Source organism: Myxocyprinus asiaticus, chromosome 37, assembly GCF_019703515.2.
Source record: "Myxocyprinus asiaticus isolate MX2 ecotype Aquarium Trade chromosome 37, UBuf_Myxa_2, whole genome shotgun sequence".
NCBI lineage: Eukaryota > Metazoa > Chordata > Actinopteri > Cypriniformes > Catostomidae > Myxocyprinus > Myxocyprinus asiaticus.
In genome coordinates, this window is record NC_059380.1 from 8,368,742 (window position 1) to 8,657,099 (window position 288,358).

General features: G+C 38.1%; 8 protein-coding genes across 14 annotated transcripts; 3 read left to right on the plus strand and 5 right to left on the minus strand.

The window, feature by feature from the left end:
* Positions 1-560: 560 nt before the first annotated feature.
* On the minus strand, positions 561-8,965 carry LOC127428221 (NADH-cytochrome b5 reductase 3-like). Its single transcript, XM_051676419.1, has 9 exons — positions 8,832-8,965; positions 8,234-8,380; positions 8,058-8,130; positions 2,073-2,179; positions 1,844-1,973; positions 1,665-1,748; positions 1,489-1,574; positions 1,022-1,121; positions 561-929 (listed from the first exon to the last, which is right to left on the minus strand). The coding sequence occupies exons 1-9, from the start codon at positions 8,844-8,846 to the stop codon at positions 757-759; spliced, it is 915 nt and encodes a 304-aa protein (XP_051532379.1). The 5' UTR covers positions 8,847-8,965; the 3' UTR covers positions 561-756.
* Positions 8,966-9,950: 985 nt separating this feature from the next.
* On the minus strand, positions 9,951-21,653 carry LOC127428214 (aminopeptidase B-like). Its single transcript, XM_051676409.1, has 11 exons — positions 21,210-21,653; positions 19,859-19,999; positions 18,476-18,627; positions 18,242-18,358; positions 17,606-17,841; positions 14,280-14,393; positions 11,680-11,792; positions 11,425-11,533; positions 11,084-11,308; positions 10,541-10,683; positions 9,951-10,430 (listed from the first exon to the last, which is right to left on the minus strand). The coding sequence occupies exons 1-11, from the start codon at positions 21,585-21,587 to the stop codon at positions 10,284-10,286; spliced, it is 1,875 nt and encodes a 624-aa protein (XP_051532369.1). The 5' UTR covers positions 21,588-21,653; the 3' UTR covers positions 9,951-10,283.
* Positions 21,654-23,777: 2,124 nt separating this feature from the next.
* On the minus strand, positions 23,778-52,652 carry LOC127428212 (innate immunity activator protein-like). Of its 4 annotated transcripts, none has more exons than XM_051676407.1 (10): positions 52,552-52,652; positions 36,987-37,101; positions 35,379-35,512; positions 33,898-34,020; positions 32,504-32,732; positions 32,339-32,386; positions 30,805-31,111; positions 30,340-30,498; positions 27,549-28,302; positions 23,778-24,201 (listed from the first exon to the last, which is right to left on the minus strand). In XM_051676407.1, the coding sequence occupies exons 2-10, from the start codon at positions 37,039-37,041 to the stop codon at positions 24,124-24,126; spliced, it is 1,887 nt and encodes a 628-aa protein (XP_051532367.1). In that variant the 5' UTR covers positions 37,042-37,101; positions 52,552-52,652; the 3' UTR covers positions 23,778-24,123. The 4 variants fall into 4 exon arrangements, with proteins under 4 accessions (XP_051532367.1, XP_051532366.1, XP_051532368.1 ...); XM_051676406.1 differs by lacking the exon at positions 52,552-52,652 and adding an exon at positions 41,388-41,515; XM_051676408.1 differs by lacking the exon at positions 52,552-52,652 and adding an exon at positions 37,184-38,321 and having other exon boundaries at positions 30,340-30,495.
* A 5,478-nt stretch (positions 52,653-58,130) lies between these two features.
* On the minus strand, positions 58,131-59,990 carry LOC127428218 (probable G-protein coupled receptor 25). Its single transcript, XM_051676416.1, has one exon. It carries the CDS (start codon positions 59,973-59,975, stop codon positions 58,824-58,826), a length of 1,152 nt encoding a protein of 383 aa, XP_051532376.1. The 5' UTR covers positions 59,976-59,990; the 3' UTR covers positions 58,131-58,823.
* An 18,979-nt stretch (positions 59,991-78,969) lies between these two features.
* Positions 78,970-86,762, plus strand: LOC127428217 (olfactomedin-like protein 3A). Of its 2 annotated transcripts, XM_051676415.1 has the most exons (5): positions 78,970-78,994; positions 79,134-79,258; positions 79,542-79,842; positions 82,040-82,325; positions 85,669-86,762. In XM_051676415.1, exons 3-5 carry the CDS (start codon positions 79,741-79,743, stop codon positions 86,445-86,447), a joined length of 1,167 nt encoding a protein of 388 aa, XP_051532375.1. In that variant the 5' UTR covers positions 78,970-78,994; positions 79,134-79,258; positions 79,542-79,740; the 3' UTR covers positions 86,448-86,762. The 2 variants fall into 2 exon arrangements, with proteins under 2 accessions (XP_051532375.1, XP_051532374.1); XM_051676414.1 differs by having other exon boundaries at positions 79,134-79,842.
* A 194-nt stretch (positions 86,763-86,956) lies between these two features.
* LOC127428224 (synaptotagmin-6-like) lies at positions 86,957-133,736 on the minus strand. The gene is made up of 7 exons (XM_051676423.1): positions 133,492-133,736; positions 95,867-96,242; positions 94,586-95,162; positions 89,145-89,265; positions 88,772-88,943; positions 88,493-88,643; positions 86,957-88,319 (listed from the first exon to the last, which is right to left on the minus strand). The coding sequence occupies exons 1-7, from the start codon at positions 133,688-133,690 to the stop codon at positions 88,248-88,250; spliced, it is 1,668 nt and encodes a 555-aa protein (XP_051532383.1). The 5' UTR covers positions 133,691-133,736; the 3' UTR covers positions 86,957-88,247.
* Positions 133,737-158,388: 24,652 nt separating this feature from the next.
* On the plus strand, positions 158,389-216,872 carry LOC127428206 (pleckstrin homology domain-containing family G member 5-like). 2 transcript variants are annotated; one of them, XM_051676393.1, is made up of 20 exons: positions 158,389-158,524; positions 169,922-170,001; positions 181,624-181,765; positions 182,025-182,124; positions 182,563-182,623; positions 183,193-183,284; positions 183,430-183,566; positions 184,853-185,013; positions 201,941-202,132; positions 204,577-204,738; positions 205,790-205,885; positions 206,221-206,421; positions 207,593-207,703; positions 208,115-208,264; positions 208,775-208,912; positions 209,113-209,232; positions 209,805-210,053; positions 210,642-210,772; positions 211,603-212,604; positions 215,446-216,872. In XM_051676393.1, the coding sequence occupies exons 1-20, from the start codon at positions 158,470-158,472 to the stop codon at positions 215,453-215,455; spliced, it is 3,390 nt and encodes a 1,129-aa protein (XP_051532353.1). In that variant the 5' UTR covers positions 158,389-158,469; the 3' UTR covers positions 215,456-216,872. The 2 variants fall into 2 exon arrangements, with proteins under 2 accessions (XP_051532353.1, XP_051532352.1); XM_051676392.1 differs by lacking the exons at positions 158,389-158,524; positions 215,446-216,872 and adding an exon at positions 162,836-162,956 and having other exon boundaries at positions 211,603-212,856.
* A 6,645-nt stretch (positions 216,873-223,517) lies between these two features.
* LOC127428215 (matrix remodeling-associated protein 8-like) lies at positions 223,518-244,471 on the plus strand. 2 transcript variants are annotated; one of them, XM_051676413.1, is made up of 10 exons: positions 223,518-223,748; positions 228,790-228,816; positions 229,117-229,419; positions 229,607-229,708; positions 231,316-231,774; positions 242,162-242,323; positions 242,578-242,629; positions 243,140-243,222; positions 243,308-243,382; positions 243,493-244,471. In XM_051676413.1, exons 1-10 carry the CDS (start codon positions 223,712-223,714, stop codon positions 243,516-243,518), a joined length of 1,326 nt encoding a protein of 441 aa, XP_051532373.1. In that variant the 5' UTR covers positions 223,518-223,711; the 3' UTR covers positions 243,519-244,471. The 2 variants fall into 2 exon arrangements, with proteins under 2 accessions (XP_051532373.1, XP_051532372.1); XM_051676412.1 differs by having other exon boundaries at positions 223,521-223,748; positions 242,578-242,635; positions 243,493-244,466.
* Positions 244,472-288,358: the final 43,887 nt, after the last annotated feature.

Genomic DNA, 288,358 nt, shown 5'->3' on the forward strand with positions numbered 1-288,358 from the left:
TAAATGGGTGCCAGCACTTTGAAGGTCCAAAAGTCACATTTAGGCAGCATAAAAGTAATCCACACAACTCCAGTCGATCAATTAATGTCTTCTGAAGCAAATCGATATGTTTGTGTAAAAAATAAATTGATAATTAAAACATTAACTTTTAAAAAGCGCTTCCTGCCAGCAGTTGATGCATCACGTAGGTGTCGCGTGATGCAAGCACGTCGGCGAGTTCATGCAAGAATTCAGAAACTGAGTTTATTTACAACAGAAGAACGAATGTCACGCGAGAGTTCGGCTATTTCAAAAAGCATCAAAGCCCTGGACCGAAGTGCCGATTTAAAGTTAAAAACATTTTACTGATCAACTTGTTTCTTACATAAACCTATCGATTTGCTTCAGAAGACATTAACTGATCGTCTGGAGTCGTGTGGATTACATTTATGCTGCCTAAATGTGAATTTTGGGCCTTCAAAGTGCTGGCACCCATTTACTTGGATTATAAGGACCTGACAGAGCTCTATCTTCTGCTAAAAATCTTTATTTGTGTTCTGCTGAAGAAAGACAGACATGCACATCTGGAATGGCATCAGGGTGAGTGAATAATGAGAGAATTTTCATTCTTGGGTGAACTATCCCTTTAAGCATTCAATAAAGATTATATAGCCTCCATAAAAAGGTTATGTTCTACACAAGACCACATTTGTAATACCATATTTGCTTAAACATGAATGTGTGGCCTGGGCCTGGGCCCTGAACATCAAGAAATTTCTAATAGGCAAAGCGTTGGCTCTGCTGGTAATCCAGTTCGTCCAGGTTGGGATTACAGGCAAACTGGATCATGGGAGGTGGGCCGCACATGAGGATCATACAGTCATCACTGGGTGGTGGCAGATGCTCCTGAATCATCTCAGCATTGATGAAGCCCTGGCTGTATTCCCAGTCTGCAGAAAAGCAAATACAGGTCATATGAACACAGAGTAAATAGACCAGTGGAGAAGTCTTGTAAGCTAGATACTTATAGGAGGGCTCGTACCTGCAGGTGCTCTGTCCACGGTGAACCAGAGTTTGAAGCGATCCGGATGCCTTGCCTGAATCTCCTCCAGATCATCCTTCAGCAGAATGTCCTTCTCAGTCTGGAAGACCAGAAAGAGAGCAACAGATACATTCCATACTTGCTAAACAGTTCAATTTGGCTGAATATAGTTTTCATGGAATGATTTGTGTATAATCAAACCATTTCATCACTGGAACATCAGCTTAGTGACTCCTCTGGGAAAACTTTCCACTAGATATTGAAACATGGCTGCAGGGATTTGCTCCCATACAATACCGAGTTGCTGCCTACAGTATGATGAGCGTTCCAATTTGGTCTCTTATGAGTCTCCATTTCCGTTAGAATGCTGCCATAGAAGACAGCTGTCTATGTAGGCAGGAGAGAGTAAGGCAGCTCACTAAGTTTTGGAACGTACCCATTGTGTATCTTTCTAATGGGACACCAACCTGGTTGGCAAATAACAGGTTGCAAGTAGTTGCATCACTTGGGTTCTTCATTATATCCCGGATCAGTTGCAACATAGGAGTGATGCCTACACAGGGAGGAGGACGAATGATTGAAGTGATCAGACTGTTACATAAAGCTTTATTATGAATAGGAATTAAGGGGGAAGCCACAGTACCTGTTCCTCCAGCTATAAGACCTAATGTTCTGGCAGTCTTGATCTCAGCAGGGGCCTTTTTATCAGCCTGTATGGCAAACTGACCTGTTGGGTGGAGGTGTAGGTGTAAGGTGTAACCAATGTGCAAATACATACACTCACATTTGAATGCGCACCAATTATTCAGATAAGAGTCAGACCTTGTCCCTTGTACTCCAGCAAACCTCCTGGTCCTCTGAAGTCGATCACGTCTCCAATCTTCAAACTCTCCAGGTACTGGGACATCTTTCCTCCTTCAGGAAACTTTGGGTGCACATTCTTGAAATAAATCTGCAGAGTAACATATATCGAAATACAGAGAGTTGTATACTAAGACCTACAACCCCCAAAAGCTTTAAGAAAAAATGTAGGCATAGAGGGAAAGAGGACCTTAACAACTAGGTCAACATATCCTTTGTCATCGTCGCTGGAAACTGGTGTGTAGGGACGCACAATCAAATTGTCATCAATCCTGGCGGAGAGATAAACATGCTTGCCTTCAGAGAGAAAGAGATGAAGAGAAATGAGTACTTAACCTGAGGTTGTGCTACAAATAATTATTATCTGTCACTTTGATGGACTAGGTTGTAAATTTCCTGCCACACATTTTTATCCATCACTGCTTTCATTTTCATAGTGTGAGTTTGGTGAAAACATCACAAAAATAAAAGTTTAAATCATTACATAACACATTCCAAGTGTCCATGTCATCATTCAGTGAATTACTGTAACAACTGGTAATTTTAAAGGAATATTCCAGGTTCAAAACAAGGTATAGTTCACCCAGAAATGGAAGTTCTTTTACTCACCCTCATGCCATCCCAGATGTTTATGACTTTCTTCTGCAGAACACAAATTAAGATTTTCAGAAGAATATCTCAACTGTCCACACAATGTAAGTGAATGGTGACCAAAACTCTGAAGCACCAAAAAGCACTTAAAGGCAGCATAAAAGTAATCCATATGTTCCATTGGTTTAATCCATGTCTTCTAAAGTGATACAGTCGGTTTTGGGTGAGAACAGACCAAAATATAATTCCTTTTTCACAGTGGTCTCCTTGGTGATCACGATTTCAAATTCAATAACTCCTATTTTTCTGTACATCTTGCCATTGCAGTCTCTAGGCACGGTCATGATTTCAAGCTCGATTACACTTCCTAATGCTTGACGCATGCACAGAGCGCAATATGGCACTAGGAAGTGTAATCGAGCTTGAAATCATGATGTGCCTAGAGACTGCAATGGCAAGATGTACAGAGAAAAATTAGTTATATTTTGGTCTGTTCTCACCCAAAACCGATTGGATTGCTTCTGAAGACATGGATTACACCACTGGAGTCTTTATGTGCTTTTTGGAGCTCCAAAGTTTCGGTAACCTTTCCCATGCATTGTATGGACCTACAGAACTGAGATATTCTTCTAAAAATCTTTATTTGTAGTTCTGCAGAAGAAAAAGTCCTAAACATCTAGGATGGCATGAGGGTGAGTAGATGAGAGAATTTGCATTTTTGGGTGAACTATCCCTTTAAGCTCAATTAACAGAATTTGTGGCTTACTGTTTACCAAAAAAAAAAAAAAAAAAAAAAAAATATATATATATATATATATATATATATATATATATATATAGAGAGAGAGAGAGAGAGAGAGAGAGAGAGAGAGAGAGAGAGAGAGAGAGAGAGAGAGAGAGAGAGAGAGAGAGAGAGGTTACAGTGAAGCACTTGAAAGACAATGAAAGTGAATGGAGCCAATTGCTGGATTGTTTAAAAAGGCAGAAATGTGAAGCTTATAATTTTATAAAAGCACTTGTATTAATTCTTCTTTTAAAACTTGTGTATTATTTGAGCTGTAAAGTTGTTTAAATAGTCTTTTTAGGGTTTACAGCATTATGTCATCATGGCAACAAAGTTGTAAAATTGGATATATATAGTTACAAAGAAAGATTAGTAAGTGACTTTATCTAATATAATGTTAATATGTATAATGATTATATCTTGTGGCTATACTTTTGAAACAGTGAGTATTTTAACGTTTCCAAATTGGCCCACTTCCATTGTAAGTGCCTCACTGTAACCCAGATTTATATTATACATATACACACACATATACATATACATACATACACACACACACATATATATTATATATATATATATATATACACACAGGTGCATCTCAAATTAGAATGTCATGGAAAAGTTCATTTATTTCAGTAATTCAACTCAAATTGTTAAACTCGTGTATTAAATAAATTCAATGCACACAGACTGAAGTAGTTTAAGTCTTTGGTTCTTTTAATTGTGATGGTTTTGGCTCACATTTAACAAAAACCCACCAATTCACTATCTCAAAAAATTAGAATATGGTGACATGCCAATCAGCTAATCAACTCAAAACACCTGCAAAGGTTTCCTGAGCCTTCAAAATGGTCTCTTAGTTTGGTTCACTAGGCTACACAATCATGGGGAAGACTGCTGATCTGACAGTTGTCCAGAACACAATCATTGACACCCTTCACAAGGAGGGAAAGCCACAAACATTCATTGCCAAAGAAGCTGGCTGTTCACAGAGTGCTGTATCCAAGCATGTTAACAGAAAGTTGAGTGGAAGGAAAAAGTGTGGAAGAAAAAGATGCACAACCAACCGAGAGAACCGCAGCCTTATGATTGTCAAGCAAAATCGATTCAAGAATTTGGGTGAACTTCACAAGGAATGGACTGAGGCTGGGGTCAAGGCATCAAGAGCCACCACACACAGACGTGTCAAGGAATTTGGCTACAGTTGTCGTATTCCTCTTGTTAAGCCACTCCTGAACCACAGACAACGTCAGAGGCGTCTTACCTGGGCTAAGGAGAAGAAGAACTGGACTGTTGCCCAGTGGTCCAAAGTCCTCTTTTCAGATGAGAGCAAGTTTTGTATTTCATTTGGAAACCAAGGTCCTAGAGTCTGGAGGAAGGGTGGAGAAGCTCATAGCCCAAGTTGCTTGAAGTCCAGTGTTAAGTTTCCACAGTCTGTGATGATTTGGGGTGCAATGTCATCTGCTGGTGTTGGTCCATTGTGTTTTTTGAAAAGCAAAGTCACTGCACCCGTTTACCAAGACATTTTGGAGCACTTCATGCTTCCTTCTGCTGACCAGCTTTTTAAAGATGCTGATTTCATTTTCCAGCAGGATTTGGCACCTGCCCACACTGCCAAAAGCACCAAAAGTTGGTTAAATGACCATGGTGTTGGTGTGCTTGACTGGCCAGCAAACTCACCAGACCTGAACCCCATAGAGAATCTGTGGGGTATTGTCAAGAGGAAAATGAGAAACAAGAGACCAAAAAATGCAGATGAGCTGAAGGCCACTGTCAAAGAAACCTGGGCTTCCATACCACCTCAGCAGTGCCACAAACTGATCACCTCCATGCCACGCCGAATTGAGGCAGTAATTAAAGCAAAAGGAGCCCCTACCAAGTATTGAGTACATATGCAGTAAATGAACATACTTTCCAGAAGGCCAACAATTCACTAAAAATGTTTTTTTTATTGGTCTTATGATGTATTCTAATTTTTTGAGATAGTGAATTGGTGGGTTTTTGTTAAATATGAGCCAAAATCATCACAATTAAAAGAACCAAAGACTTAAACTACTTCAGTCTGTGTGCATTGAATGTATTTAATACACGAGTTTCACAATTTGAGTTGAATTACTGAAATAAATGAACTTTTCCACGATATTCTAATTTATTGAGATGCACCTGTATATATGACCCGATTAATATACAAACATTATACCATTAATTATTCCATTGGACTACACTTGGAATCTCGTGTTTCTCTCCCCAAATCTTTACTCTTGTCTCTCTCCTAATTAATACTTGTTAGGAGGCACTTTAAAGCATTATTTTTCTCCCCTTCACTTCACTTCTAGCATCCTTTACCATGGGAGTATCTCTAAAATAGGGAAAAGTAAATGACCAGATTTTCATATAGGACAACATTTTTAATTATCCATCAATGTTTTTAAAATTCAGTAAATACTGGAAAATGTTTGCTCAACAGAAATTCTGTACTTCACTAAAAAATAGCCCACTAATACACATCCCAGTCTATCCATCAAGACACAAAATGTCTGTAAATAATCTCAGGCAAATGTGCAAATTTAAACAAGCTTCTTTTTAAAATAATAAGATCATTTATTCATTAGCAAACTTCAAACTTCTGAAGCATACCAAACCCTGCAACCTTTAACATCACGTCACCATCCTTCACTCACTAGTCAATACCAGGGAACTTGTAAAGATACATCAGTACAGGAGCAAGATTGAAGGACAGTTTAACACCACCAACTCTAGAAGCATGTGGCAGGGAATTAACATCATCACGGACTTTAAAGGGAATAAAAACTCCACCATGAACACCGCTGCCTCTCTCCCGGATGAGCTAAATATTTTAATGCTTGTTTTGAGGAAAAATAACACCACCTCGCGGAGAGAGCTCTCGCGGCTGAAGCTACAGAGGTTAGTTCACTCTCCGTCTCTGTAGTGGATGTAACCCGATCCTTCTGATGGGTGAATATCCATAAAGCCGCAGGTCCAGACGGCATTCCGGGCCGCGTCATCAGAGCGTGCGCGAACCAGCTGGCTGGTGTTTTTACGGACATTTTAAACCTTTCCCTCTCTTTGTCTGTAGTCCCCACATGCTTTAAAACATCCACCATTGTGCCTGTTCCAAAGCAATCCAAAATAATTTGCTTAAATGACTGGCATCCTGTTGCTCTGACCCCCATCATCAGCAAATGCTTTGAGAGACTAATCAGAGATTACATCTGCTCTGTGCTGCCTCTCTCTCTTGACCCATTGCAGTTTGCTTACCGCAACAACCGCTCCACTGATGATGCCATTGCATCTACAATACACACTGCTCTCTCCCACCTAGAAAAAAGGAACACTTATGTGAGAATGCTGTTTGTAGACTACAGCTCAGCATTCAACACCATAGTGCCCTCCAAGCTAGATGAGAAACTCCGGGCTCTGGGCTTAAACAGCTCGCTGTGCAGCTGGATCCTGGACTTCCTGTCAAGCAGACGCCAGGTGGTTAGAATAGGCAGCAACATCTCCTCATCACTGACCCTCAACACTGGAGCCCCGCAGGGCTGTGTTCTCAGCCCACTCCTGTATTCCCTGTACACACATGACTGTGTGGCAACACACAGCTCCAATGCCATCATTAAGTTTGCTGATGACACGACGGTGGTAGGTCTGATCACTGACAATGATGAAACAGCCTACAGAGAGGAGGTGCACACTCTGACACACTGGTGTCAGGAGCACGACCTCTCCCTCAACGTCAGTAAGACAAAGGAGCTTGTGGTGGATTTCAGAAGAAAAGACAGAGAACACAGTCCCATCACCATCAATGGAGCACCAGTGGACAGAATCAGCAGCTTCAAGTTCCTGGGTGTCCACATCACTGAGGAACTCACATGGTCCATCCACACTGAAGTCGTTGTGAAGAAGGCTCATCAGCACCTCTTCTTCCTGAGACGGCTGAGGAAGTTTGGAATGAACCGCCACATCCTCACACGGTTCTACACCAGCACTGTAGAGAGCATCCTGACTGGCTGTATCTCCGCCTGGTACGGCAATAGCACCGCCCTCAACCGCAAAGCACTGCAAAGGGTGGTGCGATCTGCCAGACACATCATCGGAGGTGAGCTTCCCTCCCTCCAGGACATATATAACAGGCGGTGTGTGAAAAAAGCTCGGAGGATCATCAGAGACTCCAGCCACCCGAGCCATGGGCTGTTCTCACTGTTACCATCAGGTAGGCGGTATCGCAGCATCAGGACCCGCACCAGCCGACTCCATGATAGCTTCTTCCCCCAAGCAATCAGACTTCTGAACTCTTGATCTCCCACGATCAAATACATCAGCACTGCACTTTATTACCCTTACTCTTATATCTCACACCGGACTGTCATAAATTATATTATTATTATATTATATTCTCTCATAACAACTGATTATCAACCGACAGCCTGAATGTCAATACAGTACAATACTGTACATTCTATATTTACTACTATATATACACTTTTTTATATATTTTTATTTTGTATTTTTATTGAATAATGTGTATCTATATAGTGCGCATTGTATACTGTACAGTGTATGTTATTATTTGTATATTGTTGAGTGTAATTATGTGTATATCAGATGTTTAAATTGTGCTGTGTTAATTTGATGTTATTGTAAACTGGTATATGTCTCATCACTGTCACGACTGCTATGTTGATTGGAACTGCACCCAAGAATTTCATACACCATTGTACTTGTGTATATGGCTGTGTGACAATAAAGTGATTTGATTTGATTTTGAAGATTGCTTACCAACTGGTAACCCCAAGACATGCTCGGGGCTTGGCAGGGCAAACCGAAATCTCCGGGTATCATGGTTTATAATCTATAGCAAAATATGAATGCATTTTGAATTTTGGCATAAAACATCATTTCAATTTCACAAATATAAATTGTAGCATGCGGAAAGAAAGTGATATGGCAAATACCTCTTTGTCTACAAGTCTCAATTTGTATTTTTCAGAGGGATTGATCAGGGTAATCTGTGGTTTCCTTTTCCTGCTAAAGAAAAGATAACCCAGCACACCTGCTGTTGAGACCAGCACCACTCCAGCTGTCACAGCTACTGTAGTGGACTAGAATACACAGGTTAATGCACATTAACCATTATAGGAGAAATAGTGACAAATAGGGTAAAAGTTAAATAAACATTCACCAGTTGTGATTTACATTAGAAATGTCATTCAAAATGAGAGAAAGTTTGTCTGCAGTTTTAAATGCACAAATACATTTCTATTCCCTAGAATTAACTCTGACGTTTCTACTTTGGTATCCTCTTTCCAAAAAAAGAGTCTGGTGACTGCTGATTAAATTTCCTTCTGGACATTGGACTTTAATGTGATTGCATATGGCTGTATAGCATTTCGTCAAGCTTGTAAGTGACTGTCAATATGCATTATGATGATAAACTAACAATGTTTTATGAAGCAAACTTGGTAGCATGCCAAAACAGTACGTTGAGAAGAATATATCTAAATTATAGCAATTCAACTTTAGTGTACTTCTCCTACACCTTTAGTGACTTACCATAGCGTAACTCATGACTGCTGATGTGCTCCAACAAGGATTTTCACTCCAGACGAACCTTCGTGTCAACCAACAGACTAACAGACGCCGACACACCCATAAACATGCAGGCGGGGAGGTTTGTGTTTAAGGGCAACATCGCTGCACAATCTATGCGCATTTTTTTGACAGCGCTTCAAACAAACTACATTCAGCGTCAACCCATCCATATTTTTACACTATCTAATGTCTCAACAGCCGGAAGTCCGTAATAAGAGTAAGAAATAACAGTCCTACAGATTTCTTTTTGTTCAGAAAGTCAATATATCTTTTTATTCGGTAATTTCATGATTTATATTTTTATTTGAAAAAAAAAAAAAAATACAAATAAAAATAAACAAAAATTCTACAAAAAAAGTGTATCAATATGTGTATCAATTAATATGAATTTTATTCACAATAAAAAAATAAAAAAAAGGAAAGAAAAGTGTATTAATATGTCTATCAATCAATATGAATTTTATATTTATGTTCAATTTCCCTGCTGGGGAAAAAACAAAAACAAAACAATGCTGGTTGGCTGGTCTTAAAGGGATAGTTCACCCAAAAATTAAAATTCTCTCATCATTTAATCACCCTCATGCCATCACAGATGTGTATGATATTCTTTCTTCTGCAGAACACAAATTATGATTTTTAGAATAATATTTCAGCTCTGTAGGTCCATACAATGCAAGTGAATGGGTGCCAAAATTTTGACGCTCAAAAAAGCATAGAAAGGCATCAAAAAAGTAATCCATACGACTCCAGTGTTTTATGCGATATCTTCAGAAGTGATATGATAGGTGTGGGTGAGAAACAGATCAATATTTAAGTCTTTTTTTGCAAGAAATTCTTCTCCCTGCCAAGTAGGGGGCGATATGCATAATGAATGTGAATCACCAAAAACACAAGAAGAAGAATTTGAAAGTGATCTGTCTCAAACCACCATATTGTTTCTGAAGACACCGATTTAACCACTGGAATCTTATGGATTACTTTTATGCTGACTTGTGTGATTTTTGGAGCTTCAAGATTTTGACACCCATTCACTTGCATTGTATGGACCTACAGAGCTGAGATATTCTTCTAAAAATCTTCACTTGAGTTCAGTAGATGAAAGTCATACACATCTGGGATGGCATAAGGGGGGAGTAAATGATGAGAGAATTTTCATTTTTTTGGGTGAACTATCTCTTTAACTGATTAAGCCAGTTTTAGTCAATTAAAGGTTGTGTAGCTGGTCTTCCAGCACAACTAGCTAAAAAGTGCTCAAAACCCCCATAAAAACAGCCAAATGACCAGCCTGACCGACCAGCTAAGATTTGTTTTAGGTAGGGTTTTTTTTTTTGTTATAAGAGCAACATAATTTTAAGATACCAGTTCTTTTAAAGCCATTGCATGCTCATATTTTCCCTGAATTGTCCAAATTCATTAAGCCATAATTTTTTTTACGTAATTGCGGACATTGATGTGAAGCTGATTAGAGGTGGCGGAAAATATGTCCATAGCCAGAGCCTTGGTCTCCTCTGATCCACTCCAAAGGGCCCGATAAACAGGTAATGTGTACTTCTGTTTCCCCTGTAAGCAACACATGAATAACCAACTTGATTCCATCCCAGTACATCCAAGCAATCTATTTATTATTAGTCAGAAGAGCTGAATTAGTATAAATTAAAATACAGTCTGACCTGACTGCTGAGGAAATTGCGAATATGTTGGTATCCTGGTTTATGCTGGTTCTTTGCAACAATTTGGGCCCAGCGTAATCTCACCTCAGCGTTACTGGACTCAGTAATGTGTGAGTAGGTCTGCTCCAGCTTCTTTATGTTACCTGTTAATATGCATGCTTAGTTAGATGTATTATTTACAATTAAAGAGACAGTTCACCTAAAAATAAAAGTTCTGTCATCAGTTAATTAACCTCAAGATGTTCCAAACCCCTTTGCCTTTCTCTTCTTCCATGGAACACAGAGATGTTAGGCAGAATGTTACTCTTAGTCACCATTCACTTTGGTTGAATGGAAAGAAGATGGAATGAGAGTGAATGGTGACTGGGGCTAACATTTAGCCTAACATTTCTTTCTGTGTTCCACTGAAGAAAGCAAGTCATAGGAGTTTGGAACAACATGAGAGAAAGTAAATAATAGAATGACAGAATATTTATTTTTGAGTAACCCATCCCTTTAAATAATTTAAGATTAATATAAACACAAACAAGGAGTTTGTTGTACCATCAGGAAGGGGTGACTTCTCAAGGATCTTGTCCAAGAAATACACAGTTTGATAGGTCTTCCATGGTTTGATATCAGTCTGTCCAATAGATTCTATGTCCAGGTTATCGTTAACCCATAGTTCAGCTAACTGCTCAGCTGGTTTCATCAGCTTCTGACCAGCAGAGAGGTCAGGGGAATATGGAGGCCAACCGGGCACATTGAGCCAGCTGTCAAAATCCAGACCTAAGAGTACAACAACAAGGACAAACAAAAGCTATGTACAAAAGCCAGTCTGAGCAAACAGTTTCCTTTGTGATCTTATGACAAAGAAATGGTGTTTATGGTCTACTTTTTCACACCCTCAATTTTGTGGACATTCTTCTCTTTCAGGTCTGGGAAGTACTCCAGGTAGAGCTCCAAAGCATCCTCGGCCATCACACTGCGGAACTTGAACTTGTTCACATAAGCCTTGAAGAAACAGTAGCATTTTTATTGCAAATGAAAAGTATCAGATGGAAGTTCTATATTGAAATGCATGCATAAGTGATGCAAAATCTATACTGAGCAGCACGTAAGAGATAATATTTGATTCTATAAGCTTTTTTTTAAGTAACCTTTAGGAATGCATCAAACTGGGCTTGATCTCCTGTGAGGTGTGCCAGGTAGGACACAAAGCAGTAGCCTTTCTCATAGGGCGTTTCATTATAGGTATCATCCGGATCAACACCTGCGTAAGAGACGGAGACAGTTGGCACTAATTCTCTACATTGCAATAAGTAATAAACAAGAAGTGTGCTTGTCCAATAATTTCCATTACTTTTCTAGTTGTTTGTAATAAAATTCTTTTTCAAAAGTCCTTATCCAATTTTCTGGAGTGCACTCACAAAGAGCAATTTCTAGCCAGTGAACCATGTTACATTCAACCGTACACTGGTGGCCAAAAGTTTGGAATAATGTACTGATTTTGCTGTTTTGGAAGGAAATTGGTACTTTAATTCACCAAAGTGGCATTCAACTGATCACAAAGTATAGTCAGGACATTACTGATGTAAAAAACAGCACTATCAAAAAACAAAAAGTCATTTTTGATCAAATCTAGACAGGACTCATTTCCAGCAGCCATCACTCCAACACCTTATCCTTGAGTAATCATGCTAAATTGCTCATTTGGTACTAGAAAATCACTTGCCATTATATCACACTGCTGAAAGCTATTTGGTTCGTTCAGTGAAGCTTAACATTGTCTTTGTGTTTGTTTTTGAGTTGCCAAAGTATGCAATAGACTGGCATGTCTTAAGGTCAATATTAGGTCAAAAATGGCAAAAAAAGAAACAGCTTTCTCTAGACACTCATCAGTCAATCATCGTTTTGAGGAATGAAGGCTATACAATGCTTGAAATTGCCAAAAAACTGAAGATTTCATACAAAGGTGTACACTACAGTCTTCAATGACAAAGGACAACTGGCTCTAACAAGGACAGAAAGAGATGTGGAAGGCCAGATGTACAACTAAACAAGAGGATAAGTACATCAGAGTCTCTAGTTTGAGAAATAGACGCCTCACATGTCCTCAGCTGACAGCTTCATTGAATTCTACCTGCTCAACACCAGTTTCATGTACAACAGTAAAGAGAAGACTCAAGGGGTGCAGGCCTTATGGGAAGAATTGCAAAGAAAAAGCCACTTTTGAAACAGAAAAACAAAAAGAAAAGGTTAGAGTGGGCAAAGAAACACAGATAATTGGAAAAGAGTGTTATGGATCTTAACCCCATTGAGCTTTTGTGGGATCAGCTAGACTGTAGGGTGTGTGAGAAGTGCCCGACAAGACAGGAAGCGTGGGGTGAAATGTCACCTGAGTATCTGGACAATCTGACAGCTAGAATGCCAAGGATCTGCAAAGCTGTCATTGCTGCACGTGAAGGAACTCTTTGAAGTAGTTCTCATAAATTTTTTCAAATTGTTATAGTAATTTTTCACGTTATTAATGTCCTGACTATACATTGTAATCAGTTGAATGCCACTTTGGTGAATAAAAGTACCAATTTTTTTCCATAAGAGCAAAATCTGTACATTATTCCAAACTATTGGCCGCCAGTGTATGTATGTAAAGTTTATATTAAATGAAGGGATAGTTCACCCAAAAATGATAATTCTCTCATAATTTAATCACCCTTATGCTACCTTAAACTTTTATGACTCTCTTTCTTCTGCGGAACACAAACAAAGACATTTTGAAGGATGTGTGATTGTCCAGGCAAAGTCAATGGGGCCCAAAAAGCACCTAAAGGCAGCATAAAAGTAATCCATATGACTCGAGTGGTTTAATCCATGTCTTCTGAAAAGGTACAATCCCTTTGGGTGAGAAAGTCTTTATTCACTAAAAATCTTGACATCTGCTGTTCCCTTGATGCAATTTTGAAAGAAGCTCATTAACACACTTCCACATGATTGACACGTGCAGAGCGAGTTGGGCTATTTTGAAAATGCTGACACGATTTAAAATGATAGAGCCGCGGGTTGAGATTTTTTGGGACGTTTTTAAAATATACCGTGGCCGCTAAAAGGTTGACGATTAACACTAGAAAATCAAAATGCAATGTCTTATTGATGTGTAATGATACCGAGATTAAGTACCTGGCAACCGCGTGCAGCATCAGAGAACAACCGTCTTGAAGTCTGCACTGTGCTCCAATCTGGCTGTGTGTCAAGATTAATAGTGAATAAGAACTTAAATTCTGGTCTGTTTCTCACCCAAAGCGATCATATCGCTTCAAAAGACATGGATTAAACCACTCAAGTCGTATGGATTAATTTTATGCTGCCTTTACGTACTTTTTGGAGCTTGAAAGTTTTGGAGCCCATTGATTTACATTGTAGAGACAATCATTCATTATGCATCCTTAAAAATATATTTGTTTGTGTTAGGTAAAGTCATACGAGTTTGAAATGGCATGAGGGTGAATAAATGATGAGAGAATTATTTTCGGGTGAACTATCCCTTTAAATACATTTCCAGGACTTTCCAGGTCTGAAAATTATGATTTTAAGAATCCATGATATTTCAAGGTTTTCAATGACCATGGGAATCCAGTACTTGGAAACCTAGCATCTTCATTATCTATAAACAGAGATTATCAACATAAACTTATACATTATACAATACATTGAATATTGTATGTAAAATTAAATAGATAAAAAAAATAGTGGTGTCTACCTGGTTCAATCTTAACACGTAGTTTGTTGAGAGGATGGTCCTCTCCAGTGTTGTCCATGTGCTGACGCAAAAGGGCTTTACCAGTCGCTGCCTCCAGACATGTGTAAGCATCCCCTGAGGATAACATGAGGTGACACTAATTAAAACTGATATGTGTCATTTTTTTTCAATTTTAAAATTCTTGTGTCCCAGACTGACACAGCAACATTGGCTCATCCAATGGTGTGAGTTTTGAGTGGTACTCTCTGTTTGTACTACCAATGGTAGATACATCATGATGGCGCCACGGATGGCCGCCTCAGTGTGGAGCGCTTCTATTGTTTTGTTGTTTTTGTTTGTTTGTCCTGTGTTTAGTAATCTTTTTCCAGTCAGTTTTACCAGAGATGAACTGCTGAACATACGACAGCATATACCAGTTAATCTTTTCCGGGTTTTTGAATATTTCGACGTTTTGTTGGACATTTTAGTCGGATGCGTGGCTGTGTTGTTTAAACGCGCTACGAGACGCAGACGAGGGAGACGAGCAGGCGCGCTGGTCAAGCTCCGTCGGCGGGGCTTTCGAACAGCGCTGCCGAACATTCATCTTGCAAATCTCCGCTCTCTCCCTAACAAACCGGACGAATTACATCTCCTCACCAGTACAAACAATGACTTTTCAAACTCTGCTGCCTTGTGCTTCACAGAAACCTGGCTGAGTGAAGCCATTCCGGACAGCGCGTTACATCTGCCGGGCTTTCAGCTGTTCAGGGCAGATCGCATCGTAGAGTTAACGGGGAAAACGAGAGGCGGTGGAACATGCTTTTACATCAGTGAAAGTTGGTGTACAGATGTAACAACATTAAAGAGGATGTGCTGTCCTAATTTGGAAGCGCTCTTTATTAACAGTAAGCCTTTCTACTCGCCGCAGGACTTTTCCTTGTTTATTCTGGAGAGTGTGTATATCGCGCCAAACACGCGTGTGAACACAGCGCTGCAACAGCTGGCTGATGAGATCACAGACACAGAACAACAATACCCGGACTCAGTTATTATTATTCTTGGGGATTTTAACAAAGCAAATCTCACACGTGAACTGCCCAATTACAAACAGCACATCACATGCCCAACCAGAGACAGAAATATACTGGATCACTGCTACACAACAATAAAGGATGCATATCGCTCTGTTCCTAGAGCAGCTTTGGGACTATCTGATCACTGTCTGGTTCATCTTCTTCCAACCTACAGACAGAAATTAAAATCTGCTAAGCCTGTAGTAAGGACTGTTAAGGGCTGGAACTACAAGTCTGCTTTGACTGCACTGATTGGAGTGTTTTTGAGGCTGCAGACACCAATCTGGACGAGCTCACAGATACTGTAACATCATATATCAGTTTCTGTGAGGATATGTGCATTCCTACTAGGACTTATTTAACATTTAACAACGACAAACCATTATTTACAGCAGAACTCAGGCAGCTTGGTCAGGCCAAAGAGGATGCTTACAGGGTTGGGGATAAAGTTTGTACAATCAGGCCAGGAACACACTGAATAAGGAAATCAGAGTGGCTAAAAGAAGATACTCTGAGAAGCTGAAAAACAAGTTTTCAGCTAACGACCCTGCATCAGTGTGGAGTGGCATGAAACAAATTACGAATTACAGGACTCCTACCCCCAACCCTGTGGTGGACCAACAACTGGCTGACGACCTGAATGTGTTCTACTGTAGATTTGAAAGGCCCAATATCACACCCCACACCCACTCTGACCTTCACTTCACACAAACACCAACACCTCCTGCAACCCCCCTCCTGCTACTCAACCTGCACTTAAGATCTGTGAAGATGATGTGTGCCGTGTCTTTCGAAAACAAAGGATAAGGAAAGCACAGGTCCCAGATGGCGTTTCACCTGCATGTCTAAAATCCTGTGCTAACCAGCTGGCCCCCATCTTCACACAGATCTTCAATAGATCACTGGAGCAGTGTGAAGTCCCATGCTGCTTCAAATGTTCCACTATCATCCCTATCCCAAAGAAACCAAAAATCATAGGACTTAATGACTACAGACTTGTCACCCTGACGTCTGTGGTCATGAAGTCATTTGAGAGACTGGTGTTGGCCCACCTGAAGGACATCACTGGACCCTTTCTAGATCCCCTTCAATTTGCTTATCAAGCAAACAGGTCTGTGGATGATGCAGTCAACATGGGATTGCATCATACCCTGCAACATCTGGACAGACCAGGGACATATGCAAGGATCCTTTTTGTGGACTTCAGTTCGGCTTTCAACACCATCATCCCAGCTAATCTCCGGACTAAATTACACCAATTCTCTGTTCCCACGTCGATCTGTAAGCTTTCTGACAGACAGGCAGCAGCTTGTGAGACAGGGGAAATTCACTTCCAGCACCTGTACAATCAGCACTGGTGCCCCCCATGGATGTGTGCTCTCCCCACTACTCTTCTCCCTCTACACCAACGACTGCATTGCCAAGGACCCCTCTGTCAAGCTCCTGAAGTTTGCAGATGACAACACTGTCATCGGCCTCATCCGAGATGACGATGAGTCTGCATACAGAAGGGAGGTTAAACAGCTGACTGTTTGGTGCAGTCAAAACAACCTTGAGCTGAACACGCTCAAAATGGTGGAGATGACTGTGACTTTAGGAGGAACCCCCCAACACTGTCCCCCCTCACCATTCTAAACAGCACTGTGGCAGCAGTGGAGTCATTCAGGTTCCTGGGCACTACCATCTCATTGGACCTGAAGTGGGAGACCAACATTGACTCCATTGCGAAAAAGGCCCAGCAGAGGTTGTACTTCCTTCACCAGTTGAGGAAGTTCAACCTGCCACAGGCGCTGCTGATACATTTCTACTCAGCAGTCATTGAGTCTCTCCTCTGCACATCAATAACTGTCTAGTTTGGTTCAGCTACGAAATCGGATATCAGAAGACTACAAAGGACAGTTCAGACTGCAGAGAAGATTATTGGTTGCCCCCTGCCCCCCTTCAAGATCTATACACTTCCAGAGTGAGGAAAAAGGCTGGAAAAATCACTCCGGACCCCACTCACCCTGCCCACTACCTTTTTGAACTGTTGCCTTCTGGCCGATGCTTCAGAGCTCTGAGCACTAGAACCGTCAGGCACAGGAACAGTTTTTTACCCCAGGCTATCCATCTCATGAACAGTTAAAACTGCCCCATTGAGCAATAATTCATGTGCAATACACAGCTTAGTCTTTTTATAGTATCCAACATCATACGAGTTTCAACACTGTCCAACAACCATCAACTTTTATCGATTAATTACTTCAATTCAGGGTCAAATAATGAATAGCATACCATACAGCTCTTTGCAAACTCTGCGTTGAGCGTACATTGTGAAGCCCTCGTTGAGCCAGAAATCACCCCAGGTGGCGTTGGTAACAAGGTTTCCAAACCAGCTGTGGCAGATCTCGTGTACAATAACGTCAGCAAGAGAGCGATCCCCAGCCAGCAGACAGGGTGTGACAAAAGTCAGACAGGGGTTCTCCATCCCACCAAAAGGGAACGATGGAGGCATGAAGAGCACATCATACCTACACAATTAAACCAGCAATCAAGGCACACGTCTAATGTACTCATAAAAGAGTTTCCTTAAAGGAATATTTCACCTAAAATGAAAATTCACCTGCATCATTTATGCACCCTCATGTCGATTTAAACACATATAACTTTATTCTTCTGTGGAACACAAGAGTAGACATTTTTAAGAATGTTGATGTGGCTTTATTCCATAAAATGAAAATGAATGGTGACTAACATTCTGCAAAACATTTCCTTTTGTGTTCCTCGGAAGACAGTCACGTGAGTTTGGAACAACATGAGTGTGAGTAAATGATAACACAATTTTTATTTTTGGGTGAAGTATACCTTTAAGTCGCTTCATTAAAATTCAGATCCTAATATCAGAATGAAATTCAAACAGGGCTGTCGTACCGTCCCCAAACATATGGTCCAAACAGTTTCTCTCCCACAGACAGGAACTCCTCAATCACATTATCAAACTCCTGCTTGGCTGCCTGCAGTAAACAGGGCTCAGTCCAAACACGTGTTCTGAAAATCCAAGTCAACCACAAACTTATTAGAAGTGCTGTAAGCATTTTTTGTTTTTGTTTTGAAATAGCATGCAGAAAATCTGTGACTATGTCTGATAAGATTATATATTCTCACCTTGGCCCCACCTCAGCAGACTGCAAGTCCCCTACTGCCAGTGCTACCAGGTACGCCGGAATGGGATGCTCCATAGTGAACAGGAAAGTGTTGTCTGCCTTTCTGTGCTCCCATTTACTAGCGCTCATAACTGCTGTGAAGCCGTCAGACACCTGATAAGAAGAGTGAGAGCCACTAAAATAATATGCTACCTTGTCAATGAGATAGCTCAAAGTTCAATGATATGATTGAAATAGACCCCAAGTCTTATCTTTAAGGCAGGGGTAAACACCAAATTTGATCACTCTTGTGCTTTTGAAAACCTGATGAGTGTGTACAGTGTCAACCTTTTTCTGAAGCTAGATTTTATGATACCATTGTTGTCAGATTTTTAAAGACTTTGAAATGCAATCTTGAAGAACATTGTTAAGATTTCGGTATTTCCCTATTCAAGAAGAAGGGAGCTCTACTTTGCATATGGCTTCCTTATAAAATAGCTACACGGGGGGTGGGGGGTGAGAGTCGTTCATTATTACAAGTAAAGCGCTACTTGATTTATCAGGGTTAGGTTAAGGGATAGGGTTGGGTTATAGTTTCTCCGACCAATCAGATAGCACTTACCTGATGAATATTACTGAATCGTCCAATCGCTTTACTAATTAATATAAGTAACTCTTCCCCTACCATCCTACATTTCGTAAATTCGCGCCTGGGGCCATTACTAAGATGGCCGCAGAGGAACCTGACTTGCCTTAAAGGGAATTTCCAAATATCCTATTTCACTCGGAAATACGTTAGATTTCACAAGTAAAATGGGCTGCGAATACCATTTCATGTTGACTTTAAATTAAAGTGTTGAAGGAATATCGACTCAACCCCTCTTTTCTTTAAAAAAAAGAAAGGTTACTAGGTTACAGTGAGGCACTTACAATGGAAGTGAATGGGCCAGTTTTTGGAGGGTTTAAAGGCAGAAAAGTGAAGCTCATAATTTTATAAAACAACTTCTGTTAAAATGTTTTATTTGAGCTGTAAAGTTGTTTAAATTGTAATTTTTTATGGTCATTTTAGGGTTTATGGTGTTACCTCTTCATGGCAACGAAGTAGTAAAATTGGATATAACTTTACACAGAAAAGATCAGTAAGCGATTTTAACACACTAAAATCACGTTAACGCTCATATTGTTTGCGTCTTGTGGCTATACTTTTGAAAATGTATTTTGCTTTTTTAAAAGAAAAGGAAGGAAGAGTCGAAATACATTTTTGTGGCAATTAACATTATGCCACAGATGCTGTCGGTTGAGCTAAACTTATGTTAATGCCAGAATTTTCCTTTAAGAAAAGGCAGTCTGTATACTCATATTCCCTTTATATCCAAAATATATTTCACTGGCCCAATGGCCTCACCTTAACTGTAGCAGAGTAGCTACTCTTGACTGCTGGGGAATCAAAGCAAGGGAAGAAGGAACGATTCAGCACAGCCTGGCCTTGTGTATAAACATAAGGCTTCATCTTTCCTGCAGTCTGCTCTGGTTCCAGCCAACACACCTATGAAAGGATACACGCATTTGGTGAGACAGGCAAATGTTACCTGCACAACTGCCGAGTAAGTGCTCTTTGTCATGGGCGTATGGAAGCCAGCAAACAGGCTGCGGTTCAGCACAGGTAACCCAGATGTATACAAAAATGGCAGTCTCTTCTCAGCTGTCTGTATTGGGTCCAGCCATGACATCTACAGAGATGCCCTGACATAAGTGATGTGCATGTATATATGCATGCATGCTTGTGGATGTTTGAACAATAAATTAAATACATTGTCATTATTTGTATTGATCTGAAGACTTCACTGCAAGGAGAATAGCATTAAGAAAGAGAAACAAGGGGCCTGGGTAGCTCAGCGAGTATTGACGCTGACTACCACCCCTGGAGTCACGAGTTCGAATCCAGGGCATGCTGAGAGACTCCAGCCAGGTCTCCCACGCAACCAAATTGGCCCGGTTGCTAGGGAGGGTAGAGTCACATGGGTGACCTCCTCGTGGTCGCGATTAGGGGCTCTCGCTCTCAATGGGGCGCGTGGTAAGTTGCGCATGGATCGCGGAGAGTAGCATGAGCCTCCACATGCTGTGAGTCTCCGCGGTGTCATGCACAACGAGCCACGGGATAAGATGCATGGATTGACTGTCTCAGAAGTGGAGGCAGCTGAGACTTGTTCTCCACCACGCACCACCACGAGGACCGTAGTGAAATTGGGCATGCCAAATTGGGGCGAAAAGAGGATAAAAGAAAAAAAAAAAGAAAAAAGAAAGAGAAACAAAAGCATTCTTCCATGTAGGTCTCATGACAAGGGTGAATATTTTAGTTTCAGTTCTGCATGCGGGATGGGTAGTTGACTATAACTATAACTATATGTCCATAAGCTTTTCTCTTATAAAAATATATTTTAGGTTCAAATACATATATGGATGTTTATGTATTTTTTTTAATCACCTCTTCACTAATTCATTTTAAAAGGATCTTCAGTGTGACAATTATATTTTGAACTAAATTTTCAAACATTCCATGTAATCTCTGAATTAATAGAAGTCAGAACTAAAAGCTGCATGCATAATAATTTCTAAAGAATTTGCAAAATTCTGTTTAAACTAGATTTAGATGGAGTATAGCATGACAAACTTATTTCATAACAACTACTCTCCTATTGAAAGTGCCAGAAAATACATATATGGAAATATGAACACAAACTTAAATGATTGTTTACCCCTGGTCCATCAGAAGCTGTATATTTGATTGCAAGTTGAAATTTGTCATCCGAGTTGACAGGTGTAGGAAGCTTCACTACCAATGTGGTACCATAACTGGTGAAAACCCGAATGAGAAATTCTGCTCTGGTCCAGTCTTGTGCATTACGGCTGAACGACACTTCTTGCAGCGACAGAGTTGGATGAATATCTAGCTGCAGTTCACTTCGACTATCCTGAATGCATTGCAACTGTATCGTCTCAGTGCCTGATATGATTTTCTGCCCAAAGTCCACTTTAAGATCCAGATGAAAATGCTCTATTTTAAACTGACGGAAACTAGAAGAGGTAGCAACGTCTTCGGCTTTGTCTGAATACAGCACAAATGATTTGTCCATTGTTATATTGGAAAACAATATATATTACAAAAGATCTGACGAGTTTGCAGCAACACCAGCACTCAGTCGGGAATGACAAGTGAACGGGATTATAAACGCTGGAAGTTTGATCGTTACGGTATGTGGAAAGGACTCATTCCACACATTAACTGCGTAATTTCAGCGCAGTGTTGTTGGTCGCGATAAGAAGAAACTAAGCGAAACTAAATTAAACAACCTTTCAGAAAAAATTTCTTTTGTGTTTTTTTTTTTTTTTTTTTTTCTGGTTTAATTATTGTTTACGTTACGTTATTTAATACAAAAAAAGCACATTAAATCAAACGAAACAGGTGTGTATTTTGGGTGGCGGCGAATGTGACTAGCTAGCCAAAGCATATTGTTTCTTTTGATTAAACCCCCATATATATATATATATATATATATATATATATATATATATATATATATATATATATACATTCTTATTGGAGACATTTCTAAAATACTCTAAAATATACGCTCCTCTTTTAATAGGTACCCAAAGACAGTGAAATCTTTAAATATAATTATTATTCATATACATACTTCCTGACGAATAGAGTACAATGTCTGGGCGGCAAAGTCAATTTTGGGATCTGACTCACAGTTCAAATTACCCTTTAATATTTTATACATTTTTTTTTTTTTTTTTTGGGACACTGTTTCTGTAAAACAGGCAACTTTACTCAATTATGTTCGCCTCCCATAATATCTAATTGTTAATTGGATTAAAAAAAAAATAATAATAATTAAAAAAATAAAACATTCACACTGGCGTCCAAAAGTTTGGAATAATGTACAGATTTTGCTTTTATGGAAAGAAATTTGTACTTTTATTCACCAAAGTGGCATTCAACTGATCACAATGTATAGTCAGGACATTCATAACATGAAAAATGACTATTACAATTAAAAAAAATGTTCAGAACTTCTTAAACTACTTCAGAGAGTTCTCATCAAAAAATCCTCCACGTACAGCAATGACAGCTTTGCAGATCCTTGGTATTCCAGCTGTCAGTTTGTCCAGGTGACATTTCACCCCACGCTTCCTGTAGCACTTGCCATAGATGTGGCTGTCTTGTCGGTCACTTCTCACGCACCTTACAGTCTAGCTGATCCCACAAAAGCTCAATGGGGTTAAGATCCATAACACTCTTTTCCAGTTATCTGTGTTTCTTTGCCCACTCTAACCTTTTCTTTTTGTTTTTCTGTTTCAAAAGTGTCTTTTTCTTTGCAATTCTTCCCATAAGGCCTGCACCCCTGAGTCTTCTCTTTACTGTTGTACATGAAACTGGTGTTCAGCGGGTAGAATTCAATGAAGCTGTCAACTGAGGACATGTGAGGCGTCTATTTCTCAAACTAGAGACTCTGATGTACTTATCCTCTTGTTTATTTGAACATCTGGCCTTCCACATCTTTTTCTGTCCTTGTTAGAGCCAGTTGTCCTTTGTCATTGAAGACTGTAGTGTACACCTTTGTATAAAATCTTCAGTTTTGTGGCAATTTCAAGCATTGTATAACCTTCAATCCTCAAAACAATGATTGACTGATGAGTTTCTAGAGAAAGCTGTTTCTGTTTTGCCATTTTTGACCTAATAATGACCTTAAGACATGCCAGTCTATTGCATACTGTGGCAACTCAAAAACAAACACAAAGACGATGTTAAGCTTCATTTAATGAACCAAATAGCTTTCAGCAGTGTGATATAATGGCAAGTGTTTTTCTAGTACCAAATTAGCAATTTAGCATGATTACTCAAGGATAAGGTGTTGGAGTGATGGATGCTGGAAATGGGGCCTGTCTAGATTTGATAAAAATGACTTTTTTCAAATAGTGATGGTGCTGTTTTTTTACATCAGTAATGTCCTGACTATACTTTGTGATCAGTTGAATGCCACTTTGGTGAATTAAAGTACCAGTTTCCTTCTGAAACAGCAAAATCTGTACATTATTCCAAACTTTTGGCTGCCATATAACACATTTTAAGAGGGACACTGTGATCATGCCACCAAAATCATTGTGAGGTGGTTTATATTACATGTAAAAAATCCTGATGTTTTATTACACTAATGATTATTTCCCATTTAAAGATTTCTTTATAAATCAAAACTATCAAAATAGTTAATCCACTGTAGTACAATTAATAAATCAGAATGAAGAATAATTGCATATGTATAACTTTATTTATTTAGCTCAGTATCCACATACACTAAAGGAACATACAAAATTAGTAACAAATTAGATTTATTTCATCATACAATTTGTTTGTCCATAAGTTTATCTATAAAACCTATAAACTTAAAAAACAAAACAAAAAACATTGTCTTTCACAGTAAAACTCTTTGTTATTTTATATTTTTGGACAAGGCATTTAAAATGGTGTCAAAAAAAGCTTGAAATCTCTCTAAATGTTGTTCGATGTTAAAAATCTCAAGTCGCTTTAGTCCATCAGCTCAATAAATTATTGAATAAATAGGACTCTTTTCAGAAGCGTGTCCATGGTTTAAGGACAGCCGTTTACACCTGGCTGATAATCTCAGAGTCATCCTCGTACATCCTGTCTGGAGTCCTCTGAATGACCTGTTTCTGAGATACCTGGAGGAGCAAAGCAAAAAGAAAAGAGGTCACTGCACCTTAATGGGGAAATCTGTTTGCATTAGTTTCACACTTGAGCTCTCCTTATTCTTGACTGTGTTTAGTCTTAATAGTAAACACAAGCAGGGAGTGACTGTGCAATCAGCAGCTCTGTAGTGTTGACTGAAGTTTTTTCTTAAATCTAACCAGGGTTACACAACAGCTGGGTCTTAAATCATGGAGCTAACATCGTATTCTTCCAGCCAAACAGGGCACTGATTGAATGTTTCAGATTGCATGTACAGAATTTGCTCCATTCTGTTCCCATATTTCCACATGTAGAGATTACATTCCACTGTGTTAGAGCATTGATTCACAGGAGAAAATGGCTCAAACAATCATTCGTAAAGCTCAAAGTTAAAATATTAAAGTCTTTGAGTTGTAGTCTTCAAAACCGCCCCAGCTGCCTCTGTGTTTGAAACACATGACTCTGTACATCAATACAGAGAACTGAAACACAATATCGGAATGAAGCAAATGTGTGTCTCAGGCAGTGCCGATGTTCCCACCTACAATCTAAATAAACAGCAAAGGGACAAATCAAGACCACTGACAGTGCTCATCTTAGAAATGACTAAATTAACCAACAACTATACTGTAAAGTCTGTACACTGTAAAAAATGAAATAGCATTTTATCCAGCTTACGTTTGTTTTCTTTGTGAGCCACAGATACTATGAAATTGGAATTACATTAATGGGAATTATTTTGCCATTTGAGTTCCTCATTTTACCTGTGTCATTAAGGCATTTGCACACTCAAATTAATTCAACAGAATTTGTTTTTTTTCAACCATTTGTTATGTGGACTTGTCGGTGCACGTGCACTGCATTCTCCAGGTGTCCGATTGAACATTTTTGACTGTAAATTATATGACTCTCGTGTGAAAAATAACATTTGCACCCACCTTCTGGTTTTGGGTTAGGGTTTTGTTTCAACAACAAACTCAAATGCAGTCTTCAGAATTCAGTATTATGTGTTTGTAACTTACACATTTTATGGTAACTTTAAGTAGTTCATAGTTACTTCTCTACTTTGGAGTAATACTCCAATTAGGAATGGATTAAAGTGAACGTCATTTTGGTCTTTAGGAATTACCCCTCTGCCATATTAACATTGGACTGTTCTGTGGTTTGATGAGTGACACTATAATATACAGTATGCTCAGGTGTGCTGGTGCATTCCTGCCACCTGATACACTATTAAATCTAATTCCAAAAATAAAATAAAAAATAAACATGACACTTATCGGTTTCACTTGGGAACATGCCAGCTATTAAAACGTTGCTAGAGGAGATTTTTAAAGTTCCAAAGCAAAAGTGAATTGGCCAAACAACTTATCAGGTGTTCACAGTGGAAATAAAGAAGCTAATAGGCTAGGCCACTATCGCAGTTTTCCTTCCTCCCAATCAGGCTTTTGTCCCTGAGGAATGAAATGCTCACCTAGATATCAAGTTCACACGCTTTTATAGCAACCTTAAGCTTGAATGAAAAGAGACAAAACAGCAGATCAACCTTGACAGTGTATTTTCCCACTAGAGTGTTGTGTTAATGGGAAACTTCATGGCTATGTGTGCAATGGGAAAAGCCTTTGAATGAAAACCTGTGTGTGTACATAACAGGGATGGGCATGATTGAATACCTGTAAATTTGTAGTTGAGTGCTGTAACCCAAAAAAACTAGTAATTGATTACTTGTAAATAAAAATGTATGCTTTGTTAAAAATAAAATAATTGTATTAATATCAATACAAATATTACAACAAAAAAACATTTGCACCCAGAACTTACACAGAAACCAATACTGATGGCATTAGGGTAACGCACATAAATAAACTGAGTCTACATAAAGGTTGTCACATTTTTATAGTTTCAAATGTTTTTATTCAGAAAAAAAGCAGGCTTTTTGGAAAACGCACCCTGCTGGTGATCAGAGATTTGGTGAGAGATTCAGAGATAAAGTTCCATATAATTCAGCATTGCCTGCGGCAGACAAATACACAAAGGAAAACCAATTTTCGATATTCGAGTAGCATATTAAATAGTCGACTAGTTGGTGCAGAATGAGTACTCGATTAATCGATTACTTGTGCACATCCATAGTCAATAATAGTAAACATAAAGTATGCATATGATCCATCTGATCAAGTTTTTGTTGCATTTACTGCATAGTGCCCTAATGTCTCCAGGCAGCTGTAAAAGTACGCAAAAAATGACAATAAACTATAGCGGGTTAAACGGTGTCATCTTGTGTAGAGGTACATGGGAGACCACGTCAAGAATTATTTTTACATTCCCATTTGCTCCAAAAGCAAAAGAGAATCCACTATTGTTTTTCAATTAGGAAACAAATAGAAAGAGATGGATTTAGTCAGTCAGAAGAGAGAAAGATGGCAAATGCACTGTCACTCCCTCAGCAGCTGTATTCAAAACCCCATTACAGCTTTGGTGACTAGCTTTTTTTTTTTTAAATAAATGCCATAGTAATAACACAAGCTGTAATGATTAAAAAGTACATTAATTTAAAGTTGCACTCAGTAACATTTTTGTGTGTGTGTGTGTGTGTGTGACACCTAGTGGTGTGGATGCAGTATCATTCAAAATCAATATTTTTCAGGCACCGATGCCATTGTAGAAATTCACTATTCACAATCAGCCATGATTATTTTAATCACTGAATGAAAGTGTCCAATAACAGGGTTGTTACTGAGATTAAGCGAGTAGTATTCAGCTGGTCATGTGATTCTAATATGGCAGCTTCCATGAGGGGACCCTCTCCATGTAGATTTAAACAGCTTTAATGTGAGTCGTCATGATTTTATACGTATGTTTCTAAATTACAGTTCATTTCTTTAGGAGTAAAACTTTTTTAATGGGGAAAAAATTACTGAGTGCTCCTTTAAAAAATTCTTATAATAAAAAAATGCTAGATTTACTGTACCCAGCTAAATCAAAAGGGTCCATTATGATCTGTATATGGTTTGCTAAAATGCCATTCCCTAATCTAATTCCAATCAAAAGCTCTTTCACAACTAAAAACCACACCTAGGTCTAGTAGTTTTCTCACTCTAACACAGCCGAGCATCAAGGAAACTTGCATGATTCCTCAGACAGGCCTGGGCAGTGCGTATCTGCTGTTACTGGAAATTCCTCACCAACAGATTGATACATGACAGTGAGGCCATACAGTGGTATTCTATTTCATAAAGCGCCACGGTAGTTGCATATTTGAAGTATTTTTTCCTCTCTTTGCAGGTCAATACATTTCCCACCCATTTATAATGAGTGACAGCAAGGAACAACTGTTTACCTGCTGTTCCTGGAATTTGTGGTGCTGGGAAAGGGTAAGCGGCGACTCTCGTCCTGATGCATTTCGGATGCAGAGCGCACCCTGCCTGTTTCGGTCCAGCGATTGTGGTCGGGGCGGTCGGAGTTGGCTGCGCTGGTGCCATGATTTGAGCTCCTCGGACACAACCTGGCGAGGTAGGCCTCTGCTCGGGTGGTGAGGAGGATAGTCCCTTAGTGAAGGGGCTCGTGAGAGTCTTACATGGGCGGGTAAAATCCTGCAACTTCGCTGCTGGTGAGGCAAAGCCTCATTATAGCACTTCTCATGGTGGCCATTGGAATAGGCGGAGGAAGGGGCCAGGTGGCTCATATACAACCTTCCAGTGTCCATATCTAAAGGATGGCCCCATCCATTCTCTACGTACCCCCTGGAAAAACTAGGTGAGGACTGGTGCTGGGTGTTTTTGTAAAAGTTGGTAGGGGAATATCGCTGTGGTACGTGGTTGTCAGCGAGGCTGGTGTATTGGTATCCGTATTGGTGTTGGTAGGGCCATGGCAGTTCCCCAGGGTGCTCCTGGCAGGGTGAGTTGGTGTATGATTGGACTGAGTGCTCAGAGTTGCTGTCCTCAGAGCTGGAGTAGTATATCGGGTTTCCTACAGTTAATCTCATAGGCGAGTATTCTAGTGACGACAGCGCAAGGTCTGTTAACCGTCTCCTGGGACGCCTGGAGCGGCCATGCTCCCGATCTGGATCATAAGGGGGCTCAGTGTTGGGAACTCTGTCAAAGTTAAAAATTATAGGTTTGTTAATGGATTTGTCAAGATGTGAGACAAGCACATTATCCACAATTTGCAAATATTGGTAATCTAAAGCAGTGTTTTCCAACCCTGGTAACGCTATACATTTTGAGTGTCCTTCTAATCAACTGATCAGCTAATGGACCCTTTTCACAGACTGCAATGACATGTTTCTGCCTTATTTAGCTGTGTAAATCTAGCAAGCTCTCTTATGTTTTAATTTTTTTTTTTTTTCACCCAAATTGGAATGCCTAATTCCCAGTGTGCTTTTAAGTCCTCGTGGTTGCATAGTGATTTGCCCCAATCCGGGTGGCGGAGGATGAATCCCAGTTGCCTCCGTGTCTGAGACCATCAACCCATGCATCTTATCACGTGGCTTGTTGAGCGCGTCGCCACGGAGACATAGCGTGTGTGGAGGCTTCACGCCATCCACCGTGGCATCCGTGCTCAACTCACCACGTGCCCCACCGAGAACGAACCACATTATAGCGACCACGAGGAGGTTACCCCATGTGACTCTACCCTCCCTAGCAACCGGGCCAATTTGGTTGCTTAGGAGACCTGGCTGGAGTCACTCAGCACGCCCGGGGATTCAAACTAGCGAACTCCAGGGGTGGTAGCCAGCCTCTTTTACCACTGAGCTAGCCAGGCCCCCATGTTTTAAAATTTCTTAATTATTTAGTGTATTTAGAACATTATTCTTTTTCTTATAATCCTCTGGCATTCATTTGAAAAATGACTAGTCAGCACTGCTGTGATGGGGTTTCAAATCAAGCTGCTGAGGGAGTGATGGTAAATTTAAGGACTCTCTCTTCTCGCTGCTTTTTTTTTACCTCTTCCGGAACATCGTGGAAACGTACTAGTGGATTTATTTATTTTTTTGTCGTTGGAGCAAATGGAATTGCACAAACACTGTGAATCTCCAAAATTACGAACAAAATTACTGACAAAAATGTTAGTTGACGAGTATTTTTTGTTATTCTTTCAACAATAATAAAGACAACACTAAAAAGATGCATCATGTAGATAATCAAATTGTTTTACTTAAAAATATTGTTGATGAAAATATGAAGAGAATAAATAATACTGCAACATAACACTGCGCTAATCCTGTTTTTTTATTTTTTATTTATTTACTTATTTTTCATAAAGAAAGAAAAATCTAGAAAGATTCAAATAATTCAGTCATAGCATGTTGGAGATTTCACCTCATGAGCTGCGTGAGCTGAACACATGCACAATGAGCTTTACTAAAGGGCTAATGACCCCACTCAAACACATCATATACTGTATGTGAGGCTAATCAGCTATACATAAAACATAAACCTAATATTACAACTCACATCTGCACAGACAATGAAGCGAATCAACAGGCAAACTTAGACTAAGTTATGCCGTAGTCAGAGTGCCTAACTTGCATTGTGAACACGCAGTTTCCTTAAAAACACGCTACACGTCACGCGATATCATAAACCGTGTAAACGTGAGGAATTCACAACACAGTAACTTCTAAAAAGTAGCTAATACTTCAGTATATTCATTATTTGCTATTATATCAAGAGCTCAGGTTTTCAGGACACTTCTGTCATATTGTTTAATTTTACATATTCAACAAATTAATCTTTCATTTTTAAATCTTTGAATATTTAGTTATTTTGTTATTTTGTACATAATCGTCAACTAAAATATGTTATTTCTGTCGACTAAAATTATAAGCCATTATAGTCTAAAGACTAAACTAATTAAAAACATTGTGCATAACTAATATTTGCTGTGATCTCCCATTCAAGCCCAGTTAAGCCCAGTATAGTTTACTGATTCAAACCCGGAATGTGAAAAGCGTCCATTAGTAGATTCCGAGACCTGAAATGGGTGTCTCCAGGAACAGGGGTGGGAAACACTGATCTAAAGCATGTAATAAAAGTGATTTGATTTGATTTGATTTGATGTAACTACTGAAGATCAATAATGCTGTGGATTCTATCCATAACAGGTGTGTGAGTGAATTGCATGCAGACCTGAGGGATTGTCCTTTGCGCAGGTGCATCTCTGGAGTGGAAGGTGCACTGCAGGATTGCATGTGTCTCAGGGCTGTATGGGTGGGCATCTGCAGTGGTATCCCTGCCTCCGCAAGACAAACTTCCAGAGGAGGTAAGGTGAGAGTAACAGCAGGACTACTTTTTTTTAGGAAAAACAAAAAGAGTGACTTTGACAATTACGATGACACAATAACAGAAACTGCACAGCTGTATCGTTTCCTCATGGCGTAATCTACAGACAATAATACTTGCTCTATCAATCAACTTGACATTTGCCTCAAAGGCCATTACAGAAGAGGGGGTGTGGTTTTACCCACCCAAAAAATGACTAAGTGCTGTCTTAATGACCAAGTGCTGTCTTAAGGTTATGCCTTACATGCTTTTGATGTGATATATGTGCTTTGCACTGTAAAATATTCAAAGAACAAAAAAAGATAAACATACCTGGATTTGGTGCAACTAGAGTGAGATCTTTTCTGTTTCTGATAAGGCTGGTCCAGACTCGACTCCTTCCATGGAGAGTTTTGAATGGGGGCAGGGTCATGCTCTGGGATTGGACTGTGGCAGGGGTTTAAGCTCTCTAGGGATTGTGTGGGGGTTTGGTGGGGAATGGACTCAGGGGGCCTGTAAGAGGGGCCTGTGGGTGTATGTGGAGGGGGATGAGATGAGATGCCCAGGGGTGGAGGGTGAGGGTCTACGGCATGAGCAGGAGGCTCTGAAGAAAGTCGGGAAGACTGACTCGTTAGCTCCTCTGAAACATGGATGAGAAAGAGACTGTAATTCATTTAATAGTACATATAGTTGTCAATAGTTGACAAATAACATTGGACAAAATCTTTTTTGTCACCATCGAGATTTTAGGTTGAGATTTATAAATATGTTGGAGTCCATTAATTTAATTTATTTTTCAATGCAAATTCAACTATCAGCATAATAATTTGAATGAAAAGTTGAATTTAAATATTAACATTCATTTCTTAAAATTTGTTATGTACCCCTTTTTCCTTTAATGACAGCATGAACTCAAGCTGACATGAGCTCCACAAGTTTTTTGCAAAACCTAATGATCCATGTTATCCACCATGTTTTGAGAATGTTCCAAATAGAATCTTTTGTACAAAGGAGTTAATATTTGACTAATGACAAAGAAATAGTACAGAATCTTTCTTATTTCTTATTCATTTTATGTCATAATGCGTCTTTGTTTAAAAAAAACCTCAATATCCTAAAACTTTGTTTATTCCTGGGTTTAAATCCCAGATTTTTCTTCTTCTTTTTTTGAACCCAAATTTATGTATAAGGGAAAAAGTTGATATTTTTAGATGCTGTGACTGGTCATCGGTTTTTCACCATTTATTTTTTGCCTTTACAAGTTTATTTAAATAGTCCTGCAGTGCGACAAATGCATTTTTTGAAGTACAAATATTTCATATAGCCTTTTACTTAGTATGCGATCAGAAAAATGTCAAGCAAAATAATAAGAAACAAATTAGAAAATGCTGTTTAATATAGTGGTAACACTTTACGATAAGGTTCCATTCGTTAACATTAGTAAATGCACTAGGCATCATGAACAAACAATGAACAATATATTTTTACAGCATTTATTTATCTTTGTTAATGTTAGTTAATAAAAATACAATTGTTCATTGTTAGTTCATGTTAGTTCATAGTGTATTAACTAATGTTAATTAATACAACTTTTGATTTTAACAATTTGAAATGTAAATGTTGAAATTAACATTAACCAAGATTAATAAATGCTGTAAAAGTATTGCTCATAGTTAGTTTGTGGTAACTAGTTTCGTTAACTTGTGTTAACAAATAGAACCTTACTTTAAAGTGTTACCAAAATAGTTTTAGATGACAATGCAGGGCGTTGCTTTCACTGCTCAACTTGTCTTGTAAACTACCCACATTCATGTCAGACACTGCAATCATTAAAATAAAAGTCAGCACAAATATGGTTTTCACTTACCCTCATCGAGCACTGGCGAGTCGGACAATGAGCTATCGTCTGAAGTACCTTGATCCAAAAACACAGATAAACACAAGAACATGATAATCAAGCTTATATATAAAAAAAACATTGCTACAATATACACAAAGATCTACAAAACAAGTGCTCACATAATGTACTCACCTCTCTGTGCAATCATACCAGGGTGCGGTGAGGCTCGGCCGTGTTCCAGTTGCAACCTGAACACAGCGTCCTGCAAATCTTTGAGTTTCCTCTCCTCACGCTGGTACTGCTGTAGACGACTCTTCTTCACCGCCTTGCTGAGATGTTCCTCCTGGCACAGCCTCTGGGCCGCAACATATATCTGCTGCTGCAGAGCCAGCTCAGTCTCCACAGAGCTCAGCTTAGAGTCCTGGGTGTCATATGTTTTGATGAGATTTTAACTTATTTATTAGAACACGATACGTCCTGTAGGTTACGTCTAGTGGCTTTAAAACAGCTAATTGTTTTCCAGATCTTTATTAGTTCTGTGGATGCAGATTAAAGTCAACGTGTAGTCAGAATTGTCTTACTGTAAATGATTCATCTGTGTGCATTTCTCCAAATTAAAAAAATAGTCTTAGTTTGAAATGACTTTCATTTCTGGTGATGCCACTTTGGCCACGTAGGCTATAGAGCGCAACAGTCGGGTTCCGGAAGTAAAAATCCTATTCATTTTTTCCATAGGTGAAATGTTTTTTAACGTTAACTTATAAACCTTTAAAGCTCCAAGGTTGTTCATTGACGGTATATGCTTCTGTTGAAGCCACCAGTCTGCATTATTTCAACTTCTGAACAACTACACTACCCATGATCCAGCAGTGAAAGATCGACCAATCACAAAACTGCAACCAACAAAGCTCGCCAAACGAGCCCAGCAGTGACCGCCCACTTCCATGATGCACTGTGAATGGCACAATTGAGTCGGTCTCCTTCACCCTCAAACAACTTAAATATTTGTATATATGGGAATATTGTACATAAAACTAAATTATATTGTTTCTATGTTTATAATCAACAACCTAATATCTGTAGTTTTATATATTTCCATCGTTTTTCATTCTATTATATCATTTGCACCTTTCTCTTTTTGTTTTATATTCAAATAATCTTTTGTTTCAAAACAAATTTTGTAATGTTGTGATTCACCTTAGAGCTGCTTGGTTTGGTTCACGGCCTAGAATGGTTTTATGATTGATTTTATGAAAAGCCAATGGAAAATATGAATGGGAAAAATACTTCTGGAACCCAGACGTGGGCAGGCACTGCTCTATTGAATAATGTTAATCAACAGCCAGACAGCTATTGAGGCACTGATTTAGTCAACTCGCACTCAGGTATATTCTGGTATGGAACTCCTACTTCTCACAAACCAATTAATTCCTGATGGATAAAATGAAGTCCCATCCAACATTTTTTCTTGTTGAATATCCTGTTTCACTCAGAAATGTTTCACATTACAGAATCAAAATGGTTTGTGAACAACGTTTCATGTTGACTTCAAGTGAATATATTGTCTTGTCAGTTCAGGTCTTTACCTCAGCTCGCTGTAGGATGCTCGGTCCATCAAGTTTAAAAGCAGCTCCAATGCGCCTGCGAATTTGAGGGGGCTTCTCACCAGGTAACAGGGGATAGTCTGAGGACAAATGTCCTGTGAGCTCCTGGAAGAGAAGAGGGAATTTAGATCTTTATGATGGGCATTTCAAACAGATCACGGAAAGCAGATTTGTAATTTATCACAATAATTAGTCTAATTACATTTAATCAATTCAGTAAAAAAAGAACAATGTCCATGTCCCAAACAAGTTATCACTAGCACGCCTTTATCCAGAATTCCTGTTTCTCCAGTGTGAAACTCCTCAGCGAGTCGGAACAAGTTGAGGCTTTCAACCGCTTCATTATGCAAGCCTGTTGTTAATACATTCTGTTCTGTATCAAGAGCCCTACCTGCCTATTTAAACCTGCTATCCATCTTCTCTAAATCCAAGCCAGCATATATTTCGATATAATTCTCTTTGAGACAAAAACCACACGGCCACAGCTCTTTAATGAGTCACAATAGGGGTAAATCCTTTCAAAAACATATGATATACACACACCATTCTCTGCCGTGACTTTAGACCTATTGTGACAAAGAGTAAAGGTGCCATCAGAGAGACTGTGGAACCTGGACAAGTCCCAGCAGGTGATTCCAACAGGAAACAATAATGCATTTCTGTGACTTAACATCTTAACTGGGGGACTTGGTCACTCTTTCAAGACCAGAGTTAAAGGGATAGGTCACCCAACATTTTTTGAATTCTGTTGTTTCAAATCTATATGACCTATTTCTTTTTCTGATTAACTATTTTATTGATTCATATATTGAACACAGAAAAACAAAACAGATATACACAGAATCAACAATTAACCCCCAATATCACCCCTCCCAATCCCCAACCCCACCCTGGCCCCCAACAACATCCCAGTGTATATGACCTATTTCTTTATTCTGTGCAACACATAATAGGCAAAATGTTAGCCTCAGTAACCATTCACTTCCACTGTATCTTTTTCCACAGAGTGAAAGTGAATGGCAACTGAGACTAAAATTCTGTCTAGGATCTCCTTTTGTGGTCAACAGAAGAAAGCCATATGGGTTTAGAAAAACATGGGGATGAGTAAGTGATGATTTTTTTGTTGTTTTTGTTTTTTGAGTGAACTATCCGTAAGTAGTGGAAAATAAGAAAATACAATGAACTAGAGTGCTACCTGTTTTTCTTTTAAAGTTGGGGGGTGTTCTGTATATTTCTCAAAATCTTTTTAGCGAGAAAATAAACTTTGAGTATCCAATGTTTTACAGCAGCATTCAACACACTTTCATAAGTTATTTTAGGCTGCAGTTTTGCTTCAAAAACAATTAAGCTATCAGCCTACAGTGGAAGTCCCCTCTAATTTCCTAATTCAAGTATAAAAACGCCTTATCTATCTGTATGAGTGTTTTGGTGGATCGGTGTCATGAGTGTAAACAGAGACTCACAGCCTCTCTGATACAGAGTTTCTTGAGTTCCAGTAAACACAGCTTCAGCCTGTCCTCCAGAGCTTGCTGCTTCAGTTTCATGGCCCGAGTGTGAGTATTCACATCCTTCATCACTGTGGTGGGGCTGTCAGGCCCTACAATACATTTAAACACATGTAGATGAGGAGCAGTTTTAAAATAATAATAGAAAATCCACACTTGTGAAGAATCATTCCTTGTTTCACAATAATATAAGGAGTATAAATGATATGCAGTGGCCCCATAAAGTATTTGGACACATTTATACACTTAAGTCACACTATAAAATGTATGAATGTCACTGCATTAGATAACAAAATATCAAACTGTTCCGATAACTTTTGACAAGTCCAAATCCATTTTGTTTTATAGGAATAGCCTATTTCGCCCAAAAATGATAATTCTCTTATCATTTACTCACCATTATGCCGTCTCAAACTCGTATGACTTCCTTTCTTCTGCGCAACACAATCGAAGATATTTTAATGGAGATATGAGGTGAATACCTCTGTACAATACAAGTCAATGGGGTCCAACTCTTCTAAGCTCCAAAAAGGAAATAAATGCAACATAAATGATAATCCATATGATTTGAGTGGTTTAATCCATGTCTTCTGATGTGATACAGATGGTTTTAGGTAAGAACAGACCACAATGTAACTCCTTTTTCCCTATAAACCTTGACATTGCAGTCTCTAGATGCGATCATGATTTGAAGCTTGATTACTCTTCCTCGCGCTTGATGTACCGATCATGTCGCTTTGGAAGACATGGATTAAACCACTCAAATTGTATGGATTACCTTTATGCTGCCTTTAGGTCCTTTTAAGAGCTTGGACCCCATTGACTTGCAGTGTATGGATATCTTTACATCATATCTCCATCAAAATATCTTTGTTTGTGTTTTACAGAAGAAAGAAAGTCATACAAGTTTGAGATGACATAAGGGTAAGTAAATGATGAGAGAATTATCATTTTTGGGTGAACTATTCCTTTAATTTATATATTATAATTAAAAAAGCCAGTTGCTTTGATATTTTGTTACATAATACAATGACATTCATTTGTATTAAATGTGACTTAGGTGTCAAAATAATGTTTGTATTAAACACTGTTGTAGAAACAGCAAATAAAGCATCTGATCTTTCACAACTAGGATTCAATGTCCAGGAGTCCAAGGATTCTATTTTATAAACAGTGTTCAAACTGATTCATTTCATTCAAAGATACACACACTATTTAATTTATCTTTGAACAATTGCATATTTCAGAAGCTGATAGACTTTCAGGAAACAAATACTCATAAATACCATGATATGATCAAAAGTGAAACTGAAGGTGACGACTGGTGTTTTTCCTTCACAGAAAACGGCTAAGTGAGTAACAACAAAGGATTTATTTCTAATGAATCCGGTGACTTAAGGCAAACATCTCTGGCATGTCTGGAGAGATTATCTAAAGAATTCTTATTATATATTCAATCAATCTTGTGACAGCACACAAAGAGATTACTGAACAATGACAAAACGAATAAAGTTCGGTCTGAAAAAATGCATAACCATCTTGTAATTGAATTGAGGCTGAACATACCAGAATGTAGAATAACCCCACTGTCTGTATCACTGATTTCCTCTTTCCCTTCCATGTCAGCCAGTCAAGTGGTCTTCGAAGTGAAAGCCGTGGTTTTCTCTGAGTTTACGATTTCCTAAAAAGTTAACACAAATTCTATTACACTCATGTACACTCACCAGAGACTAATTTAGCTTTTCAAGCCAAAGTGGACAGACCATTCTCATGGAACCACTTAGCCCCTCAGCTGTGACCAGTCTCCTGACCCAAAGCCACAGGGGTCAAAGCAGATTCCAGAAGACTAAATCTGGCAAACAATAGTTTTCACAGGGCCACTAAAAATCGTTGTCTGACTGCGCCTCTAAGCTATGCGCCGTCAGTAAGAGCTCAGGGTGAGTTTTAACTAAGAGAGCATTCAGGTTTGTACTCTTCCCTTAAATGTACATCTGTATCTGAAAAATTTCAGCTTTTCCAGGAGGAACACGGGCATGCTGTGCTTAGATTTCAACACTGCTCCCAAGAGAGGAGGTTAATGAAGAGGCTTGCCACACCCCATTGCATTCACTTGTAATTAATCAATCTGGCTACAGTTTTAAAACAGTTTTTCATGACTACTTACAGGGAGTTAAAAAGTATTGCGAAAAGCTACAGATTGGTGTGCATGTTCCTTGATTTAGTCATAAGACAATTGCAAATTAACTTGTGCATGCACGACTATGACTAATTAGCATGTGCAAACATATGACTATGACTATGTCTCCTCTGGTCAGTCTTAAGCCTGTTTCACACTGCACGCCAAAGCAATGCATGCGCGAAATAGGGCTGGGAGATATGTAAAAAAAAAAAATTGCGATAATTGCCATATAAATATCGCGATATCCGATTACATCGTCAACCCCCCTGCCGAGGGTCGTGAATTTTTTTGCTTTACAGATTTTGCTTTAAAAATGTAATTCATTTATTGAAACATGAAAAACATAAACAAAAGACATTTCTAAATTCAAATTGCACTTTAAACTAAACGAAAAAAGCAATAAAATAACGAAGTGATCAAAAAATCTTATTTAACCACCTCCCCCAAATCCAAACGTTTACCATCTCCAATGGCTCCATTTGCCATCATGCAAGCATCCATCAGCAGAGATGGAAAATTACTAATAGCCTACAGATTAAGATCTAAAGACAATTATAAATGTAAAGACAATAATAATCAAAATAACTAAGCCTAATAAACTCCCTTGTGTTCCCAAAATAATACTGCCAAATGTGTGTTCTTATCGAATTTGTGTTTGTATTGCATTTTGGTAATACAGTTAATGCTGCCTAAAGAAAAGAAAATAAAACTCAATTTTAGGTTCAAGGTGAACGTGTCTTTCAAAACTTTATGATTTAATCACTTTCGTCAGTTTCTTTAATACAAAGATATATATTACTGGACCTGCAGAGTTCCGTTCACAATGCATGCCAACCGAGTGGAAATAAAACCAACAGCACCTCCTGAGATGATCGGAGATAATTTGCAGCATTCTCACAGACAACATTATTCTTGCAAACAGTTTTCAGACGAATGAAACAGAGATAAAAGAGTGAAAACTCTTTACATGCGCTTGTTCCACATGACAGGCTCGTGCTGCACACCTCTGAACAAACAGCAAATCAGGTGATTTTTTTTTTTTTGCTTTATTGATTTTGCTTAAAAAATTTAATTAATTTATTGAAACACAAAAAACATAGACAAAAGACATTCTAAATTCAAACTGCACTTTAAACTAAATAAATACATTAAAAAAAGGCAATAAAACAACAAAGTGATAAAAAAAATCTTATTTAACCACCTCCCCAAATCCAAACATTACAATCTGCAATGGCTCCATTTGCATCACGGAATCCACAATGCATGCCAACCGCAAGGAAATAAAGTGAATTAAACCGTACCTCCCGAGATTATCGGAGATAATTTTCAGCATTCTCATAGACGACATTATTCTTGCAAAAAGTTTTCAGATGAATGAAACAGAGAAAAAAGAGTGAAAACTCTTTACCTGCGCTTGTTCCACGAAACAGGGTCCCGCTGCACGCCTCTGAACAAACAGCGAATCAGACACAAGCATTGATGGCTTTTCTTTTGTCTGTTCTTAAAAATATAATAAAGTGTGTTTCTTCAATCGCATGTCTTTGTGACTAACAGCATTTCTTGTCATGTGTCACTCCGAGACAGGTCACCCGCCTGTTGCGGGTAGATGAGCAAAATTACCCACGCATGAAATACATTTGGACGAGGAACTTGCAAACTGGATTCAACCTCGTTGCATTTGGCGGGTGCTAGTTTCACATCCTGGCCACTGTTTAATATATTTGGCGACTTCCCAGATCCATGGTTTTGCAATTTCCCGATATTGTCGATCATCATCTGTTTGCAATCGGCATCGGGATCTTTGTAAGACATTGTTGATATCCGATTACATCGTCCTATTGCCCAGCCCTAGCGCGAAACTGCAGCTTAACAACAGCAGCTTACACACTAGCCACGCTAGTGACAATACAATAAATTGATTTCTGGGTTCTATATTAAATATTTATTTTAATAACAGCCATAAATTATTAAATGATTATCGAGAGTTGGCCATTGAGAATTAGAATGAACTTGATCTTTGTGAAATCTAATTTACACGAGGACAGAGATTACAATACAGATGGAGACAAATCTAAACAAAAGGGAACACAAACCCCGAAGTGCAGCTATATACTGCTTAAATCATCTGGATTCATTCAGGTTTAATGAATAGAAAGTGAGTTTATGTACTGTAGAGTACTTTCACTGCGTGTGGAACTTGCATCAAGCCAAACTGATGTCTGATTTCTAATAATGGATAAGTAGTTTGCTCTAGTATATTACATGACTTCATAAATGTCTATATTGACAAAGATGGTGGTTAACTAGGTTTGCAGTGCATTTTCATTGAATTGCCTGCTGAGTTCAGCAAGCTGCGCATAGCAAAAATAAGCTCAGCGCTGAAACTCTCGTCTCACTGTCACTTGTAGGATGCAGCACCACAATGCAGCACCGCGTGGCTCAAATACCCAGTGTGAATACATGCTGCTTATACACTACTTCTGCTTGCTGTGTGAAACAGGCACTAACCTGTTAATATGGGTGCTGAAAAAATATGCTCTGCTTACACGCTGCTTTCACTTGCGGTGTGAAACAGACTTCCAAGCAACTCTGCCCTATTAAAACTGCACCATTCAAGACCCAGCCTGCCATGCTTTAATAAAAAAATAAAAAAAAACATTATCTCCCAGAAACACAACAATAATATAAAGTTTGTTTGTGGTATTTTTTTAAACTGTGTTATTATCACAATATGTGACACCATAGGAATGCCAAAGTCCAGACTACTACTAGCTTGTGACACATTTGTTCTGTGGTGTACAACAAATCTCACCAGCTTCCTGTCTGTCAGAATGATGTGTAATTTTGTGTCATGAAGACAACATCTTGAGTAAGCTGTGAATATCTACAGGTGGGACAATGATTAACAGATGTTATATTAGAGCTATAATTTATCAGCTGTCAGATTACTGAATGTGTATTACAGCAGCATATTTATTACTTTGAAACTGGATGACTCTGTCACATTCTTTAAAAGCAACAGGTTCAGTTTTTATTTAAATTGCAATTTTAAATGTAAATGGAATAAAACAATGAACTAATCTGAGTCATTTCAATAAGGTAATAAATAGTTAATATTAATAAATCTGAATTACTCCACCTGTACTCAATGAAATATTTAATCCTGACCAATACTGCTCCAGTAAACAACTTATTTACACATTCAATAATACGCTATAGGTAAAAACATTCACTGAATAAATTAACCTAAACAAGTTAACCAAAAAAAATAAATACTTCATGTGGAAATATCTAAATCACCTGGTATTATTTAAGACAAAAATATTACTTAACATCACTGAATCAAACAGAATACATTTGGTTACACCAACAAAACTAATTTTAAGGCTTTAAGTAGAAATAGATCCTTGAGGTAACAATTGCAGGTCATCACTTTTTAAAGTGTACTCATGTTTAGAAAACTCAATAGAATTATAAGATGTAATGCAACAGGAAAACATTACTTTGACTGCTTGCCCTAATTAGAATTAACTGGTTCTCAAACAAGATCAAAACTTAAGCTTTCCTCTACTAAACATAAGCTCGGTGTAGCCCAGGCTTCTAATTACTAGAGAAACTTATGATCAACATTATATCATTATATCTAATCATAATTGAAAACATTCTATAAACAATTATAACCAGTGAAACAGAAAATAAGACAACTGAGCTTGAATGATCTGAGCATTGACCTGAGCTTATCCTATATAATACCTAATGAACAGTGATTTTCAAATAGAAATACTCACATATTGAAAAACAGTGGTTCTATTAAAAACATGAGTATCCTTTAAAGTGAATCAGTTGATATCCATGTGATGTCTTGCTCCCTCCACACAGCACTCTAATGCTGGAAATGTGCCGGTGGGAGTTCTTAGTGTGAAATGAACCTAGGCACAGCTTCTGTATACCTGCTAGCGTGTGTGTGTGTGTGCGTGTGCGTGTGCGCGTGATACTGCTCACCGATTGAAGCAGCGCGCTTCCTCCTCTCACATACACTTGTAGCCACTTGACAGAGGCAATAGCTGTAATAATAACACTCCCTGTTGTCTTTCTTATCAGCATGTCCACATACAGCAAGTAATAAATTCATGCCATAAAAGGTGTAAACAAGGTATGAAGTTGCATAAACTAAAGCACAATAAAATTGATGATTCAAGTGGTGTAGCACCAGATTAGCCTACCATAAACATCACTATAGTAATACTAATAAAGTGCAATGGCAAATGTCTCTCTATATGATATAAAATGGCAAAAGGCTTGTGGTTTAAAATAAAAAATGTAATATATAGGTACACTGGCAGCCAAAAGTTTGGAATAATGTACAGAATTTGCTCTTATGGAAAGAAATCGGTACTTTTATTCACCAAAGTGGCATTCAACTGATCACAATGTATAGGCAGGACATTAATAACATGAAAAATTACTATTACAATTTGATTTTTAAACTACTTCAAACAGTTCTTATCAAAAAATCCTCCACATGCAGCAATAACAGCTTTGCAAATCCTTGGCAGTTTAGCTGTTAGCTTGTCCAGAGACTCAGGTGACATTTCACCCCACGCTTCCTGTAGCACTTGCCACAGATGTGGCTGTCTTGTCGGGCACTTCACACGCACCTTACAATCTAGCTGATCCCACAAAAGCTCAATGGGGTTAAGATCCATAACACTCTTTTCCAATTATCTGTTTTCCAATGTCTGTTTCTTTGCCCACTCTAAACTTTTCTTTTTGTTTTTCTGTTTCAAAAGTGGCTTTTTCTTTGCAATTCTTCCCATAAGGCCTGCACCCTTGAGTCTTCTCTTTACTGTTGTACATGAAACTGGTGTTGAGCGGGTAGAATTCAATGAAGCTGTCAGCTGAGGACATGTGAGGCGTCTATTTCTCAAACTAGAGACTCTGATGTACTTATCCTCTTGTTTAGTTGTACATCTGGGCCTTCCACATCTCTTTCTGCCCTTGTTAGAGCCAGTTGTCCTTTGTCTTTGATGACTGTAGTGTACACTTTTGTAGGAAATCTTTTTGGGCAATTTCAAGCATTGTATTACCTTCATTCCTCAAAACAATGATTGACTGATGACTTTCTAGAGAAAGCTGTTTCTTTTTTGTCATTTTTGACCTAATATTGTCCTTAAGACATGCCAGTCTATTGCATACTGTGGCAACTCAAAAACAAACACAAAGACAATGTTAATCTTCACTGAACGAACCAAATAGCTTTCAGCAGTGTGATATAATGGCAAGTGATTTTCTAGTACCAGATTAGCAATTTAGCATGATTACTCAAGGATAAGGTGTTGGAGTGATGGCTGCTGGAAATGGGGCCTGTCTAGATTGAATCAAAAATGACTTTTTTCAAATAGTGATGGTGCTGTTTTTTACATCAGTAATGACCTGACTATACTTTGTGATAAGGTGAATGCCACTTTGGTGAATTAAAGTTCCAATTTCCTTCCGAAACAGCTAAATCTGTACATTATTCCAAACCACCAGTGTATATAGGTATGATTTAATATGAAATCCTGCTGCCCTCTTCTGGAGATACAGGTGCATCTCAATAAATTAGAATGTCGTGGAAAAGTTCATTTATTTCAGTAATTCAACTCAAATTGTGAAACTCGTGTATTAAATAAATTCAATGCACACAGGCTGAAGTAGTTTAAGTCTTTGGTTCTTTTAATTGTGATGATTTTGGCTCACATTTAACAAAAACCCACCAATTCACTATCTCAACAAATTAGAATATGGTGACATGCCAATCAGCTAATCAACTCAAAACACCTGCAAAGGTTTCCTGAGCCTTCAAAATGGTCTCTCAGTTTGGTTCACTAGGCTACACAATCATGGGGAAGACTGCTGATCTGACAGTTGTCCAGAAGACAATCATTGACACCCTTCACAAGGAGGGTAAGCCACAAACATTCATTGCCAAAGAAGCTGGCTGTTCACAGAGTGCTGTATCCAAGCATGTTAACAGAAAGTTGAGTGGAAGGGAAAAAGTGTGGAAGAAAAAGATGCACAACCAACCAAGAGAACCGCAGCCTTATGATTGTCAAGCAAAATCGATTCAAGAATTTGGGTGAACTTCACAAGGAATGGACTGAGGCTGGGGTCAAGGCATCAAGAGCCACCACACACAGACATGTCAAGGAATTTGGCTACAGTTGTCGTATTCCTCTTGTTAAGCCACTCCTGAACCACAGACAACGTCAGAGGCGTCTTACCTGGGCTAAGGAGAAGAAGAACTGGACTGTTGCCCAGTGGTCCAAAGTCCTCTTTTCAGATGAGAGCAAGTTTTATATTTCATTTGGAAACCAAGGTCCTAGAGTCTGGAGGAAGGGTGGAGAAGCTCATAGCCCAAGCTGCTTGAAGTCCAGTGTTAAGTTTCCACAGTCTGTGATGATTTGGGGTGCAATGTCATCTGCTGGTGTTGGTCCATTGTGTTTTTTGAAAACCAAAGTCACTGCACCCGTTTACCAAGACATTTTGGAGCACTTCATGCTTCCTTCTGCTGACCAGCTTTTTAAAGATGCTGATTTCATTTTCCAGCAGGATTTGGCACCTGCCCACACTGCCAAAAGCACCAAAAGTTGGTTAAATGACCATGGTGTTGGTGTGCTTGACTGGCCAGCAAACTCACCAGACCTGAACCCCATAGAGAATCTATGGGGTATTGTCCAGAGGAAAATGAGAAACAAGAGACCAAAAAATGCAGATGAGCTGAAGGCCACTGTCAAAGAAACCTGGGCTTCCATACCACCTCAGCAGTGCCACAAACTGATCACCTCCATGCCACGCTGAATTGAGGCAGTAATTAAAGCAAAAGGAGCCCCTACCAAGTATTGAGTACATATACAGTAAATGAACATACTTTCCAGAAGGCCAACAATTCACTAAAAATGTTTTTTTGATTGGTCTTATGATGTATTCTAATTTTTTGAGATAGTGAATTGGTGGGTTTTTGTTAAATGTGAGCCAAAATCATCACAATTAAAAGAACCAAAGACTTAAACTACTTCAGTCTGTGTGCACTGAATTTATTTAATACACGAGTTTCACAATTTGAGTTGAATTACTGAAATAAATGAACTTTTCCACGACATTCTAATTTATTGAGATGCACCTGTAGTAAGGCAACCCCCATCATCAAACATACAGAAAAATAGTGTGATATCTGAATCTTTAAATCCAGCAGCCTAGCTACAAAAACTTGGATAGATTGCATTTAAATTAAATATATAGCTTATAAAGTAAACCAATGGAAAGATAAGAAAAATAAATTGTTACCCTGCAGTAATGTAAATGCTTTTGTCCTGTATACAGTAGTCATAGTGAAGCATTGTATAAATGGCCATTCCACTCTGACACTGACCCTAAAGGAAACCAACCCACACACAGATGTCAGAGAAATAGTCCTGAAGAATACTGTGGGAGACGCTGCACCTGCTGCTCTCACACATCGCACACATACATTCAGGATACTTGTCCTCACCCTGGCTCCCAGACAGGATAGAATGCCAGTTAAACGCCTACAGGAGCCACCACGTCTCCCAGACAGGATAGTATCCTTACAGCTAACAAATGACCTAGGAAACACAACTGCTGGAGCATACCAGTATTTGATTTCACAACTAGTCTCCACCATTAGCCATTCCCTAGAAATGTTGCTACCCCAAGAATGTACACAAGTCTACTTAGTGATCAAAGAAAGATCACGTATTTCCTTCAGAAATTTTTATATCTTGATATCAAGCAAATATACAGATAATAGGCTAAAACCGGGATAACATAAATTTTTTAATCTCCTACATCGACAACAGTGATATGTGCTAATATACCATTATAAGGGGGGGCCTGGGTAGCTCAGTGGTAAAGACACTGGCTACCACCCCTGGAGTTCGCTAGTTCAAATCCCAGGGCGTGCTGAGTGACTCCAGCCAGGTCTCCTAAGCAACCAAATTGGCCCGGTTGCTAAGGAGGGTAGAGTCATATGGGGTAACCTTCTCGTGGTCACTATAATGTGGTTTGTTCTCGGTGGGGCGCGTGGTGAGTTGAGCGTGGTTGCCACGGTGGATGGTGTGAAGCCTCCACATGCGCTGGCAATGCGCTCAACAAGCCACATAAGATGTGCAGATTGACATGTCTCAGACATGGAGGCAACTGGGATTCATCCTCCACCACCCGGACTGAGGTAAATCACTACGCGACCACAAGGACTTAAAAAAACCACATTGGGAATTGGGCATTCCAAATTGGGAGAAAAAGGGGAAAAATAATAATAAAAAAAAAAATATATATATATATATATATATATATCATTATAAAATAGTTCCAACTTTTAATTCTGATTGAATGAGGCATGTTCGAATGACTTTAAACACACATGTGGGAACTTATGTGCCAAATTGCTTGGCAACTGCAAGCAGCCTAGGATAAAAAAAAAACTTGGTGGAAGAACTGTTTATTCTAATTATTATTAATCTTAATTAATAAATTGAACTATTTATTGAACATTGGTGTCTTTTTGAAATGGTGTTGCCAATAAGCCACTTGAGTCCATGTATTAAAGAGATGTACCATGTGTACACACAGCCTCTTGTGTTTTTTTTTTCACCCAATTTGGAATGCCCAAAGTGCACTTTTTAAGTCCTTGTGATCACATAGTGATTCGCCTCAATCTGGGTGGTGGAGGACAAATCCCAGTTGCCTCCGTGTCTGGGACTATCATATATCAATGCGTATCTTATCATGTGGCTTGTTGAGCACATTGCCACAAAGACATAGCACGTGTGGAGGCTTCATACCAGGAGGTTACCCCATGTGATTCTACCCTCCCTAGCAACCAGGCCAATTTGGTTGCTTAGGAGACCTGGCTGGAGTCACTCAGCATGACCTGGGATTTGAACTAGTGAACTAGTGAACTCCAGGGGTGGTAGCCAGTGTCTTTTACCACTGAGCTACCCAGGCCCCCTCAGCCTCTTGTGGTTTGTTGATTTATTTGGATTCAGGGTACGAATCACTCCTCCATTTAAAGGAATTCATTCACACTCTGAATTCCAGTAGGCTTTCAGTCATTTTATACATAATCACTGAAATCATTGCTTGCCTTGCTGATAACACATTCATGGCTGGGCTCCACAAATACTGAACTAAGCATTGAAACCAGATTTAGCCACAGGAAACTTATGCAGGAAGTAATCAAGTTTTCTGGATCACGTTATTTTTGTCAAATCAAACACCCAAGGGACTTCTCAAAAATGTGAAGAACCACAGCTCATATTTAGTAGGGAAATCTCCTAGAACTACATTCAGTGACAAAGGCTAATTAAGAAAAGAATGAGTGTTAATTAGTAATTGTTTGTGTGCTAACTACTGGCATGTAATTAATTAATTCTCTTTTTTGGGGGGTCATGGGTCATGTGAACTCCAAAAACAAAGTTACTGTATGCTTGAGTGATTGTGTCCAACACTGAAAACAAGGGTTGAGGCAGGTCACAAATCTAAACCAACAAACTGATCAAGAGATATATGGGTAAAGATCTATATGTTGTTTATTTAATGCTACATCCACTGGATATTACATAGGATTAGCAATGTGAATCTAAGGGATGCCTGTCTACAAATTTATGCTGATATTCTATGGAAGCTTTAAGATTCATATCTCTCCTCTTCCTGGGGATGTGGGATTTGTTGGATTAGTGAGTATGGGCGCCGGAGAGAGTTTTATTATTGTGGGGATCTCCCCCATCCTGCTCATTCAGACAGGGAGCTGAAGAACACTGGGAACACCAGTGAACTGTGACAGTCGCATATTAGCCTTCACTTAGGACCTGTCCACACCACATGCAACAATTAATGTTAGAAAAATGTCTAAAAGCTCAATTTGACTTGTTATAGATTTAAGATCCGAAAAAGTAGGCCTATTCCATTTAATTTCTTGGCATGATAGACAAGGGAATATACAACGTCAAAACATTCGTAAACATTAGTTATACTGATGAGTTATATTGAATATCAAGTTATCACCACGTGGAAACTGTGCCTGCAAATCTCAGTAGAAAGTTGCGCTTATTTCCACAGAATTGTATCGCTTAGTAGGGCTGTACGATTATGACAAAAATCATAATTGTCGATTATTTCCCTTGAAATTGTATTGTGATTAATTTCGATTAATATCAACTCATGCATGCAGTATTTTTTTTCTTGTCTCCCTTTTCTCTACAATTTGGAATGCCCAATTCCCAATGCGCTCTAATTCCTCGTGTTGGCGTAGTGACTCACCTCAATCCGGGTGGCGGAGGACGAATTTAGCAATATGAATTTGAATTCATAGCTGTTTTTTCTGTAAATTAAGACATTGGGCCTCTTAGAAGCATGAAAAAACCTGTTATTTAAATTTTGAATAAATTATACACAGCAGCAAGCAATGGACTTTTCTGTGATTGTTTACAATGCTCAAACGCTGCACACTGTAAATAGAAAATTAAAATGTTTGACATAACACAACATAAGAAGTCCAACATGGACTTTCAGCTGCAATGATAGTACTCTCAACTTTGTTAACGCAATGTTACCATATCAAAATCCATTCTGCATAATTTTCTCCCAAAATTAGCACAAAAAAAAATTTGGGCATAGTTTTTACCATGTACATCATCGTGTTTATGTAAACATGATATGGAATGTATAGTATCAGCCAAAAAGTCTATGAATATTACATTTAAACTGCCTAACAATTATATGGTACATAAAATTACACTGAAAGAACACCCAATAATTTAAGTATAGCAGAGCAATCTGAAATATAAGATGCTAAATTACAAATTACATAAAAAAACAATTCCAGTTCCCAGTGAACCCTTCTACATTTTTTACATAGAAGGGAAAGATTACAAAAGATAGTAAGAAAAAAAATGGCTTATTTTTATGGCCAGGGGGTAACCATAGCTACAATTCTGTCAAAATAACATTCCCCAAAACATCTTGTGACATGTGAACATTGCAATCTGGCTTCAACCCTGAGGAAATGTTATCATTAGCCTGAGGAATAGGAAGTTCCTCGAACTTGGTCTTACGCTTCCTGATGGTACTTCGGTTGCTGTCAGTGTCTTAGTAATTACTCCAAACTAGTATCCATTGTTAGACACTGCATAATTACAGCTTCGGTGGGTGAGACTTAGAGGAAACAAGGATCTCTGGGGCCTGTGAGTGAACACCGCATCCTGGCATTTAGTACTTGTGTGGCCATGAGGCTCCTTCTGAAGGAAAGAGGATGTAAAGTGGAAATTGATTTCAAATGAGCCAAAGTACAGATGGAGAGTCTCTGATGTGGACTGAAGTGTCTCCTCTGGCTTCCACTCTACCATCAGCACTCCAGTACAGCACGAATCTTTCAGGCTGCTAAACCCCCGGAGGACTTTCCCTCTGTATATTCATTTCTTATGTGGCAAGGTTCAGAAGATGAAACAGACTTCACAGATGCTGGCTTAACCCACTCTGCTACACTGGGGCGGTATTTGTGCTTGTGGAAAATGTTAGTGGCTATTTTACCAGGGGCATACCACAATAGATATTATAATAGCTGAGTATTAGAGTAATAATAATAAAGGTAAAAGTACAAAAGACTGAGGTTATTACAAACTCATTAAATAATATTTAATGCAACACATTGTGTCTGAAAAGATACATGTAAAAAGGCTTTTTGTGTCCGTCGGAAGAGAGCAAACGTTCCAGGTTCAAAATGTGTGTTTGTGATATACTTCGTAATTTGTAACCCCTAACCCAAACCCCATACCTAAACCTAACCATAATTTTGAATGTGTGACCATGATTGTTATTAATGCAAATTTAATAAAATAACTATGTTTTGTGTATGACAGAACAAAGGAAATATGAGAGTTTTAAAGGAGAAGAGAGAAGCGTATGTGATTGGTGTATAAGTCGAATTAATATCTTAAGAATTCTCCATCTTGTACTATTCTTACGAATTCTCATGAGTTAATATATTGACAATTTTTATGCAAATGTAAAATTTGTGCTTAAGAAATCCTGAATAGAAATGCTTGATATGTACATAAACTCTGGAAATCAGTTTCACATTACTCAAAATGTGCATTAAAGTGATGGAAACAGTTTATTCGCAAACGATATGGAGGCTGGAGGCATATGTGCATGGCAGCCATTTCAAACCAATCGGTTTTGGGTGAGAACAAACCAAAATATAACTAATTTTTCATGCGCCATTGCAGTCTCTAGGCACGGTCAAGATTTCAATCTTGATTACACTTCCTAGTGCTTGACACATGAGCAGTGAGTGCTAGATGGCACTATAGGAAGCGTAATCGAGCTTGAAATCACGATCGCATAGGAAACTGCGGTCAAGATTTATAGCAAAAGGGAATTACATTTTGGTCTGTTCTCACCCAAAAAGTCTCATTGCTTCAGAATACATTGATTAAACCATTGGATGGACCTACAGAGTTTAAATATTCTGAGTTCTGCAGAAGAAAGAAAGTCATACACATCTTGGATGGCATGAGGGTGTGTAAATGAGAGAATTTTCATTTTGGGGTGAACTATCCCTTTAATAAAACAACATACAATTGCTCCAATACCACAAATACAACTATCCCCAAAGCAAGGAGATCACTCAGCTGCTAAATCATGACAAGGCGGGCTCCCTCAAGATGATTTGCATGACATAGTGGATGGAAACATGCAATGATTTGCATTTTCTTTAGTCAAATAAGAAATGCACTTAAAAATGCTAAACATTTAGATAGAAACCCAGCTTTAGTGGCATGGATGTAGCATCATGCAAAAGCAATAGTATAGTAACAGTAGACAGAGTTGCCATTGTAGATTTGTGCTATTTGCAGAAAATGTTACATATTTTTCGAAAGTACTAGTTTCTTTAAGCGTTAAACTTTAATGAAGAAAAAAATTACTGAGCACACCTTCAAGATACTCTTTTATTAACTTTTATTCATGAAAACAATGCCATGTTTTAATCTTCCCCTCTTTATCCAAGAGGAAGTACAATGTTCCTTTGAGATCAGTGTGTTATGGTTACATTATGGCTTTAGTCTGTTCCTGTTTAGTCTCTGTGTCACCACACAGTACAGTTGATATTTTACAAAAGTGACTGTGTAACAGTTATGCCATTTCATATTAAAATACGTTTTCCTTCAGGCTTACAAGAGTTGAGTTAAGGGATGGGAATGATGCATGAGGCTCCTGGAAGTCACCAAACATTTCTATTCTTTTTTTGTTTGGAACACATGTTTTTACCAGTATTTTGTATGGGATACAAAAGTACCTGGAATCATACTGTGCTGACATTTGAGCCAGGAAGTTAAGAATATCACAGATTCCATGGAACAAAAAAATAAACAAATGCAATATCTTACTGTTGCTGTGTCCCAGCAAACAGTGAGATCTAATAGAAACATGCTGCCGCACATGTGGAGGAAATTGAAACATCACCACAGTGCGTGTCATTGTGCTCTCCAGATATGTTCAGAGGTACTAATGTGAGCCCTAAAACTGAGCTGTCTGCAGCACACAATACACACACGCCGCATGGCTCCGCTTTGGCCAACCCTGGCTATGTACCAACAAAGCCACAGATTCCAGAGCTATTCACGTTCACTGGTCTACACACCTCCCTCTGATGCCTGCCCACTCAAATCATTCTGCTGCAAAACACTGACACTTTGAGTCAAACTCACCACCGGATTCCACAGCATTACATCAGGAATGTTGTTCCTTGTGTGCAAGAAAGAGATGTGTGAACAATGGAATGAATGAGATTTTAGTGCATTGACTCTAATAGATAAAAAGCTGAATTTGTAGTGGTCAGTAAGATTAAAGGGCTAGTTTACCCAAAACTGACATTTCTATCATCAGTCAGTCACTTCCCCTCATTTGACTTTCTTTCAGTATGTTAGGGACTGACATCCTCAGTCACCATTCACTTTTATGACAATTTTTTTCTAAACAATGTTTGGTACAACATGAGGGTGAGTAAATAATGGCAGAATTTCTTTAAATTGTGTCTTTAAATCATATTATCTGTTTTAAGACCAGTGACTAACTGATCTTTGTAGCCATCACAAATAACCACAATTGAAGGAATGAGTGCATTTAGACAATGAAAAAATATGATTCTCATGCTGCAGCAAAATACCTGTGCAAGTCTCTTTCCTCCTTGGGTTCTAAACAAAGCTTTGCAACTTCTCTACACAGTAAATATAAAACACTGTACTTCCACATACACAACAATCACAAATGCTGACTATTTCGGCATTTGGTGGTACATGAACAGCACAATCAAGAAACCATAGACACAAACTGACACAAAATATTTCACAGAAGAATAAATATAGCTGGTAAACAATCATTAAAATCATTAGTTGATGCAGATTCATATAAGCATGGAAGATATTAATACACTTATTTAAGAGATGCAAAATTATTGAAGTGAATCCTGGTCAAAAGAGAATAAGGATCCAATATTCAAGCTTAATATATCTCTGTAAAAAAAAAAAAAAAAAAACAATAACAAAAAAAAAAAAAAAAAAAACGAATCTGTGTATTTTACAGGAATCTGTTAAACATGTCGATTGTTTACTGCTTCTTCTAGAATAATTTAAAAAGGCGAATGTCGAGGTAATGTTACTTTGTACTACCATGCACTGTTATGCTATTCAAAGTGCTTTAAAACGTAAAAGCAACTATATCATTCATCACTGTCCTTTCAATGTGTCTAACACTGAATAGTTTGAAGATTTAGAATAGTTGCAAAACTTAGGTTGAATTGGCAGTGCTGAATAAGCTCACTTTTCATCTTGTGCTGTGTGTTTGTTTAGGCAAAGAAAGTGTATTGTCGATTAAGGAAAAATATGACTATACCTTTAGTCGTCATAACAACAGGAGAATCTACGGAGAGTCGTCAAAGCATTGCGCAACGCATTACTATGGGATACTACTTTTCCACGCTTTCTTCACCGCCGCATTCCAATATGATGTAAGCGAGACGCTGAAGAATGGACGATACCAAACTACACTGCTTGGCGCGTATATTCTCACTCACGACACCGACATTAGGGATATAATTACAAAACAAATTCTCATCGCAAAACGGTCTGAAAAAGTATGAGACGTGTATATCGTGTGTTTTACGAAAGCACTATTATGGTATCTTACAACCATGCACCCCCGTGAAAAAATGGTACTTCCCTCACCTTTCAGAAACTTTACACAGCGCTGACTGAACACATGCAGGGCAGCGAATACGGTCATTGATTCAGGGATGTTTTGTTTTGGGTTCAGTGCAGGTTAAGCTCAGTAGACACCATTTGTAGCATTATGTTGATTGCCACAAAAAATAAAATAACAAATAAAATAAACTCGTCCCTCGTTTATGTATAACTAAAAGCAAACATCGCAGTTACAATAAATCACTTATAGTGGAAATGAATGGAGCCAATTCATAAACATTCAAATACACTCTGTTTCAAAAGTATAGCTGCAAGACGTGAACATTATGTTAACATGATTTTAGTGTGATAATGGCTTACAGGGCTTATGCGTCATTGTCATGGCAATTGCAATGGCAATGATGCTGTGATATTGGATCTAACTTTTCACAAATAAGGTTAGCAAGCTGTTTTATCACACTGAAATCGTGTTTACACATATAATGTTTACGTCTTGTGGTTATGCTTTAGAAATAATGTGTATTTTAAGGAATATGGAATTGCCCAACTTACTTCCATTGTAAGTGCCTTACTAACCAAGATGTTTGCTTCGATTATTATTATTATTTTTATAAACGAGGGATTAGACAAATTATTTTTGTCTTTGTCCAACACAAATATGCTGTTGTCTGTATTCACTGTATTAAACAGGAAACGTTTTACAAATTGGCACTGTATTAAACAGGAAATGTTGTCTTTTGTCATTTCTGTAAAAAGAGTCGATTAGTTGCATGCAAAGTGGTATCTTTTTAAAGTTAAAGTGTTATGTGCCATTATGGGGCTGCATGGTCCTGTTGCCTTTTATTAACATATGAAAGGTTTCACCTTTGAAAAGGAGACTGTCTAAAAGTAAAAGGCTCATGTATCAGTCGTAGAAACAGAGACATGGATCCACTAAAGTTGATTTGATGCAACGGGAAAGTAGGCTTGAGTGTGGAATAGGGTAATTTATCATGATTATATATATATATATATATATACACACATTTTATATGATTATTTTCTTATTTCACAAGTAAAGAGTCGTAAAAACAAGAATGTATAAATATGAAGCCATTAGAATTACACTTAACCACTTGAATAACAACTGGATCCATTTTTGATTGAATAACATGTCATTTGTAGTTTGTCAAAACGCACAACATGCTTTTAAACGCGTAACGCTAGAGGTCAGTATTGAGTTTTCTACAAGTAGTTCGAACCCCAAATGGAAGAAGTCTGAGTCAAATGACTTAAAAAAAAACAAGCACAAGACCAAGATTGCAGATAATCTGTAATAACATTGTAACATTGTAAAGTGGCACATCTGTGTGGGTATTTTGTGTACTCTAGTCTAGAAAACCATCTGCAGGATTCTGCACTGAATACATAAATTTACACTTAAAATTGGTGACCTCATTAGATCTTTTTGAGACCGCTCTTTTGTGTGTGTGTTCCTATTTAGAACATATCTGTGTTTGGCATGTACAATGTTCTGATCCATGTTTTCCATGAAGAACATATCTTTAATGAGTGGTTTCAATCAGGGGGTATTTTATGGGACGGGTGGCAAACCTAGGCCTGACAGGGAAGTCTTCAAAACAGGCCCACTCTTCTAAAAATGAAAGATTTACTTTGCGGTTCATCAAGCTTAGTCATTAACCTAATATTTAATTCAAAGGATGATATCTAGTCCATGCAAACAGTAAACATGGGTTAAATTATACCATGATGATTCATAGATTACCCACACAGATTCTGGCACACCAAAGCATGTGAAAAAAAGAAACATTAGTGCAGTAGAATGGCATCTTTAAATATCTTGCCCAAGTGTAATAACACTGTATATCTAAACGTGTATGCTACCAAATGGGTCCCACAACTGGTCTGCATTAACCACCATATAGCCTTTACAACAACATATATTTGCCCTGCAGATTTTAAATTATAAATGAAATGTTTTTTGTTTTTTTTTCTGTCTGTTATGTACAAGCTTATATGTGTTGACGTTTTTCTTCAGCACATATACCACTGTGAGTATGTCAAAGGTGTGATGAGTCAAAACTTGTGAAAATATGTTTCCTGTGTGGATGAACTCTGGGGATATACATAGTTTCTGTGGTTAAAATGAAGGGATATATATATATTTTTTTTAGACCAGTGCTTCTCAAACCTGTCCTGGAGTACCAGATAATGGTAACATACAAAATGTGTGGCCTAATATTTCGGGGCCTCAGGAGAGGTTTGGGAACAACTAGACAAAAGCCACAAAGTATCAGGTGATCAAACTAAGAGAGTGGCTCTGCAATTTAACAGCCTTTTTTTTTTCCCTCCTATGATCTTATCTACGTGACTCTTTTTTAGTAGTTTTCCACATATTATATTCAAAGCTCAGCAAACAAATTGCACAAATGAGAGTGAAAAGTGATGTAGGCCCCAGGCAACACAGAAACGATTTAAAGGAATAGTTCACCAGTAAATGAAAATTCTGTAATAATTTACTCACCCTCATGGCGTTCCAAACTTGTATGACTTTATTTTGTGGAATATAAAATACACAAATATAATTAATTATGTGGTTGCACTAAATACATGAAAAAGATTAAGGCATTTTACCATATTCATTATTCTAACTGCAGTGCACAGAGACATCTATCTATCTATCTATCTATCTATCTATCTATCTATCTATCTATGTACACATACACACACACACACACATATATATTGCTTATACACAGGGTTGGGGAGTAATGGAATACATGTAACGGTAATACGTATTTAAAATACAAAATATAAGCAACTGTATTCCACTACAGTTACAATTTAAATAATTGGTAATTAGAATACAGTTACATTCAAAAAGTATTTTGATTACTGAAGAGATTACTTTGCATTTTATTGTGATTTGTTTCATTTAATATTTAGTCCTTTCAGATGGAAAACATTTCTACGTATAAATGATGCGATCCAAAGTGCATTTGAACAGCGGTGAAACACTTTCTTATGATGTGTTACATTCATACGAGCAGACAGAGAAGTAAGTTTGGAGCAGAAGAAATAGAAATAAACCTTGTGTAAATTGTCAGCTTTACACTAAGCTAAAATGCTATTTCTAGCCATTTTACATGGACGTTACCAGGCACGATCATATTTTCTTATCAAGAAAATTCACGTTGGATCATAATTTCTTTTTTTCTAGTAAGACCTTTGATATTAGGGCAAAAATCGTATTCTTGATAATAATTTTTATATTGTTTTCCTGTAAAAATATCTAAAAATCCTTAAAACAAGGTCAGTTTGATTAATCTTGTTTTAGAAACAACACTGCATAAGATATTTAGGATTTTCAGAGAATGTATTTTTAACATGTGTATTTTGTCTTACTGTACTGGCAGAGTTTTTATAGTCAAAACAAGTGAAAAAATCTACCAGTGCTGAAGAAGTAATCCAAAGTATTTAGAATACGTTACTGATCTTGAGTAATCTAACGAAATACGTTACAAATGACATTTTACAGCATGTATTCTGTAATCTGTAGTCGAAAACATTTCAAAAGTAACCCTCCCAACCCTGTGTATATTTCTATAACCATCATGTACATGTTTTACCTGTTGGAAGCACACCATTTTCAGTAACAGGAAACATTGAGCCTATTGTTTGTTTCTTCTTTTCTTTCCTTCCGTTTGTTTTTTTCTTTTTGAAATGCCTAAGTTAAAAAAAAAAAAAAAACAGATTGCAATCTCATATTGCTTGCCACCCTTTCAGTTTTACTAATACTAAAACATTTCCCCTGTTGCATCCTCAGATTTATGGATAGTGAAACACAGAATGAAAGAGAATTCACAATCAAACTGAGAGTAGCTGGTCGCAGCGCTGACTGTAACGCAGGGAAATAAGAGCATGAGAATGTTTCTGAAATAACATTCTCACCAGGGCTCTGATGTCAGCTTAAACTGTGGGTGAGAAGGGCAGTTGTAAAACTTGAGCAAGGAGGTGAAAGAGGATCATAGGTCATACCCATTTGATCTAAGAACACAATCTTAGGGATGACACGTTGATGTGTTAATTTTGCCCACACATAATAGAAGAAGCCATTAAGGCCAGATTGATTAATTCATTTTTTTTATTAAAATTGTGGCTGGACAATTTTAATAAAAACAAAAGTGTTTACTTGAGTATCTGTTCTAATGGGTTGTATAGTATTTGGAATTAAACAAAGCAAAAAAAAAAAAAAAAAAAAAAAATGCAAATCTAAAGAATACATAAATAGACTGCTGCTTGATTGTATTATAAGTTGCAGAATGTGCAGTTTTTTGATAATGGATACCTTTCAGGCACCGATGATTTATTTGCATACTGATGTGCCATGCCTAAGTACGCACTGAACCATTTAACTTTCAGAAACATCCCACTCGATGCTGAAATGAATCACAGAAGATGGTACTTGTTTTTGACTTGTTAACTCCTTGTCAATTCATTAATATGAATTATTTATTCATTAATTTAGTTTCTTTCTTTTGTTTCTTTTTTTATATTTAAGTATAATTTTTATACTGCAAATTCAAGGTCAGGGTTTGTTAATGTAGCTCCAACAAAATACAATGCCTCAAAATTCTTAATCATCTAAATTTAAATGGTCACATACTGTATATTTGTATGTGTGGAAATATATTATATATATATATATATATATATATATATATATATATATATATATATATATATATATATATATATATATATATATATAAAACTATGTAACTATTGATTTGCCATCGATGCAACATAAGGACCTTTGCATAGCTGGCAGGTTTTCTTAAGCGCTTTTTTTTTGCCGTGTTGTATTTTTCCGTTACTCTTTCCCACACTCTTGTCAAGTTCACAGCATTAACGGCATTTTCTAATTTTTCTATGCTGGACAGACTAGAGATGAAAGTTGTGGCCTAAGTTTGCCTTCTTAGTGGTACATACTTGAACCATTTTCTCTCAAAACTTGCTATGTGATTCATTTAGAGGGGGAACTACGATGCCATGCAACCAAGTGTGAACCATTGAACTCTCGAGTTTTAGCAGCCCACACAGTTTCTCATGAGAAAATGTTTATAGAATAAAATGAAAGACTGGTACAATATCATTGCCATACTCATTTGTTCAGAGATAGTTATAGTGACCGTGACTGATCAGTGCTTTGCTGCCATGGTTTTGAAGCAGTAAGAAGGATGCTAAATGATAAAAGGCTGTTTTCTTGACAGAAGAACGGTAGGCATTTTTACTAAATAATAGCAACAGCATGACATTGTTTCTCAACACCTGAAAATTAAATGTAAATTTGTAAATTAAATAGAGTAAAAATGTAAATTAAATAGTTTCATTTATGGTATAATGACCTTAAAAAAAAATCAAAAGAGACTTGAAAATTAGAATTCATACACAAGTAAATACAACAAAGTCTGCAGTCTGTCTAGGTATAAACTTAATAAATATTGCATATTCGTAATCAGCACTAAATTGCTAGATATAATGGCCATGTAGATTACTGGTGCTTTCTTTATTATTAAAAATTATTGGATTGCTTAATTAAAATGTCAAATCTTTGCATACATACTTACATTTCTTGCAAATAATTTCAAACAATTTATTTAAAATGATCTTGTTCGCTAAATTAAAGTTACAACATTATAATCTATACATACAATACAGTCTAACAATGCAGTCTAAGAAATTAAGTAAAGAAATGTATGGAGCATTGCTCAAAAGTATATATAAAATTCATGCAAAAATAATAATAATAAATGCAATGCTATGATTAATTAATGCATATTACTGTCTTTTTATTACTAAAAGTGAAATAAAATCATGAATACTGTATGTGTTAGTTTCATTTGATAGTTTCATTTATAGAGAGAGCGAGCTTTCTTGAAATTACTGACTAAAAAGCAGAATTCACTTCTTCTGAGTGAGTGAAAAAAGGCGTCCACGGCTAGAAGAATTTCCAGGGTAGGTTTCAGAGGTGCCGTTAGAGAAAGAATTAGAGGAGATATAGCTCTGGTGCGCATCTCTTTGACCCAGGCAGGTCAGACACAGAACGTAGGCTCTGTGTCTGAAATGCTGATCCAGGAACAAGTAGATGGCTGGATTTACACAACTGTTGAGAAATGCCAGGCAGCAGGATAGTGTGAGTCCACTATTTATGAGCATCCTTTTATCCGCATTTAGCTCTCCTGCACTTAGAAGTAAGATTACTTGGATACTCTTAAACACATTGAAAGGAAGCCAGGAGACTAGAAAGACTGAAATTATGGTGAATACGATCTTCAGAGAGTGCCGTCGTCTGGCTCCTGCACGGACATTTGCTGCAGCGTGACTATGCCGGCGCAGGTTTACCAAAACTGACCCATAACAGAGGCCTAGAATCAGTACGGGTAGCAGGAATGTTAGAAATATCGTCAGAAGATTCATTCCTTGGACAAACAAGGATTTCGAATCCTCGGAACACAATGTGCCGTCTGTCAACCCACGGTACACCAATGATGGAATTCCCAGGAGAAAAGAAACAATCCACACAATGCCGCAGGTGATCTGGGCACACTTGGTGCTCCGGAGGAACTGAGAGTCCATTAGGCGCACTACAGCCAGGTAGCGGTCCACGCTCATGCAAGTGAGAAAGATGATGTTGGAAAAGCGGTTGACAGCAATGATGAAGCTGCTAATCTTGCACAGTAGCTCACCAAAGGGCCACTCACGGTAACCAGCCGCGATAGCCCACAGCGGCAATGTGAGGACAAACACAAGATCAGCAAGTGCCAGGTTCAGTACAAAGGTGTCCACAAGTCGGCCATTTCTCTTACGCCGATTGCCTACAACCACAATGACAAACAGGTTTCCCGAGAAGCCAGCAAAGAACATGATGAAGTACAGCACAGGAATGTAGACATGGGACATGGGCAGCAGTTCGTCTTCGACAGGGCTATAGTAGTCATATTCACCCGTTGAGTTCAGTATGATAAAATGATCATGGTCGTCGCTGTCAAAGCCATGATCACCTGCTGAGCTCATTGTAACATCAAAGAGTGCCATCTCTGTGCTGCTTGCCATCTGTGCACAAGTGATGGGCAAAGTTTAGAAAACCTAGCCTGTCACATGCTTAGAAACCACAAACTGCAACAACAGGTTTCTCTCTTTCTTTCTTTCTTTCTTTCTTTCTTTCTTTCTCTCTATTTCCTATTCCAAATGTATCACAGAGTTCATGTAAATTAAATCAAATTTAAACTTTAGAATGAAAAAAGATCTGACAGAATTTTCAGGGCTGGCTGATAGTATGTCAGACATAATTGAGGGCTAATAATTTGATGGAAAAATTTAGCACAGGCTTCAGCACATGCATCATCATTCATAGTTCATATTTCAACACTTTTAATTTAGCATTTTCAGCAACTTTAAACAAGTGACAATTCTGTAAAAACAATTTTTTTAATAGATGCTGCTGATTACTTTACCATTGTTTCCATGGGTAATAATTTTTTGTTTTGTTTGAAATTTTTTTTTTTTATTATTTTTTTTTTTACAAAGGCTTAAGCATTATTAGAATATGGCCTTTTTGTATATAAATGATGTGAGCACCTCACCGCAAAACTATTCAATAAAATTTAAGGAGGCAAGGCAAGTTTATTTATATTATTTACATTTCATACCCAATGGTGATAATAAAATAAAAAAGCACTTAAAAGTCAATTTTAAAATCACATAGGAACAAGAAATAATAATAAAAAAAAATAAAATAAACATTGATAAAAAAAAAAAAAAAAAAGGAAAGAAAAAAATACAGAAATAAAACGGTACAGAGCAAGTGCTGCACAGTGCTCAGTCAGTGAATGCACAGCTAATCAGATGTGTTTTCTCCTAAGTGAAAGTAAATACAGTTACTTCCTGTACACATTAAACTGAGAGAAATAGCACCACTCAAGCAGTTAAAAAAGAAGTGAGAATTATTTTTTGGCACTGACAGTGGTTGGTTGGTCAGATTTATTTTACTGTTGAATCAAACAGAAAGCTGAAAAATAAAAACAGTTAGAAATGCACAGAGCTTGTCTGAGATCTTTTGCGATCAGCTGTGGTTTCCTGGTCGTGTTGCTTTACAGTAGCACCACACATTTTCAGCACACTTGTAAAACTTGTGAAACTATGAAGATAGCATAAAATGATTAACATAGCACTAGATATACTTTTATAGGTTTCTGTCACGCAAAAAGTGAAAAGTAAAAATGACCATATAAGGCAGATAAATGAACAGAAATAAAAACATTTACATACATTTATGCATTTTGCAGACGTTTTTATCCAAAGCGACTTACAGGGCTCTTATTACAGGGACAATCCCCCCGGAGCAACCTGGAGTAAAGTGCCTTGCTCAAGGACACAATGGTGGTGGCTGCGGGGATTGAATCGGCAACCTTCTGATTACCAGTTATGTGCTTTAGTCCACTACGCCAACACCACTCCAAAAAGACAAGTAAGTAAAACTGCCTCTTTACATGCAATGTTGGCATACTGTTGTTGATATAGGATTTGTTTATAAAATTGTTTATGCAGGGACTAGCTATTGATGTGGTTCAAGGTGTACTGGCAGTATTTATAACACAGTGGGTTTAGAGGCAGTTACTTGGTGGTTAGAGACGTTGGCTATAAGCTGAAGGGTTAGAGAAAAGATTTCCTGTGCTGATTTGCAACTCAGCAGATAGACAGTCCACTCTACTAACATCCTGCCTGCACAAGTCACTTTAAAGTGGCACTTTGATAAACCTCTTGTGTTATTAAGCCTTTTGAAGAACATTTACATTTATGCATTTGGCTGACGCTTTTATCCAAAGCAATTTACATTGGCCCTGACTACAGGGACAATCCCCCTGGAGCAACCTGGAATTAAGTGCCTTGTTCAAGGACACAATGGTGGTGGCTGTGGGGACTGAACCAACAACCTTCCACTTACCAGTTCAGTGCTTTAGTCCACTACACCACCACCACTCGTTTATCATTTTAGTGATTTTTTTTAATTGAGTAGTTGGCTAGATTCTTTTCTCTCTCTAATTCGGTCACAGATATTAAGCTGTTTTGGAGTAGAGCATTTTTTTCATGATAGGATCTCAAACACCATTGTGCCATAGGAACTGCTTTCATATTTGTAAAATGAGCTTTCAAACTTTCATGAAAATAATTTCACTTTTCCTTTTTTACGGTTGTTATCTATAACATATTTAATATCATCAAAAGCAAGAAATAATGGGTATTTCACACTGATACTACATTTCTATTTAATTTAATCTATTTAGTTTTGGACTCAAGAAGAAGTGTTCTATATTGGACACAAGCTTTAAAAAAAATATAATATGAAACATGCATCAAGTGAATTCATGTAAATTAAATCAAATTTAAACCTTAGAAAGAAAAAAAAGATCTGACAGAATTTTTAATTTAATTTTAATTAAATACATTTAATTTAGCATTTTCAGCAACTTTAAACAAGTGACAATTCTGTAAAAAACGTTTTTTTTAATAGATGCTGTTGATTACCATTGTTTCCATGGGTAATCAAATTATTTTTTATTATAATGTTTTTTTTTTATTTATTTTTTTTTTTTACAAAGGCTTAAGCTGTTATTAGAATATGGCCTTTATGATTGACCTTTGCATACAGATATTTTAAATTATTTTAAGTCAGTTGAGCAGGGTGATTAGATTGTCAAATTTGACATTTTTACATCCAGCATTTTGAAATTTCATTACCTATTTATAATTCACAGATGCATAATTGCTTATTTAGTATATACATTAAACTGTCCTATATTATGCACAGCACCGAAGCCGGGTATTGTGAAACATAAAAACAAACTTTTAAGTATTTTTAACTGTATGAAATGTATGAATATGCAATATACAATAAATATACAGCAGGATGATTTGAATTGTTTCTGTGTTGTTAAATAGTAACTAGTTGGATAGCTATATAGATAGCATCTGGAAGCTCATGCATGCCAGTATATTTGACATGTGTACATGTGACCGTGACGGGTGATTGACTGAAACACACCAAGTTCGGGAGTGGGAAATTTCAACTGGAGTATTCCTACCTCTAACTTTGTCTGTAGGGCTGGATGTCATGTGTATTTTGTTGATTCTTGTATTTCATGTCTTTTATTTGAAAATTCTAGTTCCTGGTTCGTGTCATGTGGTTCCGTAGTCATGTGATTCCTGTTTTCCCTCCATGTTCATGTGTCTTGTTTTCATTGGTTATCTTTGTCATGTGTTCTCCCATGTCCATGTATTTAAGCCCTCACGTTTTCCCATTGTGCTTTGTCAGGTATTGTTGAATGTAACTTTGGTTGTGTTTGGTAACGTTGTCATGCCATGTCAAGTCAAGTCTAGTTAAGTTCATGTTTCACATTTATAGTTAGGGTTTTTTTGGATTTCACATTTGTAAATAAATTGCACTTGGGTTCTTCATTCCATCGTCATCATCTTCATCATTGCCAGTGCCAGCAGCTACGTTACATCGGAACAAAACTCCATAAAAGGTTATTCTGTGTGCACGACCGGATGTGCAGAAATTACCCGTCTGACCAAAGATACAGCCGTTCTCTGATTCATCTCTGTGTGTCATGATCCTGCTATTTTGATCTTGTATTATTCTTGTTTTGGTGGGGTCATGACAGTTTCCTCCATCCAGCTCTCAGGTTGTCCCATGTGCTTGTTTTTTTTCTCTCCCTTGTGTTTCCGCAGGTGCTGCTCAGCAGCACAGTCAGCCTTGTATTTATGGGTAGCACCTGGTTTCAATCCTTCCTTTCCCTATATTCTCTCCTTTGTCTTGTCTTCCTTGTCAGATAATTTTTTTTTGTTCAGTCTAGTCATGTTGGCTTTGTCTAGTTTGCCCAGTCAGTTTGTTTTTCACTTCCTGTTATTTTGGTTTCTCCCTTGTGAGAGTTTTGTTTTGATAAAACTCCTTTCATTGCCGTCCTGCATCTTGGGTACTTCCTCCAAACATCTGACACTATGATGAGTTGGTTTCATGTGAACTCATGCCAGTTCCTCTGCCTCAGCACTCTGTTTCAGTAGAGTTATTCCCTGAAAATCTCAATGACAGAGCTACCTTTGGGGTTAAGAGGAGATAATCTGTGCACTGATAGCCATTTGAACACTCAGAAATGCAGCTAATGGGAAGTACTGAACTACAGAAAACATATAGGCCTAAGTGTAACAAACTGGCCATGGAAACAGTGTTAGGATCCATGTGCAGGAAGTTTATTAAAGTCCACAAGCAAACAATCCAAATCGGCAGGCAAATAGAGGTAGTTGTTAAACAGGCGGTATAATCCAATAAACCAAAAAGACAGTCCAACAAAGGGATATCCAAAAGGCAGTAAATCCAGGAAAACAGGCAATGGTCATAACAAGAGAACAATCAGCAATGGAAAAATGCTAGGTAAGGCAGGGTTAACTGGCAATACTTCGCAGAGTCAAAATGGAACAGCATGGTATTAATATAGTTCAAACAGGAAATCACCAAAGAAGAAAGGGTACAGAGTTAGTATTCGGGAGAGGGCTACCTCTGGTGGCTGGTAGGAGAGGTAACAACCTCGGATGTTACAGAACCCCCCCACAAACAACTCCTGGTGTTCTTCTACTGGGATGTACCCCTTGGTCATGGTGCTGGACGATTAGGATGGGCATGATGAAATTCTTGGATCAGGGAGGGTCCAATATGTCCTTGGCGGCTACCCATGATCTCTCCTCTGGTCCGTAGCCCTCCCAGTCCACCAAGTATTGCATCTGGCTCCCTTGTCGTCTTGAGTCCATGATCTCGCTGACCATATACGCTGGGGCTCCATCTACCTCCAATGGTGGAGGCTCAGAATCCGTGGTTCCAGAGCCAGACGCCGGGTGGACGGGTTTCAGCAAGGACACATGGAAGGAAGGAGAAATGCGGTAATTAGCAGGAAGCTCTAAACGGTAAGTAACTGGGTTTATTTGACAGATAATTCTGAAAGGACCCACATACCTTGGACTGAGCTTCCTGCAGGGTAGCCGCAACTTGAGATCCCTTGTGGACAACCAGACCCTCTGTCCTGGCTGATAGTTGGGATGGGGGCGCCTCCGTCGGTCAGCCTGGAAGCGTTGTGCTCGGACCACTCGCTGTAGCCGGACATGTGTGCTGTCCCACTCCCTCTCGCTTTGCCTAATCCAATCGTCCACCGCTGGCACAATAGAAGGTTCTCCTGACCAAGGGAACATCGGGGGTTGGTAGCCCAGCACGCATTGGAAGGGGGTTAAACCCGTAGAGGTATGAGTGAGGGAATTCTGTGCATATTTGGCCCAGGGCAGGAAAATCGCTCCACTTCTCCGGTTCACAGCTACATTAGGTCTGAAGATATCTGCCAATCTCTTGGTTTAAATGTTCCACCTGTCCATTGGCCCGAGGATGATAACCAGAGGTGAGACTCACATTAATGTCCAGTTGTTTGCAGAACGCCTGCCAAACTTGGGACGTGAACTGTGGACCTCGATCGGACACGATGTCCTCTGGTAATCCATAGATCCTAAACACTTGGTGGAACAAAGCATTAGTGGTTTCCATGGCAGTGGGTAAACCCTTGAGAGGGACAAGTCTACATGATTTAGAAAATCTATCAGTTATTAACAGAATGGTAGTATATCCATGGGAGTTTGGCAGGTCTGTGACGAAGTCGATGGACAGTTGAGACCATGGTCTTTGTGGTATGGGCAGTGGTTGAAGCAACCCCATGGGCAGCTCTCTGGGGGTCTTGGATTGGGCACACCCCTGACAAGACTTCACATAGTTAGTCACATCATGAATCAACGATGGCCACCAGAAAGAATTACGTACCAGGGTGTCCTGTGCTCAGGGAAGTGTGGACCCATTGGATAGCCCTCTGACATAGAGCTTGGGGTACGTAGTGCTTGGTAGGGGGGCAGTTAGGTGGTGACGGTTCATGCTGTTGTACTCGTTGTATCTCCTCCATGATGTCTCAGCTAATCGGTGCTATGATGACAGATGGTGGCAGGATGGACCCAGGGTGAGGTTGGAGGTGAGGTGGATCATGTCTGCATGATAGTGCATCAGCCTTGCTGTTCTTGCTGCCAGGATGGTAAGTGACTGTAAAATTTAACCTGGTGAAAAACAATGACCATCGTGCTTGACGTGGGTTCAATCTCTTGGCTGCCTTGATATATTCAAGATTCTTGTGATAACTTGGAATGGGTGGACTGCCCCCACTAACCAGTGACCCCATTCCTCGTGTGCCACTTTCATGGAAAGTAATTCTTTATTCCCCACATCATAGTTACGTTCAGCGGAGTTCAACTTCCTGGAGAAAAAGGCACAAGGGTAAAGCAATCCCATAATCTGAAGTGTCTACCTCAACGACGAAGGGAAGATTGGGGTCAGGATGTTTCAGTATAGGAGCGGTCGTGAAGCTTGACTTGAGGGAGATGAAGGCTTGGTATGCAGCATCGTTCCATGGCAACTTGCTTGGCTTTCCCTTGAGCAATGACGTGAGTGGTGCTGCAATGGTACTCTAATTCCTAATGAAATGGCGATAGAAGTTGGAAAAGCCCAGGAACCGCTGTAGTTCCTTGATTTTAGAAGGTCAAGGCCATTCGGTGACTGCTGTTACCTTTGAGACATCCATCTCCACACCTTGGTGTCTGATATTGTAACCCAGGAAAGTGGTATGAGAGGTATGGAACTCACTTTTCTGCCTTGACAAATAGTTGGTGTTCCTGGAGACGTGATAAGACTGTCTTGACCTGCTGGATATGTTGTTCCATGTTTTGTGAGTAGATGAAGATGTCATCAATGTAGGCCAGCACAAAATGATTCAGTAAGTCTCTGAATATTTCATTGATAAAGGACTGGATAACTGAGGGGGCGTTAGCAAGTCCATACGGCATGACCAAATATTCATAGTGCCCCCTGGTGGTGATGAAAGCAGTCTTCCACTCATCCCCTTCTGGAATCCTGACGAGGTTATTAGCACTCCTTAGATCAAGTTTGATATAGATTTTGGCTTCACAGAGTTGTTCAAGGGCTGAGGGGATAAGTGGTAATGGGTAACAATATTTTATGGTGACAGTTCAGGCCTCGATAGTCGATACAGGGATGTAGACCTATATCCCTCTTCTCTATAAAAAGAAACCTGCAGCAGCTGGGGAGGTGGAGGGACATATGTAACCAGAGGCAAGAGCTTCCTCAATGTAATTCTCCGTGGCAAGGGTTTGCGTGACAATGCATAGGCCTTGCTTCTCGGTGGAGCTGTATTGGACAGAAGTTCAATAGCACAGTCCCATGGACGATGAGGAGGAAGTTGTGTAGCTTTAATCTTACTAAACACTTCACTGAACTCTGCATACTCCTTGGGAACCTTGGTCAATTTCTGTGATTCAGGACTCTCAATACTGGTGATAAGGCAAAGCCTGGAAACAGCAACATGGAGACAATGTTTATGACAGAAACTTGACCAATGTGTGAGCTCACCTTGGTTTCAGGATATCGATGGGTCGTGGATGGCCAGCCAGGGATGACCCAGGATAAGAGCATGCTTGGGTGAGTTGATGACATATAGTGAGATTCTCTACATGAAAAAGTCCAATCTTGATGGTTATAGGAACAATCTGTTGTGTTATGCCAGTACCAATAGGTGCGTTGTTAACAGTGGGCATGTAAAACTTAGGAAAGCATTCAATGGTGGGTATGTTGAGTTCTTGAACAATCTCCTGATTGAGATTAACAGCAGCCCCAGAATCCACTAATGCTGTAACACATCTTACATGATCACCAATGGAGATCTCTACAGGCAACAGAAAATTATGTGAGATGCGTTATATAATGTTCATGGTACTCACGTGCTGCCTTGACTCAGGGGAACTTGATTTCTTGTGTGGATACGCAACATTGAAATGACTTGGTGAACCACAGTAAAAGCAAATGTTTTCGTTGCAGACGTTGGCGTTCCTCCATAGAAACAGGATTGTATGCAACTTGCATGGGTTCGGGTGATACAGTGCATGCCTGGGCCAGTACAGGGACTGTAGAATTCGAGGTGAAGCGAAACTGAGGCCATGAAGCATTCTGAAGCAGGTTATCAATCTTGATGGCCATAGTTATGTATTCAGAAAGATTCGTACCCTCAGCCTTGCAGGTCAGTTCCATCCTGAGTTTCAGGTTAAGCCCTTCACGGAAAACAGTCTTCAGAGCGACATCATTCCACCCACTCTGAGCCGCTAGTGTCCTGAACAGAACTGCATAATCCACTGCTGATCGATGACCCTGGTGTAGATGAAGTAGCTGAACAGAGATATCTTGGCCGCCTGTTGGATACACGAAGACTTTGTGGATTTGTTGAACGAAGTAATCAAATGAAATCTGGATTTGAGTATCTTTATCCCAAACAGTGGTGGCCCAATTGAGAGCTTAGCTGGTAAGCAGTGACATCAAAAAAAAGAACATTTCCTGGCGTCTTGATCAAATGATTCAGGCTGATTTGAGAAAAATACCTTGCATTGTCCTAAAAACCCCCGGCATTTTTCAGCAGAACCATCAAACTTATCAGGTAGAGCAAAGCTTACCGGTTTAGCATGGGGAGCTGGCAGTGAGTGAATGTATTGTGTCAAACATTCGTTGGCAGCTCGTAGGTTGTTCAGCTGGTCTTGGTAACCCCTTAATACCTCACACTGGTGTGTGAATGTGGCCTGGAGCTGTGAAACTTCTGCTGGATCCATGTTAGGCGAAGTATTCTGTAACGAACTGGCCATGGAGACGGTGTTAGGATCCATGTGTAGGAAGTTTATTAAAGTACACAAGCAAACAATCCAAATCGGCAGGCAAATAGAGGTAGTTGTTAAGCAGGCGGTATAATCCAATAAACCAAAAAGACAGTCCAACAAGGCAAACAAAACAAAGGGGTATCCAAAGGCAGTAAATCCAGGAAAACAGACAATGGTCATAACAAGAGAACAATCAGCAATGGAAATGGAAAAACACTTGGTAAACTGGCAATACTTCACAAAGTCAAAATGGAACAGCATGGTATTTATATAGTTCAAACAGGAAATCACCAAAGAAGAAAGGGTACAGAGTTAGTATTCGGGAGAGGGCTCCCTCTGGTGGTTGGTAGGAGGGTATTGTAACAACCTCAGATGTTACACTAAGTATATTTTAAAAGCAAGGGGTCGAGAAAATTAATCATAGCTTTTATTAACTTGTTTTGCAGGACCTTGATTTTACATTGGACATCAAGTGGAATCCCAATACATTGCCAAAACTGTTTATCAAACAGAAATGTCCTTAAAATCAAACACTGACCTTTATTACCTTTACCATGAACTACATAGACAGCCCCAATAACTGCTCAAAACACACTGTGGTTGGCACAAACCAGGTTTATCCTCATTGCAAGTGGTGGACCCATATTTAAAGGTGCACTCAGTAATCTTTTCCTCATTAAAAAGTTTTACACGTTAAGAAATAAACAGCACTTTTGAAAAATATGTTCAAAATCACGCACACTCACACAAGATAAAGACTCCAGTCAAATCAGTAGCCTAAAGGCCAGATTATACTTCGATTGACCATGTTCCGGATTGCTCCACACACAGTAATTTCATCTTCAGCACAGTTTGTGCAGCATGTGCATTCGCTGAGAATGCACACAGACGAGGACTATCTGTGTCGAGAAAATCTGGGCCATGATGAAATTTGCGTTACGCGTACTATGCACGGAGCGATCAGCAACGTGGACAACCAAAGTAGACTTTGGCCTTGCTAAAAGCATAAAAGTTTTATTTTATCAAATAAACTAATATGAACAAACAAATACGGTTTATCAACTAATATGATCCTATGAACAGATGAATACAACTCATTTTATAGAGCACAAAATTCATGTTCCGGAAGTAAAAATACCATAACATTTTTCCAAAGGCAAATTGTCTTTTTCTTATTAATATTTCTTATTGATTCATATAGTTGACAAAGAAAAACAAAACAAATATACATTGAATCAACATTTAACATTTTTTATGTGTTTATCCCCATTTTGAAGACCGCCCCATTGCCTAAAATACAGAGTCTGGGGCAAAATGAAACCCGAGAATGAATGAGGTGAATGAGGCATACTGTATGGTCTGACCCCTAAGAACTGCCTTAAGTGCCTCCCAAGCCATGCCCACAGAGGATACTGAGGATCAGTTGGTCTCCATATAAACATTGATTCCAGCCTTTAACATTTGTTGGAATTCAGGATTTTGCAAAAGAAATACATTAAAGCACAAACAATATGATTTATTTTTCTCCGTAGGTGGCAACAACTCTAAATTCACCAGGGCATGATCTGAGAACAGATGAAATGAGGGACTTAGATATAAAAAACTATATATTCTAGAATAAATCTTATGGACCGATGAAAAAAATGTATATTCCCTACCAGATGGGTTCAAAAGTCTCCAAATATCTGTAAGACCAAGATTTTTACTCATCCTGTGAAGCGTCAATGTTGCTCTAGGGGGCTTACACACTTTTGCCTCACTATGATCAAGGATTGAGTCCATCAATAGACTAAAGTCTCCTCCCAATATTATATCATGAGGGGTGCCAGCGGCTTGTAACATCCCTTCAAGATCTATAAAAAAGCCCTGATCATCAGTGTTAGGTGCGTAAATATCAGCCAAAATCAGACTTTGCCCCTGAATTTCTGCTAAAACAATAATGACTGCTAATCCAGCACTAAAGAAAACATGTCCATCCCATATCTTCTCAAATTTTGAAGATGTAGATTCATCCACATAAGTGTGTTCCTCCACAAAACAAGCTCCAGCCGCTAGCGGATCCAGCACAAAACGGGCAGTCAAACGAATGTTCAGTGGGCCGGCCCATTCGACTGCTACATGAGTGCAAAAAATTACCCAATCACTCCAATGTCCTGCAAGAAATACTCCACAAAACAAATTCCAACCAATAGGAGGCATAAGCACAAAAAACGTGCAGATTCATCCACAACACTGTCCCGAAGGAGTGTTTTTCCACAAAACAAACTCCTGCCGCTAGGCGGAACCAGCACAAAAAGAAACAAAAAAGGCACTCAGTTTCCACGGACGGTCAAGTGAATGTTCAGTGAGTCAGGCTCACTTGGCTGCAACGTGAGAACCACAAAATAACTTACTCAGTCCATTGACTTTATGAAGGACATGGCTTGTTGGGGACATGTAAATATTTTGCGGCCATCCTTAGTATTTATTCTTAATTTGGCCGGGAACATCAGTGCAAAAGCGACCTTCCACTGATGTAAGAGTTTCTTGCATTCCTTGAATCGATCACGTTTCTCTCTTGTTGAATTCGCAAAGTCTGGGAAGAAGAAAATGCTGTGGTTCTTCCAAGAAAGCCTTCCTTTACTCCTCGCCTCGCGTAACACGAGATCTTTATTGGATGATCTCAGAAATTTGGCCAGAATTGATTTGGGCCTATCTCCCTCAGCGGATCGCCGAGCCGGAACTCTGTGAGCTCGTTCGATTTCCAGCTTATGGCCTGTTCTGTCAAGCAGACTCAGAAAGAGCCCGTCCAGGAATTCTACCATATTCTGACCCTCTGCTCCCTCAGGAATTCCAACAATTCGGATGTTATTCAGCCGGTTACAGTTCTCCAAATCTTCCAGCTTCTCTCAGACACGCTCCAAATCCGCCTTGGTCGCTAATGGATTAGCAGCTAATTCCCTCTCCGATGACTCCAGATAATCGTTCCGTTTTTCAACATCCCCCACTCTTATAACCATCTCAGTGAATTTTGTCTCCATGGCAGTGATTGATTGACGTATTACAGCAAGCTCCTCCAAGTCAGCAATGACCTTCGTCAGCATTGCCGACACGTTCATCAATTGTTGACGAATTTCCTTCTCCTTACCAGCCAAATCGGCTCCCAGACATGCGGCCTGCTGCTCGGGGGCTTCAGCTTGAGCACATAAGTGTCTTTTAATGTCTCCAGAGCCCGAAGATTTTGAATTCTTTGACGTATTGTCTTCCTAGAACAGTTAAGAATCAGGGTGTATCGAATCTCACCGGTTTATAACACAAAAAGTATTATAACTAGCAAAGTGCACAGAGTTTGCCGTTCACACGTCTGAAACTTTGATGGCGTGACGCGACTCCTCAAATTGTCTTTTTAATGATAACTTATAAACCTTTAAAGACAGACCTACCGTGAGTTTCTAAATTGTTCATCAATTGTACAGTATATGTTTCTTCTGAAGACATCAGTCGACAGTATTGCAACTTTATTGCAACATTATTTAAAAAGCGTGTTTAACAACGCAATTCCTGGTTAACAACTACACTGGTCCAACAGAGAAAGATCAACTAATCAGAGAAACGTGGCCAACAAAGCCCGCCAAACGATCCCAGCAGCAACTGCCTATTTCCAGGACACACTGCGAATGACGAAATTTAGTCTCCCTTTACCTTCAAACTATTTATGAATGTGTTTATTTCTGAATATTTAAACAGAAAATATATTATTTCTATACTTATAATCAACAACTTTAATGGTATTTCCGCCATTTTTTTATTTAACCACGTCATCCTCATGTTTCATGGGATTTATAGTTTGTGTCTTTGTGAAAGACGGTGAGTAAACAGACTTTGTCTTTTTTTGTTGTTGTTGATTTTTAAAAAATATTTTTTGCTTAAAATCAAAGTTTGTAATGATGTGATTCACCTCAGAGCTGGTTGATTTAGTTTATGGATTAGAAAAATTTTATGAAGGATTTTATGAAAAGCCTGTCATAACCCAGGCGGCTGAAAAAGTGGGCAGGCACTGATGCGCTCTATTTCGGTATCCCTCCTGTCCTGTTATTTGACACTTTGGCTGAAGGAAAAATAATAATACAAAAAACTTAGTGCACCTTCAATGTAGTCTTTTACCTTGCATAGTTTTGTTTCATGGTTTTTGAGGATGAGGGTGTCACACAACCCGTCCATGTTAGCATCTGCTTAATTTGACAGAAGTAACATATGAATTTGTACCACAATACCGCACAACATTTGATGTCAACAATAAAAGAAGTAGGGTGTGTTTTCTCTCTCATTCCCTCTCTTTTCAACATTGATAAGCCTATTATTTTGCTATCTTTATTATGCATAATTTTATGGTTTGCTGCATTTTATTATTTATTTGCATCGTTTTTCTCTGCTGTCTGCAAGCCTATTTAGAACAGACCTGTGAACTATCATTTGAGAACCACTGTCAGTGTCAGTATTCAAGTAATATTGATCTCTGGTGTTGAGACGAGGACGTTATATTTGTGAAAATATTTTTAATAAGAAAATAATCTTTTCAGTTACTAGAGGTTTACAGATGGTACATGAATGGATTTAGTGAGTAGGCCACCACTTAACTTCTCTAAACAGCATTACAAGAAAGCAAGGCTTCTGACTTCTAACATTGTTGCCACAGGTGGCAAACATGAACAGATAAGATCATGTACTGTAAGGGTGTTTTTTAAAGTCAGGCTTTTAATCATAAGAGTCTGCTGCTTTGATTGAACTGTCTACAGTGCACAGAGCTAGTCACTGTGTTTTTTTATTTGACAATATACATTAAACATGGCTGATGAGATGGTGCACCATGGGTACCTCTGGAATGTTTATTCCCATCTTTTATTATAATAGACAGATGTGTAACTCTCTCAAAATAGATAATTTCTTTGGTGGAAAAAGCTCTCTTATCAAACAGGTTTTATATGTATGCCTAAATTGAAAATGTTTTGTTTGCGTATGCATAAAAAACTGTCAGATTAACAACTTTTAAATATATCTTATTCTCAGGTCTTCCCGATTCTTTGCAGAATGCGAAGATGACAAACTTGAATCTTTATCTGATTATCCGGGTCTTGTCTGATTTCATCCAAGCTTCCTCTTGGATGAACTCATCAAAAGCAAATGTTTACGTGTTACTTTAGAACAAGACCACCAAATTATTATTACCTGGCACTGACAGATACTGTACTCCCTCACCTCGAGGGTCTAATGAAGATGCCTTTCACAGCAAAACAAAAAGGGAAATGACATCAAACAATAAATCTTTGAAAGAACTGCACAGCTTTCAGAAAGTTTCCACAGTTACAGAAAACATGGAAGTATCATAGAATTTTACAGCTGTGATTTCCATGCCTGGAAAAGCCCATTACATTTTTAGATTGGATTTACTGTACATTTTTGTTCTTATGCTCAAGGTCTTAAATATTAAATCAGCTTGAAATTTTGTGATTGCAATCTTTGTAACATGATTAAAAAAGAAATCCTGATCTAGAAATCACAAACGATTGGTAAATCAAGGAAATTCACTGGTAAAAAAGTATGTGAATCTTGAATGAAGACATCACATTCCTCAGTTTTTCACAATTTCCGTGTACACTCTAATCCCCTTATAGTTTAAAATTGTATATAAATAAAAGCCTGTGTCACCACTGATCCCACCGTCTCTGCCTTTACAGAAGATAAAACAGATTAATGCAGTTTATGTCAGAAAGATTATACTCTAAGTGGTGCCTACAGGGATTTGTTTTCTGTTTGTCAGTACTTGGGTGAGAAAGTGGTTGATAGATCACTGTGCTAAGTCATGGCCAAAATCTAATGCAAAGAGGTCTTTATATACACAGACCCCTCAAAGGCACAAATGCTTAATTCTACATACAGCCAATCTGAGCTCAACAAACCACCATTGATCAGAGGTAATCTAAAAAAAAAAAATAAGTAGCTATGCTTAATAGGAAAGATACCTGGCTATAACTTTGTAAATAAGGTAGGCAATATAAAACAGTGCATTGACTGGATAGAGTACATGTGCCAAGGTTTGACTATATGTGTTGAGTTCAGAAAATAATAAATCTTGTCAGGTAAACACACTGAAAAATTGAAAAAGCTTTTTCAATCATTTTGTCTGCTCCAACAGCTCACACAAAAGATTTTTTTCCTGTGAGAGGCTGAGATTAATGTTTCTCACTGAACCAGTTAGCGCCATTTATTGGTTCACAGTCAATGAATCATTCTCTGGGAAGTTATAATTTTCTACTGTATTTCTAATTTTGTCATAGTTCCTTTGTTTATTCTTCCATTTCAGTATTGTCCTTTAAAAAAAATTCACCACAAATATTTGTAACAAATAATACTGCATTTCACAAATGAAAGATTTTGGAAAATGTATTTTTGTTTATTATATGTTTGTTTCTACTCTCAAATGAATAAAATGTAAATTTTCTTCTTAATACGATCTTAAGAAAATTTCACATCAGTTTCTCAAGTCGGTTTACGTGACTAATAGTGTCAACCACAGCTAAAACCAAATCTGACCAAATTTACAGCTAAAGTCTTTTTTTTAAAGGAGAAAGTGGTCATGAACACTGCCCTACAAAGGCAAAACACAGTAACTATGCTTATACTGAAGTGAAAAAATTGGTTTTACACATTTTAGATTTTCCAGCCAAATATGGATTATCAAGTAGTTGAGCTAAACCAGTCCATCACAGCACAGATCGTAATCCCAATTTTGACTAAATGTGTAGTTGCTGTGTTTTGCATATTGCATCCAGAATAGCTCTATACAACCCAACAGGACCCATCCACTTTTTCAGCCATCTTGGTTCTGGAAAGTATTTCTCCAATGAATTTTCTCCTTAGAGATGTTCTAAGAGATGAACCAAACCAACCAGCTCCGAGGTGAACCACAACATTACAAACTTTGATTTGAAGCAAAATAGTATTCGAAAATTGTCTGGGGCGGATCTACCGGGGTGGCATGGTGTGGTATCTGCCACCCTATCATTTGGTATCCCAATGTATAAAATATAAATGTATACTATAGTTGATGCTGACATAATGAAAGAGTTTATTTATGTCGAACTGTCTAAAGTCTAACAAAAAGCAAAAATGAAAACACTGTTATTTGACTATCACGGCTGATCGCGTCATTGATTTTAGCAGCAGCCAATCGCGTGCTTGGCTACTGGAAAGCGTGCAGTGATTCTGCATCTGACAGGCATAATTGCCAAGTCTGCTTGTTTTTTTTTTTTTTACATGGAGTTGCTTAAAATATGGGCAATGTTGCTAATTTTGGGCTTATTTTCAGAACACAGTTACATTTTTTGGGCTTCCAACACACTTGCCCTGTGCAGCTTTTGACACTTGTGGTCTTGCGCATACCTGAATTTTTCATCGGAAACTGGACGTGAGTGACAGATTGCTACAAGGGATCCCGGTTTATTTTTCCCTAACCACGATATTCAGGTCAACATGAATATACTCTACATATACATGTACTGTTTATACATATACGTATACATATATGTACATTTCCAATACATGGAAAAATAGAGGTAAAATGTAAATTTCTCAGTTGTTTCCAAGTCTTAACAGAATGATTGTTAGATATGATGCATTAATAAAGATACAAGTTGACCAGTAATTACGATGATCTGTGCAGTATATTTTTATTTTAGGCCTTACTTTGTGCTATGTTCACTTTCAAATAGCTTTTTACAAAGGTGATACAGAAGCAACAAAGATACAGGGCTTTGTTAGCTCAAATAAAATGTCTACGCATCCACTCTCCATAGGCTACATCAAGGTTTAACAAATCAAAACATTTTGGCCTGCATAAAGTTACTTTCAGTCCAATTCGCCCTCAATTTAAAATTAGTTTTAAATTCATTAATTTTAGATTGCCAGTTCTATATGTGAAATATTTGAATTAAATATCAATTTAAAAAAAAGAATTTTTTTTTTTTTAGCCAAGACTTCAATGTATGTGGCTATACAGATATTTGACTTTAAAAAATAAACCTACCACCTACTGGAGTGAAAAGTGTGACAACTAGCACAAATCAAGAGAAGGATCATTTAGAATCTGTTGATGTGTTTAATAGACAATATCTTGGTGCTCTGAAGATTTACATTTTAATACTTATTTTGTAAGAATAATAATAATAATAATAATAATAATAATAACAATTCATTTTAATGTTAGAAAAACAGTAGCACAAGGATAACTATGTGACCTCTCTGTGTAAATGCAATTGTATTGCAAATTCATGGGCATTTTTAGTAATGCAATGAAGCTTGGTATCTTACAATTTTTCTCATTCACTTTGGCTAATTTTTTTAAACAGTCTTAACATTCTCTAAACTGTAAGTGCAATTGTCACAACTGTTTTATGGGACATCACAACTCTATTGCATGTCTGCTAAATGTAGTAACTCACCCAAAACATTTCATTCATGCTTCAAAACCTAGTTATTGTGTCAGTAAATTGGCCAATGCCACCAAAACGAAAAGTGTTTTTGTCATCGTGTGAGCCGAACTGGTCAAATAGTTTAGATGTTTTTTCACCATGGCAGTCATGTCATATTACATACAAATTACATTTTTGTTCTACTTTTTTGTTGACACTGACTGCTTACTGTACTATACAAGAATGTCAGTTTTGTCTAGCTGAATGCTATTGTGTTTCACTCTGAGCTTTTTAGAAACCGATTTCAACAGTAGATAAAAGTTTACTGGGAAACATCAATATTGTACAATACTGTACACAGAAATAGGATATGCACAGTAAATTGTATACAGTAAATTTATTTTTGTAGCAATGTATTACATGTAAACAGAAAATTCACATTTGCATGTCCATTTTTACACATTTCTTACATGGAAAGTCATATATAGTGAACAGAACATTGCCATAACATGACATCCATGCAAAAAAAAAAAAAAAAAAAAAAATGGCAACAATGAAAAAACATGTGGTAGTTCTGTAAAAAACAATAAATTGTACCTCCTCACAGTATGTATCACTACAAGTTCCCATCTTCTTGGTGGAAATCCTGTCGATCTTGTTGGTCTGGCCAGAGATTTAGCAGACATCACAAACATTCCATGTCATAGATATTTATGCAATATACATGTACTGTGTGTCTGACAGATTTTGATAATTTAATGGATCATTTTGCATGTGATGGCTCACACGATGAAAGAATGTTTAGAAGTTGTGAAGAGTATGACAATTTCACTGAGAATCAACTCATCATTTTGATCAGCAAGCCATGTGCATTTAGTTATTGTGCAAATCGTAGACAATTGTACTTACTCTTTTGCACACATGTGCCAAAATACGTGCAATTAGCTTAAATGAATTAGAAATTCAAATCTGGTGTGAACAAGGAACTAATTGTTCAGAGATTTGAACTTATTGTTTTGAAAAAAATAATAAAAAATTCTCATCCGAGAACTGAGCCAAAGCGATTGAGGAAAAACTGTAATCCAGAAGAACTATGCGTGAGTGCTTAATTTGTCCTTACCACCCCATAAATTATTTTCTAAATTCGTCCTTGAAAATCTGACAAAAAACAAAGCAAAAATGAAAGACTGTGTACATAACGTCTTTTATGAGGGAGTGAACTACAGTCACACGAAGCATTCAGCATTTATGTTACATTGCTCATTGGTAAAGGAAATCAATAAATCAGTCAATCATTAAATTGATAACTACTTGCAATTTGAATGCCAAGAAACTAGTTTTTATAGTAATGTGGCCTAATTGATACCTAAAAAAGCAATGAAGAGTTTAAGTGCACTTTAACAACACATAGGTGTTTTACTTAGGGCAGAAAATAACAGGTAATATCTAATAGCCAATCATTTTCTTTTCTGTCCTAAAACAGGAAGATACAAGTAAACTCTCACTCTAAGTGCACAATTCTGAATGCTTTTGCAGTGGTATTACACTGTAGTGCCTCCTAGTGGATACAATATTCCAGTTCTTTACACAAGAGCACATATGAACAATCTCAAACTCATGCCAACCTCTCAGTCAGGTGAGATAATTGTTTTGGATATAGCAACATTCCAATTTAAACTAATGAATATTGCATAATCATTGTATTTTAAAGTCTTTAAGGTCTTTAAGGTCTAATGATAATAGGTTAACACCTTCTATACTTTCTCATCTTCATTTCAGAGCTAGTGAGCATTTCCTCTCACATTTAAAGGCATTATTTACCAAATCCATGAGGTTAGCATTTACCACAGTTTCACTACATAGAGTTACATAAAGTAGCATACTTCAGCCATAACAGAGCATATCTATTGTAGAATTCCCACACATTGACTGATCATTGTGAATGGTAATATGAATTTCATTCACCCCACAGCCAAAGCACTCCATTTGTTTCTTCACTAGACTGAAAAATTACTAAGTGTTGGGAATCTGCCTAAAGTTATGCAACAGAATGAATGTGAGCCATGCTGTACTCCAAAGAAAATAAAGATGGAAAGGGTAAGGACGTCAGTAAATTCTGTCTTTACTGTCTGAGTAGTCTGTTAAGTCATTTCTATGCCTTTCAAACAAGATTTATTCTGCATTTGACCTATTACCTATTTAACTTCAGTGAATACATTATTATTACCACTGTTTATTGTAAAAAGTTAAGTAAACTGAACTGTGTGTTGGCTGTTATAAACTTTAAGCATGTTTGAGGTAAATTAGACATGTGTGAGGTAGCTTGATAACTAAATATCAATAATGAATACTCTCTTGTGTTTAACTATTGGTCACTGAGTTAACCTAGAAAAGAAGATGTAGGTAATCCGGCTCTCTGGTGACAAGAAAGCAAAGAGCCGCTCCAGATGTGTTAGGCTCCTCCTCTCGCTCCTCTCTTTCTCAAAACATTCCAGCCAAGTTCTGTACGAGGACTTTTCAACACTGTCTGTCACACATTCACTTTCACTGTTTCCAAGCAAACTCCTCTGGTCTTTAAGATGAGAGCCCTCCAGCTCCTTGTCCTTGTTTTCTCTGGCCTTGTAGGGGCACAGCAGCAGGCACTTATGGACTACTTGGAGAGAAGACTTCTTGCCATCGAGGTAAGAATAACCATGCTCTCCCAGCCAGACCCTGGCCTCCAGACACAGGCTTGCAGGAATCTGGAGACATTTGAAAAGAGTAGAGCTAAAAAAAAAAAGTGTTTCTAAAAACATTTAAAGACCTTCTGAAATGGGAAGGTAATGCATTTTTACAATAGCTATTGGTGACTTAAAGGGACAGTTTGGCGAAAAATTTAAATTCTGTCATCGCTTACATTCTTCTGTGGAACAAAAAGGAGATGTTAAGCAGAATATTAGGGTCTGAGAGCCTCAACATTCTTAAATATTTCTCTTTGTAGGCATATGGGTTTGGAACGATATGAGAGTGAGTAAATAATGATTTTCCTTTTTGGATGAACTAGCCTTTTAATACATAGCAGTCAAAAGCATTCATTAGATATATATTAACCTCTTTGGGATGTTCAATATGGGTCTGCAAGTACATAGCAAAGCTGGTAGTTCGTGTTCATGACAAAATATTAACAAAATACGGACACACACAAACACACACACACACACACACACACGGACACATGGTCTCCCTTCTGTTCTCCATTGCCCTTACACTCCACTCCCACTGCCAGGATTCCTTCTCCCAGGGTTTGAGTCAGTCTCATCTATGTCTTGGATTCGGCCAGATGAAAAACCTTTTCTGTTTCTAATTTTTTTGTGCTGACTCGGCACTTACAGTTTTTCATAGGCAAGTCATTTCATGTAATCATGCTAAAACACACTTTTCTTATTCTACTTTCCTTCCACTGGAAAGTGAGTCACAACTTAGAAAACAGACACTTGCTGCCAAAGGTTTATCCATCTGCAGCGAAATGATGCTGTTTCAATGCCAAAGTGCTGATGAATTCTTGCAGCTGTTAAGGGAGGGTTTATCTTTGAATAATTTAGACTCTTGAGGCTGCCTGACTCAGTATTTAGTGTGCACAAGTTTATGGTTAAATATGTATGACTGTCTGTCTATATAACATGCATGTAAAGAAAAAACAAGCTGAACTGATGTCTATATGATCTAACGTGTCAGCAGTTAAAGGGATAGTTCACCCAAAATGAGATAAGATGAGTGGGTTGATGATCTCAGATGCCGAGGCAACTGGGATTTGTCCTCTGCCACCCAGACTGAGGCAAATCACTACGTGACCACGAGGACTTAAAAGCACATTGGGAATTGGGCATTCCAAATTGGGAGAAAAAGGGGAAAATAAATAATAATAAATAAATAAATATTTCAGCTCTGTTGGTCCTCACAATGCAAGTGAATGGTGACCAGAACTCAGAAGGTCCAAAAATGGCCTCAAGTGGTTAAATCCATATCTTCAGAAGCAATATGATAGGTGTGGGTGAGAAACAGATCAATATTATAGTCCTTTTTTTTTTTTTACTGAAAAGCTACACTTTCAAAAATCATTCACTTCAACATTCTGGTGTGGAAGTGATTTTCATATTCAGTCACCTACTGGTTGGGTCTGGTCAAAGATGGAGATTTATAGTAAAAAGGACTTTAATATTGATCTGTTTCTCACCCACACCTATCATATCACTTTTGAAGATATGAAATTAACCACTGGAGGGATATGGATTACATTTTATGCTGCCTTTATGTCCTTTTTTGAACTTCTGAGTTCTGGTCACCATTCACTTGCATTGTGTGGAGCAACAGAGCTGAGATATTCTTAAAAAAAAAATTTTATTCTACAGAAGAAAGAAAGTCATACACATCAGGGATTGCATTTATTTTTGGGCAACTCTATTCCTTTAAAGGAATAGTAAAATGAATGGAAATTCTGCCATTATTTACTCACAATCATGTCGTTCCAAACCCGTATGAGTTTCTTTCTTCTGTGGAACACAAAAGCAAATGTAATGAATGACCTGTTGGCTAAATTTAAGACAATGGCATTACATAGATACTCACTTTAATGCTTAATAAAGCAATAAAAGAAGTCCATGTGACTTGTGCATAATATAAAATCAGTTTGTATGACTAACAGACTGTAATTTAAGTCATAATTTACTCAATACAAATCAAATCAAATCATTAATATAGTCAGTAAACAAAAAGAAAGAAAGTCATACGGGTTTGGAACAACATGATGGCGAGTAAATAATGACAAAATCTTTGCATGCCTAATCATATCACTTTACTGAGTCTCTTGAGATTTGTTTTTGTTTATTTCTCCACTGGCAGGACCGCATCTCCTTGTGGCATGAGCAGACAAGCCGCTACGCCTCTGAGCTGCGCGAGTTCAAGCAGCAGATGGTGGCACAGCTAGAGGGCCTGGGCAAGAGCAGGGAGGCGCTGCAGAGCGAGCTGGACACAGTGGGCACGCGTGTAGATCGCGTGGAGAGAGAGATGGACTACCTCGAAACACAGAATGGTGCACAACCTTGCGTGGACGTGGATGACAAGCTGGTGGAGCAGCAGGTGATGGTTGTCAAAGAGAGGAACAAAGCCAAGTACGCCAAGCTCACAGGTAAAGAGCTGCTTTAAGCAAAATTCCACATGGTTGGATACTAATGTTTGTCTTTAATGCAGCATTATGGCACGAGCAATTGCTACACTATATAGATTCAGGTTTAAAATGCTCTTAAATGTATAATTCAGCCAAAAATAAAAATTCTATCATCATTTACTCAACCTCATGTTGCTCCAAACCCATTTGACTTTCTTTCTTCTGTGGAACACAAAATGAATTAGGCAGAATGACAGACTCACTCACCATTCACTATTATTGTATGGAAAAATATGCTTTGTAAGTGAATGGTGACTGACATTAACATATTGCCTAACATCTTTTTTTGTGTTCCACATCATCCACACCAAGGCAGACATTTTTTCAGCAAATTCACTCCCAAACAATAGGTGGCGCTTAACGAAAATCACAAGACTACTTAAAATAAATAACATTGAATAAAAAGTCACCATTAGTTATGGCAATTCCTTGCTACATTAACTAATTCCTCTCTGCATTTTTGTAGCTACTGTGATGTTTACCAAATAATTCCATACAGTACCAAAGACAAGAGCAGTTCTATATCCTTAGGTGTTAAGTTAGGTGTTAAATATCGGTTTCCTAAGTAACTTTTGCTGCATTGGCGCCACCAACACATTAGATCATGCAGCTGCAGCGACTCAGGACAAGTAACTAAAAGCACTTACCACACTGATCGGTCAGTTTTCTTCGCAATCCAAAGAAAACAAATCTGATTGCTCCCTGTAAAAAAAACTTTGGAATGTTGGCAGACCCAGTTTGAATAATGTCATTGGAATCCATTGTTCCACTTCAAACAACAAACATTCGCTTTAAGGGTGCACTCAGTAACTGTTCTTGGACTAACAGTGACACCTAGCAGCATGGATGCAGGTCATTTTCAGATGCCTTTGTAGAAATTCACTATTCACAGCCAGCCATAATTAATTTAATCTAAGAGTGAAAGTGTCCAAGAACAGGGCAGTTATTGAGATTAAGCGAGTAGTATTTGGCTGGTCATGCGATCCTAAAATGGCAGCCCCCATGAGGGGACCCTCTCTATGCAGAATAAAACAGGTTAATACTTTCTATGAAGCCCAGATTTATAATGCATTGTAAAGGCATTATACATGCATTATACTGCATTCATAATGTCTCATAATGCACCTTGTAATAAGTTATAACTTCTCATAGATAATTATAACTACTGTTATTATAATACATTATATGACTTCCCCTATTCATAGTTATACTTAAGAGTATAATCCACTTTTTCAACATCCAATTTTAACGCAGCAGAAGCTAATAAAGTTTATCGTATAAATGCTGTCATGCAAAAGCAGCATTGTGTAAACAGTCAAAAGGCTTTATGACATGATCATATTAGAAGTGGTCTTTGCCTGCTTTAAGGAATGTTACAAAAGCAATATGTTCTTATAAACAGACACAACATAAACTTGTAACATGTGTTACATAAACTTTTTAACAACACATGACAAGTCAAACTTATACAGTGGAAGTTATTCAGAAAATAAGTTTCTAAATAAGATGCACAAACATTAAAGTTTATTGAATAGAGTCCAGTATAGAATCAGTTTAATTAATTTTATTTTATTGGGTTTGTTTACACCCTAGAAGATTGGCTACATGTGTGATCAACATACATATTTTTTATACCTTTATTTTAACCTTGTTTTTTTCGTAATATCTCAAAATTTACATTGAATGTGTGTTATTTTGTATTTTGTGCATGTGTAATGTATATAATTTCCAGCATGAGTTGTATTGTCTTATAACCACTTAAAAATATCTTATGGATGTTTATAAGAAGACAATGCTTTTGTCACTTCACCTAAACACACCTATTATATATATTACAATTATATATAATACATCATAACTTCTGCAAATTAAATTGGATGTTGCTGGTGTTATAATGCACTATACTCTAAGGTATAACTATGAATAGGAAAGCATTATAATGTATTATAATTGTGGTTACAATTCTTTATAAGAAGTTATAACATATTATAAGGTGTAATTTGAGACATTACTAATGCATTATAATGCCTTTACAATGCAGTATAAATATGGGTTTCATAGAAATTGTTACCTAAAACAGCTTTTTTAAGGTTACTATGAGTGGAGTCTTCATCTCATGTGAGTGCTCATGATTTTATACATAGCCTATGTTTCAAAATTGCAATTAATTTCTTTAGGAGTAAAACTTTTTAACGAGGAAAAAAATGAATGAATACACCTTTAAAATGTGTAGAAAGTTGTCCAGACCTTGTGCTGTTTCTGGCTATGTGCGGCACCTGCCACTCTGCATATCCTTATGAATAGTCCCAGCATTAAAATGAACGTCCTATTATAATGAAGGGTTTGCAAAGAAGCTGTAATTGAAGGATGGGGGCAGTTAAAACCAAATTGGAACCGACAGCAAACGTACAGCTTGCAGAAAAATTTTGTTGCTCAATTCACATGCAAAGAGGATATTTACATAGAAGTCTTAAAGGCACAAAAAAAAATAAATAAAAAAACAGCCAGTTCTGTGTATGGAGGGGCTGGAAAATAAAAGGTGAAAAACAGACAAAAAAAAAAAAAAAAAAAAAAAGGTGGTAAGAGGCATATAACAATATTTGAAAGACGAGGAAGACAAGGAAGCAAATTCAATCACTCAAGCTCCGAGCTATTAGAACCTGACAGAGTATTACACATAATGCATTAAATAGAGGTCTAATCTTTCTGAAGTTCTCGTTTAGAAAAGCACTTAGAGGTACTAAATAAAATGTATTATTATTTCATCTTTTAGAGAGACGGTAATTATACTGCTGGAGGACAAATCCGGATGCTTTCCGCATAATGCCTCTACACTTCAGCAGGCTTTTCATAGTACATAGCCACCCGTCTGATTAACTTAGACTGTCATTAGTGTGCTGTGCATTCCCATTAGGGTTTATTGTTAAATCGGGCTTTAGTAGCAGGCATATAGTAAGTAATAATACGATGAAATGCTTGATAAACTTAGTAACTGAACAGAAAAAAACATGCAATAATGTTCTAATTACAAACAAGAGACAGACTGTCAAGGCAGTGAGATTAAATATTCAATGATTAATATAATAACATGGTATATGTAATTGAAGGGAAAAGCTATGTGCCACTAGTGTGTTTTGGTGACGTGTGGAATGTTTTTTGATGTTAAAATATTTTCTCCTATCTCAGCTTGAAACGCAGAGACAGATTCAGAATATTGCTTTTTTCCCCCAACCAACTAGATACACTTTAATTGACTATTGACACTTTTCTCTCATATTTTTGTTTTGCACTCTGCTGTGTTTAGACTGTAGTGACATGATCTCCAGCATCAAAGCCATGAAGATCCTCAAACGAGTTGGGGGCACGAAGGGGATGTGGACCAAAGACATGGGAAGTGCCAATGGGAAGGTCTACATCTTAAATGGGACAGATGATAATACCCTTTATGAGTTTGGTACAGTCCGTGAATTTACTTCCTCACAGGGTACATCAGGGGCCACTACCATCCAGCTTCCCTCCTCCTGGCGTGGTATGGGCCACGCTGTCTACAAAAACCATTTGTACTATGTGAAGAAGGGTGAGGGACTAATGAAGTTTGATCTTCAGAAGAGCATAGTCGTGGACAGTGCTGTGTTTCCAGCTAAAAACCACCTCCCCGTTTATAGCCTGAATCCAGAGACTGTCATTGATCTAGCAGTGGATGAAGAAGGTCTTTGGGCCATCTATGCCACTCAGGAGAATGAAAGGCACATCTCTCTTGCAAAGATAGACCCCAAAACGCTTGACATCGAACAGATGTGGGACACCCCTTGTGTGAGGGAGGACGCAGAGGCGGCGTTTGTGATCTGCGGTACCGTCTATGTGGTCTACAACTCTAAACTACCCAGCCGCTCCCGAATTCAGTGCGTCTTTGATGTCAGTGATATGGTCACAAATGACGACGCTCCACATGTGTACTTTCCCAAGAGATACGGCACTCATTCCAGCCTGAAATATAGCCCCGTGGAGCAGCTGCTTTACGCCTGGGATGATGGCTATCAAATCCTCTACAAACTCCAAATGAAAAAGAAGCTGGAGGTGTAGAACATGTACTAAAGACTGAAGAGAGCTACAGAGGATATGCCTGTGTATTGGCTTGCTTTATATTATACAACCTGGCCTAAACATACTGAGTCACACGTCAATACGTTTTAAGCTTTGTAGTTACAGAGAGTAAAAACAAAGCACAACATAAGATTGATTGGACACACATGTATGGTAGGTTGTTTAGTAGAAATCAATGTACAGGGCTCTAAAAAGACCTTATGTTCGTAACTTAGTTTGCCTGGTGCAGAGCTATTAAAATGATTTGATATCTTATGCGACATGAAATGTGCAGTTATTAAATAAAATGTTCAACATTAATTTAAAAAACACTTGTTATTTCTCATTTGTGAACAAAACTGTATTGATCTGTGGTTATTGTTGTTTTAAGTGCTTTTTCTGTTTACAAAATCGGTTAGATAAGCAGGCTAGTTTTTTCATACAATAAGCTTACATATTACCATAGCAACCAATTAACATGGAATCATCATGAACAACAAAACAGCAGATAGAGGCAAGAACTTTAATCGCACCTTTCAAGTACAAGGGGATGTTATGAAATAATAACTGTACATTACAAATACAAATTGTCGATATAAAAGTGGAAAGACGCTCTTCAGCACTGATTCAGACCTTTCATACAAAAACAACAATCCCAGTGATTATTGTTACAATGGGTTCCAGCCAGGCCAAACCAACAAAAAACTTCAAGTTATTTGAAGAGAGAACACCTTAAAGGTTACAGGAAAAATACAGAACAATGAACATTTGTCACAGTTGAGGTAAAATAAAAAATTGGTCTTTGTAAAACGGTAAAGGATAACATATTAATTTATCATATTAATGATATTTCAAGTCTTGTTGGCACACTAAGAGGTTTCTGACTCCTTTAGTTCTGTCATGCTCTCAACACAAACCTTAGTTTTCATAATGGTTTTACTTTGAAGGCTACAATTACTGCATGGTGAAATTATAACAATTTTACCTAGTTGCACATTATGGATCATGGAGGATAAAGCTGTGCATGACTGAATTTTATTGAGCCTAACTTGATCGGAGAAAATTATATAAAATTTAAAAATATTCATATAACAATCAGCAACTTTATTGTTTATACCAAAATTTGAAATCCAAACAAAAGAAAAGCCTCTACAATCTATACAGTTATGATGAGATATTTGAAGATGGGATATAAATGGCTCTTGGCATTTTTGGTGGTAGAACACATTCACTACTTCACAAACAAAAGGAAGATCAATGGAATTTCTTTGCTCTGTAAACAATATATAACAGTTCTGCTAATATACGTCAATAATGAGGACTTCACATATCTTTGTTAAAACTCTCTTTTCTAATTTTGCCTTAAAAATCTCTTAAAACATGTAAAGACAAAAAGAACTAGAAGTTTATAATAAACTTTATCTTCATTCTATAATAACGGCAATGAAAATATATTATACATCTACCAATGATACAATATTCAGTAACAAATACATTGTTACTTATACTGGTGTCCTTACTTAAAGTGTTAAAACCTCTGTGGGTTGTGGGTTTACCCAACGCATGAGAGCAACACTTCAATCTAAACACAAAAAAGCTAAAACGTGGCTAGGTTCAGTTGCATTCTATGAATGAACGGTTTGTACTTCATCCTCTTTCTCTTTCTGTTCCTTGATACAGTACATGTCCACACAGACATAAGTTGTGTCACACGTTGTCTAAGGACGTAACTGAATATCACCGTCACTTCCTGGGAAATCCTTGGCTTTTGTAAAGATGTAGGGAGGGACTCTCCCTCCCTTATGGACTGGAGGGGAGTCTGGGAGATGGACAAGACCCCTGACTGTCAAAGCTTGCAGTGCGAGTCTTCCACTAAAAAAGGACAGAAAAAAGACAGAAATATTTTATGCACGAGAACTGAAAATTAATTTTTGTGTTCCACGGAAGAAAGTAAGTCATAAAGGTCTGTAACAACTTAAGAGTGAGTGGATGATGACAGAATTTTCCTTTTTGGGAAAACTATGCTTGTAATACTAGAAATTCACCTCCTCTTCAGACTTCTTGGGCTCTACGAGTGGATGCCAATGAGCGATGGGTTTACGAGGGTAAGCGAGCATCTCATTCCAGTGGTCTCTGCCCAGACCTTCAGCATGGCACCCTACCCGACAGACTCCAATGATCTCATTATGTCCCACTCTACCCACCAGGAGAATGACATTTAAGAAGGCAAAAAAGATGCAACAGAAATATATTGAAGTAAATATATATCTATAAAAAATAGTTGAAATCACAGAAAAAAATAACAAAAATTGAATATTACGCACAGATCATAGTCCATGACTGATATGTGCAAGTTCACTTGATCCATATTCTCTGGAGGTATGTCAAAGATGATTGCCTCATTATATGCTGGGTTCAAAGTGTTCTTTTTTATGGACGTTTTCTTCTTTTTCAAGCGTCTTCCGTCACAAACCAGTGACACCTTTACGTACGGATCTGCAACAGAGCAGGGAGGTGTAACACCAATTTGTCAAGCTATGTTTTTTTCCTTGTTATGTCTGCACTGAATATGTTGAAAAAAATTACTTGTTATTCTTTTGTTAACAGTAAAAAATGTGACCTTCAAAATGGATAAACTGAGATGAAGCCAAGCAGACTAACGCAAGTAAGTAAAGACACTCAGAAAGGAAAGCATACCTGAATAACCAGTAATATCCATGGCTTTGAGGTTCCGGCATTTAATGACAGTAAGTGTGAGTCTCCCTGCAGTTGGCAAGTAGCAGAGAGAGAACATTACCTCGCCCAAATCCACACTCTCCTGTAAAGTCAAATAGATATACATATGTACATACCATTAACATGGTGCCAAATCACAATATTTACTAACAAAAATTTGTTTATCATTCAGTTTTTGTATTAACGGACATTCTGATGGTTCAGATTCTAACCACATAGGCCATGTACACACTACATCTACAGTTGTCACTCCTCTTCTAAGTACTAAATCCCATTCTGTATACACAGACTTTAGTTATTTAACAACCGTAAATTAAACACAGCACCTCTGTTGACAGCATTTTACTAAAAATTGCAGGATGATTATATGTCTCCGGTTACCATGTATTATCAATAATATTCTAATGGTCAAAAGTTTTCAAAGTTTCATGTTTACAGCTGCAAGATGCCAAAACGTAACTACTGTTATCACTATGTCAACCACTGAGAGTTCAGATGTGACTCCTGTATTCCATTCCCACATGGATCGATAATTTAGTGCAGGGGTTTTCAAACAGGGATTCAAGGACCCCAGGAGGCCACAAGGGGGTGCTATGTGGCCTTTGGAAAATTTAAAAGAAAGTGTAAAAAAAAGAAGAAAGATTCCTGAATTTGACATTATTAAAGTTTTATTCAGCTTTCTAAATACTGAAATTATGAGATTCATCACAATTTTTTTTTTTTTTGACAGCCATAGTTTTTAACAATAAGAAATAAAAACAAATCTACATATATTTTTGTGATTATAAAATATTTCTTGAAACTTCAGATTGCTCACTGGAGTTAGCAAGACCATATTCTCTAAAAAGCTTCTTTGGAACATTATTGTGAAAAGCACTATAGAAAAACATTAGAATTGAATCGAAAATGTTTCTCTTCAGGTTTATACATACTGTATAACATTAATAGTGAAAATTAAATGAAAAGAAAAAACTACACTGTAAAAAATATATTAATAATTTATTTTGGCTTTAGTACAATGACAAAATAAAAAATAAAAAACTAATTAATTTGGCTAACATGTTTCCTTTATAATATCACACCAACTATTTTTCTTACATAGTAAAAATGGCTCTTCTTACATGAAAATATAAAGCTACCTTATAAGGGGGGTACTTTGCCAAGGTTCTTCATATTTAGGGAATTCACTTCTGAATTTAAAGAAATGGTTAGCCAAAAAATTATTAGCAATAAAAATATCATTAGTCCTTGAGCCCCCTGTGAACAAGCTTCTCTATTAGCGCTCATGAACGCACAATGGACATCAAAAATTACTTAAATTCGGGTTGTTTCTCACCAAAACCTTTTGTATGCCTTCCGAAGACTTGGAATATGACACACGACTTGCATAGACTACTTTTTTGATACTTTTGGGTCCTTGTTTAAGCAAGTGAGGCATTATCCACCAGTCGTGTAGCCAGAAACAAAACTTTGGGTGTGCCAAGAAAAAACTGGGTGTGCAAGAACTACCATTAACAACCATTGAATCAATTTCTTCTTGGCTGTAATTTTTTTAAAGCTCTGTGTTATGTTTAAATGACTTAAAAATAAATTAAATGGAGTAGGTAGGCCTGTTAATATATCAAAATATGAGGCTTAATAATTCATCATTAAAAAATATGTTTTGGAATGATTCATCATTATTTTCCAAAATATGCTAAAGACACAACTATACTGTAAATAGTGGTGCAAATTGCACAGCACAGAAAATTTTACAAAAATAAAACAGGTTTTAATTATAGTTATTGGTTTAAAAACTTATTTGTGAATAAGAAATAAATCAGTAATGCATTGTGTTGAACAGAAGAATGCACAACTGTAAGACGATTCAAAACCTGTTTTGAACATTCTTTGTATTTATGGAGTACAGAGAGGTTTGGTTCATAATAAAAAAAGAACAATAATATGGTTACGTTAATTATTAAGCTAATATACATAAAGGATAATACCATGTCTGACATGATGCAAACAGACAGTAAGTAGACCGCTGATTATGCGCAACAGGTTTGCATATCATCAGGGGAATATTTATTGAACCAATAAAACGCGGTTAAAACGCAGGGTAGTATAGCCTAACTTTTCAAGCGTATTCTCCATATATTTCACAATATGCATAATATATCATAATTTGGGAAGAAAAGGACAACAATTAAATTATTTTGCTTGTATACACATGCAATTATGAATAATGAGGCATAAGTTAGAACTCAGTAGCATAAACTTTCTTAATTTAAGGTGTGCGCTTGTTTCCTCAGCGAGAGTGCGCATGTAATCTGAGACAGTCTCTGTAACTGGGTATTATTATAGTGATTATAATTGATTATTACATTTCATAATTGATGCATTGACATTTCAGCATAATAATAATGCATTTAACACCCCTACATACTATAATTAAGCATAAAAAAACCTGTCATTTCATTTAGGTGTGCAAGCTTATGTTTTGGGTGGCAGTTGCATGCTCTGGCACACCCGTGGCTACGCCACTGTTATCCACTGTTGTATCGTGAAGACATACGGGTTTGGAACAACATGAGAGTGAGTAAATTACGACAGAATTTGTATTTTTGGGTGAACCAAGTTCTATTTCTACTTGATCTAACTAGATCTAAAACAAATGTATTGGTATAACCTAATGTTATCAGTTTGATTCAGTCATATTAAATTATATTTTTGACTTGAATTAAAAAAGTGAATTTAGATTTTACCACATGAAACACATGTTTAGGGTGCCTGATAAAACTTTTTTTCAGTGTAAGACATTGCTTTGTTACTCCACTACACAGACAGCATAAAACAGAAGGCCTAGATGGCCTGCAATATTCATTAAAATATCTTCTTTTGTGTTCCGCATATTTGAACGACAGGTTTGGAACAACATCAGGGTGAGTAAATTATGACAAAATAATTTTTTTTTGCAGTTGTCACTCCCAAAATTTAGCAGTGTATAAATGCCCATATTGCTACTTGGTCGTTGCCTTTTAAGGAAAAAAGCCTTAGATCTGGAGATCAATTGATTGTGTCCTGAGCCAACTTCCAGAAACCTACAGAGAAGAGGGATCAATTAATTGACATGTTGGGACACTCATTTGCATATAAAACTTTTATGCATTCAGGAGAAATGTATTCAGTGCATCATACAACTTTTTATTTATTTCTCCCACATTTAACTCATTAAATCTTGAGATCTTTACATTGTTGACAGCTCAACTACTGTGTTCGGTGATCTCCAGCATCTAGTATAATTAATCATCTGTGCTCATATGCCTTATCTCAGCACTGTTTAGGTCATGGCTGAACACCTCTAAGACAACTGGGCAATTTCACGAGTCATTGAGTTAGACAGATTCATTGAATGGCAGTTGGCACGGCTGATGTGTCACTGATGTCATTAGCAGTAGACATCTATTGTTTTATTCACAGGTTATCTATGCAGTCCGGCTAATTTTACCATTATGTTATTGAGTCAAATCTACTAGCTGGATTACAAACCATTTCATTCCAATAACAGGAATTTGATTATGGACTTACTTCAGGGGCAAGTCCACCCAAAAATGGAAAATCATTTACTTACCCTAATGTTGTTCCAAACCGGTATGACTTTCTTGATGCCGTGGAACACCATTCTTAGTCACCATTCACTTTCATTGTATGGAAGAAAGATGCAGTGAAGGTGAATGGTGACTGAGGCTAACATTCTACCTAACATTTCTAACTTTTTTTTAGAACAACATGAGAATGAGTAATTTATGAAAGAATTTTATTTTTTGGGTGAATTATGCCTTCAATGCTACAGTGACCATAATGAGATCACTCTTTTTGAACTTTAAAAAGAATATGAATTGCAGAAGCTGTAAAGTCAGAGTAGTGATCTCACATGGTGCTATAGGCGAGACCAGACATGAGTCGCTCGGAAGCCTCAGAAAGCGGCGGGTGGAACAGAGAGCATGCACAACCCCATTAAACTACTGTGAATGAGCGATAGAGAATTGGAGTGCACATCTTAAGAGTTGTGCCCTGGAGAACATTGCCGCCTTAAAGTGACTTATGTGACTGCCTATATCGCCTATGCCAGGATCCTCCAATGACTAGAAGAGATGTAAAATGGAACTGAAAATACAAACTCACCAACATGTAGTAACTTGAACTCTAAGTCCTAATGCTACTTCATAAGAGGATGAGCAAAACATTGATATGATGTATAAGCTCCTTGGAAAAGCCTGATGATAAAGAGTCTAGCCTTATTGTGGAATTTCAAGGGGCACTGAGCAAATTCTTTCTATAAATATATTACTTAGATTACAGGAATATTCTGGGTTCAATACAAGTTAAGCTCAATCGACAGCATTTGTGGCATAATATTGATTACCACAAAAATTAATTTTGACATGTCCCTTCTTTTCTTTAAAAAAAGCACAAATCTGGGTTACAGTGAGGCACTTACAATAGAAGTAAATGGGGCCAATCCATAAACATTAAAATACTCACTGTTTTAAAAGTATAGCCACAAGAAATAAACAATATATGTGTTAACATGATGTTAGTGTTATAAAATCACTTATGAAGTTACAGCCAATTATATCAAACCATGACGATGTAATGTCAACAACCCCTAAAACCCTAAAATGACTGTAAAAATTAGGATTTAAACAACTTCACAACTGAAATAATACGCAGGTTTTAACAGAAGAATTAATAAGTGCTTGTATAAAATTATAAGCTTCAAATTTCTGCTTTTAAAACGTAAAAAAATCGGCCCCATTCACTTCCATTGTAAGTGCCTCACAGTGACCTCGACGAGTCGAAATACATTTTTGTGGTAATCAACAATATGCCACAATTGCTGTAGATTGAGCTTAACTTGTAATGAACCCTGAATATTCCTTTAACTACCCTGTCTTAAACAGAAACCAACAAAATTCTGCTTTGCACAAAAAGTATCTTTGAAAGGCTGCAAACCAAGGAAGATCTACACTCAAAAAGAATTTGGAATACATGCATCTTTTTTGTTGTTCTTTTTATATGTAGTAACTTTTGTAGATTTACAGTTAAGATTTAATATTGTCTTCTTCTTACCAAGGCAATAAATGAAGTTTATTGGCCTCTAATATGTTATAGATGTTACTATACTGTGCACATTTTCTCTTGTTTGGTAATTACAGCTTAGACAAATTACCGTATCTCACCCCACAGGACAAATAGACTATGGATCATCTAATTGTTCATTGTTTGTGTTTGCAGAGAAATACTCAATGGAAGTGGACTCCTAAATTAAAATACCAAATCATTAGGATCACATTAATGTGACAAATCACCAGTGGGGTCTTGACTCACTAAGTAATAAAAAGGATGAATTGTCTTACACTGGTGGCATATTGAATGTCTTTCCAGATGGATGTTTCTTGCGAGAGATCCGAAACTTCAAAAAGGTTATCTAGTATGACCTCTCCGATCATATCATGCCGTGAGAAGCGGTCAAAGTCAAACACACTCAAGTGAAGCTTTCTAGACCCCAGCTCCTCGTATGGGACCGGGAACTGGAAGGTCTCGTCAAATGTGGGGTTAAGTGTCTTGCGGTGCACACGCGTCTGGAATTTACGCTTACGGTCAGGCAGCAGATAGATCTTGACATAGGGATCTGAGCTGCCGCACAAATCTTTTGCAGGTAGGTCGAAAGCCTTGAGGATGGTAACAAGGAGAAGCTCTCCCTCATAATCATACTTAAGGGAGAAGTTGATCTTGCCACATGTTTTTGCTGTGCCATTCTTGGACGACTCATCTGCCTCCATTGTGCTCTGTTTGTAGAGTTCCGGTTGGATGCGTCCAAGAGAGGCAGCGGTGCAAGTGGGCTGGTCCTCCATATCCAAAAATTCACTTCCGCGGTCCAGACTGGTGACATGATGCATCTGTCTGGGAAGGTGTTTCTTGAAGGAACTATGCCTGGCAACATTGAGACACAATTTGGCAGCTGAATTATCCTGATATCATGCATTGGTTCTACCACAAAAGGTACACCAGGTGCTAATCTACATTTGAATAACAACCCGTGATCTAATGCAAATTGGTGGTGTATTTCAAAGGCTTGACAAAATAGAGTTCTAGTTATGCTGTAGGGTTCATAGAAAAATTAGAAACACTGGCACACTGCTAACCGTTCCAATTTATTGATGTTTCGACCCAAAAAGATGATAAGTCTGTTTGACCTGATGAAGACCCAATTTGGGTCAATAAAGTGTAACGGTTAGCAGTGTGCCAGCGTTTCTCATTTTCCTATGAACATTAACTTAACTGTGCACCTGCATTTTTTCTAGATGTGCATCTACTACTAAACTACTGTATACTGTAGGGTTCCAATACAATTCTCAACAAATACAGTATGCTTTTACTCAGCTTAACAATGCTTAACAAGTTTAAATGTAGCTCTACAGCATTAGGTTCCTACATCCTGACCTTCCTTGCAGCCTTTCAAAGCCAGAGACCTTCTTCAGGTCTAATTCTGTCTGACATTTACAAGATTTAAAGCATTCACATGATTACGAATGACTGGAACTAACCTCAGACTGCTCGGTATATATAGAGTAAACCGTGATGGCCTAAATGTCTTCAGACAAAAAAACATTTCATCATTCTTCCAGAACACTGACCTGTTAGAGGAGGCCGGTTCAGTTGTCTGCCGTGAGATACGTGTGCGTCTCAGCAGATGATCCTTCATGGACAGCTGCACGTCTGCAGGGATATCTGGCGACGTATGACTAATCTTCACTGCCGCCTCCAGAAAGTTCCCAGGATCTTTCAGCTTGTCTGCTGCCATGATGTCTCTGAGGGACGGATAGTAGTCACCGTGACCTTCTCTGAGTTGGTCTCTCTCTTGGCGGGTTGGAGCAAGGGCGGTGGCACTGGAGGAAAGAGCTTTGCTGTGCCTGGGCACCCAGCACAGCTTCCAGGTGGCGACACTGATGACACCCAGCAGGACCAAGCCACACACCACAAATACAAGCAGCAGGAGACTGAAAGAAATGTCTGGACAGAAGATGCAACATGGACAGAAGTGGACATGGTAAAAACGCTTTCAACAGACTAATAGGCAATTTATAGCACACCATTTGACAGTATGTCTCATTATTTCAATTAAACAGTTACAAAATGTTTTAAAATAGGTTCAAATTTCTGTATGTTGATCTTATTAGTGGTTATGAATAAAAAATATATATATAAAAAAAACAATACTGAAAGAAAGTAGAATATACAGTGGGGTCCGAAGGTGGGAGACCACATTGAAAATCTGGGATTTCTGACTGATTAATTCTTATGATTTTTCCATAACTTTCCCATAATTTTTCCAGTCGTTTAGATTACAGGATGAAAAATTAATAGCGATTACACAATTTCCAGCCAATTAAATATTTTAGAGCAGAGAATAACAAGAACATTTTACATTCACTATAGAAATTTCCATTACTTTTGGAGATTTAACCAATTTCCATGACTTTTTCAGGCACGGAAATCCTTTTTTTAATGTATATTTCCTGATATTTCCAAGTTGTCCATGAGCGTGGGAACCCTGTTTTAAAAGTTGAAATAAGCAGAAAGTATGTAGTATTTTAGTGTGATAATATGCTGCAGTATTTTAGCATGATTTTAGTGTCATAAATTGCTTGTTAACCTTACCTTACAAAGGAGTTAACATAGTAACCACCAAATAGAGCAGAATCTTAAAAGAATGTTCCGGGTTCAGCTTCTAGAAGCACACAAGATGCTCTTTGGAACATTCTCAAATCATGCTGGGATAACATGAACCATCAGATTTTGTACAAATCTCTGGTGTCTTTAAAGCAAAAGGGGACATACCAAATGACAATAAATTCTTGTACATTGTAATTTTTCAAATCAACATTTTACTTATATTTAATTACAAAAACGCAGACTAGAAGAATTAATTTTCACTAGTGGACTCAGACTTTTGGACCCCACTGTATATGATACCAAAGTACTATTTACTTTTCTTTGTAGGTATTACTTCATTGCAGTGCTTTTACACTATGCGACCATGTCTATTAGGAAGTACACAGGTCATCTTCAATCTTTACCACAACACTGCACTGCAGAGAAAATCAGCAAAAGCAAGCAGCTCTTTATAAAGCTGCCTTAAAAAGAGCAGCTTAAACTTCAAAGAGAGCCTGTAGAGGCACTGTTGATGGCTTAGCGTCCCTTGCATCATTACAAAAATGGATATGAGAAATCATCGGTTTGCCTTAACAGCATTTTGGGTCCAAATATAAAAGAGGTGCCTGTCTTTTGAGGAATGCTGTCTCTAGCTTTCAACTTATCTTTTGCTTTTGCCTGTGGTGTTGGTAATGTACTCATATACAACAAATGTCCTGATATTGCAATGGTTGCCACCCACTTCTTATAGAGATTCTGGTCAAGCACTATAGAGCACTATACCACAATTTGTTGCATAAATATTAATCATTGCACACTGAGAAGACAACCCACAACACAGTTGTAGAAATTATGATTAAGTGTGATGCACAGTCTTCCATGGCTATTTGCTTCTTAGTGACTGGGATTGGCTCTTATGCCTTCTAAATGGGCCTCTTAAACCCATCACTGGTGTGAATATCACTAAATCCTTAGGCCACCTAAACTTCTCAGCACCCTTAAACAGACTGTATTAGCTCTGAGGTGCACCTTACCTCCAGATGGAATAGCAAATGTGCTAAATGTAATTACAGTCCACTTCATACAAGCAGAGCAGGTCATTGGTCAACTTTCTGCAAGAGGAGACCCACAGAGGCTATATCAAAGAAACAGCCAGTGCTGCTCAGCAGCAACAATTATATATTTGAATAGATGAAAAAAACGAATGGAACATTTGGTTAGTAACCAAGAAAACAAACAGGGCCAGCAGCAATGTAAATTCAGATTTCACTCACACTCTCACAATAATTCGTTTCGCCTACTGGGGAGACTGTGGGAACACATAAACAACTTGACAAAATAATTAATGTGGCAATAAATGTGCAAAACTGGCCACTTGGGAGGCTTTGTGGAGAAAATGTGCTCATTTGTATTTATAAACATACAACATACACTAGCAGATTTAAATGTAATAATTCTTCACTTCTGCAGATGTGTCATTGTCATTTCTGATTTCTGTACACTCTTGTACAGTAAAACGAATGCAACAGAGACAATTATTTGAGTTTTGGGTTAGCTTATGGGCTCTCCTTTGTAATCTAGGTATTGGTACTTCTTACCATTAATTAGAAAAAACAGTAACAGAACCAAACACAGCCTTTCACTATCAGGCCTTAATTTAGGGTACCACATTTATTGTTTTGTATTTAAATGCACAAGTTCCATCAACACCAATTGAGGTAGTTCCGTAGTTGGTCTAAAGCAATATCTATTGTCTGTACCGTGCTCTGTCCAATTTAGCCCTTCATTTTGTCTGTGCTGTGTGAATGATGAGGTTGTTCAGAATTCTTTAGTGACTTTAGAAGGGTTTAACACTTTTTCTATTGGCAAAAAACATTTGTGGCATTAAATGTATAAATTTGAATACATTATCAGTGATCTTAAGTTCATAGGTGACCCGAGTTGGAACCTCAGCAGATCAGCAGACAAAAGCTGCATTAGACTCTCAGACAGCCAGACTCTGTTCTGCCGTAAATGAAATATTAATGGGTGTGATGCAAGGTTACACAACCATTACACTGTTTACGCTTTGACAACTTCACCTCTCACAAGCTGGAGTGCAATAACAAGAACAAGCGCATTGAATCTGACATGATCAAATCCGATCTGGGCCACTTTCATATGTGTAAATAAATCAGATATGTACAGTCTCTGATGTATTTTTCCAATGTATCTTTAGTGTGAACAGCCAGGTTGGATTTAATGTGACTTTTTTACATCAATCTAACTCGACATTCGCCATTTGGATGCTTGATTTACTGTGTATACAGGCCTGTTGAAACATTTAATTACAAGTAGTATCATTTTGAGTTAACAAATCCCCAAAAATAAAAGGCTTCAAGAATTGTGTTCACGTATTCATTTGGGTTACACTTAAATAGTAAAATATGTGCATAAAAATGTACTGGACAGAGGTAGGTATATGTAACATTACACACAAAACACTTTTTTAAATGTATTTTTTCAAACTGCATTAAAATGAATGTGCAAGCAAGTCAATGCAATAATTATAATTAACTCTTCTTATTTTATATGTAATGCCTTTTTTCCTGCTGCCCTCTGATTTTATGGTGTGTTTTGTTTGTAAGTAATATACTGTAGCAACATTAAGTAATTTACAACAACATAAGTGATAAACTACATTTAAATTGTCATTTATTTGTCAAAAAAAATGGATTTAAGTGGAAAATCTGATTTGGGCCACATCCACCTGCGGTGTGAACATATTCTTAGTGCAACATGCAAAAGGTAGGCACGCTTACATGAATGCAAATATTGGGTATTTTTCTACATTTCATTAGAAACAAATTTATCAATAAATATAGAGCAATTTAGCTTATAATTATGTTTAGATATGGAGATTTCAGTGTGTGTTTGTTGCTTTCCCAGATGAAGTTGAAACAAACCCAGTCTGGTGGAGCATTTCCTTTGACCAATAAATCTAATTAAGGCTTGTTTGGTGCCAGTGGCAGAGAGCAACCGATTTTTATATATTTTATATATTTTTTTCCTTCTCTTCAAGTGTCTTCAAATCTAACCTGGTATCCATAGAAACCTGTCCATTAGACATTTCCCACCCCCTATTTTAAGTTCACTACTTCAGAAAATAGGGGGTTTAGCACCACTGTTTATGGTGTTGCTGTCACAGCTACAAAATTGCAACCAAAGCTATAATTTTCATTAATCTGCCATGGTTTGTTGAGGTTATTCTCTCATGAACCTTTATATAATCATAAAAATAGTGCTGAACATGTTTATCCAATTAGTTCCAGTTCCAATGGCTTTGTGATATAATAGCAGTGGTGTTGCCGTCAAATACAGTTCTGTTATAGTTCTGAGACTGTGTCTGGATGTAAACATGAAATTATGCCAGGTACACTACTTGCTGTGTTGATCTCTGAAGTAGGGCTGAAACGATTAGTCGACGTAATCAACAACTTTGACAATAAAATATTGTTGACAAAAATTTTTGTTGTTGAAAAGTCGTTTGATCTCATTTAAAGATTTAAAGCTATGTAACTTTTTTTTTGTAAAAAAATAACAAAATGTTATTAATGAGAGAGTGCAACAAAAATCCATCTTCCAAACCATGTCTTTACCCAAATACACTTTGATAAACCTATAATAACGATATTATATTATAAATATTTTAGAGCTGTCGGGACTGATACATACATCATTCGCCCATCATATCCATACACAGAGAAAATAAGATCCGGCTTCTGTAGCGTGTGTCTGGGAGTAGCAGAAGATGAAAGTTTGTTGCCGCAACGAATGAGAAAAATTGACCATGGATCATTCAAAACGGCAAATCTCCAGAGAGCACTGCAGCTCGCGCCTAACTGAGGAGAAGGAGATGCACTCCAAACTTTCCAAACAGCTTCAAGTGATGTAGATCGCAAAGTATGAGGAAATAATACAAAAATACAAAATAACTAAATACAGAAGCACTCTCATAGTGAAATACAGCGGAGCCGGAGCTGCCGTTCCACTGAAGCAAAACTTGTATGTCAGAGCATCTTTAAAAGAAACACCTCGCCATTATATCTTTAATGCATCCTTTCAGTGGCAGATTTAGGCATGGGCGACATGCCCCCCCCACACGGTCAACAACTTTGGGGGCGTGTTGAAGCATGTTTCGCCCAGGGCACTGCTACTGCATCCTTTATTAAAGGTCAAATAATAAGGAAGCAGGTAATGTAAATAAGTATAAACTCCGAAACAGGCATTTCTCTGTGTGGTCAGCGCCGCTTCTATGAGTCGCGTGAAGTGACCTGATCTAAAGGGGAGAGATTGAAACTGCACCCTACTGATGTACACTATGGCACGGAGAAGCTCGTCCCTCGCACACGCTTGCTCCAGTTAGATTATAACGTGAGGACTCGCCACGAAGTGAATCATAATACATATGTGTTGCGGTGTATATCTAATTGTGAAGAAAATTGGCGATATGCAGCTCTATTAAGAAGAGTGAGTTTGTTTTTTGAGAGTTAAAAATGGATTGATGTGAACAAAAAGGTGAGAGGGTGGTCTTCGCCATTATCTACACTGCAACTAAATACTTTTTTGATTTGTTGTTGTTTTGGCTTGTTTTTCAATATAAATATCTAAAACTCCTTTAAAACAATGTACATTTACTTTAGCAGCTATACTGCAGAATAATTTTTTTTTTATCTGAGAATGTTGAATATAATATTAAATATTTAAATATTTTAAAATATCTAAAAATCCTTAAAACAAGATACATTTACCTGAAACAACATATAATATATTTAGACTTGCTTTCAGAGAATAGATCTTGAATATAAGTATACTTTGACTTTACTGAACTGGCAGACTGTCACAGTCTCCCTCCCTCATGTTTTCCCTAGGACTCTTATTTTGAAGTTTTCTCCCAGACTACATCTCCCATAGTGCACTGCCCTCATCACTTCCAGCTGTTCCTCGTCATTCTCACCTGTCACTTCTCACCATCCCCTCATTAGTTCCTTTGTGTATATATACCCTCCAATTTTGTTCATTGATTTTCAGTCCTTGAAGTGTTATGTTGAGATGTTATGCTTTATAGTTTGTTCCACTCCAGCGTTTGTTCCACTCCAGCGATTCCTATTAAAAGATTGAAAAGTATCTACTCCTGCGTCTCTCCTGCACTCCAAGTACCCAATGCTACAGAAGGACTGATGGAGATACACGCTGGCGTCAGGCTCCTCCTCGAGCAAGCGGACCGTCCAGTTGGGGATCACGTCCGTGAGTTTTTATAACTGGTGAATTTAGTGCACTTTAATGACCACTCTCTGGTGGTTTTCTTCAGGACTGGTCTCTTTAGTGCACTAAAGGAGCTAATGCCTCCGGCGGATCCTCACTGGACGCCACTCGAGTTCGTGGAGGTGGCTCTACAAATTAGCGGCTCCCCTTTCACAGTGGGTGTGGTAGATGAGGACCTTGAATCTCCTCCCACAGTGAACGCTCCGAAGCCTGCCACGGCTCCTTGCTCGAAGCCTGCCACGGCTCCTTGCTCGAAGCCTGCCATGGCTCCTCGCTCAAACCCACAGCCGGTGCCTGTAGCCTCGACCATCCCAGAGCCAGCTCTTGCGGAGCTAATAGACCTGGACTTGATTCCCGCCCTGACTACCCTTCTTCCTCCGCTGGTTCCAGCCAGCATAATGGACACCCTGGTTCCGTCCAATGCCCTGGCCCTTCCTCCGCTGGCTCCACTTAGGACATTTCCTTCTCCTCCTGGTCAGCCGGCTCCTCCCACGTCACCGGCTCGACCTTCGCCCCCTGCAAAACCATGGTCAAGGGGAACCTCAAACCCTCTGACTCCGCCTGGACTCCACCTTGGTCCCTTGTTCCCTTAGTCTCACCTCTGCTCTATGTCCCTTCAGCTCCACCGTGGTCCTTCAGCCAATTGGCTTCTCTGGGGTCCCTCGTCCCTCCAGCTCCGCCTTGGTCAGTCAGTCACCTGGTTCTACCTCGGCTCTCCGATCCTCCAGCTATGCTTCATCACTCCAAGCCTCCGGCTTCACCGGGGACCTCCTTCCCTATGGCTCCACCTCTGTCCTCAGTCCCCCCAGCTCTGCCTCTGTCCTCAGATCCCCCAGCTCTGCCTCTGTCCTCAGATCCCCCAGCTCTGCCTCGGTCCTCAGATCCCCCAGCTCTGCCTCGGTCCTCCGAGACTTTGGCGCTACCTCGGTCCTCCGAACCTTCGGCTCCACCCTGGCCCTTCGAGGCGTCGGCTACTCTCCGGGTACCAAGTTCCCTGACTTTGTCCTTCGAGCCCTCATGGCTCCACCATCCATGGCTTCGCCCCTCGAGCTTCTCACGGCTCCACTTTCCATGACTCCACCTCCCTTGGCTCCACCTTCCTTGGCTCCGTCCCTCGAGCATTCCACGGCTCAGCCTCTCAGGCCTCCTGACCCTGTCCCTGCTCTGTGGCCACCCCCAGGCCTCCAGATCCTATCCCAGCCCTGAGGTCGTCCCCCCAGGCCTCCAGATCCCATCCTAGCCTTGAGGCCGCACCCCAGGCCTCGGGATCCATTCCCAGACCTGAAGCCGCCCCCGGATTTCCATCCCCCAGGCCTCCTGATTGTCCTCCTTGGATCCTCCTTCACCTTCTGCGTCACCCTACCCTCCTAATCCATCTTTGGGCACCAGGAGTCGCCCTTTGAAGGGGGGTAAATGTCACAGTCTGTCTCCCTCATGTTTTCCCTAGGACTCTTATTTTGAAGTTTTCTCCCTCATCACTTCCAGCTGTTCCTCATCCTCACCTGTCTTCCATCCCCTCATTAGTGCCTGTGTGTGTGTGTGTGTGTGTGTGTGTGTGTGTGTGTGTGTGTGTGTGTGTGCGTCCGTCCTCCAGTTTTGTTCATTGATTGCCAGTCCTTGAAGTGTTGCGTTGAGATGTTATGCTTTATAGTTTGTTCCAATCCTGCGATTCCTATTAAAAGATTGAAAAGTATCTACTCCTGCATCTCCTCTCTTCCACTCCAAGTACCCAACGTTACACAGATGAATAAACAAGTGAAAAAATACACTTATATACAAAATACACTTATATTCAAGATACATTCTCTGAAAGCAAGTCTAAATATCTTATATGCTGCTTCAGGTAAATGTATCTTGTTTTAAGAATTTTTAGACATTTCAAAATGGAAAACAAGACAAAAACAAAAACACTTGATTAAGATTTTTGCAGTGTTTTTTTTTTTTTTTTTTTTTTTTACTGAACAAAGTCATTTTTTCCCTTTCATTCAATTAATGTCATTTAGAGGTATTTTTAAAAGATGATTTTGTCCTCTATTATTGGTAAGCACATTTATTACATAATGCTTGTGTAATCGCTCGAATAGTTGATTATCAAAATAATCATTAGTTGCAGCCCTCTGAAGTAATTCCACAGTGCTCTCAGTTTAAGCAGAGCTACATAATTGTTGGAATACAAAATGAATGATGTTATACTTGATGAAGTGAATGTTTTGCAGTAGATGATTAAACAAGGGTGCTTATTTATTTTTATTCTAAAACCTCAAAGATAGAACATCCTCTGTGATTTTAAATACAACTGCATCCGAGAAAATAAATGATTTTTTTTTTCAATGATCAAGCTTATTGTTTTGCCATAGAAAATGAATAAAATGCAACGAGAAATTTCTTAGCTTCAGACAGGCCTAACACTTCCTCTTGACCTCTAAGAAAGCCTGTAAGATTCAGTGTAAGCTCTATCAAATACTACTGAGCCCCATCAAAGCTCTGGGAGCTCAGAGGAGAAGTGAAATCCAGTTATATGTGCTTCTGCTATTAGCTTGCAGCCATTCACATGTCCCTCTGGTATACGGTTGTGACAGCTGTGGTCAGGGCCGGCAAAAAGAACATTGATTAGACTAGCCCACATAATGAATAGAATGGCAATATGCTTGTCATCAGAACTCGAAACACACACCTAATGCAGATATACACGCTCTAATAAAGCATCTCAAAACTGCTTCATTAAAATCATTTACTATTTGCAGTAAAGTTGTGCTTGTATGTTACAATGATTTGCTCTTTTTAATCATTTGTTTCATTCACTTCAAGACTAAGTATTCCCTGCATGAACAGACTGCAGGGTGAATTGATGCCAGTAATAAGATCCTACGTCCTGCAGATACGTTGATAATCTTAATACAGTTTGAAATAACACTGAATGCTACCATTAATCGTGAAAAAAACTAAGAAAGATGTCTTCATTCTTTGCAGGATCTCATAAAGCAGAGTTTATTGAATAAAAATCACTGCTGAGAATATTTCCCTCTGCTCCTGGCCTCGTGACCATGTTGACAACATTGGAAAGTCTTCTTCTCTCCTGCCCTACTCTAGCAGCAATTTGCAGACAAGCATTACTCTGATTGCAGAGCGATAATGGCCATAGGCTAACCTACGATTACCTCTCTTACAGCAAAAGCCCTTTGTAAATCCAGTGCCCCTAGTGCATAAAACCCCATTTCAACACTAAAGCTATTGCTCTGGTGTTATGTCTCTGTTGAGCTCTTGAAGTCAACCACAGCCCACTATATTTATCAACCACACTAATCAGTGATAATGTTATAGATACAAAAAAACTGCAGATACTTAAAGTATGAGAATAGGTAAAGAATAGGCTAAATCTACAGTATCAGCTATATTTTTTATATTATTTATTTGAATACTTCATTATATGCACTTAAAACATGCATCAGGGCTGCACATTTATGAAAAAAAAAACAAAAAAACAAAACATAATAGTATATTCAGATTTCCCTTGTAAAATACACAAATTACAAATAAACTAAGTTGACTTGACTAATTTATTGCTGTTTCACATGATTAAATCAAGACTTTGCCCACACTTCACACTGGACCTTTTAGCCGCATTAAAAATTAAAATGTTATTCAAATTTTGAATAAATTATACACAAAAAGTGAGTAACGTGACAATACTAGAATGGTCTTATTCCATTCTATCTCTGTGCATCAGACAGCTTAAAGGAATATTCTGGATTTAATACAAGTTAAGTTCAATTAACAGCATTTGTGACATAATGTTGATTACCTTAAAAAAGTCATTCGAATCGGCATTTTGTTATCATTTATTTAAAAAAGCAGTTACAGCTTGGCACTTACAATGTAAGTGAATTACAGTAGGCCAGTCTATAAATACTCAAATACACATTGTTTCAAAAGTACAGCCAAAATATGTAAACAATATGCATGTTAACATGATTTTAGTGTGATAAAAGCACTTACTAGCCTTATCAGTGTAGAGTTATATTCAATAATGTGATTACAGTGTTTCATTGTCATGACATCATAGTTATTATATCGGACACAGAACTTTACACAGAAAAGGTTGCTAAGCTATTTTATCACACTAAATTCATTTTAACATGTATAATGTTTATGTATTGTGGCTTTACTTTTGAAATGATGTGTATTTTATGTAAGTGTAAGTGCCTTACAATGACCATGATCTTTGCTTTAAAAAGTTCAGTTCAATGTAAAATATTACTGTTTAGCTAAGTTATAGGCAGTGCTAGATTAAAAAAAATAAAAAAAAATCCTCCCAGTAATTAGGCAAAGCAAAAAAATCTCACTGCAGTGTTAACAAGTTATTAGCATGTTCCTCGCCTTCACTGCACCACAGGCTGATCTGTGTTCAGCACAGAAAAGAGAAGAAGGAAGTGAGAATTGAGACTGCTTAAAAATACAGCTCATTACAAGCTAAACTCAAAAGCATTGTTTTCACCCTAAAGGCCACATACATACAATTCAGGATGGTGTCCTTCACTGATAAGCAAAAGAAATCACATCATGTGCCACTTTGGAAGTGGCACATGATTCCTTTGGGTTGAAACTGGGCTAGATTAGCATTTGCTGTGCAGGCGAAAAGGGAGTGTGAGCCAGAGATAAGGCGAGAGAAGAGCTAGCTAACTGCTCTTGATGGACACAGCCAGTCATTCACAGAAAAAGCTAAAGTGAGTGGCCGATGCCTGTATTTGGCTACACAAATACCCCTATATCTTCCTGTCAAGCCATTCTGAAAAGCAGCAGCAAGGGTCCCATGAAAGGTGAAATTGAGACATTTAAGATAAGCATTTGAGGATGACGATATGGAGCAGCAGTACCTGGGGTAGTAACCATAGCTACAGTTGGCCACAGTTTAAGCCTAAAGGTAAAAACTGTCCACAACTGTTTCTATCACAAGGTAGTGTGCATCATACTATACAAAAAGATACATGAACAAACAAGGTAGTGGCTCATAAGATGTTAGGTAAAATGACAGTGTGAGTCACTATTCATTTTGATTGAATGGAAAAAAGATGCAATGAAAGTGAATGGTGACCACCAGTGTTCATACTTACACAGGTTTTTGTTTCAGTCATATTTTTAGTCTTTTGATGAAAATGTCATTTAAATTTAGTCAATATGTCATGTTCATTCATTTTAGTTAGTTTTACTCAGACTAAAATGGCATTTAATTTAAGTCAACGACAATAACATATTTTAGTTGATGATAATGTGCAAAATGAAAAAAACGCATGTCAAACTGTAACAAACCAAACTCTGTTCACACAGCTCAGGCGAAGATATATCCAGCATTCTGGATTTGACCTATTGGCTTAGATTAATCAATTGTTTCCAGGTATTTTTTCTTCTAAAAACAGATGTTTCTCAATATATTTCTCCTCTTTGTTAATATTTGTTAACTGTTAATATATTCTTATGTATGTTTTCTTATGTATGTTTAATTGACTTTTGTCAATTAACATTAATTTCATTAACAACATCAACACTGATAGTCACCAGGGTATGAAAACATTTTTGCCCTCCGGCCATAGTGGTGGGTGAACACCCAATTTTACCAGCCACTTTGATTTTTTTACCTGCCACTTTGTTTTTCACATATACTGTATATACAGTGCTGTTAAATAGGATTTATATAAAAATTCAAACAAAATCTAGCATTAAACAAAAGCAATCTGAGTAAACACAAATTTCAGTTTTTAAACAATAATATTATTTATTGAAGCAAAAAAGTTATCCAATACTAACTGGACCTGTGTGAAAAAGTAGTTACTAAATCCTCAAATCTATGAAACTGAATTCATAATGGGGTTCAGCTTGACTAGACACACCCAGGCCTGATTACTGCCAGCCCTGTTCAATCAAATCAACACCTAAATAGAACTTTCTCAGCGGCATGAAGCTGGCTAAAAGGTCTCACCCAGTTGCACACTATGCCAAGGTTGAAAGAAATTCCAGAAATGACGATGATGATGATGATGGTGATGATGATGAGAAAAAAGATGATTGAAATACATCAGTCTGGGAAGGGTTACAAAGCTATTTCAAAAGCTCTGGGACTCCAAAGAACCACAGTATCTCCAAATGGAGAAAACTTGGCACAATAGTGAACCTTCCCAGAAGTGCCGATCTTCCAAAATTCCTCCAAGAGCACAGCAACGACTCATCCAGGAAGTCACAAAAAAAGCCAAGGACAGCATCCAAGGAACTGCAGAACTCTCTCACATCAATAAAGGTCACTGTTCATGACTCCACTATCAGAAAGACACACCAAAAATGCCATCCATGGAAGAGTGGCGAGGCGAAAACCACTCCTAACCCAGAAGAACAATAAGGCTCGTCGGAATTTTGCCAAAACACACCTTGATGATCCTCAAACCTTTTGGGAGAATGTTCTGTGAACTGTTTGGAAGACAGGGGTCCCGTTACATCTGGCGTAAATCAAACACAGAGTTCCACAAAAAGAACATCATACCTACGGTTAAGCATGGTGGTGGTAGTGTGATGGTGTGGGGATGCTTTGCTGCTTCAGGGTCAGGGAGACTTGCAATAATTGAGGGAAACATGAATTCTGCTCTCTACCAGAAAATCCTGAAGGAGAATGTCCGGTCATCAGTCTGTGAGTTGAAGCTCAAGCGCAACTGAATTATGCAGCAAGACAATGATCCAAAGCATAGGAGTAAGTCCACCTCTGAATGGCTCAAAAGAAGCTAAATTAAAGTTTTGGAGTGGCCTAGTCAAAGTTCTGTCTTGAACCCAATTAAGATGCTGTGGCAGGACCTTAAACAGGCAGTTCATGCTCGAAAACCCTCCAATGTAGCTGAACTAAAGCAGTTCTGCAAAGAAGAGTGGGCCAAAATTCCAACACAGAGTTGCGAAAGACTGATCTCCAGTTATCGGAAGCGTTTGGTTGCTAAAGGTGGCACAACCAGCAATTAAGTTTAAGGGGGCAGTTAGTTGTTTTGCATGGGTGATATAAGTGTTGGATATCTTATTTGCTTCAATAAAAAAAAATGTATATATATTTGAAAACTGTATTTTGTGTTTACTCAGTTTACCTTTGTTTTATGTAATATCTTGTTTGAAGATCTAAAACAATTTAGTATGAAAAATGCACAGAAATAAAATAAATCAGGAAATACTGTTTTACAGCACTGTATATATATATATATATATATATATATATATATATATATATATATATATATATATATATATTATATATACTTCAACAATGTTATTTTATAATAAAATATAACAAATAATACCAGGCTATTATTATTATCATAATGCTAATTTTGCAACATGCAAATGGAGGCTAAATAGTAGACAAGCACAGAAGAGAAATATCTACATAGTTGAAGAACCATTTCTGAGGCTGTACTGAATTATGACACATGACAATTCACCTGTGGTCCCAATGTCGTTGCATCCTGAGATGTTCTGAGATCATATGCAGCGCTCTCATAAACAACACTATTGTTGAAAATTGTTCCCAGATGACTGACAGAGAACAAATAGTGAGAACTCATACTATGCACGTGTCAAATATGCTTCTTTAAACGCAAGTCTTTGTATCTAACGGCATTTATTGTAATTTGTCACTCAGAGACGTCTTACAGATTGCACGCCACAGTGACGGGTAAACGAGCAGAACTGCCCACCACTGCACACGAAACACCCTCATTTAGCGGGTGGCGGGTGCTAATTTCTTAACCTGTTGGTGACTGAGACTTAAGCCCAAAGTAGTATACACTTCGGTTTTGAAACGAACGCGTCTGCGTACAGCTGAATGCTCAACTTTCCTACTTCATTTGACTCTGCGCATACACAGGCGGTTGGTGCATGCGTGCTATGGCTGCTATGAGATATTGGACTATTTCTCTGCAGGAGTTTAGACCCATAAATATGTCTTTATAGTCCTTCAGACTCAAGTGATACAAATGCAGGTGTCCTCACACATGCGCTTTTGATGTGCACATCCACTGTTGTTGTTTTTACCTTTGTCTCCTGATGTTTAAGCACTCTTGAGCACTCTGCTAATGACGAAATTTGCATCACGCATCCTGTATGCATACGCCTCACATCTGACCGAAGCATACTTTGGGCTTAAGATACAGCCTAACCTTTCCTTTTGTGTCCCATGGGATAAAGAAGGCCATATGGGTTTGGAACAACATGAAGGTGAATACATGATGACACAATCTACATTTTTTGGGTAAACTGTTCTCTTAACCAAACGCATTGTATCCTTTTTCCACCATCTATTTGAATACTCTGTGAGGTTGCCTCTATAGTTCGACCTGATCATTAGTGCTGTACTGATGACAGTGCCATTGGTACTACAAAAATACAATGCTGTCAACAAAAAGTCAACCAATATTATGCATTCATTATCTGTAAGGCTGATAATAAAATCCTCCAACATATTTTAAGATATACAATTAAATGTTTAATTAATATGAAAGTGATTTGATTTGGATTTTTGAAATACAGTTGCCCTACAATGGCACTTTAGAAACTATCCCCTAATCTTTAGCGTACCCAATTCAATTTGTGTGGTTAAACATATTTTTTTGACAACTTCAGTAGGCAGTTCCAATATCAAGAAGAGAGGTCTCATTAAATCATAATTACATTTCATGTAGGCCACTGGGAAACAAATCATTTATTAATTTAATGACAGTAGATCTGTAGCGGAGTATGTGGTTGAGATCTGCAGTCAATGCAAACAATTTAAACATGTTGTGATTGTGGCAATATAACACTAGCCAGACATGTGTCTCTCACTTCAAAGCTTTAAATGCATTCACACTCTTCTCTGACAGTTGTTGATGAGCTGCCTCTTTCTTTTTGAGCGATTCTGTCCTAAAGACACATACATTTTGCATACATTTCCCCCTGGCAGCACGAGGTGCACCATCATTATCACCTAAAGGTTGACACTGAGTCAGTTGACACTGAGTCAGTGTGATACTAAGGGATGATTGCAATGCACCACAGCCTGTTGTAGCAACATCTTTTATTTTCTTACATTGCAGCTTTTGGGAGATGCAGATGACAACAATGGTTTAACACAGTGTAGAAAACTGCCAATGCATTAAGCTCTGGAGCACCAAGCGCGTTTGCCAAGCCTGGGCAGACTAACCATGCTGAGAGAGGACCAGTGATGGACTAGACTGTCACTGCACCAGAGAAGCAGGTCACAACACTTGATGTACGCTCATTCGCTCACATGCATAAACACATACCTGCAAATATAAGTGCAACATGCATACACAAAGCTTGCACATGCTCACTTGTTTGGATGTACAGTACACACACATACACAAACACACTTGCATGTCCCTGTTCCTCTGCTTGTGTGATGCTAACTGCAGTTTAAGTTAATAATAATGTATGTGCTGTGTTTACACAGCATATTCATCCTTCTTTCAGCACTCCACTCACAAGAGGCTGGACCTGCACACACACACACACACACACACACACACACACACACACACACACACTGTTGGTGCGGCTATCCTTATGAGGACTCTCTATAGACATAATGATTTTAATACTGTACGAACTATAGATTCTATCCCCAAACCCTACCCCTAAACCTAACCCACACAAAAAACGTACTGCATTTTTACATAAAAAAAAAAAAACTAGTATGTTTTTTAAGCTATCTGAAATATGGGGACACTAGAAATGTCCTCATAAACCACATTTATAGCATAATACCCTTGTAATTACCAGTTTGTAACCTTAAAATGTCCTCGTAACCCCCCCCACCCCCCACACACACACATACACACTGTGCTTAAATGACCATACAGTTCATATGAAATGTAAGTTGCAACCCCAACAGCCCTAGGGCACCACTGATCCCTTCCTTCCACTGTCATATGTTTAATATGCTCAAAAAGCTAAAGGACTGGCACACTATTGTGGAATCATTACAACACTGCACAAAAGAAATCAACCTATGTGGGCATAAACACTTTCACTAAGTAGCCACAGATGGTGCCTATTAAGAGATACTAAAAACTAGATTAGAAGAAAAAGACATAAAAGTCTTCCACCCCCTCTCTCAAAGTAATGTGCAATGCAAATTTATTTCTTAATTAACCTATTATGAAGCAGGACAGCTTGAAATCTCTTCAATAGTCGAGGGAGGTTCAAAAGGTGTTGACGCAAATCAGCTGAACACCTGCATGAAAATCCTATCAATGCTGCAGGAACTTTGGATTTTATTATTAAATTTACCGTAAATAATAATAAAAAGTATAGTAAGAAAAATGATTGGAAGTAAATAAATGTTCCTCAAATAAAACAAAATAATGCGCCTTTTAAGTATAATGCGGTGATGCATTCTGTCAAGTCTGGAAAAATACCCTGCCAACTTTAACCAAAACAAAAATATATACGATTTCTTACCACTGAGAGTTTCTCCTTCTTACTCACTTCTGGTATCCCCACTTTAAACTCGCTTTCTTGCAGTTCTTTAGCGACCCCCTGCCTCAAGAATGCTCTTGTCGTTCCGCAAGCTCTCCTCAGAATGAGCTCTCAACAGTGGCGCGCGCGCGACCGCGTTTCTATGGCACCGCGAGGAAGCCAGCAATTGGCACGCGCGCACGCGCAAACACACACACACACACACACACACACACACACACACACACACACACACACACACACACACACACACACACACTTTTTGCGAAGACAAAGGGCGGTCTTGAACTGCTTCAAACAAATAACCATGCGGTTTATCTGTGAAGATGCAACAATTGCTCTTATTGTTGATACTTGTGTCATTTATCGACAGAAATCGAAAAAGTATTTTTTAATTTAAAACAGAGAACGCACGATCTGAATAGAATGCGTATTAATATACCTCATGAACATCACAAAGAAAGGCTTAGTTGTTATTTTAAGAACGATTAAATGGCAGTAAGGCTAATTATGAAAGACGGGTCAACTTTGAAATGCAATGAATCATACAGAAGACTTCAAGGGTGACTTAAAGGAATAGTTCACCCAAAAATGATAATTCTCTCATTACTCTCTCATGCCGTCCCAGACGTGTATGACTTTCTCTTTTCTGCAGAACACAAACGAACATTTTTAGAAGAATATCTCAGCTCTGTAGGTCAAGTCAATGGTGACCCAAATATTGAAGATCCAAAAAGCACATTAAAGCAGCATTAAAGTATTCCATAAGATTGCAGTGGTTCAATCCATGTTTTCTGAAGCGATCTAATCGGTTTTGGGTGAGAACAGATCAAAATGTAATGTCATTTTTCACTATAAATCTTGACATCAGCAGCCTCCTTGGTGATCATGATTTCAAGCTCGATTACACTTCTTAGTGCCATCTAGCGCGCTGCACATGTGTCAAGCACTAGAAAGTGTAATCAAGCTTGAAATCATGATTGTGCCAAGATACTGCAATGGCAAGATGTACAGTGAAAAATAAATTACATTTTGGTCTGTTCTCACACAAAACCAAATAAATCGCTTCTGAAGACATGGATTAAACCACTGGAGTTGTATGGATTACTTTTAAGATGCCTTTATGTGCTTTTTGGAGCTTCAAAGTATTTGGTCACCATTCACTAATTGCATGGACCAAGAGAGCTGAAATATTCTTCTAAAAATCTTTGTTTGTGTTCTGCAGAAGAAAGAAAGTCATACACATCTGGGATGGCATGGGGGTGAGTAAATGATGAGAGAATTTTTGTTTTTGGGTGAACTATTCTTTTAATTTTAAGCATGGGTCCAAGCAGAAGCAGCCAGGTCTGTCTGTTATTAAGACCTTGTGTGCTCTGTGATGCATGCATGGCTGCATTAATAAGCTTTGCAGTCTTACAAGCCCTATGTGTCTTGTTCATATATGTGTGTGATTAGCTGCTACATCTCCAGCTGAGATGTCACAGTTTCCCCTAGACAAAAAAATCAGTGATCTAGTAGCTGCAATGGGAGGGGGATCTGCTCTTGAATGTGGAGTAAATTCGAATCTCCGCTTTTCTCAACGGCAGCATCATGAGAACTTCATAGTTTGATTGTCTTCATAGACAACAATTGCATAAATCATTGCATAAATCGTTAATATATCTTTTCTGTAATTTTTTCCCATTAAACTGTGCAATGTGCAATTTACAGTATATGCAATTCTTTACATGCTGCAAATTTTCCCTCATCTTCCAATGGTGCAGTGCCATTTTCCACATCATATTTCAGTATGCTAAAAAAACATTAAATGAACAATTTTTTTTTTGTGGTAATTGTGGGGTTTGTTACCTTAAAACAAGAAAAAGGATCTTGGAATTCAGTGCATGGATGGACCAACTGTAAGGATGCTAATGACAGCTGAGATAAGGCTGCTGTGAGAATGCAGAGGCTCTAGAGGATTTGGTCAAAAGAGCCAGCCCTGTTTTAATTTCCATCTCCTGCCTACAATGAGATACTGTATAACAAGGCTTATTCTAATGGAAATCATGCTGTAATTATGTGTGCTCTCAATCACATTTGTTAGATTTTGCCATGCAGGCTGATTTGACAAACTAACTGAATGAAGCTTGTAGGTTTTAATTGGTAATTTGCTCTGTGGAGTGGGCACTGTAAGCTAGTGCTAGAATGGGAATGAGCAAGGACAGTAAACAAATAAATAATTGGGAAAACACACAGCTTCTATAATGTGTCACACAATGAAACTGCTCAATAATGGGATATGAGAAATTTTACTCTAAATCGAATCAAATAATTTTGGATGGGGTGCACAGTGTTGCATTTTTGTATTATAAGGAGCACTTCAAATGATTATTATGCGATGTCTGTGCCAATGAACCACTGCTTTGATACTAATGATGCTGTTGTGTTCTGTATGAGGTATTAAATATAACTGAGCGCAACAGAGCAATGTAAAAGATTAAAAGTGTGGGAAAATCTTTTCCCATGGAATCAGAACTGATAGACACATACAGGGCTGTGCCTTTAAAACGGATTTATACTTTGTTGTGTTCCAAGACTCCAGTTATAATTTTGATGACAATGACTTTTCCACATACAGTGGTTAAACCTTAAGAATTGTGGGAAAACACCCACAATTCTTGATCATTCTTGTATATGGGTCATTAATTATACATAAGGTATATGGTGTATTATCACATGTTACTTGAGTGTGTCTGTTCCTTTGTTTAGTCCTGATAACTCTACCAATGTTTCAAATCAATATTCACAAGCTTTGGATAATGATTCTGCCAGGCAGGATTAATTTGTCTTTTGTCCTGTATTGCAATACCCATACACTGTGCATGAATCTCTATGTGCTAGTAATACATGTTGACACACATGAAAATAAAAGAAACGCTTACATCTCAAACTTGTATACTTTAGTTTAAACTACAAAATCTTCACATGCAAATGTGACCACTGTGAAGAGCAGCTCATCTGGATCTGCTAAATAAATAAATTACATTATATTAATTAAACTTGGTGGATAAGCAGGTGAGAAAAAGGTCTGCAAGATAAATTAATAAATCTAGAGATAAACCTAACGGCCTGTCTGCAAAGAATAACGAATGTGTGGGAAATACAGTGAAATGTGAAAAAGTGCATTCATAAAGAAAGTACTGTTACTGAAAAATTTGGAAAAAAGTTTTTTTTAAATGAAACATATGAGTACACAAACCTTCAACATTGATCATAAAATCAAGACTAGGCAAAAGGATGCTGGACTGCACTATTGTTATGTATTCACAAGCTAATTACTAACAAGAGGCAGGCAAGCACAATTAACTAGACAAGACACAGGAAGTCAAAACAGCACAAAACACAGATAAAAGAACATAGCGACCTCAGGTGAGCATAATATGCATTTTCTCTGGATGACCTACTACATTTGCCAAAGTGTGCAGAATACAATCAGAGCACACTACGCAAGATACTGTACAATGCAATGTGCTTAACTTGATCGTCAATTTACAGGTTGATGAATACATTTTTAACTAACTGAGTAATTCTTTTTTTTTTTTTTTTTTTTTTTTACTTTTGCAACAACAAAAGTGATAAAACTGCATCAGTTAACCTAATGTGCACACCTCAGATACATATAATGTAAAAAAATATGTATTTTTTTTAATACACTGTAGCCCAGGCAAGTCACTATCAAACTTTGGATATAAATGCCAGGGAATTGACAGCATAAATGCTCTTCTCATTAATAAACTGACCAAAATGTATGTTGTGTAAGTGCACTCAAAATATATCTGAGCATATTTTTAAGATTTACAAATTTTTATTTCATGACAAATGTGGAATGAGGAAAGGGGAAAAAAGAAGAAAAGGAAGCCAAAAAAAAAAAAAAAAAAAAAAACCCCACCAACTGACTCACGTTTCTATTTAAACTAGGTAACACACTCAACACCCTAAGCTAATTGATTACTGATTGAGTAAACTTGTTCCCTTAAGTGAAATGAGTAATGGCCAGGGCTCCAGTTGAGGGGGGATGCGAAGGGATGTCATCCCCCTTGTTGCGAGAAATACCAAAAACCATCCCCCCTGTAAGACTACCATCCCCCCTTACCATCCCCTTGAGATCAGTTGTGTCATGTATTACTTAGAACTAATCATGCAAGTAAAATATTTAATTCTCTACATTTGATAAATAACAGAGTTGAAATACTGGTGATTAGCCGATCAGAATTAGATTTCAACATGTTTGGGGTTGCCAGATTTCAAGAGGTGAAATTTCCCAATCAGATCTGTACACTTGCACAGTTTAAAAATATTCTGCCAGTGTGACGCTTTAGTTGTGCAGTCTGGCAACCCTGTGCATGGGAACTCTCTCACTGCGAAAAGGCGCCGGTTTTCTGAAAACCCAGGCAAAAAATATGTCGGAGTTTAGCGACGATGGGTTGACTTGTCCTTCCTATTGTACACATGAAACTTATGCCACTGAAGGTAATGCAAGTTTTCAAAAGCTTCACGGACTGCAAAAATGGCCGAGAGAACAGTTAGAGGAAATCTTTTGTTTCCCTTTCGATTCAGTTCACTCAACATTGCTGTAACTATGGGGAGTCCTTCTTAGACTACCTTGTTGAAACCCTTATTCAATCACAGCAATCCTGTGATTGGCCTTCGGGCACGCAATTGGCCTATATAAGTGGGCACTCAGTCATCATTTCTTCAGAATTTTCTTCCTTCAAGACTACAAACTTCATCTTCATCTTGAAACCCTTCTGCTTCGAATATACACTTACAGCAGATGGAACTTCTCAGCAAGACACGAACAGGATGACTCGTCGCCTGTGCTTTGCACCTGCACCAAGAGGCTTTTCGCTCCCCTGTGCGTTCCGGTGAAGAGTTCTCCACATCGCCGTCGAAGACGCTCTCGGTGAGCGGGTTCTTCGCTTCAGACACTCATCATTGATTAACGTGGCACTTCAGCAAAACTTCTACCTGCTTCCCACAGCGCTCTGGCTGGAGTTACTGTATCCTTTTATATATACAATATTAACTAAAGAGTCACTTGCGTGATACGTGTCTTTTTAAAGATGTTGTTCTGCAAGTGTTTCCTATGCGAATGGCACATCCCGCCGTCTGATGAGCACAAGAGCTGTGTTCACTGCCTGAGCTGCGCCCATGCACAAGCAGCTCTCATGGAGACAGACTGCCCTCACTGCCAGGGCATGAATCTCCAGACGTTGCACTCTAGGATTTACCTCGTTTTGAGGGAAGATCCAGCCTCTCGTGCCCTCCCACCCACCTCTTCTGTGTTAAGTCCTGAGGGACCACATGAGGAGGCACAGCGGGGCAGTGAGGTTGAGCTGGAATAATTAGATGAGGATCACATGTTCTGTACACAGGCGAAAAATGCACAGACAGAAAAACCCAGGTCGGGCAGTAGACTCGTTCTTGACATGCCCAGCCCCGTGAAGAGGAGCCCAGAGCTCGCCGTTATTCACGCCCCAGAGCCGAAGAAGGCTCGATTCAAGGTTCTTCATCTCCTATAGCGAGCGAATCAATAGGCCAGCTGTCCTGCTGCATGAACGTATGGTGAGCCCTCACGAGCGTGTCAGACTGGGTGTTAAAAATGATCGAGCACGGTTATACCCCGCTTCAGAGATTCACAGTCTGCCCGTAAAAAGGTGATAGAGACTGTACCAGACAGTGACACACACAGTGGGGTTTACAGCCTTTTTTTTCTCGTTCCGAAGATGGCGGGCTTTGGCCCATTCTAGATCTGAAATGCTTGAATCGCGCGCTCATGAAGCACCCTTTCAAAATGTTAACTCAGAAACAGATGTTATCACACATCCATCCTCAGGACTGTTTTGTGTCAATAGATCTGATGGATGCGTACTTTAATGTACGAATTGCACCGTGTCACAGGCGGGTTTTGAGATTCGCGTTTGAGGAAACAGCATATCATTTCAAAGTCCTTCCTTGCGGTCTGTCTCCCCTGCTCCCCGCATGTTCACAAAATGTATCGATGCGGCGTTCACCCCATTGAAAATGAATGGTGTGCGTATTTTGAATTAACTTGATGATTGGTTATTATTAGCCCAATCAGAGGCACTACTGAGCGAACACAGAGACTTGCTGCTTTGTCATCTGAAAAATCTGGGTCTGAATGTCAACTGGGTGAAAAACACACTTTTCCCCAGCCAACAAATCTCCTTTTTAGGGGTTCGTTGCGACTACGTGAGCATGCGCGTGCACCTCACGAAAGAGCCTGTACAGACAATATTTCGGTGTCTCCCTCAGTTCAAACTGGGGAAAACATTGCCACTGAAGTCATTTCAGAGAATACTGGGTTTTATGGCAGCAGCATCCTGTGCCATACCGTTAGGTCTGTTACATATGAGACCTCTCCAGCACTGGCTCAAGTGACATGTTCCACATCGCACCCGAAGCCTCGGGTGCATGTGCATAATTTCGACTCGCTGCTGTCTGGCTGCTCTAGCACTATGGACAGCACAGGCCTTCTACCAGCAGGGTGTTATGCAGGGTCAAATTTTCAGAAGAAAAGTTGTGACCACAGATGCATCCAACACAGGGGCAAGGTGTGTGATGGACGCCCAACTTTCGGCACCTGGACAGGTGCGAAACAGGCGTGGCACATCAACCGCCTAGAACTACTGGCTGTCTTTCTAACTCTGAGAGCTTTTCATTCCGACATTGTGAATCACCACGTTCTGATTCGTTTGGACAACACAACAGTAGTGGCGTACATAAATCGCCAGGGCGGACTCCAATCGCCACAATTAATGAGCATGACACATCACCTCCTCCAATGGAGCGGGAATCATCTCCTCTCATTGCGTGTGACACGTCCCAGGCCAACTGAATTTCGGAGCAGATCTGTTGTCACACCAGGGAGTGTTACCAGGGGAATGGAGACTTCATCCTCAGACAGTGATGAGGATTTGGGAAATATTCGGCAAAGAGGAAGTCGACCTATTCACCTCCAGGAAAAACGCCCACTGGGCATCCAACTTGACCACAGATCACCCTAATGGTGACATCACATGAATCAACTATTTACAATAAAACAACATAAATTATACAACAAAAAAGCCAAAACCTCTATGAATTCTTAATAACAACTATTTAAATACCCCTATACATTACATTTGACCAAGAAAAAATAATTAAATAATTCAAGTGCAAAGAATTGTGGGTATTCCCACAACCTTAATTTTGTACTCAATAGTTTGAATTATTAACACTATATAGTTGAGTAAGTGTATTGATTTTTAAGAAAAATGCGTTCAAGGAAGTTAGATATTTGAGTTATGAACCCAAAACTTGACATTTTAGGTAATGTTTAATTAAGACAACTTGATTTTTCCAGTAATAACAACAGGGTTTACAGTGCATATTAAAGGAATAGTTGTGAAAAATTCTAAAAAAATTAAAATGATCTCATTATTCACTTACCCTGATGCCATCCCAGATGTGCATGTCTGTCTTTCTTCAGCAGAACACTAATAAAGATTTTTAGAAGAAGATAGAGCTCTGTCAGGTCCTTATAATGCAATTAAATGGGTGCCAGCACTTTGACGGTCCAAAAGTCACATTTAGGCATCATAAAAGTAATCCACATGACTCCAGACAATCAGTTAATGTCTTCTGAAGTAAATTGATATGTTTGTGTAAAAATTAAATCAATAATTAAAACGTTATCTTTTAAAAAGCGCTTCCTGCCAGCAGTTGACGCATCACGTAGTTGTCGTGTGACGTAAGCACGTCGGCGAGTTCACGCGAGAATTCGGAAGCAGAGTTTATTTACAACAGAAGAACGAATGTCACGCAAGAGTTCGGCCATTTCAAAAAGCATCAGAGCCCTGGATCGAAGCACCGATTTAAAGTTAAAACCTATCGATTTGCTTCAGAAGACATTAATTGATTGGCTGGAGTCGCACAGATTACTTTTATGCTGCCTAAATGTGACTTTTGGACCATCAAAGTGCTGGCACCCGTTTACTTGCATTATAAGGACCTGACAGAGCTATATCTTCTACTAAAAATCTTTATTTGTGTTCTGCTGAAGAAAGACTTCATTTTTAAAAAGAATTTTAATTTTTGGGTGAACTATTCCTTTAACATAACATAACTTTTCAGGTTATGTTGAGCAGAGACTTTCAACTTTGACAAAATATTGATGAATGAAATCCAAATTATTGAAGGATCTCAAAACAAGAGAAAGACTGAACGACAGGTTAATATATGAGACTCAATAAAGGAGCGGAGCATGGATCTCTCCTATGGTAAGTAGATGTTTGATTAAATGCAGCCAGGGCTGTTTCATAGGCGAACTAGGCGGTCACATGCCACGTTTTTTTTTTTTTTTATGGTTGTATATACTGTACAGTGTGGTTCAAAAGTCTGAGACCACATTACAAATTTGGGATTCAAATGTTGTGACATTAAAGGAGAAATTTTTAAGATTCTGCGCTATTTCAAGGTCACTAATCAAATGTAATCAAATTTGTGACATTGACCATGTTAACTCCTATGGACAAATTCAGAGCCACTAAAGCACACAAGATGCTCTTTTGAACATTTTGATGCTCTTTTTGACCATCAGGTTTCACTACAGCAAATGGAAGACCACATACTGTACTGTAAAATGTTACACTCAAAACTTCTCACTCAAATTGTTATGCTGGTAGTATAAATTGTAATGAGAATTTTTTTTATTAAATTAGAAACTTGAAAAGCACAGAAGCATTTTTACTTTTTTGACAAAATGACAAAATGTTTAATATTTTGTCATTTTACAGTGATCTCAGACTTTTAAAACCCACTGTCTATGTAAATGCATTCTACTGTAAGTGTTATTAAATTTTTTTTTTTTAGAACACACCACCTTCTGAACATTTTCACCAGATTTTTTGCAACACGTAGCAAGAGATATATTTACATAGCTGCACTAGTGATGGATGTCTTATTATTCATCATCAAATTTTATAGCATTCAATTCCATAAATCACTCACTTTAAATAGTAGATGCCATTATACGTTACCTGACAGCTGTGCAAGCCTAATAAACATTGCACTAAATACTGAAAATACTGTGGGAAATATTTGTCTGCATGTTGAGAGGCAAAATAACTGTCAGAATCCACTTCTCGCAGGGCTTGTCAGTGCCTGTATGCATGGCTTGTTAACCTCGGCCCATGCCACTGAGCAGAGAACACATTTAACACAATCAGGGATGAAATGTCACAGTCACCCGTAACAGGCAGACCCTGGAAATTAGATTTTAGAAATGAATCCATTTGGATGTTGCTCTCTGCCTAAACCCCTTGAATAACCTCCATGTCCTGTGAACATGGTGGCTTGTGATTCAATTTTCTTTGTTATTGTCAGGCTCATTTTCAGGCTCCTCCTTTTAGCTGGTTCTCATTTTTTTTAGATTGCCACTGTGGAAATGTCCTTCGAAAGTCTTGATTCCAAGAAGTGATGCAGATTATGCTGGACATCAGATCTCAATGTCCTTTGCAATGACTACATGGAAAACGAAAGGGCCTCTATTATTGTATTCTCAATGGTCTCAGTCTGGAGGTTTACGAAGTGAGTGAGAGAGAAAGTAAGATTATGTAATCACAATGGTGCACTTTGGTAAATTTGCGAGAACTACTGAGATCTTTTCTGAGCCTCAACATAAGGTCTGATGTCAGTGTGAAATTGTGAAGATGAGAGACAGCAAGCTTGAAATGCAAAATTTAGTTCCTACGTTTACTTTGTTAGAACACCGGCTGTCTGCATGTATAAATTCCCATTTTGTGAGTTCACCTGTTCATCTTATCCTTGAGAGTGTTAAAGATAAACAAATTTAGCTTGCTGTATGTGATGTGGAGGATTGTGCAAAGTTCTTTCTTAGTTCCCCCCTGGACTTAATTAGTGAATGTTAGTTAAAATATAGTTGAGATATTTGAAATAAAGGTGGAGCTGGGGTGGTGGTGGAGCGATACTGGAATTGTCAAGGGAGTGAGTTATGCAGCCACTTATTTCCTTGTGTTGTGATTGACAGGATTTTCATTTAAAACTCCATTATTCATACAAGTTGATTATACTGCCTGTCTCTTATGGGATCAAAATCCTGTTAAAAGTATTACAGTGACGGATCCAAAAATAATAAGTGTGAATCAAAATAATAAGCATGAATTAAAATAATAAATTAGAATCAAAAAAGAATAAGTGCAGATAAAAAAAATAATGGCACAAAAATAAATAAAAAGCGCAGATCAAAATAATAAATGCAGATCAAAATAATTAGCGCAGATCAAAAACAACAAAATAACAAGCAAGAATCCAAAATATATAAATACATTTAAAATATGCTCCAAAAAAAAAAAAAATAAATAAAAAAACAAACAACAACAGAAAAATGTAAGCAAAGTCATCAGAACTCTGCTCTCTGACAATTTTGCTCATATTTTCATTTTTTGTATGCTTACAAATGTTTCCAAGTTCTTGATCGAAAACTCCTCCTCTAACCAGTCATTAGAAGAGGGGAGGTGACGTCACTCCAATGCGACTCAATATTATATTATTTGTGGTTGATAGATACGCTGCTTGTGCTCTAGGAAACAATGTGTTGTCCGAGTAGGACATTATCATAGTCTGTTAACATGTATCAAGTCAGCTGAATTTAGTTAGCAGAGTCTTTAGTTTAGGCATTATTTAAGACTTCCTTGTTTGTAGTTTATTGGCTGCATATCTAAAAAAAAAACAAAAAAAAAAAAACAAGGCTGGGTTGTGTGGATGTTTGATGTTTTTACTAACTGTACCAATGTTGTCGCGAGTTCAGAACCCAACTTGATCCATTGACTTCTATTGTTTTTATACTGAGCTAAAGATATTTTCTATCCCCTAACACTCACACAAAACTTTCTGCATTTTTAAATGTAGCCAAGTGGAGAAATTTCATGTAATTTAACTCTAGTCATAAACTGGACGTGGCCCCTTTAAGAACTGGAGTTTTGCGACACCAGAGTTTTGCGACACCTGCTTTCCAATACTCTCTCATGTTAGAGACATCAGAACACGCGTTGTGCAAGAGAGCTCCCAGTTTTTTTCATCGGTTTATAATTCTTTGGGTAAATATAAAAGGCAGATGCTATTTGCACACTAGTGCAAATAATGGTATATGCTATTTACATCCCATTGAAAATAGTGGCAGATATTTTGTGCACCCCAACCCTGGTGCAAATAATGGTAGATATTAATTGCATAATTTTTATCTATTATTTTAAGTAGTATTAAAGAAAATAGCAAGAGTGGGAACAGGAAATCGGATGGGATTAAGAGTGGGACAATAGAGCTAGGACAACAATACTGTACACATTCACACACAATCTTTACACCCCATGCCACTGCAACGATATCTGTTGGTTAGTTTGTCATATATTTCTGTGGTTCCACCAGACTATTGGGGTGCAAACAGCTGCCCTGTGTGGCAGCTGCTATTTACTCCGGGGTGCAACACTCCTGACACTCCGAATATAAAATTCTGCACAAAATGTTGTTAAATTGCATTAGATATGTGTTCAGAAGAGTTGTATGTTAAAACTGAGTGTTTGTTATGGATAATTTTTTAAGGTTGCATATGGAATGCATGTGTGGAGTTTGACCACATTTGCTGCACATGCAAGGACTGGGTATGTACATTTTGAATTAATAATATCTTATTTAATGATTTATAGCCCAGAGTGTTTTCCAGTTTAATGAATAAGTGTAATACATGTTATTTGTGAAAACATGTGTAATGAGAACTTGAAAATTATATTGTTTCAAATTGCAATATATGTCTTAAAGCCTAGTTAAAAATAAACAAAATACTGTGAGTTAATACTGTGAGATTATTACGTTTGTTTAATAAGCTTCATGTTTCCTGTTCGCTGGTCCCCACGATGGCTAAATACTGTATAACATGACCCACACACTTAGCCACACAAAACTGTACATATTTCTTGCTTCGGAGGGGAGGAGTACATAATATAGAGTATGCTATTTTCCCTGCTGGTTTTGTGTCTACTCACTGTTTTATTTATTCATGAACACATAATGCGGTAAATGCTGTAGTAGTTTTATGGCTCGCTGCAGTGGAGCTCGGTGTGCAAAAACTGCTAAAACTACTCAACAGTGGCTAATAGTAATGTTCTGCTCAGTGTGATACAGAAACAGGAGGAGGAGAGGTGGCACTCTGAAATGTGACCAGCATTCTTCATCTTTTCAGTGATCGGAACACTACTGGAAAGAAATTAGGTCCCCCCCACCACATGCTCTCTTTTGCTCAACCATTACATTCAGTCATATCTCTGTTCTCATGTTTGAAAGGAAATGTAATTGATTTAACCTTAAGGGCTTCTATACAATATAGATGGGGTGAGAAAGATGGTCATCCCTAACATAATGCCACCGTCTTGTACATGAGTGGCATTATATTGGCTTTTACTGTCTTAGGGCATTTTCACATTTGCTTTGATTGCTTTGTTTGAACCAGAGTTCATTCCACCCTCCTTCCCCTGGTCTCTTTTCACATTGTACTTTTGGGTCTGAACCGCAGAATGATTGTGTCATCCATGCGGGTACCACCGTGAGCAGCAGCTTTTACCACTATAACTAGGAACAGTAACGACATTGGAGGAGACAATACCAGTTTCACTGTGTTATTTGTCCCTTTGGATTTACCACCCAAACTTTACATGCACAGAAAGACACTTGCGTTTGTCTGCCACTGACACATTGCAAGAGATTCGAAGAACACTAGCTGTCTGATGACAGTTTATTTGGAGATAAGCAGCTATGAGAATTGTATTATACTATACAGACTGATCACACTGTGAAATCTGCAACAGTAGGTTGAAAGTCTGTGCTTACCGAAATTTGAAACACTGCCCCAAATGGCCAAATCTGGAAGTGTTGTTGTACGTATTGGCATGTGTGAGCTTCAGCTTCCAAGTGAAATGTTCACATAGTGGCACCAAAAGCGAGTTTTGTTTATTGTAAATGATGTAATCCAAACAACAGGAAAACATATTAATGCATATTAAAAGAACAGTTCTCCCAAAAAATTAAATTCTCTCATAATTTATGGCAACGGTCTTATATCACACAAGAGGCAGCGTGCACTGGGTCCTCTCATGAACGCACACTGGAGAGTGACCGGAAGTAAATTAAAGTATAGTGAAAAGGCTTTAATATTGATCTGTTTCTCATCCAAAGCGATCATATCACTTTAGAAGACATTAATTTAACCACTGGATTACTTTTACTATGACTGTCTGTGCTTTTTGGAGCTTTAAAGTGCTGGTCACCATCCACTTGCACTTTATGGACCTACAGAGCTGAGATATTCTTCTAAAAATCTTTTTGTTCAGGAGAAGAAAGAAAGCCATATACATCTGGGATGGCATGAGGGTGAGTAAATGATGAGAGAATTTAAATTTTGGGTGAATCATCCCTTTAACTGTACCCCACCCAAACACCAATTTAAACCATCAGAGGAATAAAAATGTGTGAATTATTGGGTGAAAATGTAACCTCCGAATCACGCTCAAGATTATTTCCCAGTTTCCAGAACCCATGTTTGTGGGGTTGCTCACGCAACAGGCAATCAGTATTGCTAGAGGGGAATGTATTCATCCTTGAATTGATGCAAAAATGTCCACGTTGTCAGTAATTTGGCTGAAAGGGTTGATTTAAGTGTTCATGAACTTTCGGAAGCAATATGTCGATTGCCTGTGTGATCATGTTGGATTGTACTATAAGTATGACAGGGAGTATGCAAATATGCAAATTATACATTATCAAAAGTGGTTTACTTCCACAATTTACAATGGATTGCATTCAAACCAACTTCAAAATGAACTGGAGTTCACATGAACCATATTTCAGACCACCTTTTCAAGTGGACTTGAATGAGGTTCACTGGTGTGCACCCGAGTTCGGAAAACTGCTTTCACACCAACCAAACAAACAAACTTTGAAGTCAAATGAACTCAGGTTTGTAAACTGGTCAATGAACATGCAGTGTTGGTTTAGGGTGCAAATGAATGCTAGCTTCAGTTCTGATCAGGGATTGGGTACACTTTAAAAAGTGGTAACCTGCAGTTGTTACCTTAAGGAATAGTTCACCCAAAAATTAAATATCTGCCATCATTGTCTTAATTTTATGCAGAACACAAAATGTGTTTTAATGAATATTAAGGTCCGTCTTTTCAATACAAAGACAGCTGATAGTGACACTTTAAAGCTTAAAAAAGACCCAAAAGTAGTCCATGTGGCTTGTGCATCATATTCCAAGTATTCATCGAATGTTGTACATTCATGAGTGCTATGAGAGAAGCTTGTTTATAGTGGCTCATGTGCATGTGAGAAATTGCATTGTTTAGTGCTAAAGACAACACAAGTTCTCATGTGAATACACAAGTCACTGTAACCAAGCTTCTCTCATAGCGGTCATGAATGCGCAATGGACCGCACAATTTTAAATGTAAACATTACTTCAATTTCAGGTTGTTTCTGATCAAAAGCATATTGCCTCATCTAGGCCTAACCCATTAAAATTTGTTCTCAGTCTTGGTCCTGGATGTCTCACTTATCTGGTACACCCAGTTTAGTTCATTGTTTACTCTACTAACAAGCTAAGGAGTTAAATCAAGTGTGTTAGATAAAGGCATACATCCAACATGTGCTTGGCTGGGGTACTCCAGGACCAGGACTGAGAAACATTCACATGAAGTGTATTTTATTAGAGTATCTTGTGTCATGTATAGGCTAGAAAGCATCCTGACCCGTGTACACATTCTTTGAGACAATGTGAAATATAGAAACATTCTTTGAACATTGGGAAGCAAAACCTGAATTATTAAACAAACAGCTTTTTTATTTACATTTACATCTGACATCTTTGAGAAATTAATGAATGAGAAAACTAAGGCTTCACAATAACAGAACATGACACTCCATACTACAGTGCAGCTGCACTAACACATGCTCTACCACTTGAAATCCATTTAAGTAGATGTTGGACAACTGCTCCAGACAATTAGCACCAAAATGCAGAGCACCGTTCAGATGCCTCCTCTATTGCGGTCCTACTCTATCGTGTGGTGTTTTGGCATTGCATGAGTGCTGCACCACCTGGCTCTCCTGATGCATGACCTTTTGCTTTTTGGCAGGCTGGGTGCAGCTCTCACCATGGGGTTGCGGAGGCCAGCGGCAGGCCTCTATTCATCTAATATTACTGCCTGTGGACTGCAGGTTCCAGAGCCTCCCTCCACTCCCTAGACAAGTCAGCAGGCAGCGCCCTTCATAGACTCGACACTTCCTTCCTAATTAGAGCTTAGTCATTATGACTATGACATTACAAGCCTTGTGTTTACTATAAAATGAGCGGTTTCCTATAGTCAGCCTGATCCCATGAAAATTACGTTACTGTGGCAACATTTTTGCTAAATAAAATTGCGTGGTTCATTATAGGTATATATATCACCGTAATTCTGAGGTGAAATGTCCGCTATGTGCTGCTAAATGCAAGTTAAGTGTTCTCCCAAACAAATGAGGTTGTTAAGGTTAGTGCTCTATTGATTTTTAAATCAACAAAGTTTACCTCTCTACCCTAAACTGACAGGGTTATAAAAAGCAAATGTGAGATGAACAACAGATGATGTTTTTAAGGTTAATGGTCCAATGAGTTTTAAATAAAGAAAAACCGATGTCCCTAACCTTAACCTTCAACTAAAACCTAAAAGACAGTGCCATAAAAGCAATTGTGAGGTGAAAAACACAATTGCTGAAGCAACAGTGTCATATGGTGATGCTTCTATGACACTTTCGGATCACATTTTGACTTTCATGCTCTGCTTGACTCATATTCTAGGCCTTCAGTTGAATAAGCTTGTAAACGTAATTGGTTATGTAATGTATATGTTAAAATGTATCGCATTATGAGTCATGCCCTACAGTAAAATTCTGATGTTCTAAGATAGCATTGTGCAAGCAACAGAGACCCGAAAAGTGCTTATGAACTGAAAACCAGCTGTTTTCAGAATCAGAATCAGAATCAGCTTTATTGCCAGGTATGCTTACACATACAAGGAATTTGTCTTGGTGACAGGAGCTTCCAGTGCACAACAATACAAAACAGCAACAAGACATAGACAATAATAAAAAATAATTAAAAATAGAATAAAAATAAATAAATAAAAATTGAAATTTCTGTGATTTGTGTGAAAGTCAATAAAAGTCATCGTTGTTGTAGCCCCTCTAGTGTTTATTTTGCCAGAAAACTGACGTGATACGTCCAACGAGCCACTTAAAACTCAAAATGTAAAAACTTGCAAAAATGTGATTCTATGAGGCCAGGTTGGCTAATGTATTGAAGTAAGTATCATGAAAAAGTGGTATAGAGTATTAAGATAATTGATACGTGATAATGTACATTTGACTGATCACTATCGCAAATTTATTAGATGGCTTTCTGCAATACTTGATTCTAATTGGTCAGTCAAAGCATTCAGATGTGAAATGTATATGAATAATTATCATTGTCCTTGGCAACTCTGTATAACTGACTGCTCATCCGGGAAACTCATGTTTCCATCATAGCTGCTTGTGTTCTGTCTTTCTGCTTTCTCTACAAGCTAATAATTTCAGCTTAAATCAATATGCATTCATTGATTTGTTAACTAGCCATGCTATAGGCTGGATAATGTTCTCGCAAAAAAACCCAAAAACAAAAAACACTTAAATTGGCTGACCATTATCCATCTTATTTTTTTGGAGGGGATTTTTCCCCCAATTTGGAATGCCCAATTCCCAATGTGCTCTAAGTCCTTGTGGTCGCATAGTGATTTGCCTCAGTCTGGGTGGTGGAGGATGAATCCCAGTTGCCTCCATGTCTGAGACAGTCAGCCCGTGCATCTTATCATGTGGCTTGTTGAGCGCATTGCCATGGAGGCATAGCGTGTGTGGAGGCTTCATTCCATCCACTGCAGCAACCATGCACCCCACCAAGAACAAACCACATTATAGCGACCACGAGGAGATTACCCCATGTGACTCTACCCTCCCTAGCAACCAGGCCAATTTGGTTGCTTACGAGACCTGGCTGGAGTCACTCAGCACACCCTGGGATTCGAACTAGCGAACTAGCGAACACCAGGGGTGGTAGCCAGTGTATTTTACCACTGAGCTACCCAGGCCCCCATTATCCATCTTATTAAATGGCTAGCAATTCTGTGGCACCAGTGATTCATGTTTATTTGTGGATAACACACTGTGGCATGCACTATCCCAGTGATCGGAGACATGATGCAGGTGAGGGCCTGCGGCGGTTTATGTGATTTCTCTTGTAACAGAAAGTCAGCGTGACAATTAGATTCTGTGTCTTCCTCCATGGCATCTTTCCAGACTAGGAATTCATTTCAATTTGTATTGCTTTGGACATTCCTGTCACTTGACAACTCAGAGACATCTCAGCTCCTTCGATCTTCTGTCCAAAATTCAATTTCATGTCAATTTTACCTTGCACGGCTGCTGTGAACCTGTAGTCTGGAGCAATACATTGTATGACAGCTACATTAATCTTTCTGTGAAATGCATCAATGACATTTCTCTGTCTGATGCTTAATTGTGCAGTTGTCATTAGACAGTGACAAAAAAGGTGCCACTGTTGCAAATGATCTAAATCACCAATGACTAGCATCACTAATTTTTCAGAAGAAAAACATCAAACACAAGCATGCTCATTAGGCAAATAATAATAAAAATAAAAAAACATTTTGGGGGTGGGGGGTCGCGGGTGTTGAGATCACAAATATAATGGTCCTCGGTCCTTTAAGATAGTAAAGGCGATAAAATTATAATTTTCTGACTAAAGGCTTTACATTTTTTTTTTTTTTTATGTGACCAAAATTTGATAATTGTTGGTTTTAAAAGATCATTTTTTTTTAAGTTCACACATTACAAGAAAAACATTGTCTGCATTGCTAGCAATTTGCCAGTTTGTCATCTTTTCTTTCTTTTTTGTGCTGTATCAAAGAAAAGATGAATATAGTTGGAATTTCTTTTCATCACTGATGTATCTGTAAAATTACATGACATTCTGGCTAGCAAAAAGAAAATACACAAAATTATTTACTGCCCTCAAGTTGTCCCTCAATGTTTTTTTCCCATAGAATCTTAAATCAGTCTTTTCTTCAAGAATCCTTACGATGCTTTTTTACATACAAAAACAGTTCATATTGACCACTACTGTTAATGTCCAAAGATGAAAAAATAAATAAATTAAAAATAAAATAAATCATCATTAAAATACCATAAAAGTAGTCCATACAAGCTTTTCTATGGCCCCCGAAAGCTTGGAACATAGTGCATCTGATTATTGGAGGGGACTTGTCCCCCTCAATGTACACTGGCGCCCAAATGTTTGGAATAATGTACAGATTTTGCTCTTATGGAATGAAATTGGTACTTTTATTCACCAAAGTGGCATTCAACTGATCATAATGTATAGTCAGGACATTAATAATGTGAAAAATTACTATTACAATTTGAAAAAAATGTTCAGAATTTCTTAAACTACTTCAAAGAATTCTCATAAAAAAAATCCTCCACATGCAGCAATGACAGCTTTTGCAGATCCTTGGCATTCTAGCTGTCAGTTTGTCCAGATACTCAGGTGACATTTCACTCCACGCTTCCTGTAGCACTTGCCATAGATGTGGCTGTCTTGTCGGGCACTTCTCACGCACCTTACAGTCTAGCTGATCCCACAAAAGCACAATGGGGTTAAGATCCATAACACTCTTTTCCAATTATCTGTTGTCCAATGTCTGTGTTTCTTTGCCCACTCTAACCTTTTCTTTTGTTTTTCTGTTTCAAAAGTGGCTTTTTCTTTGCAATTCTTCCCATAAGGCCTGCACCCCTTGAGTCTTCTCTTTATTGTTGTACATGAAACTGGTGTTGAGCGGGTTGAATTCAATGAAGCTGTCAGCTGAGGACATGTGAGGTGTCTATTTCTCAAACTAGAGACTCTGATGTACTTATCCTCTTGTTTAGTTGTACATCTGGCCTTCCACATCTCTTTCTGCCCTTGTTAGAGCCAGTTGTTCTTTGTCTTTGAAGACTGTAGTGTACACCTTTGTATGAAATCTTCAGTTTTTTGGCAATTTCAAGCATTGTATAGCCTCCATTCCTCAAAACAATTATTGACTGATGAGTTTCTATAGAAAGCTGTTTTTTGTCATTTTTGACCTAATTTTGACCTAAAGACATGCCAGTCTATTGCATACTGTGGCAACCCAAAAACAAACACAAAGACAATGTTAAGCTTCATTTAATGACCCAAATAGCTTTCAGCTGTGTTTGATATAATGGAAAGTAATTTTCTAGTACCAAATTAGCAATTTAGCATGATTACTCAAAGATAAGGTGTTGGAGTGATGGCTGCTGGAAATGGGGCCTGTCTAGATTTGATCAAAAATAACTTTTTTCAAATAGTGATGGTGCTGTTTTTTACATCAGTAATGTCCTGACTATACTTTGTGATCAGTTGAATGCTACATTGGTGAATTAAAGTACCAATTTCCTTCCGAAACATCTAAATCTGTACATTATTCCAAACTTTTGGCCGCCAGTGTATATTGCGGTTATGGCCCTGCGATACACCCATAAACATAAGCGTATGCCCGACCCCAGGTCACCCTCAGAAAACACATTTCCCATCAAACACTGCAGGAAAACCACCCAGTGGCTAGTTTACATGCACCCTCATAATGTGATTACAATGCGATTTAGGCAATACTGCGACGAACTGTTGCTCATATAAACAGAATATTGCAATTGTGATATTGCGATTATGCTAACAATCAGAGTTAGGATAATCGCAGTAAGATATATGGAGTACTCCTAATCACTTTATACTGGCATGTAAACACTTTAATTGCATTTCTTCCACTCTGACCAAAGATACACACAAGCACAGTTTAAAAAACGTCACGAAACAAAAGCTGCACTTATTTCTCAGCTTCAGGCGAAACGGCAGTTTCTTGCACTGTTTTCCAGCAGTGGTGCTCCCCAACTGCAGAATCGACAGACCCACGGCAAATGAAAACATATTTTCACGAGTTGTAAATGTCCATTTGCAGTCTAAACTGAATGTTGGTGAGATAAAAAGACTGTATACTGCAAAAAAAAAAAAAAAAAGAAAAGAAAAAAAGGCAAGTACATCGTTCAAATGAATTTGTCCTTGCGGGCGGAACACAACATCATCCAGCACGTGTATTCCAATGCAAACGTGACTCTTATGAACTGATTATTTTTAGTAAAACAAAACAGACATAGCAACCAGTGTAATCTGACAAACAAATGACTCTTATGAACCGATTCTTTTTAGTGAATCAAAAGAGACAGCGCATCAAGTGTAGTCGAAAATTACTCGTATTAACCAGTTCATTCAAAAATACTCACAAACTGACTGAATAATTTTCCTTATGCCAAGCTGTATTTAAAGATACATATCTGCAACAAGATTTTTTTTTGTAATATTATTTTATAAAAAGCATTCAAACATAACATTTCTCAGCGAATAATCAGAGTATTGGCAAGTAGCATGTAAACTGGATTGAAGAGGTTTGCCCAAATAAGGTAAACATCTTAATCTAATTATTCCTTATACTCTGATTATTGCAGTAATCAGAGTATTGGTGTACATGTAAATGTAGTCAGTGTTTACCTGAGCTGGAGATGTTGGTGTTTTCATTAGTCAGAAGCACCAGGAAATCCTGGCATGTTGCAGAGTCCAGGAGAGAGCTGTCATCCAGGCAGAGGTCAAGGATGAGGGCCACTGCCTTCTCACAGAACATGTCTTGGTCCTCAACGATGACGCCACTCATTCTGTGAGCCCAAATCCAGACCTTCTCTCCCTTTATCATCTAGGACAAAGAGGAGAAGGCAAACGGCGGCAGTGGTGATCGTAGCACATCAAAAATAGATGCAAGTATTTCTAAGTCTCTCTCTTGGATGTTCATGTGGGCGAGTGATTGTGTGGGGGTGGGTGGGTTCCAAAAGGGGCTTAATGAAGCAATAATACCCACAGGTGCTCTGGGAGCATCACATCATGTCTAGTTCTTCCACTCAGCAACAAACCAACACAGGTCTTGGAGATTTTTGTGCCAGTGTTTGTCCACTCCCCTCCCCTTGGTCCTCCCGTCTTCTGTCACTCTAACATAGGACAGGGTAAAGGAGAGCTCCTCCTCCTGTCCACCACTCCTCTCCCTAGCTTGACCCTGAATTACCTTGCAGCAATTCTGTTATTGACTGTAACAAAATAAACTGCATTCCCCAGTGCTACCCTATAGTCTCTTTCTATTATTTAGATTGATAGAGAAGCTAGAGTATGGACTATGTTTTCTCCCCTTGTCGATGATTCATTTCTTTATGCTGCTGTGAAGGTTTTCCATAATAATACCAAAGTCTAGGCACTCAGTTCTGAACACAATTGGTTTTTGAGACAATCACCTAAGTCATAAATTCCATGTGACTATTTACTCTGGAGCCACAGGAAGAATGATGTTGTAACAGTGCTGATTGTCTGAAAGAATAAGCACAGTCCCAAGCCCTTCACTTGCGAGTACCCTGAGTTTTGACGTAAAAAGCAGCAGACAGGGAAAAGTCCATTTCACTCTGTTTATGAACCCTAAAAGTCACTGGACTGAAGAACATGTTTTGATGGGGCAACCCCAAAATGTGCTTCATAAAATCGAAATTAACTGGTTATATTAAAGTCAGGAAATGTATTCTACCTGACTACATTAGGTTACACTAACAAAAGTAGAAATAGATCTTAGGGCAACAATTGCATGTTATCACTTTTTACCTTGTAGTGTGGTACCATAATGTAATGAAATACATGTTATGTATGTGTTGCTTGCAATTTTAATTTTTTTAATTTGTGAGAATACATGGCTACTTTTGAATGACTGTCAATGAAGAAAGGTGGTTTTTGCCCTTTGAATAGTGTAGTTACAGCATCTACCAGCAGGGCTAATTGGACCATACTAACCATGACACCTTAGATAATATGGGCCAGTGTAATGGTGACCAGTTGATAGATAGCAGTGTGTATAAACCTACACACGCCTTTAGCCTCCTTGTTAGCACACCCATCTCCCATGCAGGAGACACCAGTTCAAGTCCTGCACGGAATGGGCACAAAGGTGCCATGACTTAGATGGGAGTGAGGTTTAGGGAGGTGAGTGTAACGGTGGCCAGCTGATAGAAAGCTGTGCAATTTGTATAAACCTCACTCTCCTTACCTCATGAGGTGCACTAGCAACTGATGTTAGAGGCTTAGCCTCATTGTTAGTGCACCCACCTCACATGCCATAGACGCCAGTTCAAATCCCATAAGGAGCAGGTAGAACAGGAGCATCACACCAGCACTGGTACACTATTCCCACCCCCCAGCTGGTGGCACCCTAAGCAACCATCTATTTAGCCTATGCCTAGAAATGGCCCTGAGCTGGATTACATGACCAGCCAATTACTACCAACTCACTTTATCTGACTCAGTAACTGATCCCCCTATTATCGTACAGATGACATTGTATATGTGCTATTACTTAATGTGCACTATAAATAAGCCATTTGTAGGATGATTTTGCCTAAAAGTGTCACACTGTGGCTATGTGTAGAGGTGGGTAGAGTAGCCAAAAACTGTACTCAAGTAAAAGTACAATTACTTAAAAAAAATTACTCAATATAAGTAAAAGTGCTAACATAAATAATTACTTGAGTAAGAGTAAGAAAGTATCCAATTAAAAGAGTACTCAAGTAGTGAGTAACTCGTTACTTCCACAAATTACATAATGCACGTTAACTTCCCACATTCCATTACATAATGCACATTAAAATGTATTGCAGAATTATTATTATTATTATTAATAATGGAAATTCTGTCATCATTCACCATCATGTTGTTCCAAACCTGTATGACTTTCTTTCTTCCATTCTTCTTCATTTTTTGCTAAAAGATCTTCTCCCAGCCCAGCAGGGGGTGATATGCAGAGAAGAACCAAAAACACAAGAAGAATGTGAAAGTGATCTGTTTCTCATCCACACCTATCACATCGCTTCTGAAGATATTGATTTAACCACTGGAGTCTTATGGATTACTTTTATGCTAACTTATGTGATTTTATCTTTAAAATGTTGGCACCCATTCACTTGCATTGTATGGACCAAAAGAGCTGAGAAATTCTGAGAAAGAAAGTCATGTACATCTGGCATAAGGGTGAGTAAATGATGAGAGAATTTTTATTTTTGGGTGAACTTTCCCTTTAAGGGCTCTTTTCAGATCTAGATTAATTTGTCAATAAGAAGAGAGGTTTGGAAACATTTCTAGTAATTATTAAGGTGAAAACGTGAACAATGTCCCACAGTAACATTAATGCTGAAATATAAACCAAAGCTAGATCATGTTTTATTAATGCCTACTTTTGCTATTTCATAGCTTTTAGTTCTTAGTTCAGAGTAGATACAGTTTTCAGTGTCGAAAGAATTTAGATCATTAGTTCTGTACACAGTACCTCTGCTCCCTAAAAGCAGAGTATGCAGCCTGTGAAGGGCACCACGAGCAGAAATTCTGTCTGTTCTCGCAGTTGTCAATCACACATTCGGCAGAGCAAAATGCATTTACACATAACATGGATGTTTACATGGATTTATACAGTTAATCAGCCCGAAGTAGCTGCGATAGTTGCCAGTACCCCGCGAGGGCACGGGGTAAATGCGTAAATACTTCTCATGACATGCGGGACACGGGACAAAGCGCACTTATATATTGCTGCAGATTTAAAAATGTACACTTAAAAACTGATGTCACAAGTGCCCATATTTACAGAATTACCCTGAAAATGACCATCACCATGACACAGAAAAGCCAGCGTTATCATTAGAGCCACAACTTACCTCAGCGTGCTGCCTTAAGTTGGAGTTTCAGTTTTAATCTCGAAATATCCGCTTGTCTTGGTGATAAATGAAGGCATTGCATGATGAAACTATTCTTTTTCACTGTGAGGAGTGAAGAAAGTGTTTCACTTTGTTTGAAGAGAATGATGCTGCAGCAGTGATGGACTCGGCTTGAGTGACAGTCTGTGACAGAGAGCGCAGCTTTGTGAACTTCTGCTGTCATAAAAGTCCCATTCAGTAATTCTCTCAATAAATTGCACATTAATTAAAATTAAACCCAGTAATGTTACGACAGGACCACTGTAACGAAGTAAAAGTAAAACATTTTCATTCTAAATTTACTTAAGTAAGAGTAAAAAGTACCCACTTTTAAACCTACTCTAAAAGTAAATGTAATGCGTTACTACCCACCTCTGGCTATGTGGCGTTATAAAAACATACCTTTGTTTGTTTGAGTGGCCCGTTGAACCCAACAGCAACATTGGTTAAACCAATGCTGTGAGGTACAGTATATATAGGCTATATTATATATATAGTATATCTACTATTTGTTTGTACAACCAATGAAAGATGGGGAGAGTTTCCAAACTGTGATTATTTTGATTTATTTTGGTGACCCTTCAACTTTACTTCAGCTTCAATGTCTAATGCTTAGTTTAACAAGTAAAAATACATTTTCGTGAACCTTACATAGCAAATATATTTTATATTTAGTGTATTTGTGCAACATTTTGGGCCCAGTTTTAAGTTCGCTAGCGTTATGCGCAATGCAATGCCATAAGTCATAATTGCAAAGTCAGTGGGTATGGCCATGAAGTTTTGGTATTTTCATGCAAGCATGTGCTAAGTCTAGGCACAAATGGGTTTGAGGAAACTGCCCATGCAATGCGCAGATCGGCTGGATCAAGTGCAGTTTAATTTGGAGGTTTCCTCCAGTTATTCCACCGTCTGCATCCTATTATATATTCCATTCCCTCAAGCACCAGCGAATTGATATAAACAAAGACAGCACATTCATAAAAAGTTGGTTGTTTAAATGGACTGTCTGCAATGAATTAGAAGAATTGAAAATTACTGTACATTCTTTTGTGAGTTAACTGCGTCCTTGGTGATTGTCAGGAATATGGCAGTGACAAGCTCCTTTTATATGCATGGAAAATGTGAATCTTGTCAGAATTTGGATGTAGGCTCCAATAAATTACAGAGAATGTAAGTAGTATTAATCATTTTCATCTACTGACACACAAAACATGGCTAGAATTAAAAGTGATTGTATCGGTATGCACTTCACTTCTACTGGTCGATTTTGATTTTGAAAAATTAAATTCATTTATTGAAACATGAAAATATGAAACCAAAAATATGTCAAAATTGAAATTACACTTCAAACAAAATGAAAATATAATCAAAATAACGAAGTGGTCAAAAATCATAACAAATCCAAACATTTTACTCTCTCCAACTTCTTCCACCGCCTGTTTTGCAGTCACATAAAAATCCCTCTACGACTACAATTTAGATCATAAATACAATTGTAAATTTAAACATAATAATAATAATTGAAAAATAAACCATAACCTATAGATAGTTTAACACAAATCTCGAAAGTACATTTTTGTTTCATATAAGACGGCTACAACTCTGATTGTCATGGACATAATTTCATGTTCCACGCTCAAGAAACTAGAGACCTTACTGTAACTGAACTCTAAAACTGGATCTTAGTTTCTAAAGAAGACGAGATATGTAGTAAAAAATCTACTTTTATTAAAGATTTATCAAGAGTATAGAAGGAAAAGTGTAGCAAGGATATGGCCTCTTTGCCACTCTCACTAAAACTTTTATGTTTCCATCTACAAAGCTTGTCTTTGCACATAGAAAACCTAAAGCGTTTGTGTTACTAAGAGAGTGCAGTTTGAATTGAGAGTGTGTGCTTCTCTCATTCAACATCAGTGTGCTCAAATCTCTGTTGAAACCATAAAAGTGTTAAATCACATTAAGTTCTCTTCAAAGGACAGCAATAAATATTGATAAGGTCACAATAGGTACTTTCACACATACAGCCTTATCCATTTTTTCCACTTAGAGGTCAGAAAATAATGATTATATGCTTCTCAACACTCAAATTCTGTCATTATTTACTCACTCTTATGTCGCTCTAAACCTGTATGACTTTCTTCTGTGGAAGACGCAAGGTGAGTTTTTTTTAAATATTTAATTTGAGAGTGAATTACTTAAATTTCATTCTGTTCAACACACAAAGTGATCATATGGCTTCAGAAGACATGGAATATAGTGCATGAGTCGTATCAATTACTTTAACTTTGTTCTTATGGTGTTTTATGTTTTTTAATTTATTAATTTTTTTTGTCCCCCTATTTTTTAGCTTGACAGACCAGAGTCAATATTCACTTTCATTATATGGCAAAGTCTTCACCCTGTGAACACTTCTTAAAAAGTCACCTTTTGAATTCCTCGGAAGAAAGAAAGTCATACAGAGTGATTATGGAGCAATATTAGGGTGAGTAAATAATGACAGAATTTGTATTTTGTATTTTTGGCTGAACTATCCCTTTAAGTCACATTCAAAAATAACCACACTCCTGTGTAAGAACAATTGTAGGCTATGATTAAAAGATTATTTGTATTTTTTTTTGAGAATTCCTAAAAGGTTCATAATTAATATTTTTACTTTCTTAACATTTGATTATATAAGTCTATGATTTCTTTGATATAAAAAGAAAACAAAAATGAGAAAGTTTTTAAAATTTTTATTTATTTAAAAAAAATAACTTAACTTTTCCTGGCTCTCTTGAGCAGGTTGAAATGCTTGCAAGTGGGAGGTTTGTCATAAAATGATTTTATTTGATATAGTGTGACTCGTGGCACCACAATATGTCTTGTTATCTTATTTGCCTCAGATTCCTTCACGACTCATAAACTTAATTGAATCACGATACGCCTACTACATAAATGGGAAATGCCAATATTACCAGCAAGCAATAACTCAGTTAAGCAATCATGGACAGAGTGTAAAAACTTTGAAAAACAGAATGATTGTTCATGCCCGTATTCCTGAATAAGGAGCATTTGCTTGGAATAGGCTCAGCAGCTTCTTCCGTGGAGGCCTAGAACACAGATGAATATTTCATATGCAAACAGTGTGGGGCCTCAGCTGCAACCCGTGCCTGCCTCTACCGAGGGCATCTAGAGACGAATAGAAACCAGAGATGGAGAAAAATAGCCAGTCGCTGGAGAACTCACTTCAGCTATTCCTTTCTGTGTGAGATGTTCTGAAACGCATGATTATTTTGAGAGGTGAAAATCAGCTCTGAGATGCACAGCTGGAGCCATATCATTAGTTGTTTTCAGTTGAACCATGAAACAGTAAGTATTTATAGTGTTTCTTCCACCAAGGAATTCATATATAAAAATGTTGAGTGATATAAAGCATTAAAGACCACATGAAATGGCTTGATGAGTGCATTTTCAATAGGAAGTTGACTGCAAAAAATAAGTAAATAAATAAACAAACAAATAAACAAACAAACATCAAATAAATAAACAACTGCAAGGCTGCAAGAAAGACTGGTAATACTTTACAATAAGTTTCCATTCATTAACATTAGATAATTCATTAGGTATCATTAACAAACAATGAACAATATATTTTTTTTACAGCATTTATGAATCTTTGCTAATGATATTTTATAAAAATACAATTTGTTCATTGTTAGTTCATGTTAGTTCATAGTTCATTAACTAATGTTAACAAATACAACTTTTGATTTGAAAAATGTATTAGTTTAATAAGATTAATAAATGCTGTAAAAGTAATGTTTATTGTTATTTTATGTTAACTAATGTTGTTAACAAATGTTTACAAGTGGAACCTTATTGCAAAGTGTCACCGAAAGGTTTTTTATTTTTATTTTTTTTATTTTAGGAGTGTGAAGCAACTAGTTTAAAGCAAACAGCACTCACTACAAATAACAAAACTCTAATTTTAATTTCATGTTGCCTGAAAGAATACAGTGGTTGAGGGCAAGTGAAAATGCTTCTATTTTGCATTTTTCTAATTTAATAATTTTTTCCCCCAAATTATATTTTCAGCATAAACACTGAGTGAAAAGTTTACTTGAAAAATTTACCTGAATTTCAGAATATCTTTGTATTTTGTATGTTTCCCTTTTGCTTTGACAGCATACATTTGAACTCCACAAGTCACATACAGTATCAGTAACATGGTCAATGTCACAAATTTTCTAAAATTTGATTAGTGATATAGAAATAGTGCAAAATATAAAATACAGTATTTCTTCATCAATTTACATCATAACTCATAATCCAAAAAACATTCTGTTTATTTCCAGATTTTAACGAAAACAAAAAACAAAAAACTGATTTTCAATTAAGTCTCAGACTTTTGGATCCCACTGTATCTCTGATCATGGTACACAAGGTAATACATTCTTTCTGGTAGAACAAAGATACACACATACAACAATACATAAGCACTTAATACATAATATACTGTAATTTATTAGTACTAGTAATAGATAGTGTAAACAGCAATAATGCTGAAATCATTTGCTAAAATCATTTTATTTTCTGCTTTGATATATAAGACCAATAGGCAGTGGATTACATCATTATAAAAGTGTTTTTATTATATATAATATAATAAAAGCTATGCCATAACATCAAACTGTCAGCACAGTGCTTTTGTACCCATATCCCAGGACTCCTCAGGATCGAATGTGACTTTGAAGCATGTTGAAGGTCTCTATATGACCCTGGCTCATATTTACTGTATTCGCTCCCCACAGGCTATACGCCTGAGATATCCTGATTGGTATCCAACCTGACACACCAAATCAGCATGCATGGATTTTCATTCAAGCAGGGGGGCTTAACAGGAAGTAATCTGTGTTTTCCCACATAGTCTATCTAGATTGTTGATTTACCAGTGGAAACACATGTCAGTGGCAGGTTAGGTCAGGAATGCAGTATGAGGGCTGGATTTTAATTTGCAGTGGTTATTCCTGTGTAATGGAAGGGTCATTTCACAACGTTTTTAGACATACTCTAACTGTGCTGGCAAACTCTGCACACTTTGCAATCCTGTAATGTAGGCCAAACTTAATTTATTGTTCGAAGGAAATAGGGGTGGTGTTTAGAAAAGGATGTAGCGATCTGAAATTTTAGTTACATTTTATTCCATGTTCATACAGTGAGCTAGTGAGTGCATACATTTTGCATATTTTTTATTATTTGGATTTGTCTCCCTGTGTTGTCTTTCTTTCCAAAACTAAATGAATCTCTTCCTCTGATGGATGAACAGTTGGGATGCTAATAAAGTGCAAATTCTGAAGGAGGGCAATGCATGTGTCACCTTCTCCAGATTCAAAGATGCAGTTGACGCATCTCAAGGCAATGAATGCACCCACAAACCACCAGTGTTAAAGACCTACCAAAATATTGTTGTTTTCAACACAAGTACATGCAGAATTTTATATGGGTGTCTGCATCAAATTTACCCAAATCTAAATCTGAATATAAAACTTTAATATATTTTATCTGAAATTTTGTAACCTAAATTTTAATCTAAATTTTAAGACCTAGATTTGTGCCATGTTGGTAATTCTCACGAAATTGATCTTGAATCATGGCAGTGAGGATTTCTATATAAAAATCAATATAAAATTATATTTGTAAATTGAAAACAATAGATCCATCTTGCACATAAAGATTACAAAGGATTTCATGTTTTATTTTAGATTTTCACAGTATTTTCTGGTAAATTTCTCATTACAGTGACACTTCAGCCTTCAAAATATGGATTATTTAATGCAGTATAAACAAAATATATATATATAAAAAGACAAAATAGTAAATAAAAAAATATTTATTTGACATTTTAAACATTACTATAAAAACAGAATGGAAAAACCTGGTGTCCATCAAGTCATTAATCTGTGTTGCAACACTTTTTGGCTGCCTTTTCAAAACAAAAATGTTTTGTGAAGTTAAGACTTTTTTATGCTATAATAAACATGCTTTTTCTAGCTGCAAAGTACTTAACTATTATATTTTCTTTCACACTAGCAAAAGCATAACTATTTAAATTTTTTCAGAAACACCAGGAGAAAGGCTGCATGATGCTGAAGGAAATGTACAAGGTGAAGAAGGCCAAGAAGAAAATACACGTGGAGAGGGAAAAAGACCTGAAAACCATCAAGAGATGGAAGATGAGTCTGATAATGTGCTTGATACTGGGGATAATATACATGCTGCAACAGACACCAAAGGTCCAAGCCACACTGACCCTTAAGAACCAGAATTCAATACAATCAACATCACAGACCTGGACTGGTTTCAAGAATAATCTCAAAGTAACAGAACAGGGGTTGAAAGAGAAAAAGTCTTTAGTCTAAAAAATGGTGAGGGAGAAATAAGTCAAGAAGAAAAGGAGGTGTGGGAATTAGCACAAAACAACCTTTGGTATGAATGGGCAAGGTATACAGCAACAAAGGCAGGGAAGGAAAATTGTCTATGTGTGCACCTTCACCCACAAGTAAGGTAATAGTAGTCCCTAATCCACATGATTATTAAGAATGTGCTAAGTTTAACAGAAACTTTTATCAATTAAGTAAGGATGTGAAACCCTATTGTCCAGCTGAGTGTCTAGCATATTTAGGCAGTCAAACTTATACTAGTCACTTTTATAGGCCAAGTTGGGGAGATTGGTGTAGAAATTGGGACATGACTAAACACATTAGAGTAGCAGAAGAAGAGATGGAAATCCCAGAATGGTACAAGATAGACTATTGGCAAGAATATGAATGCCATAAAAAGAATGTAGGAAATTATGATTTGGGAAGATTCAATGGAAGGTGTGCAATTGTTTGGAATATAGATAAAGATACTCCTTGGGATTCAGGTGTACCACTTAGAGGTCCAGTTAAGCTAGCTCCAGGATTAAACAAGGGAATGGAAATAACCCCAGAACAGTGTGCAAATCAAACTATAGCATTACCTTCATTGGAGTTGTATATACATCAGACAGCAGTTGTAGCAGATTTTTTTTTTTTGGGTTTGTGGAAAATAAGAAACATATGGCCTCCTTACAGCAAGAATGGAAAGGTATATGTGCTAGAGTACGGATTGTTCAGGAGGACAGCATAGTGGAATGGGAACCAGGATTGCCTAATAAGATCAATGAGAAGAGTTATAGAGCTAAAAGGTCTCATAAACCTTATAAACCGGACCCAAAAGAATATTTAGACTCCATAGGTCAGCCTAGAAGTATACCTAATGAATAGAAGGCTAGAGATGAAATAAAGGCAGGATTTGAGTCAATATTTGTTTGGATAACATCAAATAAGAATACAGAATGGATCAAATTATATTTACTATAATCAACAGAGGTTTATCAATTATACTGATACTGCTTTATCTTCTTTGGGAGAACAGGTAGATGCAACGAGTAGAATGACAATGCAGAATCGACAATATTAGCAGATAAGGGGGTGTATGTGTTCTGTTTGGAGACCAATATTACACTTATATTCCTAACAACACAGCACTGGAAGGTGCATTTACTGTTGCCATGAAAAAATTGAAAGCATTAAGAAAGGAAGTTGCAGAAAATGCAGGAAGACATGAAAAAAGATGGGATTGGTTAGACTTATCATTAGGAAAATGGGATGCATGGTTGGCTAAAATCGGCATAATGATTGGAATAATAATCCTTGTAGGAGGAATAATATTCTGTTGTGTGTTACCATTGATAAAATCATTCTTGATCCGAGCAACAGTGAAGCAGATGACATTGATCAATGTGAATGGTCCACTGCAATATGAATGAATGAATGAACGTTACATTTATATAGCACTTTTCTGACACTACACTCAAAGCGCTTTACACAGTGAACAAGGGGACTCTCCTCAACTACCACCAGTGTGCAGCATCCACCTGGATGATGTGACAGCAGCCATAGTGCACCAGTACACTCACCACACACCAGCTATTGGTGGAGAGGAGAGAGTAGAGTGATATAGCCAATTAATGGATGGGGATTATTAGGAAGCCATGATTGATAAGGGCCAATGGGGGAATTCGGCCAGGACACCAGGAATACACCCATTTATATTTACATTTACATTTATTCATTTGGCAGATGCTTTTATCCAGGGCAGTGGTAGCTCAACGAGGGCAGTGGTAGCTCAACGGTTAAGGCTCTGGGTTACTGATCAGAAGGTCGGGGGTTCAAGCCCCAGCACCGCCAAGATGCCACTGTTGGGCCCTTGAGCAAGGCCCTTAACCCTATCTGCTCCAGGGGCGCTGTATCATGGCTGACCCTGCACTCTGACCCCAGCCTAGCTGGGATATGTGAAAAAGAAGAATTTCACTGTATATGTGCAAATGTATAATGTGTGATAAAATTATTATTATTAAATTATTAATTATTAATTATTATTAAAATTATTAATTATTATATTATTTTATCCAAAGCGACTTACAAAAGAGGAAAACATAAGCGAATCATCTTAAGGAGACAGTGGTACGAAAAGTGCCATATTACAAAGTTTCACTAGCATCAGAATAGTACTTAAAACAGATTAAAGTGCAACAATTATTATTATTATTTTTTTATTTTTATTTATTTATTTATTTTTTTTTTTTTGTGACTGGTTAAGTGCTCATGGAAAAGATGTGTTTTTAGTTGTTTTTTGAAGACAGAGAGTGAGTCAGCTTCACGGATGGAGTTGGGAAGGTCATTCCACCAACGTGGTATGATGAAGCTGAAAGTCCGGGAAAGTATTTTGGTGCCTCTTTGTGTTGGTACAACAAGGCGACATTCCTTAGCCGACCGCAGGTTTCTAGTGGGTGCGTAGCTCTCCAGAAATGATTTTAAGTATGCTGGAGTAAGTAGCTGATGTGGCTTGGATACCTCACCTCTCCAGGCTACCTTGAAGGACCTACCTGAGAGATAGGAATTAAACCAGTCAAGCACAGTTCCTGTGATGCCCAGAAAGGAGAGGGTAAAATCTGATGGTTGAATGTGTCAAAGGCTGCAGAAAGTTCCAGCAGAATTAGGACGGATGATCTGGATTCAGCTTTTGCCTGTCTCAGCGACTCAGTGACAGACAGCATGGCAGTCTCGGTGGAGTATCCACTTTTGAAGCCTGACACATTGTCATCCAGAAGCTTGTTCTGTGAGAGATAGGCAGAGATTTGATTGAAAACTGCCATTTCAAGTGTTTTTGCCATGAATGGGATGAGAGAGACTGGTCTGTAGTGTTCTATTTGTGTGGGGTTAAGTGCAGGTTTCTTCAGCAGCGGGGTTACTCGAGCCTGCTTAAATGTAGTGGGAAAAGTGCCTGTAAGTAGAGACGTGTTAATTATATGTGAGAGTGCAGGTAGGATGGACGGAGAGATGGCCTGGAGAAGGTGAGAAGGAATGGGTCAAGGGAACAGGTGGTGGGGTGGTTGGAGAGGAGACCTCAGTGTCAGTCAGAGGAGAGATCATAGAGACAGAAGAGTTGCATACAGGAGACAGGTGTTTGACAGGGTGTGGTGCTGAGAATGTATTGCTGATGGTTGTAACCTTATTAGTAAAAAATGTGGCAAAGACATCTGCTGTCAGTGATGTGTCAGGTTGTGGAGGGCAGAGAAGTGTTTTGAATGTTCTAAACATTCACTACTCTTTTCAAGAAGTGTCCTGGGATTTTTAATGACCACACAGAGTCAGGACCTCAGTTTAACATCTCATCCAAAGGATGGTGCCTTTTTACAATATAATGTCTCCATCACTATACTGAGACATTAGGACCTACACAGTCCACAGGGTGAGCACCCCCTGCTGGACTCCATAATACCTCTTCCCAGGAGGTCTCCCCTCCAGGTACTGACCAGGCTCAGCCCTGCTTAGCTTCAGTAGGCAACCAGGCTTGAGCTACAGGGTGATATGGCTGCTGGCATGTAATGCAATTAAATGACAACTCTCCTGGATGGACAGAAAGAACAATATGGGAGGAAATTGATTCCTCTACTGAATAGATATATGAGGAAATGAATGATGAGCCATGCCCCAGGATGAAAGTGCTAGCCTAAACTCTTCCCGGAGGTGACCCTCTACGTTATGCACTGGACTGAAGATCTTTTGTTAACGGAATCTTTGAAAGAAAGGAACTTTTTATTTTGATGTTCTTTAAATATTTACTAGGTTTTTGATTTTCATGCTATTATAATCAAAATGTTATGATTATGAATGATATGTTCGGTTATATTCTACATAACCGTGAAACCACGGGCAAGTGCTGAATCATTTACATGCTCATGCTTAAAACACAATATTCTATCTCTTGAGTGAAGGGAGACAGGATCTTTTACTCCTCCCTTGATAAGAGTGGGAGAAGATGTTTGGTCCTGATGCTCCACAGGAGTGCTGTTCCATGGTCTGGTCATTAGTAAGAGAGACTGTGTGACCTAAAATTGGTCAATAGAAAGTGATAAGTGAAGGGACTGGATTATGAAGTAGCACTCTTGAATTAGGCTAAATTAGTGGGACTCTATAAAGTCCCAAAGCTGGGAAATATATGGTATATTTTCATTTAATAATTTAGTATGTAACTATATGAAGTGATTATAGTGTGTTTTATGCATATAAATTGAAAAGTTATGCTTTTGCTAGTGTGAAAGAAAATATAATATTTAGGTACTTTGCAGCTAGATAAAGCATTATATTTATGGTACTGTGATCATGAGTTCAAATGGAACATCCTGTTTTTGAGCAAAAGACAAATGTCTCTTTGTTATAAAGAGCATGCTCCTTATTATCTGATCATATGACAAACTTGGAGTAATATAGAATGTATACAAAAGCATCCTAAAGATATTTAGCTGATATCACATGGAAATCTGCTGAGGAGAAAATCACATGTAACACATTAATAAACAAAAGAACTATATATAAGTACATCCTATATAAGCCTGTCATAAAGTAAGGGGGGCAGAAGACAGGAACTTCTCCTTTGGCCGGGTGGTATGAATAAAAAGTTTTGGAATCAGAATTTTGTGTCTCCAGAAATCTTTGACTCTACTGCACTTCGATTGCTGTTTTGAAGAAATCTACCACTTTTATATTTGGGGGATTGGGAAAAGGATTTTGGGAGAGCCACAACCTAAAACGCATCTCCTCACCATCTCTGTTTGTTATGCGTCTTTTTTACTCGCTGTCAAAGCTCAACGCAGACTGGCGGTTGGAGGGGAGTGGTTAAAGGATGTTCTGCCCAAGCCGTCAAACTGACATCATCAGAGAAGGAATGTCAATTCAGAAATGAAGCAAATTTTCTGATTTTGATTGAAGATTATGAAGACAAACCATTTTTTTTCTGTGGATTAACTTGCACGGATGAATTGTTCACCACAAGATTAGTAATGTGCGCTAACAAAGTAAATAGGTTACATGCAGAATTTAATAATGTTTTGGTAGCCATTACATGCCACATTATTGGCCATTCAGTGTCTTAGTGAATGAGACTAACAATAAAGGGGTCTAACATTAAAAACTTGCTAAAAGGTAAATTTTTTAAAAATGTTTTCATCTGTTTAAAAACATTAACTTACAATAGTAAAAGATGACTTCTCTTTTTGCTCACATTTTGCCTCAGATAGATTGCATATTGTCAACAGCTCAGTGTCTGTTGTGCTAATGCCTGGCAGGCTGATGTTGTCTGCATTCACCCGAACTGATTTACTAAATCAAAACGGGGACTGTGACGTGTGAGCGCTAGCCAATGGGATTACCGTTTTTAGTTAGTTCCGCCCACTGTCGAAGCAACCAGCTGGGTCTTAATGGATTTGTTTTTAATTATTTTTATAATGTGAAGGGGACATGTCCCTCCCAGTTACAATGGTTGCAATGCCCATGGTTCCCGGCTTCCTTTCATTTACTTATACAGTGGTATTTTGCCTTATGTTGCTCCTACAGTATTTGTAATCTCTAATATATTCCTTGCCCTGATATTATGACATTTTTTTGAGATTCAACCAATGTTCCTTCTAAGAAGTATACTCCTTTTTTGTTTTCATTTTTAGTGGTCTGATGTGTTCCTTTAGCCAGTGGACTGAATACACACTTGCCTAATGCTTACTGACTAATGCTTACTGACAGAATGTTTAATTCAATCTCAGTGCATAACAGGTTCTGAAAGATGAATCTGTAGTGGCCCAGGGAAAGCAAACCCAGTAAGGAACCAAAACAGTGGTTACCCTTTTTATTAAGTGCACACTGTTCAAGACATGCAATGATGTTTCTGGATTACAAAAACAAATTACATAAAGCTCTCCAAGGAAGCAGAACATAATGTGTTTCAGAGCAGGTTAAACCGGGTAAATTTTATGGAAAAAAAGTAGATTGTATACTCATTAATTTTTACAATTACTTTTCACTATTGTTAAAAGCTGTTACTTTGTGGGTAATTTCAAGCTGTTAAACTGATCTGGGGCTGTTTCTCACCAAAACCTATCACATGACTTCAGAAGACTTGCAATATGAAGCACCAGTTTTGATACGATTTGATATGAACACAAACAGAATACATTCTTCAACTCCATTCTCTAATTACATGATCATTAATTAATTTATATTGATATTTACTGTACATTTAAGCATTTGGCAGATGCTTTTATCCAAAGCGACTTACAGTGCACTGATAACAGGGACAATCCCCCTGGAGCAACCTGGAGTTAAGTGCCTTGCTCAAGGACACAATGGTGGTGACTGTGGGGATCGAACTGGCAACCTTCTGATTCCCAGTTATTGCAGTACTGTGTACTGCAGTGTTTCTGATTCTCTCAATGTGTAGTCACACAGAAATATTTGATATTCCATTGTCATGCTCAGCCTTTTGCCATGTTGTGTTTTTTAAATGAAGAAATATGATGCTCACAGAAACAAACACTACAGTAGGGTGGCAGGCCATGAATGGCCACAGGCTCAAGGCCATGCAAGACTGTAGGTTCAGATGGATGTCCATGGATGCCAGAGTTAACATTGATCTACAGCCTTGGGTTTCTTGTTTCCACATGAGGAGGCAACTCATGCAGATAAGATTCATTAGCTATCAGTGTATGTCCTGACCTGCACAACCGTGACACACCAGAGAGACAGCAAGAAAGATTAAAGGACTGGTGAGACATGGCAGATCATTTCGACCAGAGCAGATTTCATGGCTGTTTTACCCGTCCAGACCATCACTCTAAGGTCTTTTTTAAAATCATACGGTGTGGTTGTATTTCCATTAGACTGTCAATCATGTAGATACATTTACCAACAAGCAATTTACCAACATAAGATTTTGCAATGTTTTTTTTTTATTAATGCAAAGACCTTGAAAATTGTGTCCAAATGTTGAATAGGCCAGAATCACATAACCACACAATTATAATAGGGCAAATGTAACGACAAGGCAATCGATGGGGAAGAGCCCACTGTAATAGACCATAGCTGTCAACTTCAGTTTCGGACACGGACTGCAGACTGTCTCTTGATATTCTGGATGGATTGTATTATTAAAAGCAAATTATGTTTATTTTTAATACTCTTGTCAAAGAGCCCCTCGGTAGTATCCATTACTGTGCTTTGAAGTAATGAAATTAAATCTGTAGAACCTGATGCAAGGAATACTAATGTATTTTATGTTATTTCATGTGTGTGCGTGTTTGGTGAGAAAGAACTCTTGAATCCAGTTTCTGTATATGAAATTAGACTATTTTAAATCAGACATATATGTAAATTAATATGCAGAGACGACTATAAGTAAGGCATTGGTAGACCGATTCTTTAAAAAGGTGTACACGCTGTGGTGTTGTGGCACTTTCAAAACATTTCTGTTTGTTTTAGCACCCTGACATAGCAACACTGGCTCAATTAGTAATGTGAGTTTGGGACGGGACTGTCTTTTTGTCTGACCAACAGAAGAGGGGAGCAGAAAACTTATTATTTTTTAAATAGAGCACAGCACTCTATTCTGGAAGTAAAAATCACATTCATTTGTTTCTATAGGAGAATGGATGATTAACAATAATGTATAAACCTTTAAAGACAGACCTACCATGAGCTCTGATGTTGTTAATAGATGGTATGTGCTTCTACTGTAGCCATCATCAGACTTCTTTTAAAACATTTTTTTTTTTTTTTTAAATCATGGAATTCAATGAAAAACTACACTACTCATGATCCTGAGAGAGAAAACCACAAATCAGAGAGTCGCAGCAAAAGAGCCCAGTAGCAACCGCCTACTTCCATGATGCAATCGAATCGGACTCCCAACAAATGTATAATATATATATTTTTTTGATTTAAAATCAAGAACTTAAAATCAGTTGATTTACACTACCGGTCAAAAGTTTTGAAACACTTGACTGAAATGTTTCTCATGATCTTAAAATCTTTTGATCTGAAGGCGTGTGCTTAAATGTTTGAAATTAGTTTTGTAGACAAAAATATAATTGTGCCACCATATAAATTTATTTCATTATAAAACTAAAATGTAATTAAAAAAAAAAAGGTATGGAAATTGATGACTTGGACCAAATAATAAAGAAAAGCAGCCAATAAGTGCCCAACATAGATGGGAACTCCTTCAATACTGTTTAAAAATCATCCCAGGGTGATACCTCAAGAAGATGATTGAGAAAATGTCAACAGTACATGTCTGCAAATTCTAGGTAAAGGGTGACTACTTTGAAGATGCTAAAATATAACACGGTTTTGATTTATTTGGGATTTTGTTTAGTCACAACATAATTCCCATAGTTCCATTTATGTTATTCCATAGTTTTGATGACTTTACTATTATTCTAAAATGTGAAGAAGAAAAAATTATAATAAAGAATACGTGTTTCAAAACTTTTGACCGGTAGTGTATATTTGTGGTGGTGGGGGCGTGGTTGAGCGCAGGTTTATGAATGAGATCAGGAGATGAGAATGGTAAGGACAGCTGTTTGTCATTGCATTGAGAATGGAGACGGGCTTTAAGAGCGAGCCAGATGCCAGTGAGGAGAAAGATAGTTACAAGACCCAAGCCGAAAGAGACTGTGTTAATTTGTGTCCGCTGAAAAGCGTGAATTTTGAGTGTAAAAATAAACAGACCATTTGTTGGATTCGCCGTCTCTCACTTCCTCATTTTCCCTAACTGTGAACATTGTTACAATATTTTTCCATCGTTTTTATTATGATCACATCATTTGCAATGCTTCATGGATTGTAGTTCATTCCCTCATTAAAGACATGAATACCTTTGTTTGTTTTTTTTCCAGATTTTAAAATACTTTTTTGCATAAAATCAAAGCTTGTAATGCTTTCACCTCAGAACTGGTCAGTTTGGTTCATGGTATAGACTCTTTTATGGAGTACTTAATGAAATCCCTATGAAAAAATGAATGGGAAAATACTTTCAGAATCAAGAGAGCTGAAATAGTGGGCGTGTACTGTTGCGCTTAATTCCAATTGGTGCCACTAGTAGCACATAAATTACACACTTCACCTTTAAATCAATGTATGACCATTATTTCATAAGAAGTCTTAGTGTACTTCAGAGAGCATACTAAAGCTAGATAAACAGAACAAAAACAAAACATCATTTTAGACTCTTATATCAGAAAAAAATAGATTAATACCATAAATCTGCCTTTTATACCTTTGTTTATTTTATAACATGATGTAAACACACATATATATACACAAACAAAGCTCCTAAAAATAGCCCTCAAAGACATGTCATAACACCAACACTGGGGAGTCCAACATTCATTATTCCCCTTTATTGCGATGAATGAGAGTTCCACTGTAATGCAGTCAGTCTGGAGGGAAAACAGAAATGAGAACTGTGAGCGATGAAGCTCCTGTAGACATATTAGAAGGCTGCAGATCTTTAGAGACCATCATCCATTTATTCACTTTGAGGCCTCTTTGTGCAGACGTGAGTGGAATGGTTGATTCTGGACATTGCAGAAGGGTCATTTAGTTTCTCAGCAGCATATGCTACAGTAGACTGCTAAAAATACACTGGGCTTCTACAGTATATGGGATGTGTCAGCAGGGCTGTAGCTGTGAGTGAGTTCACCATTGTTATCTTCACATAGCCTGCTTCCCTTTGTGCCTAAAGAGTGATTAGAAGCTAATGACCTCAGGTGGGAACACTCTGGCATGTGGCCCTGTCTTAATAAGGCGAAATCCAATAGTTAGCTTTGAAATGAGCGAGGGTCAACCTAAGAAAGACCTGTGCCTGTGGGGTAATCTATGAAGTGTTTTCCACATAGGAGGATTGGAAATTGATTAGTGTCCATGGGTGAGCTCTGTCTAGGCATTATCTCAGAAACCTCTATATGAAGTCAAACCCAATCAGGAAGCTGTGGAAAAAACTGTTCCTTAAAGGCTTAGAGGTTATCATAAATGTTAATTAGAATGGATGGAATGTAGACAGAGGTCCCAGAAGAAGATTCAAACTGATTGCTGCAAGTCTTGACGTCAATAAAAAGTTGAGAAATGAATGATAAAGAAGATGAGAATGCAGAAAAGTGATAACATATGGAGAGTAGACAGAGTTAATTTAAATTATAGTTTTAAATTAAACATAAAGCAGCTTTTCAAACATTAAACCAAGGAGCAATTGTGTACAGTGTGTGTTTATGCATTAGTGTGTATTTGAGTGTATGTGGATGGATGGTACATGTGTGATTTACATGTGCTATGTCTATTACTAGAAAACAGCACATAGAATTCACACATAACAAATTCAAATGACTGGAAGGCTGTTTTTAGTCGTTATGATATGATACGTTTTTGCTTCAAGATCCTTAAGATAGCCTACTTGTTACAGTAACAATTCTCGGTTGCAAAATGTCCTAATCAGTCGCCGATAACTATTCCCTTTACTTCAATGAGTGTGTTTATGTACACACCACTACGCTGAGAACTACCATAAAAGAAATCAGCTCATTCAAAAAATCTGACAACGCAAGAAAAATGCATTTACGCAAGATTCTAGCAGAGACAAAATTACTACTGTACTTTTGAAGTCAAAACATAAACTGGCATGCGCACAATGGATAAGCTGGTAATGCTGGTAAAGGTGTTTACATGCAACACGAAATTGGCAGCATAAAAGTAATCCATACGACCCCAGTGGTTAAATCCATGTATTCAGAAGCAATTTGATAGGTGTGGGTGTGAAACACATCAGTATTTAAGTCCTTTTTTTTCACTATAAATTCTCCTTCCTGCCCAGTAGGTGGTGAAATGCACAAAGAATGTGTATCACCAAAAACAAAAGAAAACTTGCAAAAGAAGAGAGCACTTAGGAGGGCAAGTAAAAGTGGACATTTATAGTAAAAAGGACTTTAATCTATGATAACCTATCAGATCACTTCTGAAGACATGGATTTAACCTCTGGAGTTGTATGAATTACTTTTATGCTGTCTTTGTGTGCTTTTTGGAGCTTCAAAGTTCTGGTCACCATTCACTGACATTGAATGAACCAACAGAGCTGAGATATTGTTCAAAAAATCTTTGTTTGTGTTTAACAGAAAAAGAAAGTGGGTGAGTAAATGAAAAGAGAATTTTAATTTTTGGGCGAACCATTCATTTAATTCATTCAGTTTTTAATTTGGGGGCTGCTATGTAGGTTACCTAATGCTATTTGAGAAGATACTATCTGTTCACATAAGATACGAACACGTGCCTAAAATGTTGCATTAAAAACTATTTGAAATGCCAACAACAAATATGGTTCTGGTTGCCTTTCAAATAGTGTAATTAATCAAACACACCCAATATCAGCTGTAGTTCCACACAAACAGACATAAACCTGCAATGCAGCTGCAACTGGCTAACTTCAAACCCACTATGCTTTCTCTGTTTGTTGATGATAGCCCGCAGGCTGGATACACTGAACTTAGTTTATTTGTGCCTGAGGGAATGAAATCTGACAGCATGACCCCAGAGGGATATCTAGCAGCACACTCACTCTCACAATCAAGTGTTAACAGCTCCTGCCAGCAGCACAGACAAAGCGAAATGTCCCAGGTGACTAAGAACACACAGCCTCTTTCTAAATTTCAGGTCAGTAAGAGAGCCCTGTATTTACTGGGTTTCACCACCAAGGGGCAGTAGATAAATAAGTACCAAAAATCAGATGGCAAAAAAAAAAAAAAAAAAAAAAAAATTACTTTTTTTTTTTTTTTTTTTAAATCATAATACAGTTGTAAATACAAACAAATGTTAACAAAAATCATAGCCGATCTCATATTGTCATGAGGTGTCTGATTTAATTATAATAGACTGATATGGAGGTAAAGGGGTAGGAACTGTTTTGGCGATGCTACTTTGAAACTAGCTTCCCAAGATTCAAGCTACTCATCATTTAAAGTAATTAAAGGTTATTATTATTATTATTATTATTATTTATTTATTTATTTATTTGCTAATTGCAAAACTTTTAAACTGAACCAAAATTAATTTAGCTGCTTTATTCTTCATATGGTGCTGGGCGGTATTAATGAGAGCTGCCATGCTTTAGATCAGATTGCCAGATGATTTGATTGCTTTATTGAAATAATCCCCTGGAAATGTACCCTTTAAAATCAATGTAACTGACTGCGTAATCTTTTTTTGGATGTATAACACTTTTAATAATTACATCTGAAACTTAGTACTTCAGTTTTTGTATGATGTTGCATCTAAACCAGTAGATGTCAGTGCTAGTGCATCTTTCAACTGCAGTCAAGCTACTCTTGAACTAAGTTACACAAGTTACACAACAAACTTCTGACAAAAAATCTGAAGCTACTTAAGAGGGCACATTTGATTGAATGTATCATTTAAGCACAAAAAAGTAATACACCTTAAATACACCTCCTCACCATCTCTGTTTGTTATACCTTCCTTCCAGCGTATATAATGGCCTAAATATATTCATTCTAATTCATTCTATCAGCAAACTAATTGATTAATCTGCCAAGCTGCTAATCAGCTTAAGAGGAGCCTGTAGAGCCAGTTTGCCATGCCTATGCTCAGTTAAAAAATGCCTGAATAAACAGTCATCAATATGCAGCATATGTGTGGATGATAATGACCATTGATACTGATGAGTATATTGTCAGAGCCATCATTAAGAATCAAGTCCATTACTGTGAATGGGAGTAGTGAGTTCATACATGCGTGTTTACGCTGGTGGAGAGGGGAGCCTTGGTATATTTTTCTTACACATTTTGTGCATATTTCATCAAAGATGATGTAATGGTTGAGACAAGGTTTTTAATCTGTTTTAGATTATTGGCTGTGAATCAGGTGTGGGATACAACTGTGGCTTTAGTCTAAGTAAACAAAAGATTTGCCCCTGCAAAATGTTTGAATGTGTGGTTAATAAAAGCATGGTTGCTGTCAACCTGACTTAGATTAGGGATTTGTCACACCTGATAAGAGCGATCCTCTACAATGTGAAGGGATCTGATCCAACACAACCCAGTTATTGATTATCCTGGTCTGGCGTGCTGCTCTGGCACTCCGTTTTTTAACAAACATTGGCACAAATCCTAACAACTCCCCTTTGGCTAATAGGGAGTGCTGTGTCCATAACTCGAAGGCCCAGACACCTTCACATTCCATACACCTGATTCATTGTATATAGCAATAACAAATTAGTCTTCGACAAGACATAGTGTTTCAAGAATAGCTCTAAAGAGCCCAAATAGCCATCTTATGAGTGCTACCACAGAATAGTATGGCAGTCTTGTCTGTTTTGCAGGCTGTCTGAACAACTGTGGTGTCTGCGCAAGGTGTTTAATGTAGGGGAGGCAGTGAGAGAAGGGGTGGGGGAGAAGTGAGCTACAGAGGGTTAATATTCCACATATGTCCTGCATGGCAATCCAGAAGCAGGTTTGCTTGGACTTTAAAGAGATGAAAAGAAATGGGGATTGCCAGGGAAAGAGAAGGAGAGAGAAGACAGAATGTGTCTGTGAACTGTGCTTGTATGCCTTCAACAGTATTTTAAAATTCATATTTGAGAGACCAAACCAGTCATATTTTAGAAAACACTGGAAGATATAAAAAGAATGTCTAAAGATTTGCAGTAAATAAAGGAGTAGATTTTAGAATTGTAAACACATTTTACAGCTAATAATTTCTACACGTCTCTTGTTCATTCATAAAAAAAGAATAAAAATAGAAGTCAATAGGGCCAGTCCATAAACACTAAATAACACACCGTTTCAAATGTCTAGCCACAAGATTTAAAGATTATACATGTTAACATGATTTTTGTTTAAAATAATGTTAACATGTACATTATTTACATCTCGTAGCTATACTTTTGAGACAGTGTGTATTTTAATGTTTATATGTTGGCCCCATTAATTTTCATTGTAGGGATGAGACAAAATTCTTTTTTTTTTTTTTTTTTTTTGTAATCAACATTATGCCTCAAATGCTGTCGATGGAGCTTAAAGCAATTTTCTGGGTTCAATACAATCAAGCTCAATCAACAGCATTTGTGGCATAAAGCTGATTACCACAAAGATTAATTTGGACTTGCCCATGCTTTTCTTAAAAAAAAAAAAAAAAAAAAAAGAAAGAAGCAAAAATCAAGGTTACAATGAGGCACTTACTATGGAAGTGAATGGGGCCAATCTGTAAACATTAAAATACTCACTGTTTCAATAGTAGGCTATAGCCACAAGACATGAACAATATGGGTGTTAACATGATTTTAGTGTGATAAAATAACTTACTAGCCTTATAATGATACACAAATTTTAACAGAAGAATTAATGTAAGTGTTTTATGAAATTTTAAGCTTCACATTTATGCCTTTAAACCAAATATTAGTCCCATTCACTTCCATTGTATAAGTGACTCACTGTAACATTTTTTTTTTTTTTTTTTTAAAGAGAGGAGGGATTAGTGACAGGAGTCGAAATTATTTTTACATTATGCCACAAATTAATCTTAACTTGTATTGAACCTGTAACATTCCTTTAATCATATTATGCATATATATGTATTTGTGCAATAGTAACACAGAGCTCAAGTCTTGATTATGATATCCAGTTTGAAACATGCAATTAAATGTCAGATTGCTATGTAAGAAAGTAGTGAGGGAAGTATGGGGTAGATGCCTGCGTGTTAAAGTGAATGAGGCACACTGCAGTCTATGCTGATGATTTTTTTTTTTTTTTTCACTTGGCCATAAAGCTGTGTGTGCTAAATATATGTCATATTGACTTTGAAATGGGGGATGCTATGCTCTTACAACGCAATTCAATACGTTTCAACGAACCTTGAGGCCAAAAAGAGGACAAAAACTTCGTGCGTCAAAGGCAGTCAACAGGTTATTTTGTGTCTCCTCAGCGCACGCAAGGTGAAGCGCTTTGGAAGTCACTCAAGCGCACAGATGAAAGAATTTAAAGAACTTGGTTCACCTAAATTGCTTTACAACATAATATAGCAGTAGTTACGCTGTCCATGAAATATAAATGTAAGTATTAGCAAAGTTAGTGAAAAGTGAATTGTCGGTATGAACCGGTCTCTGTTGGAGCGTTGCCAGTAGCGCGTCAGCGCCGATGTCTTCTCTTCTGCTGACACTCTGTGGACGGATGATCGGATCTCTCATAACTGAGAACACATGAATGAACTGAATTTGAAAATTTACCCACCTGGTTAACGGCACATAATGCATCGGTACGGATCGCCACCCAAGAGCTGGCTTGGTCTTCGTTTGCGACTGAGTAAGTGAAATTTTGCCTTCCGCGGCTGGATTAAAATAAGCACCGATCGATGTGCCAATGATGACAACTAGTGTTAAAAACAGCGTGCTGTAAAGTATTCAGGATAGTGTCTCAATTTAAAATATGATCAGCATATAAGAAGTTAATGCAATGTTATCTTAAAGATATTCTAAAATACCTATTAACTATGACCTTTAAATTTCTATCTTTAAAAAGGATGTTACTTTAACAGGCTACTTTCTGATCTTGCTACAATTCTTTAAAGAATATAGATAATCAGATTTGATTTCTCACCATTTGGAACTTAATGTTAGTCCTTGTGTGTTCATTATGAGTTAATAATAATGAGATTAATATGAAATCTTAAATCCTTCCTAAATTAGTTGCATTTCATATGGAGAGTTTTCTCTTGGGAAGCAGGTGTCATTTCTGAGTCATTCCATTTGGCTTTAGAATAGGTACACACTCATACTGGCTTCTTGACTTTGAATTTGATACCTGAATCACATGTACTCAAAACTATTTTTCTGTCATTTTGTATCACTCATAATTATGTTTGTCTGATTTAAGAGGATTATTTCTGTTTTTGGGCAATTTAAGATCAGATTTCCTGTATATCTTTGGTCCTGGCTTTACACATTCCTCACAATTAGGTTTAAGGTTGCAATTCTTTGACAGTCCATTTGCTAGTTTGGGCTGAATCATGTTTTCATTGGTACAGGTGGGACAGGGAGCTCTTTGGTGTACCTCATTACTGCCTATCCTAAGGAAATGTGATTCACTCTGTAACAACAGTCAACAGCTCTGTTTCAACAGCTGCAAGGGGCGATTGCATTTAGTTTGGGGAAAGAAAAAAAAACTGGAGAAAGTTTGCAAAAATAGGCTGACATGTTGAAAACTCTATAAGTGAAGTCAGCAGGGGAGAACACAAATTAAACTACATGTCAAGTGGTCAGTTTGAATATTAATATTTTAAAGTTAGAAGACCAGCTGATTTGACTGAACTGGGCTTTTTTTAAACATCAGAATTCAATACACTGTCCGGTCCATAGGTATTGACAATTGTAATGAAAGGGCACTATGAAAGGTCAGTATAAAAGCTAAAATTAATTTTCCACCTGTCTAAAGGTTGTTCTTTAAAGCCTTCCTTCCAGTGTACTGTATGAAATACACCCATTTATATTACTATTACTGTATGTTTATTTATTTATTTACATATACTGTATACCTTACTTAAATGTGCACTCAGTACATTTTTGCTAATTAAAACAGTTTAACAAAGACATGAATAGAATTTTTTATAAATATGTTTAAAATTATGTACACTCACATTAGATGAAGACTCCAGTCATATCAGTAGCCTAATAAAAGCTGTTAAATTTTACAAGGAGCTGGTCGCCCCCTCATGGGCGCTACCATGTTGACAGCACATGACACAGTTTCATGCAATTGAGTTACTACCACTAATAATGACAATAATAATTACCAACCCGATCTCATGAAAATCGTACATAATTTACAAGTTGACTATTTCGTATGGCCTCGCACGATGCTGTTCGCATAAACTTAAACGACTTCATCACATGCAAATTCCCAGATGTCTAATGCGGAAGTAAGCGCAAGTTCCACGCATGAGGCGTTAAGGACATGCTTTTGAATATTATGCCCTTACCCAAACCTGTTATCTAAATTAAACCAATCAGTAGAGTGTGTAAACACGATAGGAAGCTGTTGTGTGTGACAGAAGCAAGTAATAGTCACGTATTAGATGGAAACGATGTCCAGTGACATCATTGGCTGTAGTGAAAGTCGTAGGAATTCAAATGAGTGCAGTCGCACGATATCATACGAATTAGCCAAATTTTGAAAAGTCGTACAAATCTTGACGATTTCGCCTTGAGAGTGTGTTGCTAAATACATTTCACGTTTACTTTATATAGCGCTTTCAGACAATGCTTCAACATAAAAGTACATGTAATCCACAAGTACTACTGGGGCCGACGAGATGAGTAAGAGCCAGCTAAAATCTTACTGAGTGCACCTTTAACCTTCTCTAGTAGTACATAGTAAAAAAAATATTATTTTATATTCTTTTTAAGAAGACACAATAGTTTGACAACCTGATAAAAGAATAGTTTGACAGTGAAACAGTGTGACTCTTCCAACTAAAATAAATTCCTGTTCTTTCTGTGAGGTCCAGGGCCGTAGTTATTAAATTCAAACTTCAAACTAACAAAGGAGACTTTTATGAAGCTCACAGTTTATTATTTGAGCCATTTAGTGGTATTTCTTACAATAATGTCAAATATAGTATAAGCTTCTGAATTTATGATGAAGAACAACAAAAAGACCTGTTTACTTGATTTAGAATAGGATCTGGTGTAAGGAACTGTCTAGGCTGTTAGAGAACTGTCACTTGGCTGACTAATTTGCCATCTAGCCTCCAAACCAAACCCATTACTGGTTGTAGATCGACTGGCCTGTTCATTGTTTGCCTGACTACCCCAATGTCAGTGTTTATTTAAAGATAAACATAATGTCTGGAGAATCACAGATCAGAGGATTAGTCTCGTTACTATAATTGACTTTTCTTGCTATCACACAGTGTTTTTTTATGTATTGCCAACATGCTGGTGGTAACATACGCTCTTTATGCTGTGTATCATAAGATGAATATAGCATGGTCACCAGCCGAATGCAATGCTGCAAATGAAATTAGGGTTTGGTATGTAATGATAATTACCTTTTTAGAGTAACTAAAGGTAAAGTGTGAATTGCCAAAATAATATTTTTTGTCGTACAGGTTGTTCCAACGGACGTCAAGAAGACTTAGTTATGATGCACAAGCCGCATGGACTACTTATATGATACTTTTGGGTCCTTTTTAAGCTTTAAAGTGACTTACTATCCACTGCAATTGTTTTGAAAAGATGGCCCGCTTTTAAGTCCCGCATAAGGAGGAAAGTCAGTCGGGTTTAGAACGACACAAGGTTGGGTGAATTATGCTTGGGACAGACGTTTTCTTGGTAAACAACAGTGTAAAAATATTACACACTTTATCTTTAATAATACTTGTATCTTAAACTGCCGTCTCGCTAGGGCTGCTCAGCAGTTATTCAATTCAGAAAGACAGTGGATGTCTAGTAAAGCACTCTTGATTTTATTTTATGTCTTATTTGATGTTTTTAAACTCTTTTGCATACTCATGGTCATGAGTGAACACAACAGCACACTATGAAATCCATATGAATAGTCAAACAATTAGCAAAATCCTTTATTTAGTTTGAACTATAGCAACATACAGTATAAACAAAACAGCACTAAGATGTTTCAATAGTAAAATCCCATCATAAATAATGTAATAACAGTTAGTTGAAACAAGATGTAAATATAAAAGATGCAGTCATACACCAGCTCGCATAGGAAAAATGTATTGGTGAAGGAGATGAAAAGAGCTTTGTTGTTTGTATAATGTCCCAGCAAAAGATTAGGCTGACAGTCTGAAACTGCGGTGCATTGGCTTCACAACCACTGCAAGCCTGGTCATTAAAACTAACCTCTGCACGTCACACTGCTCCAAATCACTACCATATGCCTGGAAATGTTTGGATCCCAGCAGCTACGACTCTCCCATGCTACACTCTAATTTGTCAGAGCAAAATTAGAAGTTGTGTGGGGGGCTGGAAGGCAATGGCAAGCTCTTGTAGCTGTTCTCTTAATCTTTATCCTAACCCTTTCTCACTTTTTACATGAAAGCAGGAAATTACAGTTTTTTCATCTTCCATTAGTTTCTTTATCCCCGACTGTGGATTGCATGTCTATAAACCGTATGATTTCTGCTTCATTGCTCTATATGATACAGTAACTCTGAGATGCATGGCGTTTGTGGGCTTTAAGTAGGTGGACATCTGAAAAGGCAGCTTTGTATCTCTTGCCATTCTAAAAAGTCACAGGTCCAAGTCTCTCTCACATCCCAGCATGCACTTCACATGTGGATGAATGCACCGCTTGTCTGTCGTGTTGCGTGGGTCAAGTCCCCCTCTGCCCCCCCTTCACATACTGGCTCACAAAGTCCAAAGCACCCTGCCTGGAAACTTTGGAGCAACCAGTATTCTGAGATCATTTCTTCACAAGAGAACTCACTCAAGTTTGAATACATTCTGTAGTTTAGAAGACATGAAGAGCAGTTGTTATTTTGAAGATTAATGCTTTGATTCAAGTTGTGAAGAATCTTTATCTCCTCCGTATGTTGATGAGTGAGATGTCAACGCAGTGTTAGAATTATTGGTTGCGTTTGGATTGTGAGGCACGATGTTCTATTGGCGACGACATGGGTCGTATGAACTGGAAACTCTGCCGTGCACACAGAATGAGCTGGGGATGGAGAAATACACCTGGACCTCCCTCATGGACATCACCAAGACGTCTTGTGGTAAGGGATTTTAACTGACACCGGCTAAGAGGTTGGGGGCCAATTCCTTTTATGTCATGTCAAAACTTGATAGAAGTTGACAAAATTGAAGATGTGCAAATTGCTCTCTTGCGTGGACATTAATGTCAAATTTCTCATGACATGTCAGGGCTCAACAAACAAGGATTTTTTCTTTTGGCTCAGTCGGGCCAGTAGTTTAGATTTTTACTTGCCCTGTCATCATTTTCACTGGCCTCACCTCTTTTATATCTTTTTTATTTATGTAATTTTTTTTAATTTAAATTAAAAGTTTTCTTTACAAGAAATGGGGTTTCCATTGTTTTTTTAAAGCTGTAAATTACACAGTTATATTGTACCTCCACGAGACATTTTGCTGGAAAACCATGGCAGATGGTGATTTATTTCTAATATCAACCTGTCTAACTGATGCTTTCAGGAATATCACAAATCATTCTATTTCAACAAAACCTCATGTCTGCTAGGCATTTCGATAGTGTTACGTTGATGACATTGGTGACACTTTACTATAAGGTTCCATTTGTTAACATTAGTTACTTTGAACTATCAATGAACAATAATTTAACAGCATTTATTAATCTTGGTTAATGTTAATTTCACCATATATATATATTTTAAATGTTAGATTAGTTCACTATGAACTAACTTGATCTACAATGAACAATTTATTTTTTATTAACTAACATTAACAAAGATAAACTAATGCTGTAAAAAATATATTGTTCATTGTTTGTTCATGATACCTGATGCATTAACTAATGCTAACAGATGAAAACTTATTGTAAAGTGTTACCATGACATTTAAATCAGAATTTACAACAACAATATTAAATGCATCACATAAAACCAAATGTTTCAAGGAATACAGTAAAACACATGTACAACATCAACAAAGATCAGATGTAGTGACAGTGCTATTGGGCCAGTTGGCCATCCTTATTTTTGAGACCTGCATGTTTCCTCTACATGAAATGTTATCGAATGACTGGTACAACAATGGGAAAATTCCATTTTTTACTCCCTTGAAGTCCACTGCAGGAAGGGGATGCTATTTGAGGGCCCTTCCTCAACGCAGTTGGTGAAAGGTACATGGGATGGTCACTTTGAAGAAGTAATTTTTCTGTTGTTAGTGACGTATGTCTTAGTATAGGGTAATCCAAACAGATACACATGAGACAGAGCACCCTTCAGAGTAGGGCATGAGGATGCTCACTTTCGTTTGGGATCGGCCCAATGTCAGACCACAGTATTGTTCTCTGAGGGTCAGATCCCAGCTTTGAATCCTTGAGTTAAGACCTTAACCTTAAATGTAGTGGAACGAAATAGCTGACATTAAGAGATGTGGATGTCTTCAGCCCAGCCTTTTGGCTTTGTGTGGAGAACCACATGTTTGGTTACCAGTAAGCAGTCAGAAGGTTTTAGAGACCACTGTGACACCAGAGTCGAGAGGGAGTGTTAGTTTTAGCTTGTCCACATTACCCTTCCTATTTGATCTGTGCGCTAATGCTCCAATTAGCACCCCCTAATAATGGCCTTTGCAACTGGTAGTATTTTTTTCTGTCACTTTTCGGGGAGATCACTTAAAAAGGTGGTTCACTTAAACTAGGATAGAGGAAAGTATTTTAATATTGGAAATTAAAATATTACACACATCTCCACTAAGGTTGTTTCGTTTATGAAGCATTAGGACATATTTCTATTTACATGCAAAGTTTACCTTAAAATGTCTTGACACTACTTCTTATTGCCGACCCAGCCCTCCAATCACTTAATTAATCTCATTTAAGCCTTAAAGGTAAGAGGATTAGTTAGCCAAAACGAAATAATCAATGACGAATCCACTTCCAGACCTACAGTTTGTTTTGTCATTCTCAGACCTTCCAAAACTTATACTGGCATCCTTGGTATCAGCTCGGTGTTCCTACTATGGTATCTAAGGAAAACTGTATTACATAAAATATTTCCGGACTCACACTTGAGACAATGGATGTGCTAAACGTCTGGGTAAACAGAGGGGCATGAAAAACAGATCCTGGCATTCTGCACATTCCTTACATAGAGGATTTCTTTGAAGGTGCCCTCTGCCTCTCTAACTTAAAAAGGAGAAATAGAATATTCTTTACTGAGAAATAGAGGCAAGTATGGTGAAGGAATGTGAGCAGTGTTGAAGAGAATATTTGTAGTCTGGTTTGGGCTGTGATGTGGTGTTCTGGTTTCAGGATGTTGGAAAAGATGCTGCCCTGCTAGGGGAGTGCCTGAGACTGAGATATTTTTTATGGTGCCACCACTAACAAAAAATACCAAACAGAACATGTACTCTGGCAATGCTATGTTTTTTGGATGTGTACTCTCATAGCACCATGCTATTGTTTGAAGTACCTTGGTGTACTTGAAGAGTAGATTAAGACTCCTGTATTACGGTACATGAATATGGTAATCATTCAGTACCATGGTCTTACTATCTGATACCATCACATTACCATGGTACCACCACAATACTTTTTTAAGCAACCCATAAGCCTGTAGGACATCTGGAATTGTTCTCAAACACTAATAGGGGAGACTGGGGCTAATTGTCACACTGGGAAGTTGTCTCAAGTGCTATAGCTCAGTTATGATAAAATTTGGAAGTCCAATTACACAAATTTGTGTTTTCGTTAGAAGAGGTTTTGTCTTTGGTTTAAAAACCTCTTAATGTATAGTATTGTTGTGAATTTTACCCTCCAAATTAAATTTTCACTATCATATTTTTGTAAACAAGTGATCATAATCACACCACACTGGCATACACTGAGGCAAGGGTCAACTATATCATAGAGGCAGATGTTTACTGAAAGGTTTAAATGTGTCATAAAGGGTATTTTTCTTGAAAGTCAGGTTGGGGGATGTTGTCATATTGTTATTGGAACAGATCATGTGTTATACATGTATTAAAATTTTTACAATTTATTAATCACAATATTTGTTAGCCAAAACAATGTTTTTATATATATTTTTTTTACCTTACCTTTTCTATTTTCATTGTTTCATGAATGGTTTTGTGCCTCATTGTTTTACTTTTAAATTTGGCTGAAAAGCCTATGATAGGCTGTTAAATGCTGGTGTACATTTGAAGAGAGGCATAGATTTTGTTTTAGTTGTTGTGATGGTGGGATGACAGGAGGTCCACATGTGTTCAGTACAAGGTTATTGTCATAAAGGAAGATGAAATCTAATAAAAAAATAACATAATTGAAAAAATAAAACTGAAAATACATTTTCATGGCTCTGATATTAACTAAAATGAAGTTAAATGAACCTTTAGTTGTTTATTTATTTATTTATTTTGATACATGGAAATGCCACTAGACGGCAATAACAGATGACCATTGGATCTCATTGCATTAGCAATAGAGCAGTGAGCTGTAACTTTTTTTCCCCTGGGTAATAATGAAAAAAAAAATATCAAAGGAAAAACAATAGACTTCATTTTAAGGTATGTGTCTATGCAGAAAAAGAAATAAAAAATAAACCTGCCCTGACAAATATTCACTGGAATAAAAGAGTGACAACTAGCCCCGGTCTCCCCTATATAATCTCTGCTATCTACAATTTAAGATATTCCAAAATCCGATTTGCTCTCTCTTCCCTAAATTTGCCGTAGTCTTAACGGCAGTGGCTTCAGTTCGCCCAGTTTTGAGATGGCAGCATTGAAGGAGAATGGGTGAGAGATCTGGCAAAAATCATTCACATGCACTTTTCTCATAAGAGCTGTGGGTTTTCTATATAAGACAAATCATGACCCTGCCTGAAAGGAAAATCAGCCTGCCTTCCAGAAAACTTGTAATGTCTGGAAATCTCAGATTTCCGCCAACTTTTTCTCTCCGTCTGTTTTTCCTTTCCTTTTCCTCTTTCTTTTCCTTTTTGTGTTTTTGTCAGTCCTTTTGAGGAAGGGCAGCCTGTGGACTTTCTGGTGCCCCCTAGGGTAAGTTGGTGCCCCACGCAGACTGCGTTATATGCGTATAGGGAGCGGCAGTACTGATGTGCGGTCACTGTCACAAGTATGCACATCTCCCATTTTACTCGGGAAACTTAACTCATCCAATCATATTTGATATGTTAAAGCATTTTGTTGTGTTATGTGAAGCTGCTGTGTTTTTATCCCTCATTTGTTATGAACAGTCTTATCTATTGGTTTGTGCAGTTTCAAAGAAAAAGAGAGAAAAAAAAAATGAGATGAAGTATTCTTCATTTGTTAAGCATTTCATTTTCTGGATTATCAAAAATATGCATTACTACATGTTTATGTGTATATATATATTGTTACATATCCCTCCAGCCAGCTCCACTTCCATCTTTTTTGGCTCTAACTGTGCCTTTTGGCTCTCATTTTTTTATTCTCTTGCTCTCTCCCTCATATCCCCCCAGCTGCCTCGTCTCTTGCCCTCCTGTACCGTTATTATGTCTTTTGGCTCATGCCCAAGGACATATCTCCCACAGGCTCACTGTGTTTGCAAGAGTCCCTCCATGGTACCTTAGTACAAAATCTTACTTAGAGACTGATTATTGGTTCAACCACTATTTTCTACCAGTTTTCAAATGTTTTACTTAATCGGTTCCCTAAAATCGGGTCTACTGATAAATTGTCTTCACAAAAGCATTCTGCTTTGTCATAATTGAATTTGTCATCAATAATATTGTTTTTGTTATTATTAAAAAAATATTCATAATGTGTTTTTTATTTTTGTAGTCTAATGATTATTTAGCTTTCATTATGTCAAAAACAGTAATAAACAGTAACTAAAAATCAGTTCCATGTATGTGGCTACGTCTATATTAATCCGGTTACATTTTAAAACTGCGTTTTCATTTTCGAAACATTCTCCATCCATTTTCAAGTGTTTTCCCAAAATTTGCTCATCTACACTGAATCGTATGAAAACGTTTAATCCTCTTACTGTGCATGCGAAAAATCGGCAATGCATTGTCGGTCTGAAATGTAATTGTCCTCATGTTCCGTCACCGGACACCAATTCCAAGTAAACTTCCTGTCGCCTTTGAAGGAATACAATATGAACAACGCTATCAAGGTGAATATCAGGCACAACAGCGCTGCTATAACACGGGCTGCCATCTTGATTGTTTTGGTTGAATGGATCACATGACTACATCACATGACAATAAATATGTCATCGTTTTCAGATACATCCATTTCCAAGTCCACACTACAATGCGAAGATGGCATTTTCAAATGTATCCACTTTCAAAAAGCTCTCGTTTTCAAAAAGCTCATTTTTTGCTGACAAAAATGCCATCTCAGTGTCGATGGAAGGCCAAAATTTAGAGAAAAAGATGCGTTTTCAAATGAAAATGTATTAGTTTGGACGTGGCCTCAGTTATTGGAGACTTAAAGGTGCAGTATGTAAGATTCAGAAACCCTTGTTATTAATGACAGCTGTGGCCGTTAAGTGAACTGCAGCCATCTATCTGTTGCTCGTGATCGCGCACACACTCCGTAGGGACGCGAGCATCAACCAAAACAATGACATAACGTACAAAGAGGCTGAACGTGATTCACCGGCATCATGCTAACAGATGAAGTAGCATCATTAAAATTACACAGTTATGATTGTTTTACTACAAACTTTGAGACCGCATATTATATTTGACTCTCCAGTGCTGGAACAGGGCTAAAACAAAGTGTGGATATAGGTCTGACTATGCGAGACTGTAGTTTGAAGTAATCACTTTTCTTTGCATGATACATTGGCTGCATTTATACGATAGCCTATGTTGGCGTTAGCTAGCTAGCCAGCTTTATCAATAGCTGTTAGCTAAATTTGGTGGATGATGACAGTAGCTGTTTATAAAATAGATTGTACATTATAAATATGTTGACACAATTCAGTATTGATGTGATTCCATCACAACTGTCATTTTGATATATCGATGCGCTATTGTTTTATAATAATAGAATGTATATATTTTCTGTATAACCAAGTTACGTTACACTAATGAATGGGGCTTTTTGCAATATCTTGAACATTGTCTAGCATTCATTTCATGTATTATTGTAGTTTACCTTGCTGAATAATTACAGATTAACATTGACATTAACCTGACTTTTTAGTATAAAGAGAAGATTGTTGAAATTATTTGAAAGTTACGAAGCAAGGTAGCTTGTAATTCATCAGCGTTAGCAGGCAAGATCAAGTTAGCTAAAATGACACAGATCAATCCTTATGGCACTATATTTCACATGCTTTGCAGTTATGTAAGCTTACCTGTCCAATAAGAAGAACGCCAATTCATGGTCGGTTTTGATCCCCAAAACCGAACGAAGGTCCCTCCAGGAATCAATGTCCTGCCGATGTTCACTCTAGTTTTCACTCGACCACGATCACGTTTCCGCTCAGCCAGACGGGATTCAGTAGATATGTAAATGTTTTTTTTTTGGCTTACTCAGAGTTTGTGTAGGAGTCGGTGTTGTGCTGGGAGCCAGATGTTTGCTGGATTCCATCTCTAAGATAACGTTACCTAGTGTTGCAGACTGTTGTTGCTGTTGAATAGCGGAAGAGAAGCTACTGTCTGAGGCAAGGCTCTCGGGAGCACGCATAAACGTCACATCCTTTGGATTTTCCCGGCAAAAGCGACCCGCTCCCTTCTCATGAAAATCAGTCTACAGGCTTTAATAGGCAACCTAGGAAGTCCGGGAAGGGCTCATTTTTTAAGTTGCGTTACAAGCCGTTCACACATTGGCAAAAAAAAAGGTGAATATTACATGAAAAAGTTTACATATTGCACCTTTAAACATTAAAATAATTGGTATGGTACCATCATTAAAAACAATATCGGTTGATCTTTAGTTATCCTAAATAATACTTTACTTCCGATGACTTGATACTTTCAGATTACCTCCTGACATGCAGTATGGTTGACCTTTGACCTCTGATTGTGTTATGTTTCAGGTGAGAAGCCTGTACAGGAGGAAAAGACTGGCATCTTGTGTCAGCATCCAAACTGCTCTGAACGCCGGCTTGCTTGCAAGGTGAGCCCTGCCGTTGGTGTCCATTGGCACGGAATAAATCCATCCTAAATACCATCCCAAACGCCGGAGGTCTGCTGCTTTTGGGAGGGGGATTGGGGGTTTGGGGTGTCTTTATAGTATACAGCAATTGTGGTTGTCTTCTGTGTCTGATTATGACTGCTTTCAATACACAGTGATTAAAGTCATGATATATTGAAAAAAATGCTAACTTAATTTCCAAATGCATAAAGTATACGTACAATGTCAATTTAATACACTTTTGTTAGCCCAGCCACAGCCTAGCCACAGTGAAAGCGCATTTTATATCTGAATTAAATGTAGTAATATGTAAGAATTTAAGTAATGCACCCGAAATGCTTTGAGACGCTCACAGTTAAAGCACTCGTTGCTGCCCGGGGTTCTTTGCCTCTCATTTTCCATAGAGAATGAATTGAAAATGTCCACTCACTATAGTTAGAAGCCCTGCAGGGACAAAACAAACTGGTACTACAGTAAATCTTTGCCACTTCATGTTTTCATGGACACCTATGGCCAAAAATGCCAAGCATGCCTATTGCATTTATCACATGGAATATTCCAGCACAATAATCATTTGTCAACGCGTGAGCTTGGGGAACAGGCAGGAAAAACAAAAGTTTTGTTTGTCTTTGTGCGGTTGAATGTTCTTGGGCGAGAGGATGGATGTGATGTTATAGCCACCATTACGGCAGTTTTCTCCTGGGAGTCTGGGGATACAGGGATGGAAAAGTGAGATTACGGCATACATACACTATATGAGCCTGTTAACACATAAACACACTTACACACAAAGCACAACACTTGTTGCCCTTCCTCTCTCTCTCTCTCTCTCTCTCTCTCTCTCTCTCTCTCTCTCACTCTCTGCTCCAATGTCTCTCTCTCTTTCTGTCTGTAAAAATATCATACATCCAAACTGGTGTGACACTTGTTTGATTCTGTTTTATTGTCATGGGTCCATTGCCAAACAGGTTTGACTAAAGAGCCAGTGTATTTCTGCCAGTATCCCTGCTTCTTTTAACATCAGTCACTCCCATTTTCCCCGCACTGGCAAATCTGATCCCTATTCATTACCAACACTTTCCACTTTTTTATTTTAACAGGTGTTACCTTCCCCTTTAAAATCTGAATCAGAACTCTTCCCCATTAATTTGCAGACTGAATGCCATACATCAGAGGTGTATTAGAAATGCAAGGACTTGAGGTTTCTCGTCCGTATTTGCAGGGCATGTGTGATTCATTGTAGGCCATCACTATGATTGTTGTTTGTCCTACATTTCTTGTCCTCTGAACTTTAGTGCGCTTTTCAAAAGAGACTCTGGGTAAACACTTATGTTTCTGGTCCTCTCTGATCGAAGCCAGACTTAACTTAATGTACCCAATGTTTTTATCCAAACCAGGCACGCACTTATATCATTACTTGTACAATATGAAAAGATGAGCTTACTGGACTCTTGTTTATTTGAAAAGGTTTCTGCTGAAAACGAGAGAGGGAGTTTTCAAAGTGTATGGGCGTGTGTTTATGTTATGAGGTCTGTGTGGTTCGTTCACTTGTGGGCTACAAGTTTCAGGTAGGTTTGTTCTTCCTGTCTCGGGCAAGGGGTCAAGAGGTGAAAATCCTCAGAGAAAATGACGATAGTTTGTTTTCAATGTTTAACTGCTCATCCAGAAATTTGTTTGCTGGTCTAAACTTTTTAGTTTTGATCATGCTTATTCAATATAGCATGCTAGCGCCATAACACAATGCTATCTGTGCCACACTTTTTTAATTTAGGGAATTTGCAAATAATATCTGGATTAACTGTGCATTTTATTTATTTAATTATTTATTTATTTATTTTTTGTATGATAGTTATTGTATCGTGTCTCCAAAAAGGTTACAATAAGCAATGCAAGGCCACAACAAAATGTGAAATTAAGCAAAGATTTTTTTTATTTTTATTTTTTATTTTTTTTATTGAGCCGGAGCAGCGTTGCAGAAGCAGAAGTTAGTGCTTTTGCCCCTGATATCTATATACAGTAATTTAAATTAATTAAATTTTTTATTTAATTAAATTTAATTACATTTAAAAAAAGCTTATAGGCTCACAAGGATCTCTGTTCAAAACCCTCTTGGGTCATGTTCCAATCCAGTCCCATCTGCCTCTACTGTAAATATAATAATAATAATAATAATAATAATAAATGTTTCATGACTTACACTGTAAAATCTAATTAGTTCAGAGTTAGTAATACTTGAAGCCAAAGTTTAATGAACATAACTGTTTGAGTTATGATTCCAAAACATTTAATTTCAAGTCATGTTTAATTTAATTATTTTTATTAATTACAACTTTAGGGTTTGGTACTTCATCGTAATGGGAACTTGATTAAAACTAGTAAGAATAGTAAAAAATAAGCTTAACTAATTTTTTTTTTTTTTTTAATTTGAGATAGCTCTTATTATTATTTTATAGCATACAATAATTAGTGTACGATATACATGACTTTTTTAGTTAAAAGTCAAAGCTTTAGTTAAAATTACCTTTAATTATTTTTTTCTAGCTTTTAATAATTTTTTATAAAAATGTTTATATATTGAGTATATACTGGATAGATAGATAGATAGATAGAGAGAGAGAGAGAGAGAGATAGATAGATAGAGAGAGAGAGAGAGAGATTGTATATATATATAGATATATAGATATATTGTTTTTGATAAAAAATTTTCAATATATTGCCTTCATTGCATTCATACTGTAAGTATGTGTGAAAACTGGATCCTTTACAGTATAATTCCAAACCAAACAAACTCAAGACAGGAGATTTAATATTTTAAAAGCATGTGAAAGCATTTGTGTATTTGTGTGTATCTGTATATGCATAAAAAATGTATGTGTGTTGTGTGAGTGCATTTGCATGCTTGTGTGCCTGTGTAAATGTATATGTGTGTGACAAAAAATTGTGAAATGGACAGGCCATTTTCATCTCTTACAAACACAGAGACTAAACAGTGACTGTTCTGTAATAAACACAGACGTTAATAGCCAACTGTAATTTGTGTTGTAAAAGATTAATACACTGCTTACAAAGACATTACTCATTATGCTGAAGTCCTAGATCAAGGTATAGTATTACTGGTTAGCAGATAATGGTGGTTCCAGTCTTTCAGACACTTCCTTAATTAAAACACCAGACTGTCACCCTGTCAAAGCATTGCCAATATTTTGGCTTCAAAGACTTGATTTCAGTGAGAAAAGTAGGTTAATTGCTTTTCAGCGTGCTTGTATATTTAAACTGTTGGCTTGGGGTTAACCAGGCATCCCATTGCAATGGATTTTCCTTACCAAGTAATTTTTCAGACATCAAGAACTTCACAAGCATTAAAATTGTGTACACCATAAAAATAGCATTATTGAATATAGTTGTTTTTTAATCCAAGTAAAGAGATGTTTGTTCTGTTTGTGTCACTGTGTTGAAAATGCAAGAACCGGGTTCCTGAACGCTTTCTCGGTTGTTAACATGATTGAGGGGATTATTTACACTCTGTTTCAGGATTTAAAGCACAGCATATCTGTGCTGTGTCTCCACTGTCACTCAGTGTTACCTAACAGCTGAGTGTGAGAGCAGCCTGAGTTAGCTCAAACCTGTAGCACAACAATCTTAGGACACAGATTTAAAACTCAGTGTGCTCCCTTAAATATTTCAAGGACAAAATAGTTGGAAAAAAGTTAGATAAATCAGTTTTTCGTGGAATGCTTTGGATTACCATGCCTCAATACCTCAGTTTACCACCAGATGGAGCAACAATATTCAATGAATTAAAGGAATAGTTCACCCAAAAATGAAAATTTGCTGATAATTTACTCACCCTCAGGTCATCCAAGAGTTTCTTTCTTCATCAAAACAGAATTTAAGACTTTTAGGATTTCATTTCAGACCTCCTCCTCTAAACAATGCAAGTGAATCTCCTCCATTTTTTTGACGGTCCAAAATGCATATTTAGGGTGCATCACGATAATCCACACGACTCCAGTCGACAAATAAAGTTCTTCTGAATGCAAATGGTTGATTATTTTTTAGAAACAAAACATTACTTATATACTTTTTAACTACAAATGTTCGCTTCCGTACATCTTTGTGACGTGCGCTCATGAGAGGGATGACGTAAGCTCGTTGGTAAGGTCACGCATCACGTGGAGGAGGAGTCAGGAAGCGCGTCATCGTTTACATTGTTTTTTTAGTTTTTTTTTATTATTTGGAAATTATTTTTTATTTTTATTTTATATTGTTTTGAAATTGTTTTGGACTGCTTTGGTTTGTGAACGCCGCTTGGTCTGTGCTCTGTGCAAGTTTCTATTGAAAACAATGACGCGCTTTCTGACTCCTCCATGTGACGCGTGACCTTACCAACGAGCTTACGTCATCCCTCTCATGAGCGCACGTCACAGAGATGTACGGAAGCGAACATTTGTAGATAAAAAGTATATAAGTATTGTTTTGTTTCTAAAAATAATCAACCGTTTGGGTTCAGAAGACCTTTATTTGTCGACTGGAGTCGTGTGGATTATTTTGATGCACCCTAAATATGCATTTTGGACCGTCAAAAAATGGAGGATATTCACTTGCATTGTTTAGAGGAGGAAGCCTGAAATGAAATCCTAAAAGTCTTAAATTCTGTTTTGATGAAGAAAGAAACACTTTTGGGTGAACTATTCCTTTAAGAATATTTATACTTAGTTTTTAATATCTCATCCTGTGTGGTGGTTATGGAGCCTAATGGAAGAAATAATGAAAATAGTGATTTCGAACTTCTGAAACAAAAACAATAATTGAATTATTTCTGTAAAAATTACATACATTGAATTCGTCTCAGGCCAGCATCTATTCTCTAGATTTATCAAAGTAGATTTTCTGTGTGGTATCATTTCCATCTTGTTTACTTTTTCTCTTGTTTACTGAACTCGGGTTCAAACATAGCAATCGAAACAAGTGTGACAACAACCTACATGATAACTTATTATTCTCCTTTACTCTCCTTCTTGTTTGCTCTCTCTCGCCAAATAGTGGCTTGTATTGCCAAATAAAGCTCTCTACTTGCTCATTCACTCCTTAAAAGGAGACCTGTGATGTCACCTGGCAGGAATTAGGAATCTGTAGATGAACAAAGAATTTACAATGCATGACCCCTGAGGTGTAAAGTTACCATAATTTTCAGCTCTGCATCAGGTATCGGAATCTTCCTCGCCCAAAGCATTTGTTCATGTAACGACATGCTTCAAAGTAAAAGCAAATCTCTGTTGTCATCCATTTTAATGAGAGCATGGTATCAACGTGATGCTGTTTTTTAATGACTATGATTATCTCAAAGTCTTTGATTTTAATGTAATTCTTTTTTTTATATAATTTAAATATAATTCTTTGGCTTCTTGTTTGAAATCTAACCAGATGGTTTCTATTGTGTATATACAGTAACAATTGTTTATATTAAACAACATAACCTTCAAATAGATGTTTGTTAGTGTTAACATCAACATTACACAACTTATGAAAATATAAATTAAATAATAAAAAAATAATAACAACAAAATTAACATAAAAGAAAAATAATTTCTGTGGTGATTAATAATGCACAAGAAAAATACAATTAAAGTACAGCGATATGATAGGTGTGGGTGAGAAACAGATCAATATTTAAGTCCTTTTGTACTATAAATCTCCACCTTTGACCAGCCCTGACCAGTAGGTAGCGATATGCATGAAAAATGTGAATCGCCAAAAAACTAAAGAAGAAGAATCTGGAAGTAAAGGTGAAAGTGGAAATTTGTAGTAAAAAAGGATTTAAATAATGATCTGTTTCTCACCCACACTTACACTATCGTTCAAAAGTTTGGGGTCACTTGACTGAAATGTTTCTCATGATCTTAAATATCTTTTGATCTGAAGGCGTATGCTTAAATGTTTGAAATATGTTTTGTAGACAAAAATATAATTGTGCCAACATATTAATTTATTTAATTACAAAACTAAAATTTTATTAAAATAAAATCCCAGGGTGATACCTCAAGAAGTTGGTTGAGAAAATGTCAAGAGTACATGTCTGCAAATTCTAGGCAAAGGGTGACTGCTTTGAAGATGCTAAAATATAAAACAGTTTTGATTTATTTTGGATTTTTTTTAGTTACAACATAATTCCCATAGTTCCATTTCTATTATTCCATAGTTGTGATGACTTTACTATTATACTAAAATGTGAATAAATAAATAAATAAAAAATAAAGAGTAAGTGACCCTAAATTTTGAACGGTAGTGTATCTCTTCTGAAGACATGGATTAAACCACTGGAGTCGTATTGATTATTTATGCTGCCTTTATGTGCTTTTTGGAGCTTCAAAGTTCTGTTCACCATTCACTTGCATTATATGGACCAACAGAGCTGAAATATTCTTCAGAAAATTTTTGTGTTCTGCAAGAGAAAGTCATACACATCTGGGATGGTATAAGGGTGGGTAAATAGTGAGAGAATTTTCATTTTTGGGTGAACTATTTCTATAGCTGCGATTACATATAAGTACAATGTGGCACCCTGATTAATCAAGGACATTTTTCAAATGTTTGAGTATTTGCATCTTTCACTGAGGGACAAACAATGATCTCATATTCTTGTAGTCCTCTAACGCATCCCGGTCTTCATAATGGAAGGCGGTTAGACATAACCACAGGACGTTGTGGATTCTGAATTCAGTAAAAACAGGAAATGGATTCAGGAGTGATGCCTGTGAACTGTTGGAAATGTTAGATGTTGGAAACAACTGCTGTCTCTAGTTTTCTGAGATAATGCCCTCCCTGGGGCATGTTTTACATGACCTGTCACATCCTTTTCTTGTTCGTTAAATTTTTTTTATAACCTTGTTTTTCACTGAGGCCAATTTATAACCTTATTTATGTATATATATTAAATGAATAGTTCACCCAAAAAAAGAAGATAGAGCTCTGTCAAATCCTTATAATGTAAGTAAATGGGTGCCAGCACTTTGACGGTCCAAAAGTCACATTTATGCAGCATAAAAGTAATCCACACTTCAGTCGATCAATTAATGTCTTCTGAAACGAACTGATAGGTTTATGTAAGAAACAAGTTGATAATTAAAACGTTTTTAACTTTAAATCGGCACTTCAGTCCAGGGCTCTGATGTTGTTTGAAATGGCCGAACTCTCACATGACGTTCATTCTTCTGTTGTAAATAAGCACCGTGAACTCGCCGACGCGCTTACGTCCCGTGACAGCTATGTGATGTGTCAACTGCTGGCAGGAAGCGCTTTTTAAAAGTTAATAACTTTTTAATTATCGATTTAATTTTTACACAAACGTATCGATTTGCTTCAGAAGACATTAATTGATCGACTGGAGTTGTGTGGATTACTTTTATGCTGCCTAAATGTGACTTTTGGACCGTCAAAGTGCTGGCACCCATTTACGTGCATTATAAGGACCTGACAGAGCTCTATCTTCTTCTAAAAATCTTTATTTATGTTCTGCATAAGAAAGGCAGTCATACACATCTGGGATGGCATCAGGGTGAGTGAATAATGAGAGAATTTTCATTATTTTTGGGTGAACTATTCCTTTAATATAATTTATCATTTTGAGCCTTTTGTGATATTAATAAAGAATATATTATAATAATAATATATTTGTAGGCCTCTGAGAATGAAACATATGACACTATATTAGTTATTAAAGGTTATTATACCCATAGATAAATGAATGGTAAGCCTACTCATGCAAAATATGTTTGAATTCTACATGATGCAAGTTGCCACATGGTGGCTGCCATATCGAGAGCACATGACCAATTGAATACCACTCACTTTATCTTAGTCGCTTCCCTGTTATCGAACATAATCGCTCACTTGCTAAATAAGTAAATCATGGCTGATTGCGAATAGCACATTTTTACAATTGGTATATTGGTAACCAAAACTACTGCTTTTCCATGATGCTGCAGCTGCATCCACATTGTTAGGTATCAGTATATGTCTAAGATGACTGCCATATCGGCCAGTGCAACATAAAAAGTATTGAGTGCACCTTAAATAAGGAACAATAGTTTAGGATAGAATATTAGGACATTATTATTAGGTCTTACATCAGTGTGCTTTATAAAGCACAGGCAAAGAAAGTGAGGAAGGATGGAGAGAGTGAAAGAAAAGGGGTTAAAGTTTTTATCAAAATAATTACATGATATGCTGATTAAGTAATTAATTAATCACAATTAAATGCATATATCAATATTTGCTGAGAAAGGCCCTTAAATAGCAATAATCCAATATAGTGATTAAATCACTATACACTATATATTTAAATAATTATAACTATAATATTTTATAAATATTATAATTCAGATAATTAAAATGCATTACATTATTGTGGCAGACGAATAAAGCATTGATAAGACAATGCAAAATGTGGCTTTAGTAGGCAATATATTGTTTATAGATTAATAAACATGAGCCTTCCATTGGCCTATAGTCTACAGCAATCCATTTTGCAACTGTATTCATCAATCTGTCTGAGAGACATTTATTATAAGGGCTTTTCTAAGGACGTGTCAATGTACACATGCATCAGACAGACACTTTTGGAGTGTCTCACTAGGTTGTGTTATGTCATAATCACAGTGTTTTTAGGTCGCTGTATAAAGTTAAATGAAATTTGAAAAGCTTAGTTTGCGCTCCGTCCAGGTGTGTTTGAACACAATAACTTGTCCTCATCTTGTGCTGTTGCTAGTGTCAAGAAAGCCTGAGTGTGGTTTGTTGTCTGTACAGCTGCATGTTGCCTATACAGCTGGAGTTTCAATTACTGCCCCCTGCTGAAAACAGGTGGTACTTCAAACTCAAATTGCTCTGATGGTGGTAATATTCTTTATTATGGTCTGGGGACATGATTAATTGCATTTTTTATTTTACTTTTATATATATATATATATATAATTAATCGAACTCAATTAATGTGTCACATTGACAGCCCTAATATATGTATTCTATATCATTCTAACATTAATATTGTTCATGCATAAATTTGTCTAAATACTTACATTTTCTAATCACTATTTATGATAAATTACAGTATTTACAGTACAGGGAGCAAGAAAAAACGATAAGATATGTTAAGCGAGGTAGAGCATTTTTTGCAAGGTTGGATGGACAACTGTGTTTGCTCACGGCAAAATCTGTGGGATCGGGGTGTGGCTGGAAAACTGTAGCCCTGACATTCACTTACACCCTCTTCTAAACCTGGAAGTCTGTACACACAGCTGCTTTCTATCTGAATCACCTAAACCAGATACACACACAGACTCTGAGCCCAGTCAGCATTCAGAAGCAGCCAGTAAGAGAGGAAGGAAGCCGGGGAAATGAAAGAAGGGAGAGAGGGAGAGCAAGAAAGGGGGGAGTATTGGACGCTCAAAGGCTAGGTTTGTACTGCGACGCTACACTATTCTCTGCCATTCTATTGTGGACTAGACAGAAGCTGACACTTTGGTGGGCAGAGAAACGCGCACACATATGAGTGTGATACGATCATCAGGTGTGTGTCTTAAATGTATTTCTGTGTGTTATTGCAGGGCAGGAGCTGTGGTGGTTTTATGATTGTTATTGAAATGTTTCTGAGCTGCGTGGTTTTCTCCACAGATGTGCGAAAGTTCTCAGAGAAACGATGCATAGCCAAGCTAATGATTGGGTTAGCAGCACTCTCTCATACTCTCTCTCTCTCTCTCTCTCTCTCTCTCTCTCTCTCTCTCTATTCTGTAGTTCTGTTAAAGGGAAAGTTCACCCAATAATGCAAATTTGGTAATCATTTACTCACTCTCATGCTGTTTTAAACCCATATGATCTTATTTCTTCTGTGGAACACAAAAGGAGATTTTTGGCAGTATATTAGTCTCAGTCACTCTTCTCTTTCATTGCATCTTTTTTCCATACAATGAAATTGAATGGTGACTGGTGCTGTGATTTTGCCCAACATCTCCTATTGTGTTCCGTATTCTCTTTTGATAGGAGGCCAATAGTTGGGTTACTTTTCCTCACCCCATTCCAACAGGTTTTGGACACATACCTCAAAAATGTTATATCCCACATTAAGTAACAATGGCTGCCAGGTTCATTTTAGTCTTTTTGCCTTTATTTCAAAACTGTATACATTCATTTTGAAGAATGAAACAAATTGCATTGGTTAGAGTGTATCTCCTGTCTTTGAAAAGAGTTTGTCCTTACTGTAACTTATTGCAAATGCATTTTAAGTAACAAGACAAATGGAAAACAGAATTAAAAAATAATCCATGTAGGATAAAGTAACAGTTTGGCTTGGCATTGGTTTCTCTTAGCCTTATTTAGCTTGAAATATTAATTATGAGCAGCAGTCTGACTTCGTTCTTTTCCCAGTAAGTACTGATGGAAGCAATACTTACTGGGAAAACTTATATAATTGATCACAAATGCAAGTCTTCACATTTCCTGTATAATGATTATTTTTCAATCTGTATTTTTCTTTTTATTTATTTATTTATTTATTTTATTACATAATCTCTATGGAATTTGCCCACTTTCCTGTTGCTTTTCTCCAATTGTTTCTTTATGTGTTTCTCCATTGTCTTGCTCACTCACTTCTTGAGGTTTTGTCTCAAAACATTCTCAGCCACTTTGTCACTCTATTCGCATCCAGGAGATGCATTTATTTTGGCACCTTGAGAGGTTTTGGCCAGTAATTGTGTTCTTGTGTCTGAGCGAAGGAGATATTTTGAGTGGTTTAAATCATGAGCTTAATCTATGTCTCCCTCTTGTAGACAAAGTGCGTAATCAAGCCTCTGGTTATCTCACTGTTTGTTAAGAGTACTTTGGTGGAATCATACCTTTCATATTATGGCTCACTTCATGGTGCTCTATCTGAGAATTAGGTTCTTCAGTTGTACAGCATATCTAGAGAACAATAGCAGGAAGCACACATGTAGGAGGTCTTTATCCCTATTTTTTTTCTATCTTTCCACACTTTTTTGCTTCCTGCTGTTGGCCTTAAAGTTGGTCTTAAAAATGGCATTTTGTAACTGTGCTAAATAATGTAAATTAATGGTACATTGAGCTTCATAGATGTAACACAAGTAACATTATATGAGAAGAACCCCCTCTTTTTTATAATTTTATTTTTGGGCTTTTTGCCTTTATTTATAGGACAGTAGAGTGTAGACAGGAAAGTAGGGTTCAAAGAGGGGGGGCAGGATTAGGACATGACCCAGGTCGGACTCAAACCCTGTGAGCACAGAGCTCTTATATGTCCATCTTTGCAGCCCACTGTGCCACAGCTCTAACCGAAGAAAACCATTGATGCAAAGAGTTGGATTTTAGTTTAAATGTATGCATTTAGCAGATACCTTTATCCAAAACGACTTGCAGTGCATTCAAGGTATACATTTTATTACTTTGTGTGTTCCATGGAAATCCATGACTAGGTGCTAGTGGCATGCGCTACCAGCTGAACTACCGGAACAACTGGCTCTTGCTGTTATGCAGCAAATGGATTTTACACGGCAGTGCATTTTCAATTTTACAAATTCTTTCTAATTTATTCCCCAGGTCTGTCACCACCCCTTGTGTCAGGACCTTAGTGACGGCAGCCCACTTCACCTCTGCGAGTCATGTGACTCAAACTGCCACCCTGTTGCCTTTGATGGCATGCACTTTGATAGGCACCCACGGTTTGACCTGCAGCCACAAGGTAAAAGCCCTGATTATTACTTTTTCTCTTTCTGTTCTTTGTCAGAATGGCCGGTCTTCAATCAACCAATTGTAATGCAGTTGCACAGGGTCCCAAAAAAGTATTTGGACACCAATGTATATGAATATCAATGCAAAATTAAAATACTTCAAATTCAGCGATCCTCAAGGCATGGATGACACTTAGCACTGAATGTGTGGTGTATTATTACCAGTTTCTAGCAGGATGTTATTGTTGCCTCACTTCCTCGCCCCCACAGGTTCCATCCTGGCCCGGAACGTGTCCACTCGTTCCTGTCCACCTCGCACTGGTCCCCCCTCTGACATGGAGGATGGAGAGGATGGGTGCTCTGACCTAGGGTCAGTTCTTTCTCACATTTATTCCTCCATTCTTCCGTTAATTTTGGGCACACATTTGGGCTTTGCTAATGTCTGTTATAATGAAAGAGGAAGTCTGTGTACTTTCCAGTGGCGTCATCTGTAGGAGAACATCTGGGATGTGATGATCTGTTGCTTTTATGGAAAAATGGGGTGATATTCACAAAGAATGAGCTGCACCTGCTGATTGCGTCGTTTATTTTTGATTCACTAAGGGAAATTATGCAAAATGGGGTCACGGCAAAACATGCAAAAATGAATGCCTAATGCAATTTGTAATTTGTAATTCGTGAATAAGACTCACATTTTTGGGCTCAAATACCGTGTGCAAAAGTGGCCAAACTGTTTTGTGTATTCACCCTATGGTCAGTTGTTGAAAGAAGCAATTCTTTCAATTCAAGTCTTGATTTTGTTTCTCAGGGATCGCAAGAGTGGAGGAATTAGGCTGGTTAAGAAAAAGACCAGACGGCGACACACAGATGTAAGAATATAATTTGTTTTCTGATTTTTATATAAGTCTGTGTGCCATTTTTCTGTCTGTACCCATCTAATGATTTATTTTTGCAGGCAAGACATGTATATAAGACCTCTGAGTTAGAGCTATTGACCCATGTCTTATTGTGAGGACTTAATCATAGGGTCTGTTCCAAAACCTAGTGAGATGCCTTGCTGCCTCCCGCCTACATAGGCAGCAGTCCTCCATGGCAGCATCCTAACTGAATTAGGAGCCTCATAAAACACCGATTTGGAATGCTTTTCATAGCTGGGAACTCCACGTCATTCAAATAGTGCTCCTTACTCGCAATGCACTGGAAACTCGGCAGGAATGACAAGTGATGCACAAGGAATGATACAATATTCTAATGAGCATAAATATACATAGCACACACTATGGGTGTTGCCTCCTGAGGCAACTCACTAGGTTATGGAACAGACCAATAGTCTGCATTTGAGTTAACAAAATGTGTCATCACGCATTTGGCTTGAAAGATTAGCTGTAACCTGTTTGCCTTAAAGCATAAGTTGATTGTCCATTTATCACTCTTGTAGGACCCCAGCAAAGAGTGCTTCACTCTGAAGTTTGACCTAAATATTGACGTCAGCATGGAGATCGTCCCAGCTGTGAAGAAGAAAACTTTAAGGTGGTTTTGTGAACCCCTGGGAACCCCAAATTGGTTGTGTTCAGATACAAGCATTTGTGGGCATTCTCAACCGAACAACAAATTTAAACCACCCATTAAACATGTGAGAGTGCATTAATAACCTGTAAGCTGCTTCGTATTTCAGAGAAGTCCTGGGAGCTGTGTTTGAGAGAAAAGGCATTGAGCTGTCACGCGTCAACCTGTTCCTAGATCAGTCCAACACCCCTCTTTCACTTGGATTTGAAGCCTACCGCTTTGGTGGCCACTACCTCAGAGTACGAGGTAATGACATACTGGCTTCCACACACCATAGTTTGAACTCAACACTCAATACTCAGTCTGTTAATCAAATTTGGCATAGAAGTAACTACTTCAACTATTATCTTCTTGTACCCAGCTAGAAAGAGTGAAGAAAGTGTATTGGACATTTTACTGTACATAGGTTATTGTACATTCATTGGTACTCTAAAAAACATTTACTAAATTCTGTTTTTTACTTCAACAGTTTCTTGTTTTTATTGCAAAACTCTATTTGAAAGTTTGAAAAAGTGATTTGGTTGTTCTTAGTGCAGCATCTTTATGGAGAAGGCAGAACTAAAGGGAATTTCATACTATCCTCTTCATTTTATACTGAAGGAAGGGTATGTCATGGATTAACATGCAATGTCATGGATTCTGTAACAACATGGCAAAAGTGTTAGTTTTTTTTTTTTTTCAACAGGTCTACTGTTGAAATCTGAGAGGATTTTCATATCATTTTTTTGTATAATTTTTCTTTCACAAAAATGATGGCACGGTGTGCTTTCAAAACTTTGCTCTGTTTGTTTGAGTGGCCCAGCATTGGTGTGAGTTATGGGACCATCTGTTTGTCCAAATAGTGGAAGTTATAATTTCTGTAATTCTGTTTGGTGCTGCTTGTGGCGCATGAAATTTGCAACCTGGTCTCATAGTGAAAACGTGACTCTATATACATTTTGCAAAACTTGTTATGCGTGTCTCCAGGTACAATTCCCTGCAGTTTCCAGGTAAAAAGAACACTAGAGGCATTACAACAACTGTGTGTTTTATTCACTTTCACTTAAATCATGACTTTAATGGCTGATTATGACTTTATAGATACTTATTTTTCTCTCTATAACTCAGACCCTGCTATTTTATTATATCGACACACTTGTACTCTAATGCATCTTGTGTTAAACAGCACGTACATTTTGAAATGCAAAAATGTTGTCATGTTCACGTAAATTTCATGAGATCAGGCTGGAAATTACACACATCTGATTGAAATTATTATTTATTCATTAAACATGTAGTTATTACACATGGAATGCTAGTAATTCATAGGCTAATATACATTACAGTTTTGAATGCTTCTGTAGATTAATTCTTTACTATTTATGGACAATTGTATTAGTCAGCTATTTTATATTTATTCCATTTCGAAACTGAATTAAATTGAAAAGGAGGATTTAGCAGAAATATATTTAAAAGAGAATTGATGTGATAGAATCACTCAGCAATGTTAAGACAAGAATTCATGTCAATCGTGTGTGTGTGTTTGTGTGTAGCTCAACCAGGAGAGGAGATGAAGGTGGAGAGGTGTGTGAAGGACCCTCGTTCTCTCAGTTTGCCTATCATGAGGTCGTCCAGCGGTAACAACTCCTCTATTGAGCGAGCGGAGCATGGCTCTCTGGGACGCCGAGAGGCGGCAGACCTGCTAGTTGGCCTGGTAGGTTTCTTTTGCATGTTTATATTTGATTCTAAATTCCATGGATTTGATCCTATGTGAAAGGGATACCTAAAAATGAACATTCTGTCATCATTTACTCCATTATATTGTTCCAAACCTCTGCGACTTTCTTTCTGCCTTGATGTTTGGCAGATTGTTTGGGACTGACAGTCTCAGTCACCATTCACTTTATTGGATAGAATGCAATAAAAGTGAATGGTGACTGAGACGGTCATTCTGGTTTACATTTCCTTTTTGTGTTTTATGGAAGACCGAAAGTCATATGGGTTTGGAATACATGAGGGTGAGTAAATGATGACATAATTTTCATTTTTGGGCAAACTATCCCTTCAAAAGTGAGGAAATGAATTACTGATTAGTTTCATTAATTGAATACATCAGATAGTAAGAAATGGAAAGGCACCCATGCATGTCTGCACTTGTGTTCTTAGAGGACCTTGCTAAATGCACATTATGATTGAATAACTTTCTCATGAGCTGTAATTGCATTCTGTCATATCATATTTGTGGGCATTTTGTAGGTGGAGTACGTATGATTTTAAGATGGTTTTAAGATGATTTATAAAGCGAAAGGCACAGTTTTTATGTGTACAGTCTTTTTTTTTTATTGTCTTTAGGAACATAATAGGTTATCATACATTTGCATTTAGAATTAGTCTTTGCAAATCTTTATAAAGGAGAATAATGGTCACCAGTATATGTAGTATTTTGGTTGCTGGTCACCAATATGGGATGCTATTTAAGACTATAAAATGCTAATATGAGACTATCTTCGTCAACCATCTTCACCAGAAGGACCATGCTGGTCGACCAGCTTTACGAGTTGAATTTTGCTGGTCCACCAGCTAGACCAGTCTCAGACCACCACAAGCCTGCATAAATCGGTCTTTGCTGGTCTTTTCAGCAGGGTAATTTACTCTTATGTCCAGTTACCTGCTCTGCATCTCTGTTTTACTGTCTTTGTAGGTGTTTATATGGTTTTTATCTTTCGAAACCCAATAATTTCACACTTGTGCAAGAGTGTTTCCCACACATAATTGCAATGAATGATTCTTCCACAGTCATTGGTTTTTCACCACTTACCATAAATTAGTTCACATTTACTATATAGTCTAGTCAAAAAAAGTTAATAATGTTGACAAATTATACAGATGTATAATCTGTCAACATTATGAACAATTTTGAACAGCACACTATATAGTAAATGTGAACTCATTCCCATGGGTGGGGTCAGTGAGCAGCAACAGGTTTTAATTTGTGACCCATAACATTGAACAGAATCACTGAATCAATATATTTGTTTTTTGAAAGCTCACATTTGCCTAGAGCTGTTTTCTATGTTGTTAGAGCATGTGTTGCCACCTGCCACGTATTCCTGGTATAACTCTCATTTAAAGACCACACAGCCTCTTAACCATCTTGCCCTTTTCTCCTTGAAAGGAAATTTTCATATCATATCAGAGACACGTTCAGGGTTGAGTTTGTTTGAATACAGGGATGTGTCTCGGAAGTCCTGTTCGCCCTGCCAAATGACTCGACTTCCACTTAAGCAGCATGTGCCAGCTTGAGTAATCGTGTTCAAAATCAAACAAAAAACCTTCCCTCTAAAGTAAACACATATTCTATTGCTGTAGCTGTTCGCTGAAATCCAGAATGTGTGATTTTTGTATTTAGGCCTACTCTGTATTCAGCTAAGAGGCACATATTACCTCCAGTTCACATGTAGCATTTGCATATGGTATCAAACAGGAGCAAAGTTCAGAGCTCATGAGATCTTATTTCCTGGTGACCCGAAAGTTTTTTGTGCTTCATCATCAGTTCAGTGGAGAACAAGGTTAACCAGCTTCACCCGGGATGTCCCTCATGAAAATCTTGTGGAATTAGATGGAAAGATTGGCTTCTGATTTCTGTAAACAGCTTTTTTTTTTCATTGATTTTTCATGACAAACGCAGTAACACACAAAAATCCCCTGCAGGATTCCCACGGTTATGAAAAACATGGAAATATAATTTAAAGTTGTGATTTAAAGTCATGAAGTCATGGAAAATTCTATGGTAGATATAATATTTTCTAGTTTTCTAGTTTTCTAGTTTTCTTCGCTTAGATATTGCATTTTGTGAGAGTTTGTGTTGTGTAAAACTTTTGGGGGTTTATTGGAAACACTTGTACACTAATAAGTATAACCATTTAAATCTATGAATTCCAAAGATTGGTACTTGACATATAACTTGTGATAACGTTGCAATTGTGTTCAATTGTTTCCTCAAGGATGTATTTCTACTTTTATCTAACACATAAAATTTACACTCGTTTGTGAAACGTCATGGTTACTTGTGTAACCTCCGTTCCCTGATGGAGGGAACGAGACGTTGTGTCGATGTAGTGACACTAGGGGTCACTCTTGGGAGCCCGAGACACCTCTGGTCTTTGAAAAAAGGCCAATGAAAATTGGCGAGTGCCGTGAGACAATCGGAATAACACACAATCGTAAAAGCATCTTTAAAAAGACGCGTCTTTAAAAAGATGTTCCGTGTGTGCCGCTCTTTTAGAGAAATATACTCTTTTAGAGAAATATACTCTTTTATTTCTGCCGAAGCGCCCAGGGGCATTCTCTGCAGTGCACCAGTGCAGAGGGGGAGAAGCCACTGAAATGCGCCGTCAGATCCAGCAGAGGTGAATGAACAGTAGTATTCAGCTCAGTGAGCATGACCGTTCGGCTCCAAAGAGAAAATCTGAATGAGTGGTTGCATACCAGCTCCTTTTATGCTCCTTAAAAATCACTCGGCAATTTTCATTAGCCTTTTATCAAAGACCAGAGGTGTCTCGGGCTCCCAAGAGTGACCCCTAGTGTCACTACATCGACACAACATCGAGTGAGTGACAGATAGGGAACCAGATATAGTCAGGTTGATTTAGTCATTAAATATATATATATATATATATATATATATATATATATATATATATATATTTTTTTTTTTTTTTTACTTAAATAAAGTCAGTTAATTTAGATGTTACCACATGAAGAACATTTTTATTGTTATCTAACAGGACATTTTTACAGTGCACAAATGGAAATTAAACCAGCAATCTCTGTAAAATGATAAAAAAAATAACAAAAATAATAATAATAAATAAAATAAAAACCTGGGTGAGTCACTTGACGCCATGCGAGGTTCGGACGTGTGAACGGTGAGCTTTGCGCACTTTGCTAGTTTTGATACTTTTAGTGTCATAAACCAGTGAGATTCAATACACCCTGATCCATAACAGTTCTAGGAAGACAATATGTCAAAGAATTCAAATTCTCTGCGATCCGCTGAGGGAGACAGGCCCCGATCAATTCTGGCCAAATTTCTGTGATCATCCGGTAAAGATCTCATGTTATGCAAGGCGAGGTGTAAAGGAAGGCTTTCTTGGAAGAACCACAGCATTTTCTTGTTCCCAGACTTTGCGCATTAGACAAGAGAGAAATGTGATCGATTCAAGGAATGCAAGAAACTCTTACATCAGCAGAAGGTCGCTTTTGCACTGATGTTCCTGGCCAAATTGAGAATAGATACTAAGGATGGACGTAAAGTATTTACATGTCCCCAGCAAGCAATGTCCTTCATAATGTTAATGACTGAGTAAGTTATTTGTGGTTCTCATGTTGTAGCCAAGTGAGCCTGACTCACTGAACATCCACTTGATCATCCGAGGAAGCTGAGTGCCTTTTTTGTTTCTTTTTGTGTTGGTTCTGCCTAGCGGCTGGAGTTTGTTTTGTGTAGCAACATTCCTTCGGGACAGTGTTGTGGATGAATCTGCACGTTCTTTGTGCTTATGCCTCCTGTTGGTTGGAGTTTGTTTTGTGGAGTATTTCTTACAGGACATTGGAGTGATTGGGTCATTTGTTGCACTCATGTAGCAGTTGATGTGTCCCACAGCGCCATGCCCATCTTGGGACTCGAGTCTGAAGCCAGTGCTGAAGCGGTCTCATATGCATCAACCCGAGTGGTGTGGCCACCGTTGAGGATGCCATATGCCCCAGGAGCCTCTGAAAAAGTTTCAGTGGAACTGCTGTCCTCCATCTGAACGCCTTCAGACAGTTCAGCACCGACTGTGTGCGCTCGTTCGTGAGGCGCGCCGTCATCGAGACTGAATCCAACTCCAAGCCGAGAAAAGAGATGCTCTGAGCTGGGAAGAGCTTGCTCTTTTCCCAGTTGACCCAAATTTCAGGAACTATCGTTTATATGTTGTATGCCTACATCATGATTGTAGCTAATTTCAGGAACTATCAGTTTATATGTTGTATGCCTACATCATGATTGTAGCTAATTTCAGTATTTAAATAAAGTTATCGTATTTTAATATAACTAACTTTAAGTAATTTTAAGTCATTCTGAGGCACCTTTGGAAGTTTGAGGCCCCCTGATTGGAAACCAAAGTGTAGTGCATTAAGATCTGTTTATAGACAACAAATACTCTGTATACACTTTATTAATTCATAATTTCTTTCAATTCATCTGACTGAAGATTTAAATGTTACTACAAATGGGCGACGTGAATGTTTGACCCACCAGCAGCACAGTTTCAACGGATACCCAATTACTGCCTCTCTTACCACTGCACTCGCAATACAATGCAATCCTAAATCAGGTTATAATATGCATAATAAGCATTTGCATACTTTCATGAATTTGCTAAATACATAACTGTAATATTTCAAAGCTAAAAGTAGAATTTAATAAGCACTTGTTTAATAAAACATTTAGAGACATTAATCTATAAATGGCCAAATACTGTTCACAAAATGCATGTGGATTATCATAATTGACAGTGCTGAATAGAACTGTAACCTGTTATCTCCTGGCGCTCCTTATGTAAAATGAATTCTTACGGTAAGTCCTGCATACAACATGCTCAGTTGGCCATGACAGTAGAACCTTGAACTACAGTCTGTTTATGTGAGTTTTATAATTAAAGATACTTGGAGATGCCCTCAGCTTGGGATTTGTAGTATGAGGAAAATCACCTTGTTATGTTCAGGCTGTGGATCCTGGAAGCCCTGCTGCAGTAGCAGGAGTTAAGGTGATCTCAAACAAACACAGACTTAAATGCTTACACAGTAAAACTCACACAAGGTAGCGGTGTTCTTGCCCTTCACCGAGAACTGAATCGCATAGCCGAGTCGGATGGTCCGGGTCAGCCATCGCGACAGGTTGGAAAGCACGAGCCACGCGTCCAAACTCCAGGCGAGGGGGACCAAGGGGAAAATCATGTCAGACATACCAGCGGGTGAGGCCTCGCGGCGGGGCGGAGCCTGAGGCACCACGTTGAGGGGGCTCGAGCCCCGTGGCCGTGCTGAGTCCAGGGACATTGAAGCACTCACATGGCTTCTGCCGCCCACCATAAGATTGGCCAAGGAGGGGGAAGGAGGAATATTGTCCCCGCAGTCCATCGGAACCAACCCGGTGTGGGCATGTTTGTGCCATAGCTGGGCACGCAGGGGCGGGGGGTCCGCCACTGGAGCGCCAGACCTGTCAAAATGGGATAGTGGACGGCAGTCGTGACGACGGAAAACCGCTCTTTTGTCGAACTTTTGGGTACCGCAGCCTCTTGGGCATGCGGCAAAAAACGAAACAAAAGATTATCCTCCAGGCCCTCCACCGGGGGATGGAGTGGTCTGTCCACCAGCTCCAGAGAAGCGGGTCTCCTCGTCCCTGGGTTGCCCATCTCAGGGGCGCTTCAAAGCCTTCCTCGGTTCTTGGCGGCCGGCTGTGAGGCGGGTGGCATCTGCTTCTTGCGGTGGGCTCCACGCCGGGACCAGGCCACGGGGGTGGGCTGCGACGGAGCCGGTGTTGTTGCTGCAGGAGGACGCCCTCGGCGACGAGCAGACAGGGTGTGGGGTCTTGAGCCGTGCTGGGGCAGGATGTGTTATATAGCCTCCGTCTGCTTCTTCACCGCCGAGAACTGCTGGGAAAAGTCCTCGACGGTGTCGCTGAACAGGCCAACCTGGGAAATGGGGGTGTCAAGGAACCGTGCCTTGTCAGCCTCTCTCATCTCGACCAGGTTGAGCCAAAGGTGGTGCTCCTGGACCACCAGGGTGGACATCGCCTGCCCGAGAGAACGCGCCGTGACCTTCGTCGCCTGGAGACGAACTACCCTCGTGCAGCTCTTTTAGCACCTTGGTTTGGTGTACCTGCAGGAGAGCCATGGCGTGCAGGGTGGAGGCGGCTTGTCCAGCGGCACCATAGGCCTTAGCCGTCAGTGACGACATAAACCTACAGGCCCTGGGTGGGAGCCTCGGGAGCCCGCGCCAGGTGGCCTTATCCACCTGGTAGATCGCCCCACCATCGAGGGTAGTGAGAGTGGGGGAGCTGAAAGACCAGGATTGGGTAGTAAAAGTTGTCCCCCATGATCTTGTCAGCTCCTCATGCGCCTCCGGTAAGAAAGGGACTGGGGCAGGACGCGGCCATGAGCGGTGCTCTGGGCCCAGGAACCAATCATTGAGCCACGAGGGTTCAGGGGAGAGTGGAGGGTTCCACTCTAGCCCGACATTCACGGCTGCCTGGGAAACCATGTCCATCACCTCCGCGTCGGCCTGAGACTGGGCGACCATACCCAAAGGAGGAAGCCCAGCCGAAGCCTCCATGTCAGACTGGATGAGCCCGCTCTCCGATGCTGCGCTCGATAACTCATCGTCTTCCCGGGCTCCGAAAAAGAGGTCGAACTCACCCTGAGACGAGCCGGCGGTCTCATCCGAGAGCCCGACTGGGGCAAGCAAGCGTGTTGAGGAATGGGAGGTCTGTGGGGGGTTACCCGGTGGAGGTGCTCCCGTTGAAGTCCCCAAATCACCCCCAGTGCTAACCGACGCGGCCTCATACCCGTAGGTAGAAGGACCGAGGCGGGGAGCCGCTGGGGTGGCTTGCTTTAAAATGAAGGCAAACCGCGACCGCAACGTTGCCATGGTCATGTTCTCGCAATGAGGACAAGACCCATCCCCGAATGATGTCTCCGCGTGGCAGTGCCCAGACATGTAAGACAGCGATCATGGCCATCAGAAGTGGAGAGATAACGACCGCAACCAGGAATAACACACAAATGGAAAGGCATCTTTAAAAAGACATTCCGTATGTGCCGCTCTTTTAGAGTTGAAAAAATATTCTTTTAGAATATACTCTTTTCTTTTGTTCTGCCAAAGCGCCCAGGGGCGTTCTCTGCCCTCCATGGGTGCAGAGGGGGATAAGCCGCTGAAATGTGCTGTAAATCCAGCAGTTTGAGGTGAACGGTAGAGAGAAATTGAATTCAGTGCACTGAATGTAACCGCTCAGCTCCGAAGAGAAAATCTGAATGAGTGGTTGCATGCCAGCTCCTTTAATACCCGTATGTCCGGGGGAGTGGCATGCAAATTCCACTCGCCAATTCCCATTGGCCTTTTTTCAAAAAGCAGAGGTGTTTGGGAGTCCCAAGAGTGTCACTACATCGACACAACATCGAGTGAGTGACAGATAGGGAACTCGTGGAGTTGGAAGGGAATATTAAAGTTCCGAGGCAGAGCTGAAGCGCCAAATGTCGTCTGATGGCCTCAGAGAATTGACCCTATTGAAATACAGATATAATACTATTTTGTTGTGGAACGTGGAGTTTTGGCTATTCAGCGAAAGTCATACTTTGAGTCAGTGGACAAAGCAGGGAAGCTTTTGGCTAGATATATAAAGCAGAGAGAGTCATTTTCTATTTCTTCAGTGAAATCTGCTGGTGGTGAAATTTTTACCTCTGCCATTGATATTAATAATGCTTTTAAAGAATTCTATCTTGATCTCTATAGTTCCATGTCTTCATCTACTGATGAAGGTATTAGAAACTTTATGGAACTATTAGAACTCCCTAAATTTATGAATGAGCAAAAAAATTCTCTTGATTCTGAGATAACCTTGGAGGAGCCTGGCGAGGTAATTAAGGCCTTGCCTACAGGCAAGGCTCCGGGGCTAGATGGCTTTGCCACTGAGTTTTTTTAGATCTTATGCTATAGAATTGGCTCCACTTTTGCTAGAAGTTTATACAGAATCATTAAAGAATGGAAAGCTTCCACCAACCATGACTCAAGCCCGGATCAGTCTGATTCTTAAAAAGGACAAAGATCCAAGTGAGTGTAAGAGTTACTGTCCAGTTGCCCTGATCCAGCTTAACGTTAAAATATTGCCAAAAATTTTGGCTAACCAATTAAGTAAAGTTATGACATCTCTTATACATATAGATCAGGTGGGGTTTTTTCGGGGTCGTAGCTCTTCTGATAACATTAGGCGTTTCATGAATATCATATGGTCAGTATAAGCTTTTGCTTTACGCAGATGATATTTTATTATTCGTCTCCGACCCTACTAGATCTATGCCTTGCCTCCACAGAATTATTAATTATTTTTCTAAGTTCTCGGGATACAGAGTTAATTGGTCTAAATCTGAAGCTTTGGCTTTGAAAGTGTACTGCCCGATAACAGCTTTTCAGCTGGGCGCCTTTCAGTGGCCCAAACAGGGCATTAAGTATTTGGGTATTTTAATCCCAGCAAATTTGTGTGATTTAGTTAGAGGTAATTTTGACCCTTTAATAAAAAGGTTTTCGAGCGATGTGGGCAGGTGGGCTTCATTACATTTATCGATGATTGGGAAGGTTAATGTTATTAAAATGAATTATATTCCAAAATTCAACTACCTGCTACAGTCTCTCCCTATAGATGTCCTTCTCTCTTATTTCAAGCAATTTGATAGCATAGCAAAGTCCTTCATTTGGAATGGTAAACGTCCCAGATTACATTTCAATAAGCTGCATAGGCCGATTGACAAAGGTGGGCTAGGCCTACCCAAGATTTTGTTGTATTATGCGTTCTGTCTCAGACATTTGGCTCATTGGTTGCTTCCACCTGGGAGAGCCCCTCCCTGGTTTTGTATTGAACAGGAAGTTCTTGCCCCTATTTTGCCATTAAAAAGCCTTTCTATCAAACTAACCAGAGAAGTTAAGTTACACTCCGTTATCTCACATTTGCACTCGGTATGGACAAAAGTGTCCAGAGTGTTTAATTCGGACATTTATTTAAATGTTGCCTCGAGCATATGGCTGATTCCAAAATTATGTATGAATAAGTCCCCTTTCTGCTGGTCAGAGTGGATTGTGAGGGGGGTTACTACACTCGGTGACCTACATGAGAGTGGAGTGTTGAGATCCTTTGAAAATTTGGTTCAACATTTTGGAATTCCCAGATCTCAGTTCTTTAGGTATTTACAGCTACGCCACCTGCTCTGTACTATTTTTGGGAGTAGCATACACCCACTAAAGCAGCAGACACTCTGGGAGGGGTGAATACTGCTTTTGGAAAAGGTCATGAGGCATCAGTGCATTACTCCCTGCTAAGTCAGAATCTGGAGGACGTAGCTTTAACTTCTATCAAGAGATTATGGGAGAAAGATTTAAACTTGTTATTTAAGGAGGGAGTGTGGACTAGGATTCTAAAAAACGTCAAGTCTGCATCTAGAGACGCAAGGGTGCGCCTTATGCAATTCAAGATTTTACATTGATTCTATTGGACACCCTCTAGATTGTATAGCTTGGTCTTAAAGACACACCCACCTGCTGACGATGCCAATCAGAGGATGTAGAAACAACCCATGTCTTTTGCTGGTGTGTTAAGATTCAAGATTTTTGGTTGAAGGTTCAGAGTTTTGTGTGTGATGTATTGGGCACTTGGGTTTCATTTTGCCGCAGACTCTGTATTTTGGGCGATGGGGCGGTCATCGATGTAGAGAATAGACACAGAAAGAGTTGGGTCTTAACCAGTGTCACGATTGCCAGACAGATAGTTTTAAGGGGATGGAGGTCGGCTGGAGCGCCCTCATTTCAGGAATGGTGCTTGGAGATGAGGAGGGTGGCAGCCTTTGAAGAAGGGGAATTTAGAAGACTGGGGAAATTGGACTTGTTTGTGGGGAAATTGGGTGGATATCTGGCATTTTTGGATGACTCTCAGGGAGGGGCAGTGGAGAGAGAGGTGTAGTTGTCAATATGTGTGATTATTATTATTATTATTTATTTGTGTGTGTGTGTCTGTAATCATGTATGACCACTGGGATGTTATTGGGGGCCAGGGTGGTGTTGGGGATTGGGAGGGGGAGGGGTAAAAGTGGGGGTTGATTGTTGATTCTGTGTATATATGTTTTGTTTTTCTGTGTTTAATATGTGAATAAAAAAAACTGTTAATCAGAAAAGAAAATAAAAACCCTGATTTAGTAATCGCAAACAACTGGAAAAGTAATGGAAATTCATTGTTCGAAAAGTGTTCCTGTTCATGGATACTTACCAGGGACTAAAAAAGGTTCAAGGAACGAAAACAAAAATCAACGTTTTTGCAGAACGTAACCGAAAATGGGAATGAAATCCCATTTAATTGTTCCAGAGTGAAAACATTAGTTTAAAATGCTGGTAACTGGTTAATAACTGGTTCATTTTGTTCTGATAATTAACACAGTAAATGTTCAGAATTACACCACCTTCTGTTGCTGGAAAAAATGGAGCTTCTCTCTTTTTAGTAGAACACATGCGTACGCTTTGATTCTGAAGGAAACTGCTAGTTTATAAACCAAAGTTGATGAAAAATCATTCGGCCCCCAAAAGGTGACATTTTATTGATTTTAGGTGGCCAAATGAATATTTGAAATATGTTCAATGTTTTTGGGTATATATTTAATATTAAGAATACATAGGCTACTGTATATACATGCTTGTTATGTTTTTTATCCTGATAATTCCTTCCACACGTTTCTCTTGTGAGATCTGACAACACTGCATCGACACAATCAGAAGGCCGTAACCGGAATGAAAAAATACAGTTTCTGCTCAGAACGAACCGAAATGAAAAACATTTTGTTTTTTGTCCCTGATACTTACTTTGGGGAAAAAAACCTTCAAGAATGTATTTCTACTTGAGTTAAGTTACTTTTGTTGGTGCAGTCTAATTTATTAGGTAAATTTATTCTGATTAAATAAGATTTTCAGTTGAATAAAAAAAGCTAAATTTAGATGTTACCATACAGTATGAAGCACTTTTTTATTTTATTTATTTTTTATTTTTTTTATTTTTATAGAGTACAAGAAACACAAAAAATAAAGACTTGGCTTCTGGTGTTCGATAAAAATAATTTGTATGCATTCAGTCCTCATTTATGTGGGATCCTGTTTCAGCCACGACTAATGTGATGTGTATCTAAAAATGACAGGTGCAATTCGCTCAGAAGATATAAGGCAGCGATATTGTCTCTGTACTGTAAGGTTTCTTATACTGTACTGTGCAAAAAGGTCAAATGTGTGCTGAGCCATAACCAGCCTGGATACATAACTGGCCATAAAAATGATTGTCAAGCCATACAGGAGAGATAAGATAGATAAGGCACAAACTGGTGCAGAGTGGGCAGGAAGAATGGCATGAGTTTGTTGCTCCACCTCCTATCAGCTCGGGCACCAGGGTCAAAGGGCACAATACAAGCAGAAGAGCAACGCATAACCAGTGAGAGACACATGAGGAACTACACATTCAGAGAAATAAGAAAAAAGAAGAGAGAAAAATCTAAATTTTAAGGAACTGTTAGGTGGATACCAAAGATTTCGGTCATCATCTATTGTGTTTCTTTTCAGAAGTGATAACTCTTCAACCATGCAGGTTACTGCCTCAAAACTACAAAAAGAAGTGAAGAGGACTAAATGTTTTTATCTTTTTACACTCTGTAAATTACAGTTTATTTAAAGTTCCTATGTGTGGGTTTCTACCTGGGCTGCTTTGTTATGTGGAGACGTTCTTTGAGATGATCTTCTGAGTTGTTGGATCTTCGACATCCAGAACGTCTTCTGGAACTATTCCATCTGCACCATTAAGTCTTACATCCTCTTGCATGGTAGAGAAACCCGTGCCAGCGTGGAAATGCTGAATTTCCGTCAGAGGACATGGAATGTGCCCATCATGTCAACTTTGCCGGAGGTTCCTGCTGGAATGCTGATCCACTACAGTCCTCTGAATGAGCTTCCCCGGATTCAAGCCCACAGGCCTCATGCCACGGGACTGGTGGCCGCCCGCGTGCAGCGATTTGAAGCTGAGAGTACACCGCCTCCCAGCCCCACACCTGTGGCTACACCAACCTCTCCTAATAGCCCCTTGTATTCACCAGAAGATACTAAACAAGGGATCAAGGTAGTGCTGCATTATACAAGTGTAATATCAAACGTTGAGTTCAGGATAAGTTTGTCATGTTAATACTTACTGGATTATCCATCCAAATGATCACTGTGTAATTGAAAGCAATAAGCCAGGAGAGTCTGTGCGTTAAAGTGATTTTACCATGGGAAATTGGTGTTCTTAAGCGCAAAGGGGACTTGAGCGGCTTATTGCTTTTTTTCAAAGGAATATTCCGGCTTCAATACAAGTTAAACTCAATTGACAGGGGATGGCATGAGGATGAGTAAATGATGAGAGAATATTCATTTTTGGGTGAACTATCCCTTTAAAATACTCACAGTTTCAAAAGTATAGCCACAATACGTAAACAATATTTAAGATAACATGATTTTAGTGTGATAAAATCGATTACCTACTCTCAGAATTAAGAGAATTATCCATTTTATGGTAGTATTTCTATAAATACATGTCAAATATAAAACCTATAAGTTGCCACATATGGGCAGTTTTCATATTTATGATTTGTAGCTAATATAATTTTTCTTTTCAATGTGACTTTTTTCCCCCATTACAGTTTTTGTTATTTTCAAACACAATTTTTGCTTATTGTAGTTAGGTTTTCTTATGTGGGAAGCTGAAACTTAAATGATCTTGTGTGTTATCTTTATGTAGTATCATATGATTAGAGCTGTGTTACCAGGGAATTCTGGGTTAATGTGTAACTACTTACAGAAGCAACTGGAAATTTTAGCACTTTTGCAGGCCTAAGTGTTTCCTTATTTCTGTATGTGTAAAACGTGCCTCATCTTTACCACCTTTAACTTATTTATTGATATGGTCACATTGTGGAGGTTCCTAGAATCCTCCTAAGCACCCTGTAACAAAATGTTATATAAGGTAACCTAAAAAATGTGCTTCATATGGTACGATCTAAATAACAGGTTTCATTCAAGTCAAAAAGAATATTTAATATGAGTAAATCAACCTGATTTCATTAATGCACACCAACAAAAGTCATTTTTATGGGTTAGATCAAGTAGAAATAGATCCTTAAGTTAACAATTCAATGGTACCACTTTTTACAGTGTGATCTTAAAAAACTATTAAAGAACATCAATATTCAATGGTTAATATTCAGAAAATAGAAGGCAGGGGTGGATTTAGGCATAGGCGACATGGGCAGCTGCCCAGGGCGGCATCTTGCCGGGGGCGTCTCAAGGTGCCCACACAAAAATTGGGCGCCCTGAAGTCCACCAGCCATTTTATCTCCAACCACCAACAACTCCCAGCCGCCACACCCCGTCAACCTTCACAGAAGATGTGCATTAAACACTGTTCTGCAGTCAGCTCATGTCTCTTGTTGAGAGCTATTAATTTCAAGCCACTGAAAGAGCTTCTCTGGGATCAGTTGTTTTAGGTAGCTAAGGTAGCAAAACGAGCCCCTCCTCCTTGTTCCTTTCCCCTCTCTTCCTGCTCACACAATAGGAGGGCAGGATTCTTCAGTTACTATGACACCCGGACAGCCCTCCTCAGCAATGCAGTGGTCTGCTCTTTAGTGCTCTCAGCCTCCTTCAGGTTCACTCACACTCACGTATACACGCAAGCTGACAAGCCTCTAGAGGTGGATTTGAACGCACTACTCCATTTGTTCTCCTTTAAGAGTGAGCAGCGTCAGTGTAGCTTTTGTAAGGTCTTAGGGAGTGCAGAAGGGAAGCAGGTGGGACAAGCTTCATTTTGGGAGCAGCATGGGCCTGACTCTCTTTTGATGCCATGCAATGTTGTGTACTGCTTCGGAAATGCCTCTCACATCTATGGTGAGCTGAATACTGCTTGTCTTCTCTGTTTGACACTTTTTTTTAACTGAGACTTTTGTCTGCATTTTTAAATATAAGCTTTTCAAATGGTGTTTATAAAATAAATATTTCAGAATTTGGTGGGAAAAAATTGTGCAATGGTTCACTTATTTACAATCTGTATTGCTGTATATGTGTAGGGGTGATTGATGCATAACATGCCATGGACTTTTTAAAAAACTTTTTATCAATATCAAGATATTAATTTCAAGTAACATCTCCAACTTCTTTTTTCAGCAATTTTAACACCTTTTTGCCTTCACTAGTTCATTGAATGTACTGTATATGAATATGAATAAAAGCTCATAAAAGTTGCATGCATAATAATTTTAATTTAGCAAAATGCAGTTTAAAAATTTTTTTAGATGGAGTATAGCATGTCACACTGAAGGACTTGCCAACTTCCCAAAAGTGTTCCATGCCATAATCTTTCACATATATCTTCTAATAGCTATAGCACACAAGCATGTAGGTTCATATTTAAAGGAAAACAAAAGAGAATTTTCAGTGTTGTTTAATTTATTAATAAATGAACCAAAATCAGCCTTTTTTGCTTAGTTACTGTAGGTGTATACACAATGTTCACTTTGTGTTTCTCAGAAAGTAACTGGCCAAACAAATGAGTCAAACAGGTTCTCCGGATGGACATATAGACCAAGAACATGTCAGTTTGTCATTTTTGAAGGATGACTTCAGTGGGTTTTCAGAAACCATGGCGACCTGTCAAATGCAGAAAGTAGGGGACAATTGATAAATACTTTTTTATTGTATTTTTTCAGAACTCATTAGGCACTTCATATATGTTACATTGGTCTGTCCAAAATGGTCTTTTGTGAAGTCAAATGTTCTCCATAATACGTTAATGAAGTTCTCTTCTGACCTGTTTGAAGCGATTGTTTGCTTCATGAAATGATTAAGAACATATTGATTTAATCTAAAAAAAATTATCTGGTTAAGTAACAATGGCTTGAAATGGCTTTAATTTACATCATGAGGACCATCTTGGGCACCAAGAACACAGAACATTCCATCTCTTCAAAGGCATCGACATTGTCCTAGAATATTGGCCAATGAATCAACCCTCAAGAAAAATGCCAGATTTGTTTTTAACCCATTGTATTTGCATTTTCCACTGAAAAGAAGGGCGTCATCAGAACACATTGTCCAAGCAGTGAGTCCCAAAGGACATTGAGTGGCTTTCCCCGCTACACTCCTGCGTTCTACATTTTGCTCCATTGTCGTGAGCAGGGAAAAGCCTTTCCCCTGTTTTCGTAGACTCGCCTTGCCTCTTTTCCTGTTGTTGCTGAAGGGTTCCTCTCGCTCGCTTAGGTCATAGGGTTCGCTCACTCTTGTCAGTCAGGTCTCTGATTAACCTTTCTGTGGGGAGAATGTTGGCAAAACCCAAACAACCTTTTCACCTGTTGACAGCAGAATGTGCTTCCTAAGGTCAATATAGAGTTTTGTCTACGCACATGTGCAACCCCATCCTCAGGTGAAAGATGTCCCTGAATGTACATAGATGGTCCGAGAACAAGCCTGTCTTTGTTTATGTGTAATGTTTTGTTTGTGCTTTTCCTTACCTGTCAGCGCCAGGCTATGTCTGCCACTTAAAATTCCAGAGCCCAGTCTGGCGACTTTAAAACTCTTATAGAGAGCAAAAAGTGGCTGCTTTGACCTGTTGTCAAATTTTGTATGACAGAAGCATTTCTTTTGATAATAGAGTTATTGTTACATCCAGGGTCCAAAATTAATTCTCGCTATGTGCCACATAAAAGTAAAAATTGGCTTTTGGTGAATATGTAAAACTGTGTTACTCGCTCGTTGGCCGGTAACTTTATTAGGTATTGTAACTGCAACATGGTATATTTACAATTCTAATTCTCAGTGATTTAAGTGACATGCGCAATTCAAAGACATACAAACTGTCTACTTCCTAACCAAAATCTATTGAGGTCTGTTGCATGTCTTGTTACAACTTTCACGTCAGTGGAAAATTTACCGTTAGAAGTTTATCTAGGAAGCCTAAAGTAATTTTTTCTCCCGAACTCCATGTGGCAACTCATATGTGGAATATTCCTCACAGTAAGCCACCAAAATGAAAATATGAAGAACAAAATAATGATGGGATTTGATAGTGCAGTTTCACTGAGAAGCTTATACTTGATGCTGCGAGTGACACAATTGCCTGTGCTGTTTGCCCCTATGCAGGGGATCAGTTTTATAGGTACAAAAATATGTTTTTCAATTTAAAAATAATGCAAAATAAAGGCTGATAAAAATTCTTAATTCTCTATTTAATTATGACAAAAAGTTTATTTTGTACCCTGGTTACATCTTCATTTTATTTAGCTTGTCTGTGCCTTTGCTGGACTACAAGTAAAAAATCTAAACAAAATAGATTTAACATTGAACGTGTTGACATTCGCTTTCTGTAATTATGCTTAATAAGCCGCCAATGTCATGAAATTGCCTTAAATGGCGTTCCTTTATCGAGTTCATAAACAGTTTTATGGTCATAAACAATCAGTAAAAAACGATCGACACGGGCAATACATTTTTTAATTGTTTCAGCCCATTACCCCGATTTTGCTCTGCATGTAAACACCTTTACCAGTTTTCTTACTGGCTTATCTGAAGTGCGCAAGTTTTCTGTGAATGCATGATTACGTTTTGACATCAAAAGCAGAGAATAACCCGATAATTTCAAATCTTATGTAAACACAATTTTCTTGGGTTGACAGATTTTTTTGAATAAGCTGATTTTTGATAACTATCTGTGGATATAAAAGCACTTATTAGTAAACATACAGTTTGGAACAACTCTGTTTACATGTGTTCGCTCTCCCTCTCTGTCACAGAGTCAAGCGCGTCGGCGAAAGAACATGCCGGAGTTTCTGGGCGATGCCAGCGTCCCCATTCAAGACTCAGTATCCCAGTTGGGCAGTTCTCTCTCAGGCTCAATAATGGGTACAGACCGTTGGAGGAACCGTGCAGCCAGCCGCTTCAGCGGCCTCTTCAGTTCCAACTCAGGAAACGTCACTCTTGGCAAGGTCAGCATCTGTGAGCATCCTATAGATTTACATGCGTAAAGCAGTTTCTTATACAGTATACAAAAATCATTTGCCTATTCTTGGCAAGCTTGTTGCATTTCACACTTGAGCTGCTGCAAAACCGGTATGGAAGAGATACCAAACTGTTAAGCCCCACTTAACACTGTGCTTGTCGAACCAAAAACAGAAACAAGTACAAGTAGACTTTTCCTTTAAGTGACTGTGTGCAGGATGTAAATGAATGGCTTTGTATAGTTGCTCTTCCTCTCACACGTGCAGCGCCCTTTGGTGGCTTATTTGTTAGCAAGCCCTAATGATTTAGGTTGGTTTACACCCTCTGCCTGGCCCCAGGAGTGTAAACTGGGGTCAGAGCTCAGGCTGGATCCTCTTCCTCTCAATATGACACTTGTAAAAAATCTCATAATAGCCTGACGTTGGTCCGGTATGGACAACAATGCCTGCTTGGGGGTGACCATAGCTTATGAGATCATTAAATTTGCCATGGGATAATCCCCATTCTGTAAACAATGCACTTTAGTATACACATATATATATATATATATATATACACACACACACACACACACACACACTACCGGTCAAAAGTTTTGAAACATTTGACTGAAATGTTTCTCATGATCTTAAAAATTTTGATCTGAAGGTGTATGCTTAAATGTTTGAAATTAGTTTTGTAGACAAAAATATAATTGTGCCACCATATTGATTTGTTTCATTATTAAACTAAAATGTAATAACAATATATATATATATCAAGTCATCAATTTAAATATATATATATATATATATTTAAATTGATGACTTGGACCAAATAATAAAGGAAAGCATCCAATAAGTGCCCAACATAGATGGGAACTCCTTCAATACTGTTTAAAAAGCATCCCAGGGTGATACCTCAAGAAGTTGGTTGAGAAAATGTCAAGAGTACATGTCTGCAAATTCTAGGCAAAGGGTGACTACTTTGAAGATGCTAAAATATAACACATGTTTGATTTATTTTGGATTTTGTTTAGTCACAACATAATTTCCATAGTTCCATTTATGTTATTCCATAGTTTTGATGACTTTACTATTATTCTAAAATGTGAAGAAAAAAATTATAATAATGAATGAGTGTTTCAAAACTTTTGACCGGTAGTGTATATACTGTATATTATGGGTAATCATATTGTTTTTAATTTTACAAATATAATATCTAATATGGGGTTAAACAAAGAAAGAATATGAGTAGCTGACATGAAATACTTTTGAAAAGTTTACATGTCCTGCGGTGTAAAATGGTATTCTCCATCTAAAACTACTGTGTATACCTCATATTAAAAGAAGAAAAAACTAATTGCCAATGGAGTAAGAAAAATTAACTTAGAATTTACCTTTGAATTTAAAAAAAAAAAATTCGTACCCCACTGGCAAATAGTTTTTCCTTGTTATAAGCATAGACAAAATTTTGTACGATTTCTCTGAAAACAAGAAAAACAAACTACTCAGTAAGAAATTATTTTTTGCAGTGCACGTGGAATATTTGTACTTTTAAAAACTTACACTGCACGACCATATAAAATGAACTAGCAAAGTCAAAAAAGGGATTAAACAGGGTGAAACACTTCAAAGAATTAGTGACCAATTACACGGCCTTAGATATACAATTGTCTTTATTAATTATTAAAAATGTTAAAGTCAACTTGAAATCAATATTGACCCTGCATGTTCCTGATCTTAGTCTGAACATTTCATCAGCATGTGTTATTCCAAATAAAAAAAACATTTAGCTCAAAATGTACACTGCAAAAAATCTTTTTTGTCTTGTTTTCCAGTAAATGTATCTGAACTGTCCTAAAATGAGATCAATTCACTTGAGAAGCAAAATGACATAAAATATTTTTTTGCTATTACAGTAGTAACGTTTATGCTTATAACAAGAAAAAATAATTTGCCAATGGGATAAGAAAAAAAAATTATATGAAAAATGTTTTAAAAGTTTATTCTTCTTACCCCATTGGCAAATAGTTTTTCTTGTTTTAAGCATAAAGCCCACTAGATTTCTCTGAAAACAAGACTTAATATCTTGTCATTTTACTTTTCAAGTAATTTTTGTCTTGTTTTAAGTATGTTAAGATTTTACTGAAAAATAAGACATAAATACTGAGTGACGTCACTTAGGCTATTGGATTATGTCAACCAATAGGCTAATAGCTATTGAAGCATTTATTTAGCAAACTCATCTGGCTCCACCCTGGCATGTAACGATCACATTTTTTTATTTTTGTTACACTCAGAAATATGTCATATTATGGAAGTAAAATTGGTTGTGAACAGCAATTCACATCGAATTTAACCTAAAATCTAAAAAAGTCCACGTAATGACATTTAATGATTCTATTACCTATTTTCTATTTGTTGTTATTTTTAATAATTGGTGTTCTCAGGAGTGTGATCGTGTGGACCAGTTACAGAGTAAGCTGTACTCCTACACTATGTTTGGATTACCAAAGATGCCACAGCAGCTCTCCTTCCACAGGGACTCATGGGAAGAAGAGCCTAACCTGGAGCTAGAGGAGAGCTGGAAGCAGCTACTGGAGAACCCTGAGGTACAGCACATTCTCCTTTACCCTGAAAGACCCAAGCATAGAGATTGATGACATGTTTTCTTTTTTCCTCCTTGATCGTGTTTTTAGGAAGCCACAGCTTATAAAAATCTTGATTTTTAAGCATAGTTTGTTTTGGGATGAATCTTGTGGAACTTCAGAAAACAATAACAGTCTATGGGAAAATCTCGATTTTTAAGCACATTTAGTTTTGACATGACTAACGTGTGATTTTAGCATGCTGTAACATTCAGTATGCTATTTTCTCCCCACCAAAACCTTTGTTGTGATACAGTTCAGAGTGTCAGCTACTGTTATGTGTAGATTCTTTTTTACAATTTATAAAAAATAAAATAAAATAGGTAAGTAGGTATTATCTAAATGCTTTAAACAAACATTGCAATCTTGCTATGATGGGTCTTTATAAATGCTAAGTGAAATTCAGCGCACTGTTTTTATTCTGTTGTGCATTTTTATATTGTGTCATTAGGATGTTATAAACCATAATAAATTGAGGATGAATGCTATCTGACTTCTTGTGCAATAAGAAACTTGTCATGTTAAGCGCCATAAATCAGTAATGAATGGTTTATGACTTCTGTTTTTACATTGATGTTTTTGTGTTTGGGCTTTGCTATCATGGAGATTGCTGTTTTATTGCTCTTGTTGTAATCAGTTGTGTAAAGTCTGGTAACACTGACCCAACACACTGCAGTATTTAAGCATGTCACAGAAAAGAGTGCTGTTGTACTGAGTCATTGCTTCGCATCGGGACCTTGATCACCTTTCGGGGTTTATATTGCGATTGGTTTACATTGTACCTTACAAATTAAAAAGGCAAAATTACGATGTTTAAAATGTTGCTGTTTGTTGGCATTTGTTGCACTGTAAAAAGTGGTTACATGCAGTAACCTTAAGTTGTCATTACACTTTATCTGACCCAATAAAAAACAGTACGCATTTTTGGAAATGTTGAGCAAAGTGTACTCTTCACTGTCAAGTAAGTAGTATGTGAAAATATTCATAAAAATATTGTTTTTATATGTTTTTGTAGCATTTAACTAAGCGCCAGTGCCATCAGCAGGAGGCAATATGGGAATTACTGCAGACAGAGTCAGACTACATCAAGAAACTACACGTCATTACTGATGTAAGAGTCAGTTGCAGCGAAATAATTGATATTCACTTGATTGCATAAACACTATTGGAAAAGGTCTCATATAATTTATAATAATATTATAACTCATTTATTAATGTGTTTCACTTGCGCAATATCACACGAGCAAGGGTGCAATATTATACACTTGCTCATGTGATATTGCTTTAATACAACAGTTCAATTGTAAAACTAACATTTCAGAAAAAAATATGGCCCATTTGTTATTTTTTCCTGACAGTGGAAATAGTTCCAGAAGGGTGCATGCGCACATTTTTAAGCTCCTAATATTACATATTTTGCCACAATTTCTCTCTTTCTGTCACCAGCTGTTTCTATGTGGACTGCTAAACTTGCAGGAGAGTGGTTTACTGAGTGAAGTGGAACCTGTGCGTCTCTTCAGTAATATTCAGGACATTGTACAACTGCATACATCCCTATGGGCTGAGATCATGCTGCCTGCACTGGAGAAAGCCAGACAGAAACGAACACTGCTCGACCCCAGTGACCTGTATCAGGGCTTTAGCACTGTGAGTTTGTACACACAGGAAACACTAGCACAGATAAACACAGCTGCGTCACTCATTCTTGATATCCAGCAGTCTCAGACCAACCGAAGAGAGCGCTCTTGGCAAGTGGTGATCATAAAGAAACATCCATATTCAGTGCATCCATTTCCAAATGTTTATTAAATGATACAGTGGCCCCAAAATGTATTGGTAGTTGTGACATAAGTCTCACTTAAAATATAAACATTTCATTGCATTAGATAAAATGCAGCATCTGCAAACAAATTATGCTAGATGTTTCTCAGAACTAACTTCACTTCTCAGAGCTATTTTTGAATGACTTTTAGCCAACTGGTGTCAAGGTGGTTTTTAGTGGATGTATAAAGTTGGCTCAGAGTAACCTAGCAGACTATCCACAGACATAGTTCATCACATTAACTATGTTCCACTAAGTTTGACAACCAAAAAGTGTGCAAATACATTTCTGTTAACTTTTACCAATATATCTATTGTTTTACCACTTTAAACCTAGCTTGAAAAGCATGCTATCTTTCTTTTAAAAAAACACTGTTTGGTTTTATATTTTGTTAGCCAATGAAAGACTTTCAGACATTTTTAAGTGTGTCTTAAATGTCCATATTGTTTTTGGGGCAATCAGTCTATAAATTCAAAGGTAATGTGCTAAAAAAGTAAAAAAAAAAAAAAAAAAAAAAAAACAGGTAATTGAGCAGATAATGATGAATCAAAATGAAAAACAAAAAACAAGCCCAAAACAAGAGGGTTTCAGACCCAGATGTTACAGTAGGCATACAGTCATTCACATTTGTAAATATGGTCTTGCTGTCCTGATTTTATTTTTTGGGTAACGCTACAGTAAGTTTCTATTGGTTCATATGAAACAGTAGGTTGACTTTTCTTTAGCTAAAATCGGTCTGTACTTACCATAATGCGAAACACTGCCCCCACTGGCCAGAGCGGGAACTGTTGTTAGGGGTATTGGCATGTGTGAGCCCCATTTTCCGGGTGTAATGTCCATGGAGGGGCGCCAAAAGCGAGTTGCGATGCGAGTTGTTTTCAGCTGCGCAGGCTTTAATATAGTTAATAGATATCTATATTAAATAAACTGTAGTTTTATAAATAATTTTTAACAAATACAACCTGATTGTAAAGTGTTACCATTTTTTGTGTGCAGTTTGGTTTCAGATTCAAGCCTTACATACATTACTGCATGGAGGAAGAGGGCTGTATGGAGTACATGCGCACTTTACTGAAATACAATGAGCTCTTCAGAATATACGTAACTGTGAGTAATTATTACCAGGTTGAACTTCGAATTATTACATTCGGACGATCTTCAACCAGACACATTGACCTTTGATGAATTTAGTCTCTCTGTAAATATAAAAGCTCCTCTAAATCTTTATTACATACAGTATATATGAGAGCAATGAGAGATGAGAGGTTTTTAACATAATTACCAGTATCTCTGTTGTAATGTAATGTCACTAGCAATGACAGGCAGATGAAGACGAGATGATGTGAAGAACCTAAGTGCAGTTTATTTACTTGACTAGACTTGACTTGAAAACCGAACAACGTTAAATTAACACATTTAATCGTGACATGTAACAGCAGTCCTCATTATGACTTTTGTAGTCTGCTTGTGCTGTGAGTGTACGTTTATGATTGTTCACCTAACTTTTCTACCCTGCAGTGGGCTGAGACTCATAAACAGTGCAACCGGCTGAAGCTGACAGATATGTTAGTGAAGCCTCATCAGAGACTTACTAAATACCCACTGCTGCTTAAGAGCGTGCTGAAAAAAACTGATGACCAGCCAACTCGAGAGGCCATAAACAGAATGGTAAATAACATGTATAAAAAATCTTCATAGGAATTGAGGCACATCCACACATTCAGTATATAAAGTATAATACATAACTATGTTTCCTGGAATGTAACATACTAGGCGATCTTAATGTAAAACTTTGCAGTAATGTAACTATATTATTTCCACTGATAGAGAAAGCAAATTTATTTACAAATCAAGTCAACAAAACAAACTGATTTCTTGATTAAATGACAGCACTGAAAAAAAATCACAGGTACATTCTGATGCATAATCTTTCTTGAATGCATTAAAACCAAATGCTTTATATGAAGGGAAAATAAATATGTGTATGCGTGTATGTATATACGTATATGGGAAAATTTAAGCATTCTATTATTATTTTCTATTCTAATCTATTAGATTAGACTTTATATATATTTTAAGTTATAAAATATATAAGTTATTATATATATATATATATATATATATTATTATTATTATTATTATTATTATTATTATTATTATTATTTTTATTTTTTTTAGGTGGCTGCTGTTGAATGCTTCATTAACAGTGTGGACTCTCAAATGAGACAAAGGGAGGAAAAACAGAAGCTGGCTGCCATTGCTGGTCGTATAGAGGCGTATGAGGCCGTGGAGGGGGCCAGTGAGGAAGTGGAGAGGGTGAGAATCATAAACTATCACTGCCTTGGTTTCAGAATGCTTGTTTATATGATACCTTGGGTGTGTTTTGTCATTTACAGAAAAAAAAGACATGTAACACCTATAAAACCCATGATTCTATGTGATCATGCTTTCAAGATCCATCACTCCTTGATGTGAGTCTCTGTAATCATCCATTTTGCTGTACATTGGTCTTTTAGATCCTCAAGGAATATAATAACTTTGACCTGACCGCTCCAGTGATGGGTGCCTCACCAGAAGAGACCCGTCAGCTGCTCTTAGAGGGAGCTCTAAAGATGAAGGAGGGGAAAGAAAGCAGGGTACTATGAGTTTTATATGCTGACATATTAAAAGAATAGTTCATCCCCCCAAAATATGGAAAATTCTGTTATTATTTATTCACCCTCATGCCATTCCATACCATACGACTTTCTTTCTTGGAACAAAAAAAGGTGAATTTTTGAAGAATATCCTGGCCACTTTTTAATGAAAATGAATAAGGACTGGTGCCATCAAGCTCCAAAATGACAATAAAAAAAAGTATAATAAACCACTTCCATTTCCGCCTGTTCCTCACAGAAAGCTGTTGTATGGCTTGGACTTGGAATATAGCACACAAGTCATATGGATCACTTTATGATACATTTATGGTGCTTTTTGTAATTTTGGACAGTCAGCTTTCACTTTTATTATATGGAAAAGAGTGGCAAGGATATTCTTTAAAAATTCACCTTTTGTTTTTCTACGAAAGAAAGAAAGGCATATGGGTTTGGAATGAAATGAGGTAAACTATTCCTTAGAAATTTAGCCAGCATTTCTAAGTTCTCCTTGTGAAGAAATATTTACAACAAACCGCCAATAGTGTCTCAAAGTTCTTCCCTGTCTCCGACAGATGGATGTGTACTGTTTCCTGTTCACTGATGTTCTGTTGATTACTAAGCCTGTGAAGCGAGTGGAAAAGGTGAAGGTGATCCGGCAGCCTCTCGTTATCCATTATGTGGTGTGCCGAGAACTGAAGGACCCCGGAAGCTTCCTCCTCATCTACCTCAATGAATTTCGTTGCGCCGTGGCCTCCTACTGCTTTCAGGCCAACAGTGGCGCTCAGGGCCGCAGCTGGATGGAGGCCATCTACAATGCACAGGTATAGTATAGTGAACCCTGTATACACCTTATTCAAAAATAAAGAATAAGCCACTTGAAACATTTTTCAAGCATGGATGGATTAGAATTGAATCTTTATTTATTGTCACACATCTGGGAAGAATAACATTTGTTTGCAAATTTCACGTGACATCACCATTATGTCATTATTTACTCTGCACAATAGACATACTGTAACTAAAATGTCTCAAACAGTAGTATGCTACATTCTTGTTACATGACCTCATGTCATGCTAAACCCTTATGCTGTTGTTGTTTCTGTGGCACACAAAAGCAGCAATTTTTAAGGAGGAATTATGTTCACACACACACTGACAAACAATTACAACTCTTTTTACATTCAATGACAGTTAAAAGCGATGGGTTGAGAAAACATGGAATATAGTACACAATTATTATGAGCTATTTTATGGTACTTTTATTATGTTTTTTGTCCTTTTTGGAGCTTGACAAATGTGGTCACTATGAACTTTCATTGTATGGAAAAGAGCTGCTTAAAGAGTCTAAAACTTCTTTTGTGTTCCACGAAAAAATTGTTGATTGTAATATGAAGTGTTACTTCATTCAGAATCAACTCCTGAGACTTCGTTCAGAGTCCCAGAGAGATGACGCAGATGACAGAGATGAGGATGAGACGGAAAGCAGCATGTCCACATCCAGCTCACCATCACTTCAATACAGAGAGCCACTAGATAAGAGGTACGGATTATGAATGGACTATTAACATTTATCTTGCATTGCATAAATAATATTATTAATTTGTTTGTACAATCAGAACAGAACCTTGTAGATTTTATTTTTTATAATTAAACATTACTGTAGAAGTGCAGTTTAATTTTTGCAAAATATCGGAATAGTGTTTCCATCCCATGTCTTTAAGAGAACAATATAGTCACTCCTGGGAAAACTGGCACAAACTAGGAATGAAAATGGAAGTTGAAGCCACTGTGGCTCTTGTATTGGATGTAATAAATTCAGAGTGTGCTGACAAAATGCTCCGACGAACTTTATGTTTGCTAGCGTTTAGTGGCAGATGCATTAAATCTGGGAACAAAAGCGTGTCAGACAGTTCTGGAAGGTATTAGTAGCCAATCATTTTGATGACAGGCGTTAGCATTTCAGAATAACCAGAGCAACATTTGAGATGCTATGAAATTATATTAATGATATTCTAAGTGAAATACTGTATGTATACACACTTTTTTGATGCGTATATATATTTGATAGGAATATATTGAGTAAATGTATTTCCATCTTGGTTTATGCACATGTACACCAAGGTTTACAAATGTATTCACCTCAAGTGAGCGTATACGTTTTTTAATGGCATTTTGGGGATTTTATTCACATCTTGGTGTTTCCATCCAGTAAATTTTATGTGAAATCCAAACACAGATGGAAACCCAGCTATTAACCGTGTGGCTTTTAGCATGACCAACCAACAACAATTGAATAAAAAATGACACAGAATATTTAGAGAAAGATCAAATCAAACAGTGCAATAAATGTTTTTTTTTTTTTGTCCAAAGCCTCTCCCTTTCGCCAAGTCACTCTGATGGATCAACTGAAACCCTTTCCTTGGCTGCAATGGAGGAAGTGGATGAGGTCGGGTCTTCTTCGACCAGAGAAATAGTGCAGACTGCATCCCTGAGAAGTTCGCTCTTCTCTGATTCGTCAAGCCTTCAGGATTCCCTATCAACTGATGCCGGCAGAACTCTGGAAGGCCTGGTTGATTTGGTCAACACAGACCTGGATCCAGAAAGTCGCTCTCTTTCTATAGACAGTGCATATGGAACTCTCTCACCGGAGTCCCTGATCACAGAACTGGACTTAAAGGGACGGATAGGCCAAAGTGAGGGAGAAGAAACCGATGCTGGAGAGGAAGAGGAGGCATTTGAGGATGATGAGGATGTAGATGAAGAGGATTCATTCACCTGGAATGGCTCTCAGATTACTGTAAACGAGTCCTACATTTTGGAAGACCGGTCAACCAATCAGAAGCCTGGCAAGAAGAACGACTTGGCTGGAATGTTTCAGGTCACGGGTTGCTGCTCCCAAACATTGCGGCGCCGTTCGCCTGTCCAGCCTCGCCAGGACTACATGCAGCACTTTACCGTCAGGTCACGCTCTGAGGATGACCTTCTTCAACACCTCACTGACCCTCTCCACAGCTTTGACAGGAGAGATGTCAGCAAAAGCCTGACACACCTCTCCAAACAAACGTTGCATAGCTCAGAGCTATTACAGACAGACGGGGGAAATGTTCAACAGGACTCCATGGCACTGTCAAGCAAAGTGATGGACAGTCTTAGTCGAAAAGAGGCCAGGCATGTGCAAAGGACCCTGAGCTGCCCCAATGGTCATGCAAATTGTGAGCTTTCAGAAATTGAGATATTGCCTCCTAGTGGACTGGAGGAAAAAAGTGATTTTGTGCTGACCCAGTACCCACATCAACAGCATAAGAAGCTGACAGTGGCTCAGTTGCACAGGATACGTGCCACCATGGTGCTCAATTCAACACTAACTGCCTCGTAAGTTTACACACATATGTGGTTTGCTTCTTCTTCATTGCTCAGAGTTTCATACTTTTGGTTTGACAATACAGTTTTAACCATTACATTAACATTACTGTTAATTATTAGGCTACTCATATGTAAGACAGTCGCTACAGTAAGTGTGGGTGAATATCACAAAAGATACTGAAGCCTATTTTTAAGACCACTAAGATGTTTTTGCATTGTGACAATTAAACACAGCCCCCAGTTGTCTTTAGCCTACTGTAAAATTATAATATCTCAATCTCATTATATATATATATATATATATATATATATATATATATATATATATATATATATATATAATGAGATGTATAGTATAATACAATATATAGTATATAATAAAATATATATTATAATATAAGATTTACGAATTTCAGTTGCATGTCAAATTTCCATCAAACTGAACATAGTAATCTTTAAATAATGTACATAGTATAAATTCAGAATAAATGTGATGTATTTAAATACTGTTTTTGAGGAATACACTGAAATGTTTTTGTTTTTTGCCCATTTTTATGCATTTCAGAACAAAATTGGAATTGTGCAATTTTAAACAAAATCATATTATAAAATTTTAAATATTTCGTTTTTTTATTTTATTTTTTTAAAGATTACTCAATTCAATTGGATGGAATTTTGTTATGAAACTGAAATGCATAACTCTTAAAATAATGTTGTTTTTTTTTGTTTGTTTTTTTTTTTGTGTATGAATTTTAAAAACTTTAAAAAATTATATATTTTTTTAACAATTCAACAACAAGTTTGATAAATTGCAAAGCTGTTATATTTGCTTTGGCATTAATTTAACTCATTTTAAACAGCAAAGTTAGGGATATTTAAATAAATCTAATTTAAACCATTTGTTTAAATCTTTAGATTGCCAGGAATCAGTTTTTTGAGTGACTATGCACCCGCCTAAACAATGTAATCTCACTAACAGCTTGCTAACAGATTGTTCCTGCACATTGTTACATCAAAGCTCTCCCTCATTGCCCAGACATGCCCACATTGTGTCCACTCATTGTTAATGTTCTCCTTAGAGTGTGGCAACAAGTTATTAGCAGTCAGTGTTTTGCATTGTAGACTCAACCCATTAGGAGACAATGTGTTCTTCTGATATACACTGGAGGCCAAAAGTTTGGAATAATATACAGATTTTGCTGTTTCGGAAGAAAATTGGTACTTTAATTCACCAAAGTGGCATTCAACTGATCACAAAGTATAGTCAGGACATTACTGATGTAAAAAAAACAGCACCATCACTATTTGAAAAAAGTAATTTTTGATCAAATCTAGACAGGCCCCATTTCCAGCAGCCATCACTCCAACACCTTATCCTTGAGTAATCATGCTAAATTGCTAATTTGGTACTAGAAAATCACTTGCCATTATATCAAACACTGCTGAAAGCTATTTGGTTTGATAAATGAAGCTTAACATTGTCTTTGTGTTTGTTTTGAGCTGCCACAGTATGCAATAGACTGGCATTTCTTAAGGTCAATATAAGGTCAAAAATGGCAAAAAAGAAACAGCTTTCTCTAGAAACTCTTCCGTAAATCATTGTTTTGAGGAATGAAGACTATACAATGCTTGAAATTGCCAAAAAAATGAAATACAAATTTTCATACAAAGGTGTACACAACAGTCTTCAAAGACAAAGGACAACTAGCTCTAACAAGGACAGAAAGAGATGTGGAGACCCAGATGTACAACTAAACAAGAGAATAAGTACATCAAAGTCTCTAGTTTGAGAAATAGGTGCCTCACATGTCCTCAGCTGACAGCTTCATTGAATTCTACCCGCTCAACACCAGTTTCATGTACAACAGTAAAGAGAAGACTCAGTGGTGCAGGCTTTATGGGAAGAATTGCAAAGAAAAAGACACTTTTGAAACAGAAATACAAAAAGAAATGGTTAGAGTGGGCAAAGAAACACAGACATTGGACAACAGAAAATTGGAAAGGAGCGTTATGGATCAGCTAGACTGTATGGTGAGAGGTGCCCACATCTATGGCAAGTGCTACAGGAAGTGTGGGGTGAAATGTCACCTGAGTATCTGGACAAACTGACAGCTAGAATGCCAAGGATCTGCAAAGCTGTCATTGTTGCACATGGAGGATTTTTTGATGAGAACTCTTTGAAGTAGTTTAAGAAGTTCTGAACATTTGTAATAGTAATTTTTCACTATATTAATGTCCTGCCTATACATTGTGATCAGCTGAATGCCACTTTGGTGAATAAAAGTACCAATTTATTTCCATAAGAGCAAAATCTGTACATTATTCCAAACTTTTGGCCGCCAGTGTAACTTTTAATAGTGTGAGACTCAGTGACCTCACAGTGGGGCTCAAAATATCTAGGCCCCTTTTTCTAGCAGTCTGTGGGAAGCTGGCATTTCAACATCCAGGTTTTTTTTTTCAACATCTCCAGTATCTTAATCTAATAATCTCTATCTCCACCCAGACTTATTAGGGAATTGTAGTTTGGAGAAAAAAAAAAAAAAAAAAAAAAAAAAAAAAAGAAGAAGAGAAAAAACCTTCAGAGAGAATACATATATCTGGGACATGGAGGACAGTTTTCCACTTTTTCCACGTATGATAACTGTTTTTACCTAGAGTAGAGTCTATTGTGGACTGTAACTGGTCCCTGATGTTTAATAGAGTGATTTGTTGTTATAAATGTTAAATTGCTTTGAAATGCTATAATTTTTCTGTGAAAATAATAGATGGATACTGTTAAATAGTTAGATCAATAAAATAGTTTTATGAATTATTTACTATTTATATTAACCTAATTGTCCTCTTTCCTAGGGAGGTGTAGTGTCTGAGTAAATGAAGCTGATGCCATTAGCTGGTCTATTGGTGGGACTTACACCTGGTCTTAGGTCCAAGACTACATATGCAAAGAAGCCACCACCTGTATCAATAACAGGGCTCCCAAATGGTTGACTTCTACCTGCAAAGCGAGAGACAACTCACTGACTCAGATATAAACACAGGAAGATCCAGGGAGAACCCTGTGAAACTCTCAGTAAACAGCCTTGACCATTTATTAATAATAATCGAATTTTCACCATAATGTCAATATTGTATTTCTAATGACCATCCATAAAAAGACATACATTATGTCTTGCAGTATGTCTGCCACTGAAAAAAAAGGGACTTGAGTTAAAGGTGCTGTGAGTGATTTCTTTTGTCTCAACTCCCTGACAGATACCACTGAAATAGATGTTTTGAAAAATCACATGTGTCTATGTGACAGCCCAAGGCACTTCATATAGCAAAAAAAAAAAAAAAAAAAAAAGAGTCAGCAGCGACCAGGGTTTTTTTAGCCAATCAGAAACACTCTTTGCCTCTCTGTCTTTTACATATTCAGGTTTGCTGACATTGCCTTGGATGAATTGTCTTTGGTGGGTGAAGGTTTTGAACAAAAGAAGTGGTCGAAGCAATGGTGCAGTTTAATTCAGTAACTAAGTCCAGCTGAAATCACTTATAGCACCTTCATTTTACAAAGCACCAGTAGTCAGGATTTTTGCAAAGTAAGTGACGGAATAGAATTCATTGTCATCTTTACTTTATAATACTTTCACATCAGTGTCAATTGACATATGTTTCTGACTTCTGACATTTGGTCTGTTCTCTAATTGCAATTTGTGAAAGTGAATACTGTGTTGAAGGTGAACTACCACACTAACATTACAAGTCAACATTATTGAGTAGTTTGATTACTTGAGATAATAATCTGAAGCAAGAACTACAGTATACCTAACTTTTATCAAACATTTTATTGTCACTGTTTGAATACCAAAAACGGGTCCATTTTGGTAATCAGGTTAAGCACAGCTTTTTCTTCTTTTTTTTTACTTTCTGGATGTCTCCTTTCCTGAACTGATAATAGCACTCAGACACTTGTGCACTTGACTCAAAACCATGTTGTAAATTAGTCTGCTGAGTTAAACGTGGTTGAATGCATTACTGCCCCCTTTTAAATATTTAAGGAACTCTGTTATCACAAAAACAATGAATATGATGAACTCTAAACCACTTTGAATCCCTGAATTCAAATTAATTGTAATTTGGTATAATAGAACCTGTGTGTTTCTTTACATGCTAGGTGATGTAGCTCCAGTCCTGAAGCACCCAAAAGATGAAAGACTCTTAAAGGTTTTAGGAATTTAATTAAAGCTGAAATTGCAGACTGAAAGTGTAATATCTGTTCCATTAGCGCCACCAGATGGAATTGCAAAAAAAAAAATAAAAAAAAAAATAAAATAAAAAATTATATATATATATATATATATATATATATATATATATATATATATATATATATATATATAAATTACTGTTTTTAAACGGCTTTCCTCAAATGCTTCCTCGATCTGCCATTGGTTTGAACAAACAGATAGTCCTGCCACAAACTCATGCCATGGAGCCTTTGTCATGTGGCTGGGACTAGGGACTCTCAGACAAACGAGGGCAATATTTTTTAAACGCCCAAGTATACAGTTTTTGAGGAAATCAGCCTACGAATGGCTTACTTATACTTTTTTCTGCATATTAAGGTGGAATAGGAAAAAATATTTAAGTATTTTAACATCGAATAAGTTACACACTTCAGCTGTAAAATAATATTCCAGGTTCAATACAAGTTAAGCTCAATTGACTGCATTTGTGGGACAGTGTTGATTACCACAAAAAAATAATTTTGACTCGTCCGTTCTTTTCTTTAAAAAAAGAAAAAAAAAGAAAAAAAAAGCTAAACTCTTGGTAACAGTGAGGTACTTTCAATGGAAGTGAATGGGGCAAATTCATAAATGTTAAAATATTCATTGTTTCAAAAATATAGCCACTACATGTAAACAATATTTGAATGATTTTTAGCAGAATAAAATCTCTTATTAAACTTTTCAGTGTAAAGTTATATCCAATTTTACTACTTCATTGCCATGACAAAGACCGTAAAAACAATTATTTAAACAACTTTACAGCTCAATATGAGTAATTATGCTACAATAATACATGAGTTTTAACATAAGAATTAATGTAAGTGATTTTATAGAATTATAAGATTCACATTTCTGCCTTTAAAGTCTCCAGAAATGGGCCCCATTCACTTCCATTGTAAGTGCCTCACTGTAACCTCAATTTGGCTTTTTTTTAAAAGAAAAGTAGGGCCAAGTCGAAATTATTTTTTGTGGTAATCAACATTATGCCACAAACATTGTTGATTGAGCTTAACTTGTATTAAACCCGGAATATTCCTTTAAATCAACATTGTGAGAAAAATGAAAAAAGAATGACTGTGGACTACTTTTGCTTCGAGCGCCACAATAATCAGCTTTGCTGTTTTTTTTTTTTTTGTTGTTTTTTTTTTTTTTTTTTTAGTGTTCTGTAAATATGTTATTTATTGAGCCTGCATGCTTTGTTTTATAAAAAAATATCCTTATTATTCATGCCTTTTGATTGTTATGTCTCTTTTTGCTATTTGAATGGTCAGCACTGTTTCAAATGTTTCAAATTTGTCTTTTATAAAATAAGGGCTGAATCCATGTCCCGGGACCTTATCAGTTTACATACTGTATGTAGCTTACATATTTACAGTTAACAAATGTGCACCTGCTCCCAAAAGAAAGAAAGAGAGCACAACACACACAAACTTCCGATTAAAATTCAAATGCCAACCCCACTGCCAAAATGCATCCATTTTATTTGTTTGTTTGTATACAAAACTAAATGAATGACAATCAGTTGTTAAGGTTTTTGTTGTTGTTTCTTTATGTAACTGTTAAGAGCGACACATTTTTAGAGCACAGTTGTCCGCTCCTGTCCTGCCAAAGATTAAATTGCAATATTCTCTTACTCCATAAGATAGCAGCAAAAATCTGCTTTTTTAAAGCATTGGCTTTTGTTTACACAGCTAATGGGAAGACGTGAGGTCATTTAACTCACTTTTCAACATTAGCTTCTATGTTAAGTGAACTTAAAAATAAGCTTGAAAACAAGTAAAATCCACTAAGGCGCTTTAAGTATTCTTGCTCATAGAAATAAATATGCTAGCTAGAGATGCTTATCATATACTGTCTTATGATTTGATATATTTACAATATAATCAATAATCACAATCAGAATTTATTAGCTATTAAATAGCTGTTTTTAATTTCTTGATCAAATGTGTTGGCTTGCTGTTAAGTTTCCATTTGACATTAGTGTTAACAGCTTGTCAGCTCATTTGAGCAGGCATCTTTGTATGATATTTACAGTCTGCTTTCACATCTTTATAAAGTAACGTAGAAATACAGTCTTTATGCTATAGCAGAAGGGCTCTCTTTGTTTGAATGAGTCTGTCTAAAGGCTCTTGATTTTTTGCTTCCCCAGAGTTTTACTGATCATTATGGGAGCTGAGTCTGCACTGTGGCTCATAATCATGCTGTGAGCAAAGCCTGTAAACATCCAACCACCAACTCCCTGAATATACTGTGGCTGGGGCCACTTTTAGTAATTATAACCAGGTGTTACATTTGTCTCTGTTATGCGACAACATGGTACCTTGTCATTTAATTAGATCTAATCATAAAGTGTAATTATAAATAAGTATAATAAACTGAATTAACAGATTTTGTGCCATGGGTTGTTGACAAATAAGGTTGTCCCAGATGATAAAAATGATAAATATTTATAAAAAAAAGATATAGTTTAAACACAAACGTAATCTTTGTGTCCATGTTGGTTTCATTGAAAAACAAAAAAACAAAAACAAAAAAAAAAAAAAAAGAAAAGAAAAAAAGATTTAATTACTTCAAATGTGTCAAGTGGTGTAACCATCAAGTAAATTGTATTAAAATACTATACATTTTTGAGTCACAAATATTAAGACGTTTTCTTATGGTTACTTAATTGGACCTGGACAAAATGTGCTTTTTCATAAAAATGTCTAAATATCTGATATTGTTTTAAAACTTCACACACAGTGTGATTCTCTATGTTTTATGTAATTTAATTAATTAATTTAGTTTTTATCACATGACAACATGGCTATCTGCTTGTTGGTTAAACCAGGGATTTTCAAACGTTTTGATACCAATGACCCCAAAAGATGATGATGCCGTCTTGAGGGCACCCCTTTCCTAAAATATAATGGCAGCTTTATATTTCATAGTGTATACAAACCCATTTATATTGTGTTAGAAAAAAAATAGGCTAGTAAGTGGTATTATAAAGACATGTTGGCAAAATTAAATACTTTTATATTTTCCTTATACTGTAGCCAAAAGAAATGACTAAATTATTATCTGCAAAATGACGAAGCGCCAGTCCAAACCACAAGAAAAATCTCTCAAGGCTTCATGTGCATGGTCTCAAAAGTGCATTTTAAAATTAAAAGTAGTGTCATAGTCTGTCTCCCTCATGTTCTTCAAGGACTCTTAAGTTTTCCTCCAGACAACATCTCCCATGTTTCACTGCCCTCATCACTTCCATCTGTTCATCATCATCCATACCTGCCTTCCATTCCCTCATTAATTCCTTATGTATAAATGCCCTCTAGTTTTGTTCACCCGTTGTCAGTCCTTGAAGTGTTCCGTTGTGTTGATGAGTGTTCCGTTGTTTTGTTATTTTGTGATGTTTAGCTTCATCGTTTGTTCCACTCTAGCGTCTATGATTGAAAGTATCTACTCCTGCATCTCCTCTCTTCCTCTTCAAGAACCCAGCATTACAAGCAGACCTCGCACTAAATCTCTCAAAAATAGTTTCTTTGTTTAGAAGCCCCAAACAGAGTAAAAAAAAAACAAACATGCAGAGTGCAAACATTTTCAAGTGCAAAACATTTCCAGAATTACCCCTTCAAATAAATAAACTCTTTATTTTTATTTCTTACTATTAACAACTTCTAAATAAATAAACTGTTTTTGAGAGATTTGTTTTTCTACTTGAGTGCCAGCTCAATTTTTAATTTAAAAATATTATCTGCAAAATATTATGAAAGTAAATATATTTACTTTGCATACAGGCTTAAAATGCACTGTATTTGTTTAGTGTTTTTTACAATAAATATTGCTCAAAGCAGCTTTAAAGAAAATATAAAAAACATAATCTGCAAAATATTATAAAAGTAAATATATTAACTTAAAAAAAAATAATTCCGTTGGTTTTAAATAATTCAATTATGGACATCGATTCCACATAATGAAAATTAGTTTACTTAATATGAAATTAAAATGTAGGCTCTACTTAAATGTTCTGTGTTGCATAAACCCAAAGGAATTAAATTAATCTCACTTAAATTATATCTGTTCGGATTACTCCACTCAACTGAACAGTTTGCTGCTAGATAGCAACAATACACATTAGCATATTATAGATATTTTTTTGTTCAGTATGACAAAGATGATGCTGTTGAGGGTCTACTGATCCTCAATCAGACTGCATGCTGATGACCCTCCAGTCTTTGCTTCATGACAAAAGAAATATTTACATATTGTTCATCAAAGTACAAGTTTATAAAATACCCATCCTCAACCTAACCATTAACTTCACTCTTCTCCACAATGGTAACCCCGAAAATATCCACCATGACATAAACTTCTCTAAATCCCAGCATAACAGAATATTAAACACTAACAAGTCTCCTACTTTCATTTTGTGTAGAAATACATTAAAATAACATTTAATTTTAAAATGTACTCTCCCAATCCAGTCTCATGCAAAGCATGCTGGGAAATGTAAATACCCTGTCCCGTTTCAGAAATACATTGATGCAACAAATCTTTTTCACATAGTCCCAACACAATTGGATTAAGTAAACATAGTTGGATTGTACACATTGAAATTAAGTTGAGGCCAAATATGAAAGAATTGTGTTGGATTAACTTAATTTAATTAAGTAAATTGAGAAAGGAGTAAACATCATGTTGAGTGAACACTATCTGTTAGAAGTTTGAATCAATTTGATCATTTCATAACAGTGTAATCATATCACTTTTTTATGACTGTGTCGAATTTTACTTGGACTTTACACAATATAATTATGTTCTCATCTCAAACATAAATGAATTAGGTTGATTTTAAGTGTACTGTTTTAGTGTATTCGATAGAGCTGCTTTCAATTTTTTTTCTTCAGTGTATAAAGTCTTCAGATGTACAGTATTTGTTTAGTGCTTTTTACAATAAATATTGTTCCAAAGCAGCTTTACAGAGAATAGTGCCTAACAACTCCCAATGAACAAACTAAAGCTGGCAGCTAAAGGTTGTAGAATATCATAAAACCATATGCAGATTTGTTTTAATTTCTTTTAGTGATTAATTTTGTGATTTTTGACCAGTCTAAAGAAAGCATAATGAAATAGTGACAGACAACGTGAAATTCTTTAACTTCAAACTTCTTTTTAAATAGTTTTATTTTTGGAATTTTCTGCAAACCCCCTTGCACCCCTTGTGGCTCCCACCCCTGCGTTACACCACCTCACTTTGTATTGGTGGAAAAGGTTTTGCAATATTTATAACTTTTTAGCTTTCAGCTTTTTATTAGGGGTTCAAGCACGAAGTGCTAGAAACCCTATTGTTTTTGCTCAGATTTTTTATTATTATTATTATTCTGCCTTAAAACTATGTCTATGAGGACATTTGCCTATGTTTAAAAACATGGCCGCCATCAGCCAATCAGCTTTCAGCAGCTATTACACAAGGTTAACGAAGTTGATCGGAATGAAACTTGGTGGACCTATCTGACTCTTGGCCTAAGAGGTCTGTGCAAAGTTTTTAAAAAATCGGCCACTGGGTGGCGCTACCACGATTTTTGCGCGAGTTGAAGGTTGTATATAAAGCAGTGTTTTTAAAAAAACAAAACAAAAAAAAACAAAACAAAACAAGTAATTAATATCATATGATAGCTCTTCTCATTCTGAACAACTTTGCCTCAAGAACCAATGGTGTCCATCAAACCGTCCGTTAAATATTTGAGATTACGTTAAAAATCTACTTTTGCGAACTAGTCCTAGGTTTTTTGCTCAATCCCAATGAAGTCTATTTATGAATAATTATCCCCAAAAAATTGAACTTTCGAAATATTAGATTTTACATGTCGACGGCATGTAAAATATGAGTAGCTGACTTAGCCACAGCTACTTAAATGGCTATAACTCTTAAACGCAATGAGATATTGTCAGGAAATTTGGCACACTTATGTAAGGGCTCATTCTGAGGACAAACATACACAGAAATGGGGCTCAGCCACTTGGTGATGCTATAACAATGACAAAATTTAAAGTGGATGTAACAACGTTACCGCTTTTCCAATTGAGTTGACATTTTGTATGCAATTTGTGCATTGTCTTTGTTGCATAATGTTTGAGAAATGCCTAATTTAGTCCAGAACATGGCCTTAAAGGCCCTACGTTGCTTGAACCCCAATAATTGCTGCTTGCAGCTATATTTTATTTATTTATTTTACAAATACTAATAAAAGATTATTCCAAGCTACTCTTATGACAATTTATTATTATTATTATTATTATTATTATTAAGAATTGCAGTTTTTCATGAGAATTTTATTTTATTTTACTTAGTTTTATTTTATTCTGTCTCCAGACGGGTACACCACTTTAAGCCCAAGAAAAAATAGCAAAATGACTTTGAACTCAGAAATTGAAAACATGCTCATCATAGTAGTGGTATATTCAACTAGCCTAACTGTTTGTTTGTTTTGTGTATTTGACATTAGAACATTAGCTTTCACTACTTTTAGGCTACTTCGTGACGCTTTACAGTAGCAGTAAGTATTTCAAATTCATAATCGATTACAGAAAACCAGAAATGAAACAAAAGACAGTATCTGCAGAGTAAACTGAGCTGAAGGTTTTGTAATGAAGGGAAACTTGAAGGGGGTTCAAGACGGGCGGAGTGAGTCTGCAAACTGAATGTGGGTCAGTGTGCAGACTGCCGCTGATGTCGCTGGACGACAAACGACAAATCTTCGCCTTCGCTATAGATGTTTGCCTGGTTATCCAGTCCTGCAAATTTGGTCTTTACACACTCTTAAACGTGTCTTTTTTAGAAAGATAAACCCAAGAGGACATCGGACATGAATAAGACGGCTCGAGCGCTTTTCTTTTTTCAACGTGAGTTTCTTATTTACCTGGTAATCCAACCACAGTGGCTCATACTAGGCTATGTTATTATCTGTTTAATCTTCAAGTATTCTTGTTATTTTTTCATGTTAGCATTTGTTTCTCCTATATTTACAATGCATAGCCGTACAACTCTAAAACGTATACTTTTGCTTTAATTGCCTATTGAGTGTCATTGCAGATGTTTGTGCCTGAAACATGTCTGATACGTAATTCTTCAGAAATCTTCAGTTCTGTTTAAACGTTTTATAATGTCATGTAATGGCTTTTCAGTCTGTATTTTGCACTGTTGAGACCCACACCCAAATGTCAAAACCAGCTGGTGCAGATAACAACGCCAGTGTCAAAGATTGATGCCTTTGTTTTGGAGTAACCTAAAAAAAAAGTTTCTGCACTTGTCCAGTTTGACATTACCACCAACATTTAAGGCACATAAAGAAAATAGCAGAAGGGCTATGTATCTAAAGTGTGATCAGATTTAGAAGCAAAGTCTTTTTGTGTCTTGAATAAATTCCAGATGTTATAATATTACAGATGTATGGCTTGACAAAGCCAACATAGCCTACTGTTATAATGCAGAGATGGTTTAGGGTTTATCTAAAGTCCCTAAACCAACTCCTAAATTATCAATTGTATCTCCTCCTAGAGCTTTCAAGCTACATCCACCAAACTCAGCACAAACCTTCAGACTGCTTAGACTCGCATTGCTATATCTTTTCTAACTGATCAAAATAACCCTCTTTTTTGCACAGCGGACCGTCAAAAATCTCATAAACTGACACTGACGGAATGTTCAAACGGGCCAACGGAATGCTTGTTAATGCAAACACTTACTGACAAAATTTTAAATGTAAAAAACGCAAACACGGTATACCATATTATGGCTTTACAGGTTACAGTACAAAATCTATCCATCTATCTTTGTGAAAGTTTTATCAGAAGGTCTACTTGACTATCTAATTCTGAAAACTTTCAGACAAATGCTGTCAAGCCAACATCAAAGCTTTTCTTGACAAACTTTCCTATTTACTGTATTTACCTTTGTCATTGAAAAACTGTGATATTCGCAGTAGGTCATAATTTATTAAAATTAGAGTTTTAAAAGCATCCAATTACAAGGGATTATTGTTATAAAGAGAGTAATATTCAGATGGGCATATGATGCTCTCATGAATGTGAGCCCAGCAGCATATGTAGATTCAAGACGCGGTCGCATTTACCTTTGCACAAGCATTTACCTTTACCTTACCGTTGACCTATTGGTCAACAAGGCGAATTCACCTGTCAGAGTTCACCAAACTTGAACTCCACGTGAAATCCGTAAGGGGAAATTCTTCGCCGCTTGAAGTCCATCGTATGAAATTCATGATTGCGCAGATTCCCATTGAGATGCTGTGTTTCCCATACAAAGGTAAATGTGACCGCACCTCAAAGAAGCTTTTTCTCTAAGACTGATAAGCCTAGGGGGCCTGGGTAGCTCAGCAAGTAAAGACACTGACTACCACACCTGTAGTCGCAAGTTCGAATCCAGGGCGTGCTGAGTGACTCCAGTCAGGCTTCCTAAGCAACCAACTGGCCCAGTTACTAGGGTGGGTAGAGTCACATTGGTTAACCTTCTTGTGGTCAATATAATGTGGTTCTTGCTCTCAGTGGGGCGGGTGGTGAGTTGTGCATGTATGCCACAGAGAATAGTGTGAAGCCTCCACACACATCTCTGCGGTAACGCGCTCAACAAGCCACATGATAAGATGCGTGGATTGACCATCTCAGACGCAGAGGCAACTGAGATTTGTCCTCCACCACCCAGATTGAGGCAAGTCACTATGCCACCATGAGGACCTAGAGCACATTGGGAATTGGGCATGCCAAACTGGAGAGAAAAGGGGAGAAAATCCTTTATCCTTTAAAAAAAAAAAGTCTTTATCTCATGTGCACTGAAATCCCTAAGCTGACTTTACTCAAAAAGAGTAAACTCATTCCCTCAGTTGAACTGAGTAATGGTGTCTCCAAAACTTGTGAAATCAAGTTCACTTAACTTGGTGTTCATATAAAATGAACGTAACTTTTTACATTAAGGTTACATGCAAGTAGATGCCATGCCTGCTGATTGCAAGCTTATTTTTAGGACTAAATAATTGCCCTAAGAACAGAATGAATCAAGAAAACTCCCCTAACTTAGCATATTGGACCTGATTCTGTACTTTTAGCAAAAACTGAGAGTGACTCAGTGGTTAATTCAGTTGACAAAAACTATAAAGACATACGTTTTTTTTTTTTTTTTTTTGGAAAACTTGTAAAGATGTATTATTATTATTCAGACCTACTCATCTTGTCACCAGTTGAGTCAGTATTTTAAAACTATGATAAGCTTATTTTGGTTCATTCTTCAATTAGAGATTGATGTGTCACTGTAAACTAACCCAGAAAATCCTGTTTTAATTGGATCTTGACTAATTTTCAGTTTCTAAAAGGGTTAATTACCTCCATTTCTTAAGGCAGCTGACAGCTCTGTAACCTGAATGACTGAAGTAAAAGGCTCACGATACTTATATCTTTGAGCCAAATACACTTTATGCCTAGAGCTGCCTGACACCATTCAGCGTAAATGAACTAGACATATTACCTTGTTGTTATAGTTTTTATTTACAGTACATAGCATTATGATTCTGCACACTCAGCAGGTCTGTAAGACAACAAAAGTCTCGGTGAAGTCATACAGCTTATGGCTTTACTGATGTTAACAAAACTTAGCTAAGTTCAACGACACTGCTCAAAGTTTTTCTCTGCTGGATCGAGAGGGAGAACGCTGGCTTATTTTAGGTGTAGAACTATTTATGAAGTCTTTTGCATATTCATAAAAAAACTCAGTTATACAGTAATCAGTTCCTTTGAAGTTAGGGAATGTTCCTCTGAAATATGAATGCATTAAAAGGAAATCTGAGCCCTAGCTTCAGACTTTTTACTGATTTACACTCTTTTGTTTTAAATCCTCAAATTATGGCTTACCCATAATATAAATTATTGGTTGAATAATGCATAGCGTATTTTTTTCCTATCTAGATTTAATTTGAACAAAGGAAGAAAATAAATGAAGAAAGATATTTATAGAAAGAAACATAGTTGTGTGTGGGTTCACAGTTTTATGTGCAGATGTAGCTTTGCCCTCAGCAGGTTAGTGTATGAGTTTGCGTGTGTGTGAATGAAGAACGTATATGAGTATACCGACAAGCCATTGCTTTTCAGAGTGCTTTCTCAGCAGATTCCAAACCGTTTACCACCCTCCCTCCTCCCCTCTTTTCACTGTGATGTTTGTGGTTTCTCTGGCTTCTAACACATGCTTATTACTGCCTTTCTATTACCCTCAGGGTTTGTGCTGTACATTCACAAAGCTATTTCCTTTTCTCCCATTTGACACAAAATCATAGTGACATTCAACAACCCTAAAAGACAATATAAAGATGGAAAGCAAGGTAAATAGAAGTATTTATGAGTAGCATAACTTCAATGAATTTAATATTTATGCACCTCTAGAAGCCCCTAAAAAGCAATATTTTTTGGGCTGTGAATCCTTTCAGAAGAACAGCCTCTTGGAATTGCTTGCACAGACAGTGGCTGGTTACTGTGCCAGTTGTTGAGTCATTTAAATGGTAGTCACAGCTGCTTTAGACAGTATTGAAAGAAGCACAGACTCTCTGAGCAAAACGTTTCAGAATTTTCATAAAATGCTAGGTGTTTTATATGGTTGTGAAGAGTTAATTGTTTGCATATCTTAGTATTTGGGTATTTGGGTGAGTGTAATAAAGAAGTAAACCAACCCATTTTCACAGTAGATAAATCTCTCATAACACCAAAACACCCACTTACTGTAATGCATTCTTTGTGCTTCCTTTTTTAAAGGAGTATGACATATGTTAAGATCCAGAGTGGTATGTTGATCTGTTAGAAAGCAAAATGATTATGTGAATTTTACAGATCTAAAGGCATAATCTTAAATACTGTTATTCTACAAATTTGGTTTAGGATTTGTTTTTTAAATCTCTCTTTTTTATTTTTATTTTAAACACTAACTTCTCTTAGAGCTTTCAAGCTACTTACTCCAAACATGGTACACACCTTCAGACTGTTTTGACGTAGTGTGCTATGTCTTTCATAACTGACCGGGCTTTTGCATAGCAGGCAATCAAAATTCAAACGGGCCAGCGGAATGCTCGTTAATTCGAATTAAAAAAATTCAAATGTAAACAAACCCGCAAAAGTCCTGTGGTCATCTTTAAGTTGCTCTCTCTCTCTCTCTCTCTCTCTCTCTCTCTCTCTCTCTCTCTCTCTCTATCTATCTGAAGGTTTATCTGACTATCTACTGTATGTGAAAGTATAACTTTAAAGTCAAACTTCAAACAATTTAAACTAGTTTGAACTTTCAGAAGTCTTTTTCAAACTAACGTCAAAGTGTGTCTTGACAAACTTTACCTGGTTTGAAATTAAGTTGTGACCTTTGTGTTGTCTTTACCTGTTATTTTAGCAGTTTTTAAGGATGAGTTGAAGTTCAGTTAGGCAAAACTAAATATTTCAGATGTTATGGGTTAAGAAGGAAAGTCAAAATATTGGTGCTGCTCACTTTTACCAAATGTTTGCTGACAGAGAACTGCCATTTTAACACAAGAAAACGAACATGTAGGACTGTTGATGTATCCCCCTGTCTGTTCACGTATGACGTGGTCATTTAACTTTAGTTCTTGATGAATGTTTGAACATATTCAAGCTAGAAGACTTAAAAACTAACATTTAAGACATTTTTATTTAAATTACATTTACTGTAAACAGATTTTCAGAGCTGAGCAAGCTTGTGTGAATTTTTCTGAGTGAATATAAAACCTGATGTCCTAAAATACAGTGATGAACCCATATGTTGAATCTCTATTCTTTAACTCAGTGGGATGAAATTCATGAGGGGGCCCAGTTCAGTGCTGACTGCTGTTTTTGATAGCTGTGTGTATTTAATTTTAACTAGTTTCTCTGTTTGCTTCTGTTACAGTTCTGGCTTCATTCGCCTTCAGCCCTGGTGAGCAGCACATTACTTACTGTGCCCCTCTTCACTTTGAACATACTGTATAGGACCATACAATTTTAAACAAAAGTGTATGAAGTACATTACATGGACAACATAATTTCAAATATACCCAAAGCTGATTGTAATTGAAAGTGCCGTAACTATTTAAAATTCTGTTTATTGGTAGTACTGAAACAACATATGGTTTGAAACAACAGCACAGCTCCATTTACTTGTGATCATGCTTGATACTGTCTTTTGGTGTTCAGTTAGACTTAATTTTTGTCTGGAAACTGGCCCTTTGTGTCTCAGCGCTAGGCCAAAATGATGGCAGTGGCGTGGTGGTGGCTATGTACAATATCAGCGCCCCCCAGGGATCTCGAGCAATATTGCAGTGTCATAGTCAGCGCATGGTGTGGACCCAAGACCGCCTAAAGGACCGCCAACGTGTAGCACACTGGGATCTCCTTCGTAGTGGCCCAGATCATGCAATGGAACGTGTACTAGACATGTTTTCTGCGGGAGACCAGCGCATCTACAATGGCTACAACCAGGGACGCATCAGTATGCCCAAGACTGCTTTCAAAGATGGCAACTTCTCATTAGTTATCAAAGGTGAGAGTTGCAACACAAACTAGAACTTAATAATAACACAAAAGCTTTGATTTGATTCTTACTGTAATTCTAGCTGCAAATACTGTAGCAGCATCAGCTTTTCAGAATTATTCACACTAATCCTTTTCTTTTCATTTTGGTGCCACCTAATTAAATTAAGACATTTTGTCTTTGCTCCTTTAAACAGATGTTGCAATGAGTGACAAAGGAATCTACTCCTGTAATTTGCATCATCATTACTGCCACCTCTACGAGTCAATAAAAGTGCAGCTTAATGTCACCAAGTCAGGTTGGTAAATGCACTTCGACACGGTCGAATCGATCAAATTTGACTCCAATGTGCAACATTTCCTAGTACTGTCCCCCCTATTCTCCCTATCATTTCCTGTCCTCCTTTCAGTGTTCTATGTATAAGGAATGGCCTTAAATAAAAAAAGGTTGGTAAATTTACCTCCATGAGGTGGCTTGTGTTATGCTTGGCTTTTGTACTGCCTCATGATTAAACTGTTCAAGTTCATGTCAAATAAGGAGCTAACTGCGAGTTAAAGAATGGGAAGAATGTGAGAACAACGGGGGACAAACTTTTGCACTCCTCTATTCATTTCCATTCACCAAGCTATTTAAATGATAATGCAGTGCTATTTTATACCATAGTATTTCAATCCCTTGTTGTATGTTGCACCAAGAAATTGTTTAATATTCTGCAGACAGTGTTTGAGAATTATTCGGACACAAGCCATATATGAATGCCATTGCATGAGGTAACAAAATACCAAACCAAGTGGCATTTATTTTAAAGATAGCACAAGCATACTTTCAAGCAAACCATTTCACAAAAAGACGTCTGTTTGGTTGTTAAAAATTAAGACAAACATTATTTGACACTTTTTGGTTGTCAGTTGTCAGTTCATAGTTAATGTGATGAACTAAACTTGTGTTTTTTCTGCTAGGACACCTGTGTGAACCTGAGAAGAACTGACCTCATAAATACACAAAAAATTATCTTTTAGACCAGTTGGTTAAAAGTCAATGCTAATAAATGGCTCAGAAGAGTTAAAGGAATGTTCCGGGTTCAATACAAGTTAAGCTCAACCAACAGCATTTGTGGCAAAATATTGATTACCACAGAAAATAATTTAGACTCGTTCCTCCTTTTCTTTAAAAAAAAGCAAAAATCGAGGTTCCAGAGGGGCACTTACAAAGAGAGTGAATGGGGGCCAATTTTTGAACATTAAAATACACACTGTTTCAAAAGTTTAGTCACAAGACATAAAGGATATGTGTTTAAACATGATTTTAGTGTGATAAAATCACTTATTAACCTTTTCTGTGTAAAGTTATTGCCAATTTTACAACTTTGTTACCGATGTAATGTCAACAAACCCTAAAACCCTAAAATGATTGTAAAAATGACCATTTAAACAACTTAACAGCTGAGATATTACACTAGTTTTAACAGAAGAGATAATGGAAGTGCTTTTATAAAATTATAAGCTTCACATTTCTGTTTAAACCCTCCAAAAATTTACCACTTTCACTTTCATTGTCCTCATTCACTTCCATTGACTTCAAAGTGCCTAATTGTAACCTTGATTTTTGCTTTATTTAAAGAAAATTTGGAACGAGTCAAAATACATTTTTGTGGTAATCAACAATATGCCACAAATGCTGTCGATTAAGCTTAACTTCTATTGAACCCGGAACATTTCTTTAAGTTAGTTCTGAGAAAAGCTTTAGCATTATTTGTTTGCAGATGTCACTTGGTTTTATGCCTGATACAATAAATTAATACATTTTTGTGCATAGTGATTCAGTGCTTCCAAATGATACTTTATTTATTTGGAATCACGCGCAGCGCTACATAATCATCCAGCTGTTTTTTTTTTATTTTCTCAGCACGCAAGGAGAGGCGGTTCTGGGATGGTCAGAAGGCCGTGTTTGTGGTATTAGTGGGCAGCATGGTGGTTCTCCCTTGCGTTAACCGCCGGCCCATCTGGACAGAGGGTAACAGTCAGGAGGACCAACAGCAGGTTGTGCATTGGGACCGTCAACCTCCAGGGGTCCGACATGACCGCGCCGATCGTCTCATCGACCTGTACGCCTCCGGAGAGAGACGTCACTACGGGCCACTGTTCGTTCAACGTAAGATGAATATTTCTGCCTCTGCATTCTCGCAAGGAGATTTCTCTCTCATCATATCAGATATCCAGCTTCTAGATCAGGGTATTTACTCCTGCCATCTCCACCATCACTACTGTGGTCTACACGAGAGACGCATCTTTCAGCTTACCGTGACCCCTATGATCCCTCAGGAACCCACAGATGAACCACAATACCTTCCCAATGAAGACACTAGTAAGAGAAGCACCCAATTTTTCTTTATAAAAAAGTGATATTCACTACCAGTCAAAAGTCTGGATAAACTTGCAAATTTTATATTATCACTATTTTCCACATTTTACTGAGAAATAAAACTAATTGAAGTGTTAAAGGCAAATTAACCAGATTTTTTAAAAACCTATTAAATCTATTTTAGATTTTAGATTCTTCAAAGTAGCCTACTGTTGTAGATTACAGCTTTGCACACTCTGGGCATTCTCTCAACCAATTTTATGAGATATTAAACCTGGGATTCTTTTTAAAAGTTCTAGTGTATGCTGGGCACTTGTTGGTTAATTTTCCTTCACTGTCCATCCAGTCTAACTCAAACTTTAAAAAAGATAAATTCAAATTGTAGTTTGAAATTCATATGTAGGCAAGCTCAATTTAAATCAGTGTACAAACCGAATTTCAAGCATTTACACGTAATCTTTTAAATCAAAAGTTTTTTATGATAATGAGAAACATAAATTCAGTCAAGTCTGTCCAAACTTTTGACTGGTGGCATGTAGGGATTTTGCCAAATTATCCCAAGTATTGTTGCTGCTGTCTTGAGTTCCTGTTTGTTGCTTTGGCTCGATATAACTAGTATGCACCACAGATGCCAGTAAATATTTTGCTTGCAAATGCAGAACATGTCTGCAGTTCATAAAGTGTACAATGCTTCAAAAATGGTTGACTGTAGACTTGGCGTGCAATTCACAAGTTGCATGAGGCTGGATGCCAGTGCAGACAACTAAAGTAGGTAGAAGTACTTACCGGAATTCTAATCACTGCCCCAGTGGCCAATGCTGGAAATGCTGTTGTGGTAAAATGTCCACAGGATGGCGCCAAAAGCGAGTTGTATTCATAGTCGAAAATGCAGTAATTCAATCAAAAGGAATGCATATTTTATTTACCCTACACCCTAACCCAAACCCCAGCCCCAAACCTAACCTTGAGGGGAGTAAAAATGTAATTTTAAAGCAAACATGTAACCTCTGTTTTGCATTCACCATGTGAACGCGATTATCTCCTGGTTTCCATGGGACCAGAACCGAAACAGCGCAACACGCTATTAGTAGCGTCATAGGGTAAAGTGGGCACATTCTAATTGATTGATGGGGGATGCCACTTGTCAGTACTTTGGCAGAATGGGGTCAGTTTGATGGTGTATGAACATTTGGAAGCAACATGTCAATTTCATGTGTGATCATGTTAAATTTGAAAGCTCTAGGCAAGGGAGTTGGTAGCCCTCCTCATTTAATTTGTCTTTTTTCAATCCCTTTGGAAGTTTATGGGTTTGTCAAATGCCTGTATTTACAAGACAAAGAGGGAAGGGTTGGTGCACATTACCAGTTTAGTTTAAACTTGTTTTACAGAATAATTTCACACAGTTCTAAAAATTACATGGTCAGCATATATTGAGCCAAAAAAATAAAATAACTCTTGTACCACCACCTTGGAATGACAACTCCCTCCTATTTCTTACTTCTAAATTTAGTCAAGTTTGAAGACAAAAAGTACAGTATGAGAAAGGGATGAGGAAAAATAGGCTGGATGTTAACAGAGTGCATGAACACAAGCCAATATGATCCAAAACATTACAGTCTGAGGTTAAATTAAAATTCTTTACGTTGACATTCATTCATTTGACTCTGTGTTTCATGGGAATCAAACGCATGACCTTGGTGTTTCTAGCAGCTTGATCTACCAGTAGAGATACAGGAACTCAGATTTAAATGTAAAGATCTTGTTACCCTGCTGTCTAGGTCACCACATTCAGCGCTTATTGAAATGCAGCTGTTCTTCTTTATAGCTTATTCTCCTTTGCTTCATGCACATTTCTTTCCTATTTCTCTTTAAATTTTTTCACTCACATTTCACTGTCTCTCCCTCTCATTGACAGAACTCGCTTTCTCAGTTTGAGTTCTGCTCTGGTACGGATCATTCGATAGCCCTTCTGTATGTTTTCCTTTGAAGTCCTGCCAGGCAGACAGGGGAAAAGGAGGATAAGATAGTGATTATTTGCATAAGACAGAGGGAGGTAGGTGAGGAGAATTGGGAGATGGAAATAAGGAAGGAAACAGAAGAGAGACAGAGAGGAGCTGATATGTTTTAATTATTTTTAGAGACAGAGAGTTAAGGGAGGAGAAATATTGTGTGTTTAGAAAAGGGTGGGGATTCTGCTTCAAAACCACTAATCAGAGAATGTGGGAAAGTCATTTACAATGGTTTTGAAATACTGCATTTGCTGGGCCCTAGACTACACAGACCCAGTGGAATTTTGTGGGATAACATCACACAGTTTTTTTGGGCAAGAAAACAATTACTTTCTGGGCTGCTGCACTTATTATTGACAATTAAATATTTCTGCGTGGCCAATTTGTTTTTATTTTTTATGAAAAAACAAAATTACACCACAGTAACGACACCACGGTGACTGCTTGAATCTCTGCCTGCAGCTTAACCCAGCAAAGACTGAGCTCCTCGTCTTTCCAGCCAACCCTGCTGTTGAACACAACATCACCATTTAGCTGGGTTCAACTACAATAACGCCTTCCAAAATGGTCAGAAATCTAGGGGTAACCATCGATAACTAACTCAATTTCACAGACCACATCTCAAAGACAGCACGATCATGTAGATTTACACTCTACAATATCAGGAAAATAAGACCCTTCCTCTCTGAATATGCTACACAACTTCTTGTTCAGTCACTTGTCATAACTAGACTGGACTACTCTAATGCTCTAATTGCAGGCCTTCCTGCATGCGCAATTAGGCCCCTGCAAATAATCCAGAATGCAGCAGAACATCTGGTCTTCAATGAACCAAAGAGAGCGCATAATGCACCACTCCTTGTCTCTCTTCCCTGGCTGCAGGTTGAGGCACGTATCAAATTCAAGATTCTGATGCTGGCATACAGAACAGTCACTGGGTCAAACTCCAGTGTACCTAAAATAATTTCTGCAGAGCTACGTTCCCACCAGAAGCCTGCAGTCGGCTAATGAGCGGTGCCTTGTTATACCAACACAAAGAGGCACCAAAACACTTTCCCGGACTTTCGGTTTCACTTTACCTTGTTGGTGGAATGACCTTCCCAACTCCATCCATGAACCAGACTCACAGTCTTCAAAAAATGGCTAAAAACATAAACATAAAAAAAATATTATGCACTTAATCATGCATAATATATATATATATATATATATATATATATATATACACACACACACACACACACTATATATATTCTTGTTACACTCTAATCTGTCTTGGATAATACTATTCTGATGCTAGTGAAACTTTGTAATGCAGCACTTTTTGTGCCACTGTCTCCTTAAGATGAATCGTTTATGATGTATTATTCCTCTTTTGTAAGTCACTTTGGATAAAAGCATCTGCCAAATGAATAAATGTAAACGTAAATGTAAATAAGTGAGCATACTGTACATCTGTAGTAACTGTTGTGTAATTTTTTTATTTTTAATGTATATACACTGTAGTGTTCCAATTTGCAATGTCTGTCTTTCGTGGTCAATTGCGAGTCTTGGCACTCTATAGATATTCTGTGTTCAAGCATCAAATTTCCTCAAGACACCATCTCTTAAAGGCATACGTCACTAATGAAACTTCTATCATTTACTCACCCTCATGTCATTCCAAACACGTATTTCTTTCTTCTGTGGAACACAAAAGGAAATCTTAAACAGAATGTTAGTGTCAGTCTCTTTTCAGTTTCATCTTTTTTCCATACAACATTCGTAAGTGAAAGAATAATAATTCACTCAGAATGAATTGCGCCCGGTAAATGCGCGATTTATTTGCACACGCTCTTTGCGGTGGTTTAGCTCCCCATTCACAAAAGGATTTATGCAGATCAGGCAACAGCACAAAATCGCTGCTAAATGCAATTTGCATGTGCAATTCCGATCTTGCGGGCTGATTATAAGTGCTATATAGTGGAGTGCTATATAGTATGCTGTATAGTCCTGGCAGAGAGTGTCAGATCATGGTTGTCTGCAGACAACCATGATCTGACACTCTCTGCCAGGACTATACAGCATAACTGCATTACTGTAAGACAGACACTTGAATCATCTCTTCAACATGCCGAAAGTGCACTTGACTACACATCGCATGTAGATATAAGACAGATGCTCTTCTCCATCATTCGATCATAAACTGATGAATTACTGCTGATATGATCAATAGATAATGTACACAAGCATCTCTTTTAAATATAATTTATTTTACCTGCTTTCAACAGGCAGTAATAGCATGTTGTAAACTGTGCCGTACAAATAGCATGGAATTTTGTGCAATCTATTATGAGTCTAATTTACATAGAAAGGATGCATGTTTGCACAGAAAGGAATGACAATAACTTAATTTAAATACTGAAGACGCAGCACAATTTCAGCGCTGATTGTGCATGCTTAAACAAGATTGCGGTTGTATAGTGAATAAGATGCAGGTTTTTGCGCTGAAATACCTTGCGCAAAACAATAGTTTAGTGAATTTCCCCCTTTGTGTTTTGCTTTTTTTGTTTTACAGTATGCATATATTCGCCATACGAACTGGCTATCTGTTCATTTTAGCTTTCACTTGATCTCTTTGTGGTTTGACTTATTTTTCTGCCCTTTTTTTCCCATTACTTACTTTCTTTAATGATTTGTTCTTCTCCCTTGTGTGTACCCTCTCCCCTTTTCTGTTTCTTTCATTTTTTATGCTTTCTGGCATTCTCTCTGTTTTTACCCTCTGTCTCTTCTGTAGTTTTTTTGGATAATGTTTTTTTATCTGCAGGAAAAGTGAAGTTTGCTTCATCTGTAAAGCATCTGGCCAGCTGTTGCTAGAGCAAGACCTTGAGCCATAAGGAGGAGGCTGTTTTAGATTTAGGTCAGCCCACCCTCAACATCCCCTCATTCCCCCTTCAACCTACATTCAACCCTTTCTTCAGCTATCCTAAATGTGTCAGAACTTTTCTCTGTCCTGTTTTTAAGCATGAAGAAGACAACTGTTTGAATCCAGCACAACCATCACTAAAAAAAATATTTTATTTCCTATTCTTAACTCTGTTTATCCTATTAAGGCAGATTTATACTTCTGCGTCAAACCTATAGCATAGGCTATGCTTAGATACGGCGGTTACGACATAGCCTATGCCGTAGCCTGACGTGCACCTCTTCAAAAATGTGGCTACGTGTCACGTCGACTCAGAAAACAACAGCTGTGATTGGTCCACTTTAACCAGAGACCACCTCCCAAGATGATAACAAGAATATTTGAGGTAGCGTCACATTTTATACAAGTTTATTTTAATATATATGCATCATATAACGCTGTATTTGGACTCATGACCATTAAATCAATTGCCTCAATAGTTTGTGTTTCATGAAGTTACAAGCGATAAAAAATATCTGTTTACAGCTTATAAACTGCTTTTTTTCTTCAGGTCTTTACTTGATATTAATTTGATATGTGAGTGAAATAATACGCTTTGTATTCTACTCGTGAACTTTACGATCGGCACAATTATTTGACCATATGTTTCACAGTAAATGTTCAGTAAATAATCATAAGTTATGGAAACGGAACACTTCTAATTTGTCAGCAAATTAAAAAGCAGCTGGTAAGAGTTGGTTATATTGCCTACAGTGCATTCAGAAAGTATTCAGACCCCTTCATTTTTTTCACATTCTGTTATGTTGCAGCCTAAAATGCTTTAAATTATTATTTTTTTCACATCAATCTAAACTCCATACCTCATAATGACAAAGCAAAAAAACTGATTTTTGATAACTTTGCAAATTTATTAAAAAGAAAAAACTAAAATATCACATTGACATAAGTATTCAGACCCTAACTCAGTATTTAGTTGAAGCACCTTTGGCAGTGATTACAGCCTCAAGTCTTTTTGGGTATGATGCGACAAGCTTTGCACACCTGGATTTGCAGATTTTCTGCTATTCTTCTCTGCAGATCCTCTCAAGCTCTGTCAGGTTGAATGGACCATTGGTGGACAGCCATTTTCAGGTCTCTCCAGAGATGTTTGATTGGGTTCAATTCTGGGCTCTGGCTGGGACACTCAAGCACATTTACAGAGTTGTCCATTGTTACAGAGGGTCATTGTCCTGTTGGAAAGTGAACCTTCGGCCCAGTCTGAGGTCCTGAGTGCTCTGGACCAGGTTTTCATTAAGGATATCTCTGTATTTTGCTGCATTAAGCTTTCCATCAACCCTGACCAGTCCCCCAGTCCCTGCCGCTGAAAAACACCCCCACAGCATGATGCTACCACCACCATGCTTCACCATTGGGATGGTATTGCACAGGTGATGAGTGGTGCCTGGTTTCCTCCAGACATGATGCTTGGAATTGAGGCCAAATAGTTCAATCTTTATTTCATCAGACCAGAGAGTCTTGTTACTCACAGTCTGAGAGTCCTTTAGGTGCTTTTTTGTAAATTCCAAGTGGGCTTTCATGTGTCTTGCACTGAGGTGAGGCTTCCGTCTGGCCACTCTGCCATAAAGCCCTGATCGGTGGAGTGTTGTAGTGATGGTTGTCCTTCTGCAAGTTTCCCCCATCTCCACACATGATCTCTGGAGCTCAACCAGAGTGACCAGTGGGTTCTTGGTCATCTCTCTTACCAAGGCCCTTCTCCCCAGATTGCTCAGTTCAGTCTCTGTGCTCTTGGGAACCTTCAGTGTAGCCAAAAGTTTTTGTAGCCTTCCACAGATCTGTGCCTTGACACAATCTTTTCTCTTAGCTCTGCAGGCAGCTCCTTTGACCTCATGGCTTGATTTTTGCTCTGTATGCATTGAAAATATGAATTTTCAGCTGTGAGACCTTCTATAGACAGGTGTGAGACTTTCCAAATCATGTCCAGTTAATTGAATTTGCCACAGGTGGACTCCAATCAAAGTGTAGAAACATCTCAAAGTTGATCCAGAGAAATGGGTATATATGTTTTCACATAGAGGGAGGTATTGGAATCAACATGAAACTTGAAATAAAATGTTTGCAACCCAGTTTACTCCGACTGAACACACTGTGATTTTGGCAACAGTAGGTCGAAATTTTTTGCTGCTAAAATCCCTGGTCTCTGCTTACCGAAATTCAAATCACTGTCCCCAGTGGCTGAAGCTGGAAGTGTTGTTGAATGGATAAGCACTTGTGAACTCCAGTTTCCGGCTGTAATGTCCACAGATTGGTGCCAAAAGTGAGTTGTATTTGTAATTGTAAATGATGCAATACAGTCAACAGGAATGCAGACTTTATTAACTCTATCCTCTAACCCAAACACCAACCGTAAACCTAACCATCATTGGAGTAAAAATGCGATCTTAGAGGGAAAATGCCACTTCAGAATTGTGCTTACCATTGTAATGTGAATGTGATTACTTTCTGGTTCCCACAGGATTAGAACTCATGTCTCGGGGGTTCAGTAGTGCTAGATAGAATTATATTCACACATGAATTTTTGCAAAAATGTGTGATGGAGGATGGCGCGTGTCAGTAATTTGACTGAATGGAGTTGATTTCAGGGTACATGAACTTTCGCAAGTAACATGTTGATTTCCCTTGTGATCCTGTTTTACTTCGGTGATGTGATGTATTTCCAAGTGAAACAGAATATCAAACTAGAAAAATGTAGTGTGGGACTTGATTTTATCCATCAGTTGAAAAATATGAGGGATTGTTGACGTCAGCCGAAAAGGAAAGTTGTTTTTAGAGGCAGAGCATATTGCTAAATTTTTATGAAATATGAGACATTTTAAGACAATGCAAAGATGAAACTTGCACAATAATATCCAGGAATGTGTATTAAGAAATACCAATATTATGGTTTGAAATTAAAAGTGGACAGACTTCATTTGACTTTTACATCTGTAGGACATTCATGAGGACCATTGTCATGTACCTACAGCAATACAAAACCTCAGTACTCTTTGGTTTGCCAGATTCAAATGAGCATGTTCATATCAGAACAGCCATGGTTGACCTCTCCCTCCAAAGAAAATACATTTTTTGGCCCTCCCACAGTCTAATTATTACAATGATAACAATATGATGGAAGAATATCTCTTTAAAAGTCAAACATTTTCCAGCCTTTTGCAAGGTACTAATCATAACAGGAGAGTGTTTCTCCACGTCACCATTCTTTCATCTTTCTTTTCTAAGAGCTATGATATCCTATTTTGTCATCTCTTGTTGTTATGTTAGGTTGTGTATCCTTATTATGTCTGTAGCGTAGATGAGGTGGCACAATTTTGTCTTTTTTCTTTCAGTTTTGGGATTAAACGTTCCTTTAAAAGCAAAAGGGCAAAGATACTCGTAGTTAAGTAAACCACATAATAATACCTCCCTATTTCTCCCCATTCCTCAGACTGTTTTCCACACACTCTTTTTATTCAACTTCATGTTTTACTGCCAGGAAAGAAAAGCAGAGCAGATCTCATTCCAGTTCAAAAACACAAGCTAGTTGCCAGTCTCTCAACAGATTTTTGAATAAAATGAAAATAAACAAGTGCACAAACTCCACAGCTAAAAATAAAGCAGGAGAGAATATGACACACAGCTGAGTGCACTCTCTCAATATCTGTTTAACCCCAACCATAGTCAAAGCTCCCTCCACCTCATCTGTAGTGCTTCATCAGTTCTTCTACTGAGAGTCATGCCTTTTCATGCTCACGCTTAAATTTCAGTGCCAGAGGGATTAGATAGGTAGATTAGAAGGTAAAGACCAGGGAAATAGGAAAGGCATGCTCTAGATATCTCCATGGTTTTATAATAATTGAGAGCTCAAAAAAGCCTTTATTTGTTTCATTTTATCTTTGAGGATTTTTTCTGCTTCACATGGAGTAAAATCACAGATTCTTTTTTGTAAGTATGTTTTTATTGGAGCAGTAGAATTTCAAATTAAAGGGATAGTTCACCTAAAAAATAATATTCTGTCATCAATTAATATTAATAATCTGTTTCAATTCACCCTCATGTTGTTCCAAATCGGAATGGCTTTCATTCTTCTGTGGAACACAAAAGTAGATGTGAATTTTTATTGAAATAAATAAATAAAATAGAAATAACATATTCTGACTAAATCTAAATCTGTATCTCTCCTAGAAGTGTGCTTCACTACCTACAGATATTTGCAGTGTTTAACTCTTTAATGTATACCTCAGGTCTTTAGTGACCCAGGACCTCATTTCACCCCCTGTACCTAATCAATTATTTGGAACCCACACCTCTTTAGTATTCCTCAATCTTTCTCTTTATCTCTTTGCTATATGAAAAATAAAACATACAATTATATCAGAATAAATTATATTCTATTGTTTTCTAATTGTCTTGAAAATGTTTTGAAAATGTAACACTATCTGGGCATTTTGTAGATCCATTTGTTATAAATATACATTTACATTTTTACATTTACATTTATGCATTTGGCAGACACTTTTATCCAAAGCGACTTACAGTGCACTTATTACAGGGACAATACCCCCGGAGCAACCTGGAGTTAAGTGCCTTGCTCAAGGACACAATGGTGTTGGCTGTGGGGATTGAACCGGCAACCTTCTGAAATATACACTACCGGTCAAAAGTTTTGAAACACTTACTCATTCTTTATTATAATTTTTTTCACATTTTAGAATAATAGTAAAGTCATCAAAACTATGGAATAACATAAATGGAACTATGGGAATTATGTTTTGACTAAACTAAATCCAAAATAAATCAAAACGGTGTTATATTTTAGCATCTTCAAAGTAGTCACCCCTTGCCTAGAATTTGCAGACATGTACTCTTGACATTTTCTCAACCAACTTCTTGAGGTATCACCCTGGGATGATTTTTAAACAACATTGAAGGAGTTCCCATCTATGTTGGGCACTTATTGGCTGCTTTTCTTTATTGTTTGGTCCAAATCATCAATTTCAAAAACTTTTTTTTTATTTTTTTTTTATTAAATTTTAGTTTTATAATTAAATAAATTAATATGGTGGCACAATTATATTTTTGTCTACAAACCTAATTTCAAACATTTAAGCATCCGCCTTTTTAAGATTTTTAAGATCATGAGAAACATTTCAGTCAAGTGTTTCAAAACTTTTGACCAGTAGTGTATGTGCCGGGTTGCTAAAGACCCCAGGAGTGTAACAATGTTTGCTGAAACACCCATGCATTTAAGGGTTTAAAAAAAATGCCAGTAACAGTTGACTACACCATTGCTGTTGTTTTTTCTTTACAGAATTATTTCAAAACAGATTTTGTATTAGCCTAAAGCTCCCTCTGATGGTCATTACCTAAAATAAAAAAAGAAAGGGATCAAGTTCAAGGGCAAAACTCCTCAATACATATTCTTGATCATCTTTTTCGGTAGAGACCAACATAGTGGAAGTGCCACCACATGTCATCAATGTCATCTTGCCTGAACACAGAAGTCACTTCCTGCAGCAGCTAGGGTATATCCTGGCCACTCTTCTTCTCCTGGCCCTTATTGTGTTGGCTATCATTCTCCTCACACGCCGCCGGAAAAGACAAGGTTTTTTATTCTGTCCTTCCATTGGTAAAACTGTATACAGTTATGATTTCAGTGTCCAAATTCACAATGTATTTGCATTACAATGTAAGTAACTTTTGTGAAAATTGTTTATTACGCTTTAAAATCGCAAATGTCCATCAACCACATACATGTCACATTTTATTTGACATTTGTGACATTGTATGCGCAAGTATTATTTATGCTCTATTTAATTCCATCTTTAAAGCTAACTAATTTGTATTGTTTAAATGTAGGCCAAGAGTTTGATCCGCAGAAAGTCGAAAGCCCACCTCTGCCAGTGGTGAAGTATGTGTGAGTAGTGTTGTCATAGTACCAACATTTCAATAGTTGGTACAGATATAGTACAATTTCACAATTCTCGATACCAGTTTCGATACCACAGAAAAAATAGGTAAAATATGCTATTGAACACACTCTTTTAGCCTATTAAAATATAACATTTCATAGTAAATAATATATTAAAACAATAGCATGTTTCCTTCAAATGAAAATGGAAGTGAATGGGGCGAATCCGTAAACGTTAAAATACTCACTGTTTCAAAAGTATAGCCACAAGGCCTAGAACAAGTAACAAGTTACAGCTCAAATAATACCCAAGTTTTTACAGACGAATTAATGCAAGTGCTTTTTTATTATTATAAGCATCACATTTCTGCCTTTAAACCCTCCAAAAATTGGTCCAATTTACTTCCATTGCAAGTGCCCCACTATTTAACTATTGAACCCTGAGTATTCCTGCAACATCAAAAAAATTACATGACCTTTGAGCATCAACTGTCTGTATCATGCAACTAGGGGCCACACATCATGTGTTAAGAAAGAATGTGATCGAAGCATTCCAGAGATGAAGTCAAGCAACCAGGAGGAGACAAAGTTGGGTGAGTTTACCTTTATACTGCATTTCCTCCCAGCAGTGTGTGTTGAATAGACTTGGACAAATCTGATTCTGTTCTGTTTCCTCAGGCTACAAGAACAATCTTCTAAAAGAAGCAGAAATGTCCAAACTGTGCTCCCCAAAAGCCATTGACCTGGACAGAGGTAACTAAGCTTTTCAGAAAAGTTGGTTTGTTTGATTCCTTACCTGACTTCTTGTAAAACTAGTATGTGACTTAACTAGCCCTTCTCTCTAATCTCTTTTCTCTCTGCAGAGATAGAGAAGCTGTCTTGGAAATAAGAGGCACCTTGCCACTGGCTGGTTCAGGGGCAAATTTGTAAAAGAAGAATCAAAGAGAAGAATAAAGAAGAGAATAAAATTAAGATGGGTGAAAATATGGCAAGGACATGACAGAAAATAATGGAAGAGGAGCATGGTTGTACAGTTTTTTTCTTATTCAAGATTAGTCATCTTTTTTGGCCTTTTGACCAGTGACTGATTGACACAGCAATACACAGCAGAGTCAGTATTTTGGACAACAGATAAAGCAGACTAATGAAATATGCACTTATGTACTTTTCAAAGCACTATAGCAACAAGACAAAAGCTTAAAAATAAAATAAAATAGTGACATGCTTTTTGTTTTGCCAAATGCTGCCACACACTCTATGAGTGGGAAGTAAATACACCCAGAACTACAGTATGTGTTTTGAATATTGATGTGAGGTTTGGGGTATGTGTTACATAAATGAGTAGCTGAGAAAATGTTTTGCAGGATGAACCTTCTTACTCGTCAAGTACATGTGGAATCAATATATTAAAAACATTATTTTGTTGTTAAATCTTGCATTAACTTTAGTGCCTTGAGTGTTATTTTAGTAACTGTCTTTTACCCTTTAATATTATGCTTATGTTTTATACACTGTGTGACACTCATGATTCAAATTATATCTCTCACAACATTTAGGCAGTAATGTTATTTTTAATTGATTTAAGTTATTCCATGCCCAAGTGTAATTAAAATATTTGCATGGTCACAATATTGCCAAAGCTATTGCTACATCACCAGAAGCATTTGTAATGTTCATGTTTGTGATTGTTCAGAAGTTTGTGAACTTCTGAACAGTTTAAGCTGTTTATTAAAGCTACAAATAATAAATGTAATATGAAGGCACCTGAATACTTTTACTGTATTACATGAGCAGCATGATGTACTGTATGACAAGGACCTTTTTGTCTTTAAAGGAGTAGTTCACCCAAAAATGAAAATTCTCTCATCATTTAATTACCCTCATGCCATCCCAGATGTATATGACTTTCTTTCTTCTGCTGAACAGAAATTAAGATTTTTAGAAGAATCTTTCAGCTCAATGCAAGTGAATGGGTGCCAAAATTTTGAAGCTCCAAAAATCACATAAGTCAGCATAGAAGCATAAAAGTGGAATGTGAAAGTTAAAGTGGAGATTGACTGAGCAAGGAGGAGAATTTATAGTAAAAATGACTTAAATATTGACCATTTTCTCACCCACACCTATCAGATCGCTTCTGAAGACATTGATTTAACCACTGGAATCATATGGATTACTTTTATGCTGACTTATGTGAATTTTGGAGCTTCAAAATTTTGGCACCCATTCACTTGAATTTTTTGGACCAAAAGAGCTGAGAAATTCTTGTAAAAATCTTAATTTGAGTTCAGCAGATGAAAGAAAGTCATACACACCTGGGATGGCATGAGGGTGATAAATTAATTTACATTTTTGTGTGAACTATTCGTTTAATGAAATCATACAAGTGCAAGCATATTTTGGTTCTATTGTTATATTGGTATCTGTCTATGTGGTTATGTGGTTATGTAAGCACTTAATTCCAGTATATTGTGTAATAACTTAAGTCAGTACGTTCTTTCAACTGTTTGATATTCTTTGGATCACAAACTAGATTATCACTGATCCACCATATTATATAACATTTCTTATAAGAACCTTCTCTCATTGTTATTAATATTTAATCTTATTATTTATTTAACATTTTCATGTTTTCTCATGTTACAAACTGCACTAATTGGCTTTGTCAAAGGCAATGGCCTTTCTACCACATGATGGCAGCACTATGCTCAGAAATAAATGTCTTTGAAATGACAGTTTTAGGACAGATCTCGCCATGTAAATCTGATATTTACCCATCATAATAATACAATTTAATGCATTATCTAATTCTTTATCACCAGATTCATAATTATAAATAATAATCATAGTGACAGAAAAATTAACAATGTGATAAAAATGGAAGAAATAAAGCAGCTGGTGCTGAAAAATGGGGCCTTATTCTAACTGATTGGTCAACAGCTGTAAATTCTTTCTTGTAAGTAAGATTTTGGGTAAGTTTACTTTGACATGCACTTAGATCTGGAGCTCGTGAATATACTATAACTACAACATACGTCCTTCCAGGGGCGGACTGGCCATAGGGATAACTGGGACTTTTCCCGGTGGGCTGGCCGAGAAATGGGGCTGAACGGGCAGTGATAAGATGAAACGGGCCACCGCGTTATGCCAAACGGGTCGCGATTGGCTGAAGAGGGCCGCGATATGCCAATAGCAATATCTGAATTTTTCCCTATTTTAACTTCATATTAGCTCATTAAATCTTGCATCAAACTTCAAACGTGTCTAGGAGTTGTAACAAATTGATGACATTTTTTTCCCACCTCAACCATAGGTGAATTACGGACCAGGCCAAAGGGGCCAGTGCCCAGGGGCCCTTGACTAGCAGGGGCCCGGGGGTCCGGCTGCAAGGTCTCACGACCCATAAACTTTGAAAACAAATGTTTGTATATGCTTCAATATGTGGGCCCCACAGCTTATACAAGGGCCCCTCAACAGAGATCTGTGACTATGAGGGCCCCCAGCCCTCTTATAGGAACCCTTTGCCTTCTTGTTTCTATTTACATTTTTTGAGCCACTCTTTAATCATATAACGCCACCTGGTGAAAGTTCCCATGCTCATCTGGAAGTAGAAGACCTTGTAAAATAATTTCCAAAATAGCTACCTTCATATTTTGATGCACTCATCTTTTTTATGTGAAATCTTTGCTGATTTTGATAAAGTAAAATTAACAATAACATTTATCTTGTTACTGATATTTCAAAATTAGCATTTATTAAATTTAAGCAACATGTGCTTAAAATGTAATTATTTTATAGAAAAATAGGTTTAAACAGGTTTAAAAATATAATTTTCTGACTATTATTTCATATGGTAGTCTTTATATTGTTAAGCTTTATTCTTTGTATAAAGGGGCTGTCGAACAAATACGTTTATTATACTATTCATTGCTATAACTACATGTTTGCCCTACATTACAATGAAATGGAAAAAATCCTGCACACTCTCCTGGCTTGCAAAGAGTATCAAAATGTATTAAGCAACGTTACAGAGGTCAGAGGTTAGTTGTTCATTGATTGCCCTACATTACAAAAAATAACTTGACAGGTTGGGAAAAAGGAAATATTGATATTTTAATTTGTGTAGTTCAAAAGCATTGATTAAACTAAATACATAAAGTTTGAGACACTATAATGTTGGTCTGAAAGTTTAAAATAGTGTTAAATGCTTGAAGTTAGAACTTTTTTTTTTAACAGGTTTAAAAGAAAGAAAGAAAGAAAAAAAAAAAAAAGAAGAGCTTCTTAAAGCAGATTAAAGGGCTTGTAGGTTTTGACAGCTAAAGTTTGAATTTACAAACATTCCAAAACAGACTTGTAACTCATTTAAATATTCTGTCAGTGTTATGTAGTCTAGGGGATTTTTGGACATTTTGATAAGGTTTAAATGATGCCTTTGCAGGGTTTTCGATGGAAGAATAATAATGGTAGCCAACCTGTAGGGTCATTCCAAATAAAATTTCCCCAAAAATGACCAAATGACCACTATTTTTCAGCCCCACACCTTTCAGCCCTTCAAAGCTCTCACAATGGAGAGTAAAGTCTTTGAATGAAATAAATAGGGTGTAGGGTCGATCACTTCTGAATGGAACGCACCCAATCGTTCAGATGAGTTAGAAAAGATATAACAGCATGAGCCAGAACTGCCTGATACTATACATATAGATACTATATGAGCCTACAGTATTTATTAAATTCGTTAATTTTTAAAATGTTTGATGAAGTTAAAATATTTCATAATTGGGGCCTGGGTAGCTCAGCAAGTAAAGACACGACTACCACCCCTGGAGTCATGAGTTCAAATCCAGGGCATGCTGAGTGACTCCAGCCAGGTCTCCTAAGCAACCAAATTGGCTTGGTTGCTAGGGTAGGTAGAGTCACGTTGGGTTAACCTCCTCGTGGTCGCTATAATGTGGTTTTTGCTCTCAGTGGGGCGTGTGGCGAGTTGTGTGTGGATGCCACAGAGGACAGCATGAAGCCTCCACACGCGCTATATCTCCACGGTAACGCGCTCAACAAGCCACGTGATAAGGCGCACAGATTGACGGTCTCAGACATGGGGGCAACTGAGATTCATCCTCCACCACCCAGATTGAGGCGAGTCACTACACCACCACAAGGACTTAGAGTGCATTGGGAATTGGGCATTCCAAATTGGGGAGAAAAAAAAAAACATTATGATATGATATATTTTATATATATATATATATATATATATATATATATATATATATATATATATATATATATATATATATATATATATATCATCATCTATTATGGCTTCTTTAAATATATGCATTTTGTATGCATAATTTGTAGTATTTACACAGAGTCTACATTATGTATAGCAAATGTTAAAATGGTACTGTTTCTTTAAGAACAGTGGCTGTTCAGCAAACATGTTTCAGTTGAGTGGTTTCTTTACCACATCCGTGCTGTGTGTTTGAATTAATCTGACTGTAAATAAAAGAACAGGTATTAAAAGAGACTTAAATCAATGAAAATCGATCATGTAAGTCTCAACTTTAAAAGATAATTGGACCGGGAGGGGGGGGTCCTAAAAGAAAATGGACCCTGGGGCCCTTGCTAGTCATAATCTGCCCCTGACCTAAACATGTCATTCAAAAAGGGCCATTTGTGATGTAAATCAATCATCTGTTATGGAAAACGTGTTACGCATGGCATGTGACACAAATATCTTTGATGTGAAGGTAGCTTTACAACATGCTGGACTATCAGCTGTAAGTGAGCTGCTATTGTTCAGGTTTTCAGAGTGAGTTTTGACATTGTGTTGTTGTTTTATCTCACAGCCATGAGTAAATTGTGTTGCACTTTCTGTACATATTGCCCATGCCAGCACCTAAATTAATATTTCAAACTTTTTAGGGATACATATAGAAAAGTATGAACATAGACAGTGATAATTTGTAGAGGCCACAAAAACATTCTGACAACACAGAATGGGATTTTGACTACTACACAAACACAATTATTGGGATAAAGATAAATGATAAAGTAGCAATATAATGTTTTTTCTGTTTTAAGGTTTTTTTTCTTTTTCTTTTGAATAACTCCCTTATTTGAATACCATTTGCTTTGGCAGAAAACTGAATAAACTTGTTCTCATTACCGAGCAAGGAGGTCACACTTTTCCTTTCAAACACTCTATTTGTGAAGCGTATCCAACAAGGCAATAGCCCTTAATTTTATTATTCCCCATAAGGATGTTAAATTATTTTCAGTGTGTTAAAATTTTGCTTTCATTTGAATTATTCTACTTTAATTACAGTAGCTAATTATTGCAAATATTTGCACATAAAGTGGTAAACTTTGAAATCACCAGGTGCCAGGTTGAAGATGCAGGCTTACCTTTATTGTATGACACTCATTTGAATGCTGGGTGTTTAGGCAGGGTCTTGCTGTGAAGCCATGCAAATAAATCTTAAGAATAGTTTAACATGACATGATCTTGTAACTGTCACCTAGACTGTCTGACCATGTAGAAGTTTGGACTTCTTAGCTTCCTGCTGCTGGTGTTCCAAACATCTACCGATGAACCAGAATTAGTAAAGAACTTAATCTACAGTATGTGGAAAATAATTTTCCTTGGTATGAAGCAAGGACGTATTGCAAAGATAATCATGCTGAACTCTTTAGCATCTCAGATGAGAACAACCTGAAGTATCTCTCCAGTTCTGCCAAAAAGCTCTCTTGGATCGGACTTTATTGGGGAGATCCATTATGGAATTGGGTAGGTGAGATCAGAGCCTCTTATTTCAACTGGTATACATCTGGGGATTGTGTCTTAATTAACACAAATGGATTGTGGTATAGCTGCTCATGTAATAACAAATTAAGCATTGTGTGTCATGATGTTTCGGGACAATTGATTGTTAATTATGGTGGTGTGACTTGGCTCAATGCTAAGACACACTGTCAAGCAAGTCATTATGGTCTTCCAATTGTACGTAATGTAAATGAAAACAGTCATCAGTGCTGTGATTTCAAATGGTTTTGCTTGGATTGGACTGGCTAAAGATACAGAAGGCCCTTTGAAAGATACCTGGAGATGGGTGAATGACAAGCCCCTCACATACTCCAACTGGAACACCACCTTCTTTTGTGCTGTGATGGATTGGAGAGGATTCTGGTATGACCGTGTTTGCTTTGAGGAACACCCATTTGTCTGCTTTAGAAAAATTAACAGTAGCCTTTAATTCATGCTGCTCAGTAAGAATAAAACCTGGAGTGAATCTCAGACCTACTGCAAGCTGCTGAACATGAACTTAGTCTTGGTGAAAACCCAAGAAGAAATCACTACACGGGGTATACATGGAGTCAACAAATCCTTTGTGGATGATATTTACTTTTGGTTTGGGTTGTATAATGACCCTTGGTATTGGGTTAATGGCACTTCAAAAACTTGGCACAGCATGCAGCCTGATGCTCAAGATTTCAGAAACAACTGTATACCACATGGCAGTTGTGTAGCATCGATGAATGGTGAATGGTTTGATGAGGATTGTACAGAGCCATTTCTTTACTTTTGTTTGGCCACAGTGTGCTCCATGATCCTGGTGTCAGAACGCAAATCATGGGAGGAGGCCTTGGAGCACCGCAGAGACATATATGTGGAATTGACAAGTCTGGTATCAGCTGCAGGTGGCCCAGAGGTAAACTGAACATATCCAGAATGATAATGTATGGATTGGGCTGTGCTTTCTGGCAGGTAGTTGGTTCTGGGTATATGGGGATAGTTTAGTGTATGAGAACTGGATACATGGTGGACAGCTACTGTGCCCCATTCCTTATCACTGGGGTACCTTTTCTGTAGCAAATGGGAATTGGGAGGCCAGGCCATGTGAGGAAAGACTGGACTTTCTCTGACTGTTGTGGGAAAGATGAAGGGTTCCCATTGTCATGGAAAACCTAGAAATATCAGGGAATTTATTGCAACTGAAATTGCATTCTCTATTAAATTATATTTTATTATAATTATTATAATTATACTAGTAATCAGAAAGGACTGAAATAGCCATAAAATATAATTAAGGTGATTTGGTCAAAAAGTGTGGGAACTGTGATAAAGGAAAACAATAATCCCTTAACCACTGTACTGAAGTACAGTAACAGGAGAGTTTATTGAATTTTTCTTTATTTCTTCTTTATTTTTGGGTGATGTTTCAGTTCTGGATATCATATTTCCAAAGATACACTAAACTCTATAAAGTTCGATAAATGTAAAACTTGGCTAAAAGATATGCTTCATATTTAGCTGAGGATTCTGTCTTAGTCTATTAGAACAGTTGCTAGTGAAAAGTAGGAAATAAACTATTTTAAAATGGATAATGGCAAGAGAATTTTAAAGAATATGATAAACATCCAAGAAAAAATATTTTGTAAAAAAAACAAAAAAACAAAGTCTATAGCTCTTTAATTTCCTTAAAGGGATAGTTCACCCAAAAAAGAAAATTTTCTTATAATTTATTCATCCTCCTGGCATCCCAGATGTGTATGACTTTCTTTCTTCTGCAGAACAGAAATGTAGATTTTTAGAAGAATATTTCAGCTCTGTAGGTCCTCACAATGCAAGTGAATGGGTGTCAAGATTTTTAAGCTCCAAAATCCACATAAAGGGACCATAAAAGTAATCCATATGACTCCAGTGGTTAAATCCATATCTTCAAATACGATATGATAGGTGTGGGTGAGAAAATTACATTTTTATTATACAAGTCATTTATTATCATAAATTCTCCTCTTCTTGGCTAACAAAACATGTATCTCCGATTTTATTTCCGGCCTGAAATTTTCCGGCATTTAGAATTTTTGGAAAAACATACTTTTTCGAACTCCTCAGAGTCCGTTTGGCTGATTTGCATGAAAATTGGTATACATCATCTACAGACCCTCCTGACAAAAAGTAATCAAAATAATTTTGATACGTGAAATCGCCCCGAAGATATTAGCGATACATTTCCTTTGATCAATATCTACTTAACGCAAAGTCCAAACATAATGAGACCCAGTACACTTAGTCAACAGGCCATGTTGAGGGTGCACTCAAATTTTTGAACAATTATACCCATGGGGGCTACAACTAAAAACTGAACAAAATTCAAATTAAACACGCACCTTCTTTGGTTCAAGTGCTAACATATCCTTAACATATCGATTCAACAAATAAGAAAATGTCCGCCAGCAGTCAATCAAACTTCAGCGCCTAATAACTTGAATTGTGAATGGCCGATGGTCATGAAACATTTTATACACTAGAAGGGTCTTTTATGAAGCTGCATATTACATTTTGTGAGAATCGGCTACACGGTGGAACTATAATAAGCAAATAAGCATTTTTGCTAATAACTCCATAACCGTATAGGCTAGAATAATTTTTCTTAGTTTTTCCAAATTCGTCAGTGCCCCCAAATTATATGGTCACATGGATTTCCATTTCCACATGAAAACTTTTCAACCACTTTCATTTTTTTGAAAAACCTACTTTTTTGAACTTGTCCTAGGCCATTTGCCCGATTCGCACAAAATTAAGTAAACCATCTACAGTCACTCCTGACAAAAATATATCAAAACAAATTTGATATGTCAAATCGTAGAAGATATTTAAGCCAATACGTTTTTGGGTGTGGCCTATAATGACTTATGCCACTTTTCCACTGCACGTTACGGTTTGACTTGACTCGACTCTGAGCTTTTTCTGAGCTTGCTTTTCCACAGCAATTTAGTGCCTTCCTCAACGTGGGTGGGATTATAGGCTGATCGTCATAGTTGCGCTGCCTCTACTGCCATGAAATCATCTTAAATGCGACACAAACATGACCGTAAACAAAAACACGACCACTACCTGTTAGCTACTAGCTCATTGTGCTGAATAAAGCAGTTGTTGTATGGTGATTTTACACAAGTGTAACAGTTAAACTGGCCTGGTTGTTTTAGAAGCAAGCTTTCCAGTAGCTGGTCAACTAAATAAAGTGAAGCTTTCAAGCAGAATATAGAGTTAACATAAAACGTACCATCCTCCATCGTGGACTCCAACACCGTGGCCGAGTCCAGGGCACTCTCCCTCCCATTGCTCGCCGGTCTATTGCCATAATAGCGTCCATTTGGTCGAACCACTTCCACTTTCTTCTGTTTGAACCACTCCGGCTGTTGTGGTCCTTGATGGTTCTGTAGTCACTTTTAAGTTTTTTTAACTTTTCCCTACACTGTAGCCAACAGCTGAGACACTTCCTGAAAGACTTTTTAGTTTCGTGTCATTTCGTTCATCGCTAACGAGAGGAAAGTCTGCACCTCATTTATTGACCACAGTGTAGTTTTGCGCACAGCCATTTCTTTTTACAATTCGGAAGTCGCGTGAACAAATGATATTGCTGTCGCTGTTGCTAACTTTAAAACTAGCGGGTTGATGTCCCATGTCGCAAATCCAGTGACGCTGGTAGTGACGATACTCTCTGACCAATCAGTGATCGGCAAGGTTTTGACGTCACATTTAGTATCGGCTCGATTCACTTGGAACCTCGACCGAGGTGGTACTAAAAAAAGTATCAGGTACCAGGTACTATCCACAGTGGAAAACCCCAAAAAGCGAGCAGAGTTGAGTCGAGCTGTACCGTGCAGTGGAAAAGCTCCATAATTGTTCTGTATCTTGTGAGCGAAATACTAAAACTTAACTAAACATAAACACACAGACAACAGAACATTCTGAGGTCATGTGCAAAATGTAATCAATTTATGATAATTGGAGGCCCTATAACTTAAGAAAAACCTATTTATTCACTGCCACATGATAAGCAATCCTTATTGTTCATTATAACCATAATGCTATATAAGAGTACAATACTTATAATGCTTTCCTATTTTTCCAGTTATTTCTCATCAAATCTTTATTTATCTTTACAGTTCCTTTATATATATATATATATATATATATATCTCTGTAAACAAAAAGCTTAGTTAGTGTTCATAAGTACTTCAGTATTATAACAGGCGCACCTGTATGATCCGTGCAGAGTGCATACAGGGCTCAACAGCAGGGGTGGTGGCAGGATTTTTTCACAGGGAGGGCCGGGCAGGGTACTGTGATCAGTCTGTGGTGGCACCAAAATTTGGAGTGTTACATTGTCCAACCGGGGTGGGGGTCTGTGAGTGGGGGGGAACATGGGGGAGGCTTCTTTCAGGGGGGTCCACTGCCATCCACCCCCCACCCCAGAACCGCGACTGCTCTACAGTATTTCACTCGCATTTGCAGGTAAAAAAAAAAAGTGCATGTGAATGTTTGAAATTGCATGTGAAATAATGAAATTATTTGAGACACCATGTAAAGGTGGTCTGAGCAGAGTTTCATGCATATTTTTTCTCTCTCAAAATGACAGACAGTGTTTTGAAAAACGACGGACTGACGGATGTCTTAAAACTTTGCACTCACGTGGAAGATTCTAAAAAAAAGTAGAGAGTCAAATATAAATGTGTGAATCCATAAAATGTGCGAGACCAGTAAACAGCATGTCAGCGTCCTTGTCTAACTCAACTCAATAAGCAAATGTCTACATAAAAATTATAACAATAAAAATGTCCAAAGACCTTGACACCCTGGATGTGACTTGACATTGGAGGTGCGCGTGGCCAAGTGCATGTGGGTTTCTTTTTCTTGGATCTTCAAAATACATGGAAATTCCATGACATCATACCTCCACGCACTGCAAGACTGTGAGAAAAAAAAAATCACGCTTTGTAGCGAGACTGCTAGAGACTGCAGGGCACTGCGGCGAATTGTGTCAAGTTCAATCGCTAAAAATGTATCAAGTGTCATGTCTATAACGGTTATTCCACATCCCGCCGCATGGTAGGCAAATTCCAAAAAAAAAAATATATATATATATATATATATATATATATATATATATATATATATATATATATATATATATATATCATTATAATATAATTATATTATTTTTATCCTGCATCATACTTTTGCAAAAAAAAAAAATTATTTATATATATATATAAAATTTCATTTCTCACGGTCATAGATGATAGCACTCTCTCGCGCACACATGAGCAAACACAACGCGTGGGGAGAGATAGCGCATCCATGGCCATGTATAGACTGATAAGTAGAGAGGGCTTCATAGTAAAAAGGTTTGGAACCACTGGTCAAGCTCATAATTCCATAGGAAGAAAAAATAAAATAAAAAAAATAAAAAAACAGCATTTAGGCCTATGGATGCAGACATGGATCTTTGTGAGGTAGGCTACCTAATGTGCATGTCATAGAAAATTTACATTTAATAACGTTCATGAATAACCTTGACATTAAGCATTAATGCATTAAACAACATGTAGTCATATGTAATTATTAAACTGCAAAAGACAACTATTAAAGACAGATAAACATGGTCTTTGTTTGCTTCAGAATAACCGGTTGACGTGCTGTTCTGTGCATGCATGGGGCTTGTGGGCTCGTGTTTTTAACACGTTTAGAACAGTTCACATACATTGTGAAAGAAAAGTGCCGCATGTTCAAGCATTTGCACAATTCTCAACATTAGTAACCAGTTATTGCTACAAGTAATTTTGCAAATCTACAAACGTGGCACAGTTTAACAGAAGAGGAAATGAGGATGCATTTTTCACCAAATGTGGAACATTGTAAACTGTCACACTACACCGTGTCAAATCCATCATCCCAGCTATTCTCCGGACTAAATTACACCAACTCTCTGTTCCCACGTCTATCTGTCAGTGGATTACCAGCTTTCTGACGGACAGGCAGCAGCTTGTGAGACAGGGGAAATTCACTTCCAGCACCTGTACAATCAGCACTGGTGCCCCCCAGGGATGTGTGCTCTCCCCACTACTCTTCTCCCTCTACACCAACAACTCGGCAAGGACCCCTCTGCCAAGCTCCTGAAGTTTGCAGAAGACACCACTGTCATCGGCCTCATCCGAGATGACGATGAGTCTGCATACAGAAGGGAGGTTATCTGGTGCAGTCAAAACAACCTTGAGCTGGACACGCTCAAAACGGTGGAAATGATTGTGGACTCTGAGGAATCCCCCAACACTCTCCCCCTTCACCATTCTAAACAGCACTGTGGCAGCAGTGGAGTTATTCAGGTTCCTGGGCACTACCATCTCACAGGACCTGAAGTGGGAGACCCATATTAACTCCACTGCGAAAAAGGCCCAGCAGAGGTTGTACTTCCTTCACCAGTTGAGGAAGTTCAACCTGCCACAGGCGCTGCTGATACAGTTCTACTCAGCGGTCATTGAGTCTGTCCTCTGCACTTCAATAACTGTCTGGTTTGGTTCAACTACGAAATCAGACATCAGAAGACTACAAAGGACAATTCGGACTGCTGAGAGGATTATTGGTTGCCCCCCCTTCAAGAACTATACACTTCCAGAGTGAGGAAAAAGGCTGGAAAAATCACTCTGGACCCCACTCATTGGCCCATTACCTTTTTGAACTGTTGCCTTCTGGCTGACACTTCAGAGCTCTGAGCACCAGAACTGTCAGGCACAGGAACAGTTTTTACCCCCAGGCTATCCATCTCATGAACAGTTAAAACTGCCCCTTTGAGCAATAATTAATGTGCAATACACAGTTTAGTCTTTTTATATTATCCAACACATCCTATCTCTTCTGCCATTACATTCCCTTGCACTGTATATAACCAATTTGTATTTAGATTTGCACTACATATATGTATATATATATATATATATTCATATATGTGGATATGTATATACACACTACCGGTCAAACGTTTTGAAACACTTTTTAAACTGTATTGAAGGAGTTCCCATCTATATGCTTGGCACTAATTGGCTGCTTTTTATTATTTGGTCCAAGTCATCAATTTCAAAAACTTTACTAAATTTTAGATTTTTTTAATTAAATAAATTAATATGGTGGCACAATTATATTTTTGTCTACAAAACTAATTTCAAACATTTAAGCATACACCTTCAGATCAAAAGATTTTTAAGATCATGGGAAACATTTTGGTCAAGTGTTTCAAAACTTTTGACCGGTAGTGTATGTATGTACGTACAGGTGCATCTCAATAAATTAGAATGTCATGGAAAAGTTCATTTATTTCAGTAATTCAACTCAAAGTATTAAATAAATTCAATGCACACAGACTGAAGTAGTTTAAGTCTTTGGTTCTTTTAATTGTGATGATTTTGTCTCACATTTAACAAAAACCCACCAATTCACTATCTCAAAAAATTAGAATACATCATAAGACCAATAAAAAAAAACATTTTTAGTGAATTGTTGGACTTCTGGAAAGTATGTTCATTTACTGTATATGTACTCAATACTTGGTAGGGGCTCCTTTTGCTTTAATTACTGCCTCAATTCGGCGTGGCATGGAGGTGATCAGTTTGTGGTACTGCTGAGGTGGTATGGAAGCCCAGGTTTCTTTGACAGTGGCCTTCAGCTCATCTGCATTTTTTGATCTCTTGTTTCTCATTTTCCTCTTGACAATACCCCATAGATTTTCTATGGGGTTCAGGTCTGGTGAGTTTGCTGGCCAGTCAAGCACACCAACACCATGGTCATTTAACCAACTTTTGGTGCTTTTGGCAGTGTGGGCAGGTGCCAAATCCTGCTGGAAAATGAAATCAGCATCTTTAAAAAGCTGGTCAGCAGAAGGAAGCATGAAGTGCTCCAAAATTACTTGGTAAACGGGTGCAGTGACTTTGGTTTTCAAAAAACACAATGGACCAACACCAGCAGATGACATTGCACCCCAAATCATCACAGACTGTGGAAACTTAACACTGGACTTCAAGCAACTTGGGCTATGAGCTTCTCCACCCTTCCTCCAGACTCTAGGACCTTGGTTTCCAAATGAAATACAAAACTTGCTCTCATCTGAAAAGAGGACTTTGGAACACTGGGCAACAGTCCAGTTCTTCTTCTCCTTAGCCCAGGTAAGACGCCTCTGACGTTGTCTGTGGTTCAGGAGTGGCTTAACAAGAGGAATACGACAACTGTAGCCAAATTCCTTGACACGTCTGTGTGTGGTGGCTCTTGATGCCTTGACCCCAGCCTCAGTCCATTCCTTGTGAAGTTCACCCAAATTCTTGAATCGATTTTGCTTGACAATCCTCATAAGGCTGCGGTTCTCTCGGTTGGTTGTGCATCTTTTTCTTCCACACTTTTTCCTTCCACTCAACTTTCTGTTAACGTGCTTGGATACAGCACTCTGTGAACAGCCAGCTTCTTTGGCAATGAATGTTTGTGGCTTACCCTCCTTGTGAAGGCTGTCAATGATTGTCTTCTGGACAACTGTCAGATCAGCAGTCTTCCCCATGATTGTGTAGCCTAGTGAACCAAACTGAGAGACCATTTTGAAGGCTCAGGAAACCTTTGCAGGTGTTTTGATTTGATTAGCTGATTGGCATGTCACCATATTCTAATTTTTTGAGATAGTGAATTGGTGGGTTTTTGTTAAATGTGAGCCAAAATCATCACAATTAAAAGAACCAAAGACTTAAACTACTTCAGTCTGCGTGCATTGAATTTATTTAATACACGAGTTTCACAATTTGAGTTGAATTACTGAAATAAATGAACTTTTCCACGACATTCTAATTTATTGAGATGCACCTGTATATATATATATATGTGTGTATGAAGCTGTTTTTGCACACATTTATTCACAAAAAAAAATTAAGCAAAAATGTATGAAGGTAAATAATGCTTTTTATTAGGCTACCATTGTATATAAAAATAAGTTAATATAAATGAGGGATTTAGAACAAAGCCCGAACCAGAATTTTTGAAGAATAATTGAACAATGCTGCCTTGCCAGCACTGGGAAGAAAAAATAAAATAAATCTTTCTCCACAGTGTAACAGGCAGGGTCACATCGACTGTGCTACACAAGATAAAATGAGGGTCTGATGCAAAGTGTGGGAAGAAGGCATGTAAAATAAAATTGCAGTGAAATGTAATCTGAGGTGTATTAACAATATATACAAATAACTTACACTCTGCAAAAGGAGTCTGTATAATTCAAGCAAGAAAATGTACCATCCATATGAAAGCAACAAGTTTGAATCGACAAACTCATCCAAGTCATTATATTCCTTTTGATTCCTCTTAATAAGAATTTTCAAGCAGGAACACTTTTCTTTATATAATAACAGCAATATATGGAATGATGGTCGAAAACTGTATTGCTCCATATCTTACTTAGGCTTGGTAGTTGTGCACATGACATCTTAATGTGTGTCCACACTTGGCAGGTTTGGTTCAATTAAAACGAACTCTGGTGCGATTGCTCTGTTAGTGCAGTGCATTTGAACAAAGTGTGAACGCTGCCATCCGAACCTTAGTGCTCACCAAACAAGCAGACCGAGACCCCCTGAATAGTGGGACTCGATCCACTTCCAAATGAATTCTGGTGCGGTTCAACTGATATGAATGCAGCATGGACCAAAGATGTCTAAATGGACCAATAACAGGATGTGATGTCACAAGATGGACCCTAAAAAAAAAAAAAAAAAAAACAAACAACCACACACAATACACAATTTGATAACAGAGCGGTAAGAGCGGTGTATGCAAAACAAAATGAGCAGAGGGCAAACATGGAGCAATGAGGAGGTAAAGTTCCTTATTAACATTTGGTCTGATGAGCATATTTCCAGTACACTGAAAAAAAAAAAAAAAAAACCCCGCACAAAAATGCTCGTTCAAAATGTTCAGTGATAGGTTAAGGAAAAGTGGGTCCAATGAGCACATTTAGCCCAGCAGCCAGCATGGTTTTGAATGTTCAGCAAGTTCCGTCACAAAATATACGTCATAACATATACGACCATGTTATCCTTATGCCTTTTGTTTCTTTAGGTTAGTGTTAAAAATGCCAGTGTGAACGCCAAGCGAACCAGGACTAAATGTATAATTTATTTTTTGGTCCGGACCAAGAGAACCGAACTAACAACAAGTGTCAACACATCCTTAGTGACACATCATATTACGTAACAGCAAGAACATAAGCACACATTCTTCTTAATTAGAAAAAATAAAAAAGCACTTAATCATTTAACAGTACTTTAACACTCTCATACTTACATTTGTTTTATGGCTCTTACAGGAGAGTAGGCTCTTTACAACACCTGAACAGTTCTTGAGAGTCCAAATCATTAGTCCAAAGTGTTCCGCAGTGTATATACAGTCTAATGTGCAATAATCCAATTGTGACTGGAAATCCAGGTGTAGTCAAGACCAGACACAGACCAAGAATAGACCCCCTAAGACCCAGACTAGACCCTTCAAGATCCAGACCAAGACCTGTCGGTCCAAGAACCAGGCAGTATTCAGCAGCAATCATATATAATATTCAACAGTTATGTTGTACTTTTCATTTATTTTACTTAATTGAACAGGGAACAGCAAGTCAACAATCAAACTTAACCACCTTTTCCTATCATGAATAAGTGTAAATTAAAATTAAATAAACTTTGTTTCATATGTGTTAATATAACAATAACAATGTTTATTTTTCAAAATCACAGACATGTCTGTTGAGAGCATGAATGCAACAGCCAATCAGAGGCGTTTACATTTCCACTGGCATGGAAAAAGTCCACTCACCCCCGTTCAACATGCTAGACAGCTACTGCTTTAGGGCATGTTTGTAATATGCAAAGCCAGTGCATTTTGTCTATCATTGTTTTCAGAATACGATCAATAAAATCTTATATGTGTGGTTACAGTTGGAAAGATGCCAGCTTAGCTTTCGAATGCCCACAACACACAAACATTGATACACTTTTGCTTACCCAGCCGAAGTATTGCCACAATGAATGCATGCAATCATCATTTGAAGTCTGTTTGAAGTCATAAATACAACAATCAGCCACAACTTTAAAACCACCTGCCTAATATTGTGTAGGTCCCCGTCGTGCCGCCAAAACAGCTGACCTATCGAGGCATGGACTCCAAATACACCAAATAAATGTCGTCACAGTTGAGAGAAAGATCAACCATCAATAATGAATTCAAGCAATCAAGTCTAGGTGCACCAGCGCCAACTGATGGCAGGGAGGCAAAGCCATTCCGGGCTAGATGAGAGTGCATTCATGAGGGGAGCATGTGCATGTGGAAGCCAGCAGCACTCCGATGAGAGTCCGTTGAAGAGAGTGAGGTGCAAACGAAGCCCAGACAAATCCTCCCAAGACTCAGACAGAGAAATCTTCCTCTACAATCTTGGGCATCAAGTGATAGGGCAAATACAAGCAGACAGGTTACCTCACCTCAAATCGACCGGCAGCCAACCAATACGTGAGATTGTCCAACGAGGTCTGTAGAAGGCTGGTGAGGTGCAAGCGAAACCCAGAAGAATCTCTGGAGACGTGGGCAGATACAGAGGAATCCTCCTCCACAGTCCTGGGCACAGCTTGAGAGAGATAATGCAAGTAGACAGGTAACCACACCTCAATAGGCAGGCAACCAACAAATACTCAAGCTCATTCCAACTACACAAGAGAGAGAAGTTAGACTTTACCATAAACAGCACACATCAACAGAAACAGGGAACAATAAAATGGAAAAGGAAAGGACACACAAGGAATAAAAAGGGAGTGCAATTAGGGGAAAACAGGTGGCAGTCATGAACCTTGTCACTGTGATCAGTGTCTCAACAGGATTGATCAGCATTCCCATGGAAATGCTGATTATGTGTGTCGGCTCCACCTGTGACAGGAGGGAGTGAAAAAACAAACGGTTAGAGCCCGAACTGTGACAAAATGGAAGGTCAGATAAAAGTGATTGGTGGGCCACATAAAATCACTGACTTACATTAAAGACATTACATCATAACGGGAGACTCTGAGAAGTGGTGGTACACAAGAAAAACTGCGGGTACTCTGTAGAGTAAATTATAGAAGTGCAGGTACTGCATACCACCCCACTTCAAGCACTGGTATACAAGGAATAAAAAATGTCTAGGGGATTAAATAAAGGAACAACAACAAAAATCCAATGGAGCTGTAAATAATAGGGAGCATGAAAGAAAGAGTAAAGCTAAAGTCTCTGGATAGATTAGACAGGAGACTACTCTTGGGAGGAATACATGAGTTTAACATTGGAAACACTCGCTTCAGAGGATCCTCCTCTCTCAATCCCGATCCCGACTTCCAAGTCTTCCACGCCTGAGTCTGCCCCATGACATGTCACAGCCACGTCTGAGTTTGCTCCAAGCCGTGTCACAGCCACGCCTCCGTCTGCTCCGTACCCTGTCACAGTCACGCCACAGTCGGCTCCACAACACGTCACAGCCACACCTGAATCTGCTCCACGTCAGTTCACAGTCAATTCTGAATCTGCTCCATGCCAGGTCACAGCCAACGAGCCAACGCCCACACCTCCCACGGCCAACGAGCTAACGCCCACACCTCCCACGGCCAACGAGCTAACGCCCACACCTGCCACGGCCAATGAGCCAACGGCCACATCTGCCACGGCCAACGAGCCAGAAGCCTCAACCGTCCCAGAGCCAGTGTTACCAGTCTCATCTGTCCAAGAGCCAGCATTAGCAGTCTCGTCCGTCCCAGAGCCAGCGTTGCCAGCCTCGTCCGTCCCAGAGCCAGCATTGCCAGCCTCGTCCGTCCCAGAGCCAGCGTTGCCAGCCTCATCCGTCCCAGAGCCTGCGTTGCCAACTTCGGCCTCCTGGAGGAGGAGGAGGAGAAAGTCTTCCGTTTCAAAGTCTCTACCCATGTACACAACCAAAGAGGTCGTTTCCAAGTCTCAGCCCATGTTCACAACCACAGAGGTCGTCTCCGAGTCTCTGCACATGTACACGACCACGGAGGTCGTTTCCAAGTCTCTGCCCATGTACATGACCACAGAGGTCATTTCAAAGTCTCAGCCCATGCCCACAACCACAGAGGTCGTTTCCAAGTCTCTGCCCATGTACACAACCACAGAGGTCATTTCCTAGTCTCAGCCCATGCCCATGACCACAGAAGTAGCTCTCGAGACTCTGCTCATGTTCACGACCACTGACATCATTCCCAAGTCTCTGTCCATGCCCGTGACCACAGAGGTTTTTCCCAAGTCTCTGTCCATGCCCATGACCACAGAAGTTGCTCTCGAGACTCTGCTCATGTTCACGACCACTGAGCTCATTTCCCAGTCAGCCTGGACTCTTAGCTTCGAGCCTGCCATGGCTCTGCCTTCTGTGGCTTTGCCCCTCGAGCATCCTATGGCTCCACCTTTCACGGCTCCGTCCCTCAAGCCTCCTACGGCTCTGCCTTCCACAGCTTCGCCCCTCGAGCTTCCCACGACTTCACCTGCCACGGCTCTGCCTTCCATGGATTCGCCCCTCGAGCCTTCCATGTCTCTGCCTTCTATGGCTCTGCCCCTCGAGCCTCCTACGGCTCCGCCTTCCATGACTTCTCCCCACGAGCCTCCCATGGCTTCGTCTGCACGGCTTTGCCCCCCGAGCCTCCTATGGCTCTGCCTACCACGGATCCATCATCAGAGTCTTCCACGGCTCCAGTCTCTACCCTGTGGTTGCCACCCAGGCCTTCTGACCCTGTTCCAGCCCTGTGGCCACTGACCAGGCCTCCTGATCCAGTCCCTACCTTGAGGTGGTCTCCTGGCCATCCACCTGACCTGCTCTGGTCTTCTGGGTCTCCTGGCTGTCCGCCTCATATACTCTGGTCTCCTGGGTCTTCTGGCCATCCACCTGATCTGCTCTGGTCTTCCGAGTGTCCTGGCCGTCCACCTGATCTGCTCTGGTCTCCCTGGTCTCAAGGCTGTCCACCTGATCTGCTCTGGTCTCCCTGGACTCATGGCTGTCCACCTGATCTACTCTGGTCTTCTGAGTCTCCTGGACATCTGCCTGATCTGCTCTGTTCTTCTGAGTCTCCTGGCCGTCCACCTGATCTGCTCTGGTCTCCCTGGTCTCAAGGCTGTCTGCCTGATCTGCTCTGGTCTCCTTGGTCTCATGGTCATCCGCCTGATCTGCTCTGGTCTCATGGCTGTCTACCTGATCTGCCCTGGTCTCCTTGGTCTCCCAAGAGCACCTTTGCACCCGCATGCTTTGCACGTAAGTTCGTGCATGAAGATTCTCGGAATTGGGATAAGTGGCTTGAACCCCTGTTATTCGCAGTTAGAGAGGTCCTGCAAGCCTCCACAGGTTTTCCCCGTTTGTATTGGTGTAAGTCTCACGGTGTCTTAGACATCGTGAGGGAAAATTGAGAGGAGGGACCATCAAACATCAAAAATACAATTCAATCCGTTCTTGTCCTGAGAGCAAAACTCCACACATTGGGGCAACTATCACAGGAGAATTTGCTACAGGCTCAAGAACGTCAGTCCCGGCTGTATAACAGGGGAGCTTGGCTATGGAAATTTACACAAGGAGATAAAGTCCTTGTAGAACTACCCACATCAAGCTCTAAGTTACTCGCAAAGTGGCAAGGGCTCTTTGAGTTTACACGGTGAGTCTGGGAAGTTGATTATGAGGTTAAATGAACGGATTTGGCAACTGTTGTACCGGAGAGGGAGGAGCTCGGGCCAGAGGTGAACATAAAAGCCAGTCATGGCTGAGTCCAGAATTTTATCTGTGAGGTTTTAGATACTTAGATTACATTCCACCCCAGGCTATGTATATTGGGTGATGGGGTGGTTATTAAGGTAGGTGATAAATATGCAAAAAGCTGGGTCCAAAGTAGTGTAATGATTGGCAGACAAAGAATTATTAGAGGATAAAAGTCAGTTGGTGCTCCCTCATTTCAAGAATGGTTCACCATTGGACAGGGTGGCGACATTTGAAAAGATGTCTTATAAATAGATTGGCAGATTAGACGAGTATGGTATGAAATGGGACAGGTATTTGACCTTTCTGGAGGGCTCTCGGTGGGGAACATGTGGAGTCAAGTCAAGTCAAATTTATTTGTATAGCACTTTTCACAACAGGCATTGTTTCAAAGCAGCTGTACAGGAATGTATGATATAATAGAAAATAAATGAATATAATGCCAATATTAGTTATGTTTAGAATTATTAGTGGATAAAATTAGTAAACTAAGTAAGTGTTGTGGGTCAATGGTTAAACAAAATGATTTTGTATGAACTATACATTTTAGTGTTAAGATTTAGTGTTTAGTAGTGTAATCCCGAATTAACTGAGGAAATACACATTGATGCATTGTCCTTTTATTTTGGCCAATGAAGGCTATTGTTAGTGGTTAATTCGTTTTCTATGTAGTTAATTTTTTCAAGAGAGTGATGTCCCTCCTTTGATCATGTTGATATAGGTATCATTCATTGAGGAGCAGTGCAGTCTGGCTGGCGCATGCTGCAGTTGGTCATCATCTCTCAGTGACACTGAGGCACATCAGGCAGGATCAGAGATGGATCTGGCAGGCTCTGGTAACATCAGGATATAATGCAGAGGTTTAGACAGGGAAAGAAATAGAATAAAATTAGCATAGATACCATTCATTTTAAAGCAGGGTTAAAGAATAAATGCTTTGGTTCTGGCAGACCTAACTAAAACAGCTATGAACAGAAACAGCTATAAACTATGAATTGAGAGATAAATTATGTGTATGCCTGGATGAATAGGTAAGTCTTTTGTCTAGACTTAAACTGAGAGAGTATGTCTGAGTTCCGAACATTTGTAGGAAGACTATTCCATAATTAAGGAGCCAAATATGAAAATGATCTCCCTCCTTTTGTGGATTTTGATATTCTCATTATTGTTAACAGGCCGGAATTGTGCGATTGTAGTGAACATGATGGATTATAGCGTGATAGAAGGTCACTTAAGTACTTTGGAGCTAAACCATTCAAAGCTTTGTAAGTAATTAACAGAATTTTAAAATTAATACGAAACTTAAAAGGTAGCCAATGTTACGCTGATAAAATGGGGCTGATATGATCCTATTTCAGAATCAGAATCAGAATGAGCTTTATTGCCAAGTGTTCTCACATACACAAGGAATTTTTGGGTGATAGGAGAACCAAGTACACACAGAACATTACAGTGAGACACAGAATATAAAACAAAGTAAGAGTATAAATAGACATGTAAATAATAGGACATATAACAGAATGGCATATGTACATGTGCAAGTGGTAATGTATGTGCAAGGTAAGGGTATGTACTGTTGGGCCTCATGTATTCAGATAGAAGACAAAGGCAGGCCTAACAGTCGTAAAATCTGACTGAGGCCCACAGTCATAAATCTTACTGATAAAAACGTGCCAAAATCAAACAAAGGGAGTCCAAAACAGACTACAAATCCCATGAAGCCTTGCTCACTAAAGGATCGAACTCTCAACTCCTATTGGATAAGGCACACAACAGAACGGCCCTCAACCATGATGTCATCGGGAGTAGAAATAACTCTGAGATGCTTCTGGGATTTGCTTCCAGCCACTTTGCTCGCCGTGTGTAGACACAGCTCATTGCTGCTCTCAGGTGTAGCCTCGTGGCACAAGGAAGTAACGTCCGACTTGAAACTGTGGCCATACAATCTCCATCTCGCTGGACGAGTTGAGATTACTCTGGTTTCTCTCCGCCCACATTCGCGGCCATATTCTCTGGCCGGAAATCTCGCGTGATATACTCTCCACGAGAGTCACGTCCGCCATTTTGTGCGCGTCCCTCCTTACACACACACACACACACACACACACACACACACACACACACACACACACACACACCTTCCTCATGTGTTATAGGATTATTTTGGTTACCGGATCTAATCATATCACTGTTTAGTTTGTAGTTGTAAGTCGGAAGTTTATTGACTGCATTGTATTAATTATTAATTGATATTACTGCATAAATAAACTTTGTTATATTTCAAAGAGAAGTGTTTTTTTTTTGCATACACCTGTTTCCAATGCTGACGGGATGTCAGTGCTCAGATTCAAGCCTTCATTCATTGTTTTTTTTTTAGAAAATCGATGTCGATTTTCCTAAGAGAACAATCTAATATTGAGACTGTTATACTATCTGGTTATTAGTCCCTGATTCCAGGGTGGTGCCCCGGCGAAATTAATCCTAATTAATATTCTGTTGATTTTTTTTGATAATTGATAATTATCTTTGATGATTGTTGAATTTGAGGGATCAATAAGCTAGTGTTAATTTTAATTAATAATTAATTATCTTTGATAATTATTAATTATTACTAATAACCAAACCCGCTCCTAAACGTAGTGCACTACATTTACTGGAGCCCCATATGAGGTTTTAATGAGTTAGATTCAATTAATTCATTTAAATATTAATTAATAACTAAATAAATAATTATTATTTCTGATAGTAACACTGATCTAAACAACTAGTAAAGCCCTACAGTACAGTTATTGAATTCAATATGTGAATTTACATATGTACATATGAGATATGTATTTACATTATTGCACTATGAGGCAGTTTAATTGTTCACGAGGAAAATGGCCTGAAGGTAAAAAACTGTTCTTGTGCCTGGATGTCCTGGTGCTCAGTGCTCTGTAGTGCTGGCCAGAGGGCAACAGTTCAAATAGGAAGTGGGTAGGGCATGTGGGGTCCAGAGTGATTCTACCTGCACGTTTCCTCTCTCTGGAGACATACATGTCTTGGAGGGTGGGCAGGGGGGCACCAATAATCCTCTCAGCAGTCCTGACTGTCCATTGTAGTTTCCTTATGTCTGATTTGGTGGATGAACCAAATCAGACAGATATACATGTACACAGGACAGACTCAATGTTGGCAGAGTAGAACTGCGTCAGCAGCTCCTGTGGCAGGTTCAACTTCCTCAGCTGGCAAAGGAAGTTCAACCTATGCTGAGCCTTCTTCACAGTGGAGTCTATGTGCGTGTCCTACTTCAGGTCCTGAGAGATGGTAGAGCCCAGGAACCTGAATGACTCCACTGCTGCCACAGAGCTGTTCAGGATAGTTGGGGGGAGGGGGATTTCTCCTGAAGTCCACTATCATCTCCACTGTTTTGCGCGTGTTCAGCTCAAGGTTGTTGTGACCGTACCAGACAGCCTCCCATCTGTATGCAGACTCGTCACCGTCGCGGATGAGGCCAATGGCTGTGGTGTCATCTGCAAATTTCAGGAGCTTGACAGTGGGGTCTTTTGCAGCGCAGTCATTTGTGTAGAGGTAGAAGAGTAGTGGAGAGAGAACACCAGTGCCAATAGTGAGGATCCTGGATGTGAGTTTCCCCAGTCTCACTAGCTGCTGCCTATCTGTAAGAAAGCTGGTGATCCCAGTGTCAGTGTAGACTTTCAAACAGGCAGGTGAAACACCGTCTGGGCCTGAAGCTTTCCTAGTCTTTTGTTTCCGAAATACCTGGCACACATCCTCCTCACAGATCATAAGTGCAGATTGAGTAGGGGGGAGGAGGGGGCTTCCAGGAGGTGTTGATATGTGTGGGAGGTGAAGATCAGAGTGAAGGAGGGGTCTGAGACTGGGCTTTTCAAACCTGCAGTAAAACACATTCAGTTCATCAGCTATTAGTTGACTCTATACATAGCGAGGGGGAGGTGTCTTGTACTTGGTGAGACATCTCCCCCTCGCCCTGTAGAGAGTCAACTTTCTTGGTTCTAGTTAGCACTCCAGCTGCTGCATTTTGAACCAACTGAAGTTTATTTATTAAACCTGCAGGACATCCACCTAGTAATGCATTACAATAATCTAGTCTTGAGGTCATGAATTCATGAATTAGTTTTTCAGCATCAGAAACAGATAGCATGTGTCGTAACTTAGCAATATTTCTGAGGTGGAAGAATGCAGTTCTACAAATATTGAAAATGTGTTTTTCAAAGGTTAAATTGCTATCAAATATAATACATAAATTTTTTGCTGTTGAAGTTGATGTTAAAGTACATCCATCAAGAGTCAGATTATATTTTAGCGTTTTATTTTTTGAGGTTTTTGTTCCAATAATTAGTACTTCTGTTTTATCAGAATTGAGTAGAAGGAAATTTCTAGCCATCCACTTTTTGATATCATTTATACACTGTTAATTTAAGAAATTGTGACATTTTGTTAGGTTCCGAAGAAATATAAAGTTGTGTATCATCGCATTACAGTGAAAACTAATTCCATGGTTCCTGATAATGTCTTGCAGGGGGAGCATATATTGGGAGAAAAGCGAAGGCCCTAAAACTGATCCCTGTGGCACTCCATACTTAACTTTAATTTGATCTGACAGTTCCTCATTTACACAAAAAAGTGGTAGCGGTCAGAGAGATACATCCTAAACCAAGTTAATACCTGTCCACAAATGCCAACATCATTTTCAAGCCTATCGAATGAGATAGAGAATGTCATGATATATGGTGTCAAAGGCAGCACTAAGATCTAAGAGCAAGTAATTTGTAACTCTGATAAGTGCAGTTTCTGTACTATGATGGGGCCTAAATCCTGACTAAAATTCTTCATATATACCATTTCTCTGTAACAAATTAGCATAGCTGGGAGGACACTACCTTCTCTAGTATTTACAACATAAATGGGAGATTTGGAATCAGTCTATAATTAGCCAATTCTCCTGGATCAAGCTGTGGTTTCTTGATAAGTGGTTTGATAACTGCCAGTTTAAAGTTTCTTGGGACATGCCCTAAGGATAATGAGGTGTTAATAATATTAAGAAGAGGTTCTGATATTACAGGAAACACCTCTGTAGTAGGACTGGTCAGTTTTGGGAGGAAGCAAGGTTCAAGTAAGTTCAACTCTTTATTCTTACACAATAATGACTCATAGGTAGCTTTCTTCAAACACACTAACACGCCACATTGCTGTGCATCACTCTCTCTCCCTGGGCTCTGGCGTGGGCTCCTCTTATTGCTCTTCCCAGATTACTGCAACAAGAAACAGCTTTTAGACCTAATTGTCACCCAGGGATGAATCATTACTGCTTTCCCTCTGGCTGGATGGACACTCAACCATGCTCTCGCCACACACCTCCACTGCCCGACTCAGGCCAGGGAGTCATCCGGCCTGCCCACCTGTCCACTGAACCGGATCTGGTGCTGCCTTTTTAGTAAGATCAGTCAGCGAGCTGGTGACAGCCAAATATTTAGGAACAAACCTATGATAGTAGCCAGCCAGCCGCAGGAACTGTCTTACCTCCTTTTTGGTCTTAGGGGAGGCTGCGACTGCTATGGTTTTATTATTTTGGTGTCACACCTTCCCGTGGCCCAAGTGGAAGCCCAGATACCGTACCTCCACCCATCCAACTGTGCACTTCTTCAGGTTTGCTGTGAGCCCCGCTCGCCTCAATGACCTCAGGACAGCCCTCAGATGTTGCAGGTGCAGCTGTCAGTCATTACTGTAAATAATGATATGATGCCAATAGCCTTTTGTCAAATCCAGTGTCAAATAAAAATTAGCTGTGCCTAACAAACCGAGCAGTGCATCAATACCTTCCGCATTTACCTTTCGATAATCCACACAGAACCGGACCGACCCGTTGCTTTTAGGAACCAGCACTACCGGGCTGGACCAGTCACTGTGAGATTCTTCTATTACTCCCATCTCAAATATTGCATCCAATTCTTCTCATACCACTTTTTTCTTGTGTTCAGGAAGTCGGTAGGGACGAGTACGTACCACTACCCCGGGCGTGGTCTCGATGTGGTGCTGTATGAGGTTTGTATGACCAGTTAGAGGCGAGAACATGTCTGCAAATACTTTCTGCAATTTAGCCACGTCTGTGAGTTGAGATGGTGAGAGGTGGTCTCCACAAGTGACCGGAGTGAGATGATTGGCTTTTAAGTTCACCTCCGGCCCGAGCTTCGCCCTCTCCGGAACCACCATCGCCAACATCACAGGGACTGCCTGTTATGTATATTTGACGTGCGTCACTTATATCTGTTCGTTTTACCTCATAATCGAGATCTCCTACTCGTCATGTGACCTCAAAGGGCCCTTGCCACTTGGCGAGTAATTTGGAGCTCGAGGTTGGGAGTAATACAAGCACTTTGTCTCCCAGTGCAAATTCCCATAGCTGAGCTCCCCTGTCATACACTGGCTTTGGTGTTCTTGAGCTTGGAGAAAATTCCTGTGTTAGTCGACCCAAAGTGTTGAGTTTTGCTCTAAGATCAAGAATGTACTGAATTTCATTTTTACTGTTTGAAAGTCCCTCCTCCCAAGCTTCCCGCATGACGTCGAGCACGCTGCGCAGCCGACGCCCATACAGCAGCTTGAATGGGGAAAACCCTGTGGAGGCTTGGGGGACCTCTTGGACTGCAAATAACAGGGGTTTGAGACACTTATCCCAATTTTTAGCATCCTCGTGCACAAACTTATGAATCATATTTTTCAGGGTTTTATTAAATCATTCCACCAACTCATCTGTTTGTGGGTGATAAACACTGGTGTGAATCAATTTAATACCAATAATTCTTACAGCTCGCGTAGTGTACATGACATAAAAGTAGTGCCTTGATCATTGAGGATTTCTATCTGGATGACATCATTATTTTCAGTAATGATTGGCAGCAGCACCTGTGGCATCTGAGGGCTGTCCTGAGGTCACTGAGATGGGCAGGACTTACAGCAAACCCAAAGAAGTGCCATTATTGCACCCTCCTGGCTCCACTCTCCCTTTTATCATGCAGACGGATGCATCAGACAGATGATGGGGACAGTACTGTCCCAGATGGTGGAGGTGGAGGAGCGCCCCATGCTGTACATTAGTTGTAAGCTCTTGCTGACAGAGACTAAGTACAGCACAATTGAGAAGGAGTATTTGGCCCTCACTATCTGTTGGGGCATGCTTTTACCCTCTGTTCAGACCACACCCCGCTCCAGTGGATCCATCGCATGAAGAATGCCAATGCGTGGATCACCTGTTGGTATCTAGCTCTCCAGCCTTTTAAGTTTGACGTGGTCCACAGGCCAGGGGCGCAGATGGCTGTTGCGGATTTCCTCTACAGAAATGGAGGTGGGGGGAGTAAATGACAGGTCAGATGGCTCTCCGGCCTGAGTCGGGCTATGGGGGTATGTGATGATGGGGGTGTTGCCGAGCAACGTCTGTGAAGAGCGAGGCATAGAGAGGAAATGCGGTAAGGATTGACACCTGTGGGGAAATATCTCTAACAGCTGTTTTGTGTTACAGTGAGAGCTGGAGAGGGATAAAAGGCAGTCCAGTCCATCAGAGGGGGAGAGAGAGACGCACACAACCATGTTGATATGTGTGTTCAATTGTTGTGCTGAAAAGCAAACTGTTCTGTGGTACATGGTAAAGTGGAAAAATAAAGACTTACATTGTACAGTTTACCCGGCCCTCATTTCCTCCTTCACAGAGAGAGTTAGTGATCTATCACAATATACTACCCAATTTCCCTCCTGTCCTTAGATGTTTTTGTAACAATAAGCAGAGATGAGAGACGATGGATCTAAACGCAGGCCTTTTTAAAGAAGATGATGAAGAAGGTGAATACAAACAACGTGGAGCAATACAAAGAACTAAATAGGAATACACAAGGAAACAACGATCCAAGGAACATACAAGGAAACATAAGAACTGACAATAAGTGAGTGAAACTAAAAAGATGGGGAACAGATGGCTGTGATGAGGGCAGTGCAACATGGGAATTGTAGTATGGGGCAAACTAACAACAGAAGACAATAACCATGTCAAAATAAGAGTCCTTATGAACAGAAAGGTGACAAACTGTGACAGTTTTCTACCTACTCTTTTTATTTACTGAACTAGCAATAAGTAATATTTCCTTACCACATGATGGAAGCTCTATGCAAGGAAATGTCTTTAAAAATCCAGGCTAGAGAGAGACTTAGCCTTATGAATCTGATATTTACCCATCATATAAATACAATTTGACGCTTTATCTAACGCTCTATTAGTTTTTGTAATTAACGAAAATCAAAAATGATTTGTAATTATAGAAAAGAATCGTAGTGACAGATAAAATAGAAATATATAGATATACACAAATATTTAGATATACACTAGATGTTGCAGAAGTTGTAAAAGTAGACTGGGTAGAATGCCATTCCAAACTCAGCTAGTTTCTGTATGCTTTCTAAAATAAATAAAAAAATGAACAATTCACTCAATGATCCTAGACACATTTGAAAAGAATTTTAACAAAGTAAGGCCTGTATAAATTTTAGAGTTGTTAGCAAAAATAGAATTTAAAAACCTTATACTGGTTTTTAATCACTATATCTTTTATTGTATTTTATTTATTTATTTTTTCGCCATGAAAATAGCCATGGAAGCTGGCATGGAGTTAAATCTCAAACAAACAAACAACAAACTCATCTTTGCTGCAGCATCGTCTCAAATTACTGGTCAAAAGCCAGCTCATTGTTCTGGCAGCCCTTGTTACATATAATGGTGCTCATTTTAGGTGGGGCACATGCACAATCCTTTGAAAAACAGCATACAGTTTATGCTTGCGAATTAGTGTAGATTTGGGATGTAAATCATTCATTTGTTACAGAAAACATGTGTTACGCAAATACGTGTGCAGGTCTGTTCACTGAGATTGCAGTTTATCCTGGAAGTCCTTGTAATGTTAACTCAATGTGAGTGGTCTGAACACCATCAGAACAGCTGTTTTGATATTTTGGGGGCTCTGTTTGAGGTGGGTCCAAAGCTTCTCATAATGTAAAGACCTACTTTAAGTAGACAGCATTTTTGCACCTATGAATGATGTCCAAAATCTCTTGAATATGTAGGTAGGCAACTCACATGCAAAATGCAAAATTGGCTAAATTATCTAATAATTCATATATTTGTGCATGAAGTGGTAAACTGTGAAATCACCAGGTTGAAGATGTTCCCAATTGCATGACACTCATTTGAATAGACTGCTGGGTGTTTAGGCTGGGTCTTGCTTGAACAGCATGCAAATGAGTCTCAAGACTAGTATAAAATGACATCAGTTCTTGTAACACTCACCTAGACTGTCACACCATGGAAATGTTTGGACTTCTTAGCTTCCTGTTGCTGGTGTGCCATACCTCTACCGATGAACATATACCAGGATTAGTGAAGGACTTCATCTTTGTGGAGAAGAATTTGACTTGGCATAATGCAAGGAGGTATTGCAATTATCATTATGCTGAACTGTTTAGCATCTAAGATGACAATGATCTAAAGAATCTCTCTGGTTCTGCCAAACAGCTCTCTTGGATCAGACTTTATAGCATGGATCCATTATTGAAGTGGGTAGATGACACCAGAGCCTCTTATTTCAACTGGTATAAACCTGGGGAATGTGCCTCAATAAACAGGAATCGATTTTGGTATGACCATCCATGTGACAATGTATTACAATTTTTGTGCCATCTAGTTTCGGGATTATGGGAATATCATGACAAGTACAAATTGGTCTGATGCAAAAATACACTTTGAAAATAGTTCTGCTGATTTCACAATTATACCTACTGCAGTAAATAACACCAATATCAGTGCTTTGATACCACGTGATTTTGCTTGGATTGGGCTGACTAAAGTTACAGAAGGTGGCCCTTTGAAAGATACCTGGAGATGGGTGAATGGCGAGCCCCTTAATTGCTCCATCTGGTACACCATCTTCTTTTGTGCTGTGATGGGTTGGAGAGGATTCTGGTATGACTGTGTTTGCTTTGAGGAACACCCATTTGTCTGTTTCTGAAAAATTAATAGTAGCCCTGAATTCATGCTGGTCAATGAGAATAAAAACTGGATTGAATCTCATGCCAACTGCAAGCTGTTGAACATGAACCTAGTCATGGTGAAAACCCAAGAAGAAATCACTGCACTTGTGGGGTATATCCATGGAGTCCACGGATCCTTTGTGGATGATCTTTACTTTTGGATTGGGTTGTATAATGAACCTTGGCATTGGGCTAACGGCACTTAAAAATTTCGCAATTGGCTGATGCTCAACATTTAAGGAACAACAGCATACCAGATGGCAGTTATATAGCATCGATGGATGGTGAATGGTTTGATGAGGCCTGTACAGAGCCACTTTCTTTTTTCTTTTTTTTTTTGGCCTCAGTGTGCTCCATGATCCTTTTGTCAGAACCCAAATCATGGGAGGAGGCCTTGGAGCACTGCAGAGACACACATGTGGACTTGGTGAGTCTGGTATCTTCTGAGGACCAGCAGGTGGCCCAGAGGAAAACTGAACATATCCAGAATGATTATGTATGGATTGGGCTGCACTTTCTGGCAGGTAATTGGTTCTGGGTGTATGTGGATAGTGTCACGTATAAATCTGTTTTTGTTTCATGTTTAATTCTAAGTTCATGAGTTCATGTCTTTTATTTTGATAGTTTAGTTCCTGTTTTAAATTTTCAAGTTTATCTTGTTAGCAGTTTTGTCTTTTCATTGGTTAAAGTTTATTAGTCTTGTTATCTTGTTTACAGTTCTGTCTCATTGGCTTTTGTCTGTTGATTGGTTGTCATTGTCATGCATTTCCCCATGTTCATGTATTTGAGCCCTCATGTTTGCCCTTGTCGGATATCAGATATTGTTTGGGTAACGCTGTTTTCTCATCTGCTATGTCAAGTCTAGTTTAGAGTCAAGTCAAGTTTATAGTTAAGTTTCACAGTTCATGTTTCCTGTTCATGTTTATGTTTTAATTTCACATCTTGGGTTTTCAGTTTATGGATTTACTGCACCATGTAAATAAACTGCACATGGGTTCTGCTTAATTATCATCTTCGTTTGCCTGTTGCTGCTAGCTATGTTACAGAATACCTGACCCCACAAAATGAACCCAGCAGATCATCTACTATGTTTATGCCAAGGAAAACTTGCTATTGAAAAATATGTGGAGGACTTCTGCGCAATGGCCTACAAGGATGGTTTTAATGAGATTGCCCTCAAATACTTTTTCAGTGCAGGCTTGAATGAGCCAGTCTTGTCCTTGATGCCTGGCAGTCGGAGTACCTTCAGTCTGGCTCAATACATCGACTTTGCCCTGCAGATGAGTAGTTCATCTTTCACTGTAGGAAAGGCTGAAGAGGAATTATGCACTCTACAGTGTCCGCCAAGCCAGAGTCCCCCATCAGGGCCACCAAGCCCACCACATTCCACGGGCCAGCGTCCATGCCTGCCACGTTCTATGGGCCAGCGCCCACACCAGCCACTAAATCATTTAGAAAATTTTTTATCAAGGTCAAACTTGAACAAAACAAAACAAATTAAAGATAAACATCATATAAACATAGGGCTACTAAACATTAGATCTCTTTCTACCAAAGCACTAATTGCAAATGAAATTATTACAGATCATAGTTTGGATGTGCTCTGTTTGACTGAAACCTGGCTTAAACCAGATGAATATATTAGTTTAATGAATCTACTCCCCCAGGTTACTGTTATAAACATGAGCCGTGTCTGAAGGGTCGAGGAGGAGGTGTTGCTACAATTTACAATGAAGTTTTTGGTGTTACTCAGAGGACAGGATATACAGTTGTGCTCAAAAGTTTGCATACCCTGGAAGAAATTGTGACATTTTGGCATTGATTATGAAAATATGACTGATCATGCAAATAAACTGTCTTTTATTTAAAGATAGTGATCATATGAAGCCATTTATCACCACATAATTGTTTGGCTCCTTTTTAAATCATAATGATAACAGACATCACCCAAATGGCCCTGATCAAAAGTTTACACACCCTTGAATGTTTGGCCTTACATACACACAAGGTAACACACACAGGTTTAAATGGCAATTAAAGGTTAATTTCCCACACCTGTGGCTTTATTAATCGCAATTAGTGTCTGTGTATTCAATGAGTTTGTTAGCTCTCATGTGGATGCACTGTGCAGGCTAGATACTGAGCCATGGGGAGCAGAAAATAACTGTCAAAAGGCCCATCATAACAAGGCAATGGAACTTTATAAAGATGGAAAAGGATATAAAAAGATATCGAAAGCCTTGAAAATGCCAGTCAGTACTGTTCAATCACTTATTCAGAAGTGGAAAATTTGGGGATCTGTTGATACCAAGCCAAGGTCAGGTAGACCAAGAAAGATTTCAGCCACAACTGCCAGAAGAATTGTTCGGGATACAAAGAAAAACCCACAGGTAACCTCAGGAGAAATACAGGCTGCTCTGGAAAAAGATGGTGTGGTTGTTTCAAGGAGCACAATACGACGATACTTGAACAAAATAAGCTTCATGGTCGAGTTGCCAGAAAGAAGCCTTTACTGCGCCAATGCCACAAAAAAGCCCGGTTACAATATGCCCGACAACACCTTGACATGCCTCACAGCTTCTGGCACACTGTAATTTGGAGTGACGAGACCAAAATAGAGCTTTATGGTCACAACCATAAGCGCTATGTTTGGAGAGGGGTCAACAAGGCCTATAGTGAAAACAATACCATCCCCACTGTGAAGCATGGTGGTGGCTCACTGATGTTTTGGGGGTGTGTGAGCTCAAAGGCACGAGGAATCTTGTGAAAATTGATGGCAAGATGCATGCAGCATGTTATCAGAAAATACTGGCAGACAAGTTGCATTCTTCTGCACGAAAGCTGCACATGGGACGCTCTTGGACTTTCCAGCACGACAATGATCCTAAGCACAAGGCCAAGTTGACCCTCCAGTGGTTACAGCAGAAAAAGGTGAAGGTTCTGGAGTGGCCATCACAGTCTCCTGACCTTAATATCATCGAGCCACTCTGGGGAGATCTCAAACTTGCAGTTCATGCAAGACAACCAAAGACTTTGCATGACCTGGAGGCATTTTGACAAGATGATTGGGCAGCTATACCACCTGCAAGAATGTGTGGCCTCATAGACAACTATTACAAAAGACTGCATGCTGTCATTGATGCTAAAGGGGGCAATACACAGTATTAAGAACTAAGGGTATGCAGACTTTTGAACAGGGGTCATTTCATTTTTTTCATTGTTGCCATTTTTTGTTTTATGATTGTGCAATTCTGTTATAACCTACAGTTGAATATGAATCCCATAAGAAATAAAAGAAATGTGTTTTGCCTGCTCACTCATGTTTTTTAAAAAAATGGTACATATATTACCAGTTCACCAAGGGTATGCAAACTTTTGAGCACAACTGTAAATGTAAGTCTTTTGAACTAAGAATGCTTAATGTGACACCATCAGATATAGATATAAATAAAAAAACTCTTTTACCCTTGCTACAGTATATAGATCACCCCGGCCTTATTCTGATTTCCTTGGTGAATTTGCAAATGTTTTTATCAGATCTTATAGTTACTGTAGATAGAGCTTTAATTGTTGGTGACTTCAACATTCACATAGATAATGAAAATGACACATTGGGATTAGCATTTATCAATATTTTCAATTCTCTTGGAGTCATGTTGATACTACAGAAATTCTGCCATAGAGCAATGACATCTCGGATCATTACCTCATCTCTTGTATGCTGCGATCAGCTAGTGTTACTCAATCTACACCACGCTATCGTTCAGGTAGAACTATTCTTTCGACCACTAAAGATAGCTTCACTAATAATCTTCCAGATCTATCTCATACACTCAGTAAACCCCAAAGCCTAGAAGAACTTGATGAAATAACAGAAAATATGAATACAGTCATCTCTAGCACTCTTGATAGTGTCAAATTAAAGAAAAAAGCCCTGCACCATGGTACAATGATCACACTCATGCTCTCAAGAGAGCAGCTCGGAAAATGGAGCGCAAGTGGAAGAATACAAAATTAGAGGTATTTCGTGGTGCATGGAAGGACAGTGTCTGTAGCTACAGACAGGCAATAAAAGCTGTCAGGTCAGCATATTTTAGCAAACTCATAGAAAATAACCACAACAATCCTAGGTGTTTATTCAGTACTGTGGCTAAATTGGTTAGGAATAAAGCCTCAACAGAACCAGATATTCTGTCGCAGCACAAGAATAATGACTTCATGAATTTCTTTACTGATAAAATTGAAATAATCAGAAATAAAATTGGAATCATGCAATCATCTGTCACAGCACCTCAGAAAACAGTGTCTCATAATTTTCCTCACATGCAACTTCAATCCTTCGCTGTCATAGGTCATGAAGAGCTAATAAACTTATTGAAACATCAAAAGCCATAACATGTATGTTAGATCCAATACCAACCAAGCTCTAAAAAGAGGTATTTCCTGTAATCTCAGAACCTCTTCTTAATATTATTAACTCCTTACTATCCTTAGGACATGTCCCAAGAAACTTTAAAATGGCAGTTATCAAACTGCTTATTAAGAAGCCACAACTTGATCCTGGAGAACTGGCTAATTATAGACCGATTTCAAATCTCCCATTTATGTCGAAAATACTAGAAAAGGTAGTATTCCCCAAATATGTTCATTTCTACAGAGAAATAGTATACATGAACAATTTCAGTCAGGATTTAGGCCTCATCACAGTACAGAGACTGTACTTATCAGAGTTACAAATGATCATCTTATCATCTGATCGCAGCTGCATTTCACTTCTAGTACTTTTAGATATTAGTGCTGTATTTGACACGATAGATCACGACATTCTCTTGAATAGGCTAGAGAATTATGTTGGCATTTGTGGAGTTGCATTAGCATGGTTTAGGTCCTATTTAGCAGACCGCTACCACTTTGTCTATGTAAATGAGGAATTGTCAAATCAAATAAAAGTAAAGTATGGAGTGCCACAGGGATCAGTTTTAGGGCCTCTGCTTTTCACCTTCCCCTGGGAGATATTATCAGGAATCGTGGAATAAGTTTCCACTGTTATGCTGACAATACCCAACTTTATATTTCTTCAAAACCTGATGAGATTTCACAATTCTCCAAATTAGCAGAGTGTATCAAAGAAATAAAAGATTGGATGGCCAGAAATTTCCTTCTACTCAATTCCGACAAAACATAGGTACTAATTATTGGACCAAAAACCTCTAAAAACAAGCCGCTAAAATATAATTTGACTCTCGATGGATGTACTGTTACATCGTCTTCAACAGCAAAGAACTTAGGTGTTATATTTGATACAAATCTGTCCTTTGAAAATCAAATTACCAATGTTTTTAAGAACAGCATTCTTCCACCTAAGAAATATTGCTAAATTACGACACATGCTCTCTGTTGTTGATGCCAAAAAATTAATTAATGCGTTCATGACCTCAAGACTAGATGATTGTAATGCATTACTGGGAGGATGTCCAGCAAGATCAATAAATAAACAAAGCTTTGAATGGTCTAGCTCTGCAGTACTTAAGTGACCTTCTACCACGCTATATTCCATCACGTTCATTACGATCGCAAAATTCTGGCCTGTTAATAGTTCTTAGAATACCAGAAACTTTGAACATGATCTATAACTCTGCAATAAATTGAATGGCATCTATGCTAATATTATTTTATTTGTTAACCCTGTCTCAACCTCGGGACTCCTATCCTGAGGTCACCAAAACCGGCTGGATCCAGCTCCATTCCTGCTTCGTGTTGGACTCCACTGCTATGTGTTGCTGAGTGATGATGACTAATAGCAGCCGGTGCCAGCCAAACATCACTTCAGTCTATTACAATGGACTTCAGAGGATGAACTGATGCCAACTCCAACCATAAGACATGAGATACTTCATATGCCATTGCCTGAACCTTGGATTTAGGATAGACCTCACCGAAATTACTGGCCAGGTTGAACTGCGATGCACCTAACTGATCTCTGCCTACATCACCTCGGTCTAATGATGGACTACACTCTTGAAATGGAATACATAGACTATCAATTAATTGCCAACAAAACCCTTAATCAGCTAACTAACAAGGACAATTGCATCTATGTGAACTTCTGCAGTTAATCCAGGATGGACTTCAAAGACATTAGTCATTAATCTTACAGTTCATACAAAATCTTTGTTTTAAACACTGACCCTTAACACTTACTTAGTTTAATAATTTTAAACCATGACTTGCGATATATATAAGTAATATTGGCATTATAATCATGATGTTAGCCAGAGGGGAACTGACCCCCACAATGAGTCTGGTTTCTCCCAAGGTTATTTTTCTCCATTAACCAACATCTTATGGAGTTTTGTGTTCCTTGCCACAGTCACCTTTGGCTTGCTCACTGCGATTATAAATACAATTATTATTGAATTTCTTATTTTTAAACACAATTCACAATCGTATTTTATCAAACTACACAATGATGACTTTAAGACATTATAGATATTACAGTTTCATTTTCTGTTAATGCATGATCTTCTGTAAAGCTGCTTTGAAACAATGTGTGTTGTGAAAGGCGCCATACAAATAAAAATGACTTGACTTGAACTTGACTTGACTGTTGTGGGAAAGACGAAGGGTTCCCATTGTCATATGGAAGTATCAGGGAATTTTAAAAGTGTGATTTCCTGGCCTAGAAAAGCCATGGACATTAATGAAATACTATGGAAAAGATGCAGGGTTCCCGGTTAATGTAAAACTAAAAATAATGTTATAATTTTAGACTAAATAATTTAATAATTTTAAATATAAAATATTTGGCTAAATTTTCACTTCTTAAGAAGGCAGGAATTAATCATCACAGTCTGTGAAAAGGATCAATTTAGAAAGTCATAAAAATTTATGAAACTAAAAAGTGATGAGAAATGTATTTAGTGAATAGGATTTTTCTACTTATGCTCAGTTCTAAACTATGTCATTGGCTAGAAATTCCAAACTGTGAATGCAATCTCTATAATATGATTTGGTCATTGGTCAAAAGGTGTGGGAACATTGATAAAGGTTGAGAAAGACCCCAAAACAGTAACAGTAGCTAGACTTTATTTAAAGCAGTATCTTTCTTTATTTCCCCTTTATTTTCTGGTGATGTTTCATTTCTCAACAGCATATTATAAAGATATCTGAAACTCTGTAAGGTTAAAAAAATTTAACGCTGAGCTAAAATGTATGCTACATACTGTATTTAGCTGTAGACTTTGTTGAAACTTTAATGTTGGGATCTGTCTATTAGAACATTTTCTAGTGAAAAAGTAGGACATATTTTAATTTGGATATTAATGGCAAGAGAATTTCAAAGGAATTTATACAAATCCAAAAATGTCTTGTAAAATAAATCTCCAATGCTCTTTAATTTTCTTACATTTTAAAGATATAAAATGAAAATACACTAGGTATGATTTAATTCATTTTTATGAGGTTTTTGTAGACTGTTGTTTAGTCTTTAAAATGTACTGTTTTGCACGTACACATTTCATTATTTTGTATTTCTGAGTTTGTGAAATAGGTTACTGCTGATAAAATGTTTACCCTGAATGCACTGTAAGGTGCTTTAGATAAAACCATCTTTTATTGTTTGTGGTATTGAAATTTGTATTAAGAATCATAAAATCAGTTTGTGTGTTCTTTCTTTTTTTTTTTTTTTTGCGGTTAACATTTTTATTGATTCATCTATTATTTTTTGTTAATTTCATGATTAGTCTTAAGAACACAGAACAAATATGTCAGGCAGCACTAATAATGTCAAATTTAGTTATTGTTAACTTTTTTAAATATATTTTTTACACTAAAATTTTCATGGACCCCCTGACAGACCACTTGGGGTACCCAGACCCCAGTTTGAAAACCCTGGTGTATAGCCTTATATAATAAACTGTGAAGGTTATTTTCCTACTAAGCATTTATAGAATTTTTTTTTTTTTTTTTTTTTTAAATGTATATGTATGTAATTATTTTTTTACAATGTATTCTGGATTGTATTCATCAGATCTTCTATAATGAACAATTTTATAGTCATTAATGTTGAGGAAATACTAATGCTTGCAAGGCAGCAGTAGAATAATGTTTAGCTTAGGTTGTAAGCTTTGGTTCTGCATCAATTAAATACTTCATTAGAGCTGTTTTGCCGTTGTCATGACACTCAACATGTTTGTTTTCTGTCGGCTGTACTGCAAGAATCAACACATAGTCACTGTGTAGTATTAAGGTGGCTATTAATGGTTAAAAATATGCAAGGAAGACAAGACCATTCACAATTCAGTTTGCAAATAGATGTTAGCAGGACCATTTCTGAGCATATTGGGGCTCTAAGCAAAATCTTACTTGGAGGCCCCCTTGTATGTGCAATTTATGATGATGAAAAACCCTTTGAGGGTGCGCATGCCTGTCACATCTAGCTCCCTCCTTGCAGTTACATTCTCCCTTCCCTCTCAGGCCACAAGGGGGCCCCCTATAACTGTCTAATTGAACCCTAACGTCTACCTTGCTTTGCGGGGTCCCCTGGTGGTTCGGGGGCCCTTAATGGCCGCTTATATCACTTTGACTGTAGTTAGAAACAGACCTGGACGTTAGAAAGATGAATTGAGTATGCAAGTATCACACACAGTCATCACTGTGGGCTAGATTTTGAAAGTCAAACATTTTGTCAATTTAAGGCAATGGGAAATTTTTTTAAAGTATACAATTTACACACACAAAAAAAATAGACATAAAAAAAAGAAATCTACTATACAAAGTTTGAATAAGGTCTATGTTATGGGGTTCATTAGGCTGAATTAGTTGCTTAAGTTCAATACTTATGGTTAGGGGGATTTAAAACAAAGCCCTAACCAGAATGTTTGAAGAATATCAATCAACATAGTGCTGTCATGCAATCACTGAAAAAAAAAGAAAAGAAAAAATATTTCTCCACCTTTCTTAAGTTACACATCTACGAAACCCCTAAGAGGACAGGGCGGGGATTTGTTGGTGAATTTATTGCGAGGGAACGCAATACTAATTGTGAGGGAACACAAAACGATTGCGAGGTCACGCAAATGTTGTTGCGAGGGAATGCAAACTATTAAGAGAAACATAAAGCTTATTGCGAGGGCATGTAAACCTGTTTCAGGAAAAAAAAAAAAAAAAAAAAAAAAATCTCGCCGTATCGTCTTAGGGGCTCCTTACTCTATAGTTCCAATCTGACTATAGCGTATATTTTCTTTGCGTGTGTGTGTGTGTGTGTGTGTGTGTGTGTGTGTGTGTGTGTGTGTGTGTGTGTGTGTGTGAGAGAGAGAGAGAGAGAGAGAGAGAGAGAGAGAGAGAGAGTTCTTTCTACCACATGATGGCAGCACTACGCCAGGAAATTACTTGAAAATTCCGGGCTTGGGAGCGACCTCACATTAGATAATATTGAATCATCATACAAATAAATACAATTTAAATTTCAAATTACATTTATTACCATATTGATAATTATGAAAAATAAGTGGGGAAAATAGAGACAAAAAATAAATTAATAAAATAAAAATAACCTTTTGTTATTAATGCTATCCTTGATATTTCAGCTACAGTGCTGAATAAAGTATAAATAATTCTGTTGCATCGGCTGATGCTTCTTAATCTTAATAGATCAACATTGCTGAAAATGTCAATAGACCTAAAATGTATTATTCTAAATGTATCTTCTGTTAGTTAATTAATTGCAGTTTCACAAACCTCAATGATTACAAATGTCTAGATGTTGTAACACATTAATGAATAAGGATTTTTTTCCACCTCATCATGTCATTCAAAATGAGGACATTTGTGATGTAAATCAGTCATTTGTTACGGAAAACATGTTTTACACAAATATGCATGCAGGTGTGTTCACTAAGGTTATAGTGTATCCTGAAATTGAATGTCGTTGTTATGTCATCACAATGTGAATGGGGTGAACACCATTTCAAATAATTTAATTTAATTTTTAAATTTTTTTACCTTTTTGGGGCTCCATTTGAGTCTCCTCAAATTAAGTCTCCTAATTACCTCTTGTATTTAGCCAAATAAAACCATTATACTTAGATTTTAATAAAGAGTCATTGCAAGGACTTTGGACATAGACTATTCATAAAGCCAGTTTGGTCTGGATGAATGATGTCTTGTATTACAGTTTCTAACCTTAAAGAAAGAACTTTAGCCAGGATTTTCACATCTACATTACTGAGGGAAATCGGATGGTAAGACCCATAGTCTAAGGGATTTTTATCGGTTTTTAAAAGAAGAGAGATAGATGCCTAACGCAAAGAAGGTGGGAGACCACCATTATTTAGAGATTCTTCAAAAACTGAAAGAAGCAGTGGGGAAAGCTGAGGAGAAAACTTAAAAAAAAAAAAAAAACTCCACGGGAAACCCATCTGGACCTGGGGATTTTCCGCTCTGCATCTGTGTAATAGCTTGCAGAATTTCAGTTAGACAAATAGGATTCACTTTTGATTCACTATTGCTTTGAGGGATGTAAAGATTTTCATAAAAACTGTCGATAAGATTAAAACCTTTAAGGGAGTCAGACTGATACAATGAAGAGTAAAAAAGTTTAAATTGATTATTAATTTCTTGGGGGGTCTGATACAACATTTCCTACTGGGGTTTGGACTTGGGTGATAAAGTTTTTTGCAGTTTGAAGCCTAAGTTGCAGTGCAAGTGCTTTACCTGGTTTATCACCAAACTCACAGAAACGGTGTCGTGATTTAAGCAGAAGCTGCTCGGCATGGCTAGTGGAAAGAAGATTATATTCTGATTGTAAAAAAGCTCTTTCATTATTGTGGCAGTGGGGGCGTGGTCGAGTGTTCGTCCGGAGAGAGAGAAAGCGGTAAGGGTGCATTCACCTGAGACAGATAACGATTAACACCTGTTTCCAATTATAGTGAGCTTGGGGAGAGCGGCATAAAAGGGACCACGCCAGTGCCAAGGAGTGAAAGAGAGTCAGGGAACAAGAGTCCTGCTGTGAAGCTGATGAGTAATTGTGAAGCTGATGAGTAATTGTGAAGCTGATGTGTAATTGTGAAGCTGTAAAGCCCGGAAAGTTGTCAATTAAAAAACCTTACCTGTGAGTGGAGAAATCCGGTTCCCTGTGTCCTCCTTCCCTCTTGTTGTGAAGTCTGTTACACTGGTGCCGAAACCTGGGACAAATTGAAGGAAGTACACCCCATGGAGTCCTCGCAGTTGGCAGAAATCCTCAAATCCCTCGCCGGCCTACACCAGACCCACCAACAATCCCTGCTTGAGCTTCGGCAAGATCAAGATCGAGAATCTTAGAGCTAAAGCAGAGGACCAGCATGCGATCCAGAGCCTCCTCGGCCAGGAGAAAGCCCCAGCCACGACCCCAAACATCGTATCCCCCATGCCCACGCTCTTGAAGATGGATGCGGAAGATGATCCGAAAGCCTTCCTGGACCTCTTTGAGTGCTCCGCGGAAATCTTGGGTTGGCCGTGTGCCCAATGGGCAGCCATGCTCATTCCTTTGCTGTCCCCAGCTCTCAGCTCAACAACTGCCGGCGGCTAGCATCCTGGCTTATGATGAAGAAGACCATCCTGCAGCGGGTTGGCCGCAGTCCAGAGCAGTACCACTAGCACTTCCATACCATAAAGTTGGAGGGGACCGGCCACCCGTTTGCCTTCACCCAACGGCTCCGAGACACCTGCTGGAAATGGCTGCTGGTGGGGGACCGCGACGTCGAGGGAGTGATCGACCAGGTGGTGCTGGACCAGCTAATCCATCGACTACTGAAAGGAAAGGCAGAATGGTGCCACTGCCCGACAGCGCTGGAGGAAGCTGTCCAATTGGCGGAGGACCATATGAGGGCGGAAGAGCCCTCCTACTCTCTCTCCCCTCCCCCTATGTTTTCCCCATTCTCTTCTCACTCCCCACTCCCCTCTCACTCTGCTCTCTCTCCACAGCCCATCCCAGCTCCACGGAGGCATGGAGTCCCACCGCCGAAGCCGGCTTCCCGTTCACGGGACGACTGCACTGCCCCACCGCTCTCCTGCTCAGATGGATGTGCCCGCCGATGTGGGTGTGGGTGTAGCATCTGGGCCAGCCTGCTGGAGTTGTGGGGATCCGGGGCACTTCCGGGATCAAGCCCTGTGATGGAGCTGGGGACTGTGGTCCGGATCCCTGACACTCCACAGGCTGCCCCCGATCAGGCAGGGGAGTCAAGAGGAGTACTCATCAAACCTTGGTGGACACGGGTTATAACCAAACCACTATCCACCAACGCTTGGTTCAACACGAGGCTTTGGGACAACCAAAAGGGTGAGGGTGAAGTGTGTGCACGGGGATATTCACAACTACCCGGTAGTGACCCTCGTTATTAAATTTCGGGGAACAAAGCATAGAGTGGAGGCCACGGTTAGCTCCTGCCTCATCCATCTACTGATTCTGGGAACTAATTAGCCTGAATTAAAAAATGTGTTAAAGGGAATGTGTGCGGATGGGTCCTTCACGAAAGCTGCTAAATGTGAAATGTGCGATACTTTGGCAGGGGAGGCGGAGCCAGGGCCGTCCTCGTCAGCTCAACGTCAGGGTGATGTGAGGGGGGAGAGGCTGCGACCCCTCCCATCCTCAGGGGATTTACCGAAGAGGATTTCCCTCTGGAGCAGATGAGAGACAAAACCCTTAGGCACGGCCTTGACCAAGTTATTGATGGTCAACAACTCCAGCTGAACATAATGCTTTTATATCCGTATTTTGCAATAATAAAGGAGCGGTTGTATAGAGTGACACAGGACGCTCGAACAAAGGAAGATACAACCCAGCTCTTAATACCGCGGAGCCGGCGGCTCATTATGATCCGACTTAGGGGAGAGGAAAACACTGAACCAACTAATAGCCCATTTTTATTGGCCGGACATTGGCGGCGATGTTCGCAAATGGTGTGCGGCATGCCGTGAATGTCAGCTGGTGAATCCACCGGCCACCCAAAGAGCGCCATTGCACCCCCTTCCACTGATCGAGGTCCCCTTCGAAAGAATGCGGACATCGCTTTGTATTAGTCCTGGTGGACTATGCAACGTGATATCCGGAAGCAGTGCCTCTATGCAACATCTCAGCACGCAGTGTTGCGGAGGCACTCTTCAAAATAATCTCCCGGATGGGGATTCCGAAAGAAATCCTCAATGATCAAGGCACAACATTTATGTCATGGACACTCCGCGAGCTTTATGAATTGTTGAGGATTAAGTCGTTTTGCACCAGTCTTTACCATAAAAATATGATCACAAAAAAAAAAAATAGTTTGGGAAGAATTGGATGCAATGCTCGATATGGGGGTAATAGAGGAATCCCACATCGACTGGTCCAGCCCAGTTGTTCTAGTTCCTATGAGCAACGGGTCTGTACGGTTCTGTGTGGATTATAGAAAAGTCGACATGGTGTCTAAATTCGATGCCTACCCAGTGCCTCGCGTTGATGAGTTGCTTGATCGGTTGGGCACCGCTCGATTTTATTCTACACTGGATTTGACAAATCCATTCCTCATTCGGCTTATGCCGCTGCCTATTTGGATGATATCATCATTTACAGCAATAATTGGCAGTGGCACATGCAGCATCTGAGGTTGCTGCGACGGGCGGGACTCACAGCAAATCCCAAGAAGTGCATGATTGGGCAAGTGGAGGTACAGTATCTGGGGTTCCACTTGGGCCATGGGCAGGTGCGTCCCCAAATTGACAAGACTGCGGCGATTGCGACCTGCCCGAGACCCAAGACCAAAAAGGGGGTGAGACAGTTCCTGGGGCTGGCTGGCTATTATAGGAGATTTGTGCCTAATTATTCGGACGTCACCAGCCCGCTGACTGATCTCACTAAAAAGGGAGCTCCAGACCGGTCCAATGGACGGAGCAGTGTCAACAGGCATTTACACAGGTTAAAGCTGCACTTTGCGGGGGGCCGCTTTTACATTCACCTGATTTCTCTCTCCCTTTTGTGTTGCAGATGGACGCTTCGGACAGAGGG

Bases quoted from the DNA above. Each gene is read 5' to 3' on its own strand.
- LOC127428212 (XM_051676407.1), bottom strand. From the start codon at position 37,041: ATGGAAGGGAAAGAGGAAATCAGTGATACAGACAGTGGGGTTATTCTA. The intron at 32,733-33,897 runs GTAAAGACCTGA...TATGACACCCAG, and splicing joins GCATCCTACAGCGAGCTGAG to GACTCTAAGCTGAGCTCTGT. The intron at 24,202-27,548 runs GTAAACAGTTGT...TTGCTCCTCCAG, and splicing joins ACAAATTCCAGGAACAGCAG to GTATCTCAGAAACAGGTCAT.
- LOC127428224 (XM_051676423.1), bottom strand. From the start codon at position 133,690: ATGATAAAGGGAGAGAAGGTCTGGATTTGGGCTCACAGAATGAGTGGC. The intron at 96,243-133,491 runs GTAAACACTGAC...TCTTCTGTCCAG, and splicing joins CACCAACATCTCCAGCTCAG to ACATTTCTTTCAGTCTCCTG. The intron at 88,944-89,144 runs GTATGCTTTCCT...GCTCTGTTGCAG, and splicing joins GGATATTACTGGTTATTCAG to ATCCGTACGTAAAGGTGTCA.
- LOC127428221 (XM_051676419.1), bottom strand. The intron at 2,180-8,057 runs GTAAGCAATCTT...TTCTCTCTGAAG, and splicing joins TGTCTTGGGGTTACCAGTTG to GCAAGCATGTTTATCTCTCC. The intron at 1,749-1,843 runs GTCTGACTCTTA...TCCACCCAACAG, and splicing joins GCTGGAGTACAAGGGACAAG to GTCAGTTTGCCATACAGGCT.
- LOC127428214 (XM_051676409.1), bottom strand. From the start codon at position 21,587: ATGGACAAATCATTTGTGCTGTATTCAGACAAAGCCGAAGACGTTGCT. The intron at 17,842-18,241 runs GTACGACAGCCC...TTAATTGTGTAG, and splicing joins GGACCATATGTTTGGGGACG to GTATGATGTGCTCTTCATGC. The intron at 10,684-11,083 runs GTACAACAAACT...GCATATTAACAG, and splicing joins GAAGTCACCCCTTCCTGATG to GTAACATAAAGAAGCTGGAG.
- LOC127428206 (XM_051676392.1), top strand. From the start codon at position 162,836: ATGTTCTATTGGCGACGACATGGGTCGTATGAACTGGAAACTCTGCCG. The intron at 204,739-205,789 runs GTACAGCACATT...ATGTTTTTGTAG, and splicing joins AGCTACTGGAGAACCCTGAG to CATTTAACTAAGCGCCAGTG. The intron at 208,265-208,774 runs GTAAATAACATG...TATTTTTTTTAG, and splicing joins GAGAGGCCATAAACAGAATG to GTGGCTGCTGTTGAATGCTT.
- LOC127428215 (XM_051676412.1), top strand. From the start codon at position 223,712: ATGAATAAGACGGCTCGAGCGCTTTTCTTTTTTCAAC. The intron at 223,749-228,789 runs GTGAGTTTCTTA...CTTCTGTTACAG, and splicing joins AGCGCTTTTCTTTTTTCAAC to TTCTGGCTTCATTCGCCTTC. The intron at 229,709-231,315 runs GTTGGTAAATGC...TTATTTTCTCAG, and splicing joins GCTTAATGTCACCAAGTCAG to CACGCAAGGAGAGGCGGTTC.
- LOC127428218 (XM_051676416.1), bottom strand. From the start codon at position 59,975: ATGGCAAGCAGCACAGAGATGGCACTCTTTGATGTTACAATGAGCTCA.
- LOC127428217 (XM_051676414.1), top strand. From the start codon at position 79,741: ATGAGAGCCCTCCAGCTCCTTGTCCTTGTTTTCTCTGGCCTTGTAGGG. The intron at 79,843-82,039 runs GTAAGAATAACC...CTCCACTGGCAG, and splicing joins GAAGACTTCTTGCCATCGAG to GACCGCATCTCCTTGTGGCA. The intron at 82,326-85,668 runs GTAAAGAGCTGC...TGCTGTGTTTAG, and splicing joins CAAGTACGCCAAGCTCACAG to ACTGTAGTGACATGATCTCC.